This window comes from Electrophorus electricus, chromosome 15, assembly GCF_041902795.1.
Source record: "Electrophorus electricus isolate QZ-2024a chromosome 15, ASM4190279v1, whole genome shotgun sequence".
Classification (NCBI taxonomy): Eukaryota; Metazoa; Chordata; class Actinopteri; order Gymnotiformes; family Gymnotidae; genus Electrophorus; species Electrophorus electricus.
This window is the reverse complement of record NC_137511.1, coordinates 3,370,388-3,644,004: the sequence shown is the minus strand read 5'-3', so window position 1 is coordinate 3,644,004 and position 273,617 is coordinate 3,370,388. Positions and strand designations below refer to the sequence as shown.

The window sequence follows — 273,617 nt, the reverse complement described above, 5'->3', positions numbered from 1 at the left end:
ATTGTGTATATACTGTAGGAATGATTTATCTGATGGCTAGGTTTTGACTAAGTTTATGACCCGTGTTCCACTGTTCTGTCGGTGAAGGTGCATTCACGTGACCTTCCTCTGGTGGCCTCTCCTGGGCAGGGCACTGCATGTGTGGGTGCAGCCTGCTCTGAGACAGAAGGGCATCTGACATTTAACAGGTTGCCATTCCTCACACAGCAGAATGAACTCCCACACTCAAAATTAGAGCTCCACTTCCAAAGCACTCATAGCAACCACCTGCCTCACAGCCAGAACTGGCTTTGTCTCTGTTGTTAATACTGAAGTGCATGACACAGCTTACCTCTCGTAGTACTACTAAAGAAAGCTTGGTTCCTCTCTTCAACTTGATGCAAGTTTCAGCCTCTCTCGACACTTTTTTTTTTTATTGCTAAACCTCCTCCTGTCTGCGAACATGTGGAGTCGTCAGAGTCTGGCCGGACTTTGACGGCCTGTGGGGCAAACGCCCCACCCGAGTGCTGCTGTGGTCGAGCTGTGCAGAAATGTGTGTTTCCTGAGTGCTGCGTAAAGGGATCTTCACCGAGATGTGAGGAAGATGGCACAGATGAAGAGGTGATGACACAGGCTGCCGGAATAGAACCCCTCAGGTGACTCACTGGACGAACGTCTACAGTGTTGGAGAGGGAGAAGGAATTCGGACGAAAAAAGCTGCTGCCATTTGTTAGCAACAAACCTGACACCTTAAGCAGACAGCAGAAACATAGTAAATCTCATTCATTGTTTTATTTTATAGTAATTCACCTATTTTAACTATCACTATCAGAGCCAATAAGGATCATTTCACAGCATGTAGTTTCTCATTCTGGACAACCTGGAGTTTCTTCAATTATGTTCATAATGGTGATATTTGGGGTGAAAATAAATGACTGAAATGGTTAATAATTTTATAACCTCTTCATGTTACACTTGTCAGTGACCCCATAGCTTTCATGGGTTCATCGTTTAAACTGCATGTCTTTTTTTAAAGGCCTGGATTGTGAGTTAAGAAATTATTGTTATGTAACTGGCAATCAGTTTGTGCCATTTCTTGGAGCAGTCTTCCCAAAATGCAGCGTACTCTACATTCTGAGGTAGTTACTGTTTCTGCATATTAAGCTTACATAAGCGAGTTCTGTTTCTCATTCATATTTCATTATCGCTCCCCAATGGGGTGTAGAGATCTCCCCTGTCTGGGTCACACTGAGCTCACTCAAAGTTTGTATTTTAATTGTATTTATTTATTTATTTATTATTCCTCCCTGACATACATACTAGATGTCATGTTTCCAATGTTTGTGTTCATTTAGCTTGGAGGGCTGTGATTGTTGGTGGTGACGCATTGCTTGGATGTCTACCGGCTACTCGATCACCATCGCTCCAGTTTACTTTATACCCTGTTGGATACAGTTTGGACTCAGTTCAGCCTCGTCAGTCTCTTTTCCGGAGTCATACCAGTACTGTCAAGAGACTTTACAGATCTGGACATGCGGTTGCACTGGGCAAGGAAAGGCGTAGGGGATGAGGGAAATAAGACGTGAAAGAAATGAATGGTTGGTTGTTTATAGTTATTCGATCTTTCAGTAGAGAGAGTTAATGGAAGATAAGACTGAAAGACTGATGTGGCCAGGCTGTTGCAGGTAGGAGGTGAGGGCAGCGGGAGTATTGATGGAGCTGGGCTTTTGTGCAGCTGGTCCTACACTGTTGGCATGCAGGCTGCAGCGTGAGAGCCAAGGACGGTGGAGCAGTGGGTACTCCAGCAAGATGTTACCACCTGCTGGCACCACCTCAAGGACACGGATGCCCCTACTCTGGGAGCGGGAAGCAGAAGAGGTATTGTCAGACATGGTAGAAGCATTTTCAGATTTACCATGCATGTGGCGTTAAGACGATGATCTAAATAATGCAGATTTCTCCCTAATTGCTTATAAGCCTAAATGTTTACTGTATGCTTGGTCATCCAATCCCTGAACTACAACAGCACTCTGGAGTACTTTCAGTTAGCAGAACTCCTTCGCTTATCTTAAAACAGATGCCTATTTCCATATTTGGACACAGTGAGAAGTCAGCCCCACCACTGTGCCCCTAAAGCCCATGAGCTTTAAATGCCTTCACTTGATTCCTCCGTGCCAGGGGCTCTGGGGTTTGGTGCTTGCCGTCCGCCGTGTGGTTCGGTACGTGGCCTGAGGCTTGACAGTCCAGGAACCATCCTTCCACAACAGATGCTGGAATGTATGAAACTGCTACAGGATTCCTTCCAGCCATATCCGCATCAAAGGACCTTTTGTTGAATATGAATGGCCTTATCGTCCGTTAGCATGGACTGTCACCTTTTCTTTTTTTTTGGAGGGGTTACCTTTTGACATGAGCTCTATTTTTTTGACAACAGCCTCCAAGCTGCGCCTGATCATGAGGCGAGCGCTCCCTTCTTGCATTATTCATCATGCGTTGGTTTCCAGCTCGGGACGAGGGGTTTGTTTTGCTCCTGACCCCCTCCTCGCCCGAGCAACCTCTCCCCTGTACCCGCTTTCCTTCCGCGCTGAATTTTCCGGTTGTTTTTTTTTTTTAAAAATCACCCGTTCAGTGTTACCGCGGTTTTGCTAAATTGGATGTGACAGCCCAAGACTTGTTCGCGGCTCGTCTGAAAACGCTGCTTTGGGGTGATATCGAGGGTTTTCCTCAACCAGCTCCCTTTCATGCAGGGGCTCACAGATGGTCACACTCAATATACAAGGAACGAGAAGAAAGTAGGTTTCGTCGTATTAGTGTTCCGCCATGCTTAATGCAGGCTAAATGAATGGCATTAACAAATTTTGTTGCATTATATTATTCAGTGATTTTTGAAGCCCTTACATTCGAGCAGACTGAGCATAGTGCTTTTTATTATGAGCAAAACAGCTAGTCGTTTCCAGATAAACTAACTGTAGGTGCTTTTCTGTTTCATTCATATTTAATACACAGTGAAAAAATACACTGAGTAGATATCTAATGGAGGTCCACGACCCACAGAGCAATGCATTTGAAAGTTCTGATCCAAACCCCAAACCCGCCATCTGCCTTTCCTTTGTCCAGGTCTGAGACATGCCCTATTTAGGAAGGTTACGGCTGCACTGTTATAACATAACATTTCAATTCAGTGCTAACCAATCTCACAGTTCGCAAGTAAGGATCAATATAAATGTGGAGTTTATCTTGGGTGTATATTTTTTACTCGTGCACATTGTTCCATGTTGGTTGTCTCTTTATATTTGCCTAACAGCATTTTTACAGCCTCCTGCAGTAGTTGCTGAATCATCTGTCTATGGTCTCAATCATTCTATCAACATCTAGTAGTTTTCTTCTTTACATTCTCATAACAATCTAATGCAATCACGTTTTTGCCTAACACTGCGTTTTCTTGTGTGGTTTTGCTTACTGGAGTGTTTATTTGAACATGTGTACTGTAAGCGAGTTGTAGTGTGGCCTAGCGTAGGTGTTTCTGTAATTATGAAAACTACATCATTAGCGACTGTATTTCTGGGGCATTTAGTCATTATAGCTTCCTGCAAATAGATGAGTGGGTTAAACTGAATGCATTAAACTCCAGGACATAAAAACCGTACACACAGAGTTTGTGCTCTGCTTCCCTCTAGAGTACATTTTGTGGTAATGCAATTTACATTGAGCCATAGAAAAAATATGATTTTCCTCTTTCGATGAATTAAACATGAATTCAATTAATGGCCTAAAAATTAAACTGTGTATGATATATGTATGAAACACATAGGAATACAGTAAAGGAAGAGTTTATGTAATAGCTGTAAGTATTACATACTATTAGGTATTGTTTGAACACATTTATATATACTGTTGCCTGGATATTTTTGGGTGGTGGACCACTCCCAGTGGTGACATTGATGCAAAAACTCCAGCAATAACACTCTGGCTGATACACATGTACCCACCCAACACCCACTGCTGTCCCATTAACATGTCAATGTCACAGCTGCAGTGTGTGTGTGTGTCATATACATGCGCACACACACACAGGTTTTACCTCCTAGAACTTCAGAAGCACTTTGCTTGCACTTCTGTATGAAGTGTCCTGTTTCTCTGGAAATCTTCTATACTTCCCTGCAGTTGTGACTAGTTCTATAACATAAAATGTGTGTGTGTGTGTGTGTGTGTGTATGTATATATATATATGTATGTATATATATATATATATATATATATATATATATATATATATAAATTCCTCTCTATCACACTTCCAGTGTGGGTGGTCATATCTTCAGGCCTTCTACCAGAGGCCTGGGAGTTTGAGAGTGTTTGAGAGCTCCAAGTGTCACTGCTAGGACAACCTTGGTGTTAGCCCTCCACATTCTCTCTCTCTCTCTCTCTCTCTCTCTCTCTCTCTCTCTCTCTCTCTCTCTCTCTCTCTCTCTCCTTTCTTCTTTCAATCTCTGGTATTTTTCTAACTTTTCATAAGATAGCATTGAAGTTTGGAACTTTTCATCAGTTGGGACTGCCACCTCTATTACCACTGCTGTTTTCGGCATCTTTTCTACTTTCTTCTCAGCCCTGTCTGTTATCTGTTGCTGGAACATTCCCTAGAGGAGTTTCTCCTGCCATGGCACCTCCTCTGCTTCCATGGTGACTATGTCCCTATTCTGTCTGAGGCTCTCCTTCTTCAGCTCATCACTGTGGGCCATTGCCTGGATGTATTCATGAATGTTGTGTGTCACCCTAGTCAGTGGATCTTACTACTTTGCAGTCCCATTCCTCCTCTTCTTCTCGCTGACGTACAGCCTTTGAATGCTGGATCGTGGGTACTGGGCCTTGAGTATGTATTGTGAGGAGTTTTCTGGTCTCGACATTGGCAGCTTCTAGCTCTTCTCTTGGTGAGCTTGATGTGCCTGCTGGGTACCTGATGACTGGCAGGGCATAGATATTTAAGGCTTTGATCTTATTATTCCCATCCACCTGGCTCTTGCCTTACTTTCTGGAGGTGCTGGAAGGTTACTGTCCTTTTCATTTCTACCTCATGGTTCCCGTGAGATTGCAGAACCTCCAGGTATTTGTATCTGTCTTCCAGGTCTGTTATATAGCCTTGTGGAAGTCCAGTTTCCTCTGTCCTGCTCATTGTTCCTCTTTTTTTACCATCAGTCAGTCTCAGTTCTCCAGCCTGAATACCATTCTTGTGTCCTTGTTATGGAAACTCGGGTGGTAAGTTTATGTGCCTTTGGAATAGTTTGATTTTATCCACGTACAGCAGGTGGCAGATGGTAATTCCACTCCTGAGTCTGTACCCATACCCACTCTTATTCCTGATCTGGCTGAAGGAATTCAGGCCAATGCAGAACAGCTTGTTCTTGGTATATGCCACACTTTATAGTCACCTGGGTGGCTGGCTTCTGGTGTTGTCATCCAGTGTTCCAATGAGTTTTGTATGAAGGCCAACAGGTTATATTTAGATTAAACCATATAACAAAATTAATCAGTTTTCAAAAAAATATATTGGGGGGGAGGTATATTCAATTTAAAAATCCATTTAAAATTCTAAATGATTTGCATGGCTTTTTTATGTTCTGAGTAATCTTTATTTGACAAACTCACCTTTAATGACTGTTGCCAAATGTTTAATTTTGGTCTCATCTGACCACGGCACCTGCTCTAAGTCAGAGAGCCAACAGTATCTGGCAAACTCTTGATGCTTTGATTTATTGCTCTGCAACAGTAGGAGATTTTTTCTGGCAATCCTTTAATATGTCTAGTAACCATTTAATGGTTTATATAAAAGTGGTATTAAGACAGGATAATTCCAACATTTGACCTATCCTTATACTTCTGTAAATATAAACTTCATATGTAAATTTCATATCTTGCTGTTTTTCTCACCATCTATCTCTTGGTTTTTAGGGAAATGATAAGCGTGCATCCATTCCTCCTGTGGTGGTGAGGGAAACCCAATAGGAGCTGCATAGGGATGGGACTGCAAGGCTTCCCTGGAGGTTAGGGAATCATAGTAGAGGCCTCCTACTGACGCACGCTAATCCCAGGCAACATCTCTCCTAAACCTAGACAAACTACCCCAGGACCTGTGGTGCAAGCTAGTCTTAAAAGTGACATGTTGGAGACCTAAATCGATGGAACACGAGAAGTCGTCTACTGTGGATGTCCGACAGCAAGGGAATGGAGACTCTCCGCCTGTTAATAACTCGATGCGACAAAGATAATACAACTAACCTAAAAATGGACAAAATGTATATGCAGATGTTATGTAAATGCAGATCTTTACTGAAGGGTCATGGGGGGGGGGGGGGGGTTAACGGACTTTTGAAGGGACTTTTACTGCGGTTCCATGTTCCTCTTTTCTTTATGCCTTATTAACTATCCCCCCATTGTATGTTCCTGTCTGCACATTTTCAGCTATCACTTCCTGTTTCACTTTGCATACCGTCCAGTTCTTGTAGAATCATGTGGCTTTTGACTTTTTGAAATTCACTTCCTATGGGGAAGGACTCCTCTCCTTTTCTCTCTCTGTCTCTTCCTCCAGAATGTGGGAGCCATAAAACTCACTGTAAAGGCAAAAGCTTTTCAAGTGCTGTTTCATCTTTTTAATACCGTTTAAGACAAAAGTACGTTTTTGATAAGCATACAGGTTTTACTTCATTGGTTGTTTGATTGATTGTATTTAAAGGAATTATGTGGGGTATCATTTTTCTATATGTTTCATTTTAAACATCAGTACTTATCTTCATGTTTTTGAACATTTATTAAAATATCGTTCATTGTCTGTTGCCTCTAATTATGCGTTTTCTTCACGTTGACAGAGGGGAAGCAGTAAATCTGGCTCGTCCTGAACAAAATTCCACAAATATCAGTGTATCTTTCAGATATGGTGGTTGCTTGGGATTAGCCACAATTATATTGTACTTGATTACTTAATTAACAAAAATATCCTTTGCGTTAATTTAACTTAATGTTCTCCTTTTTGTTTTTGCTTGAATACAACACTACTTCTCAAACTTGTAAAAATTCATACTATTATATAACAACCTCTCACAAAAGCTGTGAAATTGCCCGAGTCACAGTTAGTTTGGAACATTGCTCTGTGTGAATGGTCAAGAGGATAGAAAATAACATAGCTCAGTACTACACACTAATTTTTTTTATTTTCCCCCACAGCTAATGCCCACTAAACACAGAATCCCCGTGGGAGCAGAGCTGCATGCCGTAAACGGATCCGGAATTAGAGAACCGAGATACTGGAACAAGCACCAAAGCGTGAATTGTGAATATGGTGAATTGTGTGATTCTGATGTATCGTTTGCTTTCCTCCGGCTTTTCATTTCTTTGCTTGCTGTGTTCATTCACTGTAGAACCAGGCTGACAGAATCAAGCCTCTCCACCTCCATGCTCAAATGTTTACTGTTCAGAGCGGCGCCCTGCACTGCAAAACAACGCGCGGAGTGGCTATTCACAATTTTAAAATACAACCCCACACAATTCGAAACACAACATGCAAACATTGGCTTCTTGCTCTCACTAGAATCTATTTTCCAATAAAATGTTAACGCCCTCCAAAAAAATAAGTTTGTAAAATCTGCCCGATTCCTCAAACCATTAAAATCACAAAATTGGACTGCACATTCCAGAGTCGAAGTAATTTAAAGAGCTGCACACTCGCGTTTGGACACCTGTCAAAACGTTACACGGCAATAGGCAAGCGTGCATTATTTTCAGCGATGAGCTGTGTGGAGAGTAAGTGGTTAATAGGAGGAGGACATGCGTTGCAGCATCCAATGCAGCAGGGGGCGCTAATACGCAGCGGTGGAGCTGTTCGGTCTGTCGTGTGTAATGAGTGGTTGTGTTTGTATCGTTGGGAAAGCTAGTGTAATCACTAACTGTGTACGCATATTTGTAGACATACTAGTGCACTTGGCTATTTAGCTAAAGAGTAAACATCTCCAGCCCACGTCGTTAAAACACAACGCTTGTGTTGATATGAGCCGTGGCCTTTAGTTAGCTAGCTAGCCTAGCCAGATTTTTTTTTGGCCCTGCAGTTTTTGCTGATAACCTACAACGTGAAGGACATGGCGAGCCCATTGCTTGAGTTCGAAACAGAGATGTTTCTGAGTCTCTTCAGTACTGATGGCTTGCTTGTCACATCGGAGGGACTTGGTATCGACCGCATTCTCTTACACTTTATGAAGCTCTACTCAGAGGAAGGTAGTCTGGTACTGCTGCTGAACACAACTACCCCAGAACAGGTAGGCTAGCTCACATAACCAAGAGACCTGCATTAGATAAGCGCCATTTGACTACATTTATCTTGCATTTATGCGTTTGTCAGACGCTGTAAACCAGAGCGATTTACAACTTCCGTTATGTTGTAGAGATAGGCAACTGCAATGTTAAGAGTCTTGCCCAAGGACTCTTGTAGGGTGGTTGGGATTGAGCTCCCGTCTGCACTATGCCATCATGCAAAGCAATTACTAGTGCCTGTGATTTAAAATAAATAAATAAATAAATTGCACAATATTTTTTGGCAACGTGAGTTTTCTTTCGGTAATGTTAACTAAGATATAGCTTCATGATTCAAAGCAATGTAGTTTAGTAATGAGTTGTAATGTATGTTTTGATGTGAGTTTGCTAAGGGTTGTTAATTTTGCAGGAGTACTTCACAGAGAGGTTGAGAGCTGAAGGTGTAAGCCACCTTCCCCAGACCATAAACAGTGATGTACAAAACAGTGAGCGCTACGAAGTATACACGCAAGGAGGAGTCCTGTTTGTGACCAGCCGAATCCTGGTGGTTGACTTCCTGACTGACAGAATTCCTGCTCACCTAATTTCAGGTAATCCACACATATTTATAGTATTTTGTAGTGATCATTGCTTCAAATAACAACGTGTTCTATGATTTGAAGCCTGAGAGAGTCTGTACTGTTATGGGAACGGCTTCTTATAGGCATCCTAGTCTACCGCGCCCATAAGATTATTGAGTCCTGCCAAGAGGCCTTCATTTTGAGACTGTACCGCCAAAAGAACAAGACTGGATTCATCAAAGCCTTCACAGATAAAGCCACCGCTTTCTCAACTGGCTTTTGTCAGGTTGAGCGAGTTATGAGGAACCTTTTTGTAAAGAAGCTCTTTCTCTGGCCCAGGTATGAACAGCTGTGCACTACAGAGCATTGTTTTGTCTGTCTTTTCGGTGTTCTCTTTCGGTCAATATTGTTTCTGTTGGGTGACTCTCAGGTTCCAAGCCTCAGTGAACACTGTACTGGACAGGCATAAGCCGGACGTGGTTGAGCTGCATGTGCCCTTGACCCCAGCCATGAGGGCCATCCAGAGCTCCATTCTGGACATCATGAACGCCTGCCTGAAGGAGCTCAAACGCTATAACCCAACTCTGGAGGCTGAGGACCTATCCCTGGAGAATACACTTGGAAATGCCTTTGAGAAAGTGAGCAAATTCTCCATATACATAGTGGCAGAGACTGTGTAATATAGAAAGAGAGAAAATATGCAAGTAATTGTGATCAGTTTGCTACAACAGATTCCGCCCTTTGAGGAAGTATGCTATCAGAGTAATTCTTCGAGCTCCAAGATTAGTGACGCCTCTTGTATGGTGTAGTAGTCATGTTCAGTGCATTCAGTATGTTGCACATTGCACCTGCATTGTGGGGTTGGTTGCCTTTTAAAACGGGCTCCACTAGTTCATTGAGGAAATGAGGGCAGGGGTCACTGGAATGTTCTGCTGTGATGTTTGTGTTTGTAGACCATTCGGCATTACCTCGATCCCCTGTGGCATCAGCTGGGAGCCAAGACCAAATCCCTAGTGCAGGACCTGAAGATCTTACGCACTCTGCTACTCTACCTCACTCAGTATGACTGCGTCACTTTCCTCAATTTGCTGGAGTCTCTGCGCTCCAGCCAGAAGAACTTTGGCAGCAATTCAGGTACAGCTGACCATGAAGTCGTAGTGCAGCTTAATATTTGTTTGGGCACCGGCGGAGTGCTAGATGATTCAAAAGCTTCTGATCCCCCTACAGGATGGCTGTTCCTGGACTCCAGCACGTCTATGTTTGTGAACGCCCGTAGTCGTGTTTATCACATTCCCGAGTTGAAAAAGAAGCTCAAAGTTGGTGAAGCAGACCAAAAACCAAGCCCCACGGGTGTGCCATTCCCACCTGTTTCAAAGCTAGGAATTCAGAACCAACTGTAGTGTTGGACAGCTTACTGATTTAAGAACATTTATTTGATATGAAAAGTAACATTGTGTGTGTTTGTAGCCCCTCTGAAAAGACAGCTTGTGCTAGAAAAAAATCCGAAGTGGGAGGCTCTGTCAGAAGTCCTGCAGGAGATTGAGAAGGATAATAGCAGCTGTGAGCATGAACCAGGTAAAGCCTTTACAAACGTGACTTGCTGAACATTTCGCTGGTTTCTTGTTTGCTTGGAGACTTCTGTGTCTGTGTGATTCAGGCCGTGTGTTGATATGTGCCAGCGACGACAGGACGTGTGCTCAGCTAAAGGAGTACATCCAGAGAGGTGCAGACTCACTGCTCAACCGACTTTACTCACGCACTATTGGGAAAGACGAGTTCACACCAGCCCCCGAGAAGGCCAAACAGGGTAACGGCCGGCCTGGAAAAGGCTTGGGAAAGGCCAACAAAGGCAAGAAGTCTAAACCTAAAAATTCCAAGGCCAGCACGAAGACCCTGCGAGCTTCACTGACCCTCACTCAAATGGTGGGGCAAGAGAAGGAGGCAGAGGTGGAGCAGATTGGCAGCAGTGAGGATGAAGGAGAGCAGGATGGAGAGGTGGTGGTGGAGGAGGAAAACGACATTCTCTTAAACCTTTCCTCAGATTCCTACTATGGTATTCTCAAAGAGCCACTGATTGTTATCCACCCACTGAAAGGATGCATGGATCCGTACAGTCTAACCCGAGTGTTGCAAGAAGTGGAGCCTGTGTTCGTGGTGCTTTATGATGCTGAGCTCAGCTTCGTGCGTCAGCTGGAGGTGTACAAAGCCAGCAGGCCAGGCAAACCTCTCAGGTGCTAAATTGCTGTACACTGTCTGGATTCCGTTTACATTTAAGCAAAACTTGTTTTCTCATTCTTTTCAGTTTATTGATTGATGCACTGTCCCTCACAGGGTGTATTTCCTTATTTACGGAGGCTCGACAGAAGAACAGAGGTATCTTACTGCTCTGTGTAAAGAGAAACAAGCCTTTGAACATTTGATAAGGTCTGTTGTTCCACTCTCTAAATGACTTCTGAGAAAAAGATGACCCATTGTTGTCGGTGGCTTCATTTAAATTCCTCCTCTATCTGGGCTGTATTTCGTGTATAGAGAAAAGGCCACCATGGTTGTTCCAGAAGAGAGGGAGGGTCGGGAGGACACAAACCTGGACCTGGTCCGCAGTCAGGAGGCCGCACTTGAGGCCAACAACACCCGCAAAGCAGGCAACCTCCTGGAGCTCTGCTCACTTTGTCACTGTTTTTGTTGGCCAAACACATGCATTTGGTGTATATAATTTATTTTTGCGGTTATTGTTCGTTTCCTTTCCAGGTGGGCAGGAGGGGGTAAAGAAGGTGTCTCGTGTCATCGTAGACATGAGGGAGTTCCGAAGCGAGCTTCCTTCTCTGCTGCACCGGCGAGGGCTTGACGTTGAGCCAGTCACTCTGGAGGTGGGCGACTACATCCTGACCCCCGAGATCTGCGTGGAGCGCAAGAGCGTGAGCGACCTGATCGGCTCGTTGCAGAGCGGCCGCCTCTACTCCCAGTGCCTCTCCATGAGCCGCTTCTACCGCCGGCCCGTGCTCCTCATCGAGTTTGACCCCGCCAAGCCGTTCTCGCTCGTGGGCCGCACCGACCTGCGCCAGGAGATCTCCGCCACCGACGTCACATCCAAGCTGACCCTCCTCACCCTCCACTTCCCACGCCTTCGGCTGCTCTGGTGCCCCTCTCCTCACGCCACCGCTGAGCTCTTCCAGGGGCTCAAGCGTGACCGTCCGGAGCCCGACGCCGCTGCGGCGCAGGCCGTCACGGCGGAGTCGGAGACGGTTGGGGAATCTGCAGACCTGTACAACCCCGGGCCCTATGACCTCCTCCTCCGCATGCCTGGAGTCAACGTCAAAAACTTCCGGTGCCTCCTCAAGCATGCGACCAGCCTGGCTGAGCTGGTTACTCTGAGCCAAGAAAAGCTTAGCGAGATTCTTGGCAGTACAAGTAATGCCCGGCAACTTTATGAATTCCTACACAATACTAGAGATCTAAACTCTGTGCAGAAGAACAAACAGACTTTAAAAAGTTAGCAGGTAAACAAGCCTGATGTCTAATGTCAGGTTTGTCTTAATGCCTGGGAATTAAATGACGGACAAATTAATTGCATTTTTATACATGTGTAATGTAATAATGTACAGTGCGTTTATTTTGTATTGTTTCTGTACAGCTGTGTTTTTAAAGGATTCTGTCATGAAATTCTTTGATAAAAATGTTTGCCCTACAGTGAAATATTTTTAAATGCATCATCACAGGTTAAGTGTAACAGTAACTAATGTGGCATAATAATTTTTAATATATGGGATGTAGAATTGCGCTTAATGGCAGTAGATGAAATTATTTCTAAACCAAAAATAAAAAGTGATTAAAAGCATTACGGTAAACACGAGTTTTGTCTTTTATCGTGTATGGCTACGCCTCGTCAGGATGTGACTCCGTGCTGGCGTTTTCCTCTTTAGCGTTACTGCGCCCCCTACAGATCTAAGAGCGACCGTGCAGTCTGTCGGAAGCGAGGCTTTGCCAGACCGTAGCCTGGTTCAGTCGAGCAGCCATCTTATTTCGACGAAAAAAAAAAAAAAAAAGCAAAAAAAAAACTTCAGGGCTGGAGGAAAACACCAGACGCCGATTTTTACTGCACACTAATGCTCGTATCCCGGACAGTTATGGGACGTTAAAGCTCAGCTCTGAGGACCGGGGTAAGATCAGTCATACCTGTTGTTGGTGATGGTTTATTATTCTTATCGTTGGCGCGAACGCTCTTGTCAGGCTAGCTATCACGGCTAGGTTAGCACAGCTAGCTTCGCTTGCTGACGCTGAGGAGCCGTCTTACCTGGCTTTGCACTGATAAACCTCAGGCTTGTTTTTCTTCCTCATTGGGATAGTAGGTCTATAGTTATTTGGCCAGGGGAAAAAATGTTTAAATGCCCGTCTTCCTCTTCAGAGACGTAAAAGGATGAACCTTGGGGGATGTTATTCCTTCCTAAGGTTACTAGTGTCTGTAGCCAAGTGGGCGCTTCACTATCTTGCTCGCTAAGGTAAGATAGCTAGGTTATATTCTGATGAGAACTGCTGTGGATAAACATGGCAACGCTACCGTTTTTCATTTCTGATCAGCTATTTATTCATATGAACATGCAGAGTCGTGTATGTCGCCAGGCATCGTCTGAGAAACTGAGCGTGTCGTGTTAAAGAGGATCCCTTTGTTAGTGAGACAGTTGAAATATATTCAGGTGTATTCTGTGTGTCTGCGTTTTTGAAGTATATCAAATCTTTGTATAGATGAATAGAGATTGGTGGTCCCTTTGATTACAGCCATGGCTGTTCTGCATGTCATGTTTAACAAGTGGAGGACGATCCAGTCTCAGAGGGCTTGATTAGAGCGCTGTAACTGACATCCTACACCTCGCCTATGAGGGATTTAGTGTCTCGTAGAATAGAGAAGGAGGACTAACTCGGTGTGTTTTCGATCTGTTCGGCCCATTTACTGAGAGTAGCTTAACAGCGGCCCTCCAGAGGAGTGGTGGAGACTGAAACAGAGAGCCAAGGCCATGGGCCCTTGTTTGATATGACCTCTGGTGTTCGTCTTGACTCTACAGAGATCAGGGCTTCTCGTCTGCGTGCACAGCGGCACTTCTGTTTTGTGGTTGTGAGCAAATTGAGCTCATGTTGGCCCCAGAAACACACCACAATATTAATGATTTAAGTCAGGATCTACCTCAGCATACCTACTGGTTTTGGGCTTATATGTGCTTATCCTTAACAGCGAATCAGAGATATCCTGCCTGCTAGGGTGTTGCGTCTCGGTTGTTTATTGTAGGTGAATCTCACGAGACTGTGGCCCAGTTCTGGAGCAGGCTAGTCATCTGTACTCTGCCTAGAAGTGTCTTGCTGATGCGTAGTCCAAGCTTAGTAAAGGCATGAGCTGTATTTGAGTTGGACCTCATTTGCAGTTGGCAGCGCACAGTGAGCTAGGCTGGAATTCTGATTTTATCATCTTCATTTTAAAGACAAAGCAAGTGCTACCATAGCCTGTTTTCCGCTGTAGGGCCAAACAAGTACTAACGTCATGTCTTAGTGTTCTGCTCTATTCCGGACTCCTGAGACTGACACAGTTTTTCTTTTTTCCTATTTTCTTTTTTTTCTATAAATCAGGACCAGGAAGAATTTGAGGCGGTGACAGATTCTTCTCATAATTATTTCACTAAACAACTCTGGTCGCTGCATGTGACTAAGAATTGTTTGGACTGTCTTTTGTGTTTATTCTTGTGTGTGCAAAACATTGGCGATGAGAGAGAAAGCAACCAATGGCTTACTTCAGTTTGTGTAGAACCAATCAGTGATTAAGCCATTCCACCTGAACGGTTCTGTTCATTTGAGCACAGGTTGTAAGTGTTGTTCCGAACCATGTTCACTGGAAATGTAACTGGAACGGTTATCGTCCGTACTCAGAACCGTTCAGCCCTACATGGCTCAAATGCAGTCTTTGCTGTACGAAGTGAGGATGATACAGGGGCAGGAGCTGGATAGTAGCTGGAGCTTTCTCCTTATGGAGAGGTGTACTGATTAAGTCAGGTGTCCACATATGGCCTCACACCTGGGATGCTTTTCTCTCACTTAATGTGAAATTCATCTAAAATTGAACACAGATTCATACCCCATTACAATTTAGCAGTTGTGACAAACAACGGTAAACACGCAACATGGCTCGATTATGCAGCATATTGAGTTAATTCAATAAGACGTGAGCAGGCTGTGTGTCTTCAACAGTTTTACATAGCAGAGGTTTACCTGGCCTGCAGAGGTGATGCAGTGTGCTTGAGTTTGAGGATATAAGTCTCCACGGACATGGGGGTCACTACAGTTTATGCACATGCATCTAAGCCATCTAAGCTCGGTCTGCCCTGAACCACTTGGTAACTTTCCTTTGATGAACACATGGTAGTTGTTGGGCTTTTTTATGCAGAACAGCAGAAAACGCCTTGACGTCTGGACTTAACCTGCGCAGATATTACCCAGGTGATTAGTCATGGTATTTCTCTCCCTTCCATGAAGGGCCATGGGTGTGCTCGCATTTATCTTTCTTTCAGGCAGTGTTTCAGCGAGTCTGGAGAAGGACTAGCATTACTTGATGTCAGCGGTCTTTCTCCTTTCACACTGTTTTATGTTCTAGAGTTGTTTCATTTGTCATAACAGCCTTTCAGATGAATGGTTTTGTTGAAGATTACAAATAAGGAGTTGAAACTGGGTCCTGTGTGGAAATGACCGGGGGGCTGCTACATTAGAGGTGTTGTTATGCTAACCACTTGGCTACACTTTTCCACTGCTTGGTTCTTTGGTTCTCCAGGACAGTTACCTGACATCAACCACAGTAATGTCACTCCATTACAATGTGATCTTGAATTTGGAATCTCTTTGCATGGTTATTTCTAGTCAAAGGTTCCCAAGAGTTTCCAAAGCTTTGTTCCAAACATTAATGGTTTGAAATAAAGTCAAACTCAAAATACTTAGTGATGAACAGTAAGCATTAGTTCTAATGAGTTCTATTTTCTACTGGAATATATTGGCATCCTAGTACCACTGGTATTATACAACACACAGAACAGAGTAATAGTGCGAAACAAAAATAAATAAGATATAGCTGCACTTCCTGCACCATTAGTTATTATTGGCCAGATTTTTTTTGGTGCGTTCTGTCAGAAGTTTCTTGTTAGGCTCCATTGTAGTATGGAACAGTTGCTGTTTCAGTTAACAGTAGTGACTGACACAGTATCAGTTTCACACTTAATGTACATTCAGAAGCTCTGGGGGTGCGTACATTTTACTCTGAAACTGCAGAATGTAGTGATTGACCACTGAGTTGGGCAGTTCGGCTGTTCAGGTCAATTTTCTTTTGGCTGCCTGTGAAAGCTTAAATTATTTCCAGTTCTTGACATCTTGAGGAAATCAGTGACCACTGGGTCTACAATAATGTACTATAAGAGTTGTCTGGTGTGGTTGTGGTTTTGTTTTTGTTTTTTTAAATAAATAAAAAGTCTTTTTAAACATGCCTCTAGTCCCTGTAAAACCAGCTGGCATTCCAGTTTCCTTACCAGTACTTGCCTTCTGGATTTCATTGTGTGATGAACATTTTACCCTTTTGGCTAACAGAATTAAAATGGAAAATTAAAAGAGGCTACGAAAAAAACAAAGTCCACCGATACTGACCAAGAATAGGAACTGGGGACCGGAAATGTGTTCTTCCTTCTTGGGCAGCGGCTGAAGAACAAAGAACTGGTCTGATTAAGATGTAGTGAGATGAGCTGCTTCCCTGGGGTGTGCTTGGTTTGGGTTTGTCAAGATGGTTTAACAGAACCTATAAAGCAGAGGCCAAATGCCAGTTATGTTTCCAAGATGGCAAACAAAGACACTCCCATCATAACTCGCGATAACCATGATGTCTGTTGGCGTTATCAGGACCTCATAATTTAAGTAATGAGTACAGCTTTTGGAAGTGACTGAGGTCAACATCTCTAGCAGTTAATTTGTTGTGGAACAGGTCAGGTCAGTGTTTTCATAGTAATAGTACTCTATTTCATTGAATTGTTGTGTGTGGTAGGGGTCTTTCATTCACTATTTTTTACAGTTCTCTGGCAAATGGTGAGATTGTGTTTACACCAGGATGTTTCCTGTCTAGCTCCTGAACTGGCGAGTCTTAATGAATGTGTAGTGATGATGATGTGCTTGATTTTAAAGTCCATTTATTCATCTTTTTGGCATAATCACCTTTAAGAAAAATTGTTTTTTTCTTTCTGATACTTGTAACTTGGTGTAAATGGTTCTTGACTAAATTGATATAGATTTGAATATGACTGAATTGGTATTACAGACTTGACCACATCATTGTTAATGGCAGGAAAATAAATCCTTGATTGAAATGAAGAACTTTCTCTTGCATAATTGAATTTACATTAACCTCAGTTTAACGGAGTACTCTCCTAATATTGCTGTTGATGTCAGTATTTAGTTCGCCTGTGTGTATTAGTTGTGGGGTCTTTTTCCAAAGCTTCCATGATATCTTCCTTATTGCGATTCTCTTCATGTTGCAGAAACCTCTGCAGGAATTGGAGACGACTGTGAGGAGTGTGCTGCGCCCCCTCCTCGCCAGGGTGTCGCCTGACTCCTCCTTTTTGAGGAGACATGGAGGTGCAGGGTGGAGCGCGGCCAGGGGGAGCGTTGGCACCCAGCCCTCAGAGCGAAGCCGTGACCCACGAGATGGAGGAGCTGTCCCTGCAGCCCAGCCAGAACCTGCCCCCCCTAAACGAGCGCAAGAATGGTGAGTCCGTCGCAGGCCCACACACGCACGCAAAACCAACGTCCCTCACCTCGACATGGTCAAGGTCCCTCCCTTTGTTTTCCGTGATCAGTTGTAGCTTGATGGGAAGAGCGGATAGAGCAAGGTACTAGCAGCACCGTAAATATGTGTGTGTTGGTCTAGATAAGAGCATCTGCCAAACGGGGAAAATGTAAATGTATTGTGCCTTTGGAGGTTTTGGAATAGTAAAGGGATAATGTTTTCCACTAAGCTGAATTTGGTCAGTCCTAAATTTTGGTCTCATTTGAAGATATTTGCTGATCACATTGCCCTCTGTAAGTTATATCTGGTGAAAAAAACACAGCTTAGATGAGAAGAAAAGTCAGTTTCTGTGCTCAGAGGTAATCAAATATTAGCCTTTATTTGTGAAACCATTTTGTGCCTTTGGTTACTTATTGTCAGTCTGGGTAACTAGTCAGTCACGTTATCTATTTATTTAAGGAATCCCTAACCCTAAATACAGAGACGTGTCCTCGCCAGGCGACTTCTTTGAAGCTTCCTGCTCGTTGTTTTGCACATTCTCCAGCCTGCAGCCCTTGCTGTTGCCATAGAAATATGGAGAGTCCACAGTGCTGACATCACTCGGGCCCCTGTTTCGGCTCTGGGTTTTTGATTGGCATGTGAAAGGTTACAGGTCAGACTGTCCACATGCAGCAGCTCACAGCTTCCTGCGGACGTCTGTTCTCAGGTCAGCGTTTGAGTGGGAAATGTGGCGACTTCCCCTGCTGAGGTCAGTGTTTCACTGAAGGGAAATTTACACTTATTTGGCTACAATTCGCTGATGTCAGTCACACGCCCAGCAGCTGGTGTTGCCAGGGGGCTGTGTGGCTGTTAAAGGTTCAGTGTGTTTTCTTTTCCTTAAGTGTCCTGCAGCTTGTGGGTTTGTATGCTGTATGTTTGTGAAATAACTCTGAAACAGCAGGCTGGTTTCATTCCAAAATGCCCCCCCCCCCCCCCCCTCCACCAAATGTGGGAGCAGTAGTTTGAGATCTGAAGATGGTGGGAGGTGATGAAGGTGGAGCTTGTGTCCTCCGCCTTTCCAAGCTCCTCAGAATTAGAGCTGGAGCTACATGAGTAGGAGCGAGCTGTGGGTTTGGAAGGAGTGTTAGGAGCGACCATGCGGAGGCCGTGCAGCAGCATGGCCTGCCTGGGAGCGGCGCCCCACAGTGCCCACGGGAGGGCCTCCAGCTCAGGTGCTGACCCAGCAATGCCCGGCTATGACAACCACACCAGCAGAATAGTTTCTGAAGAAACACAGGTTATTTTTGGACGTTTGATACACACAGCACGGTAGAGGGAACTAATCGTGGATGCTGCCGTTCTGTGTGGCCACTTCAGACAAGACGACTGACCCATGCTGCTTGTTAGCCGAACCTGAACCTGGACTGTTCAGAGCAGACTACTGCTCATAGTGGCCCTGAGCTTGGCCTCGAAGTCACCAGGTCAAGCCTTGCGTAAGAGACACAGGATCATGCTGTTTGTACTCCTGCTTACTAGGAAGTGCTGCCCTAGAAATGTCACGCTTTTCCTGGATTTTCTCTCAGTGGTTTGCTCCTGGCTCTCTTGTGCCACGCCAGAAATATCTCGTACTATTGTTTAATGTTGCCTCTTTAATTTTTGGTTATTATCTATATTTGCTATTTTATATATGTGCCATGATAATGATTTGTTATGATATGTGTGTCGCTACACGTCTGTGTATGAGTCCAGGTGGAATGCATAATATCCTGTCCCGTAATGTGTGTACACGCGTGCGTGTGTGTACATGCATGTATGCTTTTGGGAGGGCAGTGTTGGTGACCTCTGTCACCCAGGGGACTGACCTCTGACCTCCTTTCTTCTCTCCAACAGTCCTCCAGCTGCGGCTGCAGCAGCGACGCACGCGTGAGCAGCTCGTTGACCAGGGCATCATGCCACGTGAGTCAAACCTGTCGGTCAGCGCTGCCACTGCACCACATACCCATCTGCTTCTGGGAACTTTGGGCATTGTTCAAATGGCACCTGTTATTTTAAAAATGAAGGGGCTTTATATGTATTGCACTGGGTTTTTTAGAGCCACATTATTACGCCATAGAGTCGAGTCCTCTAATCCGTCCTCACTGAGCTTGATCTCGTATTACGGCAGCACAAAGCTGAACTCGGCCCACTGTATTGCTAAAACTCAGAGCAGCTCACTTGATTCTTTGCCAGTACCACTCTCACGACCACCCCGTCGGGTGCATAAGCACTTAAACTCATGAAACACCCTAGCTCATCCGGTCACTGTTCCGTGACCTACTTAAACCTACTTAAGATTAATGTTCATCTTTTTTGATAGATGTGGGTTCTCTCACTTGGGTAAGATTATTCTCGAGTTCAACGCAGATTGCAAAACAGAAGCCCAGTCCTGGGAGGCTGGCAGTGCGTCCGTCTGGTGGGTCTCTCCATCTGCGCTGTGTGTGCGCCCATTGATGTGGGCCTGTGCTCCTACCACGCAAGGCGCACTAGTGATGGACGTGTTTTGAAGCGATTCGCTCGTGTTTATGTTGTGCTTGCTGTGTGCAGCCCTCAAGAGTCCTGCGGCGTTCCATGAGCAGATCCGGAGTCTAGAGAGAGCCAGGGTAAGAGACACGTTTCCCCAGTCCCCGCCCACTCTCAGCCCCATTCTGGAACCTTCATCCCCTCTAAGCTCCTTCTTCTCACAGAGGGATCGAACGCGTTGTGCATGATGCGATTCATGTGGACCACTCTGAAATGAGTTTATGGTGTACAAAATCCCCTCCTGCCCTTTTCAGTAATAAACATTTTCGGGGCTCCTTTTTAAAATCCTTTCTGGTTACGTCCACAGACCGAGAACTTCCTCAAGCACAAGATCCGAAGTCGTCCAGAACGGGCTGAGCTAGTCCGCATGCACATCTTACAAGGTAGGCCCTCGTCCGCCCACACGACCGAACCACGCACTCTCCTCTCACTTACTGAACATTCCCTGTGTTTGTTGTAGTTTGCACCTTATGACCTTGTAGCCTGTAGCGGCGTCCATGACACCATCAACTACTTGGGTTTGTTTAGTCGAGTCGGGTAGTTCCACTGTGGTGGTGATTGCCGGCTGTTTTGCTGAGTGTGGTGTGCTCACCGCGTTTGCTTTGACTGCTTCGGTGGTTTGGCAGAGACAGGAGCGGAGCCATCTCTGCAGGCCACGCAGCTGAAACTAAAGAGGGCCCGGCTGGCCGACGACCTCAATGAGAAGATCGCCCAGCGGCCCGGCCCCATGGAGCTGGTGGAGAAGAACATCCTGCCTGTGGCCTCCAGCGTTAAAGAGGCCATAATTGGTAAATATGTCATCTGTGCCTCAGTTTCCAAGCAGGGTCAATTAGATCAGAGCGAGGTCATATAAACTAAATTCTAGACTGAGAGTTGCTGTTTCCAGATGAAATGAAATGGTTAGTTTTTCTGCAGTGAGTCTCTGTTGATCTGCTTTGTCTCTCTATTCTGGGCAGATGGCCAGATGCAGTACCCCAAAACACTGGACGTTGACGAGGACAGCGGCGACGCCTTCTCCCCAGAGCAGCCAGGCAGCCAGGAGTCACACGGCTCTGCAGCTTCGCCCGGGGAGCCCAAGGCTCCGGAGACCCCATCGCCGCTGCCCAATAACTTCATACAGGTGCTCGTCCGTTCCTGCTCCCCACGTGCGAGGAAAGGTGCTGGAGGTGTAATTACCAGTGTGCAGCAGGAACGTGATCTGACGGGGTGGCCCTGTTTGCCCTGTTTGTTCTCTACAGCACTGCCCTCCTGCCCCCCAGGCTACTGTAGAGTTCCTCAAGCTCTCGTGCGCCGGTGAGCCGTCAGTCAGCCATCCAGCCCCGCAACCTCAGCTGGCCCTTGTTGCTCCCCCCACGAGACCGACGCCCACCCTCGTGAAGGTCGCTCACACCACAGCCCCACAGCCACTGACCTGACCAATAGGAACAGGGCAGGGGGGGTTTCTTTCGCTAGTTCTAGACCCGACGAATCATTATAAGTCATCCTTAATGCACCCTATACTTCTTCACCGTCTACCCCACTTTTCCTCACCGTGAGGCTTGGGTGACGGCCCACTGATTGGCCATTTTCTCTTTCGTTCCGCAGCAGAGTCAGCCCAAGGTCCCTGGTGACAAGAGCCGTAGCAAGAAGAGCAAAGAGGCCAAGCCGCGCGTGAAGAAGCTCAAGTACCACCAGTACATCCCCCCCGACCAGAAGCAGGAGCCCAGCGAGGCCCCCATGGACTCGGCCTACGCCCGGCTGCTCCACCAGCAGCAGCTCTTCCTGCAGCTCCAGATCCTCAGCCAGCAGCAGCAGCAGCACTACAACTACCACACCATCCTGCCCGCCCCGCTCAAGTAGGCCCCCCCTCCCCCTCGTCTCCGTCCAGCGGGGTTGTGTCCTGCCCGTGCGCTGCACTACGTATGCCGGCCCATAAAGATCTCAGTGCCATAAAGGTCACTTCCTGCGTTTGGAGCGTTTAGATGTTAAGCTATTAGGATGTTATTTGTCACAAAATTGTGGCACTGTGTTTCTCTAAAATGTTTTGGAGCACATATTGAACTGATGAGGGCCTCAGCTCATTACCTAGTTTCCGATAACAAATCCTGTTTGGTGATGCCTATTAATGGCAGGAAGTCCATGTGATTATGTTTCTCCTTAACTTCCTTTTCCATCTCGGTCCAAACATGTGTGAGTTCTTTCACCAAAGTGCTTCTGTTCTGTCCTGCCTGCATTGATCCCTGCTGAGTTTGTTTATTGTGAGGGAGGGAGGTGGAGGTCCACGTTAACAGATTTCCCTGTTCCTGCCCCCTGTCCCGTTGCAGGCCTGTGATCGAGGGGCAGAGTGGCAGTGCGACGGTCGCCATTAACAGCGCCAACAGCCTTCCTGCCTCCATCGTGGTGTCACTTCCTGCAGCCACACCCGTGCGCCATAATACTACCCTGTCCAACCGCAAAGCTGCCGCGCTGCCAGCCAATCTGGAAGAGATGAAGGTAATGTCATGGTGGGGGGGGAAGGGGCATGGCTTATTGCATGCAAATACTCTACCTCATTATCATGCCGTCTCCTCGAGCCTGGGGGTGGAACTGGTCACCGAAATCCGTTGATCCTCTGTTGCTTCCTGTAGGTGGCTGAGCTGAAAATGCAGCTGAAGCTGCGTGGCCTCCCCGTGTCTGGAACCAAAACGGACCTCATCGAGCGGCTGAAGCCTTACCAGGAGACCCCTGCCCCTGTCGGCAGCGCCGGACCCAACACCCAGCCCTGCAGCACACCCATGGAGTTGTCCGGCACAGCCGTGACCCTCCCTCCCACACCACAGCCCCTCGAGAACCCAATCTGCACGCCACCCATGTCCCCCGTGCCTTCAGATGCACCACACGGCGGCAGAGAGGAGACATCCATGGAAAGCCAGCAGGAGGCGCTGGGCGGTCAGCCGCCAGCCGTCCCCGAGGAGCAGGACCGGAGGCTACACGAGAAGGAGCGCCAGATCGAGGAGCTCCTGCGGAAGCTGGAGCAGGAGCAGCGTCTGGTGGAGGAGCTGAAGATGCAGCTGGAGGTGGAGAAGCGAAGCGGGCAGGCGCCAGCCCCGGCCGAGGCACCTGCCCCGCCCGCCCCGCCGGCCCACGTAAAGCCTGAGAGCGCAGTCAGCGCCGACTGCAGGCTGGCGTCGCCTGCCTCGCCCATGGCTGTGAAGCTGGAGAAGAGCCCCGCGGTGACGGCCGCACCCCTGCCGCAGTTCATCATCCGCCACCAGGGCGTGTCGCAGGTCATCGGGCAACCCCAGACCCTCCTCACCACACAGCATGGCAGCGCCCAGATCCTGCTGCCTGTTCCCCTGCCCAGTAACGCCACTGCCATCCAGCTGCCCAGCGCCAGCGTCAAGTTGCAGGTACTTTGGCTGACACACATGCCTGCTGTTCCTTACCCATGGATTCCCAACACCAACCTGGCTGCCTTAAAAGCAGAAAAAAAACAACAACCTTGTATCAAGTTTGCTTTGCTTTTTTTTTCTCTCTGCCTGTCTGTGTGTGGGCCTTCGTGTGTGTGCCACTTTGTGTGTGTCTGTCTTCTGTCTAATATTGCCTTTCTGATCAACAGCCAGTTCTTCAGTCAGCCGTGTCTCCTCAAAGCCAAGGACTAATGCAGACCACGGGACTGCAGCCTGCCAAGGCCAAGATTTCCTCCCCACAGCAGCCAGTGCAAGTGAGCCCTCCTGTACACACCCAGTGTAAAGCTGCTAGAGCTCAGACATGACTGGGGAGGAACGTGTGGATCATTGCGGTCTGATTTCTGTCCTTTGCTAGCGTTAGCAGCTGCCCCGGTTCCCGTTTGTCCTCTACAAGAGACAGGTCAGGAGGCTTTAGTGTTGTGTGGGTGGGAAGAAATTGAACAAGTTGTGTAAGTGGATTAGTATCGCAGGGAGCAAAGCCGCACGACAATCTCATCTAGAGGCTCCGTGATCGCCTAGTGTGGTCTGGACATAGGAGAGGGAAGCCATCTATCAGTGAAATGGCAAAGAGTGGTCTCATTCCACACAAAGCTTGGTGTCTGGTGTAGCAGGTGCCAGGGGGCCTGGCCTGTGGTGCACTCCTAGGGTTACCCAGGTAGTAACAGCAGATGGTAGCTGGTGCCAGACGCCCAGGGAGGCAGCGAGGTCGTTGCCCTGGTCGCAGTCTGCCTGCACCCCCGTGTAACCAGAGCCCAGAGGGTAGCATCCTGACAACGTTTTCAGCCCTGACAGAGGCATGCACAGTACTGCAATGCTTCAGTCAGCTTCTACTGATGCTATATTAGAGTGTTCTTGTGAATTGTGTCCTAGGGGCGGAGCTCCGAGGCACTGTGGGACAGCTGGTTGTCCGTAACCTCCCGTTTTGCCGTTTCTTTGCGCAGGTGCTGCCCGTTCGCAACAGTGGCGGGTCTGGTTTCCAACACGGTCCCGGGGAGAATCAGGCAGGCCTGGAGATGCCTCAGTGTTTCCTGAGCAGCTCCCCAGAGAGCTCAGTCTCTGCCCAAACGTCCCCCATCCTGCCCTCCCTCAGCAAGGTAAGGGGAACGGCAGTGTGAACATGCTTTGCTTTGGCTTGTGTGATGTTATTCATTACATAAAAGGGCTCGTGCTGTGTCAGTCCCCCTCTCAGGCCCAGCCCACCTTCATCCTGCAGTCGTCTGTGTTTGGCCACGCCCCCAAAAGCAGAGAGCCTCCCCCTTACGAGGATGCCGTCAAGCAGAGGCGTGGCCTTCAGCAGGCGCCCGCCGTCCCACAGGTCCCGTACACACACATTTTTATGGAAGTAGCACTACAGCATCCATTCACTGCTGTTCCGGCAACCTGTGATTTCAACGGGTCCTTGTGTTGTTGTGTTTCAGGTTCCCACGGCGACCAGTCAGCAGATGGATGACCTGTTCGATATCCTCATTGAAAGTGGAGGTGAGTGCTCGTGGTGTTGAAGAAACAGATCTGATTTGGCTGTGGTCGCGGGTTCAGCGTGAAAATACGTGCTCGGTCGCCTCTTTCTGGTCGTCTTTGTTGCACATTTTCAGCCCTTTGGTGGCACCTGTGCCTGTTTCCGCAGAGATCACACCTTTCGGTCAGCAGGACTCCTGTGGGCCTAAGATGATGCCAGTTACCGCCAGCATCACCACGTTACCCGTCAACACGGTTCTGTCTCGGCCGCCTGCCCAGGTGCAGATGGCGCCCCCACCAGCGCTCCTGGTGGAGCCTTTGCCCAGCCTGGCCTCCCTGGCATCAGACAACCAGCTGGAGGCGCTCCTGGAGGGCACCCTGGTGGGGGTGCCCGAGCCCGAGCAGAGGACTCTGAGCCTGCTGGAGGAGCTCCACTGCCAGCTCCTGGAGCAGCCCCACTCCCCCATGGATACATCCGAGCTGGGCTTCAGCGAGCCGCCGGCCCCCTCAACCTCCTCCTTCCTCAGCCTGCAGGACGCGGGCCTGGACAGCATGGAGTGGCTGGACCTGACCATGCCCGGGCCCATCGGGCCCCTCAACCCGCTGGGCATTGCTTCTGACTTCCTGGACACTCACGACCTGCAGTTGCACTGGGACTGAGAGTACTGTTGCTCCTGTTCTGTACACACTCATTCTCTCTCTCCCTCACGCACATACACAAACACACATGTGCATACACACACACTCGCATGTATGCACTCCTCTAACTGCTTTGTTATGAGATGGGCAGGAGGAGGGCGGCGCTGTGTCGGTTCTAGCCGTGAAATAAGCATGTGCGTGTGAGTGGCTGTAAGGCTGTGTGGAGTCTTTCCTTTGGGGCGGCACAGGGCCACACGCAGTGGCACGCTTGCCTCTCATGCCCGTCACCCAGCTCCGCCCACGGGAGGATGTGAGCAGCCCTATCTGCTGGTTGGCTGTACTGAGCTGCGCTTCAGGTTCACTGTGGGGGAAGTGAAGAGCCTTGCATGGGTTGCTCCTGCTCTTTCCTTAACGGGCCAATCAGAGAGCTGTACCACTGTTCTGCTCTCTCTTTAATGGGCCAATCAGTGAGCTGTACCACTGGCTGTACCACTCTGCTCCAAGTCACATGCCACAGGCTCCAAGCTTTCGAGCACGGTCTGTATGTACCATTGCAGCTGATGCTGAAACACAACTGTTAAAGACTCGGAAGGACGGTCTCGTCGTTTCCAGACATCTCAACTCCAAACTCTACATCACCATGTCAAATATTTGCTTTGTTTGCACAAAACGAAAGGCAACGAGTGCATTATTTCTTTAATAGTCAAGATCCAGAATGCTCATTCTAAAATGTATTTCGTACCTGAGAACATAGAGATGGTATGTTTGGAAGACGACCTTTCTATAGTGGCAGCTCGGAGGACGTTTTGGGGCTGACCTGATCGAACGCATTTCCATCACTTTGTACGATGATTCGTATAAAGCAGTCATTCGGAAAATTCTTATGCCATGGCAGGCTCTTTTAGAGTCAGATTCTTCTTCTCTGCAGGTATTTTAGTTAGCATGGGAGTGATCGGGTGAGGCACTGAAGGTCAGTAAGTACCTGTCAGGAATGTTGCCTGTTGGGCCAGACCAGTATTCAGATTACTGCAGGGCATAAATGTACCACATTGTGAAGTGAGATCCCATACATTCATCTATAATGTGTATTTTGAATATGATGTAAGCGAATGGTGTACATATTTGATGAGGATAGTAACCCATTTGTGTATGACAGTGCTTGTGTAATAAACACGCTCGGGAGGGGAAAGGGCTGAAATTGCAGTAGACACTAATAGCAATGCTCGTTCACACAGCCTAGCGGGGCACTACAATATTTATAGACTTCTTGTTCTGTTTATTTACAGAGGGACTAAGGAATGTAGACTCAATGTGTGCCTCTGAGATGATGTTTTCTTTTTGAGATTTCAGCTGTTCCTGGATGAACAACACGACCTGGACCAACAAAAAGTCTCTTTTACTGTTTGAGGCTGGTTCGGGTGACATTTCTTCCTTCTTTTTTTTCTTGTTTGTTTGTCTTTCTGTTTTGTAGTCTTAGTATTTTATGACACATGGTCTCAGCTCCAGGGGTTTAGTCCTTAATTCACTAAGACACTGCATGTTGAACATGGCTGGCAGCGTAATGCCAGTCCACCCGGGCAGCGGAAGACTGTTGTGTTTGTCTGTAATGCTGGCTGTGCACCTCTGCTTCTCCACAACCTCACCAAAGGCCATCCGCACATCCTCTAAGGCACTCCCTTGTACCTGCACTTTTTTCTGATCCCTCCATCTGTTGCATGTCCTGGTTTTTTTTTCTCTCTCTCTGTGTGGTATGGAATGTGAGTGTGTGTGTAATTTGTGAGAGTGCTTCTCTGTTTCACTGTTTGTTGATGTATTATTGTTCCTGCATCCTTGTACCTTTTTGTGCTCAATATAATAAGCAAAAACAGAAAACCCTAAATGGCAGACTAAATAAAATAACAGTAGATGTAAAAGAAATGAAGAACCCCTTTGGCAGCATGCAGCTGTGATCGACTCTCAACTCAGTGTGGTGGTGATCAGGCCGAACATGTTGAGGTTATTTGAGTTCACACAGGTGACGCAGCACTGCTCATTGTTAAGCAGTCTGTTAACCAGGTTAATCTGTAATTACTGACTACTCTGTCATGTGGCTTCACTTTGCTTTTCAAGAAAGTAAAGGAATAACGGTTTAAAACCATATGTTTTTAACATATTACCTTTATAACATCCTGTCCTGACGAATGACTCAATGTTAATCTCTACTAAAAAAAATTCTTTAGGATTATTTGAGTAGTACTGATTGAGATCAGTATGTTTAACACAAAAGGGAATTTGCTCCAAATATGACTAATTGTGGTTCTGTTTTGATTTTTTTTTTTTTTTTTTTTTTTTTTTTTTTAACATACAGGATGTTTAGCACTTTTTGCTATAGTGATGAACTTTTCATCATAGTAAAACAATCATTAAGCATCTGAGCACCTTCACAGACGCAGCTGTTTTATGGACGAGGGGTTGTTTGTTTAGCTGTTTGCTGTGCTTGCGTCTCTGTCTCACTGCTGTTGGCTCGCGGGTGTCTAGTCAGGAAGGCACACGGCTGTTGCTTTGTTCCTGCTTCAAGGCTTCGTACTGTTTGCCCTTCACGTTGACCAAGGCGTAGCCTCTCCACTGAACGAACAATACCAAATAACCGTCTCCCGTCACGGCCGGGAATCGGTTCTGTAAGCTCTTTGTTTACAGAGGCAGACTGAAAGGCAGGACTGGGTGGTGCCCTGCCGCGTCATGACTGACGGGCTGGTTTTCAGTGTGATAATAAGAGACAGCAGCATAATCAAGGTAGCTGGTTGCAAAGCAGCCTGGGCCTTACAGGCTGTGCCACCAAATGCCTCTGATTAGATGTTTAGGGTAGATAGTGCAGATTTGTAAAAAAATAAATAAATAAATGTAAAGGTTACCAAAGAGGCCAAATAAATAATGTACAATGCCATTTAATCTAAGTGGTTTATGAACTCCTGGATGGTTGGAAAATCTTGTTTTGAGAAATATATTTAGTTAATGGAACTGAAACCATAGAGTCGGTTAAATGTATAGAGGTTTGCTTTTAAGCGGTTCTGGTATGACAGAAGCCAAGGTTCCATTCAGTTCCCTTTTGAAAACTCATAAGGAGAGCAAAGCAATAACTTCACAGTCTTTAATCTGATCCACAGTACTGTACCGACTACAGTGTATGGTAAACCTCAGCGCATCGCCTTGGTCTCATGCCGTTGCTGTCTGTATTAACGCGCACTGGCCTACGCTGGCCTGCACTGGGCCGCAGACACACTGAAGCTCACCGTCTATCCTTGTGCAGCAGCAGAGCACATAAACCAGGCAGCTGACCCATCCACACTCTTGTTCACACCACTTTGGTTTTTAAGCAGCAGACATCCAGGTTCTTTTGAGAACAACAGATTCATGGTTTGGCCTTTTCATCAAGCGGTCAACCCACAATTGAATGCTAGAGTAGACATTTTATTTTGTGCACAGTAGTTTATTGGTTGGTTGTTCAACTCTTCGTCTGTTCCCATTTTATACTGCTGGATTTTTATTTGTAAATGTAATACTTCATTTTATCGGCATTGTTGACGTGTAAAGTATCAGTGGTGACTACACTGGTTGATTTAAACCTGTTGACTGCCACTCCTCATTATCCTCCAAAGGGAGGAGAAATTTTTATTTGTATGCCATACATTTTGCACATTATGTACATATTTGAATGGATGTAATACATATTTTTCTACATGTTTAGCGCATCCATGAGCTCTATTTTGTGAAGAGTTTTAAAGATATGGGTATACATACGCTGTTATGTGTCAATTCACTTTGCTGTATTGTGAACATACTGTTGTAGAGGATGTTTCAGAATCTCCTAAATATACCACAGAAATGAAGTACAAAAATAAAGTTTGTGGTTTTATTTTAATTACAACAAACTTTGCTTAATATACAGAGAAATATTAATATTTTAACATATGAACTTATTCACATGATTTTTACATCATTAGTGGCTACTAATACTATATACTTTATACTAATAGTATTAGTATACTTTATACTTTACTAAATGGAATACTATAAACATGCCTTCATATGAGTTTGATCATGCATGTCTAATCCTAAGATAATTTACATAGACTGTAAAGTCAACAAACAGAACAAACCCTTTATTATACAATTTATTTGCTTATTTTCTTAGACTTGCATACTTTGCCATGTTATTAAAACCCATGCCACACAAAAGCACCCCCTTCTCTTTTTAAAGTAAATTTTAGTGACCTCTAAGTCAGAAGCATAGGTGTGGTTATGAACCATTCTGAACTAACAATCAGCAAGTCACGGTGTAGGTTTAGTATGTGTCTGTTATATAACATCCAATTAGCAGGTGTCGGGGCACAATGTAATGCCTGGACTTTTTGTTTCCTTAGGCTTTTGTTTTAGTCTAACAATATATGTTTCTGCGCTTAAGATTGGCAAAGGATATTTGACATAGAGCATAGACTGATGAAGACTGACCTATAAATGTCATATTTCATTTTTGACAATTGACATCCAGTAATGTTGTATATTCAGTAGACTGAATACCCAGTGTTATCCCAGAGCCGAGCGTGGACAAAAGAAGCTCAAGGTGAGTTCATCCCTCCTATCTGAGGCCCTAGCAGCACGCATGCCTCATATCCGAGAGATGGTGCTGATTTCACTGTGACAGGACGGACATGTGTGGCAGACGTCTTTAAAGTTGTCCACGCAGAAAGGCAACAGGCAGCATCCACCTACACAACTGAGAAGGTAGATGCAGTTAAACTAGGCACAAACACGGGTGCAAGGGAAGAGCAACCTGAACGCTTCCTCTGTGTGAAAGCAAACGGGTTCATAGCCGAGTCGATAATTATGCAAATAGAGGAAGCTAGAGAGGGCAACTCACCCCAGCAACATAGACAGAAAGCACAGGAAGAAGGTGGTTGAGCCGATTTTACTGCGGACCACGGTGGTGACCTGCTGTAGGCAAGCAGGACAATGCACTGTAGCGGGGGATAAGGAGAGGTCCTTCACCTCCACTACGACCTCGGAGCTCCCTGGGGAGCGAAAGCATGGCGGAGATCGTGCCTCACTTCTCATTTCATAATTATTTTACAATTTAAATGGCCGCCAAATACATTGGAGGGCTGTGTGTGTGCTATGTTGACAAATTTCAAGTTAGGACAGCCCATACAGTGGCGCTGATGCATGAATTACTCGGCGCTCTACTAGAGACCAGGCCTTACCTGTCATCACATTGTGTTGGACAGCTGGGAGGACACGCACTCTCTTTTGAAGATAAGATGTGGTGTAATTGTATTCTAGGAAAGACATCAGTCAGTTGTTGATGTGTCAATATAAATTAGTATTTTAAGGAAATAAAGCAATTATTTGTACTTGCTTTCTTTCCAGATAGAAGAAAAGGCTCTGAAAACATTCTTTACATCTGCCATAATAATATATAAAATCTTAAGGGTTTTGTTAAAATATTTGTTTTGGCATTTCCTGCTGCAAACATAATCTAGTCTCTTTGGACAATGGCAATCTCTACTGAGCAGTGATGGCGTAACCGTACCAGATGATTCCTTTTTCATTAAACCCTTTTTATTGACCAGCTCACTTGCTCTCTCTGACAGCAGCTGCAGTTCTATCTTTATTTTTTCCAGCTCTGATAGTCCCTGTTCTTCTTCCTCACTGACAGTTCCTGTGAGGAGACCAGAAGAGACGTGTTATGCAGAAACAAACCTTGGGATCAGAGCAGGTAATGTCTGGACAGCTGCGCTTATGTTATTTTAAAATATGTCTGTTAAAAGGAAGCAGAATTCTGATTTGGGCTGCAAACACTGAAATTCAAGTGTACCAAAAAGAAATAAAAAGTAAATCAAATCTAAAAATAAAACATTGTTAGTATTTTTTATTCTTCGTTTCACCTACAGGACACAAATTGGTTGACTTGGGTCCATGCAACTGACACCACATGCCTCCCAGAGAGACCGGACCCAGGCTTCATCTCAGAGGGACGGGTTACCTGCTAAGCTCTTGTTCTTCAGGAAAGCCTGCATCTGCTGGAGCAAAGACAGCCGTCTCTGGAGTTCCTGCTGTCTCATTGTGATGTGCAGCATCTCCGTGGAGTGCTTCTCCAACTTGTCCTCCGCTACTACCACGAAGCTCATCGTACTTCCTGCCTACCCACCACGTCAAATTCCAAAAAGATGTGTTTTAACACCAAGCCGTGCTGAAGTGTGAGACGTGAGTTAAATGATTTACCATACACAACGTTAGCATATTTTGTGCTTTTATGATGGCTTTCGACAGAAGCTTCAAAACGGGTAGCAGTAATGCATCAAGCATGCAAATGAATGAAGATTTATTTGACTCTCTCGATGCCACTCCTGCTTTACTTTTTGTTTATTAGACTGGACAGTCTGCTTGCAATACCGGGTATAATCCAGCAGTGGTTGTTGTATAAGTCTCTGTGCAAAATGAATGGGACACACAATGAAGCCCGTAGTGAGACATAAACAAATATACATAGTGAATATAATGAAGAATGAAGGAAACATAACTACAAGACCATGTTCTTATCAAGATCTAGTTCGTCAATCCAGCATCAAACCATGAAATTCTTTCCATGTTGCAATATTATACACAGCATTAGGTTTTTTCTAATGTGCCCTTCACTAGGAATCGTTCTGAGTTTCAGCATAGTCTGGCTCAAGATACCGTAATTCCCATAATCTGTTTTTTTTCTTCATGATGTAAGTAGCTTTATTGTGTTAGCTCCGTTACCTTGCTTAATATGACGTTATTTAGTAAATCCAGAACATGTAGTATTACTGTGCTTTCCAGTGAAGCAACACCCTGTTCAAAGTGACATATTCAAACATGGCTGGTCTGTAGAGTGGCTTTCAAGAAATGAAGTGCACGGTGTGTCAGTCTGTGTTATTATTATTTATGTGGGTTTTTTGCATGTTTGTCATGGTGTGTGATGTTGGCAGTAGGAGGTGGAAAGACATTCCAGTACTGGTTTGAATGCATTTCCATAGTCAAATTCCTCAAGGGCACTGGTGAAAGGGCAGTTTTTTGAAAGCCAGGAGCTTATGAGATAGGAGGGGACTGTTATTCTGAATTTGCAATAAAGGACTTATTTTAGACTCCTGTTGTATCAAAGTCATCAGCTACATCAGCAAGGCTGAGTTTAGTAAGCATGTACAGCCTAGATTTAGGCTTATTATTTTTTTCTAATTTACCTGATCAGGCTGTTGAGATGTCCTGTTATGTGATGGCATTTATTAATGTTTTACGATGTGACTGAAATATCTAGATGATACACGAAATATGTGCAAATCAGAAATGAAAGTTGTAAGAAAACGTTCAGAGAGGCGTTGTAGAAACAACGCGCCGATACGCAAGCACTCGTGCGGCCTCTGAAAAGGCCAAGCGCGCTGTCCAAGCCTTTCTGCTGACTGTTGGGTCGCGCTCGCTCACTCCCTTGTGTATGTGATCGCCGCGAGGGCCAGTGGAGGGCAGCACGTGGCTAGCCGGGACGAGCTGGTGCACTTCCTACTCACAAACATTAACCAGCATAGCAAAGCCCTCGCGACGCTGCGTGCGCATCACGGCATGCGCTTTGGGGCGGTTTCTGGCAGTGCTGGGCTCGCGTTATCGGCTGTAGAGGTCTCTGTAAGCGAAGAGAAACGTGGTCGACCGGATTTGCGCCAGAGCACGACAGAGAGCGCGTTCTGTGTGCGCGAGCGATTGAGAGCAGAGAGAGGCACTTCTCGCCGCAGTGGAAGCAGCAGGCCGTGTGCAATGAGCAATGGGAAGGGAAGCATGACGCGTGCAAGACACAAGGCCCTCTTCCTCCTTCAAGCATTTAAGTCTCCGTCTCTCTCTCTGTGCGTCTATACAGGACACTACCACTGCCAGTTACTGTATAAATAACATACCTGAATACTTCTATCAAAGCATACTCAGAGCAAGCCTAAACAAAACAGTTCAAAATTAATGAAAAGACCAGTTACTTTAAAAATAAGTAGACTCCCTGTCTTTTGTGGTGTAACAGGATATCTGTCTTATGGCCCATCGCTTTCGTTGTGTTTTTACCACTTCTTGCTTCTTTCACTTTCCTTGTCTCTTAGCTTGCACAAACAGACCGATTCTCCCAAGCAAACACGCGTGCCACGCGGTGATGCCATCGCAGAGGGGGGTGCGGGTGCAGACGGGGGACCGTGGGGAGCGAGGTGTGGATGTGCAGGCCAAACACGAACAGCGCTGCACTGTTCCCCGGGCGTCTCTGGCTACGACCGCGCCGCGCGCGATGTCCCCCGAGCTCCAGCGCGTGTTCATCTGGAGCTACGCAGGCGTGGGAAGTCGTCTGAAACAGGAACGAGTGTTTCGTCTACAGCTTTGTTTCTGCGGCGTTTGGGCCAAGCCTGCGATATAGCGGAGTGTAAGCAGGATGTTTTGACTCGGTTCGCTGCTGTGTCGCTCTCTTTGGCCATCCTAGCAGAGGTGCGACATGCGTATGCTTTTAAAGATGGTTTTTTTTTGTAAATGGTCCTACTACGTTTCTTTCTCTTTCTACCCATAATAGAATAGTGGCTATAGTGAAGTGTGCGCTGATATTTTTTATATTTTCATTTTGTTTATTGCAATAAAGATACAATAGGACAAATCGACCAGCTCCTTTGTGCACGGGCGCTGAGTGCATTATCACTGCAGATAAAGTAGCATGTGCCCGCATGTGCGCGCGCGGCAGCTGTGCTGATTTGTCTATGACGTAGTGGGTTTGTGAGTCAGGGCAGGTTTTCTGGAGCCACTGGAGGGAGGGGGCGTGTGTGTGTGTGTGTGTGTGTGTGTGTGTGTGTGTGTGTGTGTGTGTGGGAACCAATCACAGCTCAATGCTGTCAGCTGCATAGGGACACAAGACCTACAGGGGATGACTTCTTTCTTTCTCTCTTTTTCACTTTCAGACTGTCATTCTCTCTTTGTGTCCCGTCATTACTGCAGTCTGACCTGGTTCAGTGCATACAAGCACTCAGTCTAATCAGTACCTCTGCTCCTTTGTGTGCATTTGCTTTGTACATCAAGCATGCGTTGCCACTTGGATGTAACTCACTTCTATATAGATATCCTGCCATTTTGCTGTGCAGATTGTTCAACAAAGATTTTACTTCCGGCAGAAACATACCTGGATATTGTGTATTTCTGCATGCTGAATCCAAATCCATTTGAAGAATTTCTCTATCAATCACCTATAGTTCGTTTGTTCCAGTATACTCATAACAGTATAATATGGAAAAATGGAATGTATACCATACAATGTAGATTTTAGAAGTAGGTTTGTATGTTAAGTTTAATAACAGCCTTATTTTGGAATAATTAATATATTTTTAATGTAAAAGAGCAAGGGAGAGGCTGAGAGAAGGGACCGGGGGTGGGCGTGGTGTTATGGGTCATGAGTGTTAAATCTGCTTCTTTATAATTCCTGCTTCCCTTCACTGCCTCCTGTATGATGAAGCAAAGTGATCACTGCATGTTCAAAATCCTTCTCTTTGTCATCGTTTCCTGCTGACTCATGCTCAATCATTCTGACCAACCCACTTGCAGACATAAACAAACGCACCCGCTAGCAGAGTCTGGATGACGACTCAGTCTTTGTTTGTCAATAGCTGATATCAAACTCTGTGCTCTTTCTGATTCATCCCAGCCTTGCTTCACATGCCACGCCCCTGACTCAGTCTCATTAAGACATGCAGCAATGTTCATCTTCGCGCACGCACACACACACTCACTCACTCACACTCTGCACGCTGACGCAGGTCCGGTCTCCTCAGGACAGCGTGGAGCAGTGCCTGTCGTGCTGGAGTCCATGCGGGAGGACAAGTGGCTTAACGTATCCCTTGTGACATAGCAGTGCCCACTCCAACACCACACTCTTCATGTCAAGGCAGGCAGGACTACTGCAAAATGATTACTGTGTGTGTGTGTGTGGAGGAGTGTGGTGAGCACCCAGGCCAGGGTTCGTCTTGGCACTCTGCACAACTGAGTGCAGCCTGGTCATGCAGCCTGGCAGAGGGGTGCTTGCCAACTTGGCATCGTTCCGGTTTCCAAGTCACGCCCTGAAAAACACAAATACACAGTGTGCGCAGAACACACAGGACGGAGAGAGGTGATGGGGAGCAAGAGAGATGGGCAGCAGCTTGACAAATAAGTCTCTCGCTCTCTCATCCTCTCACCCAGCTTGCGCATACCTGGCGTAGGAGGGCCGTGAGTGAGGACACGCAGAAGGAGAACTCCCTGACCTCACCCCGCCCTACGCAGGACGTCTGCTGTGAAGCGGCTGTGTGTTGCTCTCTGTAGAAACATCTGCACTTTATGTACACACATATTTAACTTTCATTCAGGGGCAGCCAGGGCTGTGGCTAGCTTGTAAAAGTCCTCCTTGTCGGCTCTAAGTGCAACTTTCAGCCGGCTTGGTGTGCACAAACCAAATGGGACTTTTCAAGGGCTTATCAACTGCTGTTATATGCAGTAGCCAGTTTTATAAAGCGTTCAGTGTGTGTCACTAATACTGAGCTGCTTTTAGTCACAAGCAACCAGACTGCAAGAACAAATCAGAAAACGGTGCGTAAAATCAGAAAACTACAGCCATAGGACATACAATATTTATTTAGGAACACAACAATGATAATTAACTTATCAGGTAGTCCACAAATATTGTGGGAATGGTATCAATACAGTCATACAGGGGAAAACATACATGAAAATCCGTTAAGGAACAAGTGATCCCAAAAGACAATTTTGATTAGAAAACTGGTGAAAAATGGAAAATAAAGCCAAACACTGTCAAATTTACTGATGGGTTATTGAAAATTAGTTCATGAAAATTATTCATGTGTTCTTCCTTAGAGAAATGGTCACATGAACATTCAAAATATTTATTCTTTATTTTTTTCCTTTTTTAAAAGAACAGACAATAGAAAATTGGATGAGACCTACCCTGAATTTGAATTTGTCATTCACTCACTCTCTCTCGCTCGCTTTCTCTCTCTCTCTCTCTCTCTCTCACCCTCCTCTCTGTTACACCCAGAGGAGGAAATGTGAGCGATCTCTCAAAACAAAACAAAAAAATCATTTTGCAAAACAAGATCATGTAGAATTCTCCCCCAAAAAGCAAGAAACTACAAAATTTTATATATATTTATATATGAATACATCATGCAAAGAGGCAGGTCTGCTTACAAACATCATTTAGTAGTCTGGTTGTGTGTAGTTTTTCGCAGTTTCCTCCTTCGCACCCATGAAAAAAACAGTCTGATTAAAACGTCTCTACACCAGCTACCCAAAAAACTTGCAATAAAATATTCAACCATGATTTCAAAATATCTGTTGGTCATTGAAGGGAGTCCAGACATATCTAGTGAGTCTAACAATCTTTGTATGTTACTGCATGAGGAAGAGTAGCAGGGCTGAGGCCCCATGAAAAACCCGGCTTTTAAAAAAATGGTCGGTGTTCAACTAGTGAGATTCCCTGATTGGCTGAAGAAAGTCAGGTGACCAGTGAGGTAAGCAGAGTCCAGAGTCAAAGTATCCAATGTAGAAAGGAAAACCTCATAACCTTCATACTTGCTGTTACTTATGTGTGTGTGGACACCACACACGGTACACATGGATGCTTGTGATGAACACTATTCAGTAAAAAACTGCAATAACAGAGCTCCAATCCTCATGCAATGTCAACTCGTAATGATCTGAGTACAGAGAGGACACCAGATGAAAAGCTTGAAAGGAATGAGACAAAAGCTGCTGTCTTAGCGTACATATGTCCATGTTTCAGGAAATACCAGAAATAATCCTTGGGCATCACAATCATAGTCCCATTCATAGTTATCTATTTTAATGAAGAAAGATTCAGTTGCTTCCTTTCTCAGTAATACAATGTGCGTTTCTCTAGTTTTCTTATTAGCTTTGAGTTGACTTCGCCCTACCTCACCCTGTCTTCACTTGTCCATGTTGCTTGGTTTATTCTTGGTTGTGTTGCCCTCTCATTTCCACCTCCTCTTAAGGTAAAAGAACAAAGCCGACGCCCCCTGCACCCACCCCGGTATCCTAACCTCCCACACGGCCCTTCCGCCTTGTCTCTCCCCTCTCCTACCCCCGATCCACCCCAGTGTGGGGGCGGGGAGGGGAGCGGGGGCCCACGTAGTCCGCCTCCTCATCTCTCGGCTTCCATGGCCACGCTGGCCTTCTGTTCGGCGGCTGCCTGCTGGTTAACGGCGGACGGCCAGCCCGGGGCAGGGTGGGCCGGCGTGGCCGCAGGCCCTTGAGTCCATAGTCCCTGCTGGCCGGCCACGGACGGAGTCATGCCCCAGCTGACCGGAGGTGGGGGAGGTGAGGTTGCCATGGAGGCCATGCTGGGGCTGCTACTGCTGAAGCCCTCCGAGGCCTTGAGGCGGGAGAACATGGTGAGCGCATCGGGGAAGTTGGGGGGCGTGGCAGGCGTGTTAGCCGGGGTACACATCTGTGGGGAGGAGACGTGCAGTCAGACACACAAGAGTCTATTAGGACACAGACCCACACCCGCACACACCCACACCCACACACATCCCAAAAACACTAAACGGCAGCTTAGGTCAAGAGTAGAACACACACCAGAGGGAAAAACACTATATTTGTATTGCTCCAATATTAAGATTGTGATATGCTCTGCAATATATATGAAGACAGCCAACCCAGGGTAGGATGGGACGGCGTGAGCGTGGGCCCCTGAACCCACTTTCCTCGGGCATCGCGGCGCTCCTTCGGGGTGATTAAAGGCCTGTAGTATTCTAATTTAATCTTGTCGAACGATGTGAATGCCACGAGTCATAAAAACACCCAAAGAACTCATCCAGGAGTGATCAGGTTGCTCGCAGCACAGAAGCATGTTTTAATGTACATACTGCAACCTTCTTAGCCATCAGCACCGCGGAGGCCAACACCGCGATATCCACTGATAAATGATACATTGTGCCCCGCTAGTGATAGGTAATGAGTGCGAGAGCACGTGATGTGTAATCGTAATATGCATATAATATCTTGCCTATGCAAAAACACCAGCGGTTTAATAAACCGGACCCAGCCATCCTAAACACTGAAACATTTTGTAGGATTCTTGTGCAACAGCTCAACAGAGCAAAAGTTGGCCAGCTATGCAGAAATCTTGTAACATATGTTGCGAAGTTGTGCTTTCAGTCAACAATAACTCTTGTGTAAATAAGCCTACAGTAAACCCTGGTGTCTGTCAGTGTTTAACTCCACAAGCCGGCCAACTAAAATGCATTTGTAAATAAGTAAGGCCTACAAGTCAGGCTGTAAAGTCCAGCTGTTACAAGCCTACAAAGTTCAACTGCTCAGCATCTGGGACACAGTCTTTAGCTAACCTACAATAATCCAGCCAAGTAAAACTACCTTTAATTAAAAACTCTTGGGTTCGGGTTTGCTGAGTGTGATGCTTCTAAATGTCCTATGTGGACGTACATCTGCAAGAAAAAAACAAAACAAAACAAACCTTTGTGAATCCCTTTCAGACACCTGGATTGAATGACCTGTTTGAGACAACTGGCTTGAAAAACCTTTCTGATTTTCCTGAATCTTTGCATAAATGGCAAACAAAAATTGACTTATCTCTTTAATCAAAATAAATAAAGACTTACCTAATAGTTGTTATTAAATAAGTCTGAGTCTATAACCATCATTATTAAACTATGATAAAAAGCATGCTTCAGGCTATTCATGCAGAAATCCAGGTAAATCCAAAGGGTTCATGAACCTTTTCTGACAACTGTATGTTGACATCATCAGCTCCTACCTTACATTAACCCACATGGCCACTGGCAAACGACCGATGAATAGGGACATTTAAGTGGGCTTGGGGGTCTTTCAGGAATCTTTGCACTGGAACAAATGAATGAGTAAATGCAGGAGCTGCAACTGAAGTCAGTGAGGTGCTCCACGCGAATAAAAAAGAGCAAAAAAAAAAAAAAAAAAAAAAAAAAAAAGCTGAGAAGTTTAAGAGCAGTCCAATCAACACAATGTAACCGGGCGGAGCTGTCCCTGAAAGTCCCCCGCACATTCCCTCGGCCCGACGTCGTGCTTCGCTGCACCACTTCCTGTTTCTGATCTGTGCCCTGGCACAGCATCACCTGCCTTCCTCTCTTGCAGGTTTCTCCTCTGCGACCTCGCACGACCTCTCCATTATCCTGTCTGTGCTGGCTCTCCACAAATCACTGGTATCCAGAAGCTACACAGCAGACCTTGACGGAGCACAGCCCCCACAAGCCCACAGGTATGCACGTCGTCGCCATCATCATCATCATCATCATCATCATCGATGGCAGCGGTGAAAACAAACGCCTTCTCGCAGGTCACTGGCCGTCTGCCAGGCTGTTTAGCAGTGCCTGCATGCGAGTACACAGTTGCTCCACTGTCCAGCAGCATGGTCCCAGAATTATTGTTCCAGACATAAAGAGGACAAATGAAAATGGAGTGTGTGTGTGTGTGTGTGTGTGTGTGTGTGTGTGTGTGTGTGTGTGTGTGTGTGTGTGTGATGCAGCACTTTTGGACTCTGCCCCTCCCTCCACCCTGTGAAGTGAGCCTTTTCCGCTGAGGGCATTTTGAGGTGCACTGGTGTTTGGACTCTTCCGCTGGGCCTGCGCAGGTGTGCAAAACACCTCCATATCACCTTACCACAGCGGAAGCACCCTGCGGCCCATGCCCTCGGTCCCCCCAGCGGAGTTGACTCCCCTTGGCCCGAGGCGCGCATCGACCCGCCTGAAACAGAATCGCCCTGAAACCACCGCAGTCGACCGCGTTCTTGACGGTCAAAGGTTTCAAATGTGCCACTCCCTTGCCCGTTCTGAGCTCGTGCGATTCAGGCAGGGGAAGCATGGCGAACACCTGAAATAGTGAAAGTGCCAGCAAGGCTTCAAATGCCCCCTAGGTACAAAAGGTTCTGCAGGAATATAAGGAGTGCTCAAATGGGAAACACACTGTGCTAGCTCAGCTACCGCAGCAGGGAAAGCAGGACGAGAGGTAAAGGTCGCGGGCTCCACACCGGCGGCCAACCAAACGCATGAGCATCTGGGGACGCTGCATTATTCAGGCGGGCTGCTCTTCTGCAGTGCCCGTGCACATAACAAACACGCAGTGAGCCACAGCTGTGTTGCTATGGAAATATTTGGTTGTGAGGATAGATGGCTTGATGGGAAACAAGGTAGGATTAAGACGAGGGCGGCTGTGCTGTGCCTCGCTCTCCTCTACTAGGTCATATTTGGAAGCAGCGGTTCCACTCTCAGCAAGTATTCTAAACATCTCTCTCTCACTCTCTTGCTCTCATTGTCCTGAAGGTCTCCTGAGTGGTTTTAGAATTGCAATATATGACAAATTAGATGCATTTCCTGTGCAACCAAAGCTTTCTGCCGGGCCTGTGTGGGCAAGGAATATGTAAACAAATGCCACCCCGCTGCACCAGTGGAGCTGTGATTTGGACCAGCGCTGCTTCCACATCACCTCTGAGCTGACTCTCAACGCAGGAGCGGTTCGCGTGGGATCCAAGCACACGTCTCCTGTCCCTCTAAAGATGCCTCAAGTCTCCAATTGTGTGGAGAGGAGAATGCTGGGGTGTCAGGGCCCAAACAGCCCAAGCATCCCCACTCCCCTCTCTGACTCCACCAATGACAGCGCGGCTCTGAAAGCAAGCTCAAGTGGGATTTACAGCTTTTACACGAGCCTTCGGGAAAAAAAAAAAGAAAGAAAGAAAGAAAACGTCCCTCCTCATGCTCCTTACCACGGCTAACTGCAATTTCCAACAAAGAACAGAGGCGGGCTTTCCGATTCCTCATGGTTTCAAGGAAAACCCAACACATCCAGGCTCGATCTGAACCAGTAAAATAAGGATCAGATGAATCACTGTTTATATTCATTCTCTCTCTCTCTCTCTCTCACACACACACACACACACACACACACACACACACACGCGCGCGCACCCTAAGGGTTAGGATGATGATAGAGAGTGAATACCACGGGGGCCTTGTAGTTAATATAATAACAATGTTTGTAATGGAATAATTTATGGTGTGCTGCAGTGTTCTATCGTAAGACAGGACTCTTAAGTCTGCCGGTACGCTCCAAGGCTGCCTGCCAAGCCCTGGCGTCGTCCATGCAAACTGCCTGCCTGTCAGTTTGAGCAGGAGAGAGGGAGAGGCTGACTAGAGCACGTTGCAGAGAGAACAGAAAACGCTCCAAACGCGCAGCCTGGACGACAGATTTCTTGGATTAGGTAAACCTTTTTGAGATGCAAAATAAAAAAAACAAAAAAAGAAGCAGTGAATGGACGACAGATTTCCTGGATCTGGTAATCATTTTTGAGATGCAAAACGGAAACCAAATCTTTGGTTTAGAGCTTGAAGAACAAACGGAAGAAAAAAACCAAACTGATCACATAGCAAGAACACACTGCATCTCCTGACTGTGCATGACTGGTTGGTGTGTTGGTGTGTGTGTGTGTGTGTGTGTGTGTGTGTGCTTGCACAAATGTGGGTAATGATCTCTTGGAGCAAGGCTTTATTATTAACCTGGCTATTGACACATCACCGAGGGATTTGCAAGCAACAACAATGGCCCATTATTGTCTCCACATGTCCGTGTGCTTTTCTAAATGGACAGTTGAAAAAATAATTAGTCAGTGCTCATATCTGGAGCGGGAACGTCATGTCATTAGTGAAAGCTAATGGTGGCATCAGTGAGCCTTCACAAGCAGGGATTGGGAGACAGGAAAAGACAGCTGTAAAATCCGAGGAGTGAGACCAAAGCCATCAGGAGTGAGACCAAAGCCATCACATGGGAGAATCCTGCATAAAGACACTAAACAGCCCGACTGCAACTGTCACTTGACAGTTTAAAATGCCCTAAAAAGAAATCTTTTGTCTAGGTCACACAAATTATGCAGATGAGGGGTGTGTGTGTGTGTGTGCTGCACACCACTACTTGTTCACACATCTGCTCTTCACACTCTCCATTCCTTTGCCAGCCACACCATTCACCATGCTCCTAGTGTTCCAGGAAGCTGTACTACTAGAATCACACACTCATACTCACAGGCCAAACCACTTCAGATGGAGCTCTTCGGCTCTGCCTGGCATGCTTGCAGAAATAAGGCCGTACTCCATACCCATCCATGAGCAGATAGCAGCAAAAGGCGCCGCCTGGCCTCTAATAAAGTAAGAAATACTGGAACTGAAACTTGTACGTGCTTTAAATGCTCAGGCATCCAAGGAAAATAAAACCACTTAGCTGCAAAAACGAGTCCCCGGTATGTATACAAATTACATGGCTAAAACTCTGTGGATATTTGACCATACCTATATGAGCTTGTTGGTTCCAAAACCATGGGAATTACTAATACAGAGTTGGTCCCCACTTGGTGGCTGCAGCAGCCTCCACTCTTCTGGAAAGGTTTTCCATAAGATTTTGGGCTCTGTCTGTGGGAATTTGTGCCCATTCAGTCAAAAAAAGCATTTGCAAGATCACGCACTGATGTTGGAAGGCCTGGCTCGCAATCAATGTTCCAATTCATTCCAAAGGTGTTCAGTGAGGTTGAGGTCAGTGCTCCGTGCAGACCACTGGAGTTCTTCTGCACCAAATGCATCAAACCATGTCTTTATGGACTTCGCTTTGTGCAATGGAACAGGAATGGGTCTTCCTCAAACTCTTGCCACAAAGTTGGAAGCATATAATTGTCTAAAATGTCTTAGTGTTCTGTAGAATTAACATTACCCTCTACTGGAACTAAGGGGCCTAGTTCAAACCTAGAAAAAAAACCAGCTCCAGACCGTTATCCCTCCTCCACAAAACTTTATGACTGGAAGTATGTATTCTGGTGAGTAGCGTTGTCCTGGTATCCACCAAACCCATGATTCTTCCATCAAACTTTCACACAGTAAAGCATGATTAATCATTCCAGAACACCTTTTCAGAGTCCAGTGGCAACCAACTTTACACAACTCCAGCTTACGCTTGGCATTGCGCGCGGTGTTCTTGGGAATTTGTGTAACTGCTTGGCCACTGACACCCATTTCATGACACTCTTAACACATTGTTCTATCAACACACTGCGCTGATGTTGCTTCCATAGGCAGTTTGGCACTCTGCAGTGAGTGATGTAGCGGAGGACAGGCGAAGTGTACGCGGTATGTGCTTCAGCACTCGCCGGCCCTCTGTGAGGCTGTGCGGTCTACCACTTCCTGACTGGGCTGCTGCTGTTCCTAGATGCTTCCATTTCACAATAAATCACACTTCAAGTTTACCAGAGCAGATCTAGCAGGGCAGAGTTTTTTTTTCCACAAATCGACTACTGGCAAAAGGTGGCATTCAATGTACATGTTTACAGTCGCTGAGATCTTCATTATGACCCATTCTGCTGCCAGGGTTTGTTTGTGAAGATTCCAGAGCTATGTACTTTTATTTTTATTTAATTTTATTAAACTGTTAGCAATAGGTGTGGCTGTAATGCTGAATTTAATAATTAAGGTCTTGTGTGTGTGTGTGTGTCTCCCTAGACATTTTCCCCTTTATAGCAGTATGACAAGAGAAACTACTTCTATCAGTACACACATACATGAGAACTCTACATCGCACACGCACGTTGTTGCACTTCCCTATCCCATACACGTATCTGTGCTCAAGAAGATAGTAGGCCAAGCTGTTTCTCTGACCTCTCCTCTACTTCATTTTCTAGGTTCCATTCTAGGCAGACTAAGACCAACAATGCCAAATCTTGACCTTGTGTGTCAACTGTTTCTGCAATCTCCAGCTCCTTCTTTAGCCACACCCAGAGACAGACCACATGTTTGAGCGTACCAGTTTCTTTTACTCACACTTCCAGGAACAGAGCCTTTTAGCTTTTTTTTTTTTTTTTTTTTTTTAAATTGTGTCTTTTTGTGTTTTCAGTCCTTTTAAAACCAGTATAATGAGGTACTTAATGCAGGTCCTATCCCTGTGCCATTTATTCATAAGTGAATGGTTAATGACAGTTGAAGACCACGGTTCATAAAAAATGCCACTTCCTTGTAGGTAAAAAAAAAAAAAAAAAAAAAAAAAAAAGTTTTTTTTTTTTTTTTTTTTAAATCAATCAATTTAAAATTTGTGTACACTGACTTGATGGACAAAATTAATTCTTTAAAATGTTCCTTACATTCAACACCTCCAACTGGTCACTATGTATTGCTACAGCTAGTTTATAAGGAGAGCCATTTTCATTAATGTAGATGACACCAAATATAACTTGTACTAAGAATGTCAGGCCATCTAAACATCACTTTTTTATTTATTTATTTATTTAGGGCCATACTTCCTGTTTGAAGCCATGTGAGTGAGTGTGTGTGTGGGAGGAAGGGTGTGCTGGTGTTAAGTTCTGAATCGCCACGGCCTGCACAGGACACAGTTCACCTTCATCTTTGTTGTTCTTAGCATGCGCTGTGCATGTTTGTCTATTTTTCTTGTTTCTTTAACCCATCCCTCCTTGACCATATACATTTTACACAGGTCAAAACCATGACACATAACAGAGGCAGATCTACAACACTGCCAATTCTGTTTTTGGTGCTTAAGACTAAAGAGATGTCAGGGACCACGTGCAATCCTCAGTTCTGTCAATCAGAATAAGTGTGTCAGTACTGTGGAAATTCTGGAGCAAAGTGGATTAGGACTGTATATCTTAGCAACGCTGATAAGATGGAGGGGGTTGGCTACCAATCAGTCCTGTGCTTTACATACTAAAAGCTGAACAGACCCAAATTGTGCAATGTTGAACAAGCTGTTCTGCATTCAGCTTTGAGAGCTCTGTAGATCGCCTCAGATACTGGGTTTTGTCAAAGGGGGGCAGAATAACCTGCTTCTTAGGTAAAGTCAACCAAAACCGATAACTGTAATAATTCAAAGAATTAATATTTATTAAGGAAGCCGTTTTCCGAAAGATTTTGGCAGTTAAACTTATGGCAGTGTGCTCTAAAGCTCCAGGCACGGTTTTAATCACGCACTGTTCGCGAAAAATTCAAAAGGTATTGATAAAACTGGTCTACGGTATCGTGCAAGGACCGTTATGATAAATGGTTGAAAAACACAAAAATAGTTATGACGGATATTAAAAACGAACAGTTCAATTGATTCGCATAATTAAAACGGCGCTATGCTCAATAAGCGACAAATTACTACCGATACCAGATGTAAGCCATTACAGCAGCCAGCTACAAAAGGCAGGTAGGCTTTCAACATTTCACTACCTCCGACTGTGAGATGTTCCAGGACACAGACGAACGACACAGAGGCAAAACAATGGCTGTGTGTGCTGCCTCCACGAACATGTGCCCTCGAAAGCCTTCAGACTCTGGTGTACAACGAGCAGGACGAACGTTAAAGGTCTGCAAACGGAGACCGCGCCACCATCCAAAATATAAACACGGCACAATTCTGCACTTAATGGACCCGGAATGTTAATTTGAAAGTGATAGTTACACGGCTACATTTAAAGAGATACTAACTTATTTGGCAAAGCCGTAGCGTTACTGTCGCCGTGTTAGTAGACATGGTTTCTCTCCGCTTGCGCTGCCCTGCTCGGTCCGCTACAGTAACAACACTACGAACGTGGCCGACTGTGTTTATTTCTGGAAGCCCCGTGTCTCCGCAACATGGCCGACATATACAATGTTATTGTTAGTTCGTTAGGATTCTTTCCCCTCCAGGAATACGGCGACGCATGAAAACCATACGTAATAAATGATGACAATTTTACATTTTACCAAAAGCGACAACGGCTAATCCAAATAAACTGCGAAAAAGACAGAGACAAACACAATTGAGTCGTCATACTCACCATTTGATGATGGTGACCGTAAGGAATATTAGTCTCTTGAAAAAAGGCACTGAGGGCTGTCTGTAATGAGGAAGTATAATCTAACGTTACACATATTTATATGGACGATTACAACCATAATTGCACGATATGAGCATTACCCAAGCCAAGTTTCATATGGAAACGTTTTTCATTTTCAGCACAGTGGAACTTAAATAATCATTTGCCCTAAACATAAGGCAAAGAACAAATAAAAACATTAGGGATTGTATAAAAAAAGCTGTTTGCTGGTATGCAACCAGCCAAACCACGCAAAGCAGAGGTCATCTTCATTGCATAATAGCACTGCAAGCTAGAACAGTGTATCACGGGGAATTATTATAGTATTTAATTCAGAGTAAACTCTAACAGGATATGAGCCGGTAGAAGCGATTCTCACCGTGGTTTACTATAAAGGTATTTACTCGTAGTCAAAACATAACACACATGCCAGAGACACAAAAGCAGAGTTCACAGGGCGACAGGAAGCTAAGAATGGACGCATGGTTTCCTTTCGTCAGTTATAATACATAGTGAGGTCAACTACGAGCACTGAACAGTGCAAACCTAGCGCCCCTGTAGTAGCCTACCCAGTGCACCAACTACACATCTACATAGATTTCTTACCTCAAACTGCCAGTGTGCCGCTTGCAAAAGCTGCTTCGCCTGGTCTGCCGCACATCCAGCTGTCAGGACGAACTGGTTTATCATCACTTGATGCTTAAGTTCATCCATATTTGCCGGAGTTTATTTCCGAGCCGCGGACGTTAGCGTTTTTGTCAGGGATTCAATTTTCAAGATTGTATTTCTCCCTTTCCCCTTTCAGTCGTCCACCATTACAGCCGGCTGAGCAAACACAAATATTTACTGTAGGAGCGCTGGTGTGAGGAGCGCTCTCTGATTGACAGCCCTCAGTAGCCAATAGCGGCCACGTAGAGGTAGTGGGAAGTGCATGCAGCACAATCTCATTTTTGTTGTGCTGGTGACGAAACTGGGTTACTTCATATTAATGTATCTGACCCAAATATATAGGTGAATCGATCAGTGCCAATTAATGCAAAAAAATATTAATCGCAACAACATTATATTTCTAGCAGGCAAACAAACTTATGTTTCCGTTCTTTTTATTTATTTATTTTTGAACTACATATCCCATCGGTCCGCTCTTTGTTTGTAAAGTACTGGAAGGCAGAATTTTATGAATGACGGCTGCTCCCGTCCAATTCCCGTCCGAGTTATGCCACTACCTTGCCAAATATGGTAAACAAATCTTCCAACACCAATTGAATTGCGTAGAGCGACATAAAAGTCTAAAGGCACACTTGGAAGTACTTTAGGGAACACTGGTGTCCACCAAATTTACGCAGTCTTCTCAATGTGTCTCATCTGTTCTCCTACCATTGCCATTATGCGTACATTTTATAGGGAGAATGACTGAATGTGTAGTCTATGAGCCTGTCTCTCCTCATTACGTCTTATCCCATACTTGTAAACAATGCATAGGTTTAAAGCTTTGGCGTGACAAATAACATATACTCTGGCCTGCACGAAGTCTGCGTTCTCAGAGTAGTGCCTAATCAGATAATCAAATCACTTAATCAGATAATTACGATAAATCTTAACTTATTCGTACCCACGTTTATGTGCCAGATTTGCTGCAAGAAAGGTAATCATCACAGCGATCCGAAATTAATTCCCTATATTAACTGAATTTGAATAATGGCGCCTATACACGAAGAGGCTAATGTAGTGATACATTCTTGTCTACGTATAGTTATAAAAAATATTCTTTATGATATCTTGTATTTATTTCTGAAGACTCCGAAGTAACCCACATAGGATGCATTAGTGAACCTCCGCCCAGTGGTTACTACATATCCCATAGTCCGTAGCATCATGAAATCCCGCATCTCGCGGTGTAGTGTTGTTTCCCGAGAAGGGGGTCGCTGGAATAGTATTCTCAGGTATTGTTTTTGGTATTTGCAAAAATACCGTTTTAAAGCAGTTGTTTGTTTGTCAGCATGAGTGTATGGACTGTGCGATAGTTAATTGTTTTAATTCGGTAAAGGATCCTAGCCTACTGACCCAAAATTCACGCTGGACGTAGCATTTTTTTGCCAGACAAGATGGGAATGCATCCATAACGGATAAGACTCACGTTAACAAAACAAACCGAATCCGCTTGCCAAGACTATCTTTCTTCATTGGTTATTATATTTTCAGTCATTTCAATCTAAATATGGGTTCAGTGCTTAGCCGAAGAATTGCTGGAGTTGAAGACATCGATATTCAAGCCAATTCAGCTTACAGATACCCCCCCAAATCAGGTAAGATGTATGCGTTACAATCATTGTAAAACCAAGCGGGCTAATGTACATGTGTGAAGTTTGGCTCTAACTAGGCAACACAAAGGTTATTACTCAGTTTCGTTTGTGTTGCTTCCATGCTGTTTTTTGCGCAGGCAAACATTTATTTTTACGCATCAGTTATGTATAGCCACATTCGGACCACCACTTTCCCCAAAAACAAAACACTAACGTTTTGGTGGTTGTGACTGATGTCGCACAACGAACTATTTGAGCGCTGCTTTGCATGTTCCTGCAATTCAGTTAGAAATTATATAACACGGATCTAAAACTCAGATCCACAGGTGTGTCATTGTATTGAACTAATAATAACCGTGAACGTTTCAGGAAATTATTTCACCAGTCATTTTTTCATGGGAGGGGAAAAATTTGAGACTCCCCACCCAGAGGGATATCTTTTTGGAGAAAATATGGATTTGAACTTCCTAGGGAACAGGCCTGTTCAGGTAGACAAACTAAACTGCTCCTCTTACCTATGGATGTGCTCTTCCATAACATAAACATGCTCTTCTCCCAGATTTTCCCATTCCTACTTTCTCCTATGTTATGTTTTTTCCCATAGTTTCCCTATGTGACGCCTGCACTTCATGAGCCTGTAAAGACCCTGAGGAGTCTTGTGAACATCAGGAAAGACTCTTTACGGCTTGTCAGGTGATCTTGTCTAGCAGGCCCCGAACCAGTTCTCTCATGCTAAAAGACAAAGCCATGACCCATGTCTGTTGTTGATAGGTATAAAGATGATGCCGACGGCAACATGGAAGAAACAGGAAATACCAGAGCTTTGTACGGTGTGGAGTTCTGTTTTGACACTGATGCCAGAGTGGCCATCACGGTGTACTGTCAGGCCTTTGAAGAGTTTTCTAATGGAATGGCAGTGTAAGTTTCTACAAAGTCTGTCAGCCCAGTGGTGTTTTTACACAATGTGAAGAATGATTGCCACTCTGGTTCAGGATTAGGCACGGCCTTGGCCAATGTTTGCTGTTGTTTTTCTGTCTTATCTCTTACACGGGATTGTTGCAGGTCAAAGGAACCACACAGATTGTGTAGTTTTTTAGCTCCATAGTTCTGAAGTCCTGCTTGTGTTATCTGAGCTCAGGGAAATACAACACTACTGTAACTAGAAAACAGATCCTGTAGCAACTCCAACTTTGCCATGCAGACAACAGCACAAATAAAACTCATGGATATACTCCTTTGCTTCAGAGATTATGTCTGTCATCTTGAATAATGGCTACCTATTGTGACATGTACAGTGTATTTGAAAGTAGAATTGCAGTATATGGACTAGCAGTTTATCTGGGTTTTGGCAAGATGATTTAATGGTAATTATAATAATGTTCTTTTTAAGGTATACCCCTAAGACACCAGCTATGGTGTCTGAATCAGTCCATTATAAGAGAGGGATAAACCAGCAGTTTTCATTGCCCTCCTTCAAGATTGATTTCACTAAATGGAAACCAGAAGAGGTGAGAGTTACTTCTGTAAGATGATAGTGAATTAACCTCATTATGTGTGTTTGAAGTGAAAATTGAAGTGGAAGAAAATGGGGGGGGGGGGGGGGAATTAAAGTGAAATAGCTGAAGTTTTATTGGTTAGAGACAAGCCCTAAATAAATCTTTAAAGCAGTGGAGGAGGCGTTTGTGTAAATGATTTACAGTGATTTGAATTCTGAAAAGTTTCTCCTTTTTGCACAGCTAAACTTTGACCTGGACAGAGGTGTGTTCCCACTGGTGATTCAGGCAGTGGTAGATGATGGGGATGGTAGGTCTCCAGTCCTCATACTTTACTGTCATGTCAGTTAAGACTGATAGGAATTTATTGCAGTGCAGTTCACAAGAATGTAGGTACTACAAATAATCACAACACAGTAAGAATACATACAACTGCTAGATATGCCTGAAAACAATAGAGAAATAACACCCTAAAATACATAAGTCATAAAAATGATGGTTAAAGGAAGGTTCCCTCTCTCATGTCATGCCTAGTCACGTCTAAATGAAGTCATTTCATTTTGCAGATGTCATAGGACACGCTCATGTTCTCTTAGCCGCATTTGAAAAGGTATGTAACGTTATAGCCCGAGTGTTTATGGCTCGCTCTAAATGATATATAACTATGAGCACTGGCTGTGCTTGACTTGGTGGTGGTACAGGTTAAACGGCTGTTTTGAGCACGTACGTAGTTAAGTCACACACCTAAATATTCAACAGTATGAATAAGGAATGGTCCATGTTGATACCTGCTGTTATACTGTAATAGTCACATTATTAAACTGTTGGAAATTGTAACTCTTTTGTTTTTTGTTTTTTTTGACAGCATGTAGATGGCAGTTTTTCAGTGAAGCCCATGAAGCAGAAGCAAACAGTAAGTGCACTGTCAATCTCCTCACCACTGCTCTAGCACATATATTTCTAAGTGCGGTGAGTCAGTGATCGTGTGCATTTTATTCATCTGGTAGTAATCTTGGCAAAAATGTAACACTTCTGCGCGCAGTCCACTCGTTGCTGTTTTTACATCTGAGGAGAGGCAGTAGTTAAGGCAAGTGACATAATGAAACTTATGTTCACCGTTACTGACCATTGTCATCAGGATGTGGAGGTGGAGAGGTGGAATGATGATGATCGGAAGAGGAATGTTGCCTCTGATGTAAAATAAGACACCACCATGATTTGGGGAGCATGCATGACATGTGACTGTGTGAGCCCCACACCAGCGCTTCAGGGTGGACAGGAGCTGAGTGTCTGTAGCTCGTCTGTAGCTCATCACTGCCCCCACCTGGCCCCGGTGTGCATAAACTCAGCTAATGCCTGTGCCATTATACAGGTTGATCGTGTGAGCTACCTTCTGCAGGAGATTTACGGCATCGAGAACAAGAACAATCAGGAGATAAAGGTAAATCAAGTCATAGAAAATATATGACCCATGTTTGCCATATTCTTCCACCACAGGCTGACTGTCTGTGTCCTTAATCCTTACACCGTGTGACAATCCGTTGTGTCCTCCTGCAGGCTTTAGAGGACGAGAACAGTGATAACAGCAGTGAGTGTGTGGTGTGTCTGTCTGACCTGCGTGACACACTCATCCTCCCGTGCAAACACCTGTGTCTCTGCAATGCGTGTGCTGACACGCTGCGTTACCAGGCCAACAACTGCCCTATCTGTCGCCTGCGTGAGTGTCTCATTAATCACTGCATAAATTGTCCCTGTATTGGCCGTTATTATTGAAATGGGCCGTGTTTTTCGAGAAGGATAATGCGTTACAGGTGGAACCTTGGGCAGAGTGCTGAGTTGATGACTGATGGTTCTCTTTTTCCATGTTTTATGATGTTGCTTTTTCTGGCTTTTCTTGGTTTTAATGGGATGAGGTTGACAAACGTGCAAATGGTTGCCTGACCTTTGAAAACAGTGACACCTGCTGGACAGAAATTATCATGCGCTTTAATACGGTCGATATGGACTTGTTTTCCTCTAATCTTGTGATCAGTTTAGTGAACAAATACTTTTGAACTTAACAAGGTGTGTGTGTGTATATAAATATATATATATATATATATATATATATATATATATATATATATATATATATATATATATATATATATATAAATCAGTTATACAGTTACATGGTGGTGGTGTACCATTTTGGTAGATCGCGGCGGCTTTCAGTACATTTACGCCGATTGTCCTATTTTTATGTTTACAACTAATTGCCTAAAGCATCTGTGTTGAGTTGTAGCTCCATGTTTGTAGCCTAAATGTCATAAAAATAAAACGAATAAAGTTGTCCACATAATGCACAGTAAGGAATTGCATAACCGTGCCAAGCACCTCGATGAAAACGTGGAGTGGTTTTTTTTTTTTTTTCTGATGTCACATGTTAATGGTTTGAGTTATGCTTTGTATTTATTAAAGCTTTGGGATTACTTGTCAAAATAGTACAATTTCTAGTTAGCCTAATGTAATGGCTTCTCTGCATGCTATACCTTCTCACATAAAATAGATTCACCCCAACATTACTGTGTTACACCAACATCAACCACTGCAGCCAGTGTGTGCCAGTGTGCTTATTACACAACATCCAATCGTTGGGTTACTGAGGAGGAAAGTCTAGTGCTCTTGGGGAACTTTTGTTCTAAGGGCCAAAGAAAACTTACTCTGGAGCGCTCACATCTATGCATTCTTGACAGAATGAGGTCGACAGCTTCGTGTCCGAGACGTACATGCAGACGAGCTTTTAATTTGACACAGAGCCCAGTTTTCTGTTAGGCAATTAGAATACATGTGCAAATATTTATCCCTTTTGTTGCTGAAATGAATGTGGGAACGTTTGGCAGAGGCTCCTTCGTGGCACCTGCGCCTGCTTGTTTGTAATGAACTAGTCAGTATTCTCTATCCCTTAACTGGCCTTTTCTCCTGCTCACCAGCTTTTCGAGCCCTGCTCCAGATTCGTGCAGTGAGGAGGAAATCGGCCAGCTTGCGTCCTTCCGTCTCCTTCAGTCCAGTGCTCTCTCAGAGCTCAGACCACACGGACAACTTGGTATAAAACACACACACGCCCACCAAATAACATTAATTGTCCACTGTGGAACAGTGTTGGTAACTCAACTCCAATATGGTCGGCGACGTGACAGTTGTTTGCTTGAGCTCTCACTTTACCTTCATTTGTCCTCCAGAACTCTGAGTACATCCCCCCGGGGTACGAGCCCGTGTCCCTGCTGGAGGCCCTGAACGGAGTGCAGCCCATGTCGCCTGCCGTCCCCTCCGCCCCTCTGTATGAGGAGATCCAGTTCTCGGGCGACTTGAGTGACCCACTGAACCCCGGAAGGCGCCAGCAGGGTACGGTAGACACAGGACCAGGGAGAAGCAAAGGCAGCACATCCCCAGATGGGTAACAGCACATCCAGTACTCCGCACCATAGCTCTTACCGTGGAATTTTTTAACATGCCGTTTTCTTTATTGCATTTACAGTAAATCGAGTCTTTCTGTGCTGGACCTTGCTGTGTGCCACCTTGCTGCCAATCAGGGTTTTCATCTGTGTGTGTGTGTTGGTGCATGCGTGGGTGTGTGTTCTGCAGGTCTGCACGCTCGACCTCCTCTCCTGTTCAGGAGGGGGTTGATAAGGAGAGGCTGGCTGAGCTGCCAGAGGCCCAGCGGCGCCCTGGCCTGCCCCACAGTCCCGCTCCCTCCGAGGTCTGCCTGCCCCTCCTCACACACTTCAGCTCTCGCCTCCTAGATCAGTCTGTTCCCAATGCTGTGGGGGAGTTGCATCTGAGAGCCTGTAGTAGGCTTTTATAGAATACCTCATACCAGGAGACTTTTCAGAAGTTGCTAGACGTGAATGTTGGATATTTTTGGTTTTATTCTGTGTCGGAGTAGATGTATTTTCACAGTAGTTCATGTGAGACGTGTGGTCCTATTATGTTCAGTAGGACCAGCACATGCTGTAGTATCGCCTCACATTACTGCAACAACTGCTGTGACCACTAAAGCTCTTTCGTCTGCGTCTCCATTACAGGCCACAGTAGATGTGGTAGCCTCTGAACCAGGCTCTCCTAACACAGGTGAGCCTGTCTGAAGAAGTGAGTGGGCTGTTCTAGTCCAAAGGCTAAAGCTGTCGTGCTGAGTACAAATGGATATTTTTTAGTGCGTGTAAATTCGAAACCAGTGCAATAAGAATTTACAGTGACTCCACCTTCTTCCGATAGCACCTATCAAATGTCTGCTACTGCACTGGCTGGTGTGTGTTGATGAAAGAGCATCTTCGGTGGGTGTGGGTGTGGGTGTAGGTTCAGAGGGCAGGGCTCTGGGCGTGTCTGTGAGTGAGATCCTCCAGGACTGCCACAGTGCTTGCAGCAGCCTGAGCCGCAGTGAGAGCGAGCCCTCGGCAGACCTGGCCCTGCCTGGTGAGTGGACACACCCCTTCTCCGTTGCCCCACCCACCACCTGCAGTCCAGCCCAAATCTGAACGCTACAGGCTTTAACAGCCTTGCTGCTGTGTGTACTGTAAATACTGAGCATGCTTCTATTGATGGTGACTTTGCAGATCACAGGAGCAGTAAACCGAGCATGCTCTGCAAAGTTCAGTTATTTCGCTGTCAGCAGCCTTCTCCTGCTGTCTAATGTGTGCTTACTGACGCTTGCTGGACTGCTAATGACGTGCGTACCGATTTTCTCTGACTGAACTACTTTTCCCCATTCTGACACTTCTGTGCTTCTGTTCCGCCCTGCGTCCTAACCCTCTCCTAACCCTCTCGCTGTAAATCTCACCTGGCTTTGCTCTCCCCTTGCTCAGCCTCTGAGTCCTGGTCAACCGCTGTGGAGGAATGCTGATGCCGGTAGGTATCCCGCCGATCTTTAACTTCCTCTGCTCACTCGCTCCGCGCTGCGTGGAAACGCCCTGCCCCAGGCTCGTGCTCCGGCGTCCCTGCCCACGCCGCTCGTCTCACTTCCACTTCTCACCCAGGGTCGTCCGGGTCCACTGAGAGCCTGAAGAGCCAGAGCACCAGCAGCTCCAGACAGCCCCTGCTCTGTTTCCCCAGCAGCCTGCCGTCTGAGGATGAGCATTTCCACCCCTAGCAGCGCCGCCTGGCCTCCGTCCTGCCTCTTTTCGCCAAACGGAACCGCGCCCTTCCGTCTCTCCAGCCTCGGCCAAGTGTCTCCCCTCTTATGGATAGCATTCCACAGCCACACGCCTTCTACACTTACGTTAAAGCCTAATTCTTCTTCTTTTTTTTCCTGTTTGCGCTCAGATGTCTGAAATCCTGTGTCCAGTCCTTTTGGTGTTGCTCTGGTCAGGAGGCACTGTGGCAGGGCAGCTCGATTATTGGTCCTGCAGGGTATCGCTCAATTTCAGTTTTCCACACCAGATCTGGGTATCTGGGGCCAGTCAGTAGCATGTTTAATTTAAATCCAATGCCAGGTTTGAGTGCCTCAGCTCTAAAAACCATGTGTGTCAATGTGAAGGTATAATCAGTTTTTCAGTATATGCTGACAGGGCCAGGAAAGCACCAAGCATGACTGCATTGTTCTTGTTTTCAAATAGTTTTGGGTTATTATGCTGTGATTTAGCGGTGCAATTAACAGAGAAACACTACAGAAGTATCACAGGAGGGAAAAGCAGCAGGTGGCACTCACAGATGGTATCTTATCATTTTCTTGCTTGTTCTGTCTTTACCAAAACGGCCATCAAAACACCAAATTCTTCCTCTTGTTTTAATGTGTCTAGTAAGACAACATACTAACTATTTAGAAATGTACTTTGATTCTCCAGAACTGATCATCAAATAACTGATGACTCTCATGCATCTCTAATTAGAGTGATGCTTTTATCTGATTTTTTTTTTTTTTTAAATCTGTCTGGATAGTGCAAGCATGTATGGTCCATTCAGTTTCTTGGATGCCCTTTTTTTATTACAATCAACTTTGTTGGCCATGACTGAGCACTTTTTTATTATTGTGTATTGGCGCCAAGATTTATTTCTGTGATGTACTCGTTGGGTAAAGTAGTGTAGAACCAGTGTCTGTCGGAACCTACATCTGTTTGTGCCTTATGTATGGCAGTCCTTTTCCATGATCTTTGCAGTATGCAAAATGGGAGGCTAAAGCTTTAATTAGTAATTGAAGTGGACTTTGCTTACATTAAATGGTCTTTTCATGACACAGATTAAGCCAAGTCTCAGACCAAAAAAAAAAAAGATTTAGAACAGAAACAGGCCTCTGTATGTGGTGTTTTTTGTTTTTTTTGAGGGCTAGACTTAATCTCTGCCTAAAAGCCACCCCAGTTATATATCTATTGCTTTTTAGTGATTCACTGCTGCTAGCCTCTGTACAACAGGTATTGTATATTTGTATGTAGTTCAATCAATTTATCATAAAGTGCTGTATGCAAATGTACTGTTTTCCTGTCTTTAAGTGGGTAAAATACAAAAGTAAACAAAACAAAACGAAAGGAGTCCAAGATGTGGGTTTTAAAAATACGATAATACCCGGTTAAAAAAAACAACAAAACAAACAAAAAACTATCTTGTAATTTAAACGCCAAGAGTGTGTCTTTACAACACGGTTCGACGGTGTCTGCATGCGGGAGTGCGGGGACGCGCCGTTGTCACGTGGTGGCAGTGCAACACCAGCACCGCGGAACTCACTATATAAATACGTTTGTCGAGAAAGGGCGCATAAGGAATGCACCGCTCTCTTACTGTAACCTCTCAGGAGATCAATTCTATATGTTTGTGATATTTTCTTGGCAATAACATGCAGCGTATAATAGGATATAACGCGAACGGATCTAATCGCGCGTCGGCGGGACCCGTGGCGCGCTCCTTTTATGACCTGTACGTACGCGCTTCAACTTTTGCGCCTTTCTGAAATTCTTGGCGCCTTGAACTCCACTAGCGACACCTGCCCATTAACAAAAGGATCTGTTACACTTAGCTCATGCCGAAAGTGATTGTATCGAGGAAAGAGACTCCAGCTAGACAGAAAGAAACTGGCGTGGCCCATAAATCGTTTAAAAGACTCGGGCCCCGGCACCTATGCGCGCAGTAGGTTTTTTGTTATTTCCCTTACAAGGGTACCTTTCCCCTTTTTGTCATTACCCTTATCCTTACCCTTAATTACACTTGTAATTATGAAATTATTAAGCTCATTGATTTAAAAAAATAAATAAATAATATAGCCTGTTTTTGCGCCACTGGCCCGGGTTATTGTTTTTTTTTTGCGGGTTTTTTTTTTGGGGGGGGGGGGTGATGAATTTGTGCTAAAGACCCTCCCCTCCGTGTCTTTTCACCGCACGGTGATGCGCGGAGCGCCTGAGCCAATCAAAATGCACCGTGTTTAAAGGGCTGGTAAGAGCCTGCAGAAACCCCGAATACCGCGTGAAGCCTTTTTTAGTCTGATGCAGTTCGTGCACTGTGGACCGTCACATTTCGGATCCAGTAGGCTAAATGCTAATTTTTTTTATCCTATTTTTTTCCTCTTTTTAAATTAGAATGTAATTGAATTTTCAGCATCAGGTCCCTTTGTTTCTCCGATACCTTACTCAGTGCACTTGTTGCGCCGCTTCCGCCTCATCTAACGGAATAAAAGACATCCAGGGAAGGTGGCTTCGCAAAAGTGCACTCTCCATATCGCCAAGGTAAGGAAAGACGTCACCATCCTTCATCTGCAAACTTTGATTAAATGCTACATATCTGTATGTGGAGTTGAATAGCCGAGTCGTCCCTTGCTAGTAACGTAACCGTTCTGTTTTGCATGTGCATATGATAATTATTTGCATTGTTTACATCCGTGCTATTTTTTCTTATTTCTAGGTGCCTTAATACAAAACCAAGAGAAGACGAGTGTTCGGGAAAGACAGTCGTGTCCCTGTCAAGATGCCAGTGTTAACGAGTCCTGACATCGCAAATAAATTTAAAGAGAAATGGATGATGCTTCATCCAGAGGACCAGGACAACGTAAGCGGCTCCGTTAACTTTGACGACAGCCTGACGAGTCTACACTGGCTTCAAAACTTTTCTATCCTCAGTGCCAACCCAGAGAGATCCCCCAGCTTCGGCTGCCATCCGCAACAGGTCTTTCACCTCAAGAATCATTTGGGGGGTACTGACTCGCCTTCCAGTCCACCTGCCGGAGACACGGCGGCTACAGGGACACCCCAGACTCCGGGGAACCCCACGACGTCCTGCAGTAATTTTGCCAACGCAAGTTCTTATGCCCATCAACAGGTGGGACTCTATGGGCATAACGGAACGATGCAAACTAATCCAAATGAAGAGACTGATTACAAAACCAACCCTCTCGTCAAACCTCCATATTCATATGCTACGTTAATTTGCATGGCAATGCAGGCCAGTAAGAAGACTAAAATCACTCTCTCCGCCATATACAACTGGATCACTGAGAACTTCTGTTATTACAGACACGCAGAGCCGAGTTGGCAGGTATTTATGTTTTTTTAACGTTGTGAAAGATGATGCTTTATACTCCTATACTCTTTGTAGCCTATTCTTTATTTATATATTTGGGTAGAATAGTGCTCAGTTTCTAAGCGTTACGCCAAGCAAGTGCGCCAGGCGAATAATCTCATGGCGACTCGCAAAAACGAAATATATTATATTAACATCATTCCACCGTATTTCGCATTTTCATTATTTTCAGTAGAAACTATTGAAACTAATAGAATATCACCGTATTAGCCGCAAACACGCACAAAATCAAACAAATGATCTCGATCCTGCTGAATGTTTCAGTGTGCGCAAATGAAATAGAAAAAGATTCTAAGCGGTACATTCGCAGGAGGACTATAGTTGGAAGATGAGACCTCTTTACCCAAGAGGGTCAGTGTGTCCTGGGGGCCTGCCTCTTTAATGAGGGACCCGCAGGGGTAGTGGCTGGCAGCCCAGCACAGCTGATCATAAGAAACATGCAGTGTGGTATTGCAAGAGAGTCTCATTAAGAATATTTGCTCTCCTGTACACACAACATTCCCCTCCCCCACCCGAGCACAGTGAAACAGGACACCTTGACCTGATGCACAGTGGGTTCTTACCCAGGTGTTTATGTGCGAAGCGCGGAGTTATTGCATTAAAAACAAGCAAATTGAACGCAAATATATTGTTTGGAAATATATCAGTCAAATTGTTTTGAAGTTTTGAGTTTGGCAGTTATGAAGATACGGTGTCTACTAGTTGGTCCTCAGCCCAGTGTATTTGACCTTACATTATTTTTGTGTTTGTTTACATTTATTCATAGCTGATTGCTTTGAAATGTAGTTTCATAATCTACTTATAAAAAAAATAAAATTAATAATTCCCTCAATGAACAAATCCCTACTGTCTTACTCTCTTACAGAATTCAATTCGCCACAACTTGTCTCTGAACAAGTGCTTCATGAAGGTTCCCAGGCAGAAAGATGAACCTGGAAAGGGTGGTTTCTGGCAGATTGACCCCCAGTATGCCGATATGTTCGTCAACGGCGTCTTCAAGCGAAGGCGAATGCCTGCCACAAACTTCACGCAGAGACAAAGCAGGCTGCTGCCATCCTGCTCCTCCTACAGCCCTGAGCGCAGCCAGCCAATGAGAGCGAGCCACTTGCGTGACACTGCAGCGGGGTCAAAGCGCAAGCAGGCTCTTCCCAAACGAGGCAGCAAGCCGGGCCACGTGTCTGAGTCGCCGCTGCTGGCCAGCCAGATCAGGACCTCGGATGTGCTCCGGGGCGACTTCGACCTGGCTTCCGTTTTTGACGATGTCCTGGGGGGCAACGGCAGCACGTTCGAGGACCTGGACATCAACACGGCACTGAGCTCGCTTGGGTGCGAAATGGAGGCGTCCTCTCACAACCAGCACACGCCCACCGTACCCAAGTGGTACGGCAGCGAGGACGAGCAGGCGTGCGCGTACTTGGAGATGAACGGCATGATGGGATGCGGTATGGAGGATCTGCAACAACAGCAGCAACAGCTGCAGACCCAGCCTCAATATTACGAGGGAATGGCGCTGTTCTCAGAGCAGGTCCAGCAGCACCACCCATGGGAGATTAAAGAGGAGGCCCAGGCTATCCCATTGTCTCTGGATCAGGGCTATAGCCTGTGTGAAGGATTCTTCTCAGAGATGCCCCTGTGGGAGAAGGGAGAGTCGTTCCTGTGAACGCCCACTGACGCACATGCGCCATACGACTGCTGGTCTAAAGACTGCTGGTCTGCTGACGTTTGTTTTGCTATATTAGCATGGTCCAAGATATAAAAAATACAATGAAAAATACTATGGAATTCTTCTTTTTACTTCTTTCGCATTCCTTTTTTTCCTGAGAATCTATGCTAAATGTTGGTGATTATCCTCCTTTTTGAGAGATTTATGATTCATAGTTGGAGGAATGAATGCAGATTACTATTGCAGATTACTATTGTAAAATATATCTAAGTAGTGGCGAGTCAATTTTGTGTAGAATAATCAACCTATATATATATATATATATATATATATATATATATTTATATATTTTAGCTCCCTTTATCATTTAGTGTCATTCTATGAATATGTGATCCTTTAAAAATGTTTTCAAAAATCAGATATTGGGGAAACGGAGATGCAAACAAGCCAAAGTGCTTTGCAGAAACACTTTCAGAGAGAGACCCAGCACAAGCACTTTGAGGCACTGTTTAGGTTCAGTTCCTCTTCCAGCCTTATAATTTATTTGATATAATGTGAGTTAATGTGGCTTTTCTTCTTCTTCTTTTTTACACATTTGTCCTTTTATACACCATATGTTAAATACCATTGTCCTGTTTTTTGGTTTCTTTTTTATTAGTTGTGAAAGGCAATATCATATTCATGACAAGTACTGTTTTGGAAGTGTATTTGTATTGACCTTTTGGAGAAATGGACTCTAACATGCAACTTGAATCAAATTATATTCTGAATAAAAGGATCAACCATCTCTGGGTCAGTTGTGGTTGTACTTCAGCAGGTCCAGTGCAATTCTAACCAAAGTGCTCATTATGGGAAACAACATCACATAGATGTGCATGATATTAATCTGATACACATGCTGCAAAACGGACAATGTTTCATTAAAATGAATGGTAACATTTAATATAAACCTTTGCTAATATAACGACACAGAAGTCATGATGAATAGGAAAAAATACACCCAAATGACAGGCTGTAATCTCAGCGGTTTTGGCATTGGTGATATGAGGTTGTAGGTTCTAGTGCCCTTCTGCTGCCGTCTTTAAATGATACACCACACAAACTGCTCCACACTGCAGCATGTCAGCACCTACATCCCAACCTCATGCCTCTTCCACCTAAGCATCCTTTAAGAGAAGTCTTTAATAAGCATTTCAGCTCTGAGTGTGTTTATATTGAGTGTCTGAGGTTAGAAGGTACCAGTCTTTTCCCCCTTTTTACACTCTTCTATCATGTTTTGCAGTTTTTTTGGGAGGGGGGATGTAGGGACTCATTTGTCAAACTGAATAACAAGGCATTTTAACACTGCATTGCCACTTTGTTCACAAATCCAGAGACATTTGGATTACTAAGAAGAGGGCTTTTTTTTTTTAAAAAAAGAAGAGGATGGGTGGAGGATAGGTGGAGGATGGATATGCCATCCCTCCCCCATCAACATGTGGACACACTGATGGGCCACGATTGTGCTTATGTTTCCTTGTGTTTTTAAGATTTACAGTCACAACTGTTAGCTTTTTGACGAGGAAAGTACAAAGACATTTCAGACAAGTCTGGACTAGCCCAGCTTCCCTGAGTTTCGGTTTCACTAAACAAATAACCAAAGCAGCCTATGTTTCCCCCAACGACTTTGCTGGCTGTGAACCTCATCTTCTATGTGAATATACGGTGTTGCTGAAAGCGAGAGGAGAGATTTGGCCAGGCGTGTGCAGGTGCTAAGGACATTTTCAGAATTCACATTGATGTGGCTCTAAGCTTCAAGGCAATGGAACAGATCGCAAGCTTGTGAATTTGCTTTTCTGGCCATTGCTTGTAATGGGCCTTTGAAAAAGAAGAGGAGTAATGTTATTTGTCATAATTTGTTTTTTAAATTTGCCTTTAATTCAGTGTCTCCCACACGAGTGGCCGTAATGTCTCTGAAATTCCATTGCATTTGAGGTGAAAAATAATACTTTCTCACTTAAAATCTCTTTTTAATGAAAAAGGGAAAAAAAGGAAAGAGAGGATTATTCAATCAAGCCGGCTCTGCCTTCTTCGGCTGGAGGTTGGTGTGCAGGACCCCCTAAGCAACCTGCAGGATAATTCGCATTCCTAGAACATCAGGGATAAGCAGGGATGCTAATTCCACTCTCTTTTGCGTCGAGCTGAGCCCGACGCCATGTTCGACACGTGAATCACGCGTCCTGTATCCACGCAGCCACGTTTGTGGACTCCCTGGGAGCACAGCTGGGAGTGGGTCCAGGTTCAGGTGCGTAACACGGCGTGTGGCCCGCACTCTCTGCGGAGGTGACGTGGCAGAAATGAGTCAGGGCTGCCTTGATTGCCGCGTGGGCAGGGGAACCCGGGGAGAGCAGAGGAGGGGGATGAGCTCATCTCCAGGGATATGGGGTGGGTGGGTTTTGTGTTGTTTTTGTAGAGGAGGCCTGAGAGAGCTTCTTGGCAGTGGAGATAACATTATCTCCCAGGCGGCAGAGAGTCCGGGGCCGTATTTACACCGGCCGCCGTGGCCGACCCGGGCCCAGCATGCGGACCTGTCAGGGGGAACAAGGGCCGCTGTCACGACAGGGTCAAGGCGTGCTGCTTTATGCCCCCCAGGAACTGCTGGCAGCCACTGATTACAGGTGTTATTTGGGCATGCCAGGCGGATCTCACTCAGAGCGACTGGGCAGCCCTGCAGCTGTGGTGCTCACGGGCACACCCCACTTGGCATCTGGTTTGTGATTAGGCAGGGCGAAATCAGCATAAAGCCATCTAACCTAGGTTCCGTATGTGTGCTAGGTAAATCATATTGTATGGAGCCATGTGAGTTATCGAACAGAACCATGTGAGCTGTAGAACAGGGTTTCTTTATGGGTAAGGAAGAGAACACTGGACGAGACAATAAGATTAAAAACAAATGCTTTCTTTCCTTTGCCTTTTGAGAAGACCAAATGGTTGCACAAATTACTTACACACTTTTGGCATCTAAAGACATTTTTTTTCCAGCTCATATAAAGCAAGGTCATTTTTACTGTGTATTTGTGTGTCTTCATCAGTCTAAGAGAAGAAAAAGCACAGCCTGTAAAGTTTGTTACTCAGCCTTTAAAGAAGCAGGGATTTGACACTCAGGATCCAGTCTTATCTCATTTGGAGCTTGAATAAACCGTACAAACCCTTTTATTCCGGAGCAGACTGACCAAGGAACACCCACAGGACTAGGTTAAAGATCAAAGGTAATTTAGAAAGATCCTTTCTTTTAGAAAGTCATGCTGGGATAGTGAGATATATTTATGTCTTTTTGTCCATTCCTTGGTTATGTTTATTTTCCAAATGCGCTATAAGAGTTGGTATCACTGTGAAACCTTACAGTGATTACAGTCTTACAGTGATCAGAGAGATTTTAAAATGGTATTGATTTGGGGAGAGTGGGCCCTGGTTAATAAATATATAAATAAATAATTGTTTACATATTGTTAAATTAGTATTCAATGAATAAAAATGACTGTATTTAGGTAAACAACCTTATGATAACTAGTAGAATCTCAAAAAGTACACAGTGGTAATCAAAGTAGCTTCAAATGCAGCTGCAGTTAGAATTTCATTTCACTCCTTCCTTTTGCTTTTCCAATGCGGATGTTATGATGACATACAGCCAGTCTAAGCAGTCAACAGCTTTAATGCTCATAGTACACATTAACTGGTTTTCACTAAACTTAACGGTGAGTCTTATCTGTTTAATATTATTTATTCCATGTAACACAGACCACCACTCAGTAGTTCTTTTCATCATTGCTAGGTATGAATTTAAAGGTAATTACATTGTAATTTTTAAATTATTTCATACCATTTTACTGAATTACTGCATAACTGACAGCATCTGAAACAGGCATACTGTTCATTTCAGTGATTTTTTTCATTTCAGCGTTCTCAGCTTTACCAGTGGAAATGTATACTAACATTGTAATAGAAATCTTTACTATTTATATTTTATGCAATCAATTATACCAAGAAAATCATTCACTGAAATTCATTGATGTATGTTGTCATACTTTTTTTTTTCCTGCTTGAGTTTCTCAAAGATCAGAGAGCTGAATTCATTACTTGACTGTCAGTTCTTAACACAAATCACACAAAGTCCATTATTTATAGCTGCACTTCGATTACCTAATACATGTCTAATGTCCACTTTTTTTGCTCTGATAGTGCGTGCGGAATAGCAGTCCGCGTGCTGAGTGCACTGATCTACGTCGTTAGTCTGCACTGTAGCTTGTGAGCGGGCAAATGTACGCAAATCAACAAAGAGAACTTTTTAAAGTACGGTGCACATAGATCGCAGCTGTGGTAGGAATTGGGAATTAGTTTAGCGTCCTTAAATGTCACTCCTGTCTGCCTCTTTCATCTCTTCTCTGTGGTCGTCGCGGCCTGCCATCAAGCAGGGTGCAGGCCCGAGTCTGGCTGGCAGGGTGGCCACTGAAAAGCATTCCTCCAGGGTCTCTCGGGTCTCTTTGGCTGGGAGAGAGAGTGTATTCAGAGGCCAGCGTGTCGGGACGAGCAAGACAAGAGGCGCAGTTCTGGAGCTCTTCCACGCACCGTCTCGCATGCCAGGCAGGAGAGGTAGAAAAATGCTTCTCAGCTGCTGATTTTTTTTTAACCACCTCAAGTCTGCTCTTCACGCCGCAGAAAGCTCCCGTTTCTGCCCTTCGCGAGTCCCTCGCAGTAAACCAATGCTGGGAGATACTATTCCAGTCTTAGTATTATAGCCTGTAGTACTGCGCTGCCAGCATCAGTTTCAACTAGTCAGCTAGTATGAAAACGTTCAGTTCTCCAGGCTGCGCATTTGTGAGTGCGAACATTGTCCCGTCGCGCATTTGCTCGCCACAGCTCTTTAATGTGCTCTCTCTCCGGTCACTTTTTTTGTTTCTCTGCCCTCTTATTTGATTAGCCGTGCTTTGCATTGTGTGGCCACGCATTTAGTGCTTTTGAAGGGCAATTCAACACCTCTGTTTAAGCCGCGCTCCATCTTTCCTCATTAAAGCGGGCGGCGCGTTATTGGCTCTCGTTAATCAGGTACGGCACGGTGCTCATCTCCCGTCACCTGCTGCCGAGTGCGCCCGCGTCCCGCCGCCTACACTGTCTGAGCGAGTGGGCACGCAGAGAAACCTCATTAGCTTTAGCGCTCACGTTAAATCGCCAGGAGAATTAGCTCCTGATTGCATAAGCATGACTCCACTCAGGGAAATGTGAGCCGTAGCCTCCAACACCCCAGTCGGACGTGTCGCTTCCCTGCTTCATTATTGATGATCGACCTGTGTACTGCGTGTTCGGGGGCCGCGTGAGCGATGAAGTGTTCCAGAGCTAAGCACGAGACACCTTCCTTAGGAAGCTACTATTTGAGTATTTTCTGTCCACTAAGCATACTGTATATGAACCTTTTGCTTACTGACCTACCGTACGCACCCAATGAGCAAAACGTATTGAGTGCCTTATGTGTTTCTGTAGCAGTGCACTAGTTTAGACAAATCTGTGCAAACATATAGTATTCTTGAAGAGGCTCCACGAATTCCTCATTTCTACCGGTCTGTGGGGAGCAGGAGGTTTTTGTTTGTTTGTTTTTGATTGCTGAACGGAAAGGTGCCGTGCCTTCCAGCGGCCGCGCATGAAGCGCTCTCTGGAGGTCTCCCACGTTCGTGCGCTAGGCAAAAACCTCGTGACTCCGAATCCTGCAGGGGGCTCTGGGAAGCTTCGAGTCAGTAGAAGAGTCAGACAGTTTGAGCCCACGTTAGGAATGGCTGCACTGCCATTCACTAACAAAGCATTCAGCTTTTAGATTATGCTCAAACATGTTAAACTGATAAGTCAGAAATACTAAAGTCTTGGTACTAATGATCATTTGGATAGTACATGGTACAGTAATTTAGACTATAAGTAATTCCTTAGTGATTGTGACTTCTAAATCAGTTTTCTTGCTCAGCTAAGCAAAAATTCCTAGTGAATAAGATTTGCAAAACTGGCAGCGCTCTGTGAAGGGCTGAATCAGAGAAACTCTACTTTGGAGGTGGAGGTGTACCTGCTGATACCTGAGAGAAGAGGAAAGCAAACACTACCACCAGGGCTTCATTAAAACTGATTGGGCCCGCGGGGACCACACCTGTTCCTGGCAGGCTGGGATTCAGCTGTGCGGCTGCCTTGAAGGAGTGCAGGGTTAACGTCCTACCACCACGAAAGCATCTGGACAGTACTGTGTCGCATGCAACATGCTTAAATGTTTTCCTAGCTGGGCATCCTTTCCGTTCATAATCCCCAGGGGCGCTCCTATACAGGGAACACATTTCAGCTCATACTTCCCTTAGCATCTCTGCGCATGAAGCGTGATTCAGTGAGGAACTGCATGACTGTGCTGTAGATTTCATACACACACACACACACACACACACACACGTGCGCGCACGCACACACACACGCACAAGGGCACAGTACAGTCGGTACAGTAGTATGGCCGGGCAGTTGTGCACACCTCTGACGAGTTGAAGCTTGCTAATTGGACACAGGAGGCCTGAGGTGGATAATAGCTCTCTACTGAGAACACTAGCACCAGAGTTGGGAGGTGCTGCATGTGAAGTGAAGTCTTTGTGTGTATCCATGTGTTAAACATTTTACTGTTTACAATTAAATGGAAAGTGTTTGACAACACAGCACACACCACAAGCGAACTAAAAGACATATAATGCATGAACGTCCCGTCATGTATGGCTCCTGGACCTTCCTCAAAGATTATGTAAGGTAAACACGCACAGCGTTCAGGCTCTCTCTTACTATAATTAATTGTCATAATTTTTATCCAGCTAAATGCCTTGTTAATTTGCCCCTAGGAAGCCGGTGGTGGGGCTACAATATGAGCTACTATTTCTCCAGGGCTCGGGCATAGCAGTCTTCCACTGTCCTATGTTATGTTTTGCCATGAGACGTTGAAACCCCTCCCTCTGGAGCCTGTGGTTCTTTGGACAGGAGCTTAATGACTGGATGTTGTGGTAGGGGTGGGGTGTGGAGGAGAGGGGAGGGGAGGGGAGGGGCTAGTGGAGAGCCAAGGGAAAAGAGGCAAGATATGGTGACTGGCTGTAATGATACTGGAGGTGTGGACAGGCCAGCAGGCCTTGGTGCCGGACTGAACGTGAGTGTAACTACACCACTGCCAGCAGCAATAAAACTCACAAAAGTTTAGATAGATAGATAGATAGATAGATAGATAGATAGATAGATAGATAGATAGATAGATAGATAGATAGATAGATAGATAGATAGATAGATAGATAGATAGATAGATGGATGATAGATAGATTAGTTGTTGATCATGGAAGAAATTGCCAAAAAGTGATATATTTAGCTATAGCGATATCAATCTATTCAGAATGTGCCCAGTGAGATATAAGCATTAGCGACAGCATTACAATCGCTTTAGGAGTTTCAGTTAAAGACTCTCCAAGAGCTGTCTCTAGACAAACCGCTCCACAGCGGTTGTTCACTGCTTTTGTGATGAAAAGGTGCATTAAAACGATTGTGACATTTGGAAGTATCTGAATGTCTGACTCCAAAGGCAAAATGTGCAGGACAGCCATTGGCTGAGCCAATCCTTTGTTGCTCTGTCATGACGGTTTGTCCCTCTTGTTCCGCTGAAGCAGCTGGTGTTAAAAAAAAAAAGCCCTCCCATTTCACTTTCTGATCGTTCCAAGACTTTTGTAACTTTTATTCGGATTCACACACTCGCCACTTGGACCTGCCTGAGGAGAAAGTTCGGTGCTTCGTAACGAGCTGGGCTGATTCCGTGCCAGCTCACACTCGAGCCAGAGCAGCTCTCCCTCCTCTTAGTGCCAATTATGTGCTCTCTCAAAAGCACTTGGCCTTTGCGAAGAACAAACGATACAATGTATCGTTCACATGCCAAATATATCACATACATAAGCGCTAGTTTGGCCATAGGTCAATACCATCTGTGACGGCTGACAAGTACGCCAAAGTTGGTCAAAGGGCCAAGATGAAAAAAAGAAAAAGAAAACCTCCCAGTGATCTTGTGGCAGGCCTTCATGAAGTTCAGACCATAGTTGAAGAGTAATTACTCATTCAGTTTGCTGAAGTTGATGGATGAGTAGAATCCCTTGCTTCTGTGTTGAATGCCTTGTCTCTTGTCTACACGCACTCAGATCACTGTCTTTGTGCGCCTGGCCTGGCGTATACGGTGGGATGGATGTGTGGGGAATTTTAACTGCGCCTGTTGTTTGGCAAGGCCACCCCGTTGGGACTGGTGACAGGGAACTGCAGCGAGTGGCCAGGCTACACTCTTCACTCCAGCGGATGGCCAAACAGGAGTCCGCGGCTCAAATACGTGCCCCGCGGTTCTGCTGCACACCGGCTGGGAGACTTCGGGTTCTCTTGTAGCGAACAGAAGCTCATTTGTTGGCTTGTCAGCATGTTTGTGACAGGATTGCCGTGATACGCTTTTAAGATGTTGATGTAGTTTTAACATTTTGTATGGTACTTTGTACCAATGTACCAATGAATCATTGAAGGGATCATGGTCAGAGTATTTCAAAATAGAGAATTTTTTTTTATAATTCCCTCAGTGTGTTTTCAAGTAAGATTAATTGCAAGTATCCTAGGGGAGAATTAGCTATGTTAACAAACCCATTTGTCACTGCAGGATGTGGATGAATACCAGTGAAACAAAGAATATATCACACATTACACAGTCAAAACAGATAAATTATTGACCCTTCTGAACTCATTTTTGAAAACAAATTTTTAAAGTATGCTTTACTAATAAAAATGATCTAAATGGATACACATCGATGTCAAGATGTTCCCACTGTGTAAAATAAAATGCAGCATAAAATATCAGAAAATAAAACCTCTTGCCCTGACCAAAAACAGCCATCCTGAAGATTCCTCCATCTCTTGCTCGGCTCGTTAGAAAGCACCATGACACGATGGCACGGGAGGTGCTGTCCATCTCCTGCCCGGTCCCGCCGGCCTTTCGCCTATCCCGGCTGCTTTTTTTTTATGTGTATCCTGGCTCCTCGGGCCTCTTTGAGCATCTCTTAGCATGACAAAGGAAGCCTGCTGAGCTACCTCCCAGAGCTGAGCCGGGTCCACCAGCAGCTCCTTTTACTGGCTTAGCTCCTGCTTCATTGTAAAGCTGTTGTTAAGAGGCTGCGTAGGCTGGAACAGCCCCGTCTCAAAGCCCGGACAATGCATGCTTGGTTTACCATACAGCAGTGTGGCGGAGGGCATGCCTGTTAGTTTTATGGGACGGTTCAGACTTCTGGTGGGCTTTCAGAAGCATAGGGCTCTTGTCTTGCTGATGCACAAGGCGTGCGTATGAAGAAACGTGGTCCTGTGGTGTCGTGTAACCTTATGACCTTGACCTTAAAGAAAATCTGTTGGTAAACAAGGAGCGATATACCTGGTACTAACAGAATTAAAAACATGCTTTTTGTTTTACTATCGCCTGTGGAGATATTTGTAAACATGTGAGTTATGTGTGCAGTCTGATGATAAAATAATTCGAGAGAGGTCCTTCACAGTCTGCTGATAGGAATGTGGAAATCTCCGGAGGTCACTGTGGCTGGTATTTGAACCAGGCTACATGCTGATGGAGCACCCTTGCAGACAAACACATGATTGCCCTGTTTAGAGAGGCACTCTAATGAAAATCAGCAAAGCTGTCATTTTACTGGCAAGGCCATTGAACTTGGACGTGATTGGGTGAGAGCAGCTAAAAAAGAAACACTCAGTTGGCCCAAGCCCTGGGAGTGCTCTGCGGGCATGTCTGGACTTGCCCTGATGAGATCATGCCAACATACAGCATTCAACCTGAGACCACATCTCGCTGGACGGTCAAGCAAGAACATGGCACAGGTCATGGAACACACACAACGATCACATGACTTTTAAAGTTACAGCTCTCATAAAAATGCTATTCCAATCTACAGAGTGCTGAAGGGAGAAGGGTAGCCCTGCTCTGGTGTAGCCATCAACCCGACTAAGCAGCTCACAACACTAGTGTCAATATTACATCGAGCTCTTCAGTTATCATTAAATAGGGTAGAGGGCAGTACCCATAGGTGGATTTATGAAAACTCAGTTAATTGGTTATGATAGGAAGATTATTGGTAAGTGACATCGAGGAGGTCAAGAAAATATCATAAACTCCAGAGGATAAGTGCCAATGGCTCGTCATAAAAAAAAAAATCTTTACTGTATTTTATTTATTTATTTTTTACTGTAATTACCGAAAGACTCAATTACGCCTCAAAAGACCTGCAGCAGCATCAGATTTGTCGTTCTAAAATGATATGCACAAATCTCCTTGATATGCAAAAATCAAATGAAACAGGCAGGGGGTGTTGAGGACCTCAGAGCACCCATAACCACTATGATTGAGTCTATTATGATGTTGATCAGAAAGAAGTGGGCCACTAATGAAATATTTTACAGAAGACTCCATCAAGACTGATCCTGTGTTAAGCAGCAGGACAGTACTGGGACATTTTAATTTGGGAACATTTACAAGCAATCGCAGTGCAAACAAACCGCACTCAAGAAAGAAATTAAATGGTTGACTAAATTGCAATTGGCTCAGTATCTGTATCCTAATTTGCACCAGTAGCCGTGCCCCACTGATTCACTTTTATTTTCACTGTTGATTAGCTTTAATGAAGCTCTCCAGCATGTTAGTTAATGAGTATTCTCAATCTAAATGTAAATCAGATGGACCACAATAAAGCGGTCTTTCACAGATATGTTATAAAGTGTGTACTCCACTTAGAGTACGCTTGTACGCTTGTACAGAGATTAGTTCAGGTCCAGCACTGGGCAGCCCAATGGGGAAGGCTGTGTCAGAGTTGATGCTCACGCATGTGAAGTCTTGTGGCTTTCGCCTAGCACACCCCCCCGGGGCACAACCATTCTGATATGCCTCGACAACCTCACGTATATCCACTCTGTTGTATCTCTAAGGCATCAGAGGCCAAGCTGAGACAGAGGCCGCACCCCAGGCTGGGGCAAGCCCACACTTGCCCTGTTTACTGATTAGACACAATAGCTGCGTGAACGGACAATGGTCCATTCCTGAAAACAATACCTGGAACTGCGTGAGATAGCGTTGGGGAGGTCCACTCTTTAACGGCCACCTGGCCCTTCTGGTTCTTTAAACAGACCTGTGTGTGATGTTATGTCAAAAGATTCCTTTTGATTTCTACTCATAATTACTCATAATGCTATGGTGCGACAAATGCAAGAAAATGTGGTAAAACCGGTATTTACGTTCAGTGCCCATGTAGGCTCTTGAGGTCCTCTGGTTGGTCATATGCACCATATATACAGCCTTGAACCGATATCATATTTAGCACTGACCACATATTTATAGAATAAAATAGTTATTTTAAAACGTTTGGATGAAGCTGTTGCCTTCATTTCCTGCATGAACAATTAAATTCTCATAAAAAGACTTCAGCCTCCTCTGGCGCGCCGAGGTTGCCCTCATCTCCGAGACAGGGCGCCACTCGGATTTTGACTAGTTTCATCACATCTAACGAGCTGATGCGTGCGGGCTGTCATTGGCGGCCCAGCGCCCATGGAAGAGTCGGTGGGGCGGGATCCAGAGTGCTGCGCCGCTGGGGGAGACAACACCCCGACAGGCCGAGGCCTGGAGCTGACAGCTTTGAGGAGCACTGCAGAACGCAGCCATTGGCCCCCTCCTTCAAAAACCCCAGTAATGACAGGGGGCTGCCCACCTCTACAAACAATGGGCTGCAATTGCAGGGTTGGAACCGGTTTGCGTAAGTTCTTCCTTACTGAGATTTGACAGCTGAGAGATTTTTCTGTGCTAGAAGAGGTGTATCTGTACCAATCCACAGACATTTACTGTCATCGTTTACACTGAAACATATAACTTTGAGCGATTTATCGTGATGTTGTCAAAGAGCAAAAAGATCATTAGTTCTAGTTAAGTTATACAGATTAATACCACAAATAGCCCTCATAATACATTCATAGCGGGGTCATGGCACCATCTTTGATGTGCTTTGACTAATGTCCATTTACACATCATCTATCTGGTGCACTCTCCCATTCAGAATGACAGGAAGGGAGTGCACAGGTGGTAGATGGGTCACATGTTGGGACTGAGGCTCCACTCAGGCATGACTTTAGTAGCTGGAGCAGGTGCACTGTGACTGTCTCCCCCTCCAGTACACACACACACACACACACACACACACACACACACACACACACACACACACACACACACACACACACACACACACACACTCTCTCTCTCATTTACCTGGAAGCCCCAGGTCTGGTGAGGCTCGGGGGGGAGCCTTCTACAGCCCACGCACCCATCTGAGGGACAATGAGGAGAGACGGCCTGCCACTGACCACCTGCTGTGCAGCTGCCTGGGTCCAGTTTCAGGGTCGGCTTTCAGCGGCTGCCCCCATCAGCCCCTCAGCCTCCTGGTCGCGCTGCCTACCCCGATGGATGGGATCCCTCTGCGTGCAGTCGATCATCTTCATTAGGTCCCGATGGACGTTCTTTGACTATTCTTAGTGTCCCATCAACTCTTCGTAACGGGTTGTAAAAAGGTCTTTTGTTTTGCTCTGTTAAGGGTATCAGGGAAGAGCCCTCACAGAGGGATGTTGAAAGCTAGGGTTCAGCAACGTATGTTTAATCCTTAGTCTTCGTCTTCACACATTTCCACACGAAGGAGCTGTGGTATTTAAAGTATGTTTCAATGTAGTGCTTTAGACAGCAGGCCTGGTTAATCTATGAACGCTTGAATGCAAAAATATCTTCTCTGTGACCCAGCATGTCAACCGTTAAACTCCTAATCTGCCCATGATAATCCAGCCCATTACAATGGGCATTATTTGTTAAAACTGTTTAACATGGTTGGCAATGTGGAAAAGCATACTGTAATATTATGATAATTAACAATATATATAGAGAGAGAAAGCGAGAACTACATAATAATAAGAAGAACCAGAAGGATGACCCAAGATGCGTAATTAACAAAATATAATTTAGAAGGTTTTCTTTAACATGCAGTAAATGTGTTTGTTAAGAGACCCAGTATGAGATCTCACTGTTGCGCAGACGTATGCACAGACATATACACGTGACAGAGTAACAACACGAGACGTTAAACCCAGTTGAGAATGGGAGGCAGGCGGAAACACATGGGCTAGAGGATAAACCAAACCAGTGCTTCATCCTGGGAAGTCGTGCGGAGACTCAAGGAAGCACCGGGCCTGGAACGGTCTCTGCCTCGGCCAAGTGGCGCCCTAATCAGCAAATGTCTATTGTGCCAGCCTGAAGTGTCTGGGGTTGGAGGGGGGCGGGATTAGAGCGGCTCTCCCCACACGCTGATTTGATGCTGATCAATGATGTGCGATATGGCCCTCTTACCCTAAAATTACCATCTCTATAGGGGAGCACGTGGAGAACATGGGGGCTGGGGCCAAGACAGGCTAATTTCCTCTGTAGTGCCGGGGTGGGTTTGATGTATAGAGCTGCTCAAATGCTGTGATTGCGCTGGCTGCCTCCCTCAGCTGTTCCATTGTTCATAACCTGGGAGAGAGAGCGAGAGATGCAAGGAGATGATGGCGTAGGAGAGGCTGAGGCAACGGAAGGGGTGGCAGGGGGCGGAGTCCAGGAGAGAAAAAGACGAGCCGAGAAATGGCCGGGGAAGGTGAGGAGTCGTCTCTCACAGTGGCGCTGTTCCTGGACCTGTGACCGTCAGAGGAAGGGCACTTGAGTGACTTCAGCAGCCCCGAGCCTGACAGACGCACTCATTTTTCTGCCTCTTAATTACCATCTCAGCTAAACTAACACAGGCTCTGTTGTGTCCTGTTTGCTACATTAGAGAATGGGCCGAGGGGGCTGTAATTAACATAGCTCACAAAAGAGAGGAGCTTTATTTATTTTTTTTAGAGGAGGAGGTGGAGGAGGTGGGGAGAGAGACAGTGAGGCGTGAAGATGGGGCTCTGTTAATGCACCCACGCGTTCGCCCGGCCAGTGGCAGGTAGACAGTCAAACCCAAAGCTGCCAACCTCCCCGTCCACACACGGCAGAAAGGGCAGTGCTGCCTCGGGGGCTGTGGCTGAAACTTCTCAGAACCTGTAACACCAGGACATGTGAATCCTGCTTCACGCAGCTGTCTGCGGAAACAGTGGACAGGGTCTCGGTTTTAGAATGTAGAGCCCCATGCTGATGTCAGAATAGATGACCAATTAAAATGAAAGTCTTTTATATTTAAAGCCCTGAAACCAGTGGGTCTTGACCTGATCTCGTAGATGATGTGCTTGAAAAAAAAGTTCTAAGAGAGATGGATTCTAGGAATATTCTGAGATTGACCTCTCATGCAGTTGCTTTTTTAAAAACTCACAGACTCACAAAAAAAAAAGAAGACACGCAGGACATTAAGTTTACTGTCACTGTATTCTGTATTACAGGTGAGTAGGTAGCTAAAACGTTACCAAATATTCGCCACTCCAGTAGTAGTGGAGGTACTGAAGTTAAGAGCAAAGGAGCTGACAAGAACCCAGAGCTGACAGGACACAGAGCTGACAGGACACAGAGCTGACAGGACACAGAGCTGACAGAACCCAGAGCTGACAGGACCCAGAGCTGACAGGACCCAGAGCTAACAGGACCCAGAGCTAACAGGACCCAGAGCTGACAGAACCCAGAGCTGACAGGACCCAGAGCTGACAGGACCCAGAGCTGACAGGACCCAGACATGGCAGCAGTTCGTACTAAGATACAAGGCACTGGTGGCTTCTCCAATCAACTCACCTCCCTGGGGAGGGTCTTTCTTTCAGCCTGTCAAATAAAGGCAATTAAAAACCTTGATCTTCTTCATTAAGTGTGAAACAACTACACTTTCTCATGGAGGAAGGCCCACGCAGGAGGTCGGAGCCTCTGATGGATGAGGACAAGGATGTGGCTGGGACGTAGCGGCAGTCCCCGTGCCTCCGTGCCTCACCTCCTCTGGCCTCAGTGGAGGTGGGCGTTGAGGTCATACCTCTCGCAGAACTTGTCCGTCAGCGGCACACAGGTGAGTAGCTCGCACCACTCGCACTTGAGCGGGTGGACATAGAAGAGCACAGCCAGCGCGGTGAGCACGCCCAGAAAGAGCGCCAGTGCCGCCAACACCTGGAAACGCTTGCGGTACATGTCGGTGCGGCCGAAGCTGACGTAGGGCAGGAAGGTGAAGGAGAGGAGCAGGCCTGACACAAAGCCGCAAGCGTGCGCGAAGTTGTCGGTCCACGGCAGCAGGCCGAAGGCGAACAGGATCAGTACCACGCCCAGCAGCTTGGCCAGGGCACGCCACGGGCGTGCTAGGATCTGCCAGCTCTGGAAGAGCTCCACAAACAGGCACGCCAGGATGCCAAACTGGGAGCCCGCTGGCCCCACCTGGTGGAGATGGGCAGAAACAGAAAAAACAGGAACGCAGCGTTAACTCGGCGATGATGAGCTGTGTGTGTGTGTGTGTGTGTGTATCTGTGTGTCCAGAAACTGCACCTCAGCCCTGTAGGGGAGGAAGATGGCACTGGCCAAGTTGCCTGTAATGCCACTGAGGATGTAGATGATTGATATGCGCAGCCAACCAGCCAATTTCTCCAGATCCCTCAGTATGGTCATCTGGAAGCACACGGACACCAGGCAGTGCACGATCCTGGACAGACGCACAAGACGAGGCCTTCAGCACGGCCCTTCGCACAAACACCTTAAAAAGGCTGAACGAAAAGCTCTTACACTGATGACCTGAACAGCCTTTAGGGGACTGGCAGTGTTGGCCTTGAAAAACGGCTCCCACTTACCCAGCATGCAGGAAGAGGGAGAGCCACAGGCGATAAAACTGATCTGGGACCTCTGGGTTGAGAAAAGGGAGCAGGCCACACACATCATCCATGCAGTGCACCTGACAGAAGACAACGTTTACCTATGAGTTTGGGCTGCCATCCAGTGGTGGGCTGAGAAGAGTTTATAATATAAGTGCGCCCCCTGCTGGTTAGGTGTATGTTTACAACCTATGCCACAAAAGATGCAGCAGTATGCTGGAGAACCAGGACACACACATTCACCTGAGAGCAAAGTGTGGCTTCTTCATGAAAATAGCCCTTCATAAAGTCACAGTACTCTCTGGATGTGATTTCACACCTGCGCACAAGAAAATCGCCTTTGACAGTTACCGAAAACATTACATGGCAATGATACAAATAGGATTACAGCTGTCTAGTCCTCCCTCACCTGCCTTTGGTTCCAATGCAGCATGGTCTGCCTGTGATCACGCAGTCTATGTGTGGCAGGTTTGTGTGGTTCCCTGTGTTGTACCTGGTGCAGATCTGAAAGAAGAGACGCATCGTCTGGCCATAACAGGAACAGCATTGACAGGCGTGGCTCAGTTGTAGTAAGTGATGGAGTCTGTGCTGCAAATCCTTATTGGCCATGAAAAATTGATCGTGTGAAACGCTACAATCACTGAGGCACACTCACAGGCCATTTGGTGATGTCATCGGGCCACTCGTGGGGAGAGACAGAGGCTGGCTCCAAACAGATCCTGACATCAAAGCAGAGGGCCATCAGTCACATGCCTGCATTTACCATGCAGCCAGTGTTTAGCGTGCAGGGTGAGGGGCATTACCTGGGGTCTTGGTGGCAAACGGAGCCATAATTGCGTGTTTCACCGTTTAGATATGCAACACTAGGGTGCAGCGGCCACTTCACCCACACAGCCAAAGTACTCTAAGAGAGAGAGAGAGAGCGAGAGAGAGAGCAGTATATAATATATAACATATAATAAGAAAAGGGTTAGCCACATGCATTAGCACATGCATTTGCACTGTTTGATCACATGGGGGTGTGAGTGAGTGATTGGCACTGACAGAACACTCCTCCTGAGAGGTCTGCAAGCAGCCTGATTGGTCATTGCGGACACAGCAGGCTGAGTGACGCTCCTTTGCTTTCTTCTCCTGGATCAGGTCGTGAACCTGCTGGTCCTGGCGCATGCAGGGTGAGAACTTGGCTCCCAAGTGAATCAACGCCTCCTACAACACGGCACATTTTACTGAACTGAACATTTGCTGCATAGGCACCAAGCTTTAAGGACCAATTCCCCAGGCACAGATTAAGTCTAAAACAAGACTAATACAAATTCAAAGGGTAATCCAAGTGTGAGAAACCGGCCCTAAACCTGTGGTGAGGAGATACATGGAGAGGGAGCAACTTACTGAGCTCGGGCCAACCCAGAAGTTCTCTTGCTGAACAAACTTGACATTCTCATAAACGCCCTTATTCCTTAAAACCTAAAACAATCAAAATCAAATAATGAATGTACTATCATAAATAGTTGCACAGTTGCAATTAAAATAGCTCAGTCGTTAATGTGAAGGTCCAACTTACAGAATCTACAGTTTCATGTTGGGAGAAGCCCACAGGTGCAATGCCATAGATGGACACTGACAGGATGGTAATGAGCAAGTGAACAAACGTTATCCAGTATGTGAAGAACGGCCTGCAGGAAAACAAAAAAAGACATTGGAACATCGACATATAAAAGCTGGAATATCAAAATGCAACTGGACCTATGTAAAAGTGTGCATGTGTAAAAGTGTACATGTGTAAAACTGTGCATGTGTAAAAGAGTGCATGTGTAAAAGTGTGTATGTGTACACGTGTGCATGTGTAAAACCGCATGTGTAAAAGAGTGCATGTGTAAAAGTATGCATGCGTAAATGTGTGCATGTGCAAAAAATGTGTGCATGTGTAAAAATGCACGTGTAAAAGTGTGCATGTGTAAAAGTGTGCATGTGTAAAACTGCGCATGTGTAAAAATGTGCATGTGTAAAAGTGTGCATGTGGTCTGTAGCATATTATTTCTCTGGTTTGAATATCAAAGAAAGAAGCAGCAGTAATGTGGGACACAGCCACCTGTGGTCATTCATGTCGTCTATCTGTCTTTTCACGTAGCTGTCAATGCGCTTGCGATACATGCGGTTGGTGAGCCGGCCCACCATGCCCAGGCCGTATGGGCGTTTGTCACGGGCGAAGAGCTTCCTGACGGGCGTGATGATACGCTGGCCCCGTCTGGGCCCGCTCACGCTCACCACCTCCTGACATAAGCGCAGTTTAGGCTGGACCTGGACGCCATCCCTCGCTCTCCTCCAGCCCCTCTCTAGTGGCCTTAGAGGGAGAGAGAGGGAGAGAGAAACAGAGGGAGAGAAAGGGAAAGATTGACAGGAAGGGGAGGTGGAGAAAAGCGGGATGAGCGATTGTAAATCTACGCAGCTGTGGTCCACGCTTGAAAGCGTTTCAGCCCTTGCTTATATTTAGATTCCCAGTCTTCTTCTCTGTGTCACAGTTGACTTTGATGTTCGGGCGATGAGTAAATTTCAGTGACCTAAATGTAAACTCATAACGGTTCCTGAGTCAATGCATGTGTACTAGTCCATCCTGTAGTCCTTCATCAGTGGGCTGCGCTGACCACTGGAACCCTGCTGGCTGGATGCTTGTTGGATGCGGGTCCAGCAATGGCACCCAGCAGCACAGCTGTGCCCAGTGGTCCCGCCCCACAGCTGTGCCCAGTGGTCCCGCCCCACAGCTGTGCCGCTAGCATTTGGTAACAATGTGTTGAAAAAGAAACTGTGCCTGTAAGAGTGGCGCACCTGCATCTGCAATGCACCGGTAAGAGTGGTACACTGAATAAGTTGGTGAGTGAGACAGTTTTTATCATAAAAGAGCTGCAGTGTGTGTGTGTGTGTGTGTGTGTGTGTGTGTGTGTGTGTGTGTGTGTGTATTTCTCTCTCTCACTCTCTCTCTCTTTTGTGTGTGTGTGTGTGTGTGTGTGTGTGAAGCTCACAGCATTAGGTGGCTCCTCTCTAACTCAGATTTGCCCAGGGCACTGCCAGTCAGGTCAGACTCCTCGGGCACTTGGCTGGCATCATTCTCACGGATGGCGGCTTCGGAGGGTGACTCGAACACGTCGTCCATGTACGTAGATAGTTCATCTTGTACAAGTCCATCCTAAACACACAAACAGCTCTGTCACAACCACCACAGAGTGAGTCTTTAAAATTCTACCTATATTATTTGTCATAAGGATATTTTATTTAGTTGTCATATGTTATTCCTATTAACGGGATTTATAATAAAACTTTGTCCATAGTGAAAAAGTTGAAGTGCTTTTACACACGATAGCCTTCAGGGGGCAGAGAGAGAGACCAGTGGGCCAGTCATTAGAGGCCTTGTAGAGGTCAAGGCATTGCAGGCGTACAGTAAGTCAGATGGTTACACATTGGTAGGCTCACCCTCGTGAAGAAGGAGGTATCCAGCTCATCGAGGAAATCTCCTGTATCATCTTCAAGGAAGCTGGCGGCAGTGAAACTGCGTCTGTGCACTCGGCGAATCGTACCTTCTCTCACGGAACGACCCTGAGAGCACCACCATTCATCACCTTCGTCATCATCACCATCATCACCATCATCATCACCATCATCATCACCATTATAGTCATCAGCACCAACAACAATAGTTGTCCCAAACATGAAAAAAAAGAATGACATTTAAAATAATTCCAATGCTGTTGCAGAGGCAGAATTATCTCTGTTCCGGATTATTCTAGCTGGCTAACACATGAACATTTCAATGGGATTACTAAAGCCATGTGTTATCATCACTCCCAGCCTGTAGTCCAGATGCACTGAGCTGAACCGGGCTGAAATCACACCCGACAAGGCGCACTACTCATCGGTTACAAAGCAGATTCCAGCGGCAAACACAAGGAAGCAAAAGTGTCGCCCTGGTGTGGTCAGTACACCCACACCCCTGGAAGTGCACTTTGTGTCAGAGGAACTAGATCTCCCTGTCTCTGCAGTGAACAAGCCTCGGAAAAAAGTCTATCTGTACCTGTTGCTGCTCTTGTTAGTTGTTCCCTTTGTCTGCTCTTTCTCTATTGTCCCAGATGTGGAAGGAATATTTTCTAAGAGTGCCTGTTAAGTATGTAACTCCCAACCAGACGCACGCAAGCTGACCTTCACCAGGGCCGCAGCTGCCCGGAAGCCCATCCTGGCGACAGATTCCCTCTTGCGTCGGCGGGGCGGCCGGGCGAAGCCAGAACGCGAGCTGGTGAAGGAGCAGAGGGAGATGGTGCCCGGTGTGACAGGAGCATGGGGGGAAGGCCCACCTTGCGCGTCCGCCTCTTCCATGTTCCGGAACGCGCGACCCCGGGCCAGTGGGTCCACGATCTGCCGGTGGTTGGGGTGGAGTGGGGGCGTGGGGCATCAACAAACAAACAACAAAGAAACAGCAAACAAACACCCAATATAAGCCCATATACCATGACAGTCGTAAAGCCAGATGATAGAGAACAGATGCGAGGTGCACGCAGTGGCGATAACTTGTCGCCGTTGACAACTGACCTTCTGCATGCCCCGCTGCGGCGGGGGCACGTAGAGTGGCGGTGGCGTCTCTGTGCTGGCTATGGACAGGTTGTCCTGGCTGGCCAGGTCCATGTCCCGTGCCACCTGGGCCTTCAGCTTGCCGTAGCGATGGCTACAATGCTGCAGGCTCTTCCTCTGCCACCTCTGGGTGGTGTCGGCATCCTTGCCAATGCCGAACCAGTCGGCCGTGCCCCTGTGATCAGGGCGGCCAACGCAGGCCAAACAGCACAGCGGTTACTGCGGAGCACCAGAGTCCCTTCCCATGGGCCCTGGCATCCCGGTGATGGAGAACACCTGTCTGTGTGTAGCAGAGAGGCTGAACACGGCCTTAATGGAACTTAATGGTGTCCTGATTGTTGTGATTAACCAGCAACGCCCTGCCAGGGAAGAGCTCAAAACACCTGCTCTTACTCTTACAGGGTGAAGGGTGTGAGCTCTTCCCATTAACACAATTTCGGCAATTACGTCTAAGCAGCAGTAATTTCCCAAAACATTTTCCATTCCAATCTGGACATGAATGAGTTGCTAATTCTGTGTTATACTCAAGACTGATGATGACTAACCTGGGGACTCTCGTGTTCTCTCTGTGTATGTGTGTGTGTGTTTGCATGCGTGTGTAAACTGTTTAGAGCATGCGGCTGAAGGGAGTGTTTAGAATAGAGAACACTTAGTAATAACAGGCCCAGACAGTGCATCATTACAGAGAGGATTGGCTGAGGGAGGGGGGCTTTTAGGGCAGGAAGGAGGGGGGCATGTCGGGGTACGCAGGGGAGGCTAAGGCAGTTATGTTTACGTTTATATGGCTGTTGTCCCTGAAAGATACTCATTTCAGTTAACATCCAAACATATGCGAAAAACAAAATACACACAGCAGCTCTGCATCACCCGTGGCAGTAAGGCATAGGCCTGCAACAGCCACAGGGGCCCAGAGACCCAGAGGCTCCTCGTACGGGCCTGCCTGAGTCGAACGTCACCTGTGCCTGACCTCTTCAAACAAACGCACGCCAAAAATGCCCAGAATAACAAATCGGATCTGGCCGCAGAGTAAGACCTTAATTATGCAGCAGTGGTTCGGACAAGTTGGTTTGCTGCTAGACACACAAGCACTGCAACAACAAAGAAAGAACCTGATATGAACAACATACCTAATGCAAAGACACTCCAAGACACTTCATAGTTATTTATCAAAGTTGCTTTAAGCACAAGAGCCACAAGTACATTCTGAAATCATGTCAGTTACTTTTAATCCCATTGAGGTAGCAATGTTTAGGGTACAAGGGCTCAGTAATAATCCTGTCTTGTTTGACAAGCTTCCAGTGTCCGTTAGGTGGAGTTGGGTGCCACACAGTTTACGTGCAAGAAAGATCAAACCAACCCCGCCCCCCCCCCCAAAAAAAGGTATTATTTAGAAAGGTTAGCCTGATTCACCCCGACGCAAACCCACACACAGGGTAACATACACAACAGGCCTGGCTAACGCGGAATACTGAGCCTTGCTGAGGCTCTCTCCATCCACTCACCTCTCCTCATCCGAAGAGGGCGGACAGGTCATGCCTGTTCCCGGGAGCACAGGGAACACCAGACGTTGGCTCCTGGCACACGAAGGCTTAATCTCAGGCCTGCGTCCATTTTACATGCGCTGCCGTGCACTGAGCAGCCACGGCAAATTCTGTGCTCTGCGATTAAGGCTCTTTCTCCGCAGTCTTTCTTCCTAAAGATGAGCGCTCCTACTCAGATCCACACTCTATGCTGGTCCACTGATTGGCAGGTCACCAGCTGCCTTTCCTACTGGGCTTGTTTAAGGAGAGCATGTAAACAAACTCTGAATGACCAGCTTGGCTGATGAAGTGGGTGGGGGAGGGAACATGCATCTGCCTGAAGCAAGCCCAGGACACACCAACTAAAACTCCTTTAAACACACATGTGCATGAATTATACCCAAACCTTCACCTCCCTGGTACACAGAATTTGTAAAACACAGTAGGTAAATATAAGACCTGTTAAAAGTTATGAACTATGGACTATGGCTTTTTTATTAAGGCTATTTTTAAAAGGGTATCCATCTCAGAGACTCAGAGTCTCATCCCTACTGGATATCATATGACACCACCAATCCAATACAATAACAAAAGTGCTATAACAAAGTTATGGAATTTGGGACATTTCCATGACTCCAAGATGGATATCAGACTCATGGGCTGTGAGTTTGGATCCACAGTCACGGAGGTGATGCGATTACACGCTTCAACACAGACCAATCACAGCTCTACAACCATGGACGTGATAACCAAACATCCCCCTCGGTCCAGGCCTTTTCACAAAGCCATCTGAAGAGAAAGTGCCCAATTCAGGCAAGCCTGTCTAAAGTCATCCGTGACATTGTTACTCATCGCTTAATTTGTGGAGGCCTCATCTGGTGGGTGTTTTTGTTTACAGACCAAAATATTTTCAGTTCCACAGGCCTGAAACTTGTTCAGAACTGGTGGTATCAAAGCGGATGCTTTCTTTACAGTCCATCCCGTAGTAACGCAGACAGTTATAACAAGTTCCTCTGTTTTAGCTGCCGCCATTCACACTTAACAGCAGAGTTGGACGTTTGAAGTCAGGCAGACCGCAGTCTCTGGGACCATTAGATGGTTGACCTTGTAATCCAGCCAGATCACACACAGACCCGTGTGAGCTCTGAAGCTCTGCATGCACTTTGTGTGCTATATAGAGGCGTGCCATGTCCTCATGTCCTCTGAGCTCCGAGCTGCTTTAGCTCTGAGTTAGAGGACGGCTGCTTTAGCTCTGAGTTAGAGGACGGCTGCTTTAGCTCTGAGTTAGAAGACGGCTGCTTTAGCTCTGAGTTAGAGGATGGCTGCTTTAGCTCTGAGTTGTCCTGTAGTGCGCCTTGTTCTTAAAATATGAGCACGTTTAATAAGGATCGGACACTAGACACATGCGGCTGGTCTAAATGAAAGCTCATGAATGCCTGTGACTGCACTGCGATTAAGTTACAGGATGGACCGAAACATGAAGCGGTGCCTGGCTAGCAGAGGTGGGATGGGGCGGGGCTGGGGGTGGGACTGGGGGGGGGGGCACAGAGTGGCCCGCCCACCCCCTCCTCGGTACCTGAGGACGATGTGGGGCAGTGACTGGCGCCTCGGGCCCTTCAGGCGGGAGCAGCAGCGCCCCTTAACCAGCACCGCGCTCATCTGGTGAAATCGCACGCTCTTCCCCGCGGTGCTGGGACAGGGGGCGCCACGGAGCGAAGCAGGAGGAAGAAGAGGCAGATAAAGGAAGAAGAGAGAGAGAGAAAGAGAGCGAGAGAGAGAGAGAGAGAGAGAGAGAGAGAGAGAGAGAGAGACAGAGAGGGAGAGCAGTTAGAGGAGGGTTTATTTCAAAGAAACCAGGCGTGAAAAGTGTAAGGAATGGGAAAGGTAGGAACGACAGGTCGGAAAGATAAGCAGTGAGCAGAAAGGTCTGAGGTAAAGAGAAAAAGAAACTCAGAGGAGGAGAAAATGTTACAGCAGAAGGTGATAGATGCATGCAATGCAAATGAGAACAAATGTATATTCTACTGTAAGCGATATTCATGCAGTACACAATACTAATGAATCCTCAGAACACAGGGCTTGGATAAACTGTAAAAGAGGATGTATTTTAAATTGAAAGTTTAAACATCTTTTGAGAAATAAAAACTTCGAAAATGAAAACCAACAGTGAGAGCATGCAGAGGAGGAGCTTTTGCTTTTTTTCTGATAATGTGCTGACTGCCAGGTTAACAGAGTGAACATTCGTTATGCTAATATGCATTAAGTAAATTCAAGCAAATAATGTGCATGTTATGCAGGTAAAAGTGTGTGTGTGTGTGTATCCCTACCTCTTGATGGTCTGGGATAGGGAGGGTCTACGTTGCTTTGCTGGTCTGCGGAAGGCGTCTTGGTCCAGTGTCAGCGGGCGTCTTAGCAGGATGTTCTCAGTGGGCACACTGGCACTGCGCAGGTACTGCCCATGAAGGGCGAACGGCTAGAGGAGAGGACATACACTGAAATACTGACCCTCCACCACACGAGACATATGACCGGAAGAAGTATAGAACACATGCTACACAAGAGACTAACACAGCACATAATTAGTTGTGCATTCACTTTTAAGCATATATTACAGAGAGGTAATATCAGTGCTTTATGTAAGATACCAAATACCAGTGTCCGACACCTGCACAAGACTCTGTAAGTGTATTACTCTGTGAATACTCTGTGGAATTCAGGGAAACTGCTAGGAATCCGAAACTCTCTCTGTACCTGCAGGAAGTTGCTGTGCTCGTCCATGGGGCAGCCGCACGCGGTCGGGGTGTCCAGGTGGTGCCACGGCGGCTCCTTCCCCTTCAGCCCACCGCTGCCGCTCTCCCCGTCGGCCTCGGTCATGCCCGGTTGCCCCCTCCCCTCGCCCGCCACCTGGAGAGGGCAGAGAGAGAGAGAGAGAGGAAACCTCGAACGCTCAGCACACACACAAGTCCGGGCGGACCGTCTACGCTGCGTTATGTGAGGTGCCAATCCTCATTTCTGGCAGGCGGATATGGAGGAGGGAGTGCCTCTTGTCACGACCTGCCCTAACTGTGCAGAGGACACAATGGTTGCTGTTTTTTCTCTCCCATATTAGGGAAGAGCCATTATCTGAATTGCTACCTCTTGGCTTGATTTCCACCTCTTGGCTATAAGGTATATGCCGCATTATACGCTTAGCAATCTATTATTATTATTATTATTATCAACAGTTTAGAAGCAGAACACAAGAGGGTGCTGTTTTCCTACATCATTGCACAGTGTACGAGATCTTGTCGACTCGATTACAAAGTGCACAACAGTTCAAACGGTCCACAGTTTTACAAATCCCCCTTAGTGTAGTGTAAACAAACACGAACTTTTGTCAAACACTTAAGAATAATGTTCACAGGATCACAGGAGACTGGCAGGCACTTAGCATACACAAATATGGGTCGGTCTCCAAGTGGTAACAGCTGGAACTTTCTGTACCAAACAGAACCACAAAACAGTGTGGTCATGCGACAAACCATCAAGTAACAGTTTGGTAGTGATTCGATCTGAACCCTCTACGTGTTTACTCTCCCTCAGTTTTTTTTTTTGTTTGTTTGGGGTTTTTTTACATTTTTTTTTTTACCGCCTCACGAAAAGCAACCACGTTTGTCTACACAGAATGCCCGACAAGACACAGTAGGCATCCGTCAGCTAAATAACGAACAATCTAGCATTTCTTCATGCACCAGACACATTTCATAATGGCCACTCAGTCTCTCTTGTGATGCTCAACAGGCCAGAAATCTCTTATTCACAGTGTCGAGAGGTGCTTTCAGAGTGCGGTGATTGAAATACGAAGCATGCTGAACAGAGAGATTAGGAGAGGGGTTTTCAGCAATCCTGGTTATTTACTGACATGTCTCAAACAAAGCACCCCAAGGTCACAGAGAACTGCGTAACCCCCCACACCCTCCCTGTGCTGTACACATGGGGTCAAAGCCCGTTGTCTGAAAGGAAAAGGCATCAAGTAGAATTCACTAAGGAAGAGACTTTTTTTGTTTGTTGTTGTCCTAATCAGACAGATGGGCACTGTCCAAATCAAAGGCTCATGTTGGAACTCCAGCGGCCTGGCTCAGGGAGCAGAGGTGAAAATGGCACAGTGTGGACTGTCATTACCGGAGCCTTTGTTTCACTTTGAAATCACTTCCAAGAACCCATGGCCCAAGTGCCAGAGCCAAGGACAACAAGCTACGTGCTACTCAACACCGACAGCTTCACCAGGCAGCTTTCCTGGATGTAGTCAGCTATTTCCAGTCTTCTGGATAATGGAACGTGGCACCAGACAAATCAACGGGAGAGCATAAAATGTCCTCTCACCAGCTCTGGCTTGGTGCAAAGGCGCGTTTTCAGAGCAATAAGAAACCAGTGTATTTTTTTTTTTAGAAGGTAAATACACAATTCTTGAAATAGCGTTCCTCAGCAACAATCCCACCACATCCTACTGCAAACCACATTTTCCTCACAAAGAAACGCATTAAAATCAGTGGTTTAAGGTCCAGAGCATTTTTTTTTCTTTATGACTATAAATAACTCATGCACGTATTGAATCACCTTTTTAAAATTGTATATTTTATATCTTATCTCTGCACTTGCATGTCATTCCCTGATTTCCAAGCACATGCAGCGAAGATTTCACACTAGGATACGTGATTAATCTCCACTGTCCAGAATCTCCATGTCCGCACACAAAAATATGCACTATGACACAGAAAATAGCTACATTCTCATTGCTTCTGACCAAATATGACCAAACCTTAGCTCTACAATCAGAATCCAACCATAATTTCAGACTACGGGAACAATTACTGAAATACCACTGATTCCTGAAGTGCATAACGTTTCCGAGAAATGCACTTGCAGCTGGTATCTGGGCAGAAAACAGGCACATAAAGGTTTGACCATCTAGAAGGTCTGTGGCAGTGACACATACAGCACTAAAAAGGAGAGAAGTGCATCCAAACTCCACCACACATCGGCTACCGGGTGGTCAGCATTCTACATACTACGGACATACCGTATATGAAACATTTATAAAATACACAGGTTGCATGATGTTTTTTTCCCCCACAGCATTTATGAAAACAAAGGAAAACAAACAACAACAACTAAAAGGTAACAGTAACGTAGCCAAGCGCCAACCCTCCGTACCTGCTCCACAACACTGTGCATGCCAGTGGAGAAGTCTAGAACTGCAGGCTGACTTTGAATAACAATGTTTAAAACAAACGTTCATAACTAGGTTTTGATATGAGTGCCACCCTTTGCCAATATATGTACAAAGTAAATATATTCTCATTCAAATTACAGCTAGTAATGAGCATAAAAAGTATATCTTTATTAAAATCCGTAGCAAACTATTATAATGATGACGCTTTTGTGGTCATTTCTTGTGTCCTGTGTATTATAAAGTTCTCATTTAATTATTTTGACATACAAATGCTGCTCAATAGAGGTGTGAGAGCCACAGGATGTTTGTACACTACTAGGAATCCCAACAGCCCAGATATTGACATGTTCACAAGAAAAATAATACTTCCTCTTACAATTAACCCAAAACCATTGGTCTCTTCCATCTGCTTTCGAGTTTTAGCACTGTTCCTCCGATCTGTGCAGCCGGCTGCCTGAGGATTTGTGTCAGTGAAGTGGAAAGAAACATACCTAACATCAAAGGCTAACTACATCAGGGACTTCAGCAACATTTAAAGCATCTGGATGGGCCTGGAAAGAACAGTTCTCTGGGGCATGCGCCGTAATAATCCCTCATTAACCTTAATGTCGGCTTGCTTGCTGTCACAACATGTGACCCTCCTTCCTAATAGAAGAGGCCTGCTCTGTGCTGAAATGCAAACATGGCCTGTGTTTTCACTAAGGCCAGATGTTGTGGCGAGAGACTTTGGGTCTGACTGTTTGAATGGGGCTGGGGTGGGGGGGTTCGGGGGAGTCAGACGTCCATGTGTTTCTGGACAGTGATGGATGAGCTCATTTGGCAAACACTTCCTTCCTGTGAGCAGCATGGACCTCTCCCTGTGCTCTTCCTTGAAGTAAATGTGCTTTAGTCACACTTTGGAAATTCTGACCTTTCAAAGACCTCTTCAGAATCAGTCAGGACTAAGGCATTTGTTACAGTATGCTGTAAGTATATGTTCATTTCACTACAAGTGCCATGAATTGAATTTGTGACTTCAAAAAGATATCAGTATGGTTCCCATAATGCTCTTCTCCCATGAAGCCCACAAAATTGATCTGTTCAAGCTTCGAGCGTTTTCTCATCATTCTTTCCAGAATGGACCATAACACATGACTGTCCCATGGTAGGCTGACTGTCTAGCACTTACACACAAATTAGCCCCCACAAACAAGATCTGTTCTAGAAACACACGCCCACTCATACAAAGACAGCTGAGTCAAATGAATTCCATGAGCTACTAGAGACATAACTGTTCCTCTCAGAAAGCAGGGAAAATATCACCCATTTGATGTCAAACGAAACCCTACATAAATTACTGCTACTTCAAAGTAGGTAATGTGCTGAAAGGTTTGGATTTACCCAAAGCAATTTACAGTTAGGCCTGAAAACAATGTTTCTGAGCAACTGAGGGTTAAGGGCCTTACCAACAGCTGCAACTTAGCAACAGTGGGGATTGAACAGGCAACCTTCTGATTACTTGTCAAGTTCCTTAACCTCTGAGCTACCACCACCCACTTGTTCCCTAACTTGGTCCTGGAATCCCTATACAATCAACCAAATATTGAGCCCCATATGATTAAAACAAACAGCATGTCCCATTATGTTAACATTAGTTACAACCTGTCCTCATCTTGGGATAAACTGTCACTCCCTTTTAATTTTAAAGCAATTAAGCAGCTATTTCAAGATTTTTTCAAACAGATTTCTATTCATACTGATATATCATTTTTCATCCATGGCTTTGAAGGTTTGATTATTTTAGGTCAGACTTGTCACAATAATGAATTTCACATTGCCGACACTGTGATGTGTTTGTTTTATTTGCATTATTTATGCAGCCTATGAAGCCCTTCTGTCTAAACGCAGTTGGAATATTTGATTTTGGGATTTCAGACAGTCTGTAATGAGCGCCAGGAATGCAGAGACAGAAGCTGTAGAAGACAACATGCACGAGAGCACATCCACCAGCACCTGATAACTGCAACGACACATTTGGCCACACAGGACCCAGCTGAGTGGGTGCGCTGACACAGATTTTCATCTGGCCTGATTGTCCGGGCAGAGGGCCTGGCTCTCTCCGCGTGCCAGGGAATTCCGTGGATACTCTGCACGGCCACATTGCCTTCTCCCCCGACCCATTGCTGATGGGACGGGTCCAACTGCAGCGAGGTCAGAGGAGGAACCGCCGAGAGAGCTTTCTTGCGGCCTGAGCGTTTGCAGTATGCATGCAATGAATGATCACAGGACCAACCTGACCCTTTTCAAACGGGGTCATGCTCTACGCTAAGCATGCGCACGGGATGCATGGGAGAAGAGGACCAAGGTCTAGCCATGCTACGAGAGGTCTCGCTGAGACCCTCCAGAGCCATCTCCTGGCTCACCGACAAGTAGCTCATTGTCTCAAGAAAACAGCCACTTCCCAGTCAGTGGGAGTTCAGAGGAGCATGCGTGTCGCATGCTTGAGCGACATGTGATCTCCATTTAAATTCTTTCCAGCGCTCCGGCTTCCTGGAGCAGTCCGGGTTGAAGAGAGTCCACTGGTCGGAAGAGACTGCAGCCTGCTGGTGGCCCAGCGTTGCCTCGCATTGAGAATGTCAGCTAATGGCACTGGATCAGCCACCCTGTCCCATCTGTCCAAGGCAAACACTACCTCTGCACGCCCATGACTCCATCGTGCATCCAGAGCAATAAAACACTTTAAAACACAAGAAGTGATTACTGCTTGAAAACTCTTAATTTAATGCACAGACTTTCCAATGAAAGAAACAGCCTTTGCTGTCAGGAAGTGAAATGAGGAGGATACATTTGCCTGTCAGGCCCGGACAGACTTGGTGGCTGTGTGCTAGACACAGTTAAAGCCACGAACTCGTGACAGCATGGCACGGGTGCACACACCGAACGGAGGTGCCCTTCCCAAACGACACTGTAGACACCAAGTCTTTACTGTAACCAATTACATTCATTCTGTAAGTCATTACTCTCATGCTATAATTTAAACTCACTCATGGAGCCACAATTACAATCAGGGTTAGTTAAGACTCAAGCATTTGCCACATAAATAGAGAGATTTGGGCTTTAGGTTTCTAGTCTTGGGTCATAAGGCCATGGTAGCATCCAGCAACAACCAGAATTTAAGATATATTTAACCACTGGAAGACCATATAAAATGTGGAAGGCTTCCAGGCATCTTTTAGTCTGTAACAAACACATAAAAAAGGCCCTCTTTAAATAGTTTGTGACAGTAAACCTGACACTTTTGCGATGCCTGCTACGTTGCAGCTCTTAGGATACACTCTGTGTGTGGCACGTGCAGGGAGGATTTGTTTTGCCTAGGTTCGGAAGGGCGTGGATAGCACAGACGGGCCAAGGTTGTGTGTGTGTATGTGTGTGTGTGACCAGTAGGGATCGATGGGGCGGTTCATGCCATTGTCAGAGAGGCGGCTGCTTCCACAATGGAGCTCATTATGAGACGTGGTCAAGCAGTGGAGTCAACATGAGAACTTCCTCTGCTGGCTTGCACTGTATACAAACAAAACGCTAATTGTGCACAGATGCGGCTTGGGTGAGAGAGGAAAGCGGTCACTGAAAAGGATATTAGAAGGTTATATTTCAGGAGATAAGTATGCAAATAAAAGGCTCTGAATCGATTCTTTCTGGTAAATAAATGAGAGGCTGTATTTTGAATTTTGTGACAGAATCTATGACAATTCCTCTCCTACCTAGACTTTATCTAATTTGTCTACGTAACGCGTGCTCATTAATATCAGCCTTTTTTATCAAGCTGCACTAAATCTATGACATCTCGAATCGCAGTGTTCCTCAACTAAGACAATGAATTCACTCGAGGCAGAGGTCAAGCTGAAGCAGGGAGGAACTCCTTTTACTGCAGTCCGCTTTTACAGGAATCCACAGCCCGTTGCTCCGGGAAGGCTGCTCGCTGACTCAGCACCCACCCCGATGTGCCGTAGCTCATGCTCTGCTACGAGCGGGCCGGCACTGCCGCCGCCAGAGGCGTGCAGCTTACGCATGCGATTTTTACCCCAGATAAAGTGGCGTCATGTTTCCAGAGGCCTCTGGTGAGAGCGTGAGGTGAGAGAATTAAGCAGGCTGGCAAAAAGGATGGCAGATCTGGATCTATTATCGGGCTATAATAGACCGTGATGCATTATTCAGTTTCACAACGTTCAGTTGACGGTGTTACGAATGGCTCTGTCCGCCACTGGGTTCCCTGTTCAAATGGAAACTGGCAATGCTTTCTGGGTGAGTTCTGCAGAAGCGGATGTTTGTGTTCACTCATCCACTCGATCCTCCAAGGGGAACGGCGAGGTGGTATGGGTGAGGACATGTTAAAAACACGATTGAAACGCGTGGTATATATATATATATATATATATATATATATATATATATATATATATATATATATGTGTGTGTGTGTGTGTGTGTGTGTGTGTGTGTGTGTGTGTGTGTGTGTGTGTGTGTGTGTGTGTGTGTAAAGTTATACCTGGTTTTTTTTTCAGAAAGGAGATTGAGATAGGAAACCTCAGCTCGGAAGAAACTTCTGAAATAATACACCAGTTGATTTCCCACACTGACAGAAGCATGTCGAGGCTTGATTTGCCCTCCTCAAAATCCCACACACATCCATGGCAGAACCGGACGCATTTTGAACACTGTGTTCGTGCGTGTATGAAAGAAAGAGACAAAGTGAGAGTTAGAGACTGATCATTATAATTCATTTTCATGTTATTAAAGTGCTTTCCCCCAGGCCTTTCTGCTGTGCATTACTATCAATTTAATGTTAATAACTGGCAATTTGGCTCCCTTTCCACTTGTAATTTGTTTAATTGTATTTTGCACTTCTAATACCATGAAACAGTTGTGCATGCTGTAAAAGGACTTTGCCTTGGTCATGGTGAACAGTTGACTCAGTCTTATTAAGGCTTTTACAGGCATCTATTTTAGGTCATCCATTACTTCTATAAACCTTCAGGAGGAGTCACAATGTCCTGAAGAGTAGGGTGACAAAAAAATATATGCAATGCCCTGGAAACACAGTTACAATGGATTTTGAAAACATCCAACTCTGTACCCTGGCAAGCAAGCAAACAGACAATTACAACTATAGCTACATAAACTAGAGCACAATCTTATCTTTTAGCAAAAATCAACATCTTTCTTAAAAAAAAAACCCTCGGAAGTTCTTCTCGTGCTTGATTTTTTTTCTCTTAATCATAGCTGGCTTATATTACAAAGCTTACTGACAGACACACGAGTGTGTACACGTACCAATCTGTTGGCACGAGTGCTTCAAGAAAGCTCCAGCATACGTTTATGCGCAATCCTCTCAGAGGAAGGATACAAGGCTTCATTATGTGTGAAGTGTTACTTGCATAGCTGCCTACAGTGATTTCAGCACAACACTGACTTCACAGCAAGCCATATGCACGTCATGTGATGCGTTTGCCTTCGATTAACTTTAGGTTATGCCCCACACCCTCTTCTCTCTCTTGACTTTCCTTTAATCACAGTGAATGTCTTCCTAGGACACTGTCTTGTTTCTTTCTGTACTTACGCTATATACATTGGTATTTGATTTATTTATACTTTTATGCTCTGCTTTTTCGTGTTTATGTAAAGCCCTTTGAATTATATTTTGTGCAAATAAACTTTCCTAGCCTTGTCATGGACGATTCACTGAGATTCTGATTTCTTCCCTTGGGGCTCTCTCATCATCTGCACTTAGATTATTCTATTCCAGTAGATTGTTTCTCATGTGGACAAGCTGAGTGTGTGGCCCCTAATCTACTATTGTTCTACAAAAGACAAAAAGATAATAGAATGCACTGTGGAAATTCTGTGGTTATATTCAGAGCCAGAGAGATCACAGAAAGAGGACGCACCAGTGGAGAGAGAGAGAGAGAGACTTTGAGCAATTGGAAGACTTAGGCCACAGGAACTTAAACTGCATAGAGTATTCAGGAATACTCTATTACTGCTTTACACAGGACACACTGTTTTATCAATCTGAGGCATGAGACAATGTCAGAGTGCAGCGGTAAATATAATGCACCATTTCAGGATAAAACCCACAGAATAGATCACAATTGCTCACGCACAAAGGCGTCATCTGAACTCAAACCCAAAAAGCAGAGATCTCTGGGTGCACTGGCTAAATGGAAATCTGAAGGTGAAGTACATCAACGCATGCATGGAAAGGGAAAGGTTTTCCTCGAGGACCGGGACAATATTCTCATAAACTGCAAATGTACAATATTCTCATAAACCACGAAATACAATAAAGGCTAATAAGGAAATTGATGTATTAATGAAAATTATGTATAATGTATTCCAGCATCATTAAATCTAGTGGCCAACTGATGCCAACTGTTTGCTTTTATAGTTCAGTGGCGCATGTGGCTAGTGGGTACAAACAATAATCCATGGCTCTGAGACTGTAATCCATCATGGGAACAACTAGAGTATAAACATTTGTGTAACATCAGAGTGTAATCTGAGTGACATCTGAGTGAAACACAAAGCAAATTAAGTTAACACGGTGCACATATTTCAAATACTCGATCATGCATTCCACACTCAGGGTGGGTGAAAGTCCAACCAACATGAATGGACAACGGCAGAGAAGTGGGAAGGACTCTGGTGTGCCTTCTGCTCACAAGATATTATTTTCAGGTGTGCAGAGCTGTTGTTTTTTTCCATGTTCATACACTGTACATCCTCACTGCATATAAATACAGATTATACTGAAACCCTGACACACCTTCCCACACTCCCCGCAGAACGGCACATTCCACCTGTCCTTTTCTCTGTGTAACTAGTCTGTGGAAAGCACTTCAAATGATTTATACAGTGTCATCGATTATACCGTGTCCTTGTTTCAGGAAGATATATGCAATTGTGTTGCTGTTTGGTACTGGTTCTTTATGGAATTTGTGCACAGTTGTTCTTGCAGGAGTTGGAGCAAACGCATATGTGTAACTGCTAGTGGTCGGAGTCAAACTATTTGCTAAGCATTTCATAATCATGTCAATCAGATTTTACGTGCAGCAAACATATATATATATATATATATATATATATATATATATATATATATATATATATATATATATATATATATATATTTAACTGTATAAAATCGCTTTGTGATAGCATAGAAACAGAAATATACACTCCTGCGCGAGAATACAGCCACACAAAAGGTGCCAGAATCCTTCAATAAAATCAGTTGTGAGACGGTAGCTCTGATGGTGCATGCTTATTAATCTAACATAACGCAGATTAACCGTGCAGCGACATTACACATCAGCAGCCCGCTGTAACAGCGTCATCTCGTATTAACAGATATTTGTAATTGCACTGGTTGGGCAACATCTGTTGGTCACATAATTGTAGCAACCGATCGGGGTATTCATATACTCTCGTATCACAATCCTCTCATGTTCCACCGAAATAGTGCATAGAAGTACACATTCCTTTAAACGCTGCTTCAGAAATCATGGTTGTGACTATGATTGTTACTATAGGACGCTGAAATAAAGCCATACCTTAAAAGGTTTTGAAGTGTCAACGTCTGTGTCCGTTCATTAACCGCTGTTGGGAAGGACGCTGTCTCTTTGCATTAAATAAACGGTATCAGGACCGTCACTGCCTAACTAGACCACACAGAAGCACACCGACTATAAAACAAATGGCTCCGTGGTTTTAGACTTTACAAAACAATATCTTCAAAATTATAGACGTACTCAAGGAATAAAAAATAATAATTTTCTTTGTCCTGTGTCTACATTCCCATTACGAAGCCCAGAGCTGGGCGAGCAGTTCAGGACACTGCTCACTGTACCGTAATTCAGCTCGTCCACACTACAGAATTGGACGGGGTGGGAGGCGACAGCTAAATGTCCAGACAGCTCAAACCAATCGTGAAATTTATGGGCGTAAACAAGCGAACACATACTACTTTTTTTAACTCAAAGGAAGCAACTGGAAAATGTATAGGCGTTAAAGGTCATTCAAACTACAAGTCATTATTTTGCTCAAAAGGGACCAAGCAAAAAGTGGGAAAGATAACTGAAATGAAATATAATTTGACTCCAAATTCCGTTCTGACTTCCACATAATTCTTTTGAAATGTTATTCTATAATTAAGCGTTGCATGTCAAACGGTACAGGGAGGCAGTAATAAAAACCTAAACCAGAGCGTTGAGACCACGGAGACTAAACTATCCGTAGGTCATCACAGCGCCTTGATAAGGCACTCAGCGAGAAGTCTGGTAGCTTGATTCATGTTGGTTTGGGCTGTTCTATACACAGCATATTGAAACGGCACCTTATCTTTCTTACATTCTTTTAATGCATTCAGTGCGGTGTTAGACTCCGAGATGCATCGTTAGATTTCCAGAATAGGCAGCTTCAGAGGACCAGCCTCGTGCACTAACAGCCTCAGTCGCACGGGCGCGGAGAAACTGTGGCAGCCGCAACAAGACCTGAGCCAGAAACAGTGATGTGGAGGAAAGGATGACGCCATGAATATACAGCAAGGGGACATTTGTCCAGCCTGTGGACGTGAAGGCGTACACACACGCTGAACAGATTCAGAAACACTTTAAAAGTGGGTCAAAAAAGGCAGAAGAGAGTGGGACACGGTAAATAAGGCTAAATTACATCTGTTTTAGCAGGAAATACGTCCGTTTGTTTGTTTGTTTGCTTGCTTGTCTGTCTGTCTGTCTGTTTGTCTGTCTGTCTCTGTTTGTTTGTTCGTTTGTTTGTTTTTCAAAATGGCATTAAGCAAAATGAACCGTTGCTTTCAACAAAAACATTCTAGGAGTGTGGGATAAGTTCTCTTTCAAAGTACCATGAATTCTGATATGTTCTGACATGGTGAGAGAATAAATCCACAGAAAAGTTTGTAGAACGTGCAGCACGGACTGTCTCTGCGTGTGGACACGAGAGCCACAAACATTCCTGCAGCAGGATGGACAAACTTCCGGAAGGGAATTTCCAGGGCTGGAATGAGGATGAGCCTCCCATCCAGCTCTCTCTCTCTCTCTCTCTCTCTCTCTCTCTCTCTCTCTCTCTCTCTCTCTCTCTCTCTCTCTCTCTCTCTCTCCACCTTTAGAGAACGTTTCGTGTTTTAGTTGGACATCTTTTTTTTTACCAGTAGGTTATTAATGGGACCTGATACAGTGCAAGGAGACATTCTGAAATTTCAGAAAATAGGAAGAAAAACGTGTTTGGGATGTTGGTAACACAGTTCAGAATACATTTTATGCAAGAAAATGCTTGGAAATTTGTTGCAAAGACATGGAACAAGTATATTTGAATGCTCCGCCTATTTATGTATTTATTTTTCACTATTCCTCCTTTATTGTTTTTGTAACCTCGAGTCTGTGAAAGGCACTATTTAAATTAAACTTATTATTATTATTATTATTATTATTATTATTATTATTTTGTCTGACTTAAATTCAGACCAGTGATGTTTCTTTCTTTTCGCCACAGCAACAGTTGTGCTCGTGTTGCTTCTCTGTTGGCCCATTGCCAGGTTGAGCAGTGAGGCCCAGAGTGAACTGCTTCGCTTCTCCTCTGGAAAGCTGCAGTTATCCCTTGCCCCTCAGGCACTGTGCATAAGGAGTGAGGTGAGGAGAGATTTGATTTAACACACTGATGCCGCTGTACGGCCAGCCCAGCAGAACCAATCAGAAATGCCACGGAGGTTTGTGGTTAAATATGGGCCCACTTGTTACAAAGAGGAAAAAGAGGAAAAGGTATCAGAGGAAGACATTCACGTGATGGATCAGTCCATTCACGGGAGAAGCAGGGGAGATTTAGTGGTATGTGCTGATGGGGGGGAAGCGGAGACAAAGAGAGGGGAACACAGATGACAGTACATCTCCACGGATGGAAAGCATTATGACCTGACCTGAAATTCAACCCCGTCCTGTTGCTTAAAAACTCATGGTTCTCCAATTCACCATGTGTCATTCAGAGGTCTGCTCTTAGATACTGACGAAGGATATGTTAAATATCAAATATAACATTTATATCTTGATTCGTAATTTAGCCTAGTCAATAGTGATACACAAACTAAACAGTATTCTAGATCAGTATTCTAGATCAGTATTCTAGATCATTGGTATCTTGGACTCTACTGTACTGGCTAGGATGTATTCTATGAGTAAATGACAAAGCACTTTTGTAAGTTGCTCTGGATAAGAGCATCGGCTAAATGCCATAAATGTAAATGTAAAAACTTACTGTGTTTCCTCATTACAGCTGATTAATGACATCAGCCTCTAGTACTACTCAACATGCGCTTGTTACAGGAAGTTTTTTTTCTCCTTCAAACAATACATTTGAATCTGGGAAGGAATTCAGGAACAGTATGCGTAATGCAGGAGGGCTGAGGGAACAGAACCACCCAAACATTTCATTTCCGATAAGACAAAGTCCATTTTAATTATCTGTGACATGCTAGATTACAAAGATGTTACCATTTTTAAATAACTGAAAAGATACAAGACAAATTGCAAAAATAGGAAATACTTTTTTTTTTTTTTTTGCATAACTAAATCTGGTGCATGCACAAACAATACAGTAAATCGCTAAAAATATCCTCATTAACAAACTGAGTCATAAAGCAGCTATGAGTTAGCTGGTCCCTGCGTGCTAACTGTACTGCTGCGGGTACAGTGGGACATGATCAGGGCTGGCTGGCTCGTTCCCCTGGGACAGATTCAATTAACGAGGAAAAGGAAACGATTAACTGCCAGTGGAGTGAGTGCATCTAAAGCACCCCTTAAACTCTGTTAATCAGTAACAGTGAAGGACCCTCAGGCCCCCAGGACGGAGCCCTGTAAAGTCCACTTTCCCATAATTAACAGAAAGCTACCTAAGCAATACAGCTTGTTTGGATCTGCTTCGTATGAAATACAAAAGTCAGACAAATGGGGATCTTTATTTTAATGGAATGAAAATAATAAAGACAAGTGATGGCTTAAAAAATTAAGTTATTTCACCTCTCACAGAGAGAGAGGGAGAAAAAAAAACCTCAGCTCTGTCATGATGAGAGTCTCTGAGGGTTTCAGACCTTTCAGACCTTCAGAGTCTCCCTCACCTCCTCTTGACAAACCCTAACACCAGCGAGACAGTAGATGCTGAAGCGTGCTGTTCTGAAAGCACAGACCGTCACACAGTGCCAGGGAGAAGACTTCTTCATATGAGTATCTCCCAATGCCCTGGTGATAGTTATGCCCCTGCTTGACAAAGACATCTCAATACAAATTCAAACACGCTAATGGGACAGCAATCATGTTTCAAACCTTGAGCCTGCATGTATGCTACATCTAGTGGTTTGCATGACAGTTAAGCTGCCAGCAAATTTGAATAATAATGTACATTTTCTAATGACAAACAGTGCTCTTCAGCTTGAAGGCTAATTCCGCCATGTGCTCCCGTCTGCTGCAGAGAGCATGCCTTCCAGAGGACCCTCGGGAGATGGAATGCATGGAATCCAGAGGGTGAAGGATTGCTTCAGGCAGACTGTAGCTATTCTAGCAGAGCCTCAAGGCGGTACAGAGATGAGAAGCTCCTAGCCTGCTGTGAGTAGAGGAAACGTTTATCAGGGTCCCACAGTGGCCCATAAACCTAGAACAGGCAGGATGGCAGAATGAAGGTTCCCCAACGCGCTATCCCTGCTCATGATATGCTGCACTGAAACATCACAAGACACGCAAATCCACATTACCCACTGAACCACAGCTTACAGTTCAACGGCAATACGGAAGCAGCTGCCACGTCTCTTATGAGGCTCAAAGGGAAATGCTTTTATGGACATGCTCAAATGGTCAGCCATGTTCCACTATAAAACCAACTGATGGAACTTATTGAAATAAAACTGCTTGGAACATATATTTTTAAATACAAAAATATTTTTTTTCTTGCAAAAATCCATGGCCATGCAAACATAAATGGAACGTAATTCATACATGACAAAAGGACTGATAGCGACAGAGCACTCAGGGGAGTGGCTGGGCCCCTTGCATGGTTTTGCAGGGAAATAACTCCGATTTTACAAGATGCTGATGGTTAGGGGTGCAAGCTTAAATAAAGAAGACATAACCTCTGGCCTTGATCGTTGAACCCCCTCCCTGACCTCCTGACCTCTGGACAGAATGAGTGATGGTGGACCAGGGTATGGAGGGTCTTTCATCACCAAAGGAACATGGGGAGGTTGGGTTAGCCACCAGAACCTCACAGAGGTCCAACCAAAACACAAATGAGATTGTTAAGAAAACCTGGTGATTATGAATACAAATGTATTTTTATAGTCTGACTTAGAACACTGTACTGCAGTCTGCGAGGACAAAACCACATGTTGATTTATTACCAAGTAACTAAAAGGTTAAAAAAAAACATCCTGATGAATACTGATGAATCCATGTCCATATCACAAGTACATCATAACTTTTCCAACATGTGGCATTGATGTAGTGTCTAATAACATTGCTGTCTCATACCTAAAAAAAAAAAAAAAAAAAAAAAAAGATATTACAAGACATTTGCTTTGTATCACGATAGTTTTTTCAATAGATGTTGGCAAATCACTTAGTAATGGCTGGACTTATTACATTTCCTTAGGCCATCTGTGTGCCCTTGATCTGATTGGTGGGCGCACCTGACATGTCTGCTATTTCCCATGATAGGTTCCAGCAGCAGACCTCCACACTGACATGTGAGCAGCGTCTGCACGTGAGAAAGGATCCAAAAGACACGGACAGTCTGTCATCCTGTGCGCAGTGGCGCCCGTGCTTAGGGGAGTGCACTTCAGCAGTGCCGACTGCTCGGAAGCCTGCCCTGGCAACCTCTCTGTGACTGGCCCTTTTATCTTCATCACGGTCTCAGCCACACCCACGTGGCCCCGTGAGAGAGGTCCCAGCTGTTCCCACTGGTCCCCTGTCAGACTTCAAAAGGCTCTTGTGGAATTTCAAATACACCAAGGAGGTCCTGGTTCTCATTACACTTAGGTGATCAGATATACAGCCTTACATGGATCAGCCAGAGGGCTTGACTCATCTCCATCGTCTTGCTGAAGTGCAGAGCCTGGCACTAGTGTTGTCTTGTTCATACAGACGTGGACGGAGAGAGACAGCTCAGAGAACCACTGTGATAAAGTCTACAGAAAGTAAGATTTAAGATGTGTAAGTGTGAGATCTCAACATATTAGCTGAACCAGTGCAGAGCTGTGTGTTTCATTAGCTTCTTGTGTCTTGAATGCAGTGGTTTTCCCCCGAACCTTGTGCTGTTCAGCCTTCGTTTAAGGGTCAGGGAAGCTGTGGTAATGCATGGTGGAAGAGTTACCACTACCTGTGTAACTAGTGCCTCTTTTGTTAAGTTGTGTGTGGTAGTGTGGGCTTCAGACCTAGTGATATATCTTTGTCAGGATGCTTTTGTGAGATAGACATTCTGGAACTTGCCAGGATGATCAACAGGCCTATTACTTTTTTGGCAAATTTGAGAAGGTTTACTGAAAATTACTATCATCCTGTAAAATTTGAACAAATGTCCAGTACATTTTGTACAAACTGAAAGTTTCAATTTCACATTGAAATGTCCATTTTCTTTTCAAACCTCTTTTATATCACAGCCACATGATGAATGTTGAACTAACATGAGACATAAGTCCTCACTCACATTTTCTGTATGCCATAACCAAAGAATGTAGGATTTGCCTATCGATGTAAACTGCTCAAAAAGATGATGATACATGGCACCAATTTACATAACCTTGCAGATAGCTTAACACTCTCTGCAGATAAACAGGGAGCGCAGGACTGCAGAGAGAACTCTGGAGGCCAGTGCAGAGCAGCAGCTGGTTTAGACAGTCTCCCCCAGATCCCTCCTGGACACAGTCTCTGTCTCTCTCTCTCTCTCTCTCTCTCTCTCTCTCTCTATCTCTCTCTCTCTCTCGCTCTCTCTCGCTCTCTCTCTCTCTCTCTCTGCCTGTATGGTGTCTTCCCGTTGGCTGACTCCTGACTGCCGGTTTTCGCTCTCTGGCGTCTCAAGACCTCTCCAAAGCCCATTGGTCCCCAGCAGAGTTCCGGAGAAGGAGACAGTGCTGGCATGGCTTCAGAGGAACACCACGCTGATGTGGCCCGCTCCTCCTGATGACCTGAGCACGCTGCGCCAGTGGAAGCCTCGTCAGGCCCCAGCGAGCCCAGGGCACATCCAACGGTCGCGGTTTCCAACAGTTGCAAAGTGAATGAAACGGGTTTTCAGCACCCACTGGCTGTGTCGAATCAAATATGAAGCTGGAAGGGAACACGGCCAGAGCTTTACTGACAGGCAGAGTGCAGAGCAAGAGGAAGCGCAGTAGAACAGTCCCCCAGGTCGGGAAGTACCGCTGTTATTATTATTACCCAAACAGCAGAGTAGCCCATATATCTGCAGGAGACTGTCCAGTGACATACAGGACAGGGGAATTTTGCTGCTTTGTAATATTTATTGTTCAGCTCATCCATCAACATGTTGGATAGTGAAGACATGGAAGATATATATGGAGTTGTATATAATCTGATTCATTAGACAAAATTCAACAGTGCATCATCCATATGTTAATTTGGATATAAATTTCCTCTTCGGATATAATAAAGGAAACTGAACTGAATATAACTGTATAGGCATGGGTTACTAAAATTACCAAACTATAAAACAAGGACCCCTAATGAAAACCAGGTCCCCATGACGATATCAGAACATTATAAGGCTACAAGTTCCTTTTAGTTCTGCATTGCACTGTCAGCCTAGTGCCTCCTGTGTTCAGAATAAGGCCCATTAGGGCACTGATGCAGGAAAAGGCCTCGAGCTCCAGTGAAAGCTCCCGGTGAAGGTTGCGCTCCCTGTGCCTTTGAGTCCTGTACTGTTCTTAAGTACGTGCAGGAAATGCACAAGTCCCTTTCCCCTTTGTGAAGCCCGATTACAATGCATAGACGAAGGACATGGGCTTTTACTACAGAGTGTGCAGCTCTCCAGCACAGATTGCAGACAGGAAGCTGTGCTAAAAATTGCCTGGAATCACATCCTTACACTGGTTCTAATGCCACCACACTAGGCCTGCATTTAAACACAGCAGGAGGACACAGAGGTTTTGAGCTGGAATTGGCTTCCGTTCACATAAAAAGAAACTGAGTGAGGTTACTGTAACTGCTGCTATGTGTGTGTAGAACACCCCCGCCCCCCATTTACCTCAGAAGCAGCGGGAAAAAAACAAGACAGCAAAGAAGAATATTTGCTTCTTGCTTTGTGTCTGCTGTTGATTGTTACTCTCCTCAGATGTTATCCGCACTGAGTAATGGCCATGCGATGATACCTCAAAATGTTTGTGTTTATGCAAAATCAAATTTTCTTCTGATGAAAATGGTCTACATGAGCCACCAAATGAGTTAATCAAGGAACAGGGAACTGTAGTGTGTGACTTCGTGAGATTTAGCACAAAGCTTCCTGCCTTCTCAGATACAGCAGGCTGAGCTGTGTTGTAGGGTGGTGAGCTGAAAGTGGCCACTGTCATGTGTGTCTGGTATTAAGGGGCTCACATGTAACACTTCCTCTGCGTAAAAAGGAGATCCTCTGAAGAGTTATGTTCAGAGAGTTCACTCAGAGGACGAGCGTGACTTTTCTTTCTTCTCGTTGACACGAATGTCAGTGAATACCTTCTATTGAAAGGACTTTTCAGTTTCTTTGTGTGTGTGTGTGTGTGTGTGTTTGAGTGGTGTAGGTGGATGGCTTAAGATTTTAAAGCACATATAACCACACCTATAGGAGAAAATACTGTTAAACCTTTTACTAAAACATTTCAGAATGTAGACTTCTATTTTTTTCAATAACATGGTCTATTCTTTTTACTTATCCTTTTTTACTTAAGTAAACACTCATGAAATCCAATATGCGCGCATCACATCAGATTCTATGTACAAAATTATCAAAAATTCCACATTGCAAAAATTTTCACAAACCTGCCATCCAGTATTTGGCAATAGGCCAATTGAATGCCTCTTCCTGCTCTACTGATTGTAACAGGAACTTCCAGGTGCATGTGTGGTGACTGCCCTGCAGGTATAGTGAAGTAGCTGGCCGTGCAGGAGAGAGCATGCTCGCTAGCCCACTTCCTTCCTGCAGGGGACTCACACATGCCACCTACACATGTGTAAATTACAGGGTAGATGCGAGTCTCTCTCAGGCCTCTGCAGTATGCCAACAGCTGGCTATGGACATTCAATACACTAACAAATAAACAATTTTTTTTAGAAGAACATAATTCATATTGTGTGTTGTATTATATTCCAAGTTCTCCAGAGTAATCTGTGACAATAGCACCCAGTTTGCAATCTAGTTTTTACAAGCACAAAGTCATCCTACAGACATTGCAAGAACCAACATGCCCATCCCTTTATTGGTTGGTTTTTACTTGTTCTTCTGTACTTTAACATAGGAGGACCATAGGGTTGGTCATCCATAGGGTTGCTAATCATCAAGCAATAGGATTACAGCAGAGACAAACTGCCTGATTGCATTTCCATGTCCCTGTATTGAGCATATTTCTGCTCATAGAAATGAAACAAGGACTCCTCTTTGTTAAGCAAAGAGACATGTTTGTAAATTTTGTATAATAAATATCCCCTTTAAAGTAAGAACAGACCTTGAGATACAGAGTGCAGTCTGTGTGTCTATATGTGTAATTTGACAGGTAAAAATGTAAGCAAACAATGCAAGCAAACTTGCATTGCAAGCAAATTTCTTTAATTTATTCTGTGTTTACTAATTAAGTTTTCCATTTATTTAGTTTTATACCGAATCCTATTACATGAGGGTATGTGGTTAACTGTACTACTATAAACGCAAAGGTTACCACTGCCACCTAGTGATCAAATTAATGTAATTAGTCACATGGAAAACCCATTGTTCCCTTCCACAAGCACAATTCCTTCAAATAGGCTTCAAATATTGGCCTAAAATATAGATTATAATAAAACGTAAATACTATAAATACTTTACTTATGTTTACAAATTGTTAAAGGTATAAACTCCCGCATACTTACATCATATCAGGTAGAGAGCAGCTGTCAAGAGGTAAGCCTTCTCTTCACGGTCTCATATATATATATATATACATTTTTCTCCAATAAACACTTGGTGGAGTTTTGTCTCTTGTGTTTTAAGAGTTTTTCCAGCTGTCTGAAACGTCCAGATTAACTTTATTTTCAACCTGATGGTCTTTTCAGCTTGCTTTCTAGTTCAGGACAAAAAAAAAATTGTCTTTACACTATAACAACCACAAGCAGTTAACAAATGCAACTGCAATTACAAATAAAATACATTTATTTATATTACCACAGAATAGAAAACATGCTAGAAAATATTTTGTCAGTCCAGTTAAATTATTCAGATTTATTTTCCACATGTTGAACACATTTAAAATGTGTTCTTTTAGGCACGTATAAAGTTTAGTGTTTTTGATATTTGCGTAGTTTATAGACCACCTGACAGCACTAAACATAAACCTGATGTAATGTTTTTGGTTTTTTTTTGCTTCACCTTCGTTCTTGGTCGAACATCCAAACGACTTCACCAGCAAAGGAAGAGCAACAGACTCAGCAAGCACGCGACTCCCGAGGGGATCCCAAAGCTGGTTTGCGCTAGGGGTCTCGCGCTCATTCTCTCGGGCAGCAGGCCAGACTGGTACATACTGGTACATACTGGTACATACTGGTACATATTGGTACATATTGGTAGAGGCTGCGGGACTGGGACGGACTGGCGACGCTGTTCTGCTGGTGGTGCCAAACCAACCCCCTGGACGCCAGACGTACGGCTAGGAGTGGGTGGCCTCCTTTTGCGTGTAGGTCTGACATTTCGAAATGAAAATCCATTACTGAAAAAATTTAATGGAATTAAAATTTTTCAAAAATGGGAACTCGGAAGTGATAACTCGCAGAGAACCTTTATTAGATTACGCAAACCACAGATCTTTGATGTCGACATGAGCCTTTTTGTAAACACTTCTCTCACTCACTCTTTCGCTGTTTCTTTCTGGTTTTTCAGCGTCACGAGCTAACCATCTTTTGCGCTATTGCCGTAGCAGTGAGGGTGGGGCAGAGCTGAGCTCGGGGTGATTACTACCCTCCGAGACCTCCTCTGCCCCCACCCCACAGTAATGCGCTGATAGGGGAGCAGCTGGCGATCTCCTCCCTTTCTGTGACACTGTGATAGTTCGGAACACTCCAGAACTTGCATTTTACTTTCTTTCTTAAATGTGGTATCACTGTTAAAACACCGCTTAAAAGATTTATAAAACCAAAAGACAATAGGGCAAATGCACATCTGTAGATATTCTGTACAGGATCCCATTTTTGTCTTTATCATGAAATCATGAAATGCTTACTTCTCGCCTGACTAGTACACTCAGGAACTAGAAAAAACGGGTCTTAACTCGTTTTATTAGTGCCTCTGTTGTAATCTAATTCATTGTGAATTTATCCAATCATTTTTTTTTACGATGCTATATATTTTAAGTGTGCTTAAATTATTTGCGTTGTGTATAAGAGTTAAATATTTACTATATAGTTATTAAAATTGGAGAAACGTAATATTGAGAAAAGTAGGTTTTGTGTCAATTATGTTTTGATGTACGAGTATACTAATGTATTATTTATCCCTTTAACTTTATTTCATAGCCTGGCTTTACTTCAGTTAACTCTTAATTATGTTCTTTATTTATAGCCTTTAATTCTTGCACCTCATCTTTATTTATACTCTCCTTCACGTGACTGTGTGGGAATTCTTAAGCAAACGCTATAAATTAATAGGCAGATTCCTTTTAGTGTATAACCGCACTGAATAGCCTTAACAATGACGCATAAAAAGGAATCGATGACGCAAAATTATTTCTGTCCATTAACAAGTTGATTAGGGTTACCACTGTCACGTGACGAAACCCCATTTCCCTGACACTCGAAAGCATACCGGAAAGAGCGGAGAATCTTGTTTGCATATCTTATTTTCTATGTAGTGTGTGGTCTCTACATTAAAATAGCTATTATACTTTTTTATTTTATTTTGAGGCGCTGTCAAAATGGTTAATAACACTTTTTTGAATCGCTCAGTTTAAACGCAAATTATATCGTCACAGGATCGCCACAGTTTATAATGCTTTCAAATCGCGAGAAAGAACTACTTATAGAGCTATGGGACAAACTGGCACTAGTGGCAGAAGATATTGGGTCTGAAGCTCTATTAAGGTATGCCTGCTATGCGCAAAGCCCACCGGTTTTTACAACTTCAGAGACAAATATGTTTACACATGCCACATTACATTAAATATCTGGTCACAGTGAAACGTTCTAAATTACAAAACACCTTAAGATCAATTTAGTTAAAAGGGTAGTATGTGCTGCTTCATTTTGCTTGAAATAGCCACATCGATTAATAAAACATGCAGTAACTTGCTTCTGACAAATGTTAACTGTCTGCTCACGTCTTTGCTGGCATTGTTCAGTTGTTTTAGGGTTGAAGATTAAAACGTCTGTTAGCAAACATGGTAACGGGTATGCGCGTTCCTGCGTCATCACGCAAGCGTGGAAGAGAGTGTGTTTACGGTCACGCTTTTCTTTCTGACAACTTGTGTCTGTCGTTTACTGGTTCACAGAATGTTTACGGCGTTTCCTAAAACAAAGACGTACTTCGAGCACCTAGACCTCAGTCCACGATCAGAACATTTACGATCCCATGGGAAGAAGATCGTTTTGGCCTTAGCAGAGGGCACAAGGGACATAAGCACACCACTTTTTACCGAGAATTTGGGCTACCTCGGTAGATTTCATGCCTACCAACTGAGAATTCATCCAACCAACTTCAAGGTTAATTTTACGGTTCCCTTAATCTCATGAAAAAGACGGGGATTATTTATATATTGGTTGCCTTAATGAATATTTAGTTATTTCATTTTAGAAGTGGCATGTGAGACAATGAAGCAAACGAAATAACTTTGCTGAATCGTTCCGCAGATTCTGAATCACTGTATGCTGGTGACAATAGCTTGCTATATGGGTGAAGATTTCGGCCCTGCTGTACACGCGGCAACGGACAAGTATCTTTCGGCATTTTCCGCATTGCTTGCGGAGAAATTCAGATAAGGAACTTTCACGAGTCAGACGTAATTAACAGGAGTAACTTTCACAAAACAGCAGTTCAGTCTCTATCTTGGTCTATCTCTAAGAAAACCTAGGGAAAACTCTGGATGTGTTGTAAATAGGATGATATGTTTGTAATAAATGCGTTTAAATATGTTTTTTCCTTTGCTTTATACAGTTATAACATCGTTACATGTTGATGACATCATTAATACCTTTAATGACGTCCAAAAAGCAGGAGGATTGTTAGCCTTATAGTTTACACTTCGAGAGACTTAATGCCTGACGAATTGTACAATAAATATTTAGGTTTTTTTCAGAGGGCGTGGGATCAGGTTCTTCGACATTCGAAGAATTCGACTAGAATTCAAACAGATACACTGGAATGCGTGTAATTTTCGATTTAACTTGGAAGACATTACGCATCGAGGTGATTCAAGTAGGGTACGTATAATGGCATAAGCAATGCTGATTTAAGTAATGAGATAATGATGCATTTATCACTGCCCTATGCTCATTTTGTACATTGGCTACTCTGTCGCATAGACGAATCCCTGTCTTGCACAAATCACATAAAGCATATCGTCTTGTCGTATGGCATGATTAGCCTAAACACATGACATCACTGTACAAAATATCCTTTATTTAACAACGTGGTTCAGTATAAAAGAAAAGCTCAAAAATACTGTTTGCTCAAAGCGGAGACGACGACGGACAAGAACTTGTACCATGTAGCCTGCTTCTCGGGTGTGAAGGCAGAGCGCATCTTGGTCGCAATCACGATCGTGATGCAATCAGCCAGCAGCTGCAGGCAAATGTGGCTCAGTGTCAGTGAAACTGTCTAGGCAGGTATGCGTGTAGTATATCTTTAGGCAAAACATCTACAAGACATCCAAGAAATGATTTATACTTACTTATTTGGAGCTAATGCCCATACCTGGAAATTGTCGGGATCCACGTGAAGTTTCTCGGAGTGCAGTTTGCTCAGGTTAGCGTACGTGTTTTTGATGTTGTCCATGTTCTGTACGGCCATTTCCAGCCCTCGGAACACGACGACACCATGATTCGCGATCTTTGGGTTCGCCAATATCATTTCGGGGTTGTACAGGTTTCCAAAATGTGCAAAATACCGCTGGGTCCAGGGGTAAACAACTAGAATCCTCCGTGTAGGAAAATAAGAATTAATCGCATTAGTCTTTCGGTTAGGCTGATCTGGGGGTCGATTAATGTATCAGTAAGATTTCATTAATTGTGGCAGTTTGCAAATTCTAACCTACCTGCACAGGGATTTCGGTCCGACGTCTTCATAATTTAGTTTACTGAAAATCTCCTTTATGATGACGCGCTCTTCTTGTGTCCACTCGACCATGTTTGTTGTGTTTTGGGGGCATATATACAGTATATATATTTGTTCTGGCGTGAAAAACGATCAGTGTCACGTATTGTATTTATGTCACTGGCCCTGCCCGCCCACTGACAGCATGTTCTCTTGAAGGCTCGGAGAAAGAACTGGTTTATATTTATTTATTTATTTATTTTATAAAACTTGACTCCATTTTTTAAGAACTGTATTCGGAAGACATATTAAAACATAGTCTGGTGTGTTACAAACAAAATGTAATTGAGAATTGATGTGGTAATGTAGACTATATACATGTATATGATTTATGTGCAAATCCACATAAATTGATCAGATTTCAAGTTTGTTAAGATGGTATCCATCTTCAATGTATTACTTCGAGAATATGTTAATTTATTTTGGTGTTCATCTGACATTATGTGTGGCCTTATAGTATCTAGACGTAATGGTATTCAAGTGCCTTCATATTCTATCATCCATAACGAAGGGCCAGACACGAACTCCCAGAAATTCCTATTTTATTATCCACAAAGAACTCAGCGGCCACACATCGGCCAAAAACAACAGAGCGATCCTACTGCGTTTTATATCTCAACAATTATTTTGCGAAATTATTTCCTCTTTGGCCGATCTTAAATAAAATTGTCGACATTCTTCTCTCAGAGCGATTAAATAAAAGGCAGCGACTCGCCCCGATAAAAGGTTACTCTGCAGTCTCTTCTGGTTATCTCTCTAGTGCAGACCTACGCACACGCGCACAGCCGACCTCCTGTTAGCTATCTTTACTCGCACGCTCTCCACCACGTGACGCTGTAAATATTATATGTCCAGGAGGTAGAAATCACAAAAAACAAGCAAGCCATAACGGGTGTGGTTTATCTTCTTTGATAGGAGGAATTTAATGCGTGAGCCAGTTAATGAAATGTGTGATTCATGCGTCCACTAATAAATCAAAGCAGTCAAGTTGGCCTAATCAAATCCCATAATTATAAACCTAAAAATAAGTTCTTACTACACCGAATTTTGATCAGGTTATTTAAATTCGACATATTTCTCGTATAAAACATCGTATAAAACAGATGCTTTACGGCTTTTAGTCTGTGTTCGATGCATGGACAGTTGCCATCAATGCTAATATTTTATCATTAATAATCAAGCTCTTGTCAAATCATGTAAATCTGTGATGGAGTCTTGAGCATTATTCTGATATGAATTATTATTCATATCAGAGCCTTCGTTAACTAATAACATTTCGTATTTCTTCCCCGTACCTCTTTCAAAGAGTGTATTTGTATTTTTAAACACAGGTATTTAAAGCATATTGTTGAAAGTATTTTTAATTCACGAAAACGAAATATTTGGCATGTATTTATTTGATCATTTTACATTTCATAAAAGAAAAGAAAAGTAAAGAAATGAAGGCAGGGTAAATAATCTGTACAACGTCAAAGCTCAGGCGTTCTCCCGGTGCGTAACTGGCGTGCTATCTTGGCTATGCCTGTTCAAAAACAAACACACAAACAGAGAAACAGCGGGCATGTCATGCATCGGTCGGACACATAAATGCAAAATGAGTCTGTCTGCCAAGGACAAGGAGACCGTGAAGGCCATTTGGGCAAAAATCTGCCCCGAAGGCTGATGACGTCGGCTGCGAGGCATTGTCTAGGTAAACAATTTTGATCGGCACATTTATTCACTGATGTCTTTCTTATTATTACATGTCACTATATGCACAGTGCAAGCTACCTTAACGCCTTCAAGTCGCTTTGCAGAATGTTTGTGGCCCACCCACAGACCAGGTTCCGCACCAGTCAGGAAACACGGAAAGAAAATCATGACCGCGCTTGGGGACGCTGTAGCCAAAATCGATGACCTCTTCGGTGGCCTGCCCGCCCTCAGCGAACTGCATGCCTTTCAGCTGCCAATTTCAAGGTATATATGACTCTCTTAACAATCGAGTTCAAAATCTTCTAAAGTATTTTGACATTGAACTATGGAGTGAATATTTTTTAAAGTAAAATTCAAAATCCAATCCATTCAGATCCTGAACCACAACATCCTTTTGGTGCTGGCACAATATTTCCCAGATGATTTCACTGCCGAATTTCTCCCGAGGAGAAATTCCTAGCCAGTGTGGCCCTGACCATGCGTAACAAATATCGTTAAGATTTTCACATGTTGCTATGGCGTCCTGGGCACATAGTCCTGCACCGCCATGTATCAAAAATAAATTTGATCTGGAAAATTGATAGGCTCTGTCGTTTTTAAGTTGTCGATTAGTCACATATAGGTAATTTATTTATAACCGTTTCGACAGTTTGTTTAGAAATGTAAGCCTCTTGCCAGACATTGACACAGAATGACCTCATAATTATAACCTTATTCCATTTCCTGACAATACTTGACATGGAACAATACTTAATGACAACACTTATTTATGCTAAAAACAGAATCGATAAGGCGCCATAAACCATCTTGTCACCTCTAGTTCCCCCAAGTGGGACGGTACAGCATACAATGCTATAGTACTACTAATATATTATTTCTAAAGGACAACTTTTCTTTGGAATACTAATCCATTGCATTGTGTTTTAGTAGTGTTTGACTGAATTATTATTGTTATGGACCATTACACTGCGGGTCAGCACAGAGTTTGTTTAAATTTGACATACTATTTTGTATTGAATCCTATTAGTGGTCCATTAAACTCTTTTAGGACAATATAAACTCGACTTTTTAAAAACATTGAATTCCTAAGCATACATTTGTGAGAACGATATGTCCCCCCAAATACTGTGAGGGGCTGGGTTTGTCCTGCCCTATTACATGTGCATCGTTAGGCCTGATTTAAGCAGGTTATAGCCTGAATCACAATAAAACACAATTTGACTCTGAAAGATGTACATAGACGATCTTTTGACACTGCTGACTATCGCTCTGCACTATTTTACTAACATCTCAACCAGTTCGTGGCACACTATGTGCGAGACAGAGGGTGTCTGGGCCAGAGAACGTTCCTTTGTAACTTCAATATAAACTTAAAGAAAATACGTAGGCAAGGCAAGTTTATTTGTTTAGCGCAATTTAAAGTGCTTTACATCCGATATAGATTAATTATAAATCTTAGTATATACCGAGATCTATCATCTCGGTAAGATCTTTGCCAAAAAATAACAATAATACGTTATACAAATACCATTTATTAAAATTAAGTTAAAATTGAGTAATTCATTTAAGTTAATTTAATTAAATAAAATGAAACAGTATTAAATTAAACATATAGAGATGCAGATTTACCGACTAATTTGATGTGACTGCTAAAACTGATATCAGAGTCTGTTATGCCAAGGTTACGAGCTCTCTATGTAGATTTTAGTGTTTTTGAGTCCAAAAAGGGAGCTCGTCTGCGCCTCTCATTGCTACTGCCAAATATAATCAACTTTGATTATATATATAATTAACTTTGTTCCTCTGCAGAAAGTTTGGGCCCATCCAGTTTGTGATGTGCTCACTTACAAAGAGAGCCGCAGTTGTCTGGGGTAAATCCGATTGTCATCTACATAGCTGTGTTAAAACAACGCAAAAATTATCTGGCCAAGAGGAAGCATGTATAAGTTAAATAAAAGCGTCTTAAATTAAAAAACATTAATCGAACCCCGAGGTGACAACACAAGTCACTGGCTCTTGTTTAAAAACATAATTTTCTATTTCGACAAAGTAATTCATGCTTTGCAGGTACGGACTGAACCATTTTTGGACTGTTCCTGAGAGTCCAACCCTCTTATAATCTGAATGTCTATTATAATTGCCAGAAATGAAAATACCATTAAGATAACTGGTGGCTTGTTCGTTTTTCATTTTTGCAATTCTTCTGAGGGGCTTATCTCCCATATTCATAACTCCCTACTGACGCCCCTGCCCTATAATAAATATTACAAGCATGATATATTGTGATTAATAAAGAAAGGCGCTTTTATTCGTATTTAAGTTACATCTTAGTTTAAGATTAACAAAAAGGTTTCGAAATTTCTCTCAGTTGCAGAGTTTTAAGATTTACCGATTGCCGTATAACGCTTGCTACAAGATTGTTACAAGCTTGCCATTCTTCATGTTAGATTAGAGTGAACGTCTGATAGTTGTAAAGTCTAAAGGCTAAAAATATTACGAGTTCTAATTTTTCTAAAATCTCTGATATTCTTTTACAATGTGGTTTTCATATGTTCCCTTGTTAATCTAAGAAGTATTACCAACATTGGGAGTATAATAGTAAGAGACATTGCTCTACGTTCACGTAAATTAACAACGATTAACCTACAAAATATTAACGCTCTGTTGCATGAATTATAACTTGAATATGATTTTAAAATGATGTATTTTATTATTTAAAATAGCTTTAATAATGAAAATGTAATATTTTTTATATAATATGGGCTAAGGAAATGTTGCCTTAAGGTAACGATGCGCAATCGTTAAGAGTACCATAAAATCTAGTTTTCCTCTAAAAACACCCTTTATTGAAAATAAGACAAAACAAATCCAGCTTATACTTAGAGTAATGTATAGCCCTATATTTATATAGTTAAATGAACAATTAAAACAACATTTTACTTGTTATTTTAAAAGTATGGGAATCATAACATTGTAAAAGATCTTACATTCACATGTAATAAGACACAGGGACATCATTTTCTTGATCACAAGCAAAACCTTTTTCCTATTTAATTTTATTTAATCATTCTCATTCGATGTCTTTTTAAAATTTATTTATCATCATCTAGGCTAATACATCAACCTGTTACCTCTCTACCTGACTCTCACTCCGAACTGTCATCCAGGTTTACTTGAACTCATCACTCTCCTCATCAAAGCCCACTAGCTCATATTCACTCCTATAACTCTGCCCTGTTTACTTACCTATCCTATAGAAGAACCTCGCTTGCGTGTTCTGTGGCAACAAATGCTTTCATATAACAAAGATATAACATAACATACAACATATAACATATAGGCTAACAACTGGCTAAACCGTCAAAAATAGTACAATTCCAATTATAGTCATATGTATAATATATATCACGGTGTATTTGCCATCTGTAAAGTACCAATATATTATCTTATAGGAATAAAATATTGTTGTTTAAACCGTATGGGTTATTGACTAGAAATGAAGGCTACATAAAAGTGGACAGATTTATAATCTGTGTGTTCCTTCTGTTAAAAGTCTATTTGCCATTGTTGTAATTTATAATTCTGATAAAATGTTACAGTTACAAAATGTCTGAAATGACAAAATATACATTGTTTTTTTTTCCATTTTAAATGTCATCAGAAGTAAACATAGTCTTGGAGTATCGTAGTGCTTTGTAAATCAAGTGAAGTACAATAGGTTGGATACACATATATATACACACAGGATTATCTGGTCATGTGATATCATCAAGCATTTCTCCTTTCAAAGTAAAAGGCCCTTTTCCTACAATTAAACAGTAAAACATGTTACTGCCTTTTAGCAAAATAAGATAAAGTAATTGCAACAGAGGGTTAATAACCATTGATAAAAGCAAAATCAATCAGTTAAAACAAAACAAACTTCAACAAGTAAAGCGGTATTGACTCTTTGCCCTGCACTTCCGTAGCACAAATATTTGGTTTATTTTGACACAATAGCTTCCACCTTTCTATAGACTATGATTCTGTAAGGTCAACACGTACTGGAAACTAATATATGTGATCTCTACAGGAGGAATATGTGAATTAAAATATTTTTCACAGCTTCTCTGCCATATCTATGGTACCATCCTTCAGAGATAATATTGTCTGTGAGACAAGCTATAGGGCAGTTGCATTAATCACAAAATGGTTGTGACATCTGTCACAAAACTAAACATAACCTAGAACAGAGAATATACGTGCCTTGGCTTCTTAAATATACAAACATTACCGGGGTCCAAATGAAACTAAATTAATCTACATTTGAGCAGCTACAGCAACACATTTCTGTGAGGTATAATTGACACTTAATAAGTAGACTTAGACTGTATGGTAAACATGAACTGTCATCAAAATATGTACTTAGTGCATATCTGCTGAAGTATTCACACATCTGAAAATGAGTGTCCAAAATGTATATGATGTATAATATGTAGAATATATATCATGGTGTATTTGCCATCTGTAAAGTACCAATATATTATCTTATATATCAGTTGCATTAATCACAAAATGGCTGTGACGTCTGTCACAAAACTACACATTCTTAGTATATAAGTAAATATGCATAGTAAATGCGCTTAGTCCATGCTACACTGCACCTGCACGTCTACCTCTTATACCCCTAGAGCTTCTACGGAGGAAAACAGAAGAAAATATTATTAAGATATAAGGAGAGTATTGTATCTGCAACAAATGCACTGAGAATAATATATCTTGATTCATCTACTAATAGAACAAGCTAGTATTTTTATGAAATAACCTTTGTTACATTAAAAATTATCCTGGTGTGTTACTTCATTATAATGCGGGTCTTCTCATCTCCAAGCAGAAACCTGAAAGGTGTTTGAAGCAAAATGTACTATTATTATAAATTGATTAAATGTATCATCATCATCATCATCATTCTCGTCATTATTATCTTATTCTTTTTATTAATGAGGATAATAATAATAATCTACTGTCTAGTGTAGATTATTATTAGATTATTAACTGGAATGGTAAAATGATCAGATGATTAGTTATGTCTGTATTGGTAAAATAAGCTCACCTTACAAGAGCTGCAGCTATTAAAGCTCCACCAATAGGCCCAACCCAGTATACCCAGTGATAAGCCCAGTAATTGGTCAATAGTGCTGGTCCAAAAGCTCTTGCTGGGTTCAAGCAGGTGCCAGACACGTCCCCTCTGAAATATCAACTGTCTAAGTCAAATGTCCATTCAGTGATGACAAGAAAGAGTTCTGACTTGGTTACTGCCTCCATGAATGTATTATCAACTAGCAACAGTGGAACTGGTTGAAAGGGGGCACTAATAGACATGTATCTGTACCCAATATTCATAACATTGTAAATCTATTTGTGCCATGTTCACTGTTGACCTACCCTGCCAGGATGTTGAAGAGTACAGTGCAGCCCACCATGAAAGGCACCAAGGGACTCTTGCTTTTCCCATTAACTGCTCCAAGCAGCACCACCATTGTCACCAGACAGGTCATGGCCAGTTCAGCGAAAAAAACCTCCCCGAGTTGGTCATGTGACTGTAGAATGGTAAAGGCTGCACCAGTGGCATTCATATACTTTGCCTTTGATGTCATAACCTGAAAAAGCACATCATGTTGACAGAAACCTTGTTTACAAAAAAGACACAATTGACTAATCATTTTAAAAATAATGTTCCATTCACTGGATCCACCTTTGACATGGCAGCACCAAGCACACCTCCAAGAAGCTGGCAGATGAGGTATGGGATAACTAATACCAGTTCCATGCCTCCACACAGGAAGATGGCAATGGTGAAGGGAGGGTTGAAATGAGACCCACTGCAGAGCCAACGGAGATCTTTTTTTAGCACCAAACACAGCCATAAACGCTAGTGAATAGAGATGATCGATTTTCATTTAACACAATCCACAGCACACTCATCCAGACTTACAACTTTTAATCATGTTACCGATTTAGGCGCGTGTAGTGTTAGAAGTCTTGCCCAAGGACTCTTACTGGTGTACCGTGAAGCACTTTTCTGGATGGAGGTTGATTCCCAGTCCCCCAGAGGAAAGGTCGCATTGTTACCCACTAGACTAACCTATTTTGTAATCAGAGGATTTTCTAAACAAGAACTATACTTTAGGTCTGCATCACAGCGAGTTAGTGAGTTCATAAAAGAACAGAACAGAACATAAAGGCACGATACGTACCTGATCTCTGCCATGCACGCCACCATCACTGCCACCGCCAAGCCGTGTGCCAGGGCGGGCTGCAGCCTGCCCGCTGCCTCCAAATTCTCGATCACTGACACACAACCGATGAAGACAAAAAACGTGGTCCCCACCAGCTCAGCGAGACAGGGCTGGATCAACCTCTCGAACCTGCCTGGGGGGTGCGCCGCCGTTTTGAGCTGCGCTGCATTGTTCCTCTCGTTAAGCTCTATTTTTTCCACTTCCATCTTGCTCTGTGTTCAACCTGCGTTCAAGCCAAGGAGTGAGGAGATCAACTCTGCCTCCTCAGACAGCTCCTTTTACAACCATGTGCTGACACGACAGTTATTCTTAGCACTTTCACCCTGATTTTGAGCGTCCTGTCTGCTCGCGCAACACAGAGCCATTCTTGGTTTTCTGGGCAGATCAAACAGACTTGATAGCATAATCACATTATTTCCACCAGTGGTTAGATTATTTCTAAATTATATGGTTGTTTACACTGGCTTCAAAGGTGTGCAGGGGCCTGAATTCAGTACGTTTACTCCATAAACTCAATGACAGTCAAGTCATTAGCTTGCACACACCATGCACAAGCAGTTAAGTAGTACATTGAATGAACACCTAATTACAGTTCCTTTGTTGATTCATTGGGAGACAGCTATGGCTCTCACTTGTCCAAATGGCATGGCTGATTCCATGGCCATAACTGTTTCTCACAAGTATTATAACCTGGAAAATGAGCTTGTTAATGGATTTATTTAAGGATTTATTACCAGGCTGGACATTACCATAAACCTTTCCCCTGTCATCTGGTCATCTGTCATCTTAAAGGAATAAGATGGAAATCATTTAACCCTTTGCCTGATCTTGCAGAGATTTTGTTCTTTCAATAACTGTCAGTTATAGAAATGATTACAGTTATGGATGATTGTATGATTATAGTTATAGATATGATGTGTGAAAATCCAGTTTCTTTAAACTACCAACAAATCAGCAAGCAGCATATATATATTTATTATCAAATATCAAAGGTACATAATACATTTCACATTCGAAGTTTACACTTTCTGCTTTAAAGTCCAGACTATTATGTTTGCTTATCAGTTTGGCTATGTGGGCTTTCTTTCTTTTCACTGAGTTAAAGTGTTGTAGGGGTTGCAATATGTATTTTGACCTTTGATCTGAAATGTGATAAAAGGGTTCATAAGTCTTGATATTGCTGTAATTAAAGCACTCACTTGTTGAAGTAAACAGGATTTTCCCTTTGAACACACCAAATGTAGAGGTCTGCAAGTCTGATGTTCATATTTTTCTTCAACCGCCTTAATACTTTTATATAAAAAATATATCAGAAAATATTTTATTTTGACACATAATAGTCTGTTATAAACTTGTATGTAAGACAGTATATAAGGTGACACCAACTAAAAGATTTGAGAGGTCATTTTTTACAGTATCTTAAGAGTAATATAAATAAACTTTATATGCACTCAGTGTGCATTTGTTGCAGTGAATTTCAGGGTAAAATATACAATTGATTTCAATGAGAGAGAGAGAGAGAGAGAGAGAGAGAGAGAAAGAGAGACAGTGTGACCCAGTTAAAAACCAGATGGTGTCAAAGTAGTAAAAACACATAAGGACAGGTCCCCTCCCTCTCATTGTAATGCAATGCGGGTCTTCTCATCACCCATCAATAACCTAGGACAGAGAATATACGTGCATTGGCTTCGTAAATATATAAACATTACCGGGGTCCAAATGAAACTAAATTAATCTACATTTGAGCAGCTACAGCAACACATTTCTGTGAGGTATAATTGACACTTAATAAGTAGACTTAGACTGTATGGTAAACATGAACTGTCATCAAAATATGTACTTAGTGCATATCTGCTGAAGTATTCACACATCTGAAAATGAGTGTGCAAAATGTATATGATGTATAATATGTAAAATATATATCACGGTGTATTTGCCATCTGTAAAGTACCAATATATTATCTTATATATCAGTTGCATTAATCACAAAATGGCTGTGACGTCTGTCACAAAACTACACATTCTTAGTATATAAGTAAATATGCATAGTAAATGCGCTTAGTCCATGCTACACTGCACGTGCACGTCTACCTCTTATACCCCTAGAGCGTCTACGGAGGAAAACAGAAGAAAATATTATTAAGATATAAGGAGAGTATTGTATCTGCAACAAATGCACTGAGAATAATATATCTTGATTCATCTACTAATAGAACAAGCTAGTATTTTTATGAAATAACCTTTGTTACATTAAAAATGATCCTGGTGTGTTACTTCATTATAATGCGGGTCTTCTCATCTCCAAGCAGAAACCTGAAAGGTGTTTGAAGCAAAATGTACTATTATTATAAATTGATTAAATGTATCATCATCATCATCATCATCATCATTCTCGTCATTATTATCTTACTCTTTTTATTAATGAGGATAATAATAATCTACTGTCTAGTGTAGATTATTATTAGATTATTAACTGGAATGGTAAAATGATCAGATGATTAGTTATGTCTGTATTGGTAAAATAAGCTCACCTTACAAGAGCTGCAGCTATTAAAGCTCCACCAATAGGCCCAACCCAGTACACCCAGTGATAAGCCCAGTAATTGGTCAATAGTGCTGGTCCAAAAGCTCTTGCTGGGTTCAAGCAGGTGCCAGACACGTCCCCTCTGAAATATCAACTGTCTAAGTTAAATGTCCATTCAGTGATGACAAGAAAGAGTTCTGACTTGGTTACTGCCTCCATGAATGTATTATCAACTAGCAACAGTGGAACTGGTTGAAAGGGGGCACTAATAGACATGTATCTGTACCCAATATTCATAACATTGTAAATCTATTTGTGCCATGTTCACTGTTGACCTACCCTGCCAGGATGTTGAAGAGTACAGTGCAGCCCACCATGAAAGGCACCAGGGGACTCTTGCTTTTCCCATTAACTGCTCCAAGCAGCACCACCATTGTCACCAGACAGGTCATGGCCAGTTCAGCGAAAAAAACCTCCCCGAGTTGGTCATGTGACTGTAGAATGGTAAAGGCTGCACCAGTGGCATTCATATACTTTGCCTTTGATGTCATAACCTGAAAAAGCACATCATGTTGACAGAAACCTTGTTTATAAAAAAGACACAATTGACTAATCATTTTAAAAATAATGTTCCATTCACTGGATCCACCTTTGACATGGCAGCACCAAGCACACCTCCAAGAAGCTGGCAGACGAGGTATGGGATAACTAATACCAGTTCCATGCCTCCACACAGGAAGATGGCAATGGTGAAGGGAGGGTTGAAATGAGACCCACTGCAGAGCCAACGGAGATCTTTTTTTAGCACCAAACACAGCCATAAACGCTAGTGAATAGAGATGATCGATTTTCATTTAACACATTCCGCAGCACACTCATCCAGACTTACAACTTTTAATCATGTTACCGATTTAGGCGCGTGTAGTGTTAGAAGTCTTGCCCAAGGACTCTTACTGGTGTACCATGAAGCACTTTTCTGGATGGAGGTTGATCCCCAGTCCCCCAGAGGAAAGGTCGCATTGTTACCCACTAGACTAACCTATTTTGTAATCAGAGGATTTTCTAAACAAGAACTATACTTTAGGTCTGCATCACAGCGAGTTAGTGAGTTCATAAAAGAACAGAACAGAACATAAAGGCACGATACGTACCTGATCTCTGCCATGCACGCCACCATCACTGCCACCGCCAAGCCGTGTGCCAGGGCGGGCTGCAGCCTGCCCGCTGCCTCCAAATTCTCGATCACTGACACACAACCGATGAAGACAAAAAACGTGGTCCCCACCAGCTCAGCGAGACAGGGCTGGATCAACCTCTCGAACCTGCCTGGGGGGTGGGCCGCCGTTTTGAGCTGCGCTGCATTGTTCCTCTCGTTAAGCTCTATTTTTTCCTCTTCCATCTTGCTCTGTGTTCAACCTGCGTTCAAGCCAAGGAGTGAGGAGATCAACTCTGCCTCCTCAGACAGCTCCTTTTACAACCATGTGCTGACACGACAGTTATTCTTAGCACTTTCACCCTGATTTTGAGCGTCCTGTCTGCTCGCGCAACACAGAGCCATTCTTGGTTTTCTGGGCAGATCAAACAGACTTGATAGCATAATCACATTATTTCCACCAGTGGTTAGATTATTTCTAAATTATATGGTTGTTTACACTGGCTTGAAAGGTGTGCAGGGGCCTGAATTCAGTACGTTTACTCCATAAACTCAATGACAGTCAAGTCATTAGCTTGCACACACCATGCACAAGCAGTTAAGTAGTACATTGAATGAACACCTAATTACAGTTCCTTTGTTGATTCATTGGGAGACAGCTATGGCTCTCACTTGTCCAAATGGCATGGCTGATTCCATGGCCATAACTGTTTCTCACAAGTATTATAACCTGGAAAATGAGCTTGTTAATGGACTTATTTAAGGATTTATTACCAGGCTGGACATTACCATAAACCTTTCCCCTGTCATCTGGTCATCTGTCATCTTAAAGGAATAAGATGGAAATCATTTAACCCTTTGCCTGATCTTGCAGAGATTTTGTTCTTTCAATAACTGTCAGTTATAGAAATGATTACAGTTATGGATGATTGTATGATTATAGTTATAGATATGATGTGTGAAAATCCAGTTTCTTTAAACTACCAACAAATCAGCAAGCAGCATATATATATTTATTATCACATATCAAAGGTACATAATACATTTCACATTCGAAGTTTACACTTTCTGCTTTAAAGTCCAGACTATTATGTTTGCTTATCAGTTTGGCTATGTGGGCTTTCTTTCTTTTCACTGAGTTAAAGTGTTGTAGGGGTTGCAATATGTATTTTGACCTTTGATCTGAAATGTGATAAAAGGGTTCATAAGTCTTGATATTGCTGTAATTAAAGCACTCACTTGTTGAAGTAAACAGGATTTTCCCTTTGAACACACCAAATGTAGAGGTCTGCAAGTCTGATGTTCATATTTTTCTTCAACCGCCTTAATACTTTTATATAAAAAATGTATCAGAAAATATTTTATTTTGACACATAATAGTCTGTTATAAACTTGTATGTAAGACAGTATATAAGGTGACACCAACTAAAAGATTTGAGAGGTCATTTTTTACAGTATCTTAAGAGTAATATAAATAAACTTTATATGCACTCAGTGTGCATTTGTTGCAGTGAATTTCAGGGTAAAATATACAATTGATTTCAATGAGAGAGAGAGAGAGAGAGAGAGAGAGAGAGAGAGAGAGAGAGAGAGAGAGAAAGAGAGACAGTGTGACCCAGTTAAAAACCAGATGGTGTCAAAGTAGTAAAAACACATAAGGACAGGTCCCCTCCCTCTCATTGTAATGCAATGCGGGTCTTCTCATCACCCATCAATAACCTAGGACAGAGAATATACGTGCATTGGCTTCGTAAATATATAAACATTACCGGGGTCCAAATGAAACTAAATTAATCTACATTTGAGCAGCTACAGCAACACATTTCTGTGAGGTATAATTGACACTTAATAAGTAGACTTAGACTGTATTGTAAACATGAACTGTCATCAAAATATGTACTTAGTGCATATCTGCTGAAGTATTCACACATCTGAAAATGAGTGTGCAAAATGTATATGATGTATAATATGTAAAATATATATCACGGTGTATTTGCCATCTGTAAAGTACCAATATATTATCTTATATATCAGTTGCATTAATCACAAAATGGCTGTGACGTCTGTCACAAAACTACACATTCTTAGTATATAAGTAAATATGCATAGTAAATGCGCTTAGTCCATGCTACACTGCACGTGCACGTCTACCTCTTATACCCCTAGAGCGTCTACGGAGGAAAACAGAAGAAAATATTATTAAGATATAAGGAGAGTATTGTATCTGCAACAAATGCACTGAGAATAATATATCTTGATTCATCTACTAATAGAACAAGCTAGTATTTTTATGAAATAACCTTTGTTACATTAAAAATGATCCTGGTGTGTTACTTCATTATAATGCGGGTCTTCTCATCTCCAAGCAGAAACCTGAAAGGTGTTTGAAGCAAAATGTACTATTATTATAAATTGATTAAATGTATCATCATCATCATCATCATCATCATCATTCTCGTCATTATTATCTTACTCTTTTTATTAATGAGGATAATAATAATCTACTGTCTAGTGTAGATTATTATTAGATTATTAACTGGAATGGTAAAATGATCAGATGATTAGTTATGTCTGTATTGGTAAAATAAGCTCACCTTACAAGAGCTGCAGCTATTAAAGCTCCACCAATAGGCCCAACCCAGTATACCCAGTGATAAGCCCAGTAATTGGTCAATAGTGCTGGTCCAAAAGCTCTTGCTGGGTTCAAGCAGGTGCCAGACACGTCCCCTCTGAAATATCAACTGTCTAAGTTAAATGTCCATTCAGTGATGACAAGAAAGAGTTCTGACTTGGTTACTGCCTCCATGAATGTATTATCAACTAGCAACAGTGGAACTGGTTGAAAGGGGGCACTAATAGACATGTATCTGTACCCAATATTCATAACATTGTAAATCTATTTGTGCCATGTTCACTGTTGACCTACCCTGCCAGGATGTTGAAGAGTACAGTGCAGCCCACCATGAAAGGCACCAGGGGACTCTTGCTTTTCCCATTAACTGCTCCAAGCAGCACCACCATTGTCACCAGACAGGTCATGGCCAGTTCAGCGAAAAAAACCTCCCCGAGTTGGTCATGTGACTGTAGAATGGTAAAGGCTGCACCAGTGGCATTCATATACTTTGCCTTTGATGTCATAACCTGAAAAAGCACATCATGTTGACAGAAACCTTGTTTATAAAAAAGACACAATTGACTAATCATTTTAAAAAATAATGTTCCATTCACTGGATCCACCTTTGACATGGCAGCACCAAGCACACCTCCAAGAAGCTGGCAGACGAGGTATGGGATAACTAATACCAGTTCCATGCCTCCACACAGGAAGATGGCAATGGTGAAGGGAGGGTTGAAATGAGACCCACTGCAGAGCCAACGGAGATCTTTTTTTAGCACCAAACACAGCCATAAACGCTAGTGAATAGAGATGATCGATTTTCATTTAACACATTCCGCAGCACACTCATCCAGACTTACAACTTTTAATCATGTTACCGATTTAGGCGCGTGTAGTGTTAGAAGTCTTGCCCAAGGACTCTTACTGGTGTACCATGAAGCACTTTTCTGGATGGAGGTTGATCCCCAGTCCCCCAGAGGAAAGGTCGCATTGTTACCCACTAGACTAACCTATTTTGTAATCAGAGGATTTTCTAAACAAGAACTATACTTTAGGTCTGCATCACAGCGAGTTAGTGAGTTCATAAAAGAACAGAACAGAACATAAAGGCACGATACGTACCTGATCTCTGCCATGCACGCCACCATCACTGCCACCGCCAAGCCGTGTGCCAGGGCGGGCTGCAGCCTGCCCGCTGCCTCCAAATTCTCGATCACTGACACACAACCGATGAAGACAAAAAACGTGGTCCCCACCAGCTCAGCGAGACAGGGCTGGATCAACCTCTCGAACCTGCCTGGGGGGTGGGCCGCCGTTTTGAGCTGCGCTGCATTGTTCCTCTCGTTAAGCTCTATTTTTTCCTCTTCCATCTTGCTCTGTGTTCAACCTGCGTTCAAGCCAAGGAGTGAGGAGATCAACTCTGCCTCCTCAGACAGCTCCTTTTACAACCATGTGCTGACACGACAGTTATTCTTAGCACTTTCACCCTGATTTTGAGCGTTCTGTCTGCTTGCGCAACACAGAGCCATTCTTGGTTTTCTGGGCAGATCAAACAGACTTGATAGCATAATCACATTATTTCCACCAGTGGTTAGATTATTTCTAAATTATATGGTTGTTTACACTGGCTTGAAAGGTGTGCAGGGGCCTGAATTCAGTACGTTTACTCCATAAACTCAATGACAGTCAAGTCATTAGCTTGCACACACCATGCACAAGCAGTTAAGTAGTACATTGAATGAACACCTAATTACAGTTCCTTTGTTGATTCATTGGGAGACAGCTATGGCTCTCACTTGTCCAAATGGCATGGCTGATTCCATGGCCATAACTGTTTCTCACAAGTATTATAACCTGGAAAATGATCTTGTTAATGGACTTATTTAAGGATTTATTACCAGGCTGGACATTACCATAAACCTTTCCCCTGTCATCTGGTCATCTGTCATCTTAAAGGAATAAGATGGAAATCATTTAACCCTTTGCCTGATCTTGCAGAGATTTTGTTCTTTCAATAACTGCCAGTTATAGAAATGATTATAGTTATAGATGATTGTATGATTATAGTTATAGATATGATGTGTGAAAATCCAGTTTCTTTAAACTACCAACAAATCAGCAAGCAGCATATGTATATTTATTATCACATATCAAAGGTACATAATACATTTCACATTCGAAGGTTACACTTTCTGCTTTAAAGTCCAGACTATTATGTTTGCTTATCAGTTTGGCTATGTGGGCTTTCTATCTTTTCACTGAGTTAAAGTGTTGTAGGGGTTGCAATATGTATTTTGACCTTTGATCTGAAATGTGATAAAAGGGTTCATAAGTCTTGATATTGCTGTAATTAAAGCACTCACTTGTTGAAGTAAACAGGATTTTGCCTTTGAACACACCAAATGTAGAGGTCTGCAAGTCTGATGTTCATATTTTTCTTCAACCGCCTTAATACTTTTATATAAAAAATGTATCAGAAAATATTTTATTTTGACACATAATAGTCTGTTATAAACTTGTATGTAAGACAGTATATAAGGTGACACCAACTAAAAGATTTGAGAGGTCATTTTTTTACAGTATCTTAAGAGTAATATAAATAAATTTTATATGCACTCAGTGTGCATTTGTTGCAGTGAATTTCAGGGTAAAATATACAATTGATTTCAATGAGAGAGAGAGAGAGAGAGAGAGAGAGAGAGAGAGAGAGAGAGAGAGAGAGAGAGAGAGACAGAGACAGTGTGACCCAGTTAAAAACCAGATGGTGTCAAAGTAGTAAAAACACATAAGGACAGGTCCCCTCCCTCTCATTGTAATGCAATGCGGGTCTTCTCATCCCCCATCAATAACCTAGGACAGAGAATATACGTGCATTGGCTTCGTAAATATATAAACATTACCGGGGTCCAAATGAAACTAAATTAATCTACATTTGAGCAGCTACAGCAACACATTTCTGTGAGGTATAATTGACACTTAATAAGTAGACTTAGACTGTATTGTAAACATGAACTGTCATCAAAATATGTACTTAGTGCATATCTGCTGAAGTATTCACACATCTGAAAATGAGTGTGCAAAATGTATATGATGTATAATATGTAGAATATATATCATGGTGTATTTGCCATCTGTGAAGTATCAATATATTATCTTATATATCAGTTGCATTAATCACAAAATGGCTGTGACGTCTGTCACAAAACTACACATTCTTAGTATATAAGTAAATATGCATAGTAAATGCGCTTAGTCCATGCTACACTGCACGTGCACGTCTACCTCTTATAGCCCTAGAGCTTCTACGGAGGAAAACAGAAGAAAATATTATTAAGATATAAGGAGAGTATTGTATCTGCAACAAATGCACTGAGAATAATATATCTTGATTCATCTACTAATAGAACAAGCTAGTATTTTTATGAAATAACCTTTGTTACATTAAAAATGATCCTGGTGTGTTACTTCATTATAATGCGGGTCTTCTCATCTCCAAGCAGAAACCTGAAAGGTGTTTGAAGCATAATTTACTATTATTGGACATTGGACATTATACTGGACAAACCTTTCCCCTGTCATTTAGTCATCTGCCATCTTAAAGGAGGCACGTAATACATCCTTACATTACCAAGATACATTACCTGACAATGCTGACAGTCAGCATTGCACCAGCGAGCGGGCCAACCCAGTAGACCCAGTGGTAATCCCAGTAACTAGCCACCACTGCTGGCCCAAACGCTCGGGCAGGATTCATGCAGGCTCCAGAGATCATACCACTGTAAGAACAATCATATCACACATTTTGATTGGTGAGAATCATTTGAATCATTTTCAGGTTTCACTTTAGTGATCCATTAAAATGGTGAGACCACATTATTTGGGTTGTTTTTTTGGGTTGTTATGAGTTAGCAGGCCAGTACTGTTGATCTACCAGTGCACTCCAAAGCCAGCACTGCAAAACTGGTTCACGAAAACCTTAGAATGCATGCCTAAGCCTCTTCTGCCCACTAGTGGCCCAAGGGTGTCCTACCCAGCTAGGATGTTTGCTGTAACTGTAAGTCCAATGCAGAAGGGCGCGAACTGACTGCGGGTCTTCCCATTCACAGCAGCCATGCTGACGACCATGGTCAGGAAGAGAGTCATCACCACCTCAGACACTGTAACCGCTCCAATGTCCTCAGTAGACTTGACTGCACTGAATGCAGCTCCAGATACATTGTTATATTCGATGGATGGGGAGATAACCTGTACAAAAAAGTTATGTAAACATTTTTCACAATATAAAGTCATAATATATGGGGGAAAAAATGCAGTCATAAATTAATTTTCTTTAATGAAGGATAGTTCAATTATTTAGTTTAACAAGTCACTTGAAAATATAGACAGAATTTAGGAAGTATTAGGTAATATTCTTCTGAAGGTTAAATGCTTAAACACATAATACAAATTAAATTCCTGACTTTGATTGTATTATTTTGACCATTTGCACAAATTTGCATACAAGAATAACAATGTCTTACTTTCACAAGACCGGCCCCAATCATCCCACCAAACATTTGGGCAAGAACATACGGAAGAAGGAGGATCAGCTCCATCCCTCCGGTGAGGTAAACACACACAGACACGGCCGGGTTAAAGTGACCCCCACTGAGAATACAAGCCATCAAACCATCTCTTAGTGATTGCAACAAATTGCAGTGAGTCCATTATTTCTAAATTCAAACTAATGTTATGTTGTTTTTTTTTCTGTCAGTTTACTTCTCTTCCCAGACGAACAGCTCTGATTGCTGGGGTTACAGTGGGCTGACAGTAGCTGTCAACAATCAAGTAATTCATTGCTGAGAGCTCCAAAGTTCGAACCTGATCTCCCCGAACACCGCGATGACAATAGCCAGTGCCAGTCCGTGTGCCAGCGCTGGCTGCATGGTGCCTGGCACGCCAGCGTTGCTGACGACAGAGACGCATCCGGCGAAGATGAAGAGGGTAGAGCCCAGAAGCTCGGCCAGGCACGGCTGCACGTAGCGCTCGAAGACGCGCCCTGCACGGGTCTTCTGCTGTTGCTTTTCCTGTTCTCTCTCTGCACACGAGACGCTGAAGAGCTCCGGCTTGGTCTCTTTGTCATCCATACTGCACCGCAGTCGCCCACTGTACTGTCCACGTGGGCACCAACTCGGGACTGATAAGCATGTGTGGGGAGGGTAGTGAAGGAGGAGGCACACGGCAGGCCCGCTCACCTCTGCCCGCTCCACCCTTCGCTCATCCAAATCAACAGAAACCTGCCGAGAGCAGAGGGCACCGCATGTTTGTCGTGGGGTGATGGGCATAGTATGGCTTATCTGTTTCGAGTCCGATAACACATGGAATTGGACCATAAAATTTCAGTCCAAGAGCACATGGATCACCACATTCAGTCCATATACCATGTCACCTGTTAATCATATGGAATTTCCATGACGACCTTTCGCACCTTTGGCAAAAATCAGAATGGCAGTCCTGTCTGCAACACCGCAGAGTGCAATCGTACCTCACTGTGCTCCTGCCGGTGCACGAGGTCATGCTGGGTTAATGTTTCCCCAGAAACGCTCATGGGAAAGAAACTCACCACGTCACGGTGCAGGCTCTACCGAGAGTATATAAGTGCAAAAAAAACCCCCAAAACATCAAAGTCTTGCCAAGCATCATGTGAAGTTAATACCTGAAGACAAACTTTAAAAAAGCATCATGCTATCATAACAAAGATTAGACTATTTCTGATCAATGTCTTGAAATTCATTTCTTTCAACATGTATTCAAAATAGGTATTTTATGTATTGATGTTACTGTTGAATGTATTGGAAACAGTGAAATGAGATCATTAAATTACCTATTATTTAATTTTATTACTGAACCTATTACTCTTCAAAGACATTAGTGCTTCCTACCATGCAAAATATGCAGACAAGCAGGTTGTTCAATCTGTTCTGACAGCCACCAGGATTTCTTTAGAATTTAACGTGGGAAGCACACTGTATAGAGTGCAGAACTACTCATTATTCTGTTTTTATTATGAAGTAATATTACATTATTGAATTAGTGGAGTGAATCATATTTTTACAATCTTCTAAAAGTCCATACTACTTCGCTTTATACTAGGAAAAGATTAGATATGACCTGTCAGATAGGAGACAACAGTTCACAAAGCTGAAACAGTAACTTTACATCGTTTTCTGCAATAATCTGATTATTTAAAGGCTGCACACAGAGATAAAGCAGTGACAAGAATACAGTTTGATGGAGTAGCAGTACAACACTCTTGGCACATGGGAAATACAAAGGAAACGTGCAGAAAAGAATGAAATTCAGCAGGGTCTTCCTTTATTGACATCACACAGAGGAAATACAGTGTAATGACTTCCTCTGGTTCATCCTTGGCACAAAGAGGAGTCTTTCAAACCAGGAGACCATCATGGTAAAAACCCAATTTGTGAAATGCCTAGAAAGGGGGAGAAGGCCATTGGTAAGGATTTCCGGACATTTCCAGCACTTGAAATGAAACTGGTACAGGAAAGTAAACCAATGTCTGAAATGTCAAAAAAAATCTAATGACCAAGTCTATACATAGTGTGGCATTCACTGCCTTTGCATTTGGGCGAGTAAAGCTCACCTTTGGTGTGGGAAGATGTTAAACTCACCCAAACTGAGCGTGTCCTTCACAGCCCAACAGATGCTGTAGTGCTGGAGCAGTTGATGGAGCAGTTCCTTCTCATCTAAAAATTCCAGCCTTTCAATTCTGCAAAGGCAAATGAGTCTTACTAAAGCAGGATTTCTCAAAAACGTGAGACTGGAGGCCCAACACACTGAGCATTTTTGTCTTTTTCGGTCCTGTACCTGCTTATATCCTCCTGAGGGAGCAGACCATAGACTGCCATCATGTCCAGTGCGTTCACGCTCTCCCATCCTGTCAGCAGAAAACGTTCCTTCTGCAAACAGACAAGGTCCCCTGTAAAAGTCAGCATAACTGACCCGCTTTTAGACAAAACGTCGGTTCTTTCGTCTCGGCTACATGACAAATTCAAGGTTTTAGAGGAAAACGAGGAGGGGGAGAGCAGAGGCGTCAACACGCTGTGTCATGTAATCAGCAGATCCTCCCAAGATTATCTCAGGCAGAGTGTGTGTTAACTCAGGCACACAGACTGAAAGCACTCCGGTGATATCAGAGTGTTCCACTTGGGTTTCTCAGACTCCTCACCAGCAACTGTACACAATGCAATCAATGCAAACCAGGCTGCATTCAAGTAATATGCAATATAATTTAAACATTGGTGTTTATAATTTAAACACCCAGTCTGTTCACAACCATCATGCATTGTTTATATAGATCATACTGATGTTATACAGTGTAATGGTGCTGTAGGAGCCTAATAAAATGTCATTAAACTAAAGCAGAATTTTTGTTTTTACCTGAGAATCCAAAGACTGGCACACATCCACCCCAGCAAGATTACACTGCCGGCTCTGCAAGTTCTCAATCATGACCTGCCCGAAGCGATCGGCCATGTTTACCTGTAAAGAGCAGACAGTTAGTTCAGTGTCTGAGAGCTCACGGCTGGACCGTCCACCGTCCACCGCATCACATTACATCTCCCTACAACAGCTCGACACCTCGCACCCGCATCTCACCTGCTCATAGTTGATGAACATGGCAGTGTGGAAGGTGTTTGCCACCCAGTGCACCAGCCTGGAGGACTGCTCAGGGGTCATGTACACCAGCACACACTCGGACAGGAACAGCGTGGGCAGCCTAATGGTAGAGAACACGAGTTAAAGGAATACGGAAACGACAAATCAGCCTGGGGTGCATCAGCTGAGTGTGCAGAATCCATCAGTGGGTGAAGCAAAGTGACAGCGATGGAATGGTATCGTAAAAGGTGCCTAAACATTTTTATAGGTTTTCCTGTAATGCTGCTAAGGAAAAATAACAACAGCAGCAATACGCTCTGACCACAGGCCACGTGACACTGATCCAGCTGTCATGGGGGACGGCGTCAGTTAGGAACAGGGCCAAGTGCTGGTTTGCATTTGAGTGGAGGACACTTGCGTTAGAGAAGTTCAACAAAAGGTCCAGTATCTCTGCGGTGGACCACAGAGGGCCCCGCTTTGTTCAATAACATGGAAAGGTTATTTATATCGTGCACAGGCCAGGAAAGAGCGCTCTTAAAGGCAGGGACTGAAGGCAGGGGCCACAAGCCATAATGTGGCCTGGAAGCTGGGAAGAACCTCAGAGGAAGCTACAAAAGCATTTTGAAGCAAAAACTCTTGAAAATGAGATGTAGATATCCTAGACATTCAGAGTTTGTCAGCCTTTCTAAGACACATCAGATATGATGAGCCATTTAGACACACATACAGGCATTGCATTAACTCCCTAAAACACTTATGTCAGTACAGTGACACCTAACCAAACAGCAAATAAAAAATATCAAGCAGACATACAGTGCATGGCCAAGCCCAATGTATTTATGGTGCCAGATCTTCTATATTTATTGTTTTTATTCAATTCAAGTGATCAATTAAAACCTGATTCTGTCACACACAGTATCAAAAAGCTTGACTCTGGCTTCACATCCCAGACCCTCCACATAACTCAAGGGGTCAAATACAAATTTGCCTTCATAAAACAACGCTATATGATGACTTCTAAACTTGATATTTATCCAGTGCCTGTGTTGAGCGTTGTTGTAGTGTGTAATGCCCACACTACAAAATCAGGTAATACAAACTATACTCAAAGGCAACATACTTACTCTGTAATTATCTGGAATTTTCTGAGCTTCTCTTCTAAACTGGAGATATCTCTGAGATCAGCACCGATGATACAATATCTGTCTGAATCCAGGTTGTGGCCATCTGTCAAACAAACACATACACCATCAGTGACGAAAGGTGAAAAGGAAAACAAGTTCACATTGACAACAATGTGGAAGGCATTCGTTACCTAACAGGAGTGAATCGGCTGAGTGGGTCTCAATCAAGGGCTTTGACAGAGGAGGCTTTGTCCTGCAAAAATGGTAAAGGACTTAAAGACACACTTGCTCATCAAAGAGATTTTATGCTTTTCCCCCTTTTGTGCCAATGCCGAGAAAGGAAAATGCAAAATACCTTTAAAAACCTTTGAGAACATGCATACAAGTCGCCAAATGTAGGAAATGCAAAATGACCAAACTTTATTAGAGCAGAAATTTTGAACCAGCAGAACAGATGGCGGACTCTTTTGTCTCACGCATATAGAATTGTATCTAGGGCTGTTTATGGCCAACTAACTCATGTTACAAAACCCATCACCTTACAAGTATCGTGATTCCATATTCCACAATTCATTACATCCCAGGTGGATTATGATGATCAGCACGCAAAATAAATACATCATTTTAAATAATGGTACTGTTAACTTTTAATAATGATAAATATCAGCATTCAAATATACTTGTTGATATATGTTCATTGATACCCTTAAATCACACATGAATGAGAAAACCACATCCCTAACTTTAGTAATTACTTTTCCAATAGAGCATATATTATTTCATTCACATATTGCATAACCTGCCATTTATAGGTGTCAAGCAGTCATCCACAATGACTAAATTATAGCAGTAGGGTAAAACATCTTCACGATTCAAAGAATCATGACAATGTCAAATTTGTGAGATGTACCTACCACTGCTTTTGACATTGTACCTTCACATAATTCTGCTCAAATGCAAGATCAGGGGGTTTTGGGCATCTTCACTGGGAAAGGCTCATGTTAGTCAGTGGGACAGCAGATACGTGTTCACCAAGGACAATGAGCATTCGTTTCCCAGGCCCATTCGTTTCCCATGGCCAAAAATGTCTAACTTATCTGTGCTGCAAAAACACAACTTACCTCATCTCTCAGAGTGAAAACATTTCACCAGTGGCAGTACAACAGATGAGTATTCCATGGAATAGTTATGCTGAAGAGATAAATGGGTATTTTGTTTTCTTTGCAATGTCAGATGATGCACAATGTGTGAACTGAATTCCAGCTGAGTCAAGTGGATCCATAACACCACAAAGGATTTTCCAATAAAGAACCCCAACTAAAAATAGAGACGCTTTACGAACAAAATTAAGCATGCTCTTATACAAACGTACTGGAGTCAAAAATACAGTCCATCACTTTTTACTGTAGTTGAGCAGAAGTTCAAAGTCTCCAAAAGCATGAACAACCACAAACTTCAGCATGGGTTTGGGTTCAAAATGGCATTTTAGTACTGGAGCACTCACACTATGTTACTCCCTACCCTGGTAACAACATACATAATTATTCTCCCAACTTGGCCCATGCGTCATACACTTCATGACAAGTTCCCATAAGAGCAGAAAGTGATATTTCTCATACTGAAATACAAAGAAATTGTTCAGCCTTCCCACATTTAAGCTTGTTCCCTCCCAGAGTGCAACAGCAACCTTTTCAGGGAAGAGCAGGGGTTTAGGCACATGGCACTCCTGCATTGTTGACACTTTGCTTCCCTCTATAGGTATCAGACTAATACAATGTAATGGTCTCAGAGCAACATAATCAGTGTTTGCTCCTTACGATCAAAAAGGTAAAACAAACAATATAAATATAAAAACACAGGTTCTACACCTTACTTGATATGGTGTATTTTCCTTGCAACGATCATGGGGAAGTCGACTTCAAAATACTTCTTCGGCAAAGTGTTCTCAGCCTAACAATTAAAACAGTTTTATGCAAAATCTGATCATGACAAAAACCCTGGTCAGAAAGGTTCCCATATAAAACATATAGTGACAGTAAAGTATTGCATTCTGTAGTTAAGAGAGCTTTATGTACATCTCTTTAGCTGGTATTTGACCATTAGTGTTTGTTAAGACACTTATCAAACTTAGCAAACTCAGAACTGTAAGTCGCTTTGGATAAAAGCGTCAGCTAAATGCTGTAAATGTAAATAAGACATTTTGCCAGTTAGGTAATGCTCTATAAATGATAAGATAAAGCAAACTACTATCAGCTTATAATTTAGGCACACCTTCAGTCTCCAGAAGGTGGTGTCCAGTCCTGCTCCGAGATTCACCACCTGGCAGTCACACTGAGTCCTCTTAAGGAATGCATCAAGAAGATGGCTCATTCCTTGTACACGGGCATAGTAACCTACAGCACAATTTAAATAGAAAAAAGAACACCGTTTTGATATTTTACAACCATATGTTCAAGGATTCGGCAGTGAGACGTGCAGACCACATACGGCCATCATTTCTCATTAGTGCAATGCGGAAAAGAAATGCAGCATTTACCTCTGTTGATTTCAGGTGCCTTGCGTTCACCCATCTGGCGCACAAAATATTGTATGTAAGGGTCTGTCCAGTAACCTTGGCTAGTTGCAAACCTGGGGATAAATTAATATATACATATATATTTCGATATCTGAAACTATTTTTAGTCTTTTAAAATGCATTCTCACAAAGACTATCAAAAAAAAAAAAACCCCACTCATGATCAGCTATATCAATGGATCTAAATGAAAATGCATACTTAACTCTGACCAAATGCCATTCCCTGTGAAATACGCCATGAATGCAAACGAGCGTAAGTCATTGTCAGAATACAATCCCAAATATCTGAACTGCTTTTGGACTCCCATAGCTAGCAGCACATCTACCTTTTGCATATCGACGCATCGTCGCAGGTTGATCTAACCGCCTCATCAGCAACATCGCTGTCGGCGACAGGCGGCCTGGACGCCATGCACTTAGCTGGCTGGCTACTAGGTGATGTAAACGTGTGTCGGATATGCTGCTTGTTTACATTTCAAACCCACACTGCATTAAGACGCAGTAATGTTGTCTTTATCGCACAAAAACACAACGCCAACTAGCCAGCTTCGGTTTCTCTTACAATCCCACCCCCCCTAAAAACTACAAAAGTTTCGGTTCGCGAAATCAAGACGGGTTAGCCCATGCGAAGCTTATTTCATCCACCAAACAGAACAAATTGCATTTATTCACACAGCTCAACACAGATCGTACTAATTTTTAAAATAAACTGTGGATATTTAGAGTGCAAGTTTACTCCGTGCTTCCCCTAACGACTCTTCCCATGACGCAAGACGTCGCCGCCTTCGTCGTTTTTCAGACGTCGGATAGGGAACACCACCTGCATGGCGCCACCTAGCGTGGTGTGTCGCACCCTGCAATTCTAGCTAAAATAAACCAACAAAGGCAAAGAAAGCGGTTCATGACATTTACACCGTCCCGATACGAATATTCAGCATTTCACTCGTCCTCAGTCGTATAACTCCGGCTGTCCGAATGCAGCAGCAGGGGAGCAACGATGTCTGATTGACAAATGCTCTGGAAATAAACCCTCTCTAATGATTAGGCCTACGAATATGAATCATAGATACAGAAACACCTCTCCCATGTTCGACCTTTTCCAAAAGAAGGCGATCTGGAATGTTTAGTGAAAAGACACAAGCGGGCCCCTCTCGCTTAAAGCGTGAATTATACATCCACCGTTTTAAAAACCTATTGCACCTACATCGGTCCAATGAAAATTAAAGTCGTTAGTATGTCAACGAGGTGTGGGTGAGTGCATATAACCCCGGAGTGTGTGTGCTCGTCCGTGTTGTGGCGAATGGGAAAGCGGAGGGCTCCATCACCAGGAGACGCCAACGCCAGTTGATGCGTCAACTTTGTTTTCTTTTATTTATTTTTTAGAGGTTTGCACACACAAAAAAACGACATGTATATTGGGTTTGGCTACATTAAAGGGGGCAACGCGTGGTATAAGAATCGTGTGGTTCTCGAAAGCTAACCATTTTTACGTTTAACTATATTCTACGGGTTTCTTTCCCCCGCTATAGTTATCATTCTGCTAGCTCGCAGCTGCTAGGTGGCAGCTAGGTAGCTAGGTTAGCTAATCAGCCGCCGGCCAAATTACCAGCTCAACTTCAGGATGATTCAAAGGATTTTCGGATAAAGCGGCATCTTAGACGACACGGTTTTTCACAACCCGAAATTTGGATTTTGTGGCGCTCGATGCAAAAATGAAGAAACAGTTTAATCGGATGAAACAACTCGCCAACCAGACAGTTGGCAGGCAAGTATAAATTGTTAAAACTGTTTGGTCTGGTGTTGTGCTCTGTTGCCAAGACGGTGGCTCTTCGATAACTGTCTAATCAGATTCGTCTTTAAAATACTACGCTAAATAAACGCCGTTTGTTTTCATTATGTTGGGTTGGTTGAATTTTCCCGTTTATTCAACAGCAAATGCCTCCTGAGCTCAGTTTAAAAGACTTTTAACCGAGGCCACATCAGCCCTATGGCACAGGGCTCCGTAGAATAAAAACAAATCGCTATCAGAAGTTGAACAGTGTAGCTTTGTGTCTAGTAGTAATCACCAGTGTCAAGCAAGTCATTTTGTGTACACTTTAGCAATGTTTTGTATATGGTGAATGCACTCGGTATTAAAAGAAATATTTAAAAAAGGGGGTTGGGGGGGGGGGGGGGAACAAAACTGGTCGCTCAACCCAGCCTCGCATTGTATGCGAGTCAGGGTTAAAAACATATGAAAGACAGATTAGATACATATGTTCTGTCCCATCCTCCACCTTATCCCTTTCCCCTTGAGTCCAGTGTAATTGATGTGCTCGGTATGTGCTTGTTCATCATTTACAAACTCCTCTGCTGACAATCCCACAGGGCAGCTCCCAGTATACTGCCTGTGCTTTTTTTTCATTATTGTGAAAGGCTTTGGAATTTTGTGCAGAAATTGTAAATCGGTTAGGTAGTTCATGTTGTTGAAGTTCGCAAGTCTAAGGAAAAACGGACTTTCTGCATTTATGACCTATTATATAGTGTCATTGTTTCTCAAGAAAATTGGCTGTGGCTTTATTTATGCATATTGTTGACACAGTTTAGAAATGGGTGTCAAGGCTCTCACCTGTGTTGTGACACACATTTTAAGTAGAAACATTCCAGTGCCCACAACTCCCTTCAATGTTCTAGAAAATTCAGGGTAGCCACATTGCTATCCTTAAATCCCAGATTTAGTGTATCGACCAATGACTTCTCATTTGGTGTGCAGAGAATCACCTGTCAATCTATCGCTTTGAAATGCATGCATTCTTTTTGTGTGTTTACAAGGGAATACCTGTGTTCACGTTTGTGAATTAAATGCATGCACATGAACTTTGTGAATGTCAAAGAATCTTCCTTGGCATTGTTCCTGTTCTCAGTGATTGAAACCCTCAGATACAGGGACGTGCCTTTCTATTCTTTACCACAGCGCAAGCACTGACCTTCAGTGTGCCTGTCTTGTTTTGTTTTCATTCTGTTTGAATGTCTGCAATCTGATCGGTCTCCGGAGGCATGTTGCAAATGTGATATCTTCTTGTGACAAAGGCACAGTTATGATCTGACTAACCCCAGGCTGTCTTCGTAGTGGTGAAGCCTTACCTCACATAATCTGATGCCTCCTGCTCCAAAACATGACAACACGGATTGATCCTAATTTTACCACAAGGCCTGTTTGGGGGAGTATGCTCAGCGTGCCCAGGTGTTTATCTGAGGTGTAAGATGGTCTCCAGCCCCTGGCTCAAGATTACAGGGAGGTCATTCGCAGCAGGTTGGAGCACTTGCCTCATAAAGAAGCAACACTATTTCTGTGAAAGGCTGCGTTTAGGCACATGAGAAATCAGTAACATTTTGGCTGTTTTCATGTTAGGCTAAGGCAGAATGTAGTTGAATGAACCAAGACAACGTTGAACAACCATGGCAAATGGCAGCTAAACCCATTGTAACTGTATCTATAGTGGAGGCCTGTGTCTGAAGAACTATTGTACAATATAATTGTCATATTTATTGGCCTTTGGAGTATTTATATCACAGAAAGCAATATGCATTTGAGCTCAACTGGCGAATCGCAGTTGTTGTTTTTTTCAGTTGCTGGGGACAGCCTGACCAATCAGGGATGAGGGTTCGGTGAGTGTGCTGATGAATCAAGGCATTCACATGATCCAACAAATAGAATTTGGATCAAAATGATGCAGGCTAATTCTTAAACGTGTCACATTAAGGCGGATGGGTACGGCAAAGAACATCAGTCGTATGTATCTCCAGGATAGAAACTAGTCTATTGTCCATGCAGTCTTAATCTAAAGCAATACATTTACTTCAGCACCTCTGTTAAGTGGTGTTAAATCCAGATACCTGCCGGTGAAGCTGCAAATGACAGACGTGTACATCTGGAATAGTTGTGACACGCCAAATGTATTTTGCTAACCGTAAATCATGAGCCTCTGATGCGGAAAGCAGACCGGAGTGTGGAAGAAGTGGAGGGTGTGGGGCTATGGGCCCAGGGGTCGGACACAGGCCTCAGCTGCTCCCACGGTTCCTGTGATTGTGATGAGGCAGTACACTCTGTTCAGCATGTAGCTTCTCAAAGGAATTTTAAAAATGTTTGTTTTTTTTTTTTTTAGAAATTTTAAACAGGAAGTGCTCCTGGGGGAAGTTTACTTTCTAGGAATTAAATCATAGTCAAGAAGACAAGCACACGGTGTCGTTTTTAAACTAAACACACTTGGATTGAATTATTTAAATAATTTTTGGTATTCTTGAGTCAGTAGCAAAATCAGTTTACTTTCCCAACAGACTTGTGATAAGATTTTGCCGTCATTTTGGTTTACTTTGAGTTAATTGAACCGAAAGGGTGTGTATAACTGAAAAGCTGAGAGCATCAGACGTTGAACTGAAGGTTTCCTAAATGAGAGCTAATGTCTTCCAGTGTGGTCAGGCTGTCAGTGACTTAACCGCAAGACTGGCAGATTGCACACAAAATTAATGAAGTTTGAGGGAAGTAATGTCTTGCTGTGGACCATCCACATCCATTAGTTCATTGCCATCAGTTTATCGTATAAAGCAATGGGTGTTCTGGAAATCTAGCTGCCCTCAGACCATATGAAAACTATTTAAAAAAGAAGAAAAGGAAGTTAGGTTATTTGCCATGACTCGAGTAAGTCTGTGTCTTTTTCCACCCATATCCTATCTATCTGACCTGACCCTGAGGCCCCTGTGTTACCTCAGATGAACATCATTAGCTCAGTCAGCTAGTTGAGGATGTCAACACATTGTTGTGCATCCACAGGGGCTTTTCCAACAACCAGAGTTGCTGTTCTACCCACAATCACATTTCAGGTGGTGTGAAGCTTCTACAAAAATTTTTTGATCATAACTGATTCTTTGGTTCATAAAACACATTTTTTAAACAATTAGATAATGCTACATGAAGATGCTATTAAACTACTTGCTTGAAACGTGGCGTGTTGTTGAATAATTGTAAAAGTTTACATGCCCATGGCTTTTGACATCATGTGGTGCTCTTGTGAGCGTCAGTGTCTGCGTGCGGTATTTGGCTATTGCCATGTGTGGGTCCCTAGGTCCCTAGGGGTTGGTAACTGCCCACTCTGCTTGACAAAAGGCCTCCAGATGCTGCACGGTTGCCGCCTGCCTGGCACGGAGCATGCACGAAACACACATTCCCTGCTGAAGTGGTCTGGCTCTGTGAGCGTCCAGAGCTCTTCAGGACCTCCACCTTCTCCTGCCCGCCCACCCACCCCCTTGACCTTGCACTCCGCGGCACGGCCTACTGGGAGGTCTGGAGTGCGGCCTGCTGGCCAGTGTCCGAGCCGCCGCATGCATGTTTTCCTCCTGGATTTTTCGGACAACCTGGGACATTTTATCTCCTCTTTCAATCTTGACTAAATTTCCTGTAGCAATGGAGCTCTCATGCCCTCTGCAGAGCAGAGATCCACCTCCTTTTCCATCTGGAGGGATGGTGTGTTTCCTTTCATGGGCCTTGCTGACCTCTCTATAAGTGGTGGTGACAATAGTTTATCCTTTGTCTAACTAAAATACTTTATTCCAGAAGTACAGGGCTTTGTCTAGATGCCGTTTGGCATATTTACAAGCATGGTTTTTTTTTTTTTTTTTTTTTTTTCCCCCAGTTGTTGCAAGACTTTCTTTCCCTGGCAACTCTGTTATCCAGCCCATTTTGGTTCAAGTCCCTTCTTGTTGATTCCTGTCAAGAACACTTGTAGATATTTAGAAGTCTGTCTGGCTTTTTTCTTTGCAACTCATTTACTTGTGTTGGAAGCTGTCTCTGAAATTTGGCTTGGTCAAATTTGCCTTGGCTTGGTCTGCGAAGTCAGTGCTTTTCTATGTTTGGTATTTTAAAACATCTATCTATTACTTTTCAAACATTTTTAAAAAACATTTAATTTTAAAAAAGTATTTTTTTTTTTTTTGTTTTGTTAAATAAGAAACCCTATAGTGATACTTGGCATTGGCAGATCGTTATACCATTTTGCTGATTTTTTTATTTTTTTTATTTTTTTATTTTATTTTATTTTTTTTATTGCACACTCTCTTTTAACAGTTCTTTTTCCTCATGTTTTAAAGAAACCTTGAGTTTGTTCATACCAACTTGTTTTGCTTGTTTTCCAAAAGACTAGGAGAACTCCTCAGCAAAAAACACCACTGCAGATTCTTAAGGACGGAGTAGATTACCATCTCGACCTTCAAACCGAACTATATTTCCTTGAGTGTGCAAGAGCAGGCCTAACATGTGGCCTAAAAATAAGAAACCTTTTTATTTTCCGACAAACACCATTTTGTTTATTAAATATGTCATGCCCCTTAAAGGATAAACATGCCATACAACACTAAGAATTCTGAATATATTCTAGGAAAAAGTTTTAAAAAACGATATATATATTTTTTTAAAACTCAAAATGCCAGGAGTGTGCATGAGCAGAACTAATCCATTCAGTTGACTAATCAGACAGCTGTGTTGTCTTCATATACATGCTTCTATATACATGTTCCCAGCTTTCTGTTCTGATGGACATTTGACAGTGTCTTGGCTCAGACCATGACTGCAAAAAGTCTTTAGAATTCAGCCTTTTGGGTGCAATCTTTCCTGCTCTGTGTTAATTGGAAGAGGTTGTGCACCACTGTCACGGGGTTAATGCCGTTAGCGCCAGTTTGGCCAGCACTGTGAGAGACTGTGCTGGCCTCTATGCAGCATGCTACATGAGCCCTGTGACAGGAGGTAATCTGCTTGGTGTGACTGTTCATTTCTCACACACACACACACACACACACACACACACACACACACAGAGCCCTGGGTCCTCTAATATTTGCATTTACAGCTTTTAGCAAACGTTCTTGTCCAGAGCGACCTTCGCTAGAATAGTGATTAGTTGCCTCCATGGAAGAAATCCTTATGCTAGTATACCAGGCCTGCTAGGAAAGAGCAGGACCATGTTTGACCTTTTTAGGGACGTGTCTGTCTTTAGAAATAAGATGCAGGAAGCTGATGGATGGAGCAAAGGGGTGTGTGAATGTACTTGGGAAAACTGAATATAACCAACACTTTGGCTATGGCCTGATGGAGGGACCCTTTTAGTAATCTCAATTTAACAGTAATATTTCATTAATATATATTTTCATTAACTTTGATTTTTAACCCACCCACCTTTCCAATTTCTACAGTATTAAATAGGGAATGCAGTGCTGTATTTTGTGTTTTTTTTTGTTTGTTTTTTTTTCCCTTCTTCTTCCCCATAGCAAGGACTATTTAATGATGCCAGCTTTATTGTTGATGGCAGTTGTAAAGGAAGATGTTAAGAGAAAGCCAAAACACCAGTAAGCAAATCAGATCGCCTCTTGTGCAGCAGTAGCGCCTCTGGTTGGTAAGTCCTGGTTAGGCCATGTGTGATATAAGCAGGTGTTATCCTCTCAGCGTATGGGAAGAGCTAATCTATGCCATGCTCAAAGCCTACTATTAGTTTACTATTAATAGTGCCTAACCATTTGTGCATAATGGTGAGGCAAGGCTGAGGGTGGAATGCTGAGACTATTGGGAACCTTAGCCACCCACACTCCATTTCTGCCAGCTGCATGCCTACTGACTGCTGGCTGTTGACTGGCCCCTGACATGATCTGTACATATAACTAGTTTTATTTTGTGTATGGTAGGGGTGGGCAATATGGCCAAAAAAAGGTTTTCCCAACACATGATGTGTATTGTATGTTTAGTTTTATTTAGCACAAGTGAAACAGCAGTGCAGAAGTGCCACAATTTAAAATGGCTTTGTTCCTTTTATTAATTGTTTACAAATCTATTTGCAAAGGAACAGGAAGGAAAATCAAATAGTTGGTCCATACACACTTAAAAAAAAAAAAAAGTATATTAGAATAATTGCTGAAATCTATTGGCTACTTGCATTTTCAATTTGATAACACAACTGTATTGTTTACAAGCTCTCTCTGTTTGTTTTATAAATGAAACATGTAGTTGGACTATTTTTAGAAATACTGAAATTATCCATGTAATGGAAAGCATATTGTAAGATAATTAGTCACGATAATGATGAAATCTTGCCATATGTAGTGTAGATTGTGCAGAGTGGACCTCAGCTTGGTTCATTACACGCCTACAGTTTTTCATTTCTTTATCTTTTGTAGTTTAAAGATGATCCTACTACCCTTAAGTCAAATGTATAATAGTATACAGGCAAAACATCCAGTACCCTATGTAGGTTACTTTTACATGGGGTAGGATTTGGCATATTCCTTGTTGTGTCTGCTTTGTGTGTAGACCATGCTTCTTGTCAGTTCCCACGCTGTGTAATTGTGCTGATGCCCCATGTAAACTTGTTTGTTGACATGACTTGTGCAGTCTACTCATCTAAACCTCTCCTGCTTTTTCTCTTGCAGAGCTGAAAAAACAGAAGTCCTCAGTGATGACCTGCTACAGGTGACTCCTTTTGTTCTTTTGCTTGCAGAATCTGAAATGGCTTCTTTTCTTCAATATACTGTATGTGGTGGAAAAGCCATTGGCTCATCCTGTGTGTTGCACTATTCAGCCTAGGAAGGACTGAGTTCTCTAAAAAATGTTTGTTTTTGTTTTTAATGGAACATGACCCATCCATTTGACCTGCTCTGTGAAGCCTGTATTCCAACTTGAGTTAAATCTTGGGAAATCACTGAGTCATCATGTTGCAACAGGTGTTGTCACTGCTGCTAGGCAAATTTTGTTCCAAACATTCAATAACATGAAAGAGAATACATTCCAGTGTGTCAGTATGACCTGATATGTCACTCAAAGCTTTGGCTTGGATATTGTATAGCCAATGGCAAAGTGATGAACTAACGGTGAATGAAATGTGCCTCCTACTTCTTGTGTATGCAGAAATGTATTTAAAGAGAGCGAGAATAAATAAAAAAACTGAACGGCTGTTTAGAGTGCTGGTGCTCGATCAGGGCACACATCTGTCCTAATGTACAAGTACTTTTGCTCACATGGTTTTTGACAGCCTGCATGTTAGTCTACCTCTTGCTGATGTGCTAACATTATATTCTATTCTGGTGGACATGTGGCATTCAAAATTGTTCTTCACCCCCTCAGCCCCCTGCTTTGCATGGACCAGACTGGTGTCCGGTCCCCCAACCCAGCTGCCTGGGGCTTCCTCAGGGATTCCATGCATATTCCTTGCTCTTAAAGTCCAGTCCCAGGCTCCCCTCCACCTCTTTAGAGGCACAGTCAGTGCAGCACCCACTAGTTGTGTGCGCAATCTATGCAGTCTTGTTTTTTTTTGCCCATTGGGGGTGATTGGTGACTTCATATCTTTGACCTGGGCCTCATCCATTTTGGAATGAAGTCAACATGTTTATGGAAGAATAGGTGGTTTCCCTTACATGTTCCCTGGTCCTGTTAACATAGCGGAAGCAGGGAGATTAGAGAGTTTTCCGTATTCTGTCAAACACTCATGAGATACTACACTGATTCCATTTCCAGGGGCCTGTTCGTTGTTTGGTTTTGTTTAGTCTGTAGTGGGTTGGCCAGTGTCCATCTTGTGATGGAAACAGGGAAACGTTTTAAAGGCCTTTTGCACCAGCTAATACAAACGCTCCTAGAACAGGATCCCCCAAATAGAAAAAGGACACACCCCAGTCAGGGGATTCTGTGTCCGTTCCCATGCAGGGCGGCCAAGGCAGGAGACGCCTCAGCAGAATGCGCATTTGACCTGTCTGTGTGGGGTTAACTGCGAGGCAGGAATGACATACAGGGGGTGTTGAGGGGTGTGAGGAGCCAGTTATCTTTTCATCCAGCCTGTGAAATGCCTGAACTCTGATCCTGTTTTAGGAACAGAAGCACAGCCTCTCTGTCTGTTTTTTTCATACATTCCTCTCCATTAAAGCATGCAGTTTTAATAGTGGCACATTTTAATGTGTTTAAACTGTTAAATGTAGTTGAACATTCATAACTAGAGGGGGAAAAAAAAAACTTACTAGCTCAGGGGATGTGTTTGATTTGGAACTCTATTCCAGGTGTTTCAAGTATTTTTCAGTACTAGATATCTCTTGGGTATGTATAAAAGTATTGAGTATGTAGTATGAAAGGAATATCCAAAATGGCAGTCCTTCTACCATCAGTGTGGAATATTCTACTTGTCAAATTCCTGTGTGTCACTGAGTTTTAAAAAGCACATGCCTCCCTTGGGAGGCCGTGGTAAGTTGTGCATGAATTTAACCCAGCCCTAGTGAGTATCCCCTTCCCTCTAAAAAACCAAAAAACAAAAACAAAAAACCCAAAAACTGTTTAGGTCCATGTTTGGCAGGTTATACTAATCTCACATTTAGAGGAAATCTAGAAAGGAAATGTGCATTTTAACATATTGTTTACATTTCACACAAATCTGTTGATGTGGTCTGCATCCTGCAACACTAAGGGTTTATTAAGTAGCATGGCATTGTCGCTTCAAGCCTTGCAGGGGTGTTAGGAAATCTGCCTCTGGAACTTGTCCTTGATGTCACTATATAGTCTGCCTCACTGGCTCATCTAAATCGAGCACTTAGATGTGATTTGACATGGACTGTGGACTTTCTGTTCACATGCTGTTCCTGCACAGATTGAGCGCCGTATGGAGCTTGTGAGGGTCGTCTCCCATAACGCGCACAAGAGGCTGATCACGTGTCTACAGGGACACATAGGTGCAGATGCTGAGAAGAGACATGTAAGGGCCACTCGCGTTACTAAAACAAAAACAATCCCACAGAGTTCCTTCTGGTACCATCCATGTGAAATGTCTGCATGAGCTTGTGTCTGCTGTTAGAGCTCTGTTTCTTCATGTCGCAGAAAAAGCTCCCGCTCACAGCTTTGTCACAGGCAATGCAAGATGGCGGCAGTCAACTAGGGGAAGAGTCTCTCATAGGGTAACTGTGGAATGTGTCTTGTTACTCCATTTTCTCCTTCAAAAGTTCACGTTTCAATCAATAATTTATATCAATAATCAATGATGCATGTGTGGTCTGGGCTATTTCATTGCATAAACAAGTGTTGCTTATAAAAAGCATAATTTTAAAAACTTTAAATATTAAAATGTTTACAGAACACTCTAGCATAACTCTCTGAATGTAAAGTATATTTGAGTGTATTTGGCTGGATGTTGGTAGGAAAATGATGGAGTTGTGTGGTGAAGCAGAGAACAAGCTTGCTTCTGAACTGATGCAGCACGAGATGCAGATTGAGAAGGACATTTTGGACCCACTTAATCAGTTAGCTGAGGTAAGTACAGAAGCCTCTCAAGTTCTGCTTTAAAACACACTTTTAAGGCACCATCTAATACTTAGAAACTGCAGTTGCTATATGTTAAATTATCTAAAAATCTGTAAGTAAAATCCATAATTATTGCCCATTTGTGATCATGCAGTATGCTTGTTACAATGTGTACTGCATATATTGTTTTTTAGGTGGAAATCCCCAATATTCTCAAACAGAGGAGACAGTTGGCCAAGCTGGTATTGGACTACGATTCTGCACGAACAAGGTAATTATAGCATAATGGCAGTGGACTTGCTGTCCTGGCTTCAGTTTGTTTTGTGTTTGCATTCAAGTCACTTTCACAAGGTAGCAGAACTGTAATGGTTGAGATCTCCAGTGAATCTGCAGTCCCTTACCCTGACACTGCTAAGATCCTGCAAAGTTAAACTAGCAACACCAGAACTGGGTAATGGCTTTGTGTGGAACATGAGAAGGTAAGACAGCACTTTTAGGAGGTTCTGAAAACAGACTTTAGTTCTCCATGACTGTTACTGTTGTGTGTGCAACATGGGTGAAGTCAAGTGCGAACTGACTCCTCTCCTGTCTAGAACAGCCACCAGACAATTAACAATTCAAAGAAAGACCCTCATTCAGCATCAGACTTGCCCTTCTTCCCTGGCAAACTAAACCAAACCAGTTTTACTGCAAACACAAATACACAAGTCTAACAATAAGTATTCCATATCCATCAACTCGTATCTCCCATCCCTACCTTTCATTCTGACCAGATTTCTTACAACACAGCCTTATTCCCACTGTCTAGACCCTGCAAATGAAGCTTCCTGAACAAAATGCAAATTGCAAACAAGTGTTAGAAAGCTATTGGGCTGGACAGTGTTATGCTTAATGGTTTTGACGTGCCTTGATATGCTTAATGGCTGCACTGATGAATTAAACTTGTGGTTTTACTGACTTATATCTGTGCTTGCTCCAAGTATGGTATGATTAGAGACCTACAGCAATGACTTCATCCATCAAGAAAGTGTTTGGATTTTTGTTATGTCAAAACAACCACTTGCACTACAGTTTGCACTAGGACTAGCAGGTTTGACAGGAATCTTAACATGGGCCTCCACATGATTTGAAGCACCTTCAGGTCCCTGGCACATGCAAGAATACCATTAGTTTTCAGGAGGACTGTCCTGGCAATTTTTCAAATCAAACTTTGCTAGCTGAATTATTATTATTTTTTGCAAATAATACACCCAGCTTCCTGACTAACAGAAAACATTGTGTAGGCTTGGCCTTCATCTCTAGAATTTGTTCTCTCTAAGCACCAGAGTATCACAGGGATGTGTACTATAACCTTTACTGATGTCTTTACTGACCTCACCTTAATGGGCACAACAGTTAAACTGCTTAAAGGCTAAGAAACCATGAACAATGAAACTATCATAAAGCTGCATATCATGAAACATTAATTCATTCACCTTCTAAACCACTTAATCCAATTCGGGGTCATGGGTGGCCAAGAACAAGCCCAGCACAGGGTGCCGATCAATCTAAAAACTGAACACACTTGCGCTGGGCCAATTTAGAGATGCCAATAAATATAACACGCACATCTTTGGAATGTGGGCGGAAACTGGAGCAGTGGAAACCCACGTAGACACAGGGAGAATGTGCAAAATCCACACAGACAGCGGCCGAGCCAGGAAACCCAGGCCAATGGAGATGTGAGGCAGCATTGCTAACAACCACACCTCTGTGCCACCCATATCATGAAACAGAACATCATAAATCATGATGTTGTTGACACAGACAGTAGACAACGTAGACTAGCTGACTAGTTTCTATTTGTTTCAGTGGGAGCTGTGGCAAAATGCGTATCATTTTCATGTATAAACCTTCACTTATTTTTGGTAGGTCTGTGAGTTAAGAGACATGGGTTGCATATCAGCAGCTTCTACACCCAGTATTGTTTTGTATTTTGCAATTTTGGTATACCAAAATGAAGGTCAGCAATGAAAAAATATTATTATTTTTTATTTTTTTATTTTTTTCCCCTTATATTTTTCTCAAACATTTCCTACACCATGTACATCAGTTTTACAGGTTTATTGCTCAGACATCTGAAGTTGTGCTTTTATTACATTTTAGGTGTGGGTTTGTTTTTTGTTTTTTTGTTTTTCCATAATTCATTTACTAGTGGTTATGTAGTAAACACCAACATTTGAAACCTTACAAGTGGTTTATCTGTTGTAGGCTTTAAGTACTAGTGACACAACTCTTACTGACTACATGACCTTTTATGCACAGGCTCAGTTCCTCTTGGTGATTTAGTGTTGCCCAGCACAACAGGTTGCAGAATATCTCACAAACACTGGAAATGGTTTTACTTTAAGAAACTGCTTCCTATATACATCCCCTGATGATAAACAACACAACAGTGTACTCTGCCAGTTCCTCCACCTCCACTTTTGCTTTGTATGTACTTACTTAAAAATACAAGTTCTACAGAGTTTTGAATGAAAACATCCTTAAAGCTGACATGACTGTCTGTCTGATTTGGAGCAACACCATCTAAGCCTGCGTTTCATTCTCGTCAGGATGTCCATCGTTGTGGGCCAATTGGCGACATTACTAGAGCACTTCCTTGTGGTCTGTCCCTTAGGTGGTTGCAGACGACCAAGTCTATAATCTCGGGATCAAACACAATAGCACTGACAGCCAAAGCAGACTCACTTAAAGAAGAGATGGATGAGGCGATGAACAAAATGGAGCTGTGCAAGGTACTTCCATGCTACACACGCATGCACTCTGTTCCATCACACAGCACTTCATTGGCTCAGGATTGCATTATGTTAAAGGGTGAGGTGTGTGTGTGTGTGTGTGTGTGTGTTTTTGTTTTTTGTTTTTTTTTAAATCTTCTGTGTCAGTGTTGCATCCTCGATCACTGTTTGCATGCAAGTGTGTAGTAGTCTTAATGTCCCATTGTTCATTGCTGAGCAATGTTTTAATACCACTTTACCAATGCAAATATGGTGTGGGTTATTACTCGTTGACAAGCATCGTCATGGTCAGTGCTTGCTCCTCCTGCTCTTCGTAGCTGTCAGGGGTGACATGCGGAGCAAGCAGTGATCACTCCATCACCCCTGAGAGTTCACTGTAGAAATGCACACCCCAACACTGCCAAATTGAATCATGGAGCACATGTGGAGTGGATTATCGATACGAGACTGAGCAACCATAAGTTGAGGAATGAGCAAACTCGACTTTGTTTCACAGCACATTCTTTTGTACTTGTGCGTTCAGACAATCATTAACTGCCTAATCAAACCACTCAGTGGTTCACACTGACTTGTAGCATATAAAACAATAGTTTCCATTACATAATTAGTAAAAGGTTAATTGTGTTAGATTACATATATAGCTTTGTTGTTGTTTCTTGTTTTGAGTGGAATGGTTTGAGTCATGCCTACAGGTTTTTTTCATTAGAGTTAAATATCTTTTTCTTCCAACCCCTGTTCAGGATCAACTTTCAGCCGACATGTACAATTTCTATTCAAAGGAAGGGGACTATGCTCGCTACTATGTTATGGTGAGAACATTTTGTGGTGGGTGTGTTTAATAGTCGATAGCCACAGATTGTGTTCTTCGATTACTTTGTTTACTGCTGCTCATGTTGTTGTGTTTTTTCCTCCCATTGTTCATTTTCCAGTGGCCCTGCATCCTCAATGTGTTCTCTGTTTTCAGTTATTGGAGGCCCAAGCGGATTACCACAGAAAAGCTCTCTCCGTGCTGGAAGGTGTTCTGCCAACCATTCAGACCCAGCAAGGTGCGAACACTCCACTGTCCACTCTTGGAGTTCAACTGCAATGTTGAAGAGCTTTCCCACAACGCCTTTTTTTGAGCAATTGTCAAAAATAAATAAAGGCAGTGATGGTTAATAATTTTACACTCACTGCATTACTACTTAACAAACAATTGATTTTGGTTTTTTATACTTTTGAACGTTCAAGTCCAGTCCCCATGTGCTATACTGTAAATTGTTTCTCCTGAGAGCACATGTTGTTGTGTGAGACAGGCACATCTGATGTCCCAGCATGTAGAGTATGAGTCACACATCACATCTCACCCACCTAGTTCATCAACCCTGCTAGCACTAGCAAAAGGAGGAAAACGTGGATGCATTTGTCTAGGCTTGATTATTGGTTACAAAAACTGGATTCTTCCTGAATTTTAGCCAATTTTTTTTTTCTTGCCTTTCTGATCCTTTGTAGAACGCCAGGTTTTATAGGGTGTAGCATGTAACAGCAATAATAATAATATTAAAAATAATAATAACAAATAGTAGCTGGCTAACACTTCAAGACTTTCGTTTGAAAGTTTACCCTTATTTTACATGATGTACCAAGTACAGATTGCTTTGACAGTAAAAGCTATACAACTTTCCGTTATTATTGTTCCTAACTGTAGACTCCTGGACGGAGAAGCCTGCATTTGGAACAGGCTTGGATGAACATCTGAAGCGCAGTGGCAGGGAGATAGCACTGCCCATAGAGGCCTGTGTGATGATGCTGTTGGAGACTGGCATGAAGGAAGAGGTATGAAGTACCAGAGACCCAGATCTGAATTTGAATGATTCAATTAAGTGTGAATTTGAGCAAATGTTATTTATTTAGTTTAAGGGTAAAGAAATTAAGTGTGAATTTTACATTTTGTAAACTAATCGGTTTAGATTTGACTTTGAATCAAATTCCAAATATTCAAGTCGCCCAGATTCAGTGTAGCAAATGTCATTTAAATAACTGGCAGTGCTTTACCTGTCCAGCTATCTTAATATTGGCATCCAAGGTCTCTTATTTTTCCTCTGAGAATGAATTTAATTTCCAAATTGAATCTGAACTTCATGCTTGAATTTTTGGGACTTTGAAACTTCTATTATTATAATAATTTAAGTTTCAGATCTTTCTCTTGTTGACCTCCATAAATGTGAAGCCAAAAAGAGAATGTCTTATGTCCTATAGTGTCTTAATAAAAGAGGACATGCTCCTGTTCTCAACTTTAAATTTCGGATAAACAGGAATGATGCATACTGCAAGGTGACAAACTGATTAACCCTATCTCTACTGCAACATCTGAATGCAGAGGCAGCACAGGTCTTTGGGATGTAGCCTATGCAGAACATCTTGGGACTTGTCCCTCATTCGTTTCTGCTTGGTTCCCAGGGCCTTTTCCGAATAGCTGCAGGAGCCTCTAAATTGAAGAAACTCAAGGCAGCACTGGACTGCTCCACCTCTCAGCTGGAGGAGTTCTACTCCGACCCCCATGCTGTTGCTGGTACAGCAGCTCTGCCCGTATTGCAGAAATGCTTATTTATCAGATTTAACCTAAATGGTGCATTTTCAGTTTTTCCCTCTTCTGTGTCCAGGCGCTTTGAAGTCTTATCTTAGGGAGCTTCCTGAGCCACTAATGACTTATGAGCTCTATGATGAATGGATTCAGTCATCCAAGTAAGCCCGTCCACTTTAAAATGTACATAAAACGAAACATTAAAACTGTTTTATTTAATAATTTTTTTATTTATTTCTATAATTACTATAATGTATATAAAAAGGCATTGAGAACTTTATTAAAATGTTTCTTGTGTAGTGTTCCTGACCCAGACAAAAGATTACAAGCTTTGTGGGTTACCTGTGATCAGTTACCAAAGAACAACAAGGCAAATTTTAGGTGGGTTTACAGAGCACGCAACTGTCGTGATGTCTGTTAAGTCTGAGAAATTTTCTGCTCACTGATTAGACTTATGTTTCAAAAGGTATCTTATGAAGTTTCTCACTAAGCTTGCTCAAGAAAGTGAAATCAACAAGATGACCCCCAGCAACATTGCCATTGTCTTAGGACCAAATCTGTTATGGGCCAAAACAGAGGGGTGAGAATTAATGCATTTATAGGCAGTGTGTGTATGTAAAAGACTGTGTAAGCTATGTGTTAGTCTTGTGCTTTGAACAACAGGAGCCTAGCAGAGATGGCTGCTGCAACCTCTGTTCATGTGGTTACGATTATTGAAGCCATCATCCAACATGTAGACTGGTTTTTCCCTGATGGTATGAACCATAAAAAATATTTTCTCTTAAAAAGGCTTAGTCAAACAACTTTGCAAATAATGAGGGGTGTATGTGTTTGTGTGTGTTTGTATTTTGTCTCCATTTAGATGTGGAGTTCAATGTATCAGGCATGTTTTCAATGCCCACACCCACGATTAACCATGTTAACCATCTGAGCGTTCCTGACTATGACTCGGGAACAACAGAGAGGAAAAGACCTAGCAGCGTGGTGGGACCTGAGAGTGACTTACTGAAACGAGACAGGTGTGTTCATGCAAAATGACCAGGATGTGGATCACAAACGAATAATCATTCTTTCTTTCAATATTTACTTTACTTCTAATTCACCTTCATTAATCAACCCCATTAACAGAATCCTGAACTACTGATATTGTCCTTTCACTGTAATTTTTGCAGTGTGGGGTATCTGTAGGTACAAATGGTACTTTGTTCCTGTCCTGTGTGTGTGTGTGGCAACACTCTTTCGGGAACATCTTTGCACTGGTGGTGTCTTCACTGTCTCTTCTCCCTTCAGCTCTGCTAACAAATTAATGGACCACAATCCTCGTAGAGGCAGTACGCTAACTAGAAAGCAACATGCTTCACCTGCCTTCCAGCCGCCTCTCCCACCGGTGGAGGCTGCGGGTACTGCAGGAGGCCAGCTTGGTGCTGAGCTCCTGTTCCAGCAGCCCACACCAGTGGGCCTGGGTGGAGAGGCCGGCCAGCCCAGTGTAGCACTTGGGGTGGCTGCCTTAACAGCAGCAGCACAGCAGCCTCTGTCCCAACACACTGAGGAAATCAGGTAAGAGTTGGGTATTGTGCAGCTCCATAGCTGGACAAGTTTTCTGCTGTGAAGTGAAAAATGAGCAGGAAAAGTTCTTTCATATTGTTTGTTTTTGTTGGCTTGTTTGGTCTCTTTCTTGTGGTCTGTACATTTTGGTCTCTGTTAATCTGAACAAATTCAAACAAATGAACAAGCAAAGGGGAAGTTTGCAATTCAGTTCAACTGAAGAGGCGGTCAGATGTCCACTCACAATAGGCACTGCTGTTTTGAGCCTCTAGCAAAAGATGTAGGCTGAAGTCCTACATGAATCAGTCTTGGAGGCCTTTTAAATCATATTTCAAAATGACTGAAATGGAAATATTGCAAACGCTGTCAAATTAATTCCTTATGTAAAAATTCATTAACTGCAAAAATATATTTTCTGTATCTCTTTTTGTACAATATATTAGCATGCCTTTATATGATCGTTTTATCTGACATCTCCCCATAGACGTTACTGCATGAAAAGGCAGTTATCGCTTTTTATCATCACTGCAAAGTCAGATATCATTTGTTTTGCAGTTCGAAGCTGCGTGATACTCCACCCACGTCTCTAACTCAGAGAAATGGCAGCGGAGGCTCAACACAGTTGAGTGTGGGGCCCCCTTTGGCAGGGTCATCCGGACCCAGCCCCCACATGGCACCCAGAGGTACACACCCCACCTTACTCATCCAATGAATGCCAAGGAATCCGTTCAGAATTCCTGAAACCTTTTCAAAGTTTGTCTGCCATAGGTACAAAGAAGCCAGCACCTGCTCCTCCTAAACCAGCCATCCCAGCTTCAGGACAGCTCACCAGCCAGTCAGCTCAATATCCCTCACCTGGTACTCCTCAGTCCTCTCCTAGACCACTCTCCAGTCACTCTCCAACCAGCTTGAGTCCTTCCCAGTCACTACTTCCACCCACTACGACACCTCGTCGCCACTCAGGCAACCAGCCTCCCATTCAGGCACCTAGCCATCCACCCCCAGAGCCCCCTACCCAGGTCACCCCCCCTCTTCAGCTCAAAGCCCTAGGCCAGACAGCAGGGGAGGCTGTAGAGGAGCCTTCCCCACCGAGCACTCCAACTCCACCAAAGACCCCACCGCCTATGCCCGGTGTTCTGGACAGTGCTAGCAACAACACTCCTCCCCTATTTCAGTCCGGCTCTCTGCCACGGCCTCGGCCTGTGCCTAAACCCCGCAACAGACCCAGCATTCCCCCGCCACCACAGCCTCAGAGCGCAGGCAGCGACTCCAATGGCATCTGCAGTGCTGCCTACAAAATGATGGGTGAGACTGTTGGGGGGGGTTAAAATAAGGTCAGCCAAGTTTATATGGGGTTTTCAATGAGCTATCTATTTATCTATCTATGAATGACATGTTTTCAGTATTGCGAACAATAGATACTTTGGTCAGGGTTTACACTTCTCAGTGTGACCTAGCGCCTATGCAAGGATATATGAGTTGAGTGATCTGGCTCTGAGAACATGGCCCGGTTTCCTAAACGCTTTGTAAGTCATCTTAAATGACAAAGGGAGTGTGCAGTGTTGTAACTCGCTCTACCATTTAGTGATCATCTTTGAGCATTTTGGGACCCCCAGCTCTGATCTGAAAATCCACATCAAAGCTGTGTGGCTCACATTTCTGTTGTATATCAGTTAAGTGTTAACATAAATTTGGCCATAATCTGTACATTGTAAATAATGTTATTTTAATTGTCAGCAGTGTTTTGTCCGTTATTTAATTTGCCCTCCAGTTAGCACACTCCCCATTTGTTCTCCTTCATGTTAAATACTACCGTTTTAGTGTAAAGCACTAGCCCCCATACTGTGCTATGCTCCATAGCACTTACTACAGTTGTTACTTACAAGTGTCAAATGTAAACACATCAACAGGCGCCAAGATTCAATCTCACAAGTACTGAAGTCAGTTGAAAAGACAAGCATAATTGGCCATACAGACTGCAAACACTAAAATGTGCAATATGTGCACTCTGCTAGTAATTTTTTTTTTTTCTCCTTCTTTTTGTAAACACTTTTGAATTAATTGTGGAAATTGTGAACTAAAGAATCATTATATATCCATAAAGGTTTTATTTGGACATTTTTTCTTTTAGCATAATTTTGTTTTTTGACACTTTTTTTTTTCCCCTTTAGTACTGTAGCATTACCTACAACCGGATAGTGACTAACTTTATTATTTTTGTGCAGATTCGGGGATATCTTTCAAGGGGCTGGGCCGAGTCCTTATGCCTGACATTCCCACAGAGCTGCAGCCTGTAACCCAGCTACTGGACCCTGACCTGGACTCTGAGAGCACAGTGCTGTAAAGAGGAAGATGGCGCTGGCCTTGAACCTGCTACCCTATCCTACCCTAGCCCACAGGTTCTCTGAAACGCTGCTGTTCTCACCCTCTTACCAAAGTGCTTGTCAGCTTGGCTGCATATTCCCAAAGATGTGGACAATATGCCTGTGACACAGGAGGAAGAGTGGGGCAGGATCATTAAAAGCTCTCCTTTATTCTAAGGGAATGTTAAATTGGGCAACTGGATCCACTTCTTTTTCAACATGAACAATGTACTGGTTTGAGCTAAATGCTGGTTTGTCTTAAGTGGCCTTAGTTTAAAAAAACAAACAAACCATGTTTGTTTGGCTTAGGATAGTAAGTAGAAACCATACTCTGGCTTCAAATGTAGCTTATGACTGCAGGTTTCCAGTCAGGTAATATACCTTACCATTTTGTGTCTGAAAAATGTCCTAGATCTCTGTATATATTTCCATCATCACATTCCCTAAAGCTTAGTTGGTATCTTGGTGGTTCCTTTTTTGCTTTGAAGCAACCATTATTAAGCCTGTTCTGATTAATAGAATTACACAAAATATGTAACATACAGTAACGGTATACATGCCACTCGGTTCTGCCATTACCGGCTTGTTTTCCTAATCTTGGGGTATTCATGTGATTTTGGTGCTTGATTAATTTATTTCACTGCATTCAGCTACCTTTTCAAGAATTCAGTTACATGTGAAAGAATTTGGTTATCTATGTGGGAAATATTGACTCAAATGTCCAATATCATTATATGTGCTTGTTTTCCCTTGTTCCTAATAGTAAGCGATCTTGAATGGTACCAAGTTACACGAAACGTGTGCTGGTTGTGCCACCCTCATGATCGACAGTCTGGATGATCACTGGCCTTACCGTTACCTTGCTGCCTTGCCCTTTTTGAAGGTTTGGAAAATTTAAACCATAACTGTACTGGCTGAACAGAAGCTGTACAAAACGTTTTGAACATAACAGACTTTAGAAAAATAAAATGCTTGTTATTACTGCCTAAAGATTAAAAAAGTACAATGACAGCTCTGTTTGGTGTGGGTTGCTTTTTCTTTGAAAAGTGAATATTCCATGCTGGATCCCAAAGGTCTTCATTCTTTTTATTCTCTCTACCAGTAGAGCTGATGTATTGGCCACACAATTTCTAATAATTAAAATATATTCATCTGAATATTTGACACAAACTACCAAATCAAAATACCTTTTATATCTAACTCTTACCTGAGTCCAAGAGGATGTTAACTGGTTTTGTGTAACTATGAAGGAAGCTAGTGGGGGAATGTAGGACTTCATTCTGGCAGAGGTGAATGATGGTTTCTTTATCCAGAAAAGGTGGTTCTTGTGTGTTTGGCCCTTCACTCTACGTAACAACATTGGTGAAATTACACAGGAAAGTGAGCGTTTCTTCCCAACTCCTACAATATACCTGAACACAATCTTAACATGATAGTGGCAAACTGTGATCATCTGTACAATAAACATTTTAATAACAGAACAAAGTTTTGCTGAACAAAAGCACTAAAAAAAAGAACTGCAGTATTGCTAGTAAATTGTGGTACTTATGAAAGAATGCTGTCAGTACTTCAGTTAGCATTTTAAAGGCTCATGTATTACAGCTATTACTGTAAGTGGTTATTTACCCTGCCTTTCAGCAGACATGCACAAAATCTGTAAATCATGGCAAGGCTATGTTGGACGAGGAGCTCTACTGGCTGTGCCTGGGGAGATGCATCTTTGAGGCTGAGAGGAAGGTCCAAGATTTTGCACTCCCATGAGGGAAACATTCGGCCCAGTAAACAATGAGCAAACAACAGGATCCTGGAGTCCTTTAATAAAGAACTTTCACAAAACAAACCAAAAAAAAAAAAAAGACATCAGCCCCTACTTAAGAATTTACATTGTTTTAAGGTCATATCTAGCCACTGTATGTTTGACATTTATGACTGGGGTTTTCTTTGCTTCATAAACACCCTTAGTAAATAAATTGTGGATCATGTGTCTTACTTGGAGATTTCGCCCACGTCACTTAAATCCTTCAGTATCAGTGTGAGCACATCAGATGACGACTATAAGAAGCGGTAGTGGTAGTAGTGGGAGAGATGTAGATTAATACAAAGCTAACTAAAAATGGAACTGGTTAGCTATAGATTGTAGTGAATACACACACACATATAATCGACTGTCCTGACTTTTTTGGAATTGTGGTTGTATGTGTATATATACATACACACACACACGTGTGTGTGTGTGTGTGTGTGTGTGTGTGTGTATATATACACACACATACAACCACAATTCCAAAAAAGTCAGGACAGTCAATTATATGTAAATAAACAAGACACATTAATTCTGAAATTGACACCTGCAACACATTCCAAAAAAGCTGGGACAGGGCAATTTAGGTCTAATAACCATGTGACAAGTTGTAATAACAAAAGTGATGTGAAACAGGTGATGTTAAATATGTGAGGTAATCATGTCTTATATACAGAGCCTCGAAGATAGGCCTAGTCCTTCCAGAGCAAGGATGGGCTGAGGCTTGCCAATTTGCCAACAGACGCATCAAGGAATAAACCAGAACTTTGAGAACGATGCACTCCAAAGTCAAACTAATAGGATATTTGTCACCCTCCACAGGACACAATATAATTAAAAGGTTCAATGAATTTGGTCAAATCTCAGTGCATAACAGTCAAGGCCATAAACCACTACTCAATGGGTTTGATCTCCAGGATCCCTCAGATGTCAGTTTTAACAACAACCTTGTATCTGTATTGGATCTACTGGCTACTTTGGTAACTTTTACCAACACCATTCATTGCTGCATTTACACATGCATCGTAAAGCTTTACTATGCAAATAAAAGGCCAAAATCAACACTGTGCAGAAGTGCCACCAACTTCTCTGGACTGTCTCATCTGAGATCGATAGTAGGATAATGGAAGCGTGTGTTGTACTTTGATGAATCCAAATTTCAAACAGCCTGGAAAAAATAGCCATTGTGTTCTCTGGGCCATCCAAGAAGTTATCAGCATCAGTTCCAAAAATCAAAGGTGTCAGGCATGGGTAACTTGCATGTCTGTGAAGGCACCATTAAAACAGAGAGAGATTTACACATTTTGGAACATGAACTACCATTGAGAGACATGTCTGCATTTTCCAGTAGGAAATGTCAAACTGCATTCTGCTAGGATTACAAACTGTCACAAACCAGATGTGAGACAGATGCTGCTCCCAAGGAGGGCCAAGGAACGAGGACGCACGTGATGACCAACCCTACTCCGAGAAGAGGCTCGGGACCTACAATCAGATCCACCGTGGCACTGGACAGAATCAACTGAGTACAAATGATCCCTCCCAGGCTCAGCAGGATGGTTACTGGGACGCTTTTGCAGTCGACCCCTAGGACGAGGCGCAGGCCTTCCCAGATGGAATTGATGGTAGTCAGCCACCAACCCTGGATTCAAGATGCCCCGTGCTGAAACCCAGCACGTTCCCTCAGGACCGTAACCTTCCCAGCCAACTAGGTACTGTAGTACACTGGCCCTTCTCCTGGAATCCAGCAGCCGACGGACGGCATAGACCAGGGCACCCACAACCTCAACCAGAGGGGTTGGCTCAGCATCAGGCAGAACCTCGTCCAGCGCACCTGAAACAACTGGTCTGAGAAGGGCCACATGGAAAGATTTAGACACACAGTAGTGTCTGGGCAACGATGGGATGGGAAGAAGAACCAATTTTCCTGCTGGTAGGGTTTTGGGTGTCTTGTTTTGGGAACATACAGTGCAGGAGGCTACAAACTCGTGTATGCCTGCTAACATGTTCTCCCACCAAAAACATCTGGATATTAAGTGTGTTCATGTCTCTCCTGGGTGACCTAAAATATGTGAGGAGTGTGATGAGATGGTCTCAGCAATAAGGAGGGATGTACCTCTTGTTAGCTGGACATTGTGGAGGGACACCTACACCTGTCAAGGCTTAGTTGATCTCCTCATTGATCTCCCATCGGATGGAAGCTATCACATATTTGGGGGGAAGTATAGTCATGGCAGGGGTCTCAGACCGAAGATGATTGTTGACACTAAGATTCCTGGATAATGAATCTGCCTATGTGTTATGAGAACCCGGTTGGTAAGTGATAGTAAATTAGAATCTTAAGGAAAAACAGAGACCAGCAAACATGTCAAGGATTTATTCATTTGGCATTAAGCAAGTACTCTAGGTTTTTATGATGCGTTAGGACTTGAAAAGGGTATGAAGCTCCTTATATGAATGTATATGAACGTATGAATGTCTCTGACTGCTAGTTTGATTGTTCCCTGTCTTCTATACTGTAGTTTCTCTATGCAGGTTTGAGGTTGTGTGAATAGAACATCACAGGGTCTAATTTTGGCGGATTTAGTTGTTGAGACAAAACTGCTCCGATGCCCATGTCCAAAGGGTCAGGATGTCTGAGTATAGAGGCTGTGGTATAAAAATCTAATTGATAAATACTTGGAACACGGAGGGTGCATTGCAGAGGCTGAAAGACATATCCAGATACTGTTAGTGTCCGGTGGTGGTGACAAAAGCCATTTTCCACTCATCTGCCTATTTTACACAGACTAAGTTCTATGCACTCCTGAGTTCCAGTTTTGTGAAGTAGGTCACTCCATGAAGTTGCTCTAGTGCCACAGGGACTAAAGGTAAAGGATGTGTGTATTTCTTGGTTATTGTATTCAAACCCTGGTAGTCTATACAAGGTCTAAGAACAATATCCTTCTTACTAACAAAGAAAAAAAAAAAACGCAACAGGGATGGATGAATGAAACCCTGAGACTGTCCAGAGGTAGAGGTAGTATGTGACCCGATTCTCCACAGTACAGACAGAGGTTATTATGTAGCTGGCAGAGACGTTCTTTACTAGACAGATAAGTGGAGTTAGAAACCATGGCTTTAGGCTTGGTATCAGATACCAGCAGGTCCCAGGAATAGGCAGAAACATGATGTGTCTCGAAACGACTGCTATCTCGAATGAGAGGTTGTGTCTCCCTTTTACGTCTGGATCTCAGTATGTGGTGAGGTGAACCATGAGGGCAAAGACATCCTCCAAATCCAAACCTTTGTGGTTGCAAGCCAGTTCTGTGAGAATGTCTGAACATAGGCCATTGCGAAAAGCTACCAACAGAACAGGGTCATTCCAACCACTGCCTGTAGCCAGAGTGCGAAACTCCAACGTGTAATACGATACTGAGCGATTGGAAGTGGTTGATATGAAAACATCCCACCAATGCCTGGAAAAGGCTGGATTGAAAGACAGCACTGAGGCACTAATCATGGCAGCACAGCCACAAGCTCTGAGTGCAAGATCTACCACACCAGGCAGGACCAGACGGACCTGGTTGCATCACTGCAACTGTACAAAGACTCCCCTGAGACAATCCAGCACATAACAGCAGGATACTAGATGCTAGCAGGCAAAGCGTACATGGAACGGCATAACCAAATGGCAGGCATAACATACAGAAACATTTGTGTTGCATACAGACCTTGGAAGTTCCGAGGTCAAAGTGGGATACACCCCCGAAGGTGGTGGAGAATGACCAAGCTAAGATCCTGTGGGACTTCCAGATACAGACTGACAAAATGATAATGGCTAACCAACCAGACATAGTAGTGATGGACAAACAGCAAAAGAGGGCTGTAGTGATAAATGTAGCAATGCCAAGTGATAGCAACATCAGGAACAAGGCACATGAAAAGCTTGAGAAATATCAAGGGCTGAAAAGAGACTAGAAAAGCTGTAGTGAAGGCAACAGTGGTTCCTGTGGCAATTGGAGCACTAGGGGCTGTGACCCCCAAACTAGGAAAGTGGCTCCAGCTGATCCCAGGAACAACATCTGAGATCTACGTCCAGAAAAATGCAGTCCTGGGAACAGCTAAGATACTATTTCAGGACCCTCAAGCACCCAGGCCTCTGGTAGAGGATCCGAGCTTTAAGGAAAAAGCCTGGGAGAGGGTTAATTTTTTTTTTTTTTGAGAGAGAGAGAGAGAGAGAGAGAGAGAGAGAGAGAGAGAGAAAATATCAATAGTACAAGGTTATAAAGAAGCAGGACATGTGCAAACAATGAAGAATTTGGACAGTTAATTAACATATTTAAGTAATTCCTACCTCCAGAACATGAACGATGCTTCTAGGGTACACCAGCAATATTCCAGTAACTACTTCTGTTTCCGTGTTTTTCTGGAATTGTGAAATAAACTTCTGGTAGTATTCTGAAAGAAAGTGAACACAGCTACCTAAACCATGTATGCAAATTACCTTTAGAATTGTAGTCCCATTAATTGACTTAAATTACACGTTACATCCACATAAATTAGCTAGCGTTAGTTAGCTGGCTAAATCACGTTTCACTAATGGCACGACGAACGTTAGCTAGAAAGCTAGTGAGTGCGCTAACCTAAAATGATTCCTACTGTAGACTTATTCAGGCTTACCAGTTACTGCAGTGCGCTTATCCCCAGAGTTGTTCGCCGAATGATCTATTTTCGCTACACAAAATAACCTGTGAATAAAACATGTCTATGGATAAAAGCATATAGCTAGTTAGCTAGCTACCGTCATGAGCCAACCATCACACTTACCTAGCGCTAGCTAACGTTAGCTATCTATGAAGTTAGAGAGATGAATAGCTAAATTAGCTAACATACTGTTAATAATTGGTTTTAATTAATTGGCTAGAAAATTTATAACGCTACACCCAGCAGCTAAACAATGTGCTTCACCTTATTTGTATTTTGTTTTTTGGCTTCGGCAAAAAGAGAATTTTCATGTGCATTAAAATATGGCTTCAGGTTTCCTGTCGGTAAGCGTCTGTTAGCCATGCTATCTTAACTTGTTGAGTTTCCTAGACAACATGGAGAAAACGCCTCGGGGAGATTGTCAAACCGTCAGACTCCTGTTCCCTATCAGTCACTAGAGAGACCACATATTATTTCTATCCGATACTAATAATAAGAGTAGAATCCTAATACCGATTATTTTACGCAAAATTAGAGGATCTCTAGGATGTCCACAGTACAAACTGGTAAATACTAAAGTATTTGTAAGCCTCATTAACCTAATATTAAACAGTCTTGCAAGAAGCTTATCTCTGTTTCCTCTGACGATTTGTTAACCAGTCAACTCTAACAAAATCTCACTCACACACACACAATCTTTCTTCTAGGAACATACCATTTCTGTATCATGTTGTTTACAGCAAATGTATACATTTAATTACAACTTATAAAATTATATCTTATTTAAAAATAGCTTACAAATAAACATGGCTTTTAATTTTTAAGTAAACTCAATATTAAAAGTATCAGTCCACTCAACCCCAAAGAGTATCTGCAAGTAACAGACATTGACTTATGATTGTCATTAGGTTTGTTTATTCAGGCAATATAAATTACACAACTGAATAAAATCCAATATGTGGCCCATAGAAATTTAAGCTGAAATAATTAAATGGGATAAATATAATGCTACTCACACAAATAATAGTTCTAATCTAACTAATTAATGGTAACATAATGGATAAAGAAAAAATGATGTAGGCCTACACAAGAATATGCTAACAACATTAATATTTTATTAACAAAAAGAAATACAATGCTACATGCAAATTGAAGGTTTATTTCTCAGTATACTGACTCTGGCTTGCAGAAAGGAGGACTGACAAAAATGTAACTTGAATGTTTTTGACACAAGAACAGGCAATAAGTAAAACCATGCATTTGGATTTAATACGTAGGCTACTCAAATTTCTGTGAACACAAGACATCAGGCGGAAAGAACATTAACGCTTATATCAAACAATATTTCAATGACAAGTTGACCTTTAGTCAGCCAAGCTGCATAATAATTTCACCATGTAAACATGAAATAAACAGGATGTAAACACAGTGCCATTTCATAGAGACTACATTTGTACCTATGCGCTCCAGTTTGAATCATCACAGCGAGAGAAATCATAGATGACTTTCAGCTTTATAATATGCACTGCAGGTTCTCATACACAGCTTCACCACTGATCGGCTGAACCATGCGCAAGTGCCCGGTCTTACATAGGATGGGTGCACTCTTGGAAACCGATAGTGATAACAATAACGCTGAGAAGAAATATCTCCTTTTAACATTTAGATATTAAAGTACATTTGACATGCTGATGATTAACACCCATCTCTCATTTGCAATATTGTTGTCTTACTGCATGAGACTTTTAAGTTTTTGGTATGTATTTACCAATAAATAACATTGAAGAGCTAACCGCAGAACCATCATCTGTGGGTGAAAGAAACCTAAAGTGCTGACATTCCCATTACATTCTCTTTTGCTGCTGTAAATCTGGAAACACTTTCATATAATTAATCTATATAGTTAATATATTTTCATATACTTCAAGTATACTTCATTTACTTGATATATTTTTGATGTCTCTTGAGTTGTATAAAATATATATTCTTTATATCGAAGTTAATTTTTAACTCAGTTATAAATAGCTTGGCTATAAATTTGACCTAAGATTAAGTTCTTTGCTTCCAGTGTTGTGAAGTTCTGTTCTTGGCACATGAAGGCTCTTAGTCAGGAAGAGCAGCATTTTATAAGGCATGTTCTCACCAGACTAAGGGTGAGGCAATGCAAGGGCTCCTGGGGTTTTCTGTTGTCTGGGTTTCACTTAGCGCTCTCTGTAAAACAAATGATTCACAAACATTCTTGATTAAACACTTTTCCACGTTGATCCCTTTAGTTCAGGCAGTCAAACCTCTTGAAAATGGCATCCCTAGCATTAAGATTACACTTTTATCCAAACTGACTTTCAATTATGACTGAATACAACATGGGTAACTGAGGGTTAAGGACATTGCTCAGAGGCCCAACAGTCGCAACTTGGCAGTGGTGGGGCTTGAACTGGCAACTTTGCGATTACAAGTCATGTAACTTAAACACTTGAGGAACCACTGCCCTACTACTGAACATTTGTTTTTAAAATAAATAAATAAATAAACCTGGAGAATGTAGATGATACAACTAATTCTTCTGTATTTGTACAGGTAGTGCTCACCTCAAACTTGGAGATGAACTCTGCAAAGATGCCGAAGAAACCTTCAGTGGTGGTGGCCTTGCTGTCTTCTCCAAAGTATGAGGCTATCTTGCCAAATTCATCCATGGCTCTCTGCTGTAAGGAGTCCAGAGACTGCACCACTGGATGGGAGTTTTCCAGAAAGCTCTGATACCAAGGTCAAGAGAGCAATACACACATTCCTTGACATCCATGATGCTCATCTCTGGCTCTTGAATCCAAATCCATTCCTGGTTGTTGCAATCACTGGTAGTTAACTGAAGAGATAATGCAATTTGTTATCACAGTTCTTGAGGTGAGGTTCTTACAGATTCGATCCTTCTGTTCCCTATGACCGAAATATAATGATGCAACCAGGTCCATTAACTGTTCAGTTAATTACCAATGATCACAAACTCCAACACTCAATTTGTCAATTTGGATCTGAAGGTTAAAGTTGAATACTGTGCTACATGAACTGGATCAAACCCCTCTCACACATTCAAAACATGATTTAGATTTTATATGCAGTGTAATAAACCATATGATTGTTGGTTGATGCAGAGGAGAGGGGAACCATTGCTGTCATTGAGAGGCTATTTGAACTGGTTTACTTAATGTTTAAAAGTAGTGTAGCTCTGAACTGAACATTTCAATTAATAGTGGGAGTACAGTGAAACTGTATTAGGGATTTCTAAACCCATTCTTAACCCTTTCCACATCCAATATCTTAAACTCCAGTATATTTTGTAAATTTACATTACCATTGATGGCATTTAGATGCCTATATCCAGTGCAACTTACAAAAAGTGCTTTAGTTGTCTAATCAAAGTATCCTTAGCCAGCATAAATAGGTTAACATCAAAAAATACCCTTGACCAATATTGCCAAAACTAAGTGTTAGTGTTGAAACCTAGACTGAGCTACAATACAAAGTTATAACATACAATACAATTCAAGAGCAAGTACTAAATGAGACAAATATAAGTGCAAACACAATCTTCTTTACAAGTGCCTGATTAGGTTTAATTAAAGTGCTTTTCAAAGAAATGAGTTTTCAGTCAGCATTTGAAGGCAGTGAAGGAAGTTTATTCCACCAACTAGGTACTAAAAAAAGAAGAGTCTTGATGCTTTGCACTTCTGTTTGTTCTTAGAGTATAACAGTAACAAGGATACACTCATGACTGTTGCAAACCGATCCTCTGCTGTGGCTGGGATTTTCAGACAGACAGTCCTGATTTCCTTGATGGTTGAGTGGAGATCACTTAGGTCTGTTGTAATGGTTCTCTGATTGACTGAAGGTACACAGAAAAAAAACCCATTTATGACTTATGACTTAACCATGCCATGAGACACCAGATAAAGTTGATATCTTTAAATATAGCAGCAGTAGTGACATCAAGAGCAACAACAAAAAATAGAAACCTTTTGTGGTATAAACACAAATAGTATATACATTGAATTGATGGTGCTTAGTTTTTACCTTTGGCAGCAAGTGGAACTGTTATAAGGTCTCCTGCAAAGTTTAGAAGTTCTGGAAAATGTTGGCATAGTGACTTGGCTAAAATGTGAAGGAAGGTTGATTTCCCATCAACTGTTTTTGTTGTACTTAGCTGTGAGAAGATAATGGTGAACGTTTATAAATACATTCTGATGTCTGACCACTGTATTAATTTGGTCAGTTAATTTTAATAAATGTTATAAAAAATATTGCCAAAATAATGTACTGAAAAACATCTTTGAGAGGACAGTTCATATTCACAGATACAATACCTCAGTAAGAAAGTTGATTTTGAAGCCTGTAGGTTTATTTGTCTTGGGCTGGCCATTGTTAAGATAATTGCCCATTGCTAAGACAAACTGAAACAAAACATTCTAATGATTTTTAAAATATCACCTGATCACACAAAACCTTGATGCATATTAACATACTGGAGCATTCATTAGGTGGCATCCAAGAATGTTTATAATAATGTTGTTTAGCACTTCACCTCCAGGATCTTTGCCAGTTTCTTGCTGTTTCTGAGCTCTAAGGAGGCTTTGTAGATGCACTCATAGCCAGCTCGCATTTCTTCAGTTTTCTCCTGCAGAGTGGTCTTAAAAAGGAGGCTTCGCAATCTAGTTTTATATTCAGGCACTAGCAACATCTGGAACACGTGCGTGGGAGTAAATGCCAATAATTAACAACAAACACTTTACATTTCCATGGAAGTAGTTTAGTAAAACTCTTATTTTTACATTAGTGTTTATCCTGGTGATGTCTACTGAAGAATGGAACTACCTGAAGGACAAACTGGTCAGGTTCGGTAAGCTTAGCAGGGTCCTGGTTGTACTGCTGGAACTGCTTGACCTCCTCATCGTCAGGGGCGTAGAGAAGCAGCTGCTTGATGTGCGCAGGCTCCAGGCGTTCCGTGGTCATGGTCATGAGCACCTGACGCAGCTCCTCCGGGGACAGTTTCAGGTGAGCGATGAGGATGGCTGGGGAGAGGGCCAGTCAGACACAGAGAGAGCATGTGCATGTCAGCTAACCTGCAGCTGGAAGAGAACGTCCTGCCTCCAAAAGAACTTCTCAGCAGAGGAGGAGGAGCTGTTCTTGTGTTCCCTCTCCTTTTCCTTAAGACGTCAGAATTCATACCACTGATCTTTTAAAATCTGGGAAAGTATAATAATGGGAAGCATCTCTTTGATGCCAAATTTCACAAAAAAAAAGAAAAGTAGCAGCAGTATGGTATTCATTTGCTTCCTTTGCCAACACACTGAGACCGGGTCAGTGTGTACATCTGTGTCTAAGCCCTTCAAAGTGCTCCTCTCTCTCTTGCTCTCATTTATTTACATCAGCAGTGTTTTCTATTGATTTTCTGAGTCAACCTGTGGGACAATCTGGAAACCCCCCTGTGAACCAATGCCAGCTATACTCACAAGCATTGTAGGCCTTTTTGTGAGAGAGAATCTCGACCAAGTCTTTCTTTTTAAAGCTCTCAGGCAGAAAGGTGGGCTCTGGAAGAGAGACTGACACATTTAATTACATTGTAAGGATCAGTTCTCCTGGCATCGGCAGTGGAGACAATAAATGGAAGGTGGGAAAATAAGGAGAGATGTTAAAGTGCCAGTGAGGAAGGAGAGGATGATGGGAACTGAGAGACGGGAAGGGCTCCATGAAACATGGTGAGCTGAAAAAGCACAAACAGACAACGCATGTGAAATATGCATTTCAAGCGCAGGTATACAGGTTCTAAAAGGAAACCAGTATTATCATGAGTAATCAACAGAGACATTTTGAGAAATGTTTTCTTATGGAAGTGCTATGGCTTGGATACATGTATAATGACATATAACATATGCACGCACAAATAAAAACATGCTGAACTTACTAGAACTCCTTTGCGTGCCGAAATGCAGTTCCAAATCGAGGTATTTCACCATGTCACTCAATTTACCATAATCAGGGTCATCTCCAAGCTGATTGGATCAGTCAATATCAGATTATTATACTATCTGTGTTTACACTTGAGCTTGAACCATTCTGTGAAAAATATGTAATAAATTTACCTCTCCCCAGATGGTGCCCTCTGAATTTTCAACCTGTTCCCAGCGGAGTCTCTTAACACTCATATGGTTGGTGTCAGAAGCATGAGAGCTGGATTTTGGAAGAGGCGGGGGTTCACAGGGTGGGGGCAGTGGTGGTGGGGGAGGGGGTGATGTCTTGTTTAAGAGGGCACTCTCATAGGTCTTGTGGGAAGGCTGGGGGGTGTGGCTTTGAGCTTTGGACTGGTTGTGGGAGATCCTGCAGGAGGAGATTGGCTCGCTTTGGTAAACAGAGCGGGCTTGGTGGCGCAGAGGGGGGCGGGGCAAGGCGTGTGGCAGATGGGGAGTGGACTGCAGGATGGGGTGGGCCTTTGGCTGGTGCAGCTGCCGGCTGGGCTGAATGGCGGGCTGAGGACAGGCCTCCTGGGGCTGAGTGTGCTGCAACCTGACCTCCTCCCGTTTTGGCAGAACTTTGCGCAGCAACGGTCGGTTGGAGAGGAAAAAGCGGGGAGGGGGTGGTGGAGGGGCTATGATGGGATGGTTCTGGAAGGCAGCGGGGGGCTGGAGCATGTGCTGTGGGGTAAGGCAGATGGGTGAGGGCGGGTCAGTGAACTGCACCGGTGGGGGTGGAGGTGGGGGACTCAGTGGTGGAGGTGGGATGTGGTCTGATCCGGATGAGTAGGTCATCGAAGAGTCCTCGCTGCTGTGATCCTCACTGCTGGCACTGCTGAGCTCGTGGGGCAAAGCGTTCTCTTGATCATCCTGGAAACTCATCTGTCAATGGGATGACAACCATATTTTGATTTCAAAATATCACTTGCCTTAACTTGCCTTAATCACACTGCACTGCAGCAAGTCTTGGTCAAGCACCAAGATTTCTGATGGACTTCAGTTCTCCGACACAAATACCTCTTCGTAGTCGTTTTCGCCTCCTATGAAGTCGTCTACAATTGCGACACGATGGCCGAGCTGCTCGCTCAGAGCATCTAGGAACTTGTCTGTGTCTCGGCTGCGTGGGGGTCTAGAGAAGGTGAAGAGCTTCCTGCGGCAGGATTGTGGACTGGGGGCTTCGTCTGAGTGATGAGGGGAGGCAGGGGGGCTGTCCAGGCTGACATAGGGGTTTGAGTCCATGCTTCCTGGAGAGGGGACAGTGGGCTGGTACATCTCATACTGATGGCTGGCCATGGGCTCCTTCCATGACAGAGACAGGCCCAACTTACGGTTCCCTGTAAGGAACGATATACGATAAGGGGTTGGACTACAGAAATTACACAATTGTCTGAGGGAAAAGAGGCAAGGAGAAAATACAAGATATGAGGAATAAAACTTTAATTAACCTAAAATTTTCATTTATTTTAATTAGCAAGTGCATATTTACCTAGATGTGGAACTAAACCAAATCATGTACCTTTATTGCGGTGAAATTCTTTAAACCAGTCCTCCCTCTGTCATACATTACCTCATCTAATAAAGTGAATAACACCCATTCAATTCATTTCAGAAGCACTGGATGGAATTATGAGTATACCTGTGTTAGCATGTGTGAAGGGGCGAGTGAGAGCATGGCTCTTGGTATGGCCCATGCTCTCAGTCCCGGGTGAGGAGTGACTCTGTAGAGGCTTGACGTTCTTCCCCGTACATGCCCTCTCCAGCTCTGTGTACACCCCTGATATCTACAGGTCACGCTGTGGTTAGATGACAATGGCAATGACAAATGCGATGGTGAAAGTTTAAGAGGTGCTCGACAAGTGCCAAATGGTACCCACATGGTTCAAATCAGGGGACTCTGGGAAGGAGGTCCCATCCCCACACTGTCTCTCTCCTGGGGCTGCAGGCTCAGTGAAAGTTCCTGAGGCAGAGGAAGAGCACTGTCTAGCACAGGGCAGCGCCAAAGCGAGCCGACGGCCTCCCAAAGCAAGTAAAGTCACAAGGGACCGGCAGAGGCCTGACGGGAACTTGCTTTGGTAGTGAGGTTAGTGGACCGATAAACAGTACAAACACATGACTGCAGACCCACCTGACAGCAGAAGCATTATTGAACCATAAACATCAGACCTAAATATGGCTGTTTGTTTAAGGCTCCATAAGAGTGAAGGGATGAGAAGCTGGGGCTGTGTAACAGTGGCTAATACGAACCTCATTAATGCGATCTTTGTATTTGTTGTTTACAGGAGCCACAGCACTGATGAGTCATGCCTATGACTTACCCATTCCTAGATGGGTGCCAATGATGCAGTCATCGGAGCTTCTTTCTCTCACACTGTTTCGGTGGGACGTTCCAGTTACTCTCATGGAGCTGCTTCGCCTGTGATTGTCTGACGCCAGATCAGTATCTGTTACACACACACACACACACACAGCCACATGCAACCACACACAACCACAAACAGCATTCAACCAACCCTCTCCCGGGCTGCTTTAGTGAAGGAAACCAGGTGGAGGCCTGTGGCATGTTCACCGCACACCTGCGCTCTTGAAGCCCAGGAAGCGTGAGATCTTGCTCTTGCAGCGCTCCTGCTCCTCGTAGGTCAGTAGCTGGTAGATGAACTGCCAGATCAGCTGCTTGGCGGGCGTGTCCAGCACTGGAAACACGTCCACAATCAGGGTGTCCACATTCCTGGAAGCCAGAAAGGCGGAGAAAGGCGTGGTTTGTAGAGATGTTCAGAGAGTACCTTCCCTGCATGCAAGCCCAGTGTGGCTGCAAGTTATTTAGGAAATCCAAAAAGAACCCACGCAGATTGTTCCATATTGGCTGCATGTATCAATTTGTGCCTGAAGAGGCAGCTATTTTTGAACGCTTTGCACATTGTCTTCAAGAGTGTGGCGCTGCAGACATGCTCCAGGCAGAGGGAACGCTCTGCACTCACATTTGTGCTAAAACTGTGGTTACTCTCCCTGGGTATTAATGACCTTGGCCTTCAGGCCTTTACCATTGATTTTATCTTTTCCGTAATTGCTTGTTCACACAAGTACAGCTTAATAAACCACTTCCAGCCAATATACAGACACAAAATTTTAACCTTTGATTACGTATATGCCGTTCTGGGCCCACATGTGCTAACATTCTCTAAAAAGAGCAAGATATATTAAAAAGTGGGCATCAAGAGAGGCTGCAATGGCTGTAACCTGTGCTGGAAGAAGGTTTCCAGGGCTTTGCAGATAGTGTATCTCTCTTGCAGCGTGAGCAGGTGTTCCAGCTGCTGGCTGAAGGTGCGTCCGTGCACACGTATGCTGGGGGGCAGGATTTCGGCCACCCACTGCAGGGAGCTCAGCGCCGGCGAGATGGAGCGTGGCAGAGGGGGTGTGTCCTCCGGCTCGGAGTCCGAGGTGGCATACACCGCCGGCCCCTCCTCCACCACCAGAGTGGGATTGGCGCCACTGCCTTGCAGCATGGACACCACCTTCTCATGGGAGCAGTTCCTGAATGCGCACACAAAATGTGTAATTAGCGTGTTATTGTTGGCTTCATTGGCTTTTTATAAACTGCCATTCAGTTTAAACTCTTCGAAACATGTGAGAAGGAGGTGAGAAAGTTTATTTAACTGTCCCAGTTAAACATTATTATTTTCATTTAGATTAATTCATCCTAATAACTATCTTTATTAACTGTATTTTGCTAATCATCATTTCCTTATGAGTGGCTGATTATCATGAAATAAACATTATTTATTATCTAGGTTGCTGCATAAAGACACAGAGCCAGTTAGTCCAGAGCAGACAGTCTAATTTAAATTTCTGTGGTGGGGCCATAGAGACTTTAGAACACAGATTAAACACTTGTACTCAGAGAACCATAATATAGCCCTGTAGAGCAGGTGTTGTTTACATTCATTTATAAATGTACATCCATTCATTATGAGTAGATTGATATTTCAGTCATTAGTGTACTATACAGGCTTAGAAACAAGAATCTTTATTTTTAACTCAGAGATAGCATACAGTACACAGTCACAGAAATATCACCTCATTGACAATATCTTGTTATGCAGTATGATCATGACCACTCACAACATTGAAATCACACACTCATGAAGCATATCACAGTCCCTCAAGCATATTAACTAGAACCCAAAATGTTGTATCTGGTTAATTCCCAAAAGACTGCCAAACCACTACAAGGCCAGATAAAGAAATCTTAAAGCATTGGAGGAGTTACATCTGGGTTCCTAGTTTAAAACCTGCACTACAGCTAGAGGCTGCCATGCACTGCCGTAGTATCTGATTGCCCAGCAATGCAGTAAAAAAAACCCCAGCAGAGTGGTGAAGTGCTCACCTCATATCCAGCCCATTGAGAAAGAGAATGCGATCACCTGGTTTGAGACCACACTCCTCCGCAGGACTGTCTGGAGGTGGAGAAGGGATAATGAGTAAACCCTAGCACATAAACGAACAGTGTACACAGCAGTGCACCCGCATTTCAGTTAACCTGATGTAGCTGTGCTCATATGTTACAGTAGGCATACTGTTGCTGTTTACATTCTGAACATCAGTCTAAGAAATTGGTAGGTGTTTGCATTAGGATTTAGCGATGTCCATAGGATGTCTGCAGGGCTGTATTTACAACTGGGTTAGTACAACCCATTGGATATTTACTGAAGTCCTAGATGAACTAATTAAAAACAGTAAACTTGGGAAAATATAACAGACGTGCCCTTCCAGGAGTGAAAGATGATGCTTGACATATAAACGTCATATATATGTATAAATATATATATGAGAGTCTAAGGGTATGTAATCAGATTGTTGATCACGATACTGGACGCCTACATTATACCCATAAGCAGGCCCACATGGCCTGGCTGAGTCAGTACTAACTAGCCTCTGCCCAGGCCTGAAGTGGGCGAATAACGTCATACAGACACTCACACACTCACCTCCCCCTCTCCTGCCCTGCACATGCAAATCATCCACACTTCTATACACCATGTACCCAGCGCAGGCCTTTGCAACACCACGACCCACTCCAACCTCTTCCACCATTGTTTCGTATCTTTTAGACTTTGGTCATGACAGTCCACATCGGAAAATGACAAACATCACGGTAATGACATGACAGTACCGCTAAGTGTCACGTTGAATGATTCTTTTGAACAGTAGTTTTGCTTGTATATCCCTCATGATTGTTTCAAGTGCTGCTTTATAATAGCTAACGAACCTGGAACTTGTGCATCCCCTAGATGCAGGAATTCCATAGACGTGGCAGTGTGTATACCTGGGATGACGGAATCAATCCACACGGGAGCATGACCTCTGAGAGTAAACCCAAAGCTCTTCTTTCCTCTGTACACGCGGATGGTCCTGGATGGTGGAAACCATCAATGGGGAAAAATCATAAGACATGATGAAGAAATGATGAAGCATTTACTGTTAGGGTTAAAATACTGCACAGATGCCTGGTGAAGTTGTCATGTACTGTGGCATTGTGTGGTGTGTCAGCTGTTAGGCAATATAATACAGGATGTACAGATGTATAATATAAAGGATGTACAGTAATATTCAGATAATCAATAATCAGATTTGTTTTTGTAGACAAGAAATTGGATTGCGATCATTTGCTTATTGTATTGTGATCAAATTTAGCCCTGGTAAAAAGTTCTGTGAGTGTTCTGAGTGAAAAAGATCACACACACACACACACACACACACACACACACACACACACACACACAACACACACACACACACACACACACACACACACACACACACATCATGTGATATAAACTGTGTGTAAATGAAAAATGTTCAGTCAGATTTCACTGTCTATCAATTTGCAGCTAGTATACAATGCCATTTTGTTTTTAAAAAGGCACTGTACATTTTATATATACTGTGAGTTCACATTCAAAATAAGGTTTACTGTGATGCTGACATTCAAATCTCCACAAAATGAACAAGGACACTAAAGGTTCCCACAAACAGATATATTCCAGATACCATTTTTGGTTCCTGCTCACACACCAAGCAAAACAAAACAGAAAACTAGCTGGCAAATTCAGTAGCATCGCAGCACGAGGCATTTAAGAGGAGACAATGTTCTCACCGAGAACAGTTGACATTTCAGCATCAAAGAGCGTGCGGCTCGGTTGCTGTGGCAACTCCTCGAGAAGACACTGAAGATGTTGAGTAAACAGGAATGGGGAAAAGAAGCAGAGCCTTTGCCAAATATCCCCATAACATTTATACAAAAAAGCCACTCCAGCCAAACGTAGATTTGCGTTACAGTTGAGGGAATGTAATCAATATTACATTCCTTCTACAGGAAACATTATTATAAGCCCTGAAGTGCAGAAACAGATCAAACACAGAGAAAAAGAAAGAGGATAATGGCATTGAATCTTGTCTATAATGTCTAACACTGAGCTATTAAGAATGCTTACAGTAGGGGTTACTGCAGCTATTGGCCTTTTCACATGTTTAATTTGGAACAAACCATCACTTATCATCTGTGTGTAGAGGATTTTACTGCCTAAAAAGACTGAATTGGTAAACAGAGAAAAACATGAATTTCAGATATTTTGAAAGGATAAAGAACACTTTCAAGGTAAAATAAAATAATCTGCTAAAAATGTATTTGCAATGACAGGACATAAAAGGTAGAAATCACACTGACGTAAATGAATGGTAGCAACTCCAGAGGCAGCTGTTTACATGGTACACGTGCATTGATCATAGGTTCATCGCGCTTTGAACTTTCCGGTGCCAGGTGTGTATCTGTGGCATCGTTAAGCGGGTTCAGTGCCAGCGGTAAGCAGTAAGTGGTAATCTTCCCTTAATTCCATGAGTGGTCTCTTTCCTGGTTATGAGGCTCTAAAACTATTATGCATCCTGTATAGTGAAATGTTATGTGTGATGCGTCAACAGAAGCTTTTAGTGTGTGGGTGTGGGTGTGTGTGGGGGCGGGAGGTGTGTGGGGGTATGTAAACAGAGCGCTCCCAATCCTACCGATCTGAAACAATGTTAAAGCAACACACTGAGCTTTATTCTACCTTGGAAAGCAGAGAGTGTGAAATACATATGTCAGTGGTGCTTCTCCCTCCCACACACACACCCCCTCCTATGCACAACATGACTCCAACATTCTACACATTGTGAGGCAAAAACATAGACGTTTTCATGGAAAGGCAGTCTGCAGCTTCTTAGCCTCACACATTATATATGTTCACACATATTCATGCACACGGAGTACACTGTGTTCCAGTTCAGAGGAACGATACCAGTGTAAAGTACAACCTGTTCAGACCCACAAATGTCACTGCTTCATAGCAGTTCCACAGTAACGGTTGCCTAGCGCAAGTAACATTCAGCCATATGTTCAGAACCATTCACACAGCAATCCCAACTCCAGCTAAGGCATCTGGTATGTATGTATGTATGTAAGCATTACATCAGGTATCTGATGTGTACATACCTCTGGTTGGGTCCGGCAAGAGGGACGCTGGGGATCCCAGACGAGCTCTTCTTCTGTGTGCGCGCCGCCTCCTCGCCACTGTCCCTGGGTGCCGAGCTGGCTCGCTTGCAGGGTACTGGCCGCTCGTGGCGGTCCTGGCTGCGGCTCCTCCGCAGGCGGCTCTGGCCCGGCTCGCTCAGGCTCTTGCTGCGGCACATGCGGTGGAGGAGGCTCTGCGCAACCGCTTCGTCGAAGCGCTGCCGGTGCTTCTTGGGGATGAAGATCCTGGCAAACATGTTGGGGGGTGTGGGGTGGTAGGTGGAGGGGGAGAAAGAAACAGCGTGGAGGTCAGGCGACGCTCGGCTGCGAGGAACCGCGCGGTCCCGCTGCCGGATCGGTTCAGCCCTCTTCGGCCATGCTCTGTACGAAGCTTGCAACAGGTACAGGAGGCGACCACAAAGATCTCTTTGATCAGATGAAGAGGGTGCTCAAAAATTTTTTAATCCCACCATACAATAATGCAGGAGATCAGAGTGTCCTTCTGCACTGCAGATGATGGTTGAGCCTCTACTGAAAGGGACGATTTCTGAATAATTCTTAGTTTCCTACTGAGCCAAGTGTTATAGGCAAAGTGTTGCAGTAGAGAGGTTTCTGTAGAAAGGCGTGAAAAATTCCACCATGCAACAGCTTCAGTGTCTGCTCTCTTCTTCTCAAGCTAGGACTGCAGAAGCTCTCAGTAGACACGCCAGCATACAGCAATCGCAAAGGTGTGGGAGTATCTCTCTCTCGCTCTCTCTCCCTCTCTCTCTCTTTCTCTCTGTTCACATCTCATTGGGAAGTGAGCAATATCTCAGGAGTTTTCAAAATCTTTTACTAGTAAATGTATTATTCTATTTAACAATATCATTTCATATACCATTGAGTATAAATAACAAGATGTACCTAGAAATATCTAAAAAACAAACAAACAAACAAACAAACAAACATGGAAGATGGACTGTGTCAGAATGCAGAATAAGAAAATATGTATTATTTGTGCCTAAAATCAATCGGATGCTTTCTGATGGTTTTCTATGAATGTGGAAGGAAGCAGTGATTGTGCTGTTTTATCATAATGGCTTTCTGTCATGGCTATTAAATTCATACATATGTTCACTACTGACACACAGTGCTGCTTAAATAATATTTTTGTGTTAACAAATTTCACAGATTTATTAAAATCTTTTTGTTAGAAATCTAACATCAGGTTCGTGATGTTTTCAGTTCTACGTTCCTGCTGCTGTAACTTTGCAGTTTCCTTCAAGATTAATAAAGTTCTATTGGTTATGTTCTTTCTTTCTTTCTTTCTTTCTTTCTTTCTTTCTTTCTTTCTTTCTTTCTTTCTTTCTTTCATTATATCAGTTTATCTAGAAAACCTACTATTATAAGACTGGCATCCATAAAGGAGTTAATAAAGCAGAAAAAGGTATGTCTGTGTATGTCAAAAATGAGGAAGGCTGAATTGACTTTGTTTGAGACACTGCCATAAGCTATTTTTTGTCTGATTCTGCTTTAAAATTTGATAAAAATGTTTTTCACAATTGTCCACAAAATAAGGATGGTGAACATAATTTGATATGAGCAAAATATGTGGGACAGAAACTCATTTGGCCTTATCTGACTTCCTGCCAGTTTACCTGACTGAAACTAAGAAGACCTATGCCTTATGTCATCAGCCTAAACACTGACATTCATCTGCACTGCCAGCAGAGCCGTTCTGCCACATACTTAAACTCTGCACTATTTATAACATCCCAGGTTTACAATTTACATCACTCTTATGCTATAAACTGATGTTAAAACCAATGGCAGGGGGAAAAAAGTGTCTGAAATGCATAGCAACAGCTAGACTACGAGTACACTTAAGGAGCCACGTTTTTCCCAAGATACTCTGCCTTTAGCTACACTTGAACTGCTTCTAGGGAAAAAAAATGCTAAGTGAGCTTTTATGTGCTGAAGGCTGCCATCACAGTCCCCAGCTACCAGCAGGTAGCCATTACGTATGCCGAGCAGAGTGGAGAGATTTAAATGAGAGGTCTTTCCAAAAAAAAAAAAAAACCCCACTAAGGAAATAGAAGAGATGATTAAGAGAATCCAGCACAAAAATATATAATCTCCATAGCCTATTAGCAAACTTTAAATTCATTCAGTCTGGGGATGCTAGTTATATTTCCAGGGGAATCTGTACCACTAGATGTTTTTTCTCTCAGATATGTTGGTAGATAATGGTAGTAACTCCACCTTCATCACTGAGTCTAAATATGTAAATCTGACATTTTTAAAGATAGAACTTCTTTGGACTATTGTGTAACACACAGTTAGACTAATGTAAAACACATTTTTATTTAATGCATTCATAATTCCTGTTTAATCCAAAAGCAGCCCCTTGGTGTTATGAAATAAAAAGAACACAAGTACTCATAGAAAGGTGTTTTCCATCCAATGCTAGTCAAACAGAATTCCCAGCTTCCTCAAGGATTGGCCTTCAGTGGCTCTTGTACTCCAACCATGAATGATGTACTCATGTCACGACAGGCAGTTCTTGGCTCTTGAGGAATGAGATTTTCAACAGACAAAGACAGAAACTGGGGGCTGCCATACAAAATTTGTGTGTGTCATTGTTCCTTCATGGATATAATAAGAAAGGGCAATCAGTCCAAACAATACACGGATGATCCACTCGTTCTTCAAACATGTACACCACGGCTGTAGTGTGCGGTTTCCAGCATTCAATCTCAATTTCATCGATTTGAAATTTATCAAGAATGAAAAAAACTCACCCCAGGCAATTCATTCTTTCCTAAGTCTGCTCTAAATCATTAATTCTGAATCCAAATGGAAGTCCAACAGACCTCCCTATACACACTCAGACATCCACTATACACGCCACTTTATTCAGTACATTTTGCTAGAACCTTATCTTCAGAACTGCCTTAATTCTCTGAAGATTAGTCTGATGATGTGAATCTCCTGTTCCACCACATCCCAAAGGTGCTCTAGTGGATTAAGATCTGGTGACTGTGGAGGCCATTTGAGCACAGTGAACTCACTGACATGTTCAAGAAACCAGTTTGAGATTATTTGATCTTTGTGACATGACGTGTTATCCTGTTGGAAGTAGCCATCGGAAGATGGATACACTGTGGTCATAAAGGGTTGGACATGGTGAACAACAATACTCAGGTAGGTTTTAGCACTGAAATGATGCCCAGTTGGTATTAAGGGGCCCAACATGTGCCAAGAAAACATTGCGCTCACCATTACACCACCACCACCACCAGCCTGAACCCTGGATGAACCATGCTTTCATGTTTATGCCAAATTCTGACCCTACCATCTGAATATTGCAGCAGAAATTGAGACTAATCAGACCAGGTAATGTTTTTCCAACCTTCTATTGTCCAATTTTGGTGAGTCTGTGTGAATTGTTGCCTCAGTTCCCTGTTCTTAGCTGACAGGAGTGGCATCTGGTGTGGTCTTCTGCTGCTGTGGCCCATCTGCTCCAAGGTTCAATGTGTTGTGCATTCAGAGATGCTCTTCTGCATACCTCGGTGGTAACGAGCAGTTATTCGAGTTACTTTGGCTTTTCTATCAGCTCAAACCAATCTGGCCATTCTTTTCGGAGCTCTGGCATCAACAAGGCATTTTTGCCAAACAACTGCCTCTAACTGGATATTTTCTCTTTTTTGGACCATTCTCTGTAAACCCTAGAGATGTTTCTGTGTGAAAATCCCAGTAGATCAACAACCATGCCGTGTTCAGAGACACTTAAATTGTTTACTATTCTGATGCTCGATTTGAACCTCAGCAGATCATCTTGACCATAAGGTGCTGCCATGTGATTGACTGATTAGATATTTGCACCAACAAGTAGTTGAACAGATGTACTTGCATTACTCAACTGTGCTGCATATTGCAGAGCATGTTTTATCAGGTACCGTCAGCCGCGATGGCACGGTGATGGCACGGTGATGGCACGGCGATGTCATGGTGATGGCACGGCGATGGCACGGTGATGGCACGGCGATGTCACGGCGATGGCACGGCGATGGCACGGTGATGGCATGGTGATGGTATGGTGATGGCATGGTGACTTGTGCAGCCTTAATGCTGAATAATGAGAAGATCCAAGAGATTTACAAGAGGGGGGATGAGGGGAGAGCACACATATGTGAGAGAGAGTGCAAGGATATGAGAGATGGGGATTCGATGTTTCATTGTTTGGACCAACAGTGGTTAATCAAGGTTAATGTACTAGTTTAATGGCAACTGTGTTTTACACAATAAAGAGATTAAAGATTTACAGACTGAATGGTGCTAATGTCCAAAGGACTTAAACTGACAACTAATGGGCTTAAATATTTTGTATAATTATAGTGCAATTATTTCTCATCACCTCTTATCTACTTTATGTATTTAGGTATTACTGCAGCTGGCAAGGGATGTTTTAGTACAGTAGGGCAGACTTTTACCAGAATAAAGATAAAACAAGGCTTTCCTATTGGTGCTCTCCAAGCCAGGCTTAATTCAGCAGTGTCTGCCTGCTGCTTCTGAATTAACTGTTCAGTGCTTTAAAACAATCAGCAGTAGATTTTTAAAGTGAAACTACAGCTCTAATTTTATGATACAATACAAGTTTTACATAATACAAAAACTGCCCACATATTAGACTAACTGATCACTTTACTAAGTACACCTACTCTATAGCTCTACTTATATGCTATCAATTATTTGTTAGTATCAATAAGAGTATATAAATTAGTTTAGGCTGAAGGCCTATTAATAATTGTGTGTATAAACAATATTTATAAGCATGAATACAGTTATATATAAATTCACCCCGGTAACACTCGTCCTTTGATCAAAACCAGATCACTCATGTTAGAGGCCACGACACCATCAAAGGACACAACATACACCCTGTAATGAATGCCCGATTGCCGAAGGGCGTGGAGCAGGACGCACAGACTCCCTTGACTGTGAAATACATTTATTAACATGCAACGTAGACAGTAACTGTGGCACTGACATATAACAGTAACGGATAACATAATTTCTATAATTAACACGGACAACTCACACGTAACTGAAGACAATATTCACAGGCACAACAGTTAAACAAACATTAACAAGGGCTACACATACTTGGACATTAACATTATATGCAGACACTAGCAATGACCAACAGTGAGGCATGCACTGACGAGGGTTAAATAGCCTAACAAAACACTAACAATTAACCCCGTACAGGTGCGTGCCATCACGGGGGTGTGGCTACAAACAGGAGTGAACCCCCCATGCTGCAGGCTGTACCACGTGACTTATTGGTGGGGGGGGGGGGGGGGAGCATCCAGTGACACACCCAGCATGGGACTCTGGTACAGACGGTCAGCTGAATTCCACGTAAAATAGTGGCACCACTGATAGTGCATTATAATTGACTGTAAAATGTGTATCAGTGTCTGTGGTAGCTATAGGCAGATGTACCTAATAAAGACATCACTCAAAAAAGCAAATCCCAGAAAGCTTAAAAAAAACCAACTTCCAAACTAACCTATTTCTGCAATGTTATACAACGTTCTTTCTGCAATATACTGTATTAATTTTCACTTACATCATTCTACAAGTCATACAAATCATACAAAATACTATTTTGAATTTATCCTTATACACTAATGTCTCTATGACTAACTGTGGGTGTCATGCCTACAACAAGGCAGCATCAGTATCGAGGATGGGCTGATATCCCAGTAGGCCATCGAAAAACTGTAATATACACAGAGAAGCATAAAAACACTGACCCAGATATTGTTCAGTAGGTAAGAAACAGAAAGCAAAAACATACAGTAATATATGGAGAAATTCAACCAAAGCATCTCTGCAGCTGTACCAAACAGACTGCCATACACTTTACAGCCAACTGACGAACTGTAGTCCACTATTGCTGGAACCCCCTGTGTACTCTATTATGAATACACTGCTGTAAATACATAAAATAAAAGTATACATTTTCATATGCATACACAAAATATTCCCCCATCACCTGCTTAGTTTGAAACAGGTATTTCATACATGGCACAACTGTATGGAGAACAAGACAAGTTGCCAAGCCAATTAACTTCTGAGTAGAACACAGAACTGACCAAAACGCATTAGTAACCTACAGGTACAGCTACAGACTCTGTATCTAATGATATGGTCATTTAGTGTCTCTCTTGAATTACTCCAAACATTTACCTGCATAATTCTATGACGATGACCCACCCAGTAAAAGAACCCTTGCTTGTAAAGGCATTTGGATGCAACACTGTGCCACATCACCCTGTGAATCTAGATGATATTTTAACTAAAAATGGCAGGAATCTCTTACTGCACATTGCTATGGAATATCATCAGCCAGCTGAACATACGCATGGCTACTTCCAGCAGTGCTCTCCCGTCTGACAGTAGCTGGAAAGAAAACAACAGCGGGCCCAGTGGGCTTCCGTCATGCACACCGGAGTTGCTTTTGTGCTCCTGGACTGGTGTTGTTGTTGTGGATATCATATTGGGATTTGGGAATACTACAAACTGAAGATGTTTAAGAGACGTGTTTGAAAACTACCATAGGCCTGTGAGGGTGTTTATACGTATGCTAGAGGAAGTACAGACACACCAGGGCAGCCAGTTGGTCCTTTTTGAGGGTTCTTGAAATGTTGCATTTGATGAGCAGACTGAGCCCATGCAGTGCCAAAGCTTTACTCTCACTCATGGGATTTGTTCCCGATAAAGACAAAATGCAGGGATTACCCCCTCAATCGCCGAGAGACCCTGGCTAGCACAGCTCCCGCTAATGGCTACATTCCCCTAGTGTCCCTTCTAAAAACTGAGACAGATAACATGTTATCCCAGATAACAACTGAAGCAAAACTGTGGTGCTGGCTGTTATCTTCATTATGTAATTGTGAGTATAATTGCATAGTTATTACACTGATGAATAACCTTCATAGGGTTTCATCTCTGTCAAACAACTTAGAATAATTCTTAGAACAAAAAAAGTTACAAATTAATAGAATTAACAGATATTTTTGGTTTATTGCATTCTAGCCCCAGGTGAACAATCTTCATTTAAAAAAGGCTTTGCCTTAGAGTTTGGTCTCTTGCTTTATTTAACTGAAACGGCTAATTATTCCAGACTGAATTCAGACACAATTTTAAGGATCCAAGCTGTGACAGAGCCGAGAATAAAATGTGTGTACACACCGATTAAATCAAAGGTAGGCCAAAGTACTGTGCCAGCCCTGGATCAGCCATTAGATACAGTGGCCAATGCTACTTCACACCACAGACCCAGTTGGCTTTGAGGCAAAGACACCCTATGAGGGGGATTTCACTCAGAAATGTGCTAACCTCACACACAGAAGCCTCCATAGAGTATCCCTAAGCACCACAGTAACAGATGGGCTCCATCTTCTAAACAGCTCTATACTGGTCATGAGTATAAAAGCCATTCATCAATCTCTTACTAAACACAGAAACCCAATAACCTATCCCATACAAAACCCAATTAAAGATAAGACTTTGCACACAAGTAACAAGTAATTACCAAATTCCATGTAGCAGAAATCAGACAATACTACATTCTAATTATGATCCTATTCACATTGAAACCCGAAGAATTAAAAAGGCCCTCTAGTGGCCATTCAGCAATGCCAACATGCTAGAAGTATTTCAGGTCAGGAAGGCGCTGGAATAGAGGTTAAGAACTAGCACACAGTAAAGGTACAGAAGAGAGTTTGGGATGGTTACCTGATATTAGAAATGAGTTGTTGCTGCTCCTCGGTGGTCAAGATATCAGGAAGAATGGACGCCAGCCAGTCCACCTTCCTCTCAGCAGCAAACTGCTTGAGTACGGAGAACAGTTTCTCCTTCACCTCAGGGTCACTTCCCAACACCTCCTCAATCTGAAGCATAACATTGTGAAACACACACCAACCACAGCATTCCAGTTTCAGCAGCCTTGCCCTCAAACTGCCACAAATGTATGACAAGCAGGACTGGCTTTCGTGTTGAATTTCTCACCCTCTTGTTGAACTCCAGCGCCTTGTGCTTGCGGTCCAACCTTGTGCCGTCGTGGCCCCTCTGGTAGTCCTCCATGCTGCCGCTGCTACGCTTCTGTCGCCCGCCCATGCAAAGCACACCCAGACGCAGCGTGCGGCCCTGCGACGCCTTGATCAGCGCGGCCGCTGTCTCGTGCTGCTTCACGGGGATGCCGTTCACTTCCATCACATAATCCCCTGCCCTCAGACCACTGCGCCCGGCTGGGGAGCAAGGAGAGCAGTCCTCCACCAACAGGGGGCAGTCTCCCACTATGGTGAAGCCAAAGCGACCATCAGGGCCTGGAGTGATGTCCATCTGCAGAGGAGGAGCATGACAGATTACTGGCTGCTGTTTCTTAAAGGCCCTAAGTAGCATTTACAATGGCAAAAAGTGATGATTGCTTTTCAGACAATGATTTAAGGCTTGAAAAGGAAACAAAACAAACTGACTAAGAATGACAGAAAGAGCCTAAGACTCATCCTGTGTCCTTTCCTAAAGTCCTCTGACCTGTTGGATTCTTGAGACCACCCCAATACTGGGTGGGATGTTCTTCTGGGTCTGGGCCAGGGCAGTGAGGGCCTGGGTTCCGAGAGTGGAGACGTCCTGCCCTTCGATCTCCAGCACTTGATCTCCAGGCTGCAGGCCGGAGAGGTGGGCGCTGCTCCCCTCCTCCACAGAGAGGATATAGCTGGGTCCATTGCCTCCAAGCTGGAAGCCAAACTCCTCGGGCCAGCCCTGGTTGGATGCTGGCATTGTGAAGACTGTAACAGAGGAAGGAGAGAAGCTCAGCTTTAATTTTTTGGATCCATGTTTGTCTGTGTGATAATGCTATGCCTGAAGGTTCACAAAAGTCTTGCCTTCCAACCTACTAAACCCGAGGCCAGCGCTCTCACCAGCATCTCAGTAAATATTCCAGTGTCTCTTCAGGATAACTGGTTAGTTGTCAAGCACCCATGCTAGCAGAACAAATCCTGAACTCTAGATGCACTGACGTTGCTCTGTAAATGACAATAATGGCCTACATAAGTGTAATACAGTCTCTCATTCAGTGAGTCTCAGTTGACTCCTCAAACCTTCTGCTGTCATTGACCTCATTGAGAACACACAGCTGAGGAATCCAAAAGCACTGTACCCAGAACACAGCTCCCACAGCTTCTTACTCTACAACACGTCAGAAACATGTTACTAATCGGTGCTCACCTTCACATTTATTTAATGACATGTGTTAGTGATATGGAATAAGCACAGGTCATCACTGTCTAAATATTCATTTGGCAATTTAGAACAAAAGCTATAAATACATGTTGCTGTGCATTTAGGACAGTAGAAGCACCACCTGATTCGGAGGTTTAAGCGGCTTCATGGTTTACCAGTACTCTGGAAGGTAGTGTAGAATCTTACCTATTTCTGATGTACAACCAGTGACGTGAGAAATATGCAGCAATACTACAGTAAATTCATTTCTTTTTACATTTAATATATTTAGAACTATATCAAAATTGAATATATAATACAGTATAAAGAAAACTATTTGTTAATGACAACAACAGAATAACTCTGGACCCAAGAAGATTAAAGGAACCTTAACCTACTTGAAAATCTACGATTTCAACCAGTGATACATTACAAGTGTTAATGTTGTACTTATGCATCTTTTAACAGCTACACACAGTTTTAATTACATTTTTTTAATTTAAAGAAAAATCTCTCTCTCTTTCCCTGTCCGAACGCTCATGAGCAAGTACTGACATTACAATAAAACACTGACAGGAGTCTGACTGGCACAAACTTACAGAAATCTTTAGGTGAATACCGAGGGCCAGACTTCTGGTTTTGCCGTAAGGAGTATCTCCCTTTCTTGTTCTGGAGGAATTTCTTCATTTTGCACAACCAATGTCAAAGTTTACAGCCGTAGGAGAAAAAGATCCAGTTCACGTGTCCCACCTAAGTGGATACTAAATGCGTTCAACACATATTCCACTCAAACCTCTGCAGTCAAGGACCAGTGCCTTCACAATGCCCACTACCGTCAAAGCCAGGCATGCGTAGAACTGCCATTTGCAAAAGTGTCAAATAAATAAACAAAAATACAATTTTAAAAAGGAAGAAGAAGAGGGTGATTGTGCACACGGTGCCAGAGTGCTGCTGTTCGTCGAGTTGACTCTGCATGTCTGGCAAGGCCAGCTTGCTCTGTCTGCAGAGCTAACGTTGTGAAACTGGGACAGCGTAGCACAGATCCTTTATAATTCTATCTCCAAAAAGGGTAAAGTGAGGCCCCATTTTTCTATAAATATCTTCCTCCCACACTCTGCCAGCTAGCTCCCTCTCCAAGGGACAGAAAGTGGCTCAGTATCAGCATGGGGATCCAGTAGGAGGAGGGCGACTAATTAGAGCGTCTGTGTGTGGATCACAGACACGCTACTTTGAACAGAAGTGGCGCAATTAAAGCCCTTAGTCTGGATTAGGCAGATTAACTGTATCCTAAGAGCCCCCTGACCACATGGCACAAGCACATTCTGTCCTGTGTCCTCGGGAAAGACTTGGGAAGGGAGACTGATTTAAGGACAGAGCTGGACTCCAAGCTCCGTTGCAAAAAACATGGATTCGGTGACAATACACTTACCACTTAACAAGGCAGCGCATGCACACACAGGGAATGACACAGAAAGACACAGTAACCACACGAAGTGCAGAAACTGGAGTGACAGCATAACATATTTAATCAAAATACCATGGTAGACTCATTATTACAAACATGCAAATGGCCTGGGACCCTGGTGAGTTACAGAGAGTTAACTAAATTATTTAGTGCTAGTGCTTCTATCTCTGAACAAACACTCTTTCTCAATCATTGTCTCATCTTACCAGTCCAAAGTCTCTTGAAGCAGAGAAACAGTTTGGTATCTCAGAGAAACTTCAATCTATTTCTTGGCTCTACACTCATTCAAACCTGGAGCATTTTGGACTACAATAACATTAAATGGATGAAAGCCAACTCATCACGCTTTATAGTAAATACAAATATCTCAGTTTTTTATGATAAGACAGTTCCTAAAATGATTCCTAAGACCAAATATAATAAATAAATAAACAAACTGTATGGAAAATTAATACATTCTATTGCACCATTTTCTTCTAAAGTGCTAGCAGTGTTTTCTTGGTGGAATTAGCATATCCCTTAAAAAGTAACATAACTGCAAAGTACAAATGAACAGTGTACTAACTGTGACTAAATCTGTTCAGCCTTTAAAACACCGTTCAGTACAGGATAGACAGAAACTGAAACACATCTAGGCTGAATAAATAAACAGTTTGTTTACTGTGTTACGTCACATCTGGGCATAATAATGATGTTGTACACCTCGAATTGCACGTGTAGTGTTAGCCCAAACAGAACAATGGCCTTTGATCCATGAGAAAATGCTAGTTTACACAGGCAGAGATACACACATACCTTTTTAAGAACTCCGTGTCCGTTACTTGTTAATAAGTGCTTGTAGTTTTTTTGTTTGTTTGTTTTTTCTGGGCTGGTAGTTTCTTAAGGCATCAGTCTGCTGTCTTAGTAGTTGTGTAACATGATAACTGTTTGCAGCTCCAGCTAGGCATCGGTCATAGCAACCTGAGCCTAGAGCCTAGGCTACTAGTACAGGTGCAACTAGAATTGCCCTGATACATTATAGCGAACAGGAAGCAATCAAGCAATTAAATTTCCCCCCAAACAGTAATGTCAGATGAACACATAATTGGTACAAATATTTACATTGTTATGTATAACCATACATATCAAAAATAAATACATATAGCCTATTAATAAGTAGTGGGTAATGAATATGTTTCAGATGTACTTAGTTTTGTCACATAAAGTGTGATCTTTGAAATATTTGAAGACCCCAGTTTCCCCCCACCCTGCTACTTTGTGAGTCAAAAATTCTACAAAACATTGAAGGTTCTATATCACAAAACTAATGTGAGTGTTTAAATACTTGTATTATTAATCACGCAATTATTAAAATTATACACACGTTCGTTCTATCTTGAACGTTTAACTAGTTTTAACACGATTGGTGACTTTTATTTTGGCGTTGTCCTACTATGGATTTTCACGTGCTTCGTCACTACTAGTTGACCGAGGGAAAAGAAGGCATGAGGAAATACACTCGCGAGTATAGGTTTAAGGATGGTGTACATATGAAGAAAGGTAATAAATAAAAATAGTAGCGTGCCCTTTTTTGTAATTAGTTCTCACAAGAATATTTTGCGCAGCATACATGAAAACGTATGAAATCTTGCTTTCCTGATTATCTTACTAGCGTTAATTAACCGCTAGCTAACTTGCTATTCAAGTCATTGATAGCTGTCTTACATATTTACTCTGTAATGCAACTTGAAAGTCGCAACTTGAAACAAACAAAAAACACCCTCGAGGTATCCTTTACCATACTTTCTTATTTCTACAGTGTTGCGGGCAAGAAATGGACTTTTTGACTCTTTTTTGCATCTATGTGGTAGTTGTTCTCACCTGCATTGCTCTAGTTTGTAAGTACTCTGGGCAACAACAGACTCCTTTTGGGCGGCTGTACACCACCATCACCGAGGTAATACTCAAGTGTTGCACAGGGTGGCGCTGTACTATCAAATCTCAAGTTAACATTAAATGGATTTATGGAAAATAAAAGTTCAAGAATATTAGAATATTCAAATATTCCCACCTGGCAGAGTGCACATGAACCTTACAGTCCAAGTGATGGCCTTAAATTAACCACCACATCTGTGACCTTTTCAACTGACACCAGTTAGGTAATCTTAGTTCCTGTAATTTGCCTGATAGAGGAGGTAGAGCAGGGTGCTAGCAACACCAAGGTCATAGGTTCAATTCCTGTTGGGTACACATACTATCATACCATTAAACATGGGTACGTTGCTTTTCGATAAGGGCATCTGCCAAATGCCGAAAATGTAAATATGTAATCATGGCCAGGGCACGTGTGGTCGGTAACATAGCTCCAGAGCAGGGCTAGGGCTCAGCACTAAGCACACAGACCCACTACCGTTCACTTTAAAGCCTAGTAGAACTGGAAAGTTCATTATATTGACAAATTTTGGTGTGAAATTCCAGGGAATTCTTTGAGTAATTTCTGAACAATTTCCTAGGTGGTTTCACCATGGATTCCACAATGTATCCAAAGCATTTGCCGCAAGATTCTGCACAGACTGTTTCATCAGAGGTGAGAATTTCAGGAAAATCTCACCTCATTATTTATTCATTCCTTCCTGCATTCATGCATGTTGTACATTATATAATCCACATGTGCATAACTGCTGATTTACTAAGCACATGAGGTAATCCGGTTCAAAATCCCTTCAATTATAGGGCAGATTTTTTTCCTTTGTATGTGTTTGCGTTAGTGAATTCTTGCATTTATTTGCCAAGACTCATTTTCACAATTTTTTTGTAATATCCTGACTCTCTTGTAACATACCTGATTGCTGACCAGCTTCTCATTAGTTTCTCTTTTTATTTTCATATATTACATCATCATAAACATGGCCGTTTCTCCTCTGCAACAGAAATAACACCTTCATTTACTTGCACCTTATCCTTGAGGCTGCTGTGTATGGAGAATTCTCATACGAGGTCTTTGGGTTCTGTTTGGAAATGGACACCAGGTTGATTAATGTGTGTATTCCATATGCTCTCCTGGTTCTAAAATCCTGCTTCTTCTGCCTCTGTTGTCATAGCGATCCAGGTAAACAAAATAAATCCTACATTGTTTATCATAATACAAATTATTAGAGCTCAGTACAACTTTATTTGACTCTTCAGGTACACTAACAAAGGAAAACCACGGCGCGCTACTGAAGGTGTACCAATATGATGAGAAGTTGTTTCAAGAGGGAATTATGTGCCCAACATGTCAGCTAATGAAACCTGCCAGGTCTAAGCACTGTAGTAAGTATGACAGTATTGAAGAATGCTGCAGAAGGGTGAAGTCGTGTGAAAGCTCACCGACACTGGGTTTTATAGACCGGTTTTTGGACATTCCTGACAGCTTGCCACTTTGAGTCTAGTTGCTTTCAGATCACATTAATGAAACTTTCCGCTTCCTGGTAGCTCTTGTATTCTTTCTTGTGACACTAACTGGGAAAGGCATTTATTTTCCACAGAAGCTACTCCATGCACACTTGTTTGCGGTCCCTCACTGTCTTGTGCATATTTCTAATCTCTAAAACAAATGCATTCTTAAAATTATTGTTCTTGTGTGCAGGGCTCTGCAACCGATGTGTCCAGAGATTCGACCACCACTGCGTGTGGGTGAACAACTGCATTGGTGCTCAGAACACTAGATACTTCCTGCTTTATCTGCTAAGTGTGTGCGCCATGGCAGGTGATCTAGCTCTGCTGACAGCAGACATGCTGTTCCACGCTGTCCTGCGCTCTGGCCTCATGCAAACACACTACATTGATGAGCAGGGTCAGCAGCAGTCTGCAGGGCTGACCTTTGTCATACAGGTAGGCAGCCTTGGTGCACACAGTTGGATGAACACTACATGTAAAATGAAAAGTTCTCTGCTTTCTTCAAAAGGGGCTTGTTTGTAGATGCAGTAATTCCTTGCAACTTTAGCCAGATGTGGATGCAGTTTCACTAGTTTTTGCTCTCTCTGTGTAACCAAACATGCCATCAACTACCCTAAAAGCTATTTTCTCCAAGAATAGTAATAATAACAATAGTAGTATGTCCTCTTATCTGATCTTCCATATGTACAAGTGATGGCTCATACTGACCTTATTTACAGTAATACTTTATTTTATCTTTATTTTAAATCAGTAATTTTAGTAAGCTGGTAACAATTTAAAAGAAATCTCACCAAGTCTAAATCCATAAAACATTTTTTTGGACTCAAATAATAACACTAACATTATTGATCTCTAATAATAAATAAATCTTGGATTCTCTCTGCAGCACCTCTTCATGACGTTCCCAAGAATTGTCTTCATGCTTGGTTTCCTGATATTTGTTTTTTTCCTCCTGGTGGGATATTCCATGTTTCACTTTTATTTGGCACTGGTGAATCAGACTTCCAATGAATGGTTCAAACGGAAAGGTCACGGGTGCCAACACTGCCACCCTGTCTCTAGGCCTGAGTGCTTCACTGCCTACAACCCAGTACGAGGGTTTTATCATAGAGGATTCCTGAAAAATCTTGGGGAGGTCTTTTGGCCCTTAAACCCTATTCAGAAGAAAAACAATTAAGAGACACATCTTCACACTGTGTACACTTTTAAGAGACCCATTTTCACACTGTGTACTTTTTATACATCATCTTGTATTTTGTTTTGGTGGATGTTTTGTTTGAAATAAATATTTTATGCTGTTAACTAAACAAATGTTTGCTATTTATCCACACTATGGTAGGTGTTTTTAATTTTCTTGATTAATTATGTTAATCATATATGAATGCAAAATAACATTTTCTAACTTTTTTTTATATATTTCGCATATAAGTCACTGGTAAAAAGAAGTTTCTGTCGCTTTAAAGCGGTGCGGAAGCGGCTCGTATGGTAAGGGCAGGTCACTAGCTAGCTAAGCTATGCTGAAGACATGCGAATAAATTAAACGTTATAACCTACAAGACAAGCGTGACAGGGTTGAACGGCCGCCGATTAAAGATACGCCTGATCAGCCAGTAGCTTTGGACCGCGGCGAAGGACAAAAGCCCGCAGCTGGTGCTAATAACAAGGACAACCGGCAGGTTAAGAGAACCAGCGTTATTTGCCGATGGCCGTGTCCAAATGTGCCCGACTCAGCGGCGCCTCCATCGGGGACCTGCTCGACTCCGTGGACAGTGTGCTGTTCGACTGCGACGGCGTGATATGGCGAGGGGACCAAGCCATTCCTGGCGCCCCCGAAGTGATCAACTCACTGAAAAAGGGCGGCAAGCGTGTGTTTTTTGTCACCAACAACAGCACCAAGACCCGAAAAATGTATGCGGACAAACTGGGTAAACTAGGTTTCAATGCCCGTGAAGACGAAGTGTTCGGGACGGCTTACTGCTCGGCGGTGTACCTCAAAACGGTATGCAAACTCGACGGTAAGGTGTATCTAATTGGCAGTAACGCAATGAGGCAAGAACTGGAAACCATGGGAATCCAGGCGGTTGGTGTGGGTCCCGATCACATATCAGGAGTTCAGAATGACTGGGCAAATGTTCCGCTGGACCCAGAGGTGAAAGCCGTGCTGGTCGGGTTTGATGAACATTTTAGTTATGCCAAACTGAATCGAGCGCTGCAGTACCTCTGCAATCCGGAATGTCAGTTCGTCGGCACGAACACAGATACGAGACTTCCACTGGAAGGTGACAAAGCAGTTCCAGGTGACTCCACTAACTACTCCCATAACGAATATTTTGTTAACGATGCATTTTCAAAAATAATAAAACAGCATTTGTACACTGATGTCAAGACATAAACCTGCTTTTTTTCTTTCTTTTTTTTTAACCACAGGGACTGGTTGCCTTTTAAAAGCTGTTGAGACAGCAGCACAGCGTCAAGCTCAGGTGGTTGGGAAACCTAGCAGCTTCATGTTTAAATGTGTGGCCAGCCAGTTTGTCTTAGACCCTAACAAGTGTCTCATGGTTGGAGACAGACTGGACACTGACATCATGTTAGGCTCCAGCTGTGGCCTGAAGACTCTGCTGACCTTGACTGGGGTATCAACAATAGCTGATGTGGAAGCTCACCAAAGAAGTGGATGCCCAATTCGTCAAGAAATGGTGCCTGATTATTATGTTGATAGCATTGCAGAGATTTTACCTGCCCTACAAGGATAGGCATGTGTATTTATTAGGGTTTATCAGTCATCCTGCATGAAGAAAAAAGAAGCTAATGGAACAAATGGCACATTAACTTGATATTTACTGTTAAAAGGAGTGATTAATACAATAACAAAGAGGACTGTAAAATAGCTGGATATTTGCATATTTCCATACAACATGAGGCATTTCAATGAGAGTAATTTGCCGTAGACCGTGGTCATTGTATTAACAGTGTGAGCATGGGCTAGATTACACTAATAATTTGTTATATTAGATAAAAATGGCAGTTCTCCAATGTTTATTTTGAGAGGTGCAGTGTTTAACTTGTCAGTCTTTTTTTCCCCCCAAATATCTTTAATTATTTTTTTGCATGTTTGAATCAAGATATCAACACTTATACACAGAAATGTAATGGGAGCATGTGATGCATTTGCATATTCTGTTATGTATTTTAAAGAGCTCAGGTACTTTCAGTAGACTAGATTAATTGTTCTATGTTAATGGATTATACTACAGTTTCTGCTCAGAGATGTGTGTTACCCGGGCCAGTTACTTACACACATTACTTAAACATAAAGATTTTCTTTGCAGAGCTGAAAGAATGAAAAGGCATTCTAAATGACTGCAGTTTTATTTCATGTTCCTCATTAATTTTACCATAAGTTCTTCATGGAGTTGTTTCAGTTTTTATCTTGCCTCGAACAAATGAAGATGATGTCCTCTTGTGAAGATGAAATAAATATTAACAGAACCAAAATCACTGTGTACAGTGTCACAATATTCCAAGTTATTACATGTAATTAAGTTATCAGATGTTTCCGTGATTATTACAGTGCCTGAAATGAAAGTCACCTTGGGCAGTCAGCAGCTACAGGGCATGGATCCCTAAAATAACTGAGTCTTTGCGATGACAAGCCCTGTCCACAGAAAAAAAAAACCTGCTTCTCCCCTTTGTCTATTGTACAAGGTGGGGTAGTAGCCAGTGGGTTGGACAATCTGGTGTGTGACTGAATAGGGTGGGGAGTTGTTAAAGAATGGCACTGAGGTACTGGGTACGTATACAACAGCCTCTCTTGGTTAGTCCCAGTCATGAACACAGCCTGATGTGGAGAGGGGTAAGGCCAGGGACTGTGAGGCGAAGCAACTAGAGGCAGAATGGTGAGGTGTTGGAAATACTCAGAAACCAGTCTGGTGGCCCCACAATGCATGGTGAGATTTTATAAAGCTTTCTGATTGGTTCTTTCCTTGCAATTGGTTTGTGTCAACAAAGTTGCTTTAACTTTGAAATGTAACAGAATACAACAGGTCATGTGCTGACCCTTGCTTAATTGATGATTTGGTCCAGTTAATGAAAGGATTTTACATAGAGAATACCCACTGACAATGTAATATAGATCAAAAATGTCCATTTGCCTTACAGGAATTGTGGGCCACTCAGTGTTGAAACATCTCAGGACAGTATTGTTTGGGTGTACACTTATATTTATGTGCTTGTTTGTGGTTTTGTCTTAGTACTGTGGCACCACAAGCCACTCCAGGTTTCCTGCCAGGGTGTTCTGGAGCAGCCTTGCTGCCATACTGCTCATTGTTACCATTGCCTTCATTGTCATTGGGAAGTTAGCACTCCAGTCAGATACACAGGTAAGAATCATGGTATCTAGTTCCAATTAGCACCATTTTCAAATTATAGTAAGCTTACAGTAAAATGGTTATATGTGAAATTACTGAGTGTGATGATTAATAGTTCCTACTGGGCAATAAGCAAACGTACGATTATTAGGAGTAATTAGACTAATTATGTTCTGGAAATTACAGCTGTATAGCAAACCAAATTTCATATTTAGAATTGTATGATTTCAAACCATTAAGTCAATTTGGTGGGGATGGAGACCAAAACAAACAAACATGCAAAAGATCAAGCTTTCCCAAACAGTCTTCGTTGCAGGTTGTCCGAATCACAGCTCCTGACCATCCTGCTGCTCTGATAAACCAGTCTGCATTAGTGGACAAACACAACAACATAGTGACTTATTATGTGACCTCTCAAGCCAACCACACCTCTACTGTACTTTTTGACATTAAACATGTAAGATTCTCCTATTTTTATCTGTAATGGAATTATGCAGTTTTTTTTTCTACAGAAACTATTCAGTCATATCTCTCATTCAGGGCCTCGTATGCTATAAACCAGACAACCAAGAGACCTGCCTTCTTCGTCAAATGGAGATGACAGATTATGAAAACATGCACATTCTCCTGAATGAGTCAGAACAACAGGTAACAACTTTCAAATAATATTGTCTCAAAAGGCTATCCTCCTCGTGAAAGATAACATAAAATCCTTTTCTGTACTTTGGCATTTTAGCTGAGGTGTTCCTGAAACATGACATGACCTCATAGGGAGATCAGCAGAAGGCCTGTGCCCTTGTCCAAGTGCTACTGCTTGCAGGTTGACTGACGCTTGAACAAAGCAGCCACCCCACCGCTCCGGACCCGATTAGGGAGCTCTTTTGGCTGCTTTCTCTTCTGTGACTCCAGAAAAGGAGTAATGGACCGCATAGGGTTCAGGCAAGCTTGGTCTAACTGGACTTGAATTCCTTAGCACATCTGATCCGCCCTCCAACGATCCCATTACAGAATGGGACCACAGAGTGCACAATGGACACTCTGTTGGTTTTTTCCTGTTCCAAGTCCCTACTGGGCAGAAAGCTAGCCCTTCCGTTAACAGGGCCGAGACCTGCGCAGCACACACTTCTCTTGGCAGTAAGCAAGGTGTTTCTGTGCTGGGTTAAGATCCTGCTGAGAATGGATGAGTTGTTATTGTTGACATAGAGTGCATCATGGTCCAGGTCGAAATCTTGGCATGAGGTTGTTTTTTTTTTCCTCTTCTAAATGTTTTGGCATTATTGAACTTAATTTAGGGCATTAACAAACTATGGGTAATTCAGTCTCCTCCCCAAAAGAGAACATTCCATTCAAGATTTTTTGCCAAAATACATTTATATGCACAAGCCGTTGACAGACATATAGACTGTTTTTTGTATGCTTACTGAAGCAATACACTATGAACATAAGAGTCTGTCTGATCTCTCAGTAAATGTTGTAATTATAAACTCTTTCTATGTTGAATGAAAACAACACAAAAAATTAATCTGAATGGCACCAAGCAGCCACAATTCCTTACACACCACAATAAAACACTGTATGTTTCTTTCAGGCTCAGGTGTGGCTGCTACATAACGAGACCCAAAGACACAAAGAGTTTTTGGGCGTTTTAGGAGGCAGCCGCGTAGATGCCTCAACTCTACAGAAACCACTGCAGGCTCTCTGCCATCAGAGACCCGTGTACTGGACCAGGAGATCTAACAGTAAGACAACCCTTACAAATGCACCCTATACTAAATGCAAATGGTTTCTTTATTGTATTTTGATAGCCTCACAAAGCGTAGTTTATAACAAAATATTCCTTTTGATAATTTTGTTTACATTGCTTAGACATCATAAAGACCAAATATGGTATTCAGAAGTCAGGTATTGCACAAGTCAAGTAAATTGACATGATGGGGAGCTCTTTAGAGCAATAGATGGCCAAGAAACACAATCCAGCACTCCAGTCGTGACCTTTTCTGGAGGCATAATGAGAAATGGGAACAAGACTTCAGCTAATGCAGTGATTTTGTGATTTATATCAGCACTCAGCGTTCCACCACACTCACCTGGGCTTCTCACACCACCCCGCAGGTCCCAAAGAAAGGCTCATTTACTTCTGCATCGACATCTGCTTCCCGAGCAACATCTGCGTGTCTGTGTGTTTCTACTACCTGCCAGAGTGAGGCTCCTTCCTGAGAGCGCGTGAGCGCACTCACGCCATGCCAGATCTGCAACTAAAAGCAACTAAAGGAAGCCACGCCCTAAACCCAGTTACAGACCATTGCTCAAACACAACCATAGAGCAAACAGAATCCTTGTAACCTACAATGTCCTACTCATCACCCTTCTCCTCTGTAAACCATCCCCCTGTCGTTTCAAAATTACTCACCTGTAAGACTCATTGCTGCTAGTATTTCTTGTAACCTGATGCAGATGAGTAACTGCAAGCACTGCTGGTCTATAATAAAGCACCATTATATCAGGTGAACCATTCGTCTGAACAAAGAACACAAACATGTTTTAGGAATATAATAATGATTTGGGGCTAAAATCTTCCAGTATAATAAAACAATAACATTTTACAGATGTACATTTTACTTAAAAATGTGCAGTTATAAACAGATATGTAGGGGACCTCTAGAGCAGTATTAGTGGAGAAGGCCAATAAAATATCAAAATACGGGGCATTTAAAAACTGTGATGCCCTTTCTCTTTAGAGCAACTTCAGTCCACTCCAGTTCAGTGCTATGCTACACATTTTAATTAATTTAAATTTAATTTTAATTAAAAATGGTAATGCTTCACTGATTTAACCTTCCCTTAGGTTAATGGTGAATTTTTCTACTGCTTAAATATTTTAAAAATCAAGTACTTTTAGGATTTTGATATATAAGTTCAAATGTGTATTATACCTTTAAATCTTTCTATTTCATTTTAGAAATGCTTACATGTCTTAACATGATAGAAACGGCTGCAAAATTAATTGTACATAACTAATTATGTGACTATACTAATTATCACCCCAGGGCCACACTTAATGCAACACATACAGCAGGATCCTTACTGAACCAGACACCATTAGTTGTGAAATTCTGTACATCATAAATGACTAAGATGAATCATAGCATTTTCCACGGAGAGCCCTTGTGTGTGCTATGCAATGTCTTCTCAGAATAGTTCAGACATGGTCTGATGAGTCACTTTTGTTCATGTCGAATGTTGACTCATTCACACAGATGGCATATTGTCATTAAAATATACAACATGTCATTGAGAATGATAGAATTATCACCTCTGTCACAATCTTGATGCCATACTTACAAGTGCAATCTCCGTAATAACCATTGTCTAACATCAGAGGTCATGATGGTTGAGGCAATGAAAAATGCAAGGACTTAGTGATAGGTGTAGCTTTAAATAGGTCATGTTCAATAGTTCTGTTGGTAATTGTGTAATGCGAGGCTGCCGGGCTAGATGGCAGCAGACCGAGTTAGCCGAGCACACTGTCATTGAAGGCCAAACACACCACAGCCTTCTGGTGACCGCTGTACTCCCGTTTGATTTCCCCGCTCTCCACACACCACAGACGTGCCAGGTTATCTGAAGAGGCTGGAAACCAAGGGATTTTTAAAATGAAAGACACATCATTAATGATCTAAAGATATAGAAGTGATTTCTTGTAAAAGACACAAAAAAGGTAATACAAAAGATAAAGGACTTTTTGTGCTCAGATCAAATAAGATTCTATATGTTTTCCCCCCGCTGACAACAGATCCCTCAAAAGCCATCAAAGATATGAGGTCCACTCTAATCAAAGAACTTGACTACAGTGAAAAACAGGCCAGATTTGACAATGCTACTCAGACACAATATTCGATGAACTGTGCTGGTTCACTGCCTTGCTACAGTATAGGCCTTTACCCTACCTTATGTTCACAATTATTATGGATTTTATTATGGATTCCTTCAATGAATCATTGTCAGGTATTTACATATTCAGCAACATACCTCAGAGTATTTAGATCTATTTAATAATCTATTTAGTAAGTAGATTAATTAGTTTCTTTAGAATGTGGGGGTGAAGCAAAGGTGGTATTTTCGCAAGATAAGACATCTGAGATTTACCCTTCCAATTTCTGCTCCACATGCTCACCTGTGACGATGTACTGGGAGTCTCCAGAGAACGCACAGTCCCACATCCAGCCGCGGGATGTCTCACCAGGGTTGTTGCTCTTAATGCTCAGCTCTGTCATCAGTGAGAAGTTGGAGGTTCTCCAGATCTTACATGTCTGGTCGGCAGAGCAGGTGGCCAGCAATCTATAAGGGAATCATTATCAAAATATATAGGTGACAACTATTATCTAGTATGAAACACATAGTAATAGTTGGCCTACTTGTGTCAGTGGAAACAACCACATGATTTTTAAAATTATTAATTTACGATCAACTTACGTGGAGTCAGGACTAAATTTGCAGCGCAAAGAATAGCGCTTGTGAGCAGGAATTTTTGTCTTGGGAATAAGCTGTGTCACCTCATCACCGATTCCTCCGGCCAAATTCCAGACATAACAGTTACCCTGTGCAAGAAAAAAACAAAACACTATGCATTCAAACAGTGGCCCAGTCACCTATTTTCAGACTACTTAAGTGCAAATGAAAGGGAAGAAATTGCGATGTGATACAGAGCAAGTGGAAGAATTCTACTTACTGAGCTATTGACAGCAGCCATGTAGCTAGCATCAGGATCAATGTGCACAGAGTTCACAGAAACCTCTGGTTCTGGGATGAGCTGCTCATTATGGTCTGTTTTAAGATCCCAGATGTGGATCACACCACTTTGATCCCCAACAAATAATTCAGCCTTACAGAAGGAAGAAATGAGAAAAACCCTTTAACTCCCTCTAGAGGAAGGAGTTAAAAAAAAAAAAGGGCATCAAATCTGCAACCACAGGAATTTTATTAATAGAAGCATGAAGTGCAGTAAAAACACTCTTACTTGGTTGGGATGGAGACACACACAGTTTATTGGTGCATTGACCTGGAAGATCCTCTGACACTGCAGATTTCTGGACCTGAATACAAGAAAGTTTACATTATTTCTGAAGTCTAAACTTTCCTAGAAACATTTTTCCCATAATATTATGGGAATGATTTAACACCTCAGATCCCAGATGCGTGCCATGCAGTCCTCTCCTCCAGTGTACATCCATCTCCCATCTTCATGGAAGCCCACGGATGTAATATTTTTGCTAACACCATCATAGTTGATCACTGGGTTTGGATTGTTTGAATTTAGGTCATACATGCGTATGTGCTGATAACCTGAAAACAGAAAAAGGAAAAACTAAAAATAATTGAAGAAAAAGAGTAAAAACTAATAATAAATGTATATTTATCTGTGTACATACCAGCTGCTGCGATCATGCTCCTGTCAGGTGTTACTTCTAAAGAATTCACCTGCTGATGTTTGAGTTAAGTCATCCTTTGCTTAGTAAGCAACTGTTCATTTTTTTGTTTGCTACTGTTAAAAGTACATTGTACAGTAGCTGTACACTTCAAGGGATTTGGTATGCACATTGTTATACACAGACGCAGTGCACACCGACATTTCTCAACTAAAAGGATACAGAGTCCTGATGCTGAACAGTTCTTGTGCAAATGCCACTGTGTGCCTGCCAGAATCGCACAGTGTGGTCATATCCAGCAGTGGCAAGGATCACTGGATCACTTCCAACTGTGCCTTGGTTTACATTCATGGTTAACTTTCTAGGGCTCGCCCCAGTTTTCACCTATAAAAAAATGGAAAACACAATATCTCTAAATGTGCAAAAGCCACATCTCTTCTAGATAATTTTAGTATCTTATCTAGTAGTACCAGTAGAGTTTACTCGCTACTGTAGACGATAGGTAGCTATCCTAGCTGTCTAGATCATAAAGTGAATTAGCTACCTAGCTAACTAACTTGCTAGCCAGCAGCCATAGCTAGTCCTAAATGTCAGACTCGTCAAACCATATCAACAAACGTAGATATAAAGTCTTGCTTACCTATCAAAAGACGCACGACTAATCTAAATAAATAATATAACGAGAATTTTGAAATATTAAGAGCTACTCATATAATTTACAAGAGACATTTACAGCCGGATAGCATTACCAAATACTACCCCACTGAAACACGTTAAACGTTCATTGGTTCCGGCACAGAGCAAGGGCACCAACAAACTTACAAAGGTCATTTAAACAGTATTTTATAATATTTATTTATTGAGGAAATTATGCGAAGCATATATTTAATAAATGCACATACACAAATATTTAATGCATAACACACACATATATACATGCGTCTTTCATATGACAATGCATTCTGCCTGACTTCTAACATTAATACATTTCTAACATTCTAACATTAATACATTTTCATTTAATGTGCAACACCAACAACATAACACTATTTCATTTAAATTCTTGTGCACAATGTCAGATGGATTTGTTGATTTAGCACACTCATGTCAAGGCAGACATGCTTTGGCAGACTCATGTCAAGGCAGACATGCTTTGATTCACTTCCACTGGATCAGCATGTGTGCAGGACAGGACACTCACTCTCATCCCATTTTTTCTTTTGGAGGATGGAAACACCTGATAAAAGGAAAAGAAAAACAATCTGTTTAGAAAAGAGAATAGAAAAAAAGAAATGCTCAAATAACTATTCTAAGGCAAAATTGTGATAAACAAAACCTGCAAAATATGATATACTGTTCAAAATTGTCAGAAACCAACAAAGTGCAAACACTTGAAATTAACTGTATTTCAGTACATGTAATGACAATTTCTGTGACTTATTACCAAACATATCTGATTTATTATTTTATCTACATGAATCTGATGCACTATGCAGATCATTCAACTGAAAACTTAATTTAAAATAATTCAGGCTTTTGTGATTATCCAAATATATTGTCTAAAATTATTATGTTCATTAAAACTGCACAATTAACAAATATGGTTGATGTCACGTTATGGCCTCGCCCCCCTCCTCAAACGTCGTGTGTGTTCGTCTGTGTTGCCATGCCCTCTCGTATTGTCCACCTATTCCGTATTATGTGTAATCGCCTTGAGTCTTTATATGTCCCCTGTGTTGTAGTGCGTGTTGTTGGTGTTTGAAATATGCTTTGTGAGATGTGTTTATCGTTTGGGGGTTGTCGTGTGTTTGCTTGTGAGTACGAATAAAATTGTGTTTCTGTCATCGTGTCTCGTCCCCGCATCCTGCCTCTCCTCGTATTGTCACAGTTGAACTAATGGTGGAGCCTTAAAGAAGAATAAAATATCCAGGACTCAAAGCATTTTAAACCTTAAAAGCATTTTAAACCTTCAGATAAATTTTGCATCGTTCTAGAAGAAACCTCCACTTCATGGCCGTCCTTTCTCGTTCTGAGAGACCAATGAATTCCTCAGACTGAAATGGAAACAATGTTTGCTTTGGTAAACCCAGGGAGTTAAATTACAATAGCCATAAAATGCTTTCATCTTTTATTCTTATGTTCTGTCACCTTACTTAATGAACCCCAATATTTAGATCAACCTTTCAGTTAGATTTATGTCACATTCTATGTAGACCACATTGGGACAGTTGGTTTACAAACTAAACAGTTTTATGGTTGCCTTCAAATCCCCACATAATCCCTAACACATAAGAATATCCAATTTCATATTTAAGAAAAATCTGACAAAATTGCATATACTAGCCCAGTCCACTCTCTAACAAAAAATCTGAGTTTTCAGAACTCACAGTACATCCCAGTGTTTTTTCAGCTGCTGATCCTGACAGGCTGCATGTCTGCAGAGTTCCCGTGTGATCGCTGATATCCACCAGCAGATGGAAGGCTGCTGTCACTTCAAGTGACTGTCCTTGATTTGGACAGCCTGTGTTGGTGCACGTCCCAACTTCTTCACTGACTTGAAATTTGCATCTGGCACTATGGCATAAAGGTTACTCATTCAGATTAAGATCAATTCTGTGGAGAACAGGAATGTCACAAGATAGGCTTCACTTGACCACAAAGCAATTCAGACTTACCATCTGCTCCGAATTACTTTGGATATGGAGGAATCCAATCCTAGAGTGGTGATGAACCCATATGTAACACCATAGAAGCCATCACAACTTTCTTGGGCTATGGCTTTAGCTTGACTCACTGTCAGCACATCACCAATAGATTCCACTGAAATAAGTGTAAACACACCGATTTAGTATCTACACAAATCTCACACAAATAAACTATGCACTCCTGTTGCAGTCTTGCACATTATCCTACTACCTAAACCAGCACTGTACTCTGAACTGTTCTGGCTGCTACTGGTGACTGCTATGTTCAGGGTAGCATGTCATTGATTGCTATGCACAACTCGCTTTACATATGCCCAGTACTGTGCTAAATTGCACTGTCTACTCATTTTGTATTTGTCCTGTCCTGTATTTATTATTGTTTATTTAATATTTATTTAATGACATTTTGCACTATATTGGACTGTTTGCACTTGTGTAGCATGTTGTCTGTTGCACTGTTGTTTTTATGTTGCACCATGGTCCTGGAGGAACATTGTCTCGTTTTTGTTGTGTACTTGTATATAGCTGAAATGACAATAAAACTTCTTGAACTTGAACTTGATCTATCTGAATGCATGCCACTATCGTTTAATGTACACGTATGGCACAAAAGGTATCATTCTGCACTTACAACATTCATTTTCACTCAGTTCTGTCTCTTGCTCATCTAGCTGTCCATTTTCTGATAATTCCCTTACATAACCGAATAGCTGATTGGCTTCTGATGTATCTATAGATTAAAACTTGGTTACAAATGTAATCCTTGACTAAATGTCCACAGTTTATTAAGAACTATATTTTTATAGGAGAAGTTTAAAAGAAATGTAATGTACAAGCATACTTACCAGGGTTGATGGTAATGATTGTTTTCGAGGTCACTGTTGCCACCATACTGTTACGAAAAGTGTCAAAGCTGATGCGAGCATCCACTATGAAGACCACTGCAAGTTAAATATAAATACCTATCTATAGAAAACCTAATGTTACACACAAGCATGTAAAAAGTTTATCTTCTGTGAATTACTATACCGGTCTCTCGTGGTGTCAGAGGCTGCACAAGCTGAATTGTCTCCCGATCCCAGCTATAAATGAAACCACTAGTAAGAATAAGCACTATATTATGATGAAATTACAGCTTTGGACATGAATTTCAAACGTACCATATTAATGGGAAGGATGTCAAAGTTTCATCAAAGAGCCTGATCTCTAGCCTCTGTCCTTTCCGTCCATCTGAAGTAGTAAAGTACTTTGGTTCACTGACCTTGAGTGGATATATTGAGATACAAAACATGTACAAAATTATTCTGCCTAGAAACATTTGCTCTTTGCCAGGACATATGATAGTTTCCTACCGATCGTACAGCAGCTAAAATGTTAATGAAATTTCCATCTAGGCTTTGTCCATTTGCAGTAATATCTCCAAGTGTGTAGAAATCCCTAGAGTCCTTTACTGGTATGTGAAACAGAGGAAGAAGCCTGGTCTCTGTGTCTAAATCTGAACACATCCTTATGGTTGAGTGAACTTCTGTCACCAGCAGTCTGTAGAAACTGAGGGATACCATGAAACACTTTTTAACCATTAAGGAAAAAAAAAAAGCTCTGCACCAAGTGCATGGCCTCTTTCATGGCTACTGTTGTACCACTGGGACATTTTAGTGCCCACACACAATTAGATACAACATATTTTCCTCTCTTCCTATGCTTATGTACCAGTTACAAATGCCATATAGTGTCATATGTGAACAGAAGATGGAATATAGATAGCTTCTTTACAGCTTCTGTACATATTTTCCTATTGCATATTTCCTATATAAGTTTTTTAAATGTCATATTTTACCTTGGGGTTGAGGGACAGAACCTGTCTTCTTTCTCAGGATCTTTGGCAGCAACAAGAGGATTTTCAATGATAACTGAAAAACAAATTAAAATCTGAACTACAAGTTGTGGTTTTCTGTATGTCACCTGCGAAGTTATTCACGAGGTATTTCTCACCACAATCTCCAATTCTGAAGTGGCTACAAAGCCCTTGAATATATTCCTCCTTCCCCCATGAAGAAACATTGATGAAATGGTCTGGTGAGTCCTTAATGGTGAAGCTGAAAGTGAATCTTTCAGATCCAACATCTGAAATGTGAAGAGCAACTTTACTGATGACTCTTATAAAATGCTAAAAAAAAAAAAAAAAGTAAAAATAGATGGCACACAATCCAGGAGAGTAATGCACTAAATGTTGTAAAACATTACAACAGTTGTCTGCTAAATGCCGTAAATGTAAAACATTCTGTCACGGCTAGTCCCTGCCAGCTTCCATGTTTTCCCTGTCTTGTTTTCGTTCCATGCCAGTTTCGTTTTCTCCGCCCCTCGTTTGATTGCTCACACCTGTCTCTCATTTCTACCTTGTTAAGTTCATGTATTTATACCCTGTCTGAGGGCTCGTGTTTGCCGGATGTATTTCAAAGCTTTCGTTTATGTTAGCATGTTTCGTTATCCCAGCATTCGTGGTTCCTAGTCTATGTTATAGCCTGCTTACCTTATTTGCCTTCGAGTGTTTGTTTGTTTATAATGTATCCTCGTAATCTCCGTGTTGGCTCTATGACCCTGGACTACGACTACGGATTTGTCTCGCTCTCCAATGTCTCGCACACGCGTCCGCCTCCTTACCGCTCACCGTTACACATTCCAATTCTTTGTCTGGTTAAGTATTACTGAAAAATGTCATAGGCCACAAATTATTTAAATTATGAAGTCACTAACTTTTCCTGTCTGGAAATCCTCTTGCATCAGTCTTTCCAATGATAATCCCAACCACACTCTGAAAACAATATAAGTTTTACTTTGTAAAATTACAAGGAATTTAGGCATCGCACTTTAGGCGGCTATATATTTTTACAAAGCCTTTTGTTTTATCTAGAGGCAGCTAAGATACGTTCTGTGCTGTAACAGAACCACATTAAAAATAACTTGTTATCAAATATCTGTAGCTAGCACGAATAACAAAATCTCACCGGACGTGTGATATTTGGGCTTAAGGCAGATATTGACACGAAGTTCTGTAGTGAAGCATATGCCATGTTTGGACCTGAAACAACAAAAAAGCCACTCAAGAGGAGAACGTAAAGACAAGTCAGGTGTGACCCACCACAGGTGCTGGTCAGGTCCACAGTGGTTAGCCATGTTAGCTAGGACAGCTACCTCGCTCAGCTAACTCGATTATATCTTTGTATGCGCTAGCAAGTTGTGACCCACGACTGCTCGCCACGTTATGGCTACCCAGTTAAGATATATCTTGCCTGAAAAACCGTCAAAGTGTCACAAATGAACACAAAAATGTAACTTGGTGGCGTATAAGAGCAAACCACAGGCGAACCGGCTCACTACTACTGTGGAAAACGTATAGCGCGTGCTATGGCGCGAGAGCCATTACGTTGACTGATGGAAATTCGTTGTAGAGCCAATTTTTAAACACATACATACATATATATATATATATATATATATATATATATATATATATATATATATATATATATATATATGTGTGTGTGTGTGTGTGTGTGTGTGTATGGAAAAATCACTTACATATATGTCTTAAAGTATTTTTATTGATTAGTAATGGAGGCAAAATGCGTGAAGTGGAGGTAATGGTCGACTTACCAAGGTGCCCCTTTTTATCGTTACAAAAATTATTTATAGGCGTTACAGTCAAACAGCGAGAAAATGGACAACAAAACGACATTCTTTAAAGAAAAAAGCATACAACGAATACATTTCATTTACCTATAAAGTGCAACACAGTTGTTCAGTATTAATGCCTAGACGGAGACAAGTAAAAACCCAGAATCAAACTATAATACGTTAAACTTACATGAGTACACAACCTGAGAACATTAATAATTTTGTGTCCACGTTTCCAGAAAACGTTGAATATTTAAAATTACATTTTATATGTAATAAGTTATAACAACTGTTTAACACATGAATATATTTATTTTTACTAAAAATATTTATTGCTTCATTTTTTTCATGAAAACAGGATGGCCACAAACATCCGGGCACAAGCTCCCCACTGGGCTTTTCCCTGTGCGCTTCAAGCAGTAGGCATCCAATAGTGCACGAACATCAGCAGCTACTGAACATCTTCACACCCCCCACTCCTCACATTAGCATTCGCCAGCCTTATCTGTCAAATAAAATGCGTATGTAATTAGTTTTTAATGGAACTCAAAATATTCAAAAAATATTCACTAAAACATTAAACAAAAGCACACTTTCTCATCACACCCATATTTATGTGGTTGCAGTAGAGTTAATTGCTGTACCGCTTAATTATCTTTCGGGGCAAACGTCAGCGAGTGACTAAATATTCAGAAGCGTGATAAACCTTCCTCTGGGCCGTCATTCACAAACTCATGGCCTAGTCCATTTCCACACTTGCCACAAAGAACCTGCACACAAACCCAATATAAACTGGTAAAATGTAACGTTGCCGTACCAAATACGGTAACTTATTCGTCTGTTCTACAATCCTGACCTAATACTTTAACCGTAGCTGTAGTAAAACAGATATTTCTTAACTATAACATGCCTTTTCACCTTGTAGGCTGTGTGGGACTGCATAATTTTAGTCACACTGTCCTTTAGGACGGTGTCTGTGAACGCAGGCCAGGGCGACGAATGGGGATATTTAGACCTGCTCGAAAACAGTGGGTGTTCACACTGGGAGCACACATATATTCCTGCACACAAAGAAAATTAATAGTTAGCCATCGTTATTGGCGATAATGAATTTGCTTAGAAATGTTTTAGCTGTGTAATGACGTGCTAATTACGAAACCAAAACAATAGTACATTTTCCATAAGAAGCCGGTAAGGCTAAGTGTGGTGGCCAGTCATTTTGAATTAAACTCGTCAGCAAATTTAAAGGAGTAGAAGTCTCTGGGCCTTTATGTAGGCTATATGTGTAGCCAATATTAGTAATCTAGACTAACTAAATTATTAAGGCCAGAATCTACGTTAGCTAACCTAACTTACCTAACCAAAGCAAGTACTTCGCTAGCCAGCTAAAAAACCTTTAAGTCCATGGCATACCGGGTTTGAAATGGTCTTTATAGATTTCCTCCCCGAAAAAAGAGCAGAACGACATTTTGACTGAAATAACAACCGCGAGCTGGACGAGAATATCCCGGTCACATGATAATCACAACCTTCACGCTTGTTCTGCCACTAGATGGCAGTGTAATATTTTTTTAACATTGAAACAAGCGGGTTTTACCGCTTTCATGGACCCTATTAATCACAGTCAATGGGGAGTTAAAATTTTGCTTAGACATAACATACCTACGAGGTCAGACTAGTTTAGGTATTTGTTTTATTAAATGACAAAATATATTCTTTGTTGTAGGTGAAATATTCATTAGTATCTTTTCAATTAACTTACATATATTGTAAGACATTTGTTTTAGAAGCTTTGTCAAGAAATAATGCAATAAGGAAAAAAAAACTTTACACCTCAGAGCCACTGACGATGACTATAGAAGAAATACAGTGCCCATTATATATTTGTTACTATATGCAGCAGCTGCAATCCACCTCTAACATTTTCTTCAACCAGAGCATTTACAATGGCTTTCTCTTGTCACTTGGTTAGTCAAATTTGCAGAAATGTTTTAGCAACTCTGGGAGCTCCAACCAGTCCAAAGCCATTCTGTGAACAATATGCTTCTGAATAGTCTTTCGGCAGAGTGTTTGCAGCGAGGCAACTACAACAGAAGATGGGGGTGAAGAAAATAATCACTTCATCATTACAGTTGTTATTAAATCATATAGTTGTTAAATCATATGTAAATTGTAAATTGTATCTAGATATTTTGTTTTAATATGGAACTTACAGCCATAGTCCACCTGGACAATTCTGACACATTTAGTGGCAGCAAATACATCCACGACAGCATAAACAGGCCTGTCGGTAGGAATTCCTTTGACACAGGCACCCATGTCCTCACCATTGATGACAATATGCATATCAGCAATGCTTTGCCCTTTGGGCACATATACTACCCCTATGCGACTACGCCTGGCAGTGGGAGGCAAAATGTTGGTCTTGTACAGATCGTCCAGGATGTGACTGAACCGTCCAGGCCGACTCCGTCCCACCAGCTTGTCCTTGGGTATGCACACATTATCTATATACAGGTGGGTGTCAGTAAAAAACGTTCTAGACATGCTTTCCCTCTCGGTTCCACCGTCTGCTGCCCTCATCTCTGCCGCCTGACCTGCGTGCTCGTGAGCCTCCTGCTCGATAACTTTATTGTGGTTCCGAGTGATTGCAAACACCCAGCTGTCTCCCAGGTCTACCAGGTCAGGCAGAGAGTACTCAGGCACTGTGACCAGCGTTCCAGGGTCACGTGCTGTCAGGCCGATCCTGAGGTGGCCACACCAGCCGAGCTCCTTGTCCTCGATCTCCACCAGGAAGATCTCTCCAGGGTTCAGAGGGTGTTTGCTAAAGCAAATTCCATTTGCAAAACTTGCAACCCGGGTGGCCTTAGTTCCAGAGTTGTCCAATCTCACATTGGTACCATGGACCGGGTGAAACTCCATGAACTGTCCCAGAATCACAGCCATTTAAGAAAAAAATTATACAATTTATATCAGCTTCCAGCATAAGAAAAGTTTTTTTTTAAAAGTAGTAAAAACTACAGAAACAGATTTTTACACTTCACTAAAGATCAGAAACTATATTTCTTCCCAAGTCCCCTACTTAGTCCTTGTTGAATACATTTTGTAGGGCAGTTAAATAACTCCACCACATGCTTCAACACACTGTGGCTAGGAGAATGTTCTAGTTTCAAAGTAGTGGCTATTTCTGAACCCCTGCATGTGTCACTGGCAGCTTGAAACAGATGACGAGTATGCACAGTTGATAAGGCTATCTGGGAGGAGTTACAACACCCAAATAGGAATAATCCACTTTTGGCAGCTAATTGTCACCTACGTGTGACGTGATATTGAATATAAATGTGTTTTTAGCTATTAGAACATGTTAATTTGGCATTGCTTCAGCAATGATACAGCAAATGCAACATGCATTACATAACGGTGTTTCAAGAAGCATTATACTGCAATGAGAACATGGTCTAATCAGTTCAGTTATGATATCTTATTCAGTGTTGTAATATAGGGCACTTTGTTAGGCCAGAATAGATTTGATTTTCCCTACCTTACTATCTGGCACAGTGTCGAAGGGTGATGCACTCAGTGACATTTGGGGGTTGCTGGAAAGAGGGATATTTCTTACATTCAGCAGTGGATCTGCTACCATCTAAAATTCTGGGTTTGGTGGGCAGCATTTCAGTTTATTTAGTGCTCCTTTTCACTAATGTGAAAATGTAAAAAAAAAAATTAAAGTGGACCATTGTTATGCACTCCATAATCAACTGCTGTTCACCGAATCACATCTGGATAAAGGCGCAAATTCTAATCTGCTGTTTTATGTGGTCTCACTACTCTATAATGGACCAGTATCTGTCCGTTTAATCTGAGTTGTAATTTCCCCAATGCGCCAAGCGGCACGTGCCCATACGTGCACCTCATCCCATATGTGCGCTTCCCATCTATAACAAATCGAGTTTTCCATCCATCTTCACAAATCATTTCAGCCTGTTTGTCTTTAGTTAATAATGGTCAAGCCTTGGTGTTCAAAAAGTGCGGAGCGGTCAACAGAATCTGCAGCGTTTTTGAAGGTGGACAACTCAAGATATTGAGCCAAAAGTATGCGCAGAATTCTCAGACATTGCCGCAGAGAACGGACATTTGTTGAAGGGTAAGTAATTTCCCGTAAGCAATTTTCATCTGACAGGTCCGGAGGGTGACTGGGACGTAATGACTAGGAGATCATTTTCACACAGAAACCCCTCAGCTTCCTTTCAGGCCCTTGATCTGTGCACACAGGCAAGGAGTGGGCCCTCCGCTTGGCTGCGTTCCGCATGCACATGCGTCCGTCCTCGCCGGACTCCCTGAAGGGCCTGCCGCTGCTGCCCTGTCCTCACCAGAGCCTCCTGTCTCAAAGCGGATCTTGCAGACAAACGCCGCAAGCGGTCTGAGACCGTGCACGAGTGCCTCAGCAAGTTCGCTAGGATCACGCACCATTTTTCCACAACAGAAAAATGTTTATTAATAGATAAGCACAATACAGGATAATCAGCTTCAGAATGCAGAGGAAAGCAGTGGTGTTGCCAAGGCAACTGTTAAACTAGAGCCTTTACTTTTATTAATGCAAGAGCTTTGTCCTTGGGGCTTTATTAATTTAGTACAGTGCACTGAACCTCACAGTGTGCAATTAATGCCAAGGCTGCGGTTAGAGTGCTGGCATGGGACTCACTCTGCCCAGGAGTACCTGACACAGGGCAGCACTCTCCCACGGCCTGTCACAGCAAGATGCTGCTCTCTGAGCAAAGTGACACCTCTGACATCTATTTCATTCCACTGCCTCACAGTTAGAAGTGTTCGGGAGTCAGACTGTCTGGCTTCGAAATCTCTAGCATTTGGTAAACGGAAACAGTGAGGTATTTGAAACAGATAACCATAGGAAATGATGCAGTGACAATACTGGGGCTCTTTTCACGTTCAGGCAATAATGTTATGATGATAATGTTATGATGCCAAGGGATCATGACAGATGTTAATAGATTGGATGTGTGGTTGTGTGTCAGGGCTGGCTGAATGAGCCGGTCGCAACCAGTCACTTCTGCACTCACTGGATGGGCTTGTCTTCGGCTGGACTACCCCTGCAACAGCGTCCCATGCCGGGCCGCCTGCGACGAGTCGGACCGCGAGCAGAGCTTTGCCCCCTCTCGGATGCTCTAGCGGGAAGGTAGCAAGGTTTCTCACTATTATGGGTGTTTCTGGTGAAAGTATTTCCAATCATTCCGGGGCCCAATCAGCATGTCGTTATGATGAAATAATGTGTGAGGTCATGAAAGCCTGTTGCTTTGTTCTTGATGCCCCTGGCACTGGCGCATAAGAGGGTATGGAACAGGAAGTATCCGGTCTGCATCACTCTGGCTGGGAGAGAGGATCGACCGGAGATGGCAGACGTGCAGTCTGATGCGCACAGATCTGAGAAATCCACAACATCCCACTCTACAACCTTTTTGCAAGAACAGGAAGGGAGAAGGAGGAATGGGGCAAATACCTTCTCTATGCAATTACCATGTGCCTGCTTCCTCACACTGCCTAATGTACTTGGATAAAGTTAATTAACTGTTCAGGAAATAGATTTAGTGACATCCTGGTTCCCAGTAGGGCTGTAGGGAGTGTGGGAATTGATAAGAAGCAGCATTGTATTCCTTTAATCAATTACCTCTGGTCGTTTTACAATTAGAGCACCATCTGAATGGCCATGACTCCAGTGTGCCACCTAATATGCTGTAATGTACAATGTTGGATTATTTTTATGATACCAGAATATATGTTATCATGGAGATGAAATGCAGACTAGCTGGATCAGTGCCCTGATTGGAAGAATCTTCTGGAACTTTCTCTGTGAGAAGTACTGGGCTGGTCAAGTGTCTCACAGGATTCAGAAAAAGTTGAACAAAATATGTGTAAGTGGAAAGATCACAAAAAAACCCCTGAAATAAATCTAGTGATTCTAATGTTTTTCAAATTTAGAACTCATAACATGATCACTGTGAGTCAGCCTAACCTAATGCAAATATGTTAAGGTTAATTGTGCGTGATTGGTAGCCTGTATGATTGCACTCATATAATCTCTACTAAGACTCATATTAAGGTTTAATTGACTTAAATTTATTTTTGATCTACAAATCAATTTGCTTGATGTCATCACTCACACAAACAAGTCATAGATTCTGATGGCTTTGCTGCCGTAAGTATAAAGGTTGCAAATGCAGATGCTGTCTACACAGGGAGCCTCCAGAGGACCCTGGAGACCAGGAGAAACCTGTCAAAGTTGGGCACCTGCCGTGTGAGGTGGGTTTGTAAAGGCATTTCACAGCCACTTCAGTAGGCTGTGATCCTACTGGAGGGGTTGTGCTGTTACACTGTCAGCGTGTGGCTGAGATGGAGGCTCTTGCTGGCTTTGCTTGGCAGCAGCTACAAGAAGACTTGGCTCTGTTCGCTAAGCCTCAAGGAATTCTGGGAGACAAGGGAAGTCTTCCGGGTGCCGAGAGGTGATTGAAATATGAGATGAGTGACAGAAGGCAGACAGCTCTTCCCATAAACATAAACTGCTTCTGACTTTCTCTGTTATGTTCGTTCTTCAGTGCACGATGCTCCCGCCATGATATTACGTTACACCTGAGCCATTCTTTAGATTTGGCACTTAGATCAGCCCAGATGTCTGCTGATGGCTCTCTGACTTCTCCTCTTTACTGCAGCGTTGCTGGGGGCAGCAACAGGATGCAGGATTTTGAGATGTGTTGACAAAATGACTAAATCCCAGTACTTTCAGAAGGTCACTGAAAATGAGCACATCAAAAAGAAGATTGAGGAGATGTCAACACCTCTCTACTACTCACTGTTGAAGTTCAAGGACTTTCTGGAACACTTGCTGTCAACATTGCACCTCCCCAAACAGACAGAATATGGTACAGTCCATGCTCATGGGAAATCCGTTAGCTGTCCGCAGTAAGCTGATATATTAACAAAAGATAATTTGGTATCGGCATGGATCTGAGTGTCATCTGGTTCACTTTCAACTAGAGTGATGAGAAAGGGGAGTATTAAATACGTTGTAAATTTAAATGGAAACATCTCCGAACTATTTAAATGATTCGGAATTGTTTAGTTGTGGATAAACTTGAGCAAATGGTTCATGCAGTGTTTTTGTGTTTCTCTCAAGGCCAAACTAGGTGAGCAGGAGGTGTCATTCAGCCACGTGACAGAGACGTGAGAGAAGCTGCAGGACGAGTTTAAGGTTAAACATCTGATGCATTTTGTTTTCATCCTTCCCAAAATCATCTTTCCTTTGTTGGTGAACATTTGTGGTCGATCTTGGTTAATTGGTTAACTGTGGTGTGCACAGTAAGGATATGTTTTATTCTTTCAAAGTTATCAAATAGTTTACCAATCTGTTTTGTTGTAATTCTGTTACTGAAAGTATTTGTTCTGATGAACACGGATGACATGTATGTACCCCTGATGCGCTCTGGCAGCATCGCAGCAGCCTGCAGCAAACGCTTTGGCCTGCTCTCCGGATTCCAATGAGACCTACAACCTGCATCGTACGTCAGCGCCACCTTGTGGCCACTTGTGAAAATACACTACTGCAATTTTGGTACTTCGTGGACGTATTCAGTCCAAAAAGCCTTTACATTTATGCCGACATTTTTGGAAAACACCACCAAATGGAGCATCGCCTCAAATTTTAGATTTGTTTTCTAAGTGCATCCACCGCTTACTGTGAAATATGTTTCTTGTTTTTTAAATCACAAAAATGATGAAAATTCATCATTTCACCACAAAAGCATTGATGAGGCTTCAACACTGTAGAGCCTCTGGGCTTCTGTGGCAACACTGCAAGTCTCCCTAATAGACCTCAAGGTGGCACTTGAAATTTGCAGTAAATTTTGCTTTGAATGGTGGGCATTTGCAATAGTGCTCTCTTCTCTTTTGTATACTGATGATGAGAATGATGATGATGATGAAGATGACGACGACACTAATAATGCTTATCAGACCATTGTACACGGCAAAACAGACACTGTAGTGTTTCTGTTGTTTTAATATTCTTCATGGGATCTATGACATGTAAACGGCACAGATGTACTCTGCACTGTCAGCTCTGTCTTTGGCCAGTGGTAAAAAAGGATTTGTAGCCCAGCTGTTAGAGTGCATTCATTTACCCAGGGGTCTCCTTCTGAACCTGTATTGTTATACAGCAATAAGTGTGTTTGCGTACACTTAATAATCTGATCACTGCAAGAAATTAGATTCTGTTAGTAATTTGATCAAAGCATTTACTTGGGTATTCAGATAATGGGAATACCCCAGGTATACATGGGTCAAGCAATAATCAGATTTCTACTTTTAAAGTCAATGAATAGTAAAGTCAAAACTCACCATGTCCCACTGTTCCAGCATTAGAAGATCACAGCTGACAGAGACATGATGCATGTTCTGTGCACCAAGTCCAAATATGTGCTGCCATGTATCCACCCGAACAATACACGTATCCAGATGGGATCATTTGACTGTGGATGATTTAGAAATCTATTAATCATTTCCTTTTTATGCTTCATTTGCATTCTAGCATGACTGGCATGTGTGGTTAGAACCTGACAACATTTATACCACCCAGCAGTGCCCTGTTTTAGTGCCATCTACATTTTTCTTAGTGAATAAAGGGATTACTATGGGAAGCCCTGAGCTTTCAATGGCTGTCAGCTCTAGAGGCTACAAATCTGTTCTCTTGGCACAGAGATCTCTGACTGGGTCTTTGAAAAACCATTGTGGTGTTTTCTGCAGGTAAACCCACAGTCTAATACACGTAACTGTAATACTTTTTAATTTCCTGCCTACATGCCTATTAACTATGAAATTGCCCATATTTGTCATAGTTTGGACATTAGTAACAGCATAATGTTATTATATCAAAACAAGGCTGGGTTTCCCAAAAGTGTTGTTAGGAAACCTGAGATTTAAACACAGATCTGAAGGCATTAGTCAAGAATTGAGAGAACCTTAGAGTTTTTTTACATTTTAGTTACCAGCAGATGATATCATCTCATTCCTAAAGTTCATTCCAACCAAACCCAAGGCCCCAAGGGTGCCTGTGGATTATTTTGCACGCCTTCTATTCATGTACATCTTTTAACTTGGCTCTAGTGAGTCATCACATGATGCAACATGTTTGTGTGTTGCATTGTTTTATAAAGAGGATTCAAATCACTTCTGTAAAACAGGAAGAGGAAACAGGAACATTACACAGAAAGAAGGAACATTCTTCCCCAACAAGTGACGTGGCACAGTTGTTCAAAAAGTATATGTCTACTTTGTCATATTTTCCCCTAAAATATGCCAGAAGATGTGTTGCTCACATATACTGGTACTAGAAGGGATTAATTTGTACATAAATAGCTTATCTCTGAAATGTTTGTTCTTCATCCATGAGTCTTTTTACTTAGTGCTGCTATTAATGCCCCTCCTGAGCAAGTAATGATAAAACCCAGAAATCAAGTCACATGTTTTAGAGAGAAAATGACTACCTCATGCCCTCTAGCCCTTCGATTTCAGAGAGACACGTGCAGCCTGAAAACACACGTACAAAGTATAACACACCCAAGTATAAAAAAAAATGCACTGATTAAAACAAGAATCGAGCAATCTTTTAAAAATAATTTATCCTTTAGAATTTTTTTGAAATAGGGAACATTAAAAGAAATGATTGTGCACACGTACAGTTCTCTCTACAATATGCGGTCCATAAAAGATAGTTGCTAATGATCAGAGGGATGTACCATCTGACCTCAGTGGCTAAGATGCTAACTTCTGGTGGGCGTGGAGGGGTATTGAGGTGAAGCTGGAGGAAGAGGAAATGGAAGACAAAACCTGGAATGGAGTGTCCCATAACAGGGACGTTTCCCTCATTGTCCAAAGCAGAGTGTCAGGAATAAGGAAATCTTTCTGCTTACATTCCAGACGCTAAGGTATATTATATTGTTGTATGGCACACACCTTTTCTTGTAAAACAAAATCTTTGCTTCCTGGTCTCCACAAAGGATTAAGTCATTATAGAGTGTGAAGGCACAGTAAAGGCACAATTAAATTGCCTTCACAATCTAATTAAATCTTTGCAAATGTAACATTATACTATAAAAGCATAATAGATCAAAAGCATCACAAGCATCATGGTGCAGTATTTCATATCTGCAAACTGGTTAAAATCCAGTACTGTGCTGGGAATTTGATTCAGGCTTTCAAGCATAGTATGTCAAGAACGTTAGAACACAGGTGGGTCTGGATCAACAAAAGAAAGGCTTTAATGGGGTCACAATACATGTAGGGACTGCATGAGGGGTTTGTAGGGTCGGCTTTATTAACCAGGACAATCACGATGCAAAGAGTAGTCGGTCAGATCAAGAATCAAGAACCGGTAGGGTGAGTCCAGTGTGAACCGAAGGGCTTGGATCGAGTCGTAGTCTGGGAAGAAAACGGTGGTCGGTAGAAAAATCAACAGACGCAGAGAAGGCTGGGTACACATGCTAGGATGACAATAATTCGCGTATAATTCGCGAAGAGGTCTTAGAGAACGGGAGTCTTTAAAAGGGAACAGATGGGGATAAACAGGGGTTACCCTGTTTAGTACTCAGTTTAGTTTATTACTCAGGAGGAAGTGATCTCGGTCTGGATGTTGCGAAACTAGTGGGCTGGGTCAAATTCGTAACAGAGTAGCAGAAACTTCTAGGTTCTCACCAGCTGAAATTATTCCAGCATGTACTGTTAAATATTCATAACATTATTTTATTCATAATTAGCCTAATTAAAAAAAACTGCCATCAGAACAACACGTGGTATTATCAATAATTGGTCATAACGATAATTGGTTTTGTTATTCTATTACTATGTAACTTTAAAAACGGTTATACTTGTAGCTAGCAAAAATAATTTAATGACTCAAACGGTGTCTGATTATGCTTGTAAATTTAACTTATGCAAGTTTAGTATTTATGCATTCATCACCCACTCAGCCTTGAAACGAATTCCATATTTGACATAAATATTCTTGTCACGCCTTGTTAGCTAGACAGCCCTACCAAGACAGCGCTCAAGCGTCAGTGACATCCACCAGTAATGTTCTCCGATCACTTCTCCTGTCCTAATCACCTACTTATAGATCATTATCACCCGCATCTGTAACTTGTTTAATTTGAAATTAATTATCCTTGACGCTTCGCGTTAGCGTCCTTCAGACACTCATAGATGCCGTTCGTTTTGCACACAATGCCTTGATCATGGAAGCGCAAGTCGGAAGTAGATGTAGAAGTGACAGTTACGCCAAACAGGAATGATAACAAAACTGAGCTGTGCTCTATACATCGTCTGTTGTGAGATTTCAAGAGAAGGACCATGCTGAAATACCAGTAATGCAAGCCTTTGTTTTACATACTCTTGTCTGGTAAATGGCTCAAAGCATTTGACATCTGGTTGTTGCTGCTGTCATTAGTGATTGAGTCACCGCTTTTTAAAAATTCTAATCTTGATTTTTATTTTTAATCCAGCATGAATAAAGCCAGAGAGGCTGTACAAAGCTGTAAGAAAGTAATATTTATTGCATTTACAGACAGCAGCAAGAATCCTTTGAATGGCATGAATGTTATAATAGTGAGGTATGTGGGAAAAACAGAATGGAATGGCACAAAAATAACAAAACATAATAAACAAGTAGCATCCAGAGCATTAAGGAGGAAACGAAAATATGCATTAAAAGTTGATGAAAATAAAACAGAGTAATATAATGTGAATAATGAAAGTCATAAAGCTTTATTTTTCACTTCAAAAGTGAAAAAAAGTGTCACCTCTTACCTGACATGACTGGAAATTACTGACCTGGCAGGTCTGATAAATAGAATAGAATCTGTTTTACCACTGTAACTGTCAGATGGAAACCTAAAATGTGCTCTGTGCATATTTGTATAAACTGACAAACCAAAGTGTTAACCAAAGCTTAATAGAAGTGCAACACTAAACATTTACAATAAAGTAACCGTGTCTATGGAATCTGTCTAATCTTTTCCAACAGGTTTCTCCCTTTTGCTGGCCAAATCTGTTTGGAAACAGGTGGGCTTGGGTTGCCAGAGTAGCTATGAGGGTGGGTGTAGATGGTGCAGCGGGTAAGGCTCTCGCGGGTTTGTGGGCGAGGGAAAAACCTTCATAGTTCTGGCAGTCTGCCACCTTCTAAACTATTAAGACTGACCACCTCCCTACAAAGTCCACTGTCCTCTCTGTTTACTTCTGGATCAGGTCCAACACCACCAATATTAGTGAAGTAATTAATGTAATTCATGTAATTAACTGGATCTCTTGTAACTTTGAATAGTTACTGTATCTAGCTCATCATGTCTATATTCTTCATCTGCAAAAATATTCAGGAAGGGAGGATTAATGAATGAATGAATGAATGAAAGAATGAATCTATCTATCTATCTATCTATCTATCTATCTATCTATCTATCTATCTATCTATCTATCTATCTATCTATCTATCTATCTATCTATCTATCTATCTATCTATCTATCTATCTATCTATCAGACTGGCCCTTACAGCATGAGGAGGGAGGATGCACAGTGTACATTACAAGAGATAGAACTGAGAGCAGGAACAGTCACAACATAGTTCACACACTACATACATAAATCTTTAATAAGAAGCAGGAAATTCTAATCCTGAGATAACTGAGGGGGAAAAAACAGCATTTTTCACGTTTACTGGTAATCTCCTTACAGAAGCTGACATATGTAACTTTTTGCCCAGTCATACATTAATACTCAAAAAGACAACACTTTAACTGAGTCCAGTTTTATCAGCATTCTGAATTTGGTTAAAATAAGAAACAAGTTGTAAGAAGTAAACAATATTTATTTTGTTCACACAGGCAGTACAAACACTTTTACCATGATAAATCTCCACTATGGAATACAATGTTTGATCATATACAGTACAATACAGTACATGAAAAGTACAATATATAAAAAATACAAAGTTAATAAGAGTCAAGACGAATCTACAATTTTCTTAGTAGAAGATGAAAAATGATTCATGTTATAAAATGACCTTCACTATAGCAGAACATATTTACCTTATTTTACCTAGTGTTTCTTTTTTCTGATAACGTGATAAATATGTCACCTGCCAAACAACTGAAGTATGAGAATTATGTATAGACTAAAAACCTGTATTACTACAAGACATTTCTAACTGAAATTATATTACTCTGTGGGTACCGGCATTGCTGGTATAGTCACATTGTCACCATATATTAATTTAATCAGTAATTTGGCAAAGTGGCATTTTTCATGAATAGGTCGAGGTCTCTTGGCTTGACCCTTTACCACTTAACCATAGCCATTTTCAGACATGTTCACATACAGCTGAGCACTCAGAATTAGCATCAGCTGTAAAAAATGTATGCCGTCCTAATATGTATGGCATAAGAACCCAACCCCTGCTTAAGGAATTGCACTTGCAAGCAAACCATGAGTTCAAAGAACCATAAACACCGTATCGGACCGGAATAACAGACTGTAAACCAAAGCATAACATAGATGCAACATAACAAATTGTAAGCACTTGGTCTAATATCTTCCAGATGGTTTCTCCCTCTAATTGTTAGGGCCAAATCTTTCAGGGAATAGCTGGGACTGGGTTGCCAGGGCAGCTTTGCGGGTGTAGGTGGTGCAGCGTCTGAGGATCTCTCGGGTGCGTGGACGAGGTGGTATTCTTGGCAGTCTGCCGCTTTCTGAATCGGTAGGGCTTGGCGGTTCCCCAGACACGCCACTGTGTGCGCTGTCAGATTCTGAATCGCTTTCTGGCTTTCCTGTGTCCTCCTCATCCTCAAAGCTCGAGCCCATAGAACTGACGGAGTGGAATCTGACGTCCATGCCATCACTGCTGCTGCAAATGCTGTCTGAGCAGCTGTTGGATCTGTCGTACTGGGCAGGAGTGCTGCACTCACGCTCAGGGACACCCTCCAGGGTGGCTGTGGGGGTCTGGTTAAGGGTGCAGCAGTAGAGCTTCTTTTGCAGGCCGGACATCGGGTCCGTGTACGGCCGCAGGTGCATGGAGGGCACATAGCCTGTCTTCCCATTGTATCTGTAAAAGAACAGTTACAAATAGTAACTATTAAATAGTCATTCAGCATCACCCACATAACAGCAAGGGCTCTTAAATAATCCATGTATTTCACTGAAAAAAACAACCCTGAGTCATTAGAAAGCAATTACATAATCTAGAGTACAATAGCACAGTGTTAGTATTACGTCCTGTAATCCTCTGTTGCACTGCTATAGTATTATCGTCCAGTCTCTGATAAATCTCTGATCTGTGTAATAGTCAGACCCTCGTGACACTTTGGTGCAGTGGTTTAGACATGTCCTCATTTCCTGGCTATAATATCTATAAAGACTAAAGACTAAATTACCTAGCAAGCCACCAGCCATTGTCAGACTTCTGCAACACCTCCAGTATGGTGCCAATGGCCACTGATAACTCATCTCTTGTTTTAGCAGTGTAGCTCCTTGCAGCACAGTACAGAGGAGCTAGGGGACAAAGAAAAAGGAAAAAATGAGAAAAACTTTACGGCATCCAAAAAAACAAACAAAAAACCCCCCAGCAAATGTACACCATGCGCCTACTCATAAGACAGACATACTAGAAATCAGTACACGCTCCTTAACTTACTTTGAGCAGCTGCGTTATCCAGTTCATCATCTTCTTCTTCGTCCTCACATATCTCCAGGAAGGGAGCAGGAAACCAGGCTAAACATTTGGACTCATTTTCCACCAGCCACCATCCTAACAGAGAAGTACACATGCAATAAGAAATCATGGAACCTACATAGCTTAATTAATATTGTTGCAGGAGAACAGTTTCTCTTGCACTAGGTGAAACATGCCTCTCCCTATCTCAGTGTTAGTTTATCCAGACTGGCCCTTACAGCATGAGGAGGGAGGATGCACAGTGTACCTGCTTGGTCTTTGATGAGAACATCCAGTGTTTCATTCACAGCAACATTAAATGGTCTATTATTAGTGTCCTTCGTCTCATATGGAGCCACACACCGATATGTTTGGGTGACATACGGCTGCGTCACGTTCCCAGAGCTTAGCTTTCTACTGGCCAAGCCATTAGGGACAGCTTCTGGTTGAAAAATCATCACACTGCCAGGGATGGGAAAGAACAGTATTAAAACATTGCAAAAAACCCTCTATAGCCTACCAGATAGGTGATATTATACATTTGTAAAGTTGTGTTATTAAAATTAGTGCAACACACCTGTTCTGCACAAACTCTGGCTGCAACTCCTGCTCTTTGGGAAGGAAGAACTGAATGACGTCTGCCGCACCACTGATGCTGGGGTCACAGTTCAGAAGCTCAGTGCAGTACTTCTCCAGAGCCCTTCCACGACGTACATGCATAGCTGGGGACTTCTGAAAGTTCATCCTTAGCATTTGACCTGACAAAAGATTGTCAACCGTTTTATGATGCAATGCTGAAAGACTCGATGGATTTAACTAATGGGAATTAAACAAATTAAAGATGTACCTCTGAATCTGGGGAGCACTCTCTCTCGTTGATTTTCCACTGCAAATTGTTTTTTCAGTCGCTTCTGTTCGAAAAGTGGAAAAGACAGGGAATACATTACACTGCACTGATAACTGGTGTTCTTTCATATTAAAAAGTTTCCTATTAATCTTACATGAAATTCCTTGAAGTCCTGGAGGGATCTACACACGGTCACTTCGGTCTGATCCGACCACAGCACGGATGTCATGTACATCTGCAACAGAAGGGTAATATATGTTATAACAGGTAATTAATGATAATACATAAAAATCTATTTAATCATCACACATTGTCATCTTACTTTGGTCTTCTCTTTGTACATTATGCCGTTAATTCGGACGTCGATGGGAAAGCGATCAGCCATTGTGATTTCAGCAGCCGTCAAAGTGCGATAAAACAAATACTGTTGTAACGTTTCATTCGTCGGGCATCTAATTTATAGCGCACTCAGGCTGTTAAAGGCGGAGTAAATGTGTCCCATGTGACTTCTGCAAAGGAAGGAACAGGTACCTGCTAATTTAGCAGATGAAACGTGCACTACGTGATAGAGTGCCACACCTTCCTAAAATGTGCTCTGTGCATATTTGTATAAACTGACAAACCGAAGTGTTAATCAAAGCTTAATAGAAGTGCAACACTAAACATTTACAATAAAGTTACCGTGTCTATGGAATCTGTCTAATCTTTTCCAACAGGTTTCTCCCTTTTGCTGGCCAAATCTGTTTGGAAACAGGTGGGCTTGGGTTGCCAGAGTAGCTATGAGGGTGGGTGTAGATGGTGCAGCGGGTAAGGCTCTCGCGGGTTTGTGGGCGAGGGAAAAACCTTCATAGTTCTGGCAGTCTGCCACCTTCTAAACTATTAAGACTGACCACCTCCCTACAAAGTCCACTGTCCTCTCTGTTTACTTCTGGATCAGGTCCAACACCCCCAATATCAGTGAAGTAATTAATGTAATTCATGTAATTAACTGGATCTCTTGTAACTTTGAATAGTTACTGTATCTAGCTCATCATGTCTGTATTCTTCATCTGCAAAAATCTCCAGGAAGGGAGGAAGAATGAATGAATGAATGAATGAATCTATCTATCTATCTATCTATCTATCTATCTATCTATCTATCTATCTATCTATCTATCTATCTATCTATCTATCTATCTATCTATCTATCTATCTATCTATCTATCTATCTATCTATCTATCTATCTATCTATCTATCTATCTATCTATCTATCAGACTGGCCCTTACAGCATGAGGAGGGAGGATGCACAGTGTACATTATAAGAGACAGAACTGAGAGCAGGAACAGTCACAACATAGTTCACACACTACATACATAAATCTTTAATAAGAAGCAGGAAATTCTAATCCTGAGATAACTGAGGGGGAAAAAACAGCATTTTTCACGTTTACTGGTAATCTCCTTACAGAAGCTGACATATGTAACTTTTTGCCCAGTCATACATTAATACTCAAAAAGACAACACTTTAACTGAGTCCAGTTTTATCAGCATTCTGAATTTGGTTAAAATAAGAAACAAGTTGTAAGAAGTAAACAATATTTATTTTGTTCACACAGGCAGTACAAACACTTTTACCATGATAAATCTCCACTATGGAATACAATGTTTGATCATATACAGTACAATACAGTACATGAAAAGTACAATATATAAAAAATGCAAAGTTAATAAGATTCAAGACGAGTCCAGAATAGTCTTATTAGAAGATGAAAAATGATTCATGTTATAAAATGACCTTCACTATAGCAGAACATATTTACCTTATTTTACCTAGTGTTTCTTTTTTCTGATAACGTGATAAATATGTCATCTGCCAAACAACTGAAGTATGAGAATTATGTATAGACTAAAAACCTGTATTACTACAAGACATTTCTAACTGAAATTATATTACTCTGTGGGTACCGGCATTGCTGGTATAGTCACATTGTCACCATATATTAATTTAATCAGTAATTTGGCAAAGTGGCATTTTTCATGAATAGGTCGAGGTCTCTTGGCTTGACCCTTTACCACTTAACCATAGCCATTTTCAGACATGTTCACATACAGCTGAGCACTCAGAATTAGCATCAGCTGTAAAAAATGTATGCCGTCCTAATATGTATGGCATAAGAACCCAACCCCTGCTTAAGGAATTGCACTTGCAAGCAAACCATGAGTTCAAAGAACCATAAACACCGTATCGGACCGGAATAACAGACTGTAAACCAAAGCATAACATAGATGCAACATAACAAATTGTAAGCACTTGGTCTAATATCTTCCAGATGGTTTCTCCCTCTAATTGTTAGGGCCAAATCTTTCAGGGAATAGCTGGGACTGGGTTGCCAGGGCAGCTTTGCGGGTGTAGGTGGTGCAGCGTCTGAGGATCTCTCGGGTGCGTGGACGAGGTGGTATTCTTGGCAGTCTGCCGCTTTCTGAATCGGTAGGGCTTGGCGGTTCCCCAGACACGCCACTGTGTGCGCTGTCAGATTCTGAATCGCTTTCTGGCTTTCCTGTGTCCTCCTCATCCTCAAAGCTCGAGCCCATAGAACTGACGGAGTGGAATCTGACGTCCATGCCATCACTGCTGCTGCAAATGCTGTCTGAGCAGCTGTTGGATCTGTCGTACTGGGCAGGAGTGCTGCACTCACGCTCAGAGACACCCTCCAGGGTGGCTGTGGGGGTCTGGTTAAGGGTGCAGCAGTAGAGCTTCTTTTGCAGGCCGGACATCGGGTCCGTGTACGGCCGCAGGTGCATGGAGGGCACATAGCCTGTCTTCCCATTGTATCTGTAAAAGAACAGTTACAAATAGTAACTATTAAATAGTCATTCAGCATCACCCACATAACAGCAAGGGCTCTTAAATAATCCATGTATTTCACTGAAAAAAACAACCCTGAGTCATTAGAAAGCAATTACATAATCTAGAGTACAATAGCACAGTGTTAGTATTACGTCCTGTAATCCTCTGTTGCACTGCTATAGTATTATCGTCCAGTCTCTGATAAATCTCTGATCTGTGTAATAGTCAGACCCTCGTGACACTTTGGTGCAGTGGTTTAGACATGTCCTCATTTCCTGGCTATAATATCTATAAAGACTAAAGACTAAATTACCTAGCAAGCCACCAGCCATTGTCAGACTTCTGCAACACCTCCAGTATGGTGCCAATGGCCACTGATAACTCATCTCTTGTTTTAGCAGTGTAGCTCCTTGCAGCACAGTACAGAGGAGCTAGGGGACAAAGAAAAAGGAAAAAATGAGAAAAACTTTATGGCATCCAAAAAAACAAACAAAAAAACCCCCAGCAAATGTACACCATGCGCCTACTCAGAAGACAGACATACTAGAAATCAGTACACGCTCCTTAACTTACTTTGAGCAGCTGCGTTATCCAGTTCATCATCTTCTTCTTCGTCCTCACATATCTCCAGGAAGGGAGCAGGAAACCAGGCTAAACATTTGGACTCATTTTCCACCAGCCACCATCCTAACAGAGAAGTACACATGCAATAAGAAATCATGGAACCTACATAGCTTAATTAATATTGTTGCAGGAGAACAGTTTCTCTTGCACTAGGTGAAACATGCCTCTCCCTATCTCAGTGTTAGTTTATCCAGACTGGCCCTTACAGCATGAGGAGGGAGGATGCACAGTGTACCTGCTTGGTCTTTGATGAGAACATCCAGTGTTTCATTCACAGCAACATTAAATGGTCTATTATTAGTGTCCTTCGTCTCATATGGAGCCACACACCGATATGTTTGGGTGACATACGGCTGCGTCACGTTCCCAGAGCTTAGCTTTCTACTGGCCAAGCCATTAGGGACAGCTTCTGGTTGAAAAATCATCACACTGCCAGGGATGGGAAAGAACAGTATTAAAACATTGCAAAAAACCCTCTATAGCCTACCAGATAGGTGATATTATACATTTGTAAAGTTGTGTTATTAAAATTAGTGCAACACACCTGTTCTGCACAAACTCTGGCTGCAACTCCTGCTCTTTGGGAAGGAAGAACTGAATGACGTCTGCCGCACCACTGATGCTGGGGTCACAGTTCAGAAGCTCAGTGCAGTACTTCTCCAGAGCCCTTCCACGACGTACATGCATAGCTGGGGACTTCTGAAAGTTCATCCTTAGCATTTGACCTGACAAAAGATGGTCAACCGTTTTATGATGCAATGCTGAAAGACTCGATGGATTTAACTAATGGGAATTAAACAAATTAAAGATGTACCTCTGAATCTGGGGAGCACTCTCTCTCGTTGATTTTCCACTGCAAATTGTTTTTTCAGTCGCTTCTGTTCGAAAAGTGGAAAAGACAGGGAATACATTACACTGCACTGATAACTGGTGTTCTTTCATATTAAAAAGTTTCCTATTAATCTTACATGAAATTCCTTGAAGTCCTGGAGGGATCTACACACGGTCACTTCGGTCTGATCCGACCACAGCACGGATGTCATGTACATCTGCAACAGAAGGGTAATATATGTTATAACAGGTAATTAATGATAATACATAAAAATCTATTTAATCATCACACATTGTCATCTTACTTTGGTCTTCTCTTTGTACATTATGCCGTTAATTCGGACGTCGATGGGAAAGCGATCAGCCATTGTGATTTCAGCAGCCGTCAAAGTGCGATAAAACAAATACTGTTGTAACGTTTCATTCGTCGGGCATCTAATTTATAGCGCACTCAGGCTGTTAAAGGCGGAGTAAATGTGTCCCATGTGACTTCTGCAAAGGAAGGAACAGGTACCTGCTAATTTAGCAGATGAAACGTGCACTACGTGATAGAGTGCCACACCTTCCTAAAATGTGCTCTGTGCATATTTGTATAAACTGACAAACCGAAGTGTTAATCAAAGCTTAATAGAAGTGCAACACTAAACATTTACAATAAAGTTACCGTGTCTATGGAATCTGTCTAATCTTTTCCAACAGGTTTCTCCCTTTTGCTGGCCAAATCTGTTTGGAAACAGGTGGGCTTGGGTTGCCAGAGTAGCTATGAGGGTGGGTGTAGATGGTGCAGCGGGTAAGGCTCTCGCGGGTTTGTGGGCGAGGGAAAAACCTTCATAGTTCTGGCAGTCTGCCACCTTCTAAATTATTAAGACTGACCACCTCCCTACAAAGTCCACTGTCCTCTCTGTTTACTTCTGGATCAGGTCCAACACCACCAATATTAGTGAAGTAATTAATGTAATTCATGTAATTAACTGGATCTCTTGTAACTTTGAATAGTTACTGTATCGAGCTCATCATGTCTATATTCTTCATCTGCAAAAATATTCAGGAAGGGAGGATTAATGAATGAATGAATGAATGAAAGAATGAATCTATCTATCTATCTATCTATCTATCTATCTATCTATCTATCTATCTATCTATCTATCTATCTATCTATCTATCTATCTATCTATCTATCTATCTATCAGACTGGCCCTTACAGCATGAGGAGGGAGGATGCACAGTGTACATTATAAGAGACAGAACTGAGAGCAGGAACAGTCACAACATAGTTCACACACTACATACATAAATCTTTAATAAGAAGCAGGAAATTCTAATCCTGAGATAACTGAGGGGGAAAAAACAGCATTTTTCACGTTTACTGGTAATCTCCTTACAGAAGCTGACATATGTAACTTTTTGCCCAGTCATACATTAATACTCAAAAAGACAACACTTTAACTGAGTCCAGTTTTATCAGCATTCTGAATTTGGTTAAAATAAGAAACAAGTTGTAAGAAGTAAACAATATTTATTTTGTTCACACAGGCAGTACAAACACTTTTACCATGATAAATCTCCACTATGGAATACAATGTTTGATCATATACAGTACAATACAGTACATGAAAAGTACAATATATAAAAAATGCAAAGTTAATAAGATTCAAGACGAGTCCAGAATAGTCTTATTAGAAGATGAAAAATGATTCATGTTATAAAATGACCTTCACTATAGCAGAACATATTTACCTTATTTTACCTAGTGTTTCTTTTTTCTGATAACGTGATAAATATGTCACCTGCCAAACAACTGAAGTATGAGAATTATGTATAGACTAAAAACCTGTATTACTACAAGACATTTCTAACTGAAATTATATTACTCTGTGGGTACCGGCATTGCTGGTATAGTCACATTGTCACCATATATTAATTTAATCAGTAATTTGGCAAAGTGGCATTTTTCATGAATAGGTCGAGGTCTCTTGGCTTGACCCTTTACCACTTAACCATAGCCATTTTCAGACATGTTCACATACAGCTGAGCACTCAGAATTAGCATCAGCTGTAAAAAATGTATGCCGTCCTAATATGTATGGCATAAGAACCCAACCCCTGCTTAAGGAATTGCACTTGCAAGCAAACCATGAGTTCAAAGAACCATAAACACCGTATCGGACCGGAATAACAGACTGTAAACCAAAGCATAACATAGATGCAACATAACAAATTGTAAGCACTTGGTCTAATATCTTCCAGATGGTTTCTCCCTCTAATTGTTAGGGCCAAATCTTTCAGGGAATAGCTGGGACTGGGTTGCCAGGGCAGCTTTGCGGGTGTAGGTGGTGCAGCGTCTGAGGATCTCTCGGGTGCGTGGACGAGGTGGTATTCTTGGCAGTCTGCCGCTTTCTGAATCGGTAGGGCTTGGCGGTTCCCTAGACACGCCACTGTGTGCGCTGTCAGATTCTGAATCGCTTTCTGGCTTTCCTGTGTCCTCCTCATCCTCAAAGCTCGAGCCCATAGAACTGACGGAGTGGAATCTGACGTCCATGCCATCACTGCTGCTGCAAATGCTGTCTGAGCAGCTGTTGGATCTGTCGTACTGGGCAGGAGTGCTGCACTCACGCTCAGGGACACCCTCCAGGGTGGCTGTGGGGGTCTGGTTAAGGGTGCAGCAGTAGAGCTTCTTTTGCAGGCCGGACATCGGGTCCGTGTACGGCCGCAGGTGCATGGAGGGCACATAGCCTGTCTTCCCATTGTATCTGTAAAAGAACAGTTACAAATAGTAACTATTAAATAGTCATTCAGCATCACCCACATAACAGCAAGGGCTCTTAAATAATCCATGTATTTCACTGAAAAAAACAACCCTGAGTCATTAGAAAGCAATTACATAATCTAGAGTACAATAGCACAGTGTTAGTATTACGTCCTGTAATCCTCTGTTGCACTGCTATAGTATTATCGTCCAGTCTCTGATAAATCTCTGATCTGTGTAATAGTCAGACCCTCGTGACACTTTGGTGCAGTGGTTTAGACATGTCCTCATTTCCTGGCTATAATATCTATAAAGACTAAAGACTAAATTACCTAGCAAGCCACCAGCCATTGTCAGACTTCTGCAACACCTCCAGTATGGTGCCAATGGCCACTGATAACTCATCTCTTGTTTTAGCAGTGTAGCTCCTTGCAGCACAGTACAGAGGAGCTAGGGGACAAAGAAAAAGGAAAAAATGAGAAAAACTTTACGGCATCCAAAAAAACAAACAAAAAAACCCCCAGCAAATGTACACCATGCGCCTACTCAGAAGACAGACATACTAGAAATCAGTACATGCTCCTTAACTTACTTTGAGCAGCTGCGTTATCCAGTTCATCATCTTCTTCTTCGTCCTCACATATCTCCAGGAAGGGAGCAGGAAACCAGGCTAAACATTTGGACTCATTTTCCACCAGCCACCATCCTAACAGAGAAGTACACATGCAATAAGAAATCATGGAACCTACATAGCTTAATTAATATTGTTGCAGGAGAACAGTTTCTCTTGCACTAGGTGAAACATGCCTCTCCCTATCTCAGTGTTAGTTTATCCAGACTGGCCCTTACAGCATGAGGAGGGAGGATGCACAGTGTACCTGCTTGGTCTTTGATGAGAACATCCAGTGTTTCATTCACAGCAACATTAAATGGTCTATTATTAGTGTCCTTCGTCTCATATGGAGCCACACACCGATATGTTTGGGTGACATACGGCTGCGTCACGTTCCCAGAGCTTAGCTTTCTACTGGCCAAGCCATTAGGGACAGCTTCTGGTTGAAAAATCATCACACTGCCAGGGATGGGAAAGAACAGTATTAAAACATTGCAAAAAACCCTCTATAGCCTACCAGATAGGTGATATTATACATTTGTAAAGTTGTGTTATTAAAATTAGTGCAACACACCTGTTCTGCACAAACTCTGGCTGCAACTCCTGCTCTTTGGGAAGGAAGAACTGAATGACGTCTGCCGCACCACTGATGCTGGGGTCACAGTTCAGAAGCTCAGTGCAGTACTTCTCCAGAGCCCTTCCACGACGTACATGCATAGCTGGGGACTTCTGAAAGTTCATCCTTAGCATTTGACCTGACAAAAGATGGTCAACCGTTTTATGATGCAATGCTGAAAGACTCGATGGATTTAACTAATGGGAATTAAACAAATTAAAGATGTACCTCTGAATCTGGGGAGCACTCTCTCTCGTTGATTATCCACTGCAAATTGTTTTTTCAGTCGCTTCTGTTCGAAAAGTGGAAAAGACAGGGAATACATTACACTGCACTGATAACTGGTGTTCTTTCATATTAAAAAGTTTCCTATTAATCTTACATGAAATTCCTTGAAGTCCTGGAGGGATCTACACACGGTCACTTCGGTCTGATCCGACCACAGCACGGATGTCATGTACATCTGCAACAGAAGGGTAATATATGTTATAACAGGTAATTAATGATAATACATAAAAATCTATTTAATCATCACACATTGTCATCTTACTTTGGTCTTCTCTTTGTACATTATGCCGTTAATTCGGACGTCGATGGGAAAGCGATCAGCCATTGTGATTTCAGCAGCCGTCAAAGTGCGATAAAACAAATACTGTTGTAACGTTTCATTCGTCGGGCATCTAATTTATAGCGCACTCAGGCTGTTAAAGGCGGAGTAAATGTGTCCCATGTGACTTCTGCAAAGGAAGGAACAGGTACCTGCTAATTTAGCAGATGAAACGTGCACTACGTGATAGAGTGCCACACCTTCCTAAAATGTGCTCTGTGCATATTTGTATAAACTGACAAACCGAAGTGTTAATCAAAGCTTAATAGAAGTGCAACACTAAACATTTACAATAAAGTTACCGTGTCTATGGAATCTGTCTAATCTTTTCCAACAGGTTTCTCCCTTTTGCTGGCCAAATCTGTTTGGAAACAGGTGGGCTTGGGTTGCCAGAGTAGCTATGAGGGTGGGTGTAGATGGTGCAGCGGGTAAGGCTCTCGCGGGTTTGTGGGCGAGGGAAAAACCTTCATAGTTCTGGCAGTCTGCCACCTTCTAAACTATTAAGACTGACCACCTCCCTACAAAGTCCACTGTCCTCTCTGTTTACTTCTGGATCAGGTCCAACACCCCCAATATCAGTGAAGTAATTAATGTAATTCATGTAATTAACTGGATCTCTTGTAACTTTGAATAGTTACTGTATCTAGCTCATCATGTCTGTATTCTTCATCTGCAAAAATCTCCAGGAAGGGAGGAAGAATGAATGAATGAATGAATGAATCTATCTATCTATCTATCTATCTATCTATCTATCTATCTATCTATCTATCTATCTATCTATCTATCTATCTATCTATCTATCTATCTATCTATCTATCTATCTATCTATCTATCTATCTATCTATCTATCTATCTATCAGACTGGCCCTTACAGCATGAGGAGGGAGGATGCACAGTGTACATTATAAGAGACAGAACTGAGAGCAGGAACAGTCACAACATAGTTCACACACTACATACATAAATCTTTAATAAGAAGCAGGAAATTCTAATCCTGAGATAACTGAGGGGGAAAAAACAGCATTTTTCACGTTTACTGGTAATCTCCTTACAGAAGCTGACATATGTAACTTTTTGCCCAGTCATACATTAATACTCAAAAAGACAACACTTTAACTGAGTCCAGTTTTATCAGCATTCTGAATTTGGTTAAAATAAGAAACAAGTTGTAAGAAGTAAACAATATTTATTTTGTTCACACAGGCAGTACAAACACTTTTACCATGATAAATCTCCACTATGGAATACAATGTTTGATCATATACAGTACAATACAGTACATGAAAAGTACAATATATAAAAAATGCAAAGTTAATAAGATTCAAGACGAGTCCAGAATAGTCTTATTAGAAGATGAAAAATGATTCATGTTATAAAATGACCTTCACTATAGCAGAACATATTTACCTTATTTTACCTAGTGTTTCTTTTTTCTGATAACGTGATAAATATGTCATCTGCCAAACAACTGAAGTATGAGAATTATGTATAGACTAAAAACCTGTATTACTACAAGACATTTCTAACTGAAATTATATTACTCTGTGGGTACCGGCATTGCTGGTATAGTCACATTGTCACCATATATTAATTTAATCAGTAATTTGGCAAAGTGGCATTTTTCATGAATAGGTCGAGGTCTCTTGGCTTGACCCTTTACCACTTAACCATAGCCATTTTCAGACATGTTCACATACAGCTGAGCACTCAGAATTAGCATCAGCTGTAAAAAATGTATGCCGTCCTAATATGTATGGCATAAGAACCCAACCCCTGCTTAAGGAATTGCACTTGCAAGCAAACCATGAGTTCAAAGAACCATAAACACCGTATCGGACCGGAATAACAGACTGTAAACCAAAGCATAACATAGATGCAACATAACAAATTGTAAGCACTTGGTCTAATATCTTCCAGATGGTTTCTCCCTCTAATTGTTAGGGCCAAATCTTTCAGGGAATAGCTGGGACTGGGTTGCCAGGGCAGCTTTGCGGGTGTAGGTGGTGCAGCGTCTGAGGATCTCTCGGGTGCGTGGACGAGGTGGTATTCTTGGCAGTCTGCCGCTTTCTGAATCGGTAGGGCTTGGCGGTTCCCCAGACACGCCACTGTGTGCGCTGTCAGATTCTGAATCGCTTTCTGGCTTTCCTGTGTCCTCCTCATCCTCAAAGCTCGAGCCCATAGAACTGACGGAGTGGAATCTGACGTCCATGCCATCACTGCTGCTGCAAATGCTGTCTGAGCAGCTGTTGGATCTGTCGTACTGGGCAGGAGTGCTGCACTCACGCTCAGAGACACCCTCCAGGGTGGCTGTGGGGGTCTGGTTAAGGGTGCAGCAGTAGAGCTTCTTTTGCAGGCCGGACATCGGGTCCGTGTACGGCCACAGGTGCATGGAGGGCACATAGCCTGTCTTCCCATTGTATCTGTAAAAGAACAGTTACAAATAGTAACTATTAAATAGTCATTCAGCATCACCCACATAACAGCAAGGGCTCTTAAATAATCCATGTATTTCACTGAAAAAAACAACCCTGAGTCATTAGAAAGCAATTACATAATCTAGAGTACAATAGCACAGTGTTAGTATTACGTCCTGTAATCCTCTGTTGCACTGCTATAGTATTATCGTCCAGTCTCTGATAAATCTCTGATCTGTGTAATAGTCAGACCCTCGTGACACTTTGGTGCAGTGGTTTAGACATGTCCTCATTTCCTGGCTATAATATCTATAAAGACTAAAGACTAAATTACCTAGCAAGCCACCAGCCATTGTCAGACTTCTGCAACACCTCCAGTATGGTGCCAATGGCCACTGATAACTCATCTCTTGTTTTAGCAGTGTAGCTCCTTGCAGCACAGTACAGAGGAGCTAGGGGACAAAGAAAAAGGAAAAAATGAGAAAAACTTTATGGCATCCAAAAAAACAAACAAAAAAACCCCCAGCAAATGTACACCATGCGCCTACTCAGAAGACAGACATACTAGAAATCAGTACACGCTCCTTAACTTACTTTGAGCAGCTGCGTTATCCAGTTCATCATCTTCTTCTTCGTCCTCACATATCTCCAGGAAGGGAGCAGGAAACCAGGCTAAACATTTGGACTCATTTTCCACCAGCCACCATCCTAACAGAGAAGTACACATGCAATAAGAAATCATGGAACCTACATAGCTTAATTAATATTGTTGCAGGAGAACAGTTTCTCTTGCACTAGGTGAAACATGCCTCTCCCTATCTCAGTGTTAGTTTATCCAGACTGGCCCTTACAGCATGAGGAGGGAGGATGCACAGTGTACCTGCTTGGTCTTTGATGAGAACATCCAGTGTTTCATTCACAGCAACATTAAATGGTCTATTATTAGTGTCCTTCGTCTCATATGGAGCCACACACCGATATGTTTGGGTGACATACGGCTGCGTCACGTTCCCAGAGCTTAGCTTTCTACTGGCCAAGCCATTAGGGACAGCTTCTGGTTGAAAAATCATCACACTGCCAGGGATGGGAAAGAACAGTATTAAAACATTGCAAAAAACCCTCTATAGCCTACCAGATAGGTGATATTATACATTTGTAAAGTTGTGTTATTAAAATTAGTGCAACACACCTGTTCTGCACAAACTCTGGCTGCAACTCCTGCTCTTTGGGAAGGAAGAACTGAATGACGTCTGCCGCACCACTGATGCTGGGGTCACAGTTCAGAAGCTCAGTGCAGTACTTCTCCAGAGCCCTTCCACGACGTACATGCATAGCTGGGGACTTCTGAAAGTTCATCCTTAGCATTTGACCTGACAAAAGATGGTCAACCGTTTTATGATGCAATGCTGAAAGACTCGATGGATTTAACTAATGGGAATTAAACAAATTAAAGATGTACCTCTGAATCTGGGGAGCACTCTCTCTCGTTGATTTTCCACTGCAAATTGTTTTTTCAGTCGCTTCTGTTCGAAAAGTGGAAAAGACAGGGAATACATTACACTGCACTGATAACTGGTGTTCTTTCATATTAAAAAGTTTCCTATTAATCTTACATGAAATTCCTTGAAGTCCTGGAGGGATCTACACACGGTCACTTCGGTCTGATCCGACCACAGCACGGATGTCATGTACATCTGCAACAGAAGGGTAATATATGTTATAACAGGTAATTAATGATAATACATAAAAATCTATTTAATCATCACACATTGTCATCTTACTTTGGTCTTCTCTTTGTACATTATGCCGTTAATTCGGACGTCGATGGGAAAGCGATCAGCCATTGTGATTTCAGCAGCCGTCAAAGTGCGATAAAACAAATACTGTTGTAACGTTTCATTCGTCGGGCATCTAATTTATAGCGCACTCAGGCTGTTAAAGGCGGAGTAAATGTGTCCCATGTGACTTCTGCAAAGGAAGGAACAGGTACCTGCTAATTTAGCAGATGAAACGTGCACTACGTGATAGAGTGCCACACCTTCCTAAAATGTGCTCTGTGCATATTTGTATAAACTGACAAACCGAAGTGTTAATCAAAGCTTAATAGAAGTGCAACACTAAACATTTACAATAAAGTTACCGTGTCTATGGAATCTGTCTAATCTTTTCCAACAGGTTTCTCCCTTTTGCTGGCCAAATCTGTTTGGAAACAGGTGGGCTTGGGTTGCCAGAGTAGCTATGAGGGTGGGTGTAGATGGTGCAGCGGGTAAGGCTCTCGCGGGTTTGTGGGCGAGGGAAAAACCTTCATAGTTCTGGCAGTCTGCCACCTTCTAAATTATTAAGACTGACCACCTCCCTACAAAGTCCACTGTCCTCTCTGTTTACTTCTGGATCAGGTCCAACACCACCAATATTAGTGAAGTAATTAATGTAATTCATGTAATTAACTGGATCTCTTGTAACTTTGAATAGTTACTGTATCGAGCTCATCATGTCTATATTCTTCATCTGCAAAAATATTCAGGAAGGGAGGATTAATGAATGAATGAATGAATGAAAGAATGAATCTATCTATCTATCTATCTATCTATCTATCTATCTATCTATCTATCTATCTATCTATCTATCTATCTATCAGACTGGCCCTTACAGCATGAGGAGGGAGGATGCACAGTGTACATTATAAGAGACAGAACTGAGAGCAGGAACAGTCACAACATAGTTCACACACTACATACATAAATCTTTAATAAGAAGCAGGAAATTCTAATCCTGAGATAACTGAGGGGGAAAAAACAGCATTTTTCACGTTTACTGGTAATCTCCTTACAGAAGCTGACATATGTAACTTTTTGCCCAGTCATACATTAATACTCAAAAAGACAACACTTTAACTGAGTCCAGTTTTATCAGCATTCTGAATTTGGTTAAAATAAGAAACAAGTTGTAAGAAGTAAACAATATTTATTTTGTTCACACAGGCAGTACAAACACTTTTACCATGATAAATCTCCACTATGGAATACAATGTTTGATCATATACAGTACAATACAGTACATGAAAAGTACAATATATAAAAAATGCAAAGTTAATAAGATTCAAGACGAGTCCAGAATAGTCTTATTAGAAGATGAAAAATGATTCATGTTATAAAATGACCTTCACTATAGCAGAACATATTTACCTTATTTTACCTAGTGTTTCTTTTTTCTGATAACGTGATAAATATGTCACCTGCCAAACAACTGAAGTATGAGAATTATGTATAGACTAAAAACCTGTATTACTACAAGACATTTCTAACTGAAATTATATTACTCTGTGGGTACCGGCATTGCTGGTATAGTCACATTGTCACCATATATTAATTTAATCAGTAATTTGGCAAAGTGGCATTTTTCATGAATAGGTCGAGGTCTCTTGGCTTGACCCTTTACCACTTAACCATAGCCATTTTCAGACATGTTCACATACAGCTGAGCACTCAGAATTAGCATCAGCTGTAAAAAATGTATGCCGTCCTAATATGTATGGCATAAGAACCCAACCCCTGCTTAAGGAATTGCACTTGCAAGCAAACCATGAGTTCAAAGAACCATAAACACCGTATCGGACCGGAATAACAGACTGTAAACCAAAGCATAACATAGATGCAACATAACAAATTGTAAGCACTTGGTCTAATATCTTCCAGATGGTTTCTCCCTCTAATTGTTAGGGCCAAATCTTTCAGGGAATAGCTGGGACTGGGTTGCCAGGGCAGCTTTGCGGGTGTAGGTGGTGCAGCGTCTGAGGATCTCTCGGGTGCGTGGACGAGGTGGTATTCTTGGCAGTCTGCCGCTTTCTGAATCGGTAGGGCTTGGCGGTTCCCCAGACACGCCACTGTGTGCGCTGTCAGATTCTGAATCGCTTTCTGGCTTTCCTGTGTCCTCCTCATCCTCAAAGCTCGAGCCCATAGAACTGACGGAGTGGAATCTGACGTCCATGCCATCACTGCTGCTGCAAATGCTGTCTGAGCAGCTGTTGGATCTGTCGTACTGGGCAGGAGTGCTGCACTCACGCTCAGGGACACCCTCCAGGGTGGCTGTGGGGGTCTGGTTAAGGGTGCAGCAGTAGAGCTTCTTTTGCAGGCCGGACATCGGGTCCGTGTACGGCCGCAGGTGCATGGAGGGCACATAGCCTGTCTTCCCATTGTATCTGTAAAAGAACAGTTACAAATAGTAACTATTAAATAGTCATTCAGCATCACCCACATAACAGCAAGGGCTCTTAAATAATCCATGTATTTCACTGAAAAAAACAACCCTGAGTCATTAGAAAGCAATTACATAATCTGATCTGTGTAATAGTCAGACCCTCGTGACACTTTGGTGCAGTGGTTTAGACATGTCCTCATTTCCTGGCTATAATATCTATAAAGACTAAAGACTAAATTACCTAGCAAGCCACCAGCCATTGTCAGACTTCTGCAACACCTCCAGTATGGTGCCAATGGCCACTGATAACTCATCTCTTGTTTTAGCAGTGTAGCTCCTTGCAGCACAGTACAGAGGAGCTAGGGGACAAAGAAAAAGGAAAAAATGAGAAAAACTTTACGGCATCCAAAAAAACAAACAAAAAAACCCCCAGCAAATGTACACCATGCGCCTACTCAGAAGACAGACATACTAGAAATCAGTACATGCTCCTTAACTTACTTTGAGCAGCTGCGTTATCCAGTTCATCATCTTCTTCTTCGTCCTCACATATCTCCAGGAAGGGAGCAGGAAACCAGGCTAAACATTTGGACTCATTTTCCACCAGCCACCATCCTAACAGAGAAGTACACATGCAATAAGAAATCATGGAACCTACATAGCTTAATTAATATTGTTGCAGGAGAACAGTTTCTCTTGCACTAGGTGAAACATGCCTCTCCCTATCTCAGTGTTAGTTTATCCAGACTGGCCCTTACAGCATGAGGAGGGAGGATGCACAGTGTACCTGCTTGGTCTTTGATGAGAACATCCAGTGTTTCATTCACAGCAACATTAAATGGTCTATTATTAGTGTCCTTCGTCTCATATGGAGCCACACACCGATATGTTTGGGTGACATACGGCTGCGTCACGTTCCCAGAGCTTAGCTTTCTACTGGCCAAGCCATTAGGGACAGCTTCTGGTTGAAAAATCATCACACTGCCAGGGATGGGAAAGAACAGTATTAAAACATTGCAAAAAACCCTCTATAGCCTACCAGATAGGTGATATTATACATTTGTAAAGTTGTGTTATTAAAATTAGTGCAACACACCTGTTCTGCACAAACTCTGGCTGCAACTCCTGCTCTTTGGGAAGGAAGAACTGAATGACGTCTGCCGCACCACTGATGCTGGGGTCACAGTTCAGAAGCTCAGTGCAGTACTTCTCCAGAGCCCTTCCACGACGTACATGCATAGCTGGGGACTTCTGAAAGTTCATCCTTAGCATTTGACCTGACAAAAGATGGTCAACCGTTTTATGATGCAATGCTGAAAGACTCGATGGATTTAACTAATGGGAATTAAACAAATTAAAGATGTACCTCTGAATCTGGGGAGCACTCTCTCTCGTTGATTTTCCACTGCAAATTGTTTTTTCAGTCGCTTCTGTTCGAAAAGTGGAAAAGACAGGGAATACATTACACTGCACTGATAACTGGTGTTCTTTCATATTAAAAAGTTTCCTATTAATCTTACATGAAATTCCTTGAAGTCCTGGAGGGATCTACACACGGTCACTTCGGTCTGATCCGACCACAGCACGGATGTCATGTACATCTGCAACAGAAGGGTAATATATGTTATAACAGGCAATTAATGATAATACATAAAAATCTATTTAATCATCACACATTGTCATCTTACTTTGGTCTTCTCTTTGTACATTATGCCGTTAATTCGGACGTCGATGGGAAAGCGATCAGCCATTGTGATTTCAGCAGCCGTCAAAGTGCGATAAAACAAATACTGTTGTAACGTTTCATTCGTCGGGCATCTAATTTATAGCGCACTCAGGCTGTTAAAGGCGGAGTAAATGTGTCCCATGTGACTTCTGCAAAGGAAGGAACAGGTACCTGCTAATTTAGCGGATTAAACGTGCACTACCTGATAGAGCGCCACACCTTCTTTGGCATCCGCCGGCGAGCGATACTGGCAACCCATACAACTTCACTGTCCTCATAGTCAACATGCTTCTTTCTGAAAAAGGTTAGCTCTGAAGTGTTGCTGTCTTCAGCGTCTTTTAAAAGCAATAAAGGAGAAAAATTATTTTACGTTCATATGCAATACTTTGATTTTTTTCCCCTGCTTTTAAGCACTTTTCCGTTTCACTTAACATTCCAGTTAATCGTTTAATTAAGATAAAAAATGGTTCATAAATGAAGTTGCACATTTAATTTAAATTACCGCTGTCACGTTCGGTTTCATCCTTTATTTTTAACTTCTTGTTTGTTTGTTTGTTCTTTTATTGCTCTCCTGTTACGGTGCGGTGAGCGTTGCATTATTTCCTTTGGCGCTAGTTTCACTTTCCACACGGTACTTGTGAAGTGTTGTCACCGACTGCTCCGCCGCCGCAAAGTCACGTGGTACGGCCCGCGGCGTGCAGGGAGATCCACGTGTACTGTGTTTATGTTGTAACCACGCCCCCCGGGACCGGACACACGTGCGCAGGGTTTAATGCTGATGTCTCGTGTCTATGCAAACCCCTCTCCGTGTGTGCGCCCTTTGTTGGTCATTGTCGCTACGTGTGTGTTGAACTCGAGCTGTGTAGCCCTAACGTTGGTTTTGTCCCATGTGAAAGTCTAGGAAGTCTGTGGGTCCTGCTTTGTGGCACTCGGGCCGGGAGCAACGTTAAGAGTGTACAGCTTGCTCTGTTAGCTTCCTGTTTCTGAGAGGGTGAATTCAGCTAAATGGGGTTTTGTTATTCTATTGCAGTCTAAATTTAAAAACGGTTACACTGGTAGCTAGCAAAAAATAATTTAACAAAACTGAGCTGTGCTCTATACATCGTCTTTTATGAGATTTCAAAGGGAGGACCATGCTGAAATGGCAGTAATGCAAGCCTTTGTTTTACATACTCTTGTCTGGTAAATGGCTCAAAGCATTTGACATCTGGCTCTTAATGCTGTCATCAGTGATTGAGTCACCGCTTTTTAAAAATTCTAATCTTGATTTTTATTTTTAATCCAGCATGAATAAAGCCAGAGAGGCTGTACAAAGCTGTAAGAAAGTAATATTTATTGCATTTACAGACAGCAGCAAGAATCCTTTGAATGGCATGAATGTTATAATAGTGAGGTATGTGGGAAAAACAGAATGGAATGGCACAAAAATAACAAAACATAATAAACATGTAGCATCCAGAGCATTAAGGAGGAAACAAAAATATGCATTAAAAGTTGATGAAAATAAACCACAGTAATATAATGTGAATAATGAAAGTCATAAAGCTTTATTTTTCACTTCAAAAGTGAAAAAAGGTGTCACCTCTTACCTGACATGACTGGAAATTACTGACCTGGCAGGTCTGATAAATAGAATAGAATCTGTTTTACCACTGTAACTGTCAGAGGGAAACCTAAAATGTGCTCTGTGCATATTTGTATAAACTGACAAACCAAAGTGTTAACCAAAGCTTAATAGAAGTGCAACACTAAACATTTACAATAAAGTAACCGTGTCTATGGAATCTGTCTAATCTTTTCCAACAGGTTTCTCCCTTTTGCTGGCCAAATCTGTTTGGAAACAGGTGGGCTTGGGTTGCCAGAGTAGCTATGAGGGTGGGTGTAGATGGTGCAGCGGGTAAGGCTCTCGCGGGTTTGTGGGCGAGGGAAAAACCTTCATAGTTCTGGCAGTCTGCCACCTTCTAAACTATTAAGACTGACCACCTCCCTACAAAGTCCACTGTCCTCTCTGTTTACTTCTGGATCAGGTCCAACACCACCAATATTAGTGAAGTAATTAATGTAATTCATGTAATTAACTGGATCTCTTGTAACTTTGAATAGTTACTGTATCTAGCTCATCATGTCTATATTCTTCATCTGCAAAAATATTCAGGAAGGGAGGATTAATGAATGAATGAATGAATGAATGAATCTATCTATCTATCTATCTATCTATCTATCTATCTATCTATCTATCTATCTATCTATCTATCTATCTATCTATCTATCTATCTATCTATCTATCTATCTATCTATCTATCTATCAGACTGGCCCTTACAGCATGAGGAGGGAGGATGCACAGTGTACATTATAAGAGACAGAACTGAGAGCAGGAACAGTCACAACATAGTTCACACACTACATACATAAATCTTTAATAAGAAGCAGGAAATTCTAATCCTAAAATAACTGAGGGGGAAAAAACAGCATTTTTCACGTTTACTGGTAATCTCCTTACAGAAGCTGACATATGTAACTTTTTGCCCAGTCATACATTAATACTCAAAAAGACAACACTTTAACTGAGTCCAGTTTTATCAGCATTCTGAATTTGGTTAAAATAAGAAACAAGTTGTAAGAAGTAAACAATATTTATTTTGTTCACACAGGCAGTACAAACACTTTTACCATGATAAATCTCCACTATGGAATACAATGTTTGATCATATACAGTACAATACAGTACATGAAAAGTACAATATATAAAAAATACAAAGTTAATAAGAGTCAAGACGAATCTACAATTTTCTTAGTAGAAGATGAAAAATGATTCATGTTATAAAATGACCTTCACTATAGCAGAACATATTTACCTTATTTTACCTAGTGTTTCTTTTTTCTGATAACGTGATAAATATGTCACCTGCCAAACAACTGAAGTAGGAGAATTATGTATAGACTAAAAACCTGTAATACTACAAGACATTTCTAACTGAAATTATATTACTCTGTGGGTACCAGCATTGCTGGTATAGTCACATTGTCACCATATATTAATTTAATCAGTAATTTGGCAAAGTGGCATTTTTCATGAATAGGTCGAGGTCTCTTGGCTTGACCCTTTACCACTTAACCATAGCCATTTTCAGACATGTTCACATACAGCTGAGCACTCAGAATTAGCATCAGCTGTAAAAAATGTATGCCGTCCTAATATGTATGGCATAAGAACCCAACCCCTGCTTAAGGAATTGCACTTGCAAGCAAACCATGAGTTCAAAGAACCATAAACACCGTATCGGACCGGAATAACAGACTGTAAACCAAAGCATAACATAGATGCAACATAACAAATTGTAAGCACTTGGTCTAATATCTTCCAGATGGTTTCTCCCTCTAATTGTTAGGGCCAAATCTTTCAGGGAATAGCTGGGACTGGGTTGCCAGGGCAGCTTTGCGGGTGTAGGTGGTGCAGCGGCTGAGGATCTCTCGGGTGCGTGGGCGAGGTGGCATTCTTGGCAGTCTGCCGCTTTCTGAATCGGTAGGGCTTGGCGGTTCCCCAGACACGCCACTGTGTGCGCTGTCAGATTCTGAATCGCTTTCTGGCTTTCCTGTGTCCTCCTCATCCTCAAAGCTCGAGCCCATAGAACTGACGGAGTGGAATCTGACGTCCATGCCATCACTGCTGCTGCAAATGCTGTCTGAGCAGCTTTTGGATCTGTCGTACTGGGCAGGAGTGCTGCACTCACGCTCAGGGACACCCTCCAGGGTGGCTGTGGGGGTCTGGTTAAGGGTGCAGCAGTAGAGCTTCTTTTGCAGGCCGGACATCGGGTCCGTGTACGGCCGCAGGTGCATGGAGGGCACATAGCCTGTCTTCCCATTGTATCTGTAAAAGAACAGTTACAAATAGTAACTATTAAATAGTCATTCAGCATCACCCACATAACAGCAAGGGCTCTTAAATAATCCATGTATTTCACTGAAAAAAACAACCCTGAGTCATTAGAAAGCAATTACATAATCTAGAGTACAATAGCACAGTGTTAGTATTACGTCCTGTAATCCTCTGTTGCACTGCTATAGTATTATCGTCCAGTCTCTGATAAATCTCTGATCTGTGTAATAGTCAGACCCTCGTGACACTTTGGTGCAGTGGTTTAGACATGTCCTCATTTCCTGGCTATAATATCTATAAAGACTAAAGACTAAATTACCTAGCAAGCCACCAGCCATTGTCAGACTTCTGCAACACCTCCAGTATGGTGCCAATGGCCACTGATAACTCATCTCTTGTTTTAGCAGTGTAGCTCCTTGCAGCACAGTACAGAGGAGCTAGGGGACAAAGAAAAAGGAAAAAATGAGAAAAACTTTACGGCATCCAAAAAAACAAACAAAAAAACCCCCAGCAAATGTACACCATGCGCCTACTCAGAAGACAGACATACTAGAAATCAGTACATGCTCCTTAACTTACTTTGAGCAGCTGCGTTATCCAGTTCATCATCTTCTTCTTCGTCCTCACATATCTCCAGGAAGGGAGCAGGAAACCAGGCTAAACATTTGGACTCATTTTCCACCAGCCACCATCCTAACAGAGAAGTACACATGCAATAAGAAATCATGGAACCTACATAGCTTAATTAATATTGTTGCAGGAGAACAGTTTCTCTTGCACTAGGTGAAACATGCCTCTCCCTATCTCAGTGTTAGTTTATCCAGACTGGCCCTTACAGCATGAGGAGGGAGGATGCACAGTGTACCTGCTTGGTCTTTGATGAGAACATCCAGTGTTTCATTCACAGCAACATTAAATGGTCTATTATTAGTGTCCTTCGTCTCATATGGAGCCACACACCGATATGTTTGGGTGACATACGGCTGCGTCACGTTCCCAGAGCTTAGCTTTCTACTGGCCAAGCCATTAGGGACAGCTTCTGGTTGAAAAATCATCACACTGCCAGGGATGGGAAAGAACAGTATTAAAACATTGCAAAAAACCCTCTATAGCCTACCAGATAGGTGATATTATACATTTGTAAAGTTGTGTTATTAAAATTAGTGCAACACACCTGTTCTGCACAAACTCTGGCTGCAACTCCTGCTCTTTGGGAAGGAAGAACTGAATGACGTCTGCCGCACCACTGATGCTGGGGTCACAGTTCAGAAGCTCAGTGCAGTACTTCTCCAGAGCCCTTCCACGACGTACATGCATAGCTGGGGACTTCTGAAAGTTCATCCTTAGCATTTGACCTGACAAAAGATGGTCAACCGTTTTATGATGCAATGCTGAAAGACTCGATGGATTTAACTAATGGGAATTAAACAAATTAAAGATGTACCTCTGAATCTGGGGAGCACTCTCTCTCGTTGATTATCCACTGCAAATTGTTTTTTCAGTCGCTTCTGTTCGAAAAGTGGAAAAGACAGGGAATACATTACACTGCACTGATAACTGGTGTTCTTTCATATTAAAAAGTTTCTTATTAATCTTACATGAAATTCCTTGAAGTCCTGGAGGGATCTACACACAGTCACTTCGGTCTGATCCGACCACAGCACGGATGTCATGTACATCTGCAACAGAAGGGTAATATATGTTATAACAGGCAATTAATGATAATACATAAAAATCTATTTAATCATCACACATTAAGTCATCTTACTTTGGTCTTGTCTTTGTACATTATGCCGTTAATTCGGACGTCGATGGGAAAGCGATCAGCCATTGTGATTTCAGCAGCCGTCAAAGTGGAATAAAACAAATACTGTTGCAACGTTTCATTCGTCGGGCATCTAATTTATAGCGCACTCGGGCTGTTAAAGGCGGAGTAAATGTGTCCCATGTGACTTCTGCAAAGGAAGGAACAGGTACCTGCTAATTTAGCGGATTAAACGTGCACTACCTGATAGAGCGCCACACCTTCCTTCGGCATCCGCCGGCGAGCGATACTGGCAACCCATACAACTTCACTGTCCTCATAGTCAACATGCTTCTTTCTGAAAAAGGTTAGCTCTGAAGTGTTGCTGTCTTCAGCGTCTTTTAAAAGCAATAAAGGAGAAAAATTATTTTACGTTCATATGCAATACTTTGATTTTTTTCCCCTGCTTTTAAGCACTTTTCCGTTTCACTTAACATTCCAGTTAATCGTTTAATTAAGATAAAAAATGGTTCATAAATGAAGTTGCACATTTAATTTATATTACCGCTGTCACGTTCGGTTTCATCCTTTATTTTTAACTTCTTGTTTGTTTGTTTGTTTTTTTATTGCTCTCCTGTTACGGTGCGGTGAGCGTTGCATTATTTCCTTTGGCGCTAGTTTCACTTTCCACACGGTACTTGTGAAGTGTTGTCACCGACTGCTCCGCCGCCGCAAAGTCACGTGGTACGGCCCGCGGCGTGCAGGGAGATCCACGTGTACTGTGTTTATGTTGTAACCACGCCCCCCGGGACCGGACACACGTGCGCAGGGTTTAATGCTGATGTCTCGTGTCTATGCAAACCCCTCTCCGTGTGTGCGCCCTTTGTTGGTCATTGTCGCTACGTGTGTGTTGAACTCGAGCTGTGTAGCCCTAACGTTGGTTTTGTCCCATGTGAAAGTCTAGGAAGTCTGTGCGTCCTGCTTTGTGGCACTCGGGCCGGGAGCAACGTTAAGAGTGTACAGCTTGCTCTGTTAGCTTCCTGTTTCTGAGAGGGTGAATTCAGCTAAATGGGGTTTTGTTATTCTATTGCAGTCTAAATTTAAAAACGGTTACACTGGTAGCTAGCAAAAAATAATTTAACAAAACTGAGCTGTGCTCTATACATCGTCTTTTATGAGATTTCAAAGGGAGGACCATGCTGAAATGGCAGTAATGCAAGCCTTTGTTTTACATACTCTTGTCTGGTAAATGGCTCAAAGCATTTGACATCTGGCTCTTAATGCTGTCATCAGTGATTGAGTCACCGCTTTTTAAAAATTCTAATCTTGATTTTTATTTTTAATCCAGCATGAATAAAGCCAGAGAGGCTGTACAAAGCTGTAAGAAAGTAATATTTATTGCATTTACAGACAGCAGCAAGAATCCTTTGAATGGCATGAATGTTATAATAGTGAGGTATGTGGGAAAAACAGAATGGAATGGCACAAAAATAACAAAACATAATAAACATGTAGCATCCAGAGCATTAAGGAGGAAACAAAAATATGCATTAAAAGTTGATGAAAATAAACCACAGTAATATAATGTGAATAATGAAAGTCATAAAGCTTTATTTTTCACTTCAAAAGTGAAAAAAGGTGTCACCTCTTACCTGACATGACTGGAAATTACTGACCTGGCAGGTCTGATAAATAGAATAGAATCTGTTTTACCACTGTAACTGTCAGATGGAAACCTAAAATGTGCTCTGTGCATATTTGTATAAACTGACAAACCAAAGTGTTAACCAAAGCTTAATAGAAGTGCAACACTAAACATTTACAATAAAGTAACCGTGTCTATGGAATCTGTCTAATCTTTTCCAACAGGTTTCTCCCTTTTGCTGGCCAAATCTGTTTGGAAACAGGTGGGCTTGGGTTGCCAGAGTAGCTATGAGGGTGGGTGTAGATGGTGCAGCGGGTAAGGCTCTCGCGGGTTTGTGGGCGAGGGAAAAACCTTCATAGTTCTGGCAGTCTGCCACCTTCTAAACTATTAAGACTGACCACCTCCCTACAAAGTCCACTGTCCTCTCTGTTTACTTCTGGATCAGGTCCAACACCACCAATATTAGTGAAGTAATTAATGTAATTCATGTAATTAACTGGATCTCTTGTAACTTTGAATAGTTACTGTATCTAGCTCATCATGTCTATATTCTTCATCTGCAAAAATATTCAGGAAGGGAGGATTAATGAATGAATGAATGAATGAATGAATCTATCTATCTATCTATCTATCTATCTATCTATCTATCTATCTATCTATCTATCTATCTATCTATCTATCTATCTATCTATCTATCTATCTATCTATCTATCTATCTATCTATCTATCTATCAGACTGGCCCTTACAGCATGAGGAGGGAGGATGCACAGTGTACATTATAAGAGACAGAACTGAGAGCAGGAACAGTCACAACATAGTTCACACACTACATACATAAATCTTTAATAAGAAGCAGGAAATTCTAATCCTAAAATAACTGAGGGGGAAAAAACAGCATTTTTCACGTTTACTGGTAATCTCCTTACAGAAGCTGACATATGTAACTTTTTGCCCAGTCATACATTAATACTCAAAAAGACAACACTTTAACTGAGTCCAGTTTTATCAGCATTCTGAATTTGGTTAAAATAAGAAACAAGTTGTAAGAAGTAAACAATATTTATTTTGTTCACACAGGCAGTACAAACACTTTTACCATGATAAATCTCCACTATGGAATACAATGTTTGATCATATACAGTACAATACAGTACATGAAAAGTACAATATATAAAAAATACAAAGTTAATAAGAGTCAAGACGAATCTACAATTTTCTTAGTAGAAGATGAAAAATGATTCATGTTATAAAATGACCTTCACTATAGCAGAACATATTTACCTTATTTTACCTAGTGTTTCTTTTTTCTGATAACGTGATAAATATGTCACCTGCCAAACAACTGAAGTAGGAGAATTATGTATAGACTAAAAACCTGTAATACTACAAGACATTTCTAACTGAAATTATATTACTCTGTGGGTACCAGCATTGCTGGTATAGTCACATTGTCACCATATATTAATTTAATCAGTAATTTGGCAAAGTGGCATTTTTCATGAATAGGTCGAGGTCTCTTGGCTTGACCCTTTACCACTTAACCATAGCCATTTTCAGACATGTTCACATACAGCTGAGCACTCAGAATTAGCATCAGCTGTAAAAAATGTATGCCGTCCTAATATGTATGGCATAAGAACCCAACCCCTGCTTAAGGAATTGCACTTGCAAGCAAACCATGAGTTCAAAGAACCATAAACACCGTATCGGACCGGAATAACAGACTGTAAACCAAAGCATAACATAGATGCAACATAACAAATTGTAAGCACTTGGTCTAATATCTTCCAGATGGTTTCTCCCTCTAATTGTTAGGGCCAAATCTTTCAGGGAATAGCTGGGACTGGGTTGCCAGGGCAGCTTTGCGGGTGTAGGTGGTGCAGCGGCTGAGGATCTCTCGGGTGCGTGGGCGAGGTGGCATTCTTGGCAGTCTGCCGCTTTCTGAATCGGTAGGGCTTGGCGGTTCCCCAGACACGCCACTGTGTGCGCTGTCAGATTCTGAATCGCTTTCTGGCTTTCCTGTGTCCTCCTCATCCTCAAAGCTCGAGCCCATAGAACTGACGGAGTGGAATCTGACGTCCATGCCATCACTGCTGCTGCAAATGCTGTCTGAGCAGCTGTTGGATCTGTCGTACTGGGCAGGAGTGCTGCACTCACGCTCAGGGACACCCTCCAGGGTGGCTGTGGGGGTCTGGTTAAGGGTGCAGCAGTAGAGCTTCTTTTGCAGGCCGGACATCGGGTCCGTGTACGGCCGCAGGTGCATGGAGGGCACATAGCCTGTCTTCCCATTGTATCTGTAAAAGAACAGTTACAAATAGTAACTATTAAATAGTCATTCAGCATCACCCACATAACAGCAAGGGCTCTTAAATAATCCATGTATTTCACTGAAAAAAACAACCCTGAGTCATTAGAAAGCAATTACATAATCTAGAGTACAATAGCACAGTGTTAGTATTACGTCCTGTAATCCTCTGTTGCACTGCTATAGTATTATCGTCCAGTCTCTGATAAATCTCTGATCTGTGTAATAGTCAGACCCTCGTGACACTTTGGTGCAGTGGTTTAGACATGTCCTCATTTCCTGGCTATAATATCTATAAAGACTAAAGACTAAATTACCTAGCAAGCCACCAGCCATTGTCAGACTTCTGCAACACCTCCAGTATGGTGCCAATGGCCACTGATAACTCATCTCTTGTTTTAGCAGTGTAGCTCCTTGCAGCACAGTACAGAGGAGCTAGGGGACAAAGAAAAAGGAAAAAATGAGAAAAACTTTACGGCATCCAAAAAAACAAACAAAAAAACCCCCAGCAAATGTACACCATGCGCCTACTCAGAAGACAGACATACTAGAAATCAGTACATGCTCCTTAACTTACTTTGAGCAGCTGCGTTATCCAGTTCATCATCTTCTTCTTCGTCCTCACATATCTCCAGGAAGGGAGCAGGAAACCAGGCTAAACATTTGGACTCATTTTCCACCAGCCACCATCCTAACAGAGAAGTACACATGCAATAAGAAATCATGGAACCTACATAGCTTAATTAATATTGTTGCAGGAGAACAGTTTCTCTTGCACTAGGTGAAACATGCCTCTCCCTATCTCAGTGTTAGTTTATCCAGACTGGCCCTTACAGCATGAGGAGGGAGGATGCACAGTGTACCTGCTTGGTCTTTGATGAGAACATCCAGTGTTTCATTCACAGCAACATTAAATGGTCTATTATTAGTGTCCTTCGTCTCATATGGAGCCACACACCGATATGTTTGGGTGACATACGGCTGCGTCACGTTCCCAGAGCTTAGCTTTCTACTGGCCAAGCCATTAGGGACAGCTTCTGGTTGAAAAATCATCACACTGCCAGGGATGGGAAAGAACAGTATTAAAACATTGCAAAAAACCCTCTATAGCCTACCAGATAGGTGATATTATACATTTGTAAAGTTGTGTTATTAAAATTAGTGCAACACACCTGTTCTGCACAAACTCTGGCTGCAACTCCTGCTCTTTGGGAAGGAAGAACTGAATGACGTCTGCCGCACCACTGATGCTGGGGTCACAGTTCAGAAGCTCAGTGCAGTACTTCTCCAGAGCCCTTCCACGACGTACATGCATAGCTGGGGACTTCTGAAAGTTCATCCTTAGCATTTGACCTGACAAAAGATGGTCAACCGTTTTATGATGCAATGCTGAAAGACTCGATGGATTTAACTAATGGGAATTAAACAAATTAAAGATGTACCTCTGAATCTGGGGAGCACTCTCTCTCGTTGATTTTCCACTGCAAATTGTTTTTTCAGTCGCTTCTGTTCGAAAAGTGGAAAAGACAGGGAATACATTACACTGCACTGATAACTGGTGTTCTTTCATATTAAAAAGTTTCCTATTAATCTTACATGAAATTCCTTGAAGTCCTGGAGGGATCTACACACGGTCACTTCGGTCTGATCCGACCACAGCACGGATGTCATGTACATCTGCAACAGAAGGGTAATATATGTTATAACAGGCAATTAATGATAATACATAAAAATCTATTTAATCATCACACATTGTCATCTTACTTTGGTCTTCTCTTTGTACATTATGCCGTTAATTCGGACGTCGATGGGAAAGCGATCAGCCATTGTGATTTCAGCAGCCGTCAAAGTGCGATAAAACAAATACTGTTGTAACGTTTCATTCGTCGGGCATCTAATTTATAGCGCACTCAGGCTGTTAAAGGCGGAGTAAATGTGTCCCATGTGACTTCTGCAAAGGAAGGAACAGGTACCTGCTAATTTAGCGGATTAAACGTGCACTACCTGATAGAGCGCCACACCTTCTTTGGCATCCGCCGGCGAGCGATACTGGCAACCCATACAACTTCACTGTCCTCATAGTCAACATGCTTCTTTCTGAAAAAGGTTAGCTCTGAAGTGTTGCTGTCTTCAGCGTCTTTTAAAAGCAATAAAGGAGAAAAATTATTTTACGTTCATATGCAATACTTTGATTTTTTTCCCCTGCTTTTAAGCACTTTTCCGTTTCACTTAACATTCCAGTTAATCGTTTAATTAAGATAAAAAATGGTTCATAAATGAAGTTGCACATTTAATTTAAATTACCGCTGTCACGTTCGGTTTCATCCTTTATTTTTAACTTCTTGTTTGTTTGTTTGTTCTTTTATTGCTCTCCTGTTACGGTGCGGTGAGCGTTGCATTATTTCCTTTGGCGCTAGTTTCACTTTCCACACGGTACTTGTGAAGTGTTGTCACCGACTGCTCCGCCGCCGCAAAGTCACGTGGTACGGCCCGCGGCGTGCAGGGAGATCCACGTGTACTGTGTTTATGTTGTAACCACGCCCCCCGGGACCGGACACACGTGCGCAGGGTTTAATGCTGATGTCTCGTGTCTATGCAAACCCCTCTCCGTGTGTGCGCCCTTTGTTGGTCATTGTCGCTACGTGTGTGTTGAACTCGAGCTGTGTAGCCCTAACGTTGGTTTTGTCCCATGTGAAAGTCTAGGAAGTCTGTGCGTCCTGCTTTGTGGCACTCGGGCCGGGAGCAACGTTAAGAGTGTACAGCTTGCTCTGTTAGCTTCCTGTTTCTGAGAGGGTGAATTCAGCTAAATGGGGTTTTGTTATTCTATTGCAGTCTAAATTTAAAAACGGTTACACTGGTAGCTAGCAAAAAATAATTTAACAAAACTGAGCTGTGCTCTATACATCGTCTTTTATGAGATTTCAAAGGGAGGACCATGCTGAAATGGCAGTAATGCAAGCCTTTGTTTTACATACTCTTGTCTGGTAAATGGCTCAAAGCATTTGACATCTGGCTCTTAATGCTGTCATCAGTGATTGAGTCACCGCTTTTTAAAAATTCTAATCTTGATTTTTATTTTTAATCCAGCATGAATAAAGCCAGAGAGGCTGTACAAAGCTGTAAGAAAGTAATATTTATTGCATTTACAGACAGCAGCAAGAATCCTTTGAATGGCATGAATGTTATAATAGTGAGGTATGTGGGAAAAACAGAATGGAATGGCACAAAAATAACAAAACATAATAAACATGTAGCATCCAGAGCATTAAGGAGGAAACAAAAATATGCATTAAAAGTTGATGAAAATAAACCACAGTAATATAATGTGAATAATGAAAGTCATAAAGCTTTATTTTTCACTTCAAAAGTGAAAAAAGGTGTCACCTCTTACCTGACATGACTGGAAATTACTGACCTGGCAGGTCTGATAAATAGAATAGAATCTGTTTTACCACTGTAACTGTCAGAGGGAAACCTAAAATGTGCTCTGTGCATATTTGTATAAACTGACAAACCAAAGTGTTAACCAAAGCTTAATAGAAGTGCAACACTAAACATTTACAATAAAGTAACCGTGTCTATGGAATCTGTCTAATCTTTTCCAACAGGTTTCTCCCTTTTGCTGGCCAAATCTGTTTGGAAACAGGTGGGCTTGGGTTGCCAGAGTAGCTATGAGGGTGGGTGTAGATGGTGCAGCGGGTAAGGCTCTCGCGGGTTTGTGGGCGAGGGAAAAACCTTCATAGTTCTGGCAGTCTGCCACCTTCTAAACTATTAAGACTGACCACCTCCCTACAAAGTCCACTGTCCTCTCTGTTTACTTCTGGATCAGGTCCAACACCACCAATATTAGTGAAGTAATTAATGTAATTCATGTAATTAACTGGATCTCTTGTAACTTTGAATAGTTACTGTATCTAGCTCATCATGTCTATATTCTTCATCTGCAAAAATATTCAGGAAGGGAGGATTAATGAATGAATGAATGAATGAATGAATCTATCTATCTATCTATCTATCTATCTATCTATCTATCTATCTATCTATCTATCTATCTATCTATCTATCTATCTATCTATCTATCTATCTATCTATCTATCAGACTGGCCCTTACAGCATGAGGAGGGAGGATGCACAGTGTACATTATAAGAGACAGAACTGAGAGCAGGAACAGTCACAACATAGTTCACACACTACATACATAAATCTTTAATAAGAAGCAGGAAATTCTAATCCTAAAATAACTGAGGGGGAAAAAACAGCATTTTTCACGTTTACTGGTAATCTCCTTACAGAAGCTGACATATGTAACTTTTTGCCCAGTCATACATTAATACTCAAAAAGACAACACTTTAACTGAGTCCAGTTTTATCAGCATTCTGAATTTGGTTAAAATAAGAAACAAGTTGTAAGAAGTAAACAATATTTATTTTGTTCACACAGGCAGTACAAACACTTTTACCATGATAAATCTCCACTATGGAATACAATGTTTGATCATATACAGTACAATACAGTACATGAAAAGTACAATATATAAAAAATGCAAAGTTAATAAGATTCAAGACGAGTCCAGAATAGTCTTATTAGAAGATGAAAAATGATTCATGTTATAAAATGACCTTCACTATAGCAGAACATATTTACCTTATTTTACCTAGTGTTTCTTTTTTCTGATAACGTGATAAATATGTCACCTGCCAAACAACTGAAGTATGAGAATTATGTATAGACTAAAAACCTGTATTACTACAAGACATTTCTAACTGAAATTATATTACTCTGTGGGTACCGGCATTGCTGGTATAGTCACATTGTCACCATATATTAATTTAATCAGTAATTTGGCAAAGTGGCATTTTTCATGAATAGGTCGAGGTCTCTTGGCTTGACCCTTTACCACTTAACCATAGCCATTTTCAGACATGTTCACATACAGCTGAGCACTCAGAATTAGCGTCAGCTGTAAAAAATGTATGCCGTCCTAATATGTATGGCATAAGAACCCAACCCCTGCTTAAGGAATTGCACTTTTAAGCAAACCATGAGTTCAAAGAACCATAAACACCGTATCGGACCGGAATAACAGACTGTAAACCAAAGCATAACATAGATGCAACATAACAAATTGTAAGCACTTGGTCTAATATCTTCCAGATGGTTTCTCCCTCTAATTGTTAGGGCCAAATCTTTCAGGGAATAGCTGGGACTGGGTTGCCAGGGCAGCTTTGCGGGTGTAGGTGGTGCAGCGGCTGAGGATCTCTCGGGTGCGTGGGCGAGGTGGCATTCTTGGCAGTCTGCTGCTTTCTGAATCGGTAGGGCTTGGCGGTTCCCCAGACACGCCACTGTGTGCGCTGTCAGATTCTGAATCGCTTTCTGGCTTTCCTGTGTCCTCCTCATCCTCAAAGCTCGAGCCCATAGAACTGACGGAGTGGAATCTGACGTCCATGCCATCACTGCTGCTGCAAATGCTGTCTGAGCAGCTGTTGAATCTGTCGTACTGGGCAGGAGTGCTGCACTCACGCTCAGGGACACCCTCCAGAGTGGCTGTGGGGGTCTGGTTAAGGGTGCAGCAGTAGAGCTTCTTTTGCAGGCCGGACATCGGGTCCGTGTACGGCCGCAGGTGCATGGAGGGCACATAGCCTGTCTTCCCATTGTATCTGTAAAAGAACAGTTACAAATAGTAACTATTAAATAGTCATTCAGCATCACCCACATAACAGCAAGGGCTCTTAAATAATCCATGTATTTCACTGAAAAAAACCCCAACCCTGAGTCATTAGAAAGCAATTACATAATCTAGAGTACAATAGCACAGTGTTAGTATTATGTCCTGTAATCCTCTGTTGCACTGCTATAGTATTATCCTCCAGTCTCTGATAAATCTCTGCTCTGTGTAATAGTCAGACCCTCGTGACACTTTGGTGCAGTGGTTTAGACATGTCCTCATATCCTGGCTATAATATCTATAAAGACTAAAGACTAAATTACCTAGCAAGCCACCAGCCATTGTCAGACTTCTGCAACACCTCCAGCACGGTGCCAATGGCCACTGATAACTCATCTCTTGTTTTAGCAGTGTAGCTCCTTGCAGCACAGTACAGAGGAGCTAGGGGACAAAGAAAAAGGAAAAAATGAGAAAAACTTTACAGCATCCAAAAAAACAAAAAAAACAAACATCAAATGTGCACCATGAGCCTACTCAGAAAACAGACATACTAGAAATCAGTACATGCTCCTTAACTTACTTTGAGCAGCTGCGTTATCCAGTTCATCATCTTCTTCTTCGTCCTCACATATCTCCAGGAAGGGAGCAGGAAACCAGGCTAAACATTTGGACTCATTTTCCACCAGCCACCATCCTAACAGAGAAGTACACATGCAATAAGAAATCATGGAACCTACATAGCTTAATAAATATTGTTGCAGGAGAACAGTTTCTCTTGCACTAGGTGAAACATGCCTCTCCCTATCTCAGTGTTAGTTTATCCAGACTGGCCCTTACAGCATGAGGAGGGAGGATGCACAGTGTACCTGCTTGGTCTTTGATGAGAACATCCAGTGTTTCATTCACAGCAACATTAAATGGTCTATTATTAGTGTCCTTCGTCTCATATGGAGCCACACACCGATATGTTTGGGTGACATACGGCTGCGTCACGTTCCCAGAGCTTAGCTTTCTACTGGCCAAGCCATTAGGGACAGCTTCTGGTTGAAAAATCATCACACTGCCAGGGATGGGAAAGAACAGTATTAAAACATTGCAAAAAACCCTCTATAGCCTACCAGATAGGTGATATTATACATTTGTAAAGTTGTGTTATTAAAATTAGTGCAACACACCTGTTCTGCACAAACTCTGGCTGCAACTCCTGCTCTTTGGGAAGGAAGAACTGAATGACGTCTGCCGCACCACTGATGCTGGGGTCACAGTTCAGAAGCTCAGTGCAGTACTTCTCCAGAGCCCTTCCACGACGTACATGCATAGCTGGGGACTTCTGAAAGTTCATCCTTAGCATTTGACCTGATAAAAGATGGTCAACCGTTTTATGATGCAATGCTGAAAGACTCGATGGATTTAACTAATGGGAATTAAACAAATTAAAGATGTACCTCTGAATCTGGGGAGCACTCTCTCTCGTTGATTATCCACTGCAAATTGTTTTTTCAGTCGCTTCTGTTCGAAAAGTGGAAAAGACAGGGAATACATTACACTGCACTGATAACTGGTGTTCTTTCATATTAAAAAGTTTCTTATTAATCTTACATGAAATTCCTTGAAGTCCTGGAGGGATCTACACACAGTCACTTCGGTCTGATCCGACCACAGCACGGATGTCATGTACATCTGCAACAGAAGGGTAATATATGTTATAACAGGCAATTAATGATAATACATAAAAATCTATTTAATCATCACACATTAAGTCATCTTACTTTGGTCTTGTCTTTGTACATTATGCCGTTAATTCGGACGTCGATGGGAAAGCGATCAGCCATTGTGATTTCAGCAGCCGTCAAAGTGGAATAAAACAAATACTGTTGCAACGTTTCATTCGTCGGGCATCTAATTTATAGCGCACTCGGGCTGTTAAAGGCGGAGTAAATGTGTCCCATGTGACTTCTGCAAAGGAAGGAACAGGTACCTGCTAATTTAGCGGATTAAACGTGCACTACCTGATAGAGCGCCACACCTTCCTTCGGCATCCGCCGGCGAGCGATACTGGCAACCCATACAACTTCACTGTCCTCATAGTCAACATGCTTCTTTCTGAAAAAGGTTAGCTCTGAAGTGTTGCTGTCTTCAGCGTCTTTTAAAAGCAATAAAGGAGAAAAATTATTTTACGTTCATATGCAATACTTTGATTTTTTTCCCCTGCTTTTAAGCACTTTTCCGTTTCACTTAACATTCCAGTTAATCGTTTAATTAAGATAAAAAATGGTTCATAAATGAAGTTGCACATTTAATTTATATTACCGCTGTCACGTTCGGTTTCATCCTTTATTTTTAACTTCTTGTTTGTTTGTTTGTTTTTTTATTGCTCTCCTGTTACGGTGCGGTGAGCGTTGCATTATTTCCTTTGGCGCTAGTTTCACTTTCCACACGGTACTTGTGAAGTGTTGTCACCGACTGCTCCGCCGCCGCAAAGTCACGTGGTACGGCCCGCGGCGTGCAGGGAGATCCACGTGTACTGTGTTTATGTTGTAACCACGCCCCCCGGGACCGGACACACGTGCGCAGGGTTTAATGCTGATGTCTCGTGTCTATGCAAACCCCTCTCCGTGTGTGCGCCCTTTGTTGGTCATTGTCGCTACGTGTGTGTTGAACTCGAGCTGTGTAGCCCTAACGTTGGTTTTGTCCCATGTGAAAGTCTAGGAAGTCTGTGCGTCCTGCTTTGTGGCACTCGGGCCGGGAGCAACGTTAAGAGTGTACAGCTTGCTCTGTTAGCTTCCTGTTTCTGAGAGGGTGAATTCAGCTAAATGGGGTTTTGTTATTCTATTGCAGTCTAAATTTAAAAACGGTTACACTGGTAGCTAGCAAAAAATAATTTAACAAAACTGAGCTGTGCTCTATACATCGTCTTTTATGAGATTTCAAAGGGAGGACCATGCTGAAATGGCAGTAATGCAAGCCTTTGTTTTACATACTCTTGTCTGGTAAATGGCTCAAAGCATTTGACATCTGGCTCTTAATGCTGTCATCAGTGATTGAGTCACCGCTTTTTAAAAATTCTAATCTTGATTTTTATTTTTAATCCAGCATGAATAAAGCCAGAGAGGCTGTACAAAGCTGTAAGAAAGTAATATTTATTGCATTTACAGACAGCAGCAAGAATCCTTTGAATGGCATGAATGTTATAATAGTGAGGTATGTGGGAAAAACAGAATGGAATGGCACAAAAATAACAAAACATAATAAACATGTAGCATCCAGAGCATTAAGGAGGAAACAAAAATATGCATTAAAAGTTGATGAAAATAAACCACAGTAATATAATGTGAATAATGAAAGTCATAAAGCTTTATTTTTCACTTCAAAAGTGAAAAAAGGTGTCACCTCTTACCTGACATGACTGGAAATTACTGACCTGGCAGGTCTGATAAATAGAATAGAATCTGTTTTACCACTGTAACTGTCAGATGGAAACCTAAAATGTGCTCTGTGCATATTTGTATAAACTGACAAACCAAAGTGTTAACCAAAGCTTAATAGAAGTGCAACACTAAACATTTACAATAAAGTAACCGTGTCTATGGAATCTGTCTAATCTTTTCCAACAGGTTTCTCCCTTTTGCTGGCCAAATCTGTTTGGAAACAGGTGGGCTTGGGTTGCCAGAGTAGCTATGAGGGTGGGTGTAGATGGTGCAGCGGGTAAGGCTCTCGCGGGTTTGTGGGCGAGGGAAAAACCTTCATAGTTCTGGCAGTCTGCCACCTTCTAAACTATTAAGACTGACCACCTCCCTACAAAGTCCACTGTCCTCTCTGTTTACTTCTGGATCAGGTCCAACACCACCAATATTAGTGAAGTAATTAATGTAATTCATGTAATTAACTGGATCTCTTGTAACTTTGAATAGTTACTGTATCTAGCTCATCATGTCTATATTCTTCATCTGCAAAAATATTCAGGAAGGGAGGATTAATGAATGAATGAATGAATGAATGAATCTATCTATCTATCTATCTATCTATCTATCTATCTATCTATCTATCTATCTATCTATCTATCTATCTATCTATCTATCTATCTATCTATCGACTGGCCCTTACAGCATGAGGAGGGAGGATGCACAGTGTACATTATAAGAGACAGAACTGAGAGCAGGAACAGTCACAACATAGTTCACACACTACATACATAAATCTTTAATAAGAAGCAGGAAATTCTAATCCTAAAATAACTGAGGGGGAAAAAACAGCATTTTTCACGTTTACTGGTAATCTCCTTACAGAAGCTGACATATGTAACTTTTTGCCCAGTCATACATTAATACTCAAAAAGACAACACTTTAACTGAGTCCAGTTTTATCAGCATTCTGAATTTGGTTAAAATAAGAAACAAGTTGTAAGAAGTAAACAATATTTATTTTGTTCACACAGGCAGTACAAACACTTTTACCATGATAAATCTCCACTATGGAATACAATGTTTGATCATATACAGTACAATACAGTACATGAAAAGTACAATATATAAAAAATGCAAAGTTAATAAGATTCAAGACGAGTCCAGAATAGTCTTATTAGAAGATGAAAAATGATTCATGTTATAAAATGACCTTCACTATAGCAGAACATATTTACCTTATTTTACCTAGTGTTTCTTTTTTCTGATAACGTGATAAATATGTCACCTGCCAAACAACTGAAGTATGAGAATTATGTATAGACTAAAAACCTGTATTACTACAAGACATTTCTAACTGAAATTATATTACTCTGTGGGTACCGGCATTGCTGGTATAGTCACATTGTCACCATATATTAATTTAATCAGTAATTTGGCAAAGTGGCATTTTTCATGAATAGGTCGAGGTCTCTTGGCTTGACCCTTTACCACTTAACCATAGCCATTTTCAGACATGTTCACATACAGCTGAGCACTCAGAATTAGCGTCAGCTGTAAAAAATGTATGCCGTCCTAATATGTATGGCATAAGAACCCAACCCCTGCTTAAGGAATTGCACTTTTAAGCAAACCATGAGTTCAAAGAACCATAAACACCGTATCGGACCGGAATAACAGACTGTAAACCAAAGCATAACATAGATGCAACATAACAAATTGTAAGCACTTGGTCTAATATCTTCCAGATGGTTTCTCCCTCTATTTGTTAGGGCCAAATCTTTCAGGGAATAGCTGGGACTGGGTTGCCAGGGCAGCTTTGCGGGTGTAGGTGGTGCAGCGGCTGAGGATCTCTCGGGTGCGTGGGCGAGGTGGCATTCTTGGCAGTCTGCTGCTTTCTGAATCGGTAGGGCTTGGCGGTTCCCCAGACACGCCACTGTGTGCGCTGTCAGATTCTGAATCGCTTTCTGGCTTTCCTGTGTCCTCCTCATCCTCAAAGCTCGAGCCCATAGAACTGACGGAGTGGAATCTGACGTCCATGCCATCACTGCTGCTGCAAATGCTGTCTGAGCAGCTGTTGAATCTGTCGTACTGGGCAGGAGTGCTGCACTCACGCTCAGGGACACCCTCCAGAGTGGCTGTGGGGGTCTGGTTAAGGGTGCAGCAGTAGAGCTTCTTTTGCAGGCCGGACATCGGGTCCGTGTACGGCCGCAGGTGCATGGAGGGCACATAGCCTGTCTTCCCATTGTATCTGTAAAAGAACAGTTACAAATAGTAACTATTAAATAGTCATTCAGCATCACCCACATAACAGCAAGGGCTCTTAAATAATCCATGTATTTCACTGAAAAAAACCCCAACCCTGAGTCATTAGAAAGCAATTACATAATCTAGAGTACAATAGCACAGTGTTAGTATTATGTCCTGTAATCCTCTGTTGCACTGCTATAGTATTATCCTCCAGTCTCTGATAAATCTCTGCTCTGTGTAATAGTCAGACCCTCGTGACACTTTGGTGCAGTGGTTTAGACATGTCCTCATATCCTGGCTATAATATCTATAAAGACTAAAGACTAAATTACCTAGCAAGCCACCAGCCATTGTCAGACTTCTGCAACACCTCCAGCACGGTGCCAATGGCCACTGATAACTCATCTCTTGTTTTAGCAGTGTAGCTCCTTGCAGCACAGTACAGAGGAGCTAGGGGACAAAGAAAAAGGAAAAAATGAGAAAAACTTTACAGCATCCAAAAAAACAAAAAAAACAAACATCAAATGTGCACCATGAGCCTACTCAGAAAACAGACATACTAGAAATCAGTACATGCTCCTTAACTTACTTTGAGCAGCTGCGTTATCCAGTTCATCATCTTCTTCTTCGTCCTCACATATCTCCAGGAAGGGAGCAGGAAACCAGGCTAAACATTTGGACTCATTTTCCACCAGCCACCATCCTAACAGAGAAGTACACATGCAATAAGAAATCATGGAACCTACATAGCTTAATAAATATTGTTGCAGGAGAACAGTTTCTCTTGCACTAGGTGAAACATGCCTCTCCCTATCTCAGTGTTAGTTTATCCAGACTGGCCCTTACAGCATGAGGAGGGAGGATGCACAGTGTACCTGCTTGGTCTTTGATGAGAACATCCAGTGTTTCATTCACAGCAACATTAAATGGTCTATTATTAGTGTCCTTCGTCTCATATGGAGCCACACACCGATATGTTTGGGTGACATACGGCTGCGTCACGTTCCCAGAGCTTAGCTTTCTACTGGCCAAGCCATTAGGGACAGCTTCTGGTTGAAAAATCATCACACTGCCAGGGATGGGAAAGAACAGTATTAAAACATTGCAAAAAACCCTCTATAGCCTACCAGATAGGTGATATTATACATTTGTAAAGTTGTGTTATTAAAATTAGTGCAACACACCTGTTCTGCACAAACTCTGGCTGCAACTCCTGCTCTTTGGGAAGGAAGAACTGAATGACGTCTGCCGCACCACTGATGCTGGGGTCACAGTTCAGAAGCTCAGTGCAGTACTTCTCCAGAGCCCTTCCACGACGTACATGCATAGCTGGGGACTTCTGAAAGTTCATCCTTAGCATTTGACCTGACAAAAGATGGTCAACCGTTTTATGATGCAATGCTGAAAGACTCGATGGATTTAACTAATGGGAATTAAACAAATTAAAGATGTACCTCTGAATCTGGGGAGCACTCTCTCTCGTTGATTATCCACTGCAAATTGTTTTTTCAGTCGCTTCTGTTCGAAAAGTGGAAAAGACAGGGAATACATTACACTGCACTGATAACTGGTGTTCTTTCATATTAAAAAGTTTCTTATTAATCTTACATGAAATTCCTTGAAGTCCTGGAGGGATCTACACACAGTCACTTCGGTCTGATCCGACCACAGCACGGATGTCATGTACATCTGCAACAGAAGGGTAATATATGTTATAACAGGCAATTAATGATAATACATAAAAATCTATTTAATCATCACACATTAAGTCATCTTACTTTGGTCTTGTCTTTGTACATTATGCCGTTAATTCGGACGTCGATGGGAAAGCGATCAGCCATTGTGATTTCAGCAGCCGTCAAAGTGGAATAAAACAAATACTGTTGCAACGTTTCATTCGTCGGGCATCTAATTTATAGCGCACTCGGGCTGTTAAAGGCGGAGTAAATGTGTCCCATGTGACTTCTGCAAAGGAAGGAACAGGTACCTGCTAATTTAGCGGATTAAACGTGCACTACCTGATAGAGCGCCACACCTTCCTTCGGCATTCGCCGGCGAGCGATACTGGCAACCCATACAACTTCACTGTCCTCATAGTCAACATGCTTCTTTCTGAAAAAGGTTAGCTCTGAAGTGTTGCTGTCTTCAGCGTCTTTTAAAAGCAATAAAGGAGAAAAATTATTTTACGTTCATATGCAATACTTTGATTTTTTTCCCCTGCTTTTAAGCACTTTTCCGTTTCACTTAACATTCCAGTTAATCGTTTAATTAAGATAAAAAATGGTTCATAAATGAAGTTGCACATTTAATTTATATTACCGCTGTCACGTTCGGTTTCATCCTTTATTTTTAACTTCTTGTTTGTTTGTTTGTTTTTTTATTGCTCTCCTGTTACGGTGCGGTGAGCGTTGCATTATTTCCTTTGGCGCTAGTTTCACTTTCCACACGGTACTTGTGAAGTGTTGTCACCGACTGCTCCGCCGCCGCAAAGTCACGTGGTACGGCCCGCGGCGTGCAGGGAGATCCACGTGTACTGTGTTTATGTTGTAACCACGCCCCCCGGGACCGGACACACGTGCGCAGGGTTTAATGCTGATGTCTCGTGTCTATGCAAACCCCTCTCCGTGTGTGCGCCCTTTGTTGGTCATTGTCGCTACGTGTGTGTTGAACTCGAGCTGTGTAGCCCTAACGTTGGTTTTGTCCCATGTGAAAGTCTAGGAAGTCTGTGCGTCCTGCTTTGTGGCACTCGGGCCGGGAGCAACGTTAAGAGTGTACAGCTTGCTCTGTTAGCTTCCTGTTTCTGAGAGGGTGAATTCAGCTAAATGGGGTTTTGTTATTCTATTGCAGTCTAACTTTAAAAACGGTTACACTGGTAGCTAGCAAAAAATAATTTAACAAAACTGAGCTGTGCTCTATACATCGTCTTTTATGAGATTTCAAAGGGAGGACCATGCTGAAATGACAGTAATGCAAGCCTTTGTTTTACATACTCTTGTCTGGTAAATGGCTCAAAGCATTTGACATCTGGCTCTTAATGCTGTCATCAGTGATTGAGTCACCGCTTTTTAAAAATTCTAATCTTGATTTTTATTTTTAATCCAGCATGAATAAAGCCAGAGAGGCTGTACAAAGCTGTAAGAAAGTAATATTTATTGCATTTACAGACAGCAGCAAGAATCCTTTGAATGGCATGAATGTTATAATAGTGAGGTATGTGGGAAAAACAGAATGGAATGGCACAAAAATAACAAAACATAATAAACAAGTAGCATCCAGAGCATTAAGGAGGAAACAAAAATATGCATTAAAAGTTGATGAAAATAAACCACAGTAATATAATGTGAATAATGAAAGTCATAAAGCTTTATTTTTCACTTCAAAAGTGAAAAAAAGTGTCACCTCTTACCTGACATGACTGGAAATTACTGACCTGGCAGGTCTGATAAATAGAATAGAATCTGTTTTACCACTGTAACTGTCAGATGGAAACCTAAAATGTGCTCTGTGCATATTTGTATAAACTGACAAACCAAAGTGTTAACCAAAGCTTAATAGAAGTGCAACACTAAACATTTACAATAAAGTAACCGTGTCTATGGAATCTGTCTAATCTTTTCCAACAGGTTTCTCCCTTTTGCTGGCCAAATCTGTTTGGAAACAGGTGGGCTTGGGTTGCCAGAGTAGCTATGAGGGTGGGTGTAGATGGTGCAGCGGGTAAGGCTCTCGCGGGTTTGTGGGCGAGGGAAAAACCTTCATAGTTCTGGCAGTCTGCCACCTTCTAAACTATTAAGACTGACCACCTCCCTACAAAGTCCACTGTCCTCTCTGTTTACTTCTGGATCAGGTCCAACACCACCAATATTAGTGAAGTAATTAATGTAATTCATGTAATTAACTGGATCTCTTGAAACTTTGAATAGTTACTGTATCTAGCTCATCATGTCTATATTCTTCATCTGCAAAAATATTCAGGAAGGGAGGATTAATGAATGAATGAATGAATGAATGAATCTATCTATCTATCTATCTATCTATCTATCTATCTATCTATCTATCTATCTATCTATCTATCTATCTATCTATCTATCTATCTATCTATCTATCTATCTATCTATCTATCTATCAGACTGGCCCTTACAGCATGAGGAGGGAGGATGCACAGTGTACATTATAAGAGACAGAACTGAGAGCAGGAACAGTCACAACATAGTTCACACACTACATACATAAATCTTTAATAAGAAGCAGGAAATTCTAATCCTGAGATAACTGAGGGGGAAAAAACAGCATTTTTCACGTTTACTGGTAATCTCCTTACAGAAGCTGACATATGTAACTTTTTGCCCAGTCATACATTAATACTCAAAAAGACAACACTTTAACTGAGTCCAGTTTTATCAGCATTCAGAATTTGGTTAAAATAAGAAACAAGTTGTAAGAAGTAAACAATATTTATTTTGTTCACACAGACAGTACAAACACTTTTACAATGATAAATCTCCACTATGGAATACAATGTTTGATCATATACAGTACAATACAGTACATGAAAAGTACAATATATAAAAAATACAAACTTAATAAGAGTCAAGACGAATCTAGAATTTTCTTAGTAGAAGATGAAAAATGATTCATGTTATAAAATGACCTTCACTACAGCAGAACATATTTACCTTATTTTACCTAGTGTTTCTTTTTTCTGATAACGTGATAAATATGTCACCTGCCAAACAACTGAAGTATGAGAATTATGTATAGACTAAAAACCTGTATTACTACAAGACATTTCTAACTGAAATTATATTACTCTGTGGGTACCGGCATTGCTGGTATAGTCACATTGTCACCATATATTAATTTAATCAGTAATTTGGCAAAGTGGCATTTTTCATGAATAGGTCGAGGTCTCTTGGCTTGACCCTTTACCACTTAACCATAGCCATTTTCAGACATGTTCACATACAGCTGAGCACTCAGAATTAGCGTCAGCTGTAAAAAATGTATGCCGTCCTAATATGTATGGCATAAGAACCCAACCCCTGCTTAAGGAATTGCACTTGCAAGCAAACCATGAGTTCAAAGAACCATAAACACTGTATCGGACCGGAATAACAGACTGTAAACCAAAGCATAACATAGATGCAACATAACAAATTGTAAGCACTTGGTCTAATATCTTCCAGATGGTTTCTCCCTCTAATTGTTAGGGCCAAATCTTTCAGGGAATAGCTGGGACTGGGTTGCCAGGGCAGCTTTGCGGGTGTAGGTGGTGCAGCGGCTGAGGATCTCTCGGGTGCGTGGGCGAGGTGGCATTCTTGGCAGTCTGCTGCTTTCTGAATCGGTAGGGCTTGGCGGTTCCCCAGACACGCCACTGTTTGCGCTGTCAGTGTGCGCCCTGCGGCACTCGGGCCAGCAGCTACGTTACAGGTGTAAAAGTGAGTGGTGGATGTATATGTTTAACATGTTCCTGATTGTGATCTTGTCGCGTCGATCTTTTTGTGGTTGCGGGGCCAAAACATAGCCTGGCTCACCAGCTTTGGACAACACTTCAGCAGGTTCCTGATTTTAACTAAAAGTACACAGATCATTTCAAATGTGCACTTCCACCAGCTCAATGGGCTGAGAACTCGGGCCCCAGAAGTCCTATACTGTCAAAAAGGATATATACGAAAACTAAATTTGTTATGTATGCTTTGTATTAAGTATAACAACAAAGGATGGTACAATGTTCATGTTAAAGTATATATGCACAAAATTACTTAAAATTACATTATTTAATAGATTAACTTTTTGCTTTACAAAATGTCTGTACTTGAATTTAACACAGTTGGGGTAATGGTACAATGTAATTACCATTATATTAACACTGATTATACAAAGGATATTGTATATATGAGAGATACACAGGCACATTGACTATAGACTGCATGCAAAAATGTAAGCAAACGGTATTTCTCAACTCATTATTACTGGTGAACAAATACAATTGTCTCATTTGATCCTAAATGTTTATTTCACATCAGAATAAAATGTTTACAAAAGATTTGTCTCCTAGAGGAAGTTATTAGAATGCACAGTTTTTAGGCAACTAAATTAAAAAAAATATCTCACTTGTTTATTCTTCTGTCTCAAAGTATTTAACAAATTGATAACAATTAGCAAAAATGGACCATTCCAAACAATTCAGTGGTGAATATAACATACCTTCTTTTGAATAACCATCATGACCCTTTCATCCATTGAATCCTTCAGTTTGTTGATCTGTTCACATTCAATTTTAGCTGAGGCAGCAACCACAGCCTACCAAATTCTGTTCAAAGAGTTGATGTGAGTCTTCATGCTGTAATTCACACTTGGAAATGACCCAGAAGTGTTCAGTGCGCATTTAAGTCTGATGAGACTTATTAATTATTATTAATTATGCAAACCTTATACAAGGTCTTAGTCAGTTTAAGCCACACCCTCCCTCATTAAACAATTAACCTTCTCCTGAAAATAATTACACTCAGGTAGTATTTATGTTTTTATGGTTAAGAGTTGGATAATGCCTAGAAATAATGATCAGATTATAACTAATCACTGTGCATATACTGTAGTTTGGTAGTTTGTTGCATAGCACATAACTATTACTCTATGGATCACTAAATCACTAATAAATTATTATTTTGTGATGAGAAATCTGCATTTCAAGGATGTTATGTGTGACCTGGAAAAAGTCTGTAGAATTTTTGAGTTTTGTACTTTATAATAGTAAACCTTGCTTTGTCATTCTATTACTTCAGACTGCCAAATAAATCGCAGAGAGAGAAGCCACTGGCCTTGAAAGAGGCTGTGTGTAAATTAAGGGCCTTTTCCTGGCACTACTTTAATTTTTAGTCAAAATAAGACAATGTGAGCAGTGAAAAGCTATCATCTTTGTGCAATTTCGTCAGGATAATCTGCAGTCTTTGTTGAGGCGCTTCAGCAGATGGGGTTCCACAGGTGCCGCTTCAAACCGGGGGTGGTGAGAGAGAACTGGCTGTGCAGACAAGCAGGCAGCTGATCTGACAGCAGTGGCATCGGTCGGGTCTATGAAGGCTTGCCAAAGCTTTCACCACAGAGACGCGTTCAAGTTCACCTGCGGCCCAAGCTGTCAGGGCCGCAGCGTGACTACATCATCACCTGCGATAGGGACCCATCTGGGAGTTTTTTGGCTTCCGAGTAGGCGAGTAGAGCAGGGTCATGCAATGCTCCTCCGACAGACATTGGACAGCTTGACGTGGCCAGGAATGGCTCCGGGAACTTGATCTCCAGCCTGCTGAAGTGTAAAACATTTTGGACTCTCTTGATGAATTGAACATTGTTTTCATCGATGAATGCGCCTTTGTGACCACTAAAATGTCACTTCTATCATTTTACTTGGGTGTATGCACATGTGTGCACACAAAATATTCGCACACATTTTTGTATTATTCTCTTTATTATAGCCTTAACATCAGTAACCTCTTTAAGTGCAAGACCCACTCACACACACACACACACACACACACACACACACAGAATATATATTAAGAAAGAGCATGACAGGGCTTTTGGTAAATACTGTACACTATTGGATGTGCTACTGTACACTAACTCTTGAAGGTATATATTAATGTATGTATTAAAAAGATGCAGCATGTGCAGATGTGCACAGAGTTTGTTTGAGCATATTTCCTGTTCTGCCATTGACTATTTCATGATGAGTGACTTTGTTAACCTGTGTAATTGGGTTTGCAATTCTATGTTCCTTTGTGGTAGCAGTTGCTATGGAAGTAATGGTTCTGGAAATAAACTGTGGTTAAGCTCCTATGTAATAATATAAATACTGTAGTGTCCAAGAGTAATGAAATTAGTATAATAAACAATATTTAGTTTTAAATTAAAGTGTTTTGCCATAGTCCAAAACTGAACAAACGTGTAAATCCTCAAAAAGCAACAACAGCACAAATTTGGTCTACTAGCTAAACTGGATTGAAAAAAAAACAACCCAAACATTTTATTTAGATTCCTAACACTACACTTGCCTTCCTCTCTAACATGATTGAAAATTGTAAGTTTCTCTGGATAAGAGTGTCTGCCAAATGCATAAATATTAAAGAGCAGAATGTTAACTGTACCTTTTGATTGCCATGTCATGAATTGTTACCTTTATCAGCTTCACTGAATACAGTAATAATAGTTAAGCGTTATTTGTTTATTTAGGAAATATTTAAAGATTGTTACATCCAAAGTAGACATTAATTTCTTCCTAGTGCACGCTGCACATATTTCCCCGTTGTACGGAAGGCTGTTATAGACCATATTTCATTTAGGCAGCACACAAGAAAGGGTTGTTGTTCTGTCCTATTCTTCCATGGGGCTTTGACATAGGTTTGATGGAGCTGTTGCTATTTCAAAACATTATGCTTTTTGCAGACTCTATTTGGTCAGCCTATAAGAGGCTTTTTCCACCACTGGCCGAATGACTGACTGACTTACTAAGACCTATAGATAGCAGGCCACAAGGAGTCAAGGCATTTTTGTTAGCAGTGAGTTAGAGAAGCTCACTAACATTTAATTAAATTCTGTGCTTCCCTCTGAGATGCCCGAGTGTTCCAGATGTCATGCTGTGGAGGCTGTGGAGGCTGTGCAGGACATCCAGTCTTCCCTGGCTGTTTGTTCAGCTCAGACGTGCCCCTACCAGTAACTTGTCATCAGCTACTGACAATACATTCATAAGAGCCAATGGATGTAAAGCTGAATACAGTCAATGCATTTGGTATTGGTATGTACTTTTGATACTTTTGCTACATAAAAAAACTAATGGAAAGGGTCAACTTAGGCCATAAACAACAAGGAAATTAAACATCAGTAAAATGCAAGACAACACTGTCATTTGGTGTAATGTGATCTGAAATAGTCTCTGTTTATGACCTGTGTTGGTAACATCTCAGATGCACCTACCAACAGTAATTTGACAGATGATTAACTTTCAATGACCCAGGCTGAAAGACAATCATTAAGGGTGAAAGTTGTAGCCATTATTATAAATTTGAGAAATATGTTGGGACTGCTCTCCTGTCTCAAAACATTCAGTATCTTTACTCTGGTAGTCTGATCCTATGCAGCCTTCATACTCTACTGTGATACATCACTGGAAGGGACGCGAAAAAGTCCTACATCAAAAGGGGAAAATGTCCAAGTCGGGTTCCAGAACACTAAACCCACATGAGGGGGGAAAAATAGATTACATGAGCTATTTGTGAGTGGTTCTGTGACACATTTAGTGTATTATCCTGTGACGTGTACTTTGCAACAGCAAATAAATAGTACAGGTCACTTGTGACTTTGCAAGTTAGCCAACTCCAACTCCATGAAGGACCACCCAACTTATACAGTAGCAGAATGCTTAGGAATATAGTCATGAAACAAAGGGTTCCAATCTTTTTTTTTTTTTCATCAATGACCTTGATTGAGTTAAATTATTTTGTCACACCCCAGTCAGCACACCCCAACCTTGTACACATGCACACTCTCTTCACCAACCAGCACCCACCAATCACACTCCGCAAACACTCCCCGTAATCACCCAGTAATGCGTTGTGTGCATCTGTTCCTTGTTATCCTTTCTCTTCTTATTCCTTGCAGGTTGCCAGTCACGACCTTTTGTGTTAGTCTCTGCGAGCAGCTGTGCTGTGCCATTCTTTGCTCGCATTGCTTGCTTTCGAGAACGTTTCCCGTTAGGCTCTTTGTGTTTTTGTTCAAAGACTTTGGTTTTGTTGCTTTTTGCATGCTCTGTTTGTTCAGTAGATCTGTTTGTTGCCTCTGACCATGATACCGATGCTATCACATGACCAGTCTGTACAGATAAGACGTGGTCAGATGCACTACCAGGAAAAGAAAGAATGTGTGTGTGTGTGTGTGTATGTGAGTGTGTGTGTGTGTGTGTGTGTGTGTGTGTGTGTGTGAGTAAGTGAGTGTGTGTGTCTACCTTTCTTTATTCCCTGTCCACTCTGGGTCTCCTCTCCTCCTTCACCAGTCTGTCCATCCTCTGTTAGGAGGTCTGACCTCTAACAAGAAACTGTTGATAACCGCAGCCCATGTTCCCTTTAAAGGCACCATTCAATATCTTTTGTGTTAAACAAAAGTTTAAACATACCTGGTTGTTCCACCATGCAGACAGAGGTTATGAAACCATCTGCTTTTAATCTGGAGATTTCAGTCTGGGATTCCTAGAATGGAAAGTAAAACATCATAGGTAGAAACATAGTAGCATTTGATACTGCATAAAAACCTACTTCACATACTTTACATACTTTGTTACCTGACTATTGTTTCATTTCTGGTAAACAGTGTCATTTCATGTTTCAAGACCTTGAATTGGACCAGTGAAGAGAGCTACTATTAAGAGGTATTTTGAGAATTTAAACTGCAAAACAGATCCAGGACCTGTAGTTGGGACAGGGAGTAACAGAAAGCATTACAAAATGGTTGTCATGCAAGATTGTTTTAAAGCAATCTGGTTCTCCAGTACTGTAACTGGTCATAATTTTGTAAATATTTAGTACTGTAAAAAATTAATCTTGTGCAAAAGCACCTTAAGTTTTACAAAGTTAGTCCTCATGCTCCTAGACTAGAAGATGTGTATCTTGTGCTATTTGTACTTGGCTTAAATTCTATGACAGATAACATCTCTATGATTATCAGGCAGGAAGCAGGAAGAAATGTTTTCTTTGATGCTTTTTTAACAATCACTGTTTAAGGAAGTAATATGTCCAGGAATTTTTTAAAGCCTGCTGCTCCTTGTTGATTATACTCATGTATACAGCACACCCCACCAGATTAGATCACACATTTCACAAAGCTGATTGACTGAAACCAAGCCTAGCTTGCTAAACACAGAAAGAGCCACAACTTTTGCCAAATGCTAAAGTGGCTCAGAAACATGAACACTAACCATAGTGTAGTTCCTGTAGCAGGAACCATAGTTCCTGTAGCAGGAACCAAACAGAACAAAATAAAAGTGATTATTTCTAAGGAAAGTTCCAGCATGAAGGCTTTTTACAGTCTCTTCTTTGTCAGGGAGCTGATGTTACTGGCTCTCCATATCTTTTTGTGATTAGTAATTGCTATGGTTAATGGGACTGTCTTCATCTTTTTGTAGACGATCATCCACAACTGTGGTTATAATGAAGCAGAAGGCACTGACCATACCTGGGTCTAACTGGTGTTAAACATGTGCCCTAATCACCACACCAAAGAGCCAGCTCCCTGATGTCACAGCATAACAGTAAGATTTTTAAAAGCACCCATGATGTTGAAATGGGGTATATGTTTAAGTATCTCTTGTGTGTAGAATGCTAAGTATATAGATGTAACAATTATTTTTGAACACATCTTAACTGAACCACAGGTTTAAGCTCATTTTAGCCCATGTATGAATCATAAGGCAGCAAGTGAATAAAAATGCCAGAATCTTTGCAGAAAAGCAACTATGAAAGAAGCTGCTGTATTTTGCTTGGTCAAATTCTTTAGCATTTCGAAGGCTTGTTCACTATTGTGCTGAACCATTTTGTCATACTGTTGGCACACTACTCCCTAAGACACTGTTCCTTGTCTAGGGTTAGGGGTTCACTCTGTATCACCTTCTTTTGTTTTAAAATCTGCAATTTTTCATCAAAGAGCCAGTTATGCATCTCTCTGTACCATCCATCTAACTCCTGTGCAGCTACATGTGGTGTGTATGCAGTGGTAGAACAGTGGTTAAGGTACTCAATTTGTGAACAGAAGTTTGCTGGTTCAAGTCCCACCTCTTCCAAGTTGGCACTGGTGGACCTATGATCAAGGCCCTTAACCCTGAATTGCTTGAGCTGTACTCAATAATAATTGTAAGATGTGTTGGATTTAAAAAAGCACACAGAACATTTTTTAATGTTCTGGTCTGGGATTTGTTTTAATGGGACATAAATCATAAAAAGAACTGAGAATAGATTCAATCTGACTGTGCGCCTGGCCGTATTGTGCATGTCACATGGGCACCTGTTTCAGACGAATGTGCTGAGTGGTCTGGAAGCACTTCAGAGTTCCGGGTCCCTGGTACAGTAATGATGGAGCTTTGGTGATAATGCCATGCATGCCTTTGCAGAATGCTTTAACTTTATTGTGCTCATAATCGGTTTTTAGTGCACAAGCCTGTTAAAATTCTAACTTTCCTCAGATTACTTGACACACAAGTTGAACTGCACCTATTGGTTATGGGAACTGATGATTCACCCACTGGCTTTCTTCCAGTTATGGCATTCCAGTAAATTCCAGTTATGAAATGCTATGCACCAACTTTTCACCACCCTGCTACACGGAAAACTAGGCACTGACCTGTCTGGTTTCTTTTCTGAAAATGTTGCATAATATACTTAATGTTGCTGATTGAGACATGAGAATTAAGATTTTTACTTGAAATAAGAGAGCTAATTGAGGTATCAATATCCCCTTCAGCTCACGCAACTGATAATTAAAAGGTGAGTTTGTTCACAAGTAATACCAGGATGTATTGCATATAACATTGGCACACAACCACAAAAAACAAGCAGGAAGGTGAATCAGGAACAGCCTTAGAAGAAGGAAAGAAACACCTTATTACATCACATTATAAAACCAAAAGGAAGGACAGATTGCTTCTACCAGAAACCTCTTCCTACTGTCTACTAAACAGTAATCCACATTTCCTACTTATGAATCATTTGACTTGTATTATTGCTTTACAAGTAACAAGGATTTCTATTCAATAATCTTTCTTGCTATCTAGTAAACAGTAACATACAGTAGGTGTGTCTTTTTAGGTAATTTCAATGGCCTTTATTTCTATATTTGTAATTATACACAATAGGTAGTGCTCATAAAATGTGTCCAAATTGAGACTGCACTCAAACTATTAAACAAATTAATGTATAAAAAATGTATTACCAGAAATAAGAAATCAGAAATATCACAGTTTGTAGTTTTTAACTAAAGCCAGCTACACACTCACTTTCCTTATTATTTTAGTCCTTACCATCCTAACCGCATAAAAAAATCTTATAGGAATCTTAGAGAAAGATTTAGAAAAAACTTGTGCTGTGTCTGTCAGTGGTGTGGCATGTTATCCCCAGTTTTAGCGTGCTTAGCAGCCGTTATATGGGCAAGTTTGATGTCCTTGGGTGTTGTGGAATCCGCTGCTCATACCAGTCAACAGCCACCTGTTGAAAGGAGCTGGCTTCATTTCAGTATGACTGTCCACACTGCAAAAAAGAAAGCAATTTGAAATGAATCTGGGTTTATGAGGAAAGTTCCAGAAGGAGAGCTGGCACATAAAGAACCATTGTGAAGAAGACACAGGCTGAGACTTCAGTCACAAACTGAGCTTTAATTAAGTATTAATTTAACATATAAACCATGAGGCAAATTCCTACTAAATAGACTATTCATTATACAGTGTTATTTTACTGTCATTATTATCTAAATATAACGTCTCTGAATGTAAATGGGATTCTCTCTTTGCTGTTCTGAAAACGTAAACTTTCTTAACAATGTTCTACTGTCAGAAAACAATAAAGATTGACCCTACAGATTATAACAACTTCAATTTTTAATTGCTCTGGTAAGGTACTATATCACCGTTGGTTCTGAACTGAGATGTGATAAAGTTATGTTGGGTGAATGTTAACATGAAGAAGATTCATTAACATTGATCGCAAGTCTGTAAAAAGATACTTGAGAAAAGAGAGTTATTTGTATCAATAATGTTTTATATATATATATATATATATATATATATATATATATATATATATATATATATATATATGTATGTGTGTGTGTGTGTGTGTGTGTGTGTGTGTGTGTGTGTGTGTAATCTTCTTGACATTTGTTCAATTAAGATATAGCACTGTACATTTCTCATTGTATTGTT

At 42.3% G+C, this 273,617-nt stretch overlaps 31 protein-coding genes and 3 long non-coding RNA genes across 72 annotated transcripts; 11 read left to right on the top strand and 23 right to left on the bottom strand.

Annotated features, from left to right (window-relative positions):
* Window positions 1–146: 146 nt before the first annotated feature.
* Window positions 147–12,679, top strand: ercc4 (excision repair cross-complementation group 4). 4 transcript variants are annotated; one of them, XM_027006109.3, is made up of 13 exons: window positions 147–635; window positions 5,926–6,017; window positions 7,195–8,279; window positions 8,684–8,864; window positions 8,978–9,173; window positions 9,265–9,472; window positions 9,788–9,968; window positions 10,062–10,184; window positions 10,302–10,409; window positions 10,492–11,065; window positions 11,166–11,258; window positions 11,364–11,476; window positions 11,583–12,679. In XM_027006109.3, the coding sequence occupies exons 3-13, from the start codon at window positions 8,103–8,105 to the stop codon at window positions 12,326–12,328; spliced, it is 2,700 nt and encodes an 899-aa protein (XP_026861910.2). In that variant the 5' UTR covers window positions 147–635; window positions 5,926–6,017; window positions 7,195–8,102; the 3' UTR covers window positions 12,329–12,679. The 4 variants fall into 4 exon arrangements, with proteins under 4 accessions (XP_026861910.2, XP_035389600.1, XP_035389599.1 ...); XM_035533707.2 differs by lacking the exon at window positions 147–635 and adding an exon at window positions 1,289–1,857; XM_035533706.2 differs by lacking the exon at window positions 147–635 and adding an exon at window positions 2,113–2,771.
* A 158-nt stretch (window positions 12,680–12,837) lies between these two features.
* Window positions 12,838–28,028, top strand: mrtfba (myocardin related transcription factor Ba). 2 transcript variants are annotated; one of them, XM_035533521.2, is made up of 16 exons: window positions 12,838–12,991; window positions 17,381–17,607; window positions 19,498–19,563; window positions 20,191–20,246; window positions 20,474–20,549; window positions 20,793–20,954; window positions 21,123–21,286; window positions 21,405–21,545; window positions 21,754–22,001; window positions 22,470–22,638; window positions 22,773–23,534; window positions 23,744–23,848; window positions 24,536–24,688; window positions 24,772–24,909; window positions 25,013–25,073; window positions 25,219–28,028. In XM_035533521.2, exons 2-16 carry the CDS (start codon window positions 17,472–17,474, stop codon window positions 25,707–25,709), a joined length of 2,928 nt encoding a protein of 975 aa, XP_035389414.1. In that variant the 5' UTR covers window positions 12,838–12,991; window positions 17,381–17,471; the 3' UTR covers window positions 25,710–28,028. The 2 variants fall into 2 exon arrangements, with proteins under 2 accessions (XP_035389414.1, XP_035389413.1); XM_035533520.2 differs by having other exon boundaries at window positions 21,751–22,001.
* A 3,302-nt stretch (window positions 28,029–31,330) lies between these two features.
* On the top strand, window positions 31,331–36,425 carry LOC145651294 (uncharacterized). Its single transcript, XR_014117162.1, has 3 exons — window positions 31,331–31,440; window positions 31,616–31,928; window positions 35,925–36,425. It is a non-coding gene; the product is annotated as an uncharacterized LOC145651294 (long non-coding RNA).
* On the bottom strand, window positions 36,336–47,494 carry ubald1a (UBA-like domain containing 1a). Of its 2 annotated transcripts, XM_035533730.2 has the most exons (3): window positions 47,242–47,489; window positions 46,597–46,656; window positions 36,336–38,205 (listed from the first exon to the last, which is right to left on the bottom strand). In XM_035533730.2, exons 1-3 carry the CDS (start codon window positions 47,347–47,349, stop codon window positions 37,900–37,902), a joined length of 474 nt encoding a protein of 157 aa, XP_035389623.2. In that variant the 5' UTR covers window positions 47,350–47,489; the 3' UTR covers window positions 36,336–37,899. The 2 variants fall into 2 exon arrangements, with proteins under 2 accessions (XP_035389623.2, XP_081553499.1); XM_081697373.1 differs by lacking the exon at window positions 46,597–46,656 and having other exon boundaries at window positions 47,242–47,494.
* Window positions 47,495–48,492: 998 nt separating this feature from the next.
* Window positions 48,493–56,873, top strand: mgrn1a (mahogunin, ring finger 1a). 9 transcript variants are annotated; one of them, XM_081697835.1, is made up of 18 exons: window positions 48,494–48,578; window positions 48,838–48,941; window positions 49,308–49,426; window positions 49,543–49,631; window positions 49,710–49,856; window positions 50,329–50,446; window positions 50,675–50,741; window positions 50,998–51,041; window positions 51,297–51,344; window positions 51,804–51,872; window positions 51,989–52,148; window positions 53,404–53,516; window positions 53,653–53,867; window positions 54,056–54,170; window positions 54,496–54,541; window positions 54,767–54,883; window positions 55,273–55,315; window positions 55,444–56,873. In XM_081697835.1, the coding sequence occupies exons 1-17, from the start codon at window positions 48,511–48,513 to the stop codon at window positions 55,308–55,310; spliced, it is 1,677 nt and encodes a 558-aa protein (XP_081553961.1). In that variant the 5' UTR covers window positions 48,494–48,510; the 3' UTR covers window positions 55,311–55,315; window positions 55,444–56,873. The 9 variants fall into 9 exon arrangements, 5 of the variants coding, with proteins under 5 accessions (XP_081553962.1, XP_081553961.1, XP_081553960.1 ...); XM_081697836.1 differs by having other exon boundaries at window positions 48,493–48,578; window positions 55,273–56,873; XR_004776856.2 differs by having other exon boundaries at window positions 54,767–55,315; window positions 55,444–55,549.
* Window positions 56,874–57,764: 891 nt separating this feature from the next.
* On the top strand, window positions 57,765–61,415 carry foxj1b (forkhead box J1b). Its single transcript, XM_027006081.3, has 3 exons — window positions 57,765–58,116; window positions 58,292–58,921; window positions 59,832–61,415. The coding sequence occupies exons 2-3, from the start codon at window positions 58,355–58,357 to the stop codon at window positions 60,624–60,626; spliced, it is 1,362 nt and encodes a 453-aa protein (XP_026861882.2). The 5' UTR covers window positions 57,765–58,116; window positions 58,292–58,354; the 3' UTR covers window positions 60,627–61,415.
* A 13,704-nt stretch (window positions 61,416–75,119) lies between these two features.
* Window positions 75,120–106,165, bottom strand: rhbdf1b (rhomboid 5 homolog 1b (Drosophila)). Of its 4 annotated transcripts, XM_081697216.1 has the most exons (20): window positions 105,522–106,165; window positions 105,026–105,216; window positions 85,430–85,582; window positions 85,006–85,151; window positions 84,255–84,368; window positions 81,120–81,333; window positions 80,733–80,945; window positions 80,010–80,132; window positions 79,562–79,725; window positions 78,634–78,885; window positions 78,106–78,217; window positions 77,934–78,008; window positions 77,589–77,750; window positions 77,348–77,448; window positions 77,200–77,263; window positions 76,954–77,048; window positions 76,788–76,863; window positions 76,524–76,624; window positions 76,225–76,378; window positions 75,120–76,116 (listed from the first exon to the last, which is right to left on the bottom strand). In XM_081697216.1, the coding sequence occupies exons 3-20, from the start codon at window positions 85,550–85,552 to the stop codon at window positions 75,697–75,699; spliced, it is 2,709 nt and encodes a 902-aa protein (XP_081553342.1). In that variant the 5' UTR covers window positions 85,553–85,582; window positions 105,026–105,216; window positions 105,522–106,165; the 3' UTR covers window positions 75,120–75,696. The 4 variants fall into 4 exon arrangements, with proteins under 4 accessions (XP_081553342.1, XP_035389480.1, XP_035389479.1 ...); XM_035533587.2 differs by lacking the exons at window positions 105,026–105,216; window positions 105,522–106,165 and adding an exon at window positions 95,480–95,784; XM_035533586.2 differs by lacking the exons at window positions 105,026–105,216; window positions 105,522–106,165 and adding an exon at window positions 92,416–92,547.
* Window positions 99,271–105,019, top strand: LOC113574885 (uncharacterized). Its single transcript, XR_003410362.3, has 3 exons — window positions 99,271–99,532; window positions 100,637–101,115; window positions 101,997–105,019. It is a non-coding gene; the product is annotated as an uncharacterized LOC113574885 (long non-coding RNA).
* Window positions 106,166–108,743: 2,578 nt separating the features above from the next.
* LOC113574849 (hemoglobin subunit beta-2-like) lies at window positions 108,744–109,578 on the bottom strand. 3 transcript variants are annotated; one of them, XM_081697218.1, is made up of 3 exons: window positions 109,393–109,578; window positions 109,030–109,275; window positions 108,744–108,920 (listed from the first exon to the last, which is right to left on the bottom strand). In XM_081697218.1, the coding sequence occupies exons 1-3, from the start codon at window positions 109,482–109,484 to the stop codon at window positions 108,893–108,895; spliced, it is 366 nt and encodes a 121-aa protein (XP_081553344.1). In that variant the 5' UTR covers window positions 109,485–109,578; the 3' UTR covers window positions 108,744–108,892. The 3 variants fall into 3 exon arrangements, with proteins under 3 accessions (XP_081553344.1, XP_026861834.2, XP_026861835.2); XM_027006033.3 differs by having other exon boundaries at window positions 109,053–109,275; window positions 109,393–109,576; XM_027006034.3 differs by having other exon boundaries at window positions 109,053–109,267; window positions 109,393–109,491.
* Window positions 109,571–111,687, top strand: hbae5 (hemoglobin, alpha embryonic 5). Its single transcript, XM_035533527.2, is given in 6 exon segments — window positions 109,571–111,099; window positions 111,101–111,158; window positions 111,218–111,394; window positions 111,397–111,407; window positions 111,517–111,580; window positions 111,583–111,687. Coding segments are annotated over 6 exon segments (456 nt in total). The 5' UTR covers window positions 109,571–111,012; the 3' UTR covers window positions 111,642–111,687.
* A 2,473-nt stretch (window positions 111,688–114,160) lies between these two features.
* On the bottom strand, window positions 114,161–117,691 carry LOC113574828 (aquaporin-8-like). The gene is made up of 5 exons (XM_027006005.3): window positions 117,380–117,691; window positions 116,878–117,004; window positions 116,568–116,782; window positions 116,236–116,370; window positions 114,161–116,020 (listed from the first exon to the last, which is right to left on the bottom strand). The coding sequence occupies exons 1-5, from the start codon at window positions 117,625–117,627 to the stop codon at window positions 115,978–115,980; spliced, it is 768 nt and encodes a 255-aa protein (XP_026861806.2). The 5' UTR covers window positions 117,628–117,691; the 3' UTR covers window positions 114,161–115,977.
* A 681-nt stretch (window positions 117,692–118,372) lies between these two features.
* LOC118240069 (aquaporin-8-like) lies at window positions 118,373–121,425 on the bottom strand. Of its 3 annotated transcripts, none has more exons than XM_035533834.2 (6): window positions 121,097–121,425; window positions 120,595–120,721; window positions 120,285–120,499; window positions 119,953–120,087; window positions 119,662–119,734; window positions 118,373–119,532 (listed from the first exon to the last, which is right to left on the bottom strand). In XM_035533834.2, exons 1-5 carry the CDS (start codon window positions 121,342–121,344, stop codon window positions 119,692–119,694), a joined length of 768 nt encoding a protein of 255 aa, XP_035389727.1. In that variant the 5' UTR covers window positions 121,345–121,425; the 3' UTR covers window positions 118,373–119,532; window positions 119,662–119,691. The 3 variants fall into 3 exon arrangements, with proteins under 3 accessions (XP_035389727.1, XP_035389728.1, XP_035389726.1); XM_035533835.2 differs by having other exon boundaries at window positions 118,373–119,080; XM_035533833.2 differs by having other exon boundaries at window positions 118,373–119,734; window positions 121,097–121,424.
* Window positions 121,426–122,089: 664 nt separating this feature from the next.
* Window positions 122,090–125,161, bottom strand: LOC113574827 (aquaporin-8-like). 4 transcript variants are annotated; one of them, XR_003410354.3, is made up of 7 exons: window positions 124,838–125,161; window positions 124,336–124,462; window positions 124,025–124,239; window positions 123,693–123,827; window positions 123,399–123,471; window positions 123,250–123,269; window positions 122,090–122,817 (listed from the first exon to the last, which is right to left on the bottom strand). XR_003410354.3 is itself a non-coding variant. In XM_027006003.3 (6 exons), exons 1-5 carry the CDS (start codon window positions 125,083–125,085, stop codon window positions 123,429–123,431), a joined length of 768 nt encoding a protein of 255 aa, XP_026861804.1. In that variant the 5' UTR covers window positions 125,086–125,161; the 3' UTR covers window positions 122,090–123,269; window positions 123,399–123,428. The 4 variants fall into 4 exon arrangements, 3 of the variants coding, with proteins under 3 accessions (XP_026861804.1, XP_026861805.1, XP_035389725.1); XM_027006003.3 differs by having other exon boundaries at window positions 122,090–123,269; XM_027006004.3 differs by lacking the exon at window positions 123,250–123,269.
* Window positions 125,162–126,186: 1,025 nt separating this feature from the next.
* aqp8a.1 (aquaporin 8a, tandem duplicate 1) lies at window positions 126,187–129,014 on the bottom strand. Its single transcript, XM_081697085.1, has 4 exons — window positions 128,576–129,014; window positions 128,236–128,362; window positions 127,746–127,960; window positions 126,187–127,491 (listed from the first exon to the last, which is right to left on the bottom strand). The coding sequence occupies exons 1-4, from the start codon at window positions 128,839–128,841 to the stop codon at window positions 127,353–127,355; spliced, it is 747 nt and encodes a 248-aa protein (XP_081553211.1). The 5' UTR covers window positions 128,842–129,014; the 3' UTR covers window positions 126,187–127,352.
* Window positions 129,015–130,047: 1,033 nt separating this feature from the next.
* Window positions 130,048–135,882, bottom strand: lcmt1 (leucine carboxyl methyltransferase 1). Of its 2 annotated transcripts, none has more exons than XM_027006115.3 (11): window positions 135,400–135,882; window positions 135,035–135,126; window positions 134,770–134,891; window positions 134,372–134,448; window positions 132,690–132,751; window positions 132,499–132,601; window positions 131,375–131,495; window positions 131,156–131,257; window positions 130,583–130,674; window positions 130,387–130,484; window positions 130,048–130,187 (listed from the first exon to the last, which is right to left on the bottom strand). In XM_027006115.3, the coding sequence occupies exons 1-11, from the start codon at window positions 135,483–135,485 to the stop codon at window positions 130,159–130,161; spliced, it is 984 nt and encodes a 327-aa protein (XP_026861916.1). In that variant the 5' UTR covers window positions 135,486–135,882; the 3' UTR covers window positions 130,048–130,158. The 2 variants fall into 2 exon arrangements, with proteins under 2 accessions (XP_026861916.1, XP_026861915.1); XM_027006114.3 differs by lacking the exon at window positions 135,400–135,882 and adding an exon at window positions 135,278–135,359.
* A 331-nt stretch (window positions 135,883–136,213) lies between these two features.
* Window positions 136,214–156,622, top strand: arhgap17a (Rho GTPase activating protein 17a). Of its 6 annotated transcripts, none has more exons than XM_027006112.3 (20): window positions 136,214–136,838; window positions 143,522–143,561; window positions 145,717–145,821; window positions 145,944–146,020; window positions 146,261–146,372; window positions 146,558–146,634; window positions 149,023–149,140; window positions 149,881–149,949; window positions 150,105–150,186; window positions 150,828–150,955; window positions 151,580–151,691; window positions 151,783–151,864; window positions 152,004–152,084; window positions 152,170–152,283; window positions 152,367–152,458; window positions 152,566–152,722; window positions 152,994–153,260; window positions 153,804–153,931; window positions 154,017–154,106; window positions 155,474–156,622. In XM_027006112.3, exons 1-20 carry the CDS (start codon window positions 136,786–136,788, stop codon window positions 155,590–155,592), a joined length of 2,103 nt encoding a protein of 700 aa, XP_026861913.2. In that variant the 5' UTR covers window positions 136,214–136,785; the 3' UTR covers window positions 155,593–156,622. The 6 variants fall into 6 exon arrangements, with proteins under 6 accessions (XP_026861913.2, XP_026861914.2, XP_081553210.1 ...); XM_027006110.3 differs by having other exon boundaries at window positions 136,216–136,838; window positions 154,017–154,553; XM_035533210.2 differs by lacking the exon at window positions 136,214–136,838 and adding an exon at window positions 140,749–142,494 and having other exon boundaries at window positions 154,017–154,553.
* Window positions 156,623–157,114: 492 nt separating this feature from the next.
* Window positions 157,115–162,655, bottom strand: LOC113574884 (uncharacterized). 2 transcript variants are annotated; one of them, XR_003410361.3, is made up of 4 exons: window positions 162,363–162,655; window positions 162,075–162,142; window positions 161,749–161,852; window positions 157,115–161,585 (listed from the first exon to the last, which is right to left on the bottom strand). It is a non-coding gene; the product is annotated as an uncharacterized LOC113574884 (long non-coding RNA). The 2 variants fall into 2 exon arrangements; XR_014117110.1 differs by having other exon boundaries at window positions 162,075–162,159; window positions 162,363–162,650.
* A 341-nt stretch (window positions 162,656–162,996) lies between these two features.
* grid2ipb (glutamate receptor, ionotropic, delta 2 (Grid2) interacting protein, b) lies at window positions 162,997–186,083 on the bottom strand. 3 transcript variants are annotated; one of them, XM_027006095.3, is made up of 23 exons: window positions 185,510–186,083; window positions 184,224–184,477; window positions 183,699–184,031; window positions 183,426–183,580; window positions 175,620–175,883; window positions 173,421–173,506; window positions 172,482–172,551; window positions 171,335–171,628; window positions 170,674–170,825; window positions 170,416–170,541; window positions 169,975–170,057; window positions 169,737–169,881; window positions 169,118–169,434; window positions 168,233–168,982; window positions 168,055–168,142; window positions 167,603–167,680; window positions 166,965–167,161; window positions 166,675–166,830; window positions 166,457–166,543; window positions 166,167–166,296; window positions 165,860–165,978; window positions 164,687–164,851; window positions 162,997–164,309 (listed from the first exon to the last, which is right to left on the bottom strand). In XM_027006095.3, exons 1-23 carry the CDS (start codon window positions 185,595–185,597, stop codon window positions 164,238–164,240), a joined length of 4,209 nt encoding a protein of 1,402 aa, XP_026861896.2. In that variant the 5' UTR covers window positions 185,598–186,083; the 3' UTR covers window positions 162,997–164,237. The 3 variants fall into 3 exon arrangements, with proteins under 3 accessions (XP_026861896.2, XP_026861895.2, XP_081553924.1); XM_027006094.3 differs by having other exon boundaries at window positions 167,603–167,692; window positions 185,510–186,082; XM_081697798.1 differs by lacking the exon at window positions 185,510–186,083 and adding an exon at window positions 184,610–184,687 and having other exon boundaries at window positions 167,603–167,692.
* Window positions 186,084–187,826: 1,743 nt separating this feature from the next.
* Window positions 187,827–191,092, top strand: zdhhc4 (zDHHC palmitoyltransferase 4). Of its 2 annotated transcripts, XM_027006072.3 has the most exons (7): window positions 187,827–187,914; window positions 188,174–188,311; window positions 188,868–188,941; window positions 189,285–189,463; window positions 189,541–189,666; window positions 189,983–190,227; window positions 190,679–191,092. In XM_027006072.3, exons 2-7 carry the CDS (start codon window positions 188,189–188,191, stop codon window positions 190,967–190,969), a joined length of 1,038 nt encoding a protein of 345 aa, XP_026861873.2. In that variant the 5' UTR covers window positions 187,827–187,914; window positions 188,174–188,188; the 3' UTR covers window positions 190,970–191,092. The 2 variants fall into 2 exon arrangements, with proteins under 2 accessions (XP_026861873.2, XP_026861874.2); XM_027006073.3 differs by lacking the exon at window positions 187,827–187,914 and having other exon boundaries at window positions 188,175–188,311; window positions 189,322–189,463.
* A 170-nt stretch (window positions 191,093–191,262) lies between these two features.
* On the top strand, window positions 191,263–193,287 carry pgp (phosphoglycolate phosphatase). Its single transcript, XM_027006059.3, has 2 exons — window positions 191,263–192,089; window positions 192,220–193,287. The coding sequence occupies exons 1-2, from the start codon at window positions 191,495–191,497 to the stop codon at window positions 192,543–192,545; spliced, it is 921 nt and encodes a 306-aa protein (XP_026861860.2). The 5' UTR covers window positions 191,263–191,494; the 3' UTR covers window positions 192,546–193,287.
* On the bottom strand, window positions 193,269–200,366 carry mlst8 (MTOR associated protein, LST8 homolog (S. cerevisiae)). 5 transcript variants are annotated; one of them, XR_014117217.1, is made up of 11 exons: window positions 200,226–200,366; window positions 199,808–199,969; window positions 199,589–199,640; window positions 199,340–199,502; window positions 199,177–199,252; window positions 198,889–199,041; window positions 198,633–198,757; window positions 198,334–198,497; window positions 197,707–197,789; window positions 196,247–196,676; window positions 193,269–196,156 (listed from the first exon to the last, which is right to left on the bottom strand). XR_014117217.1 is itself a non-coding variant. In XM_027006057.3 (11 exons), exons 2-10 carry the CDS (start codon window positions 199,934–199,936, stop codon window positions 196,588–196,590), a joined length of 996 nt encoding a protein of 331 aa, XP_026861858.1. In that variant the 5' UTR covers window positions 199,937–199,969; window positions 200,226–200,366; the 3' UTR covers window positions 193,269–194,524; window positions 196,570–196,587. The 5 variants fall into 5 exon arrangements, 3 of the variants coding, with proteins under 3 accessions (XP_026861858.1, XP_026861856.2, XP_026861859.1); XR_014117218.1 differs by having other exon boundaries at window positions 193,269–194,524; XM_027006057.3 differs by having other exon boundaries at window positions 193,269–194,524; window positions 196,570–196,638.
* On the top strand, window positions 193,602–196,409 carry bricd5 (BRICHOS domain containing 5). The gene is made up of 6 exons (XM_027006060.3): window positions 193,602–193,739; window positions 194,043–194,171; window positions 194,464–194,616; window positions 194,700–194,807; window positions 195,748–195,898; window positions 196,272–196,409. The coding sequence occupies exons 1-6, from the start codon at window positions 193,686–193,688 to the stop codon at window positions 196,361–196,363; spliced, it is 687 nt and encodes a 228-aa protein (XP_026861861.2). The 5' UTR covers window positions 193,602–193,685; the 3' UTR covers window positions 196,364–196,409.
* A 77-nt stretch (window positions 200,367–200,443) lies between the features above and the next one.
* Window positions 200,444–205,682, bottom strand: meiob (meiosis specific with OB-fold). Its single transcript, XM_027006084.3, has 13 exons — window positions 205,296–205,682; window positions 205,045–205,102; window positions 204,283–204,414; window positions 204,128–204,200; window positions 203,643–203,838; window positions 203,451–203,551; window positions 203,320–203,372; window positions 203,136–203,231; window positions 202,922–203,020; window positions 202,261–202,405; window positions 201,973–202,159; window positions 201,553–201,639; window positions 200,444–200,822 (listed from the first exon to the last, which is right to left on the bottom strand). Exons 1-13 carry the CDS (start codon window positions 205,359–205,361, stop codon window positions 200,718–200,720), a joined length of 1,398 nt encoding a protein of 465 aa, XP_026861885.2. The 5' UTR covers window positions 205,362–205,682; the 3' UTR covers window positions 200,444–200,717.
* A 192-nt stretch (window positions 205,683–205,874) lies between these two features.
* On the bottom strand, window positions 205,875–207,524 carry msrb1b (methionine sulfoxide reductase B1b). Its single transcript, XM_035533873.2, has 4 exons — window positions 207,379–207,524; window positions 206,884–207,026; window positions 206,610–206,735; window positions 205,875–206,470 (listed from the first exon to the last, which is right to left on the bottom strand). Exons 1-3 carry the CDS (start codon window positions 207,431–207,433, stop codon window positions 206,613–206,615), a joined length of 321 nt encoding a protein of 106 aa, XP_035389766.1. The 5' UTR covers window positions 207,434–207,524; the 3' UTR covers window positions 205,875–206,470; window positions 206,610–206,612.
* A 116-nt stretch (window positions 207,525–207,640) lies between these two features.
* Window positions 207,641–209,148, bottom strand: neurl2 (neuralized E3 ubiquitin protein ligase 2). The gene is made up of 2 exons (XM_027006124.3): window positions 208,179–209,148; window positions 207,641–208,049 (listed from the first exon to the last, which is right to left on the bottom strand). The coding sequence occupies exons 1-2, from the start codon at window positions 208,909–208,911 to the stop codon at window positions 207,934–207,936; spliced, it is 849 nt and encodes a 282-aa protein (XP_026861925.1). The 5' UTR covers window positions 208,912–209,148; the 3' UTR covers window positions 207,641–207,933.
* A 9,501-nt stretch (window positions 209,149–218,649) lies between these two features.
* On the bottom strand, window positions 218,650–222,054 carry LOC113574881 (NADPH oxidase organizer 1-like). The gene is made up of 8 exons (XM_035533744.2): window positions 221,897–222,054; window positions 221,729–221,809; window positions 221,575–221,638; window positions 221,305–221,485; window positions 220,996–221,189; window positions 220,710–220,823; window positions 220,450–220,567; window positions 218,650–220,121 (listed from the first exon to the last, which is right to left on the bottom strand). Exons 1-8 carry the CDS (start codon window positions 221,957–221,959, stop codon window positions 219,632–219,634), a joined length of 1,305 nt encoding a protein of 434 aa, XP_035389637.1. The 5' UTR covers window positions 221,960–222,054; the 3' UTR covers window positions 218,650–219,631.
* An 863-nt stretch (window positions 222,055–222,917) lies between these two features.
* LOC118242436 (NADPH oxidase organizer 1-like) lies at window positions 222,918–226,323 on the bottom strand. Its single transcript, XM_035533753.2, has 8 exons — window positions 226,165–226,323; window positions 225,997–226,077; window positions 225,843–225,906; window positions 225,573–225,753; window positions 225,264–225,457; window positions 224,978–225,091; window positions 224,718–224,835; window positions 222,918–224,389 (listed from the first exon to the last, which is right to left on the bottom strand). Exons 1-8 carry the CDS (start codon window positions 226,225–226,227, stop codon window positions 223,900–223,902), a joined length of 1,305 nt encoding a protein of 434 aa, XP_035389646.1. The 5' UTR covers window positions 226,228–226,323; the 3' UTR covers window positions 222,918–223,899.
* Window positions 226,324–227,137: 814 nt separating this feature from the next.
* Window positions 227,138–230,542, bottom strand: LOC118242415 (NADPH oxidase organizer 1-like). Its single transcript, XM_081697980.1, has 8 exons — window positions 230,385–230,542; window positions 230,217–230,297; window positions 230,063–230,126; window positions 229,793–229,973; window positions 229,484–229,677; window positions 229,198–229,311; window positions 228,938–229,055; window positions 227,138–228,609 (listed from the first exon to the last, which is right to left on the bottom strand). The coding sequence occupies exons 1-8, from the start codon at window positions 230,445–230,447 to the stop codon at window positions 228,120–228,122; spliced, it is 1,305 nt and encodes a 434-aa protein (XP_081554106.1). The 5' UTR covers window positions 230,448–230,542; the 3' UTR covers window positions 227,138–228,119.
* Window positions 230,543–231,389: 847 nt separating this feature from the next.
* LOC145651348 (NADPH oxidase organizer 1-like) lies at window positions 231,390–234,801 on the bottom strand. Its single transcript, XM_081697981.1, has 8 exons — window positions 234,637–234,801; window positions 234,469–234,549; window positions 234,315–234,378; window positions 234,045–234,225; window positions 233,736–233,929; window positions 233,450–233,563; window positions 233,190–233,307; window positions 231,390–232,861 (listed from the first exon to the last, which is right to left on the bottom strand). Exons 1-8 carry the CDS (start codon window positions 234,697–234,699, stop codon window positions 232,372–232,374), a joined length of 1,305 nt encoding a protein of 434 aa, XP_081554107.1. The 5' UTR covers window positions 234,700–234,801; the 3' UTR covers window positions 231,390–232,371.
* Window positions 234,802–235,581: 780 nt separating this feature from the next.
* LOC118242432 (NADPH oxidase organizer 1-like) lies at window positions 235,582–238,938 on the bottom strand. The gene is made up of 8 exons (XM_035533734.2): window positions 238,741–238,938; window positions 238,573–238,653; window positions 238,419–238,482; window positions 238,149–238,329; window positions 237,840–238,033; window positions 237,554–237,667; window positions 237,294–237,411; window positions 235,582–237,053 (listed from the first exon to the last, which is right to left on the bottom strand). The coding sequence occupies exons 1-8, from the start codon at window positions 238,801–238,803 to the stop codon at window positions 236,564–236,566; spliced, it is 1,305 nt and encodes a 434-aa protein (XP_035389627.2). The 5' UTR covers window positions 238,804–238,938; the 3' UTR covers window positions 235,582–236,563.
* Window positions 238,939–241,393: 2,455 nt separating this feature from the next.
* Window positions 241,394–245,065, bottom strand: LOC118242391 (NADPH oxidase organizer 1-like). The gene is made up of 9 exons (XM_081697054.1): window positions 244,966–245,065; window positions 244,425–244,798; window positions 244,255–244,335; window positions 244,101–244,164; window positions 243,831–244,011; window positions 243,522–243,715; window positions 243,236–243,349; window positions 242,976–243,093; window positions 241,394–242,647 (listed from the first exon to the last, which is right to left on the bottom strand). Exons 2-9 carry the CDS (start codon window positions 244,485–244,487, stop codon window positions 242,158–242,160), a joined length of 1,305 nt encoding a protein of 434 aa, XP_081553180.1. The 5' UTR covers window positions 244,488–244,798; window positions 244,966–245,065; the 3' UTR covers window positions 241,394–242,157.
* A 2,021-nt stretch (window positions 245,066–247,086) lies between these two features.
* On the bottom strand, window positions 247,087–250,316 carry LOC118242431 (NADPH oxidase organizer 1-like). The gene is made up of 8 exons (XM_035533732.2): window positions 250,116–250,316; window positions 249,948–250,028; window positions 249,794–249,857; window positions 249,524–249,704; window positions 249,215–249,408; window positions 248,929–249,042; window positions 248,669–248,786; window positions 247,087–248,340 (listed from the first exon to the last, which is right to left on the bottom strand). Exons 1-8 carry the CDS (start codon window positions 250,176–250,178, stop codon window positions 247,851–247,853), a joined length of 1,305 nt encoding a protein of 434 aa, XP_035389625.1. The 5' UTR covers window positions 250,179–250,316; the 3' UTR covers window positions 247,087–247,850.
* A 2,440-nt stretch (window positions 250,317–252,756) lies between these two features.
* LOC118242430 (NADPH oxidase organizer 1-like) lies at window positions 252,757–256,434 on the bottom strand. Of its 2 annotated transcripts, XM_081698239.1 has the most exons (9): window positions 256,329–256,434; window positions 255,788–256,161; window positions 255,618–255,698; window positions 255,464–255,527; window positions 255,194–255,374; window positions 254,885–255,078; window positions 254,599–254,712; window positions 254,342–254,459; window positions 252,757–254,010 (listed from the first exon to the last, which is right to left on the bottom strand). In XM_081698239.1, the coding sequence occupies exons 2-9, from the start codon at window positions 255,848–255,850 to the stop codon at window positions 253,521–253,523; spliced, it is 1,305 nt and encodes a 434-aa protein (XP_081554365.1). In that variant the 5' UTR covers window positions 255,851–256,161; window positions 256,329–256,434; the 3' UTR covers window positions 252,757–253,520. The 2 variants fall into 2 exon arrangements, with proteins under 2 accessions (XP_081554365.1, XP_035389608.1); XM_035533715.2 differs by lacking the exon at window positions 256,329–256,434 and having other exon boundaries at window positions 255,788–256,228.
* Window positions 256,435–258,416: 1,982 nt separating this feature from the next.
* On the bottom strand, window positions 258,417–261,661 carry LOC118242433 (NADPH oxidase organizer 1-like). The gene is made up of 8 exons (XM_035533735.2): window positions 261,448–261,661; window positions 261,278–261,358; window positions 261,124–261,187; window positions 260,854–261,034; window positions 260,545–260,738; window positions 260,259–260,372; window positions 260,002–260,119; window positions 258,417–259,670 (listed from the first exon to the last, which is right to left on the bottom strand). The coding sequence occupies exons 1-8, from the start codon at window positions 261,508–261,510 to the stop codon at window positions 259,181–259,183; spliced, it is 1,305 nt and encodes a 434-aa protein (XP_035389628.2). The 5' UTR covers window positions 261,511–261,661; the 3' UTR covers window positions 258,417–259,180.
* Window positions 261,662–273,617: the final 11,956 nt, after the last annotated feature.

Bases quoted from the DNA above. Each gene is read 5' to 3' on its own strand.
- ercc4 (XM_027006109.3), top strand. From the start codon at position 8,103: ATGGCGAGCCCATTGCTTGAGTTCGAAACAGAGATGTTTCTGAGTCTC. The intron at 8,865-8,977 runs GTAATCCACACA...GGCTTCTTATAG, and splicing joins TCCTGCTCACCTAATTTCAG to GCATCCTAGTCTACCGCGCC. The intron at 10,185-10,301 runs GTGTGCCATTCC...GTGTGTTTGTAG, and splicing joins CCAAAAACCAAGCCCCACGG to CCCCTCTGAAAAGACAGCTT.
- mrtfba (XM_035533520.2), top strand. From the start codon at position 17,472: ATGGAGGTGCAGGGTGGAGCGCGGCCAGGGGGAGCGTTGGCACCCAGC. The intron at 20,550-20,792 runs GTAGGCCCTCGT...GTGGTTTGGCAG, and splicing joins CCGCATGCACATCTTACAAG to AGACAGGAGCGGAGCCATCT. The intron at 20,955-21,122 runs GTAAATATGTCA...TATTCTGGGCAG, and splicing joins CGTTAAAGAGGCCATAATTG to ATGGCCAGATGCAGTACCCC.
- ubald1a (XM_035533730.2), bottom strand. From the start codon at position 47,349: ATGGATGAACTTAAGCATCAAGTGATGATAAACCAGTTCGTCCTGACA. The intron at 46,657-47,241 runs GTAAGAAATCTA...TCCTCATTACAG, and splicing joins CGGCACACTGGCAGTTTGAG to ACAGCCCTCAGTGCCTTTTT. The intron at 38,206-46,596 runs GTGAGTATGACG...TCCTCCCCACAG, and splicing joins ACGGTCACCATCATCAAATG to ATGTGTACCCCGGCTAACAC.
- mgrn1a (XM_081697834.1), top strand. From the start codon at position 48,511: ATGAAATCCCGCATCTCGCGGTGTAGTGTTGTTTCCCGAGAAGGGGGT. The intron at 50,447-50,674 runs GTGAGAGTTACT...CTTTTTGCACAG, and splicing joins CTAAATGGAAACCAGAAGAG to CTAAACTTTGACCTGGACAG. The intron at 54,171-54,495 runs GTCTGCCTGCCC...TCTCCATTACAG, and splicing joins ACAGTCCCGCTCCCTCCGAG to GCCACAGTAGATGTGGTAGC.
- foxj1b (XM_027006081.3), top strand. From the start codon at position 58,355: ATGCCAGTGTTAACGAGTCCTGACATCGCAAATAAATTTAAAGAGAAA. The intron at 58,922-59,831 runs GTATTTATGTTT...ACTCTCTTACAG, and splicing joins ACGCAGAGCCGAGTTGGCAG to AATTCAATTCGCCACAACTT.
- rhbdf1b (XM_081697216.1), bottom strand. From the start codon at position 85,552: ATGACCGAGGCCGACGGGGAGAGCGGCAGCGGTGGGCTGAAGGGGAAG. The intron at 81,334-84,254 runs GTACCGAGGAGG...CCCTGATCACAG, and splicing joins CTGCCCCACATCGTCCTCAG to GGGCACGGCCGACTGGTTCG. The intron at 76,625-76,787 runs GTGAATGTGTGT...GTCTTCTGTCAG, and splicing joins AAGCCACACTTTGCTCTCAG to GTGCACTGCATGGATGATGT.
- LOC113574849 (XM_027006033.3), bottom strand. From the start codon at position 109,484: ATGGTCGAGTGGACACAAGAAGAGCGCGTCATCATAAAGGAGATTTTC. The intron at 109,276-109,392 runs GTAGGTTAGAAT...TCCTACACGGAG, and splicing joins GGACCGAAATCCCTGTGCAG to GATTCTAGTTGTTTACCCCT. The intron at 108,921-109,052 runs GTATGGGCATTA...ATTTGCCTGCAG, and splicing joins TGGATCCCGACAATTTCCAG to CTGCTGGCTGATTGCATCAC.
- LOC113574828 (XM_027006005.3), bottom strand. From the start codon at position 117,627: ATGGAAGTGGAAAAAATAGAGCTTAACGAGAGGAACAATGCAGCGCAG. The intron at 116,371-116,567 runs GTAGGTCAACAG...TTGATATTTCAG, and splicing joins CTCTTCAACATCCTGGCAGG to AGGGGACGTGTCTGGCACCT. The intron at 116,021-116,235 runs GTGAGCTTATTT...AACACCTTTCAG, and splicing joins ATAGCTGCAGCTCTTGTAAG to GTTTCTGCTTGGAGATGAGA.
- LOC118240069 (XM_035533834.2), bottom strand. From the start codon at position 121,344: ATGGAAGAGGAAAAAATAGAGCTTAACGAGAGGAACAATGCAGCGCAG. The intron at 120,722-121,096 runs GTACGTATCGTG...TTGGCTCTGCAG, and splicing joins GCGTGCATGGCAGAGATCAG to TGGGTCTCATTTCAACCCTC. The intron at 120,500-120,594 runs GTGGATCCAGTG...GTGCTTTTTCAG, and splicing joins TTGGTGCTGCCATGTCAAAG to GTTATGACATCAAAGGCAAA.
- LOC113574827 (XM_035533832.2), bottom strand. From the start codon at position 125,085: ATGGAAGAGGAAAAAATAGAGCTTAACGAGAGGAACAATGCAGCGCAG. The intron at 124,240-124,335 runs GTGGATCCAGTG...GTGCTTTTTCAG, and splicing joins TTGGTGCTGCCATGTCAAAG to GTTATGACATCAAAGGCAAA. The intron at 123,828-124,024 runs GTAGGTCAACAG...TTGATATTTCAG, and splicing joins CTCTTCAACATCCTGGCAGG to AGGGGACGTGTCTGGCACCT.
- aqp8a.1 (XM_081697085.1), bottom strand. From the start codon at position 128,841: ATGGATGACAAAGAGACCAAGCCGGAGCTCTTCAGCGTCTCGTGTGCA. The intron at 128,363-128,575 runs GTTCGAACTTTG...TTGTATTCTCAG, and splicing joins GCGGTGTTCGGGGAGATCAG to TGGGGGTCACTTTAACCCGG. The intron at 127,961-128,235 runs GTAAGACATTGT...TTTTTTGTACAG, and splicing joins TTGGGGCCGGTCTTGTGAAA to GTTATCTCCCCATCCATCGA.
- lcmt1 (XM_027006115.3), bottom strand. From the start codon at position 135,485: ATGGCGTCCAGGCCGCCTGTCGCCGACAGCGATGTTGCTGATGAGGCG. The intron at 131,258-131,374 runs GTGAGATGCGGG...TGCTCTTTACAG, and splicing joins TGTTCATCAACTATGAGCAG to GTAAACATGGCCGATCGCTT. The intron at 130,485-130,582 runs GTACAGGACCGA...TTGCCTTTGCAG, and splicing joins CCTCAGGAGGATATAAGCAG to AATTGAAAGGCTGGAATTTT.
- arhgap17a (XM_027006110.3), top strand. From the start codon at position 136,786: ATGAAGAAACAGTTTAATCGGATGAAACAACTCGCCAACCAGACAGTT. The intron at 146,635-149,022 runs GTAATTATAGCA...TCTGTCCCTTAG, and splicing joins TACGATTCTGCACGAACAAG to GTGGTTGCAGACGACCAAGT. The intron at 154,554-155,473 runs GTGAGACTGTTG...ATTTTTGTGCAG, and splicing joins TGCTGCCTACAAAATGATGG to ATTCGGGGATATCTTTCAAG.
- grid2ipb (XM_027006094.3), bottom strand. From the start codon at position 185,597: ATGAAGAAATTCCTCCAGAACAAGAAAGGGAGATACTCCTTACGGCAA. The intron at 172,552-173,420 runs GTATACACACTG...CTCCACCTCCAG, and splicing joins GATTGATTCCGTCATCCCAG to ACAGTCCTGCGGAGGAGTGT. The intron at 166,831-166,964 runs GTAGTTCCATTC...CACGTGTTCCAG, and splicing joins CTGACCAGTTTGTCCTTCAG to ATGTTGCTAGTGCCTGAATA.
- zdhhc4 (XM_027006072.3), top strand. From the start codon at position 188,189: ATGGACTTTTTGACTCTTTTTTGCATCTATGTGGTAGTTGTTCTCACC. The intron at 188,942-189,284 runs GTGAGAATTTCA...CCTCTGCAACAG, and splicing joins CACAGACTGTTTCATCAGAG to AAATAACACCTTCATTTACT. The intron at 190,228-190,678 runs GTAGGCAGCCTT...TTCTCTCTGCAG, and splicing joins GGCTGACCTTTGTCATACAG to CACCTCTTCATGACGTTCCC.
- pgp (XM_027006059.3), top strand. From the start codon at position 191,495: ATGGCCGTGTCCAAATGTGCCCGACTCAGCGGCGCCTCCATCGGGGAC. The intron at 192,090-192,219 runs GTGACTCCACTA...TTTTAACCACAG, and splicing joins AGGTGACAAAGCAGTTCCAG to GGACTGGTTGCCTTTTAAAA.
- bricd5 (XM_027006060.3), top strand. From the start codon at position 193,686: ATGGTGAGGTGTTGGAAATACTCAGAAACCAGTCTGGTGGCCCCACAA. The intron at 194,172-194,463 runs GTAAGAATCATG...TTTCCCAAACAG, and splicing joins CACTCCAGTCAGATACACAG to TCTTCGTTGCAGGTTGTCCG. The intron at 194,808-195,747 runs GTAACAACTTTC...TGTTTCTTTCAG, and splicing joins TGAATGAGTCAGAACAACAG to GCTCAGGTGTGGCTGCTACA.
- mlst8 (XM_027006055.3), bottom strand. From the start codon at position 199,936: ATGAATGTAAACCAAGGCACAGTTGGAAGTGATCCAGTGATCCTTGCC. The intron at 199,641-199,807 runs GTATCCTTTTAG...CTCAAACATCAG, and splicing joins CTGTTCAGCATCAGGACTCT to CAGGTGAATTCTTTAGAAGT. The intron at 197,790-198,333 runs GTGAGCATGTGG...CTTGGTTTCCAG, and splicing joins CTCCCAGTACATCGTCACAG to CCTCTTCAGATAACCTGGCA.
- meiob (XM_027006084.3), bottom strand. From the start codon at position 205,361: ATGGCATATGCTTCACTACAGAACTTCGTGTCAATATCTGCCTTAAGC. The intron at 204,415-205,044 runs GTTAGTGACTTC...TTCACATTTCAG, and splicing joins AGGATTTCCAGACAGGAAAA to ATGTTGGATCTGAAAGATTC. The intron at 203,552-203,642 runs GTAGGAAACTAT...TATCCACTCAAG, and splicing joins TTTTAGCTGCTGTACGATCG to GTCAGTGAACCAAAGTACTT.
- neurl2 (XM_027006124.3), bottom strand. From the start codon at position 208,911: ATGGCTGTGATTCTGGGACAGTTCATGGAGTTTCACCCGGTCCATGGT. The intron at 208,050-208,178 runs GTAAGTTCCATA...CTTCTGTTGTAG, and splicing joins TGTCCAGGTGGACTATGGCT to TTGCCTCGCTGCAAACACTC.
- LOC113574881 (XM_035533744.2), bottom strand. From the start codon at position 221,959: ATGGCTGATCGCTTTCCCATCGACGTCCGAATTAACGGCATAATGTAC. The intron at 220,824-220,995 runs GTACACTGTGCA...CTTCTCTGTTAG, and splicing joins TCTCATCAAAGACCAAGCAG to GATGGTGGCTGGTGGAAAAT. The intron at 220,568-220,709 runs GTAAGTTAAGGA...TTTGTCCCCTAG, and splicing joins GGATAACGCAGCTGCTCAAA to CTCCTCTGTACTGTGCTGCA.
- LOC118242436 (XM_035533753.2), bottom strand. From the start codon at position 226,227: ATGGCTGATCGCTTTCCCATCGACGTCCGAATTAACGGCATAATGTAC. The intron at 225,458-225,572 runs GTGTGTTGCACT...CATCCCTGGCAG, and splicing joins CCAGAGTTTGTGCAGAACAG to TGTGATGATTTTTCAACCAG. The intron at 224,836-224,977 runs GTAAGTTAAGGA...TTTGTCCCCTAG, and splicing joins GGATAACGCAGCTGCTCAAA to CTCCTCTGTACTGTGCTGCA.
- LOC118242415 (XM_081697980.1), bottom strand. From the start codon at position 230,447: ATGGCTGATCGCTTTCCCATCGACGTCCGAATTAACGGCATAATGTAC. The intron at 229,312-229,483 runs GTACACTGTGCA...CTTCTCTGTTAG, and splicing joins TCTCATCAAAGACCAAGCAG to GATGGTGGCTGGTGGAAAAT. The intron at 228,610-228,937 runs GTAATTTAGTCT...GTTCTTTTACAG, and splicing joins AATGGCTGGTGGCTTGCTAG to ATACAATGGGAAGACAGGCT.
- LOC145651348 (XM_081697981.1), bottom strand. From the start codon at position 234,699: ATGGCTGATCGCTTTCCCATCGACGTCCGAATTAACGGCATAATGTAC. The intron at 234,550-234,636 runs GTAAGATGACAA...CTTCTGTTGCAG, and splicing joins TGTACAAAGAGAAGACCAAA to ATGTACATGACATCCGTGCT. The intron at 234,226-234,314 runs GTACATCTTTAA...ATCTTTTGTCAG, and splicing joins AGTGCTCCCCAGATTCAGAG to GTCAAATGCTAAGGATGAAC.
- LOC118242432 (XM_035533734.2), bottom strand. From the start codon at position 238,803: ATGGCTGATCGCTTTCCCATCGACGTCCGAATTAACGGCATAATGTAC. The intron at 238,483-238,572 runs GTAAGATTAATA...CTTTTCGAACAG, and splicing joins AGGACTTCAAGGAATTTCAT to AAGCGACTGAAAAAACAATT. The intron at 238,034-238,148 runs GTGTGTTGCACT...CATCCCTGGCAG, and splicing joins CCAGAGTTTGTGCAGAACAG to TGTGATGATTTTTCAACCAG.
- LOC118242391 (XM_081697054.1), bottom strand. From the start codon at position 244,487: ATGGCTGATCGCTTTCCCATCGACGTCCGAATTAACGGCATAATGTAC. The intron at 243,350-243,521 runs GTACACTGTGCA...CTTCTCTGTTAG, and splicing joins TCTCATCAAAGACCAAGCAG to GATGGTGGCTGGTGGAAAAT. The intron at 242,648-242,975 runs GTAATTTAGTCT...GTTCTTTTACAG, and splicing joins AATGGCTGGTGGCTTGCTAG to ATACAATGGGAAGACAGGCT.
- LOC118242431 (XM_035533732.2), bottom strand. From the start codon at position 250,178: ATGGCTGATCGCTTTCCCATCGACGTCCGAATTAACGGCATAATGTAC. The intron at 250,029-250,115 runs GTAAGATGACAA...CTTCTGTTGCAG, and splicing joins TGTACAAAGAGAAGACCAAA to ATGTACATGACATCCGTGCT. The intron at 249,858-249,947 runs GTAAGATTAATA...CTTTTCGAACAG, and splicing joins AGGACTTCAAGGAATTTCAT to AAGCGACTGAAAAAACAATT.
- LOC118242430 (XM_081698239.1), bottom strand. From the start codon at position 255,850: ATGGCTGATCGCTTTCCCATCGACGTCCGAATTAACGGCATAATGTAC. The intron at 255,699-255,787 runs GTAAGATGACTT...CTTCTGTTGCAG, and splicing joins TGTACAAAGACAAGACCAAA to ATGTACATGACATCCGTGCT. The intron at 255,528-255,617 runs GTAAGATTAATA...CTTTTCGAACAG, and splicing joins AGGACTTCAAGGAATTTCAT to AAGCGACTGAAAAAACAATT.
- LOC118242433 (XM_035533735.2), bottom strand. From the start codon at position 261,510: ATGGCTGATCGCTTTCCCATCGACGTCCGAATTAACGGCATAATGTAC. The intron at 261,188-261,277 runs GTAAGATTAATA...CTTTTCGAACAG, and splicing joins AGGACTTCAAGGAATTTCAT to AAGCGACTGAAAAAACAATT. The intron at 261,035-261,123 runs GTACATCTTTAA...ATCTTTTGTCAG, and splicing joins AGTGCTCCCCAGATTCAGAG to GTCAAATGCTAAGGATGAAC.